At 45.0% G+C, this 284,684-nt stretch overlaps 8 protein-coding genes, 1 long non-coding RNA gene, 1 other non-coding gene and 2 pseudogenes across 23 annotated transcripts; 9 read left to right on the top strand and 3 right to left on the bottom strand.

Annotated features, from left to right (window-relative positions):
• The first annotated feature begins 33,850 nt into the window (after positions 1-33,850).
• On the top strand, positions 33,851-33,957 carry LOC116761439. Its single transcript, XR_004352006.1, has one exon. It is a non-coding gene; the product is annotated as a U6 spliceosomal RNA (small nuclear RNA).
• Positions 33,958-34,569: 612 nt separating this feature from the next.
• Positions 34,570-41,220, top strand: LOC116760705 (tubulin alpha-1C chain-like). The gene is made up of 4 exons (XM_032646000.1): positions 34,570-34,726; positions 37,545-37,767; positions 37,910-38,058; positions 40,128-41,220. Exons 1-4 carry the CDS (start codon positions 34,724-34,726, stop codon positions 41,100-41,102), a joined length of 1,350 nt encoding a protein of 449 aa, XP_032501891.1. The 5' UTR covers positions 34,570-34,723; the 3' UTR covers positions 41,103-41,220.
• A 15,900-nt stretch (positions 41,221-57,120) lies between these two features.
• Positions 57,121-60,688, top strand: PRPH (peripherin). Of its 2 annotated transcripts, none has more exons than XM_032645695.1 (9): positions 57,121-57,710; positions 58,084-58,144; positions 58,312-58,407; positions 58,779-58,946; positions 59,048-59,173; positions 59,264-59,484; positions 59,590-59,639; positions 59,888-59,967; positions 60,225-60,681. In XM_032645695.1, exons 1-9 carry the CDS (start codon positions 57,169-57,171, stop codon positions 60,288-60,290), a joined length of 1,410 nt encoding a protein of 469 aa, XP_032501586.1. In that variant the 5' UTR covers positions 57,121-57,168; the 3' UTR covers positions 60,291-60,681. The 2 variants fall into 2 exon arrangements, with proteins under 2 accessions (XP_032501586.1, XP_032501585.1); XM_032645694.1 differs by having other exon boundaries at positions 57,128-57,710; positions 60,222-60,688.
• A 4,262-nt stretch (positions 60,689-64,950) lies between these two features.
• LOC116760372 lies at positions 64,951-90,017 on the top strand. Its single transcript, XR_004351722.1, has 4 exons — positions 64,951-65,076; positions 81,783-81,790; positions 85,315-85,320; positions 90,008-90,017. It is a non-coding gene; the product is annotated as an uncharacterized LOC116760372 (long non-coding RNA).
• On the top strand, positions 67,776-74,600 carry TROAP (trophinin associated protein). 5 transcript variants are annotated; one of them, XM_032645175.1, is made up of 15 exons: positions 67,776-67,922; positions 68,200-68,354; positions 68,461-68,647; positions 69,180-69,337; positions 69,427-69,564; positions 69,756-69,838; positions 70,487-70,539; positions 71,027-71,148; positions 72,098-72,214; positions 72,298-72,381; positions 72,482-72,541; positions 72,806-72,940; positions 73,096-73,720; positions 73,990-74,183; positions 74,432-74,600. In XM_032645175.1, exons 2-15 carry the CDS (start codon positions 68,211-68,213, stop codon positions 74,477-74,479), a joined length of 2,148 nt encoding a protein of 715 aa, XP_032501066.1. In that variant the 5' UTR covers positions 67,776-67,922; positions 68,200-68,210; the 3' UTR covers positions 74,480-74,600. The 5 variants fall into 5 exon arrangements, 2 of the variants coding, with proteins under 2 accessions (XP_032501066.1, XP_032501065.1); XM_032645174.1 differs by having other exon boundaries at positions 67,776-67,953; XR_004351719.1 differs by lacking the exons at positions 72,298-72,381; positions 72,482-72,541; positions 72,806-72,940; ... (1 more) ...; positions 73,990-74,183; positions 74,432-74,600 and having other exon boundaries at positions 67,776-67,953; positions 69,180-69,239; positions 72,098-72,109.
• Positions 75,903-78,662, bottom strand: C1QL4 (complement C1q like 4). Its single transcript, XM_032645177.1, has 2 exons — positions 78,126-78,662; positions 75,903-76,082 (listed from the first exon to the last, which is right to left on the bottom strand). The coding sequence occupies exons 1-2, from the start codon at positions 78,660-78,662 to the stop codon at positions 75,903-75,905; spliced, it is 717 nt and encodes a 238-aa protein (XP_032501068.1).
• Positions 90,018-90,647: 630 nt separating the features above from the next.
• DNAJC22 (DnaJ heat shock protein family (Hsp40) member C22) lies at positions 90,648-93,525 on the top strand. Its single transcript, XM_032645178.1, is given in 5 exon segments — positions 90,648-91,084; positions 91,086-91,407; positions 91,409-91,531; positions 93,081-93,141; positions 93,144-93,525. Coding segments are annotated over 5 exon segments (1,017 nt in total). The 5' UTR covers positions 90,648-90,683; the 3' UTR covers positions 93,254-93,525.
• Positions 93,526-106,113: 12,588 nt separating this feature from the next.
• Positions 106,114-242,954, top strand: SPATS2 (spermatogenesis associated serine rich 2). The gene is given in 15 exon segments (XM_032645176.1): positions 106,114-106,433; positions 167,249-167,519; positions 201,151-201,230; positions 204,835-204,943; positions 206,072-206,121; positions 217,843-218,104; positions 219,322-219,501; positions 221,954-222,089; positions 231,141-231,199; positions 236,008-236,117; positions 238,844-238,946; positions 240,132-240,346; positions 241,533-241,649; positions 241,652-241,723; positions 241,725-242,954. Coding segments are annotated over 14 exon segments (1,626 nt in total). The 5' UTR covers positions 106,114-106,433; positions 167,249-167,494; the 3' UTR covers positions 241,833-242,954.
• LOC116760370 lies at positions 124,314-127,044 on the top strand (annotated as a pseudogene).
• On the bottom strand, positions 128,080-143,489 carry LOC116761181 (annotated as a pseudogene).
• An 8,755-nt stretch (positions 242,955-251,709) lies between the features above and the next one.
• On the top strand, positions 251,710-270,485 carry KCNH3 (potassium voltage-gated channel subfamily H member 3). The gene is made up of 16 exons (XM_032645902.1): positions 251,710-251,840; positions 252,553-252,861; positions 253,305-253,538; positions 253,988-254,122; positions 254,990-255,123; positions 255,568-255,811; positions 256,188-256,345; positions 256,428-256,635; positions 260,450-260,731; positions 261,032-261,231; positions 261,721-261,970; positions 266,941-267,158; positions 267,865-268,196; positions 268,589-268,695; positions 269,331-269,407; positions 269,500-270,485. The coding sequence occupies exons 3-16, from the start codon at positions 253,409-253,411 to the stop codon at positions 270,094-270,096; spliced, it is 3,072 nt and encodes a 1,023-aa protein (XP_032501793.1). The 5' UTR covers positions 251,710-251,840; positions 252,553-252,861; positions 253,305-253,408; the 3' UTR covers positions 270,097-270,485.
• On the bottom strand, positions 270,480-280,522 carry MCRS1 (microspherule protein 1). Of its 9 annotated transcripts, none has more exons than XM_032645906.1 (16): positions 280,332-280,521; positions 279,911-280,109; positions 279,139-279,258; positions 278,493-278,631; positions 277,989-278,127; positions 277,218-277,376; positions 276,958-277,067; positions 275,916-276,024; positions 275,503-275,641; positions 272,563-272,638; positions 272,200-272,228; positions 271,989-272,081; positions 271,704-271,786; positions 271,421-271,508; positions 271,046-271,173; positions 270,480-270,924 (listed from the first exon to the last, which is right to left on the bottom strand). In XM_032645906.1, exons 3-16 carry the CDS (start codon positions 279,146-279,148, stop codon positions 270,838-270,840), a joined length of 1,389 nt encoding a protein of 462 aa, XP_032501797.1. In that variant the 5' UTR covers positions 279,149-279,258; positions 279,911-280,109; positions 280,332-280,521; the 3' UTR covers positions 270,480-270,837. The 9 variants fall into 9 exon arrangements, with proteins under 9 accessions (XP_032501797.1, XP_032501795.1, XP_032501801.1 ...); XM_032645904.1 differs by having other exon boundaries at positions 280,425-280,521; XM_032645910.1 differs by having other exon boundaries at positions 278,818-279,258; positions 280,425-280,517.
• Between the last annotated feature and the right edge of the window lie 4,162 nt (positions 280,523-284,684).

Genomic DNA, 284,684 nt, shown 5'->3' with positions numbered 1-284,684 from the left:
GAGAGAGAGAGAAGAATCCCTCTTCCAGTAACTGAAGACAGTCCTGAGATTTACTATGATTAGAAAGGCTTAGAGCACGTGGCTCACCTAAACCAGTGAGGCCACAGGAAATGGAACAATAACTGGCTGATTTAGGCCTGTGTCTTGTCCTCCACCCTGGGGCAAGGTGTTGGGGGAAGCTGCATCCAGATCACAAAGACCAAGAGCAGAGAATTCACAGAGAAAATCAGGCATGTTGCCAGAAGAACAGGAAGGGACACTGGTGACAAAAACAATGTCCACTTCCATTCAGGAGTAGAGTGAGGGTATCATATAAGAAACCATATCAAAAAAAAAAAAAAAAAAAGAAACCATATCACACATCTATAAAAATGCAGTTAACGAAGAGAGGAAGTGAAGTTTTGTTCAATATATCTTTTTTTTTTAGGCATATATAGTCCATGTACTGTACTAGGTACTGATGCTATAAATATGTTAAAAAAAGTTCAGCCATGGCCTTCAGGAAATTTACACTCTAATGAGGAAACAGACATATAAACAGATCTAATAGGCTGAGTGTCAGGAGAGATGGGGGTGCCGCAGAAGCCCAGACAAGGTCACCCACAGTCCAGCCTGAGAACACAGGAAAGGCTTCCTGGAACAGATGACACCTGAGCGGAATCTTGCCGTATGACATGAAGAAAGGTAGGAAGAGACTTCAAGGTAAAGAGAACTTCATGAAATGGTTGGAGGGGAATTATAAATAGTTCAGTATCCAAAAACTAACATCTGTTGAATGCTACTATATGCTAGACTCTACTATATGCCCTTTTCCTATAATATTGATGTTTCATATAATTAATATGTTCAGAGAAGAGTGAATACCTGGCATCCTGGAAGGAAGGTTCATGAAAAGGAAAACAAAATAAAACAAAACATAACAAAAACAAACAAATAAACCCAGAAAGCTCAGGCTGATAAAAGCAGGTTGGAATCAGATTATGGAAGGGCTTTCAATATCTACATTATACCTAACTCAGTAGATATTAGGAGCTAATGAAAGTTTTAGGGCAAGGGTTTGACATGATCAAGGCTGTACTTTATAAATATTTTCCAGATTTGATACCTGCAAGATGGGAGAGAATGGAGAAAATTGTATTTGGAAGACTATTGAAGAGGTTGCTAAAATATTCCAGCCAGAGGACAAGAGTCCCTTTCTACCCTCCTGACTCTCAGACACTGCTGACCTTCTTGTAACCTCTCTCCACAATGCCCTCTGGAATCTTTGCTTCATTAGATCAACCTTATATTCTTAATCTCTACAGAGTATACCCTTCTCCTCCTTGCCCTAACTGAAACTTTTTTTTTTCTCTCAGGAATTCACTTCTACTGAGCCCCCTTGAGCAGAGGTAATTGATCATCCCATTGGACCAGAGCTTGCCCATTTGCAAACCATTTCTAGCCACCTCGCTCCTCCTGTGAGGACCATCCAGCCCTCCCTCATTTTCCAGGCTTCACTTACTCTCCCGCCTTACGTTATACTCTACTGAAAGTTCTTTGGCAATTGTCATTTAGATGCTAAATCCAATGGGTTTCATATTTTAACTTGGGGTATTTGATTCTACTGACTATTGTTTCTTGACAGATTCTCTAGAAATTATTTTTTCCTGTTTCTCCTCATACCCGACTGGCCATTCTTCTTAATCTCTTTTGCAAGTTCTTCCTATCCCCACTTCTTAAATTTTATTTATTTATTTATGGCTGTGTTGGGTCTTCATTTCTGTGCGAGGGCTTTCTCTAGTTATGGCAAGTGGGGACCACTCTTCATCGTGGTGCGCAGGCCTCTCACTATCGCGGCCTCTCTTGTTGCGGAGCACAGGATCCAGACGTGCAGGTTCAGTAATTGTGGCTCACGGGCCTAGTTGCTCCATGGCATGTGGGATCTTCCCAGACCAGGGCTCGAACCCGTGTCCCCTGCATTGGCAGGCAGATTATCAACCACTGCACCACCAGGGAAGCCCCCTCTATCCCCACTTCTTAAGTGTAAGTGTTCCTTGGGCTTCTTCCTCAGCCATCTTCCCTTCTCACCTGCCATGCTCCTCTAACGGTTTGAATCTCCACCCAAGTGTTGGTGAGCTGACAGCTCACAAATCCACACCACCAGCCCCAGGCTCTCTCCTGAGCTTTAAAAATTTACGTGTCCAACTGCCTACTAAGCAGCACTAAGTCAATGTTTCACTGAAAGTCCAATTCCACATGCCTGAAAGAGTAAACTCTTTCCCATCTCCCCGGGCACCCAAGCAAAACCTAGAAGTCACTTCAACTCTTCAATTTCACTAATCACTTATAATCAGTCACTGAGTATTGTTAATTCTGCCTTTTTACTGTCTCTCATAGCTCTCTTCTCTCCGTTTTCAGTATAACTTCTTATTTATTTGTTTATTGGCTGCATCAGGGCTTAGTTGCGGCACGCGGGATCTTCGTTAAGGCATGCGGGTTCTTCATTGTGGCATACGGGCCTCACTCTAGTTGCAGCACACGGGCTTCTCTAGTTGAGGCGTGCAAGCTCAGCAGTTGTGTTCCGCGGGCATAGTTGCCCCACCTGCATGTGGGATCTTAGTTCCCTGAACAGGGATTGAACCCAAGTCCCCTGCATTGGAAGGAGGATTCTTTACCACTGGACCACCAGGAAGTCCCCGTTTTCAGTATAACTTCTTTAATTTAGGATCTCATTATCCTTTGCCTAAAATGTTAGCTTTTTATTTTGAAGATTTGCAAATATACATAGAGTATAACAAACTCCTACATATCCATCATCTGGATTGAATAACTATTAACTTTTTGCCATAGCTACCTCATCTATTATTTCTACAATGTTTTAGAGCAAATCCAGACATCATGACAACTCACCCATAAACGCTTCAGTATGCTGTTTTATTATGTTACCACAGTAGCATTTTCACACCTAACAATATTAGCAAGAATGCCTTAATATTATCTAATACTCTGTTTTTCTTCCAAATTTTCTCTTTACAGCTGGCCTGTTTGAATCAGGATCCAAACAAGGTCCACACATTTCATGTAGTTGAATCCTCTTGGAAAGTAAAACCGTTCCCTCTCTTTGATCCTTCCCATTGAAATTTTAAAAATTTAATTAATTTTTTGGCCACACTGTGCAGCTTGCAGGATCTTAGTTCCTCGACCAGGGATAGAACCCAGACCCCCTGTAGTGGAAGTGCAGTCTTAACCACTGGACCACCAGGGAATTCCTCCACTGACTTTTTGAAGAGACTGAGTCAGCTGTCTTGTCTCACCTAAATTTTTGTATTGTCTACTTGTCTACTTGCCTTCTTGCTTCTTCCTACCTCTTCCCCATTCTATCTTCTACACTGCCATTGGAGCCATCTTTCAAAAATGCAGTTTGGATCACGTTACTTCCCTGCTTGAAACTCTTCAAAGGTTCCCATGAGCTGCCACAATAAAATCTAAACTTCTTCCTTTGTCATATAATGTTTCACATCATACTAACTTTCCAATTTAGTATGATGCTTCCTCATACGATGCAGACCAAAATTTTCTTTTTTTTTCCCCCCAAACGCCAGGCTCACTCTCTGTCTGAATGCCGTGTACTTGCCTCACTTCCACCTGGAAAATAACCTTCATTTCCCAAAGCTCAGCTCAAGTATCACCTCCTCTATGACATTTTCCTGATTCCTTAAATCCCAACCCAGGCGAATTGACCATCTCCTCCTTCCATCCTAGTCCCCACAGTGCTCTATTGCACATAAGTGTTTACACTGCTGGTTCCTTCTGAGGCTCCTTGATGCTGGGTCCTACTCATTGCAACAGTCTTATCAGCTCTCAGGGGCTTAGCAAAAAATGGGCTTTTATTAAGTGCTTGTGAGTAAGTGAATGAATGACAAATGAATGGGTTTACATTCCAACCTGGGAAACACTAGATTTGTTCAAAGAAGAAATTCCTAACAGTCTCTACTGCTCACAGCTCTTGAGGCTGTGCGTGCACAGCCAGGCTTAAGTCAAAGACAAGCCCACTAGGGCCCCAGACCTTCAGCCTGTTGAATTTCATCCTGTGTCCCTACGAGAGGCACGTGGCATTGGGTGACTCAGGTTCTATTACAAGACCATTGGATTCTTAGTAAAGGGAAACATTTCTGAAAACATAGTCCTTGGGTGAGGGGAATTCCTTCCTTGGAGAAAGAAAGTTGCTTTCCTGGCCAATAAGGCTTATTATCAAGCATAGGATAAACTAGGAAAAGGCACGTTAGTGACAAAGCTGATTAGCAAGCTGTTGCTCAGCATTGTGTGTTTAAAGTCTATGAACTAATTTCATAACACTGCATGTCACTTCCTTCTTTTGGCTTGTGTTTTTCAGTCTTCCAAACAAAGATACTGGACTAGGTGATCTCTAAGATCTTTTCCAGCTCTATAATTTTATAATCTAATTCTTACATAATACCAGTATAACATGTTTTTGATATGATAAAGGTTCAAGAATTATTGATGGAATTTCACAGACATGGAAACTGAGGACAGCGGGGCGAGGGATCTGCTTCAGAAATGTGCAGGCAGTGCCAGGGCCTGAATCCTTCCTGAGCTCTGTTTTATGAAGCAATCGATATTTCCTGCTCCTGGGTGGAACTGCAGTATCTTTTCCTTTAGAAAAGGTGATCTGTTTTTCCCCCCAGGCCTGCAGAAAAAAAAAAAAAAAGGTCAGAATATTACTATGAAAAATTTTACCATACGCTTATTCCACTCCCACAGCCTACTAGGGTTTGAATCTCACGGTATTGAAAGTAAGAAAAGTCAGTGGTGCTGAGACTGCCAGGGGTTAAGAAGGAGGCTGGAGGAGACGGGGAACAGATTTGAGCTGCTGGGGATACCTTTCTGTGTTTGTGGACTAGGATGGGGGATGGGGAACTAATTCCAAGGGCATAAAGACAAGGTCAGCCTCATCTCTTCTCTCAGTTCTTGGCAAGGGCCCGTCTAGCTAGAAAGAGCAATCTGTCAGGTCTAATTAGCATAGAAGAAAGTGAACAATGGGCCCCCAGCTCTAAAATGACAGCCCAGTTTAATGGTGTGGAGGAGCCTGGGACGGATGTGTGCTTTGTGTTCTTGGAATTGGTTCCTTTAAATGAATCCTTTCTGAACTCAAACTGCAAAACAACTTAAACTGGATTCTTATTTAGTTGACCAGAAATCTTCAGGTCCCTGCACCTTTTAACACAGGTACATCCAGCAAAAGCAGATGAGAACCCAGCTCTGTTTCAAAGGTGAGGCTGTAATTGGAAATAGTTACGTCATGCAGTGTGGACATGGTGCTGTGTGTAGGCAACTGATATATTTTTTTAATTTGTTCATATTTCTCTTTTGTGTTTAATTATATTGGTGATAGTATTTCTCTTATTATTTTTGCAACCCTTTTTATGGTAAGGTTTATAATTAGATTCTCAAATTTCAGAACAGCCTGAAATTTTAGTAGGACCACAAATAAACACATTTTAAGGTGCAAAAGTATTTAATGCATTTTTGGCTTATACTTTAAATGGCCCCTCTGATTTGTATATTTTAGTTCTTGCATCAAAAGTAGGTTTTACAAGAAAAGAGTATATTTTATAAATAGAATCAAATAGATATATTCCTTAAAATAAATACATGAATACAGGTTATTCAAGCCTAAAAACTATGCATGTGCAAAATCTAAAGCTTCAAATAATGGAGGCCCATCTTATCAGCAAATATTGTACTGAAGACTAATGGCTTGTTAATTTAACTCTGCCTCATTGTGGGACATTCAGACATCTTAAAAGTGTGTAAATAAATAATTCTCTGAAGTGGAGGAGAGAGAATGGGAAGAGAGGAAACATAAACACAATTTATAAGTCCCAGTCTGCATGATTTTGCTGTTCTCTCCTGAGTATTATTTCGTTTAATGCTCAAAGCACCCTCTGAAGTATGTAACTATTATCTTGATAGTTAAGGAACCCTTAGAGATTAGCCCAAGGTTACAGAGAAATGCAGAGTCATGCCCTGAACCCAGGTTATCTGGCTCGAAGCCTAATGTACTTCACAGCTCTGTATTTCTGGTAGTCAGACATTACATGTTAAAAATCGTCCAATTGATAATAATAATGCCAACATGAAGACTCTCTTCTAATCTATCGGTCTCTTATGGACATGAATGTGGCAGTGGATTTTAGTCTGTGTATTTGTACCACTTGTTTTACTGCATATTGCTAACCTTTTATGTTCTAACACCATCACTTGTTTCTTTCCTGTCCTTTTTTTTTTTTTCTTACATACACGTTATTTGAATAAATTATCTCGTAGAAAGATAAAGTCTGCCAATGCTATGTACCTCACCCCGGACCCAATCCTCTCCCCAGAGAAATCGGTTATCAATTTGGGGTGTAACCAACTGTTTATATGTGTGTTTGCATAGATGTGTGTGTTTGTATTATACTGTTTTGTATCTTTCCAAAACATAAATGGTACCATTGTTGTACTTTTTACTCTGCAACTTGCTTTTCTTTCTTTCTTTTTTTAACTTACTATGCCTTGTGGAGATCTTTTCACGGCAGTACCTTGAAATCTAATTCATTCTTTTTAATTGTTACATCACTTAGCCTTCCATGCACTCTCACTTTTACTGTTTCCTCTCTACGTTGCCTCTGCTTTTGCTTTTTTTTGTGTGGTACATGGGCCTCTCGCTGTTGTGGCCTCTCCCGTTGCGGAGCACAGGCTCCGGACGCGCAGGCCCAGCAGCCATGGCTCACGGGCCCAGCCGCTCCGCGGCACGCGGGATCCTCCCGGACCAGGGCACGAACCCGCGTCCCCTGCATCAGCAGGCGGACTCCCAACCACTGCGCCACCAGGGAAGCCCGCCTCTGCTTTTGAAATGGCTTAGTGGCATGGCAAGTCAACATTTAATCATATTTGTATGTAGAGACAAGCATAAGCTTTATGACTCACTGGAGTGTTAATAAGTAAGAAAGGAAGGAAACATAGGAAGTGCGTACCAACACTGAGCTAAGAGGCCTAGGGTAGGCACAGTGTTAGAAGATTTGTTGCCTCTCAGCTTCTGAATTTTAGCATTTACTTTTTTTAAAGACCCACCCATTCTCCAGAAATCTATTCCTTATATATAAGAGATAACAGTAACATACTTGACAGCATACTGTGAGGATTAAATGAGATAACATAGAGGAAAGAACATCAAAACCATGCAAACTGAAATGTGTATGTTATGAACTGTGTTTTCTTACCATCTTCCCTCTTTCCCTCCCACTTCACAACATTATGTTGTGAGGCGATCCCTCAAAGAAGGGCAGTTAGTAAATGGAACTATGAATGTCATTATTAGATATTCTGGAGCAGGGATGTACCTAAAAGCATGCACCTTGGAGACTGATCTCTGGATTCAAGTCCTGATGTGGTTATTTATTAGTTGTGTGACTTGGGTAATATCTTGTCATATGTAAAATAAGAGTAGTAATCATAGTAAACTTAGCCTGTGAGATTGTGGTGAGGTCTAAATGAGATAATGTGTATAAAGTATACAGTTTCTGGCATACAGGGAAGTCAGCTGCTGTCATCATTATCAGAGAAGTTGCAATATCCCCACTTCCATTTTCTGTCTACAGAGTATCACTATCCATTTTCTTCAGATGTGACAACAAAGACAGGCCTGATCTCAAGATTAAAGCACAGCCATTGTTCCTTTTATATATATATATATATATATATATATATATATATATATTTTTTTTTTTTTTTTTTTTTTAAGCAAGTATTCCCTGAGCACCTACTGCATGTCTAATACCCTGCTGGGTATGGTGTGAAGCATAAGGGAAGTACAAGACAGGGCTCTTGCCCTCAAAGTTCTTGTTAGTTATTAAACCGAAGTACCTTAATGTATGAGGTTAACACTGGAAAGAACTTTGAACCTGTCAGATAAAAGGCATTCTGTAATATGCTCTCTGGGTAACAGATAATAACATAAACACAGGGTAGTATTATGACTATACACGCCCAGTGCTATTTTGTCAAAATTTTCTGTTAATGACAAAGGTATATATAACCTTTAACACCTGCTTATTTGTTTCTTGTCTAGCCTCAGAATCATTTTAGAAGCTTACCTGTAGGACGTGAGCCATCAGATCATACACTTATGCTGGGTGGTTTCCTGGCTGGGGGTTGCTCTCACTTCCTCTTGAAAGTGCTGGAAAGAATGAGGTCCCCAGGAGCTGGTAGAGAAGAGCTGCTCTCCACAGGGCCCAAGGCTTGGCTGAGTACAAATGTGCAGATGTTGTGTTACTCTGGACAACATAGCTGATATTAAGTGGGCAGATAAAATCCCCAAAGAGTCAGAATTGTCTTAAAGAGCCTGAGGATGCCACTTGAAGGACTGAAGGGACTTTATTTTGGGGGGTGAATTCCCAGGAAATGAACCTATAGTATTTCCAAAATGTCAGCCTAGTCTTTAGCCCAGTAAGCTTTCTCTGACCAACAGAGCCCATTTTCTGTTGTGTGTGCAAACCCATTCCAGCCAGCCCAAATTGAAATTCCAACTGGATATAAAAGGTCACCCCAGCTGTCAAGCACAGAAGCCACGTGTGGCTTTTGGTTTAAGAATCAGTCCGGGGAGCAGATGCTCTGAGTGCTTGGGGAGCGGCAGGCCTATTCCTGACACAAGAACACATACCCTTTGTCTTGATTCCACACGTAAGTCAGGGATAGAAATTTTGAATGTGTTTACCTTTAAAGGAACTAGAGTAAATCATTCTTATGAGGAAAAAATCACTTGTAGTGTAAAAAAGTGTGGTTTCTCAGAGAGCCATTTTACTGCCGAAGGGATTTCTTAGCAGACAAAAGAGTATGCTCATTAAATCATATACCTCTGCGAGGAAGAGATTCTTAAGAGTAAAGGTGCAGGACATCTATTATTAGGTTAAGAAGGATTCAAAACACTGTCTCTACCACCCCTTTCTGAAGGTGATCTTTTTATTTTTATTTGATAAAGAGAGGCACCTTTCTGAAATTTTTGCCTAGAAACCCAGAATAAAACTTACAGCATGTTAGAATTCTAAAAACAGTTTGTGCATTTCACAGTCAGAGTTCAGGGCTCCAAAATATGCTGTCCACATCTTTATTGGGAATTAACTTCTTTCGCCCTCCTCTGAGAGATGTAAGCAGCTGTTGTATTAGACTTGAGAGCGAGCCCATTTTCCAAGGAAGAACAAAGAGAAAGCGGGCACCCCTCCCCCTCGGAAAAGCCACTTTGCTTTGTCTGAGCCGACTCCCTCTGAGCACTGCAGCAGGGGAGGTTCAGAGCTGCGTCCCTGCCGATTAGTTTAATAACACTTGGTTCAGCAGTCCTGGGGATGTGGGGAGATGAGTGCTTGCCTGCACAGCATTAATGTTATCAGCTGCCCTGTTCATGTGTCCTCTCCCGGGAGGACACTTTTATAACACAGTAACACTTAGGGAGACGTTCCCCTCCTTTACTTCTGTTTCTCTGCAGATAAACAAATGTCAGGTATGTCTTGGATCCTGTCCCTAACTCAGTCAAGTTACTATGTATCCATTACTCTTTGTCCTCCAAACACTGAGCTCTCAGTGTTCATCTGATTGGGTCCAGATTGTGAAGGCTAGAGTAGTCGTGAACAGGACTTGGGGGCCCAACTTTCCTTCTCCAGGACCCTCAAGAAGCTTCTCTTCCAGTTGGGTTCCTAATTTCTGGTGCTGCTGCTCAAAAGAGATGGCATGCTTTGAACTAGAGCCTATAATTAATGCCTACAGCTATGCCTTGATGGGAGACTGGAATTTTCATGTCAGAGAACAGGGACCTGATAAACAGCATGACTAGTCCAAATGAAACGGTCCACCCTTGGGCCTTCACTACCTTACAAGAAGAAAAATGGAAATGTACAATTCTTCTGCTTAAGGCACTGAATCTCTGCAAGTGGAAGGAACAAGAAGGTTATTAGCGCATCATTCTGGGGAACGTGAAGGACAGGGCTCTGTAGGAGAAAGCATCAGCTTAATGAAGGGCAACATAAAGCTCTACACCGCATAAAAAGGGGGAAGCTGCGCTTTGGCATCATCTTGCAGGTTTCAGTTCCCAGCAATCACGCTGGCTCAAGAGCAGAAGCACAACCGTCATCTTCTTTCTGTGGGATTCAGCCATAGGTGGAGAAACGTGGTACCACAATTCTCTCCCAGTGGATGATGATGACGTTTTCTAGGCAGATGATTGCGGAGGCTCCTGTCAAATGAGTGAAGAGAAAAAGGAAGTGGAGAGAGGAGGAGGGACTCTAGAAATGGAACTGCAACAACCCTGGAATAAAAATGAGGGGCCATAATAAATGATAAGCACAATCACCTTGAAATTCAACCCTCTGCCCTTTTTTTCCCAACTTGCTTCTGATAACCTCTTTTACTATTTTGTAAATAACTTAAAGCAGGATGGGAAAAATGAAAGAGAGCCCCTATCAGGTTCTATTTTTCACTCTCCTTTATGATTGCTTTAAATAACAATTATACCATAAAAATCAAATCCACCCTTTTTAGCTTTAGGAAGGTATTAACAACAGCTAAGCCCTTTGAAACACTGTATCCCCAAACCACGACGGGCCTCTAAGGTGTCTCTTCTCGACAGAAAGACTACTCTGGTTGTGCCCATTACATTCAGTTTTGTTGGGTAAAGGGCATAACGTGCAGCATCTTGAGTGCAAACGTGTTTGAAATGTCTGTCGGGACCAAGTGTCGGGGCAGCCATGCCGCAGCCTCCGACGAGATCCGCGCTTTCTCCCTTTTGACCAGCAGGCGGCGCTGTTTTCCGGGCGCCCAAGGCCGCCGCCCCGCCCGCCTCTAAGGTCACTTCCGCTGCGGCCCCGCGAGGCTGTGCCCTGCCACGCCTTGCTGGTCTTTTTCGAGCCAGTCTTTCTTCACCCAGCGCTGCCTACTGATGTTTGTGAACCACTGTGCTCTTGTGACAGTTTATGCTACTTGAAAACTTGCTTCTTGAGTCCTTTGAGACAGTGGAAATTCTTTAAAAAAACATGTATTTGGGATTGCGTAATCACTGATTTTTTTTTTGAACGTCTCAAATACATTTCAACTTGGCTAAGTAAAAAGAGCTTCTGACCTGACAAAGAAAGCAATATATGTTGGAAATTGGAGTGGTTAAAAAAACAAATTCCCCTTCCTGTTTATTCCAGACTCTTCTGCAGGTTTAGAGACAGGGTCGCGAAAATTCAGCTGCGGCGCCATCTGCTGGAAGCGCCGCGACGCTGCAAGACCGTGCCGGGGAGGGAGAAAACGGGTTGCCCGTGAAGGTGTGGCCTTTTGCCCAGGAAAGCCTCTGCCACCAAGGTAGCATTTACATGCAGTCCCCTTATCTAAAAAGAGACTAAAATGACCCTACAAGAAAATGGCCTCGGTTTTGAGGAGCCTTCCGGCCTAAATGAACTGACATATGTTATATGGGTGTTCTCAGGAAAACCTGGGGCTTTAGGAGAAGAGGAGGCTTAACTCATTTCATTACTCCCGCACGATTCTCAGGTGCAAAGCTGAAAACTAAAACTGTTTTCCACCAGTGCACACAGAGAAGTATCAGGCATAGAAGTCACAATGTATTTGTTCTCTTGAATGGAACCGATTTTGCTGAATGGAAGGAAATTTAAAAGCTGAAGAGGGTGACAGAAATAAAATTAATCTGGGAGTGGGGAGGTGTTAAAATGTGGCCTTGGCCGTGGTTTGATATAAGGTCACTAAACCCTGCTACCATTTTCCAGACTCTTAAGTCAGTTCTGATTTACTTGATGATTTTTCTGTTTAGGAGGCTTCAGGCTCTTTCCACACAAGGGTCTAAACCCGTTTGCAAACACATTTATATTCATACTTCAAAACAAATCTCAATTCACCATTGCTGGAAACTTTGTTAAAGGCCATAATTAGAAAACTCATGGGGAACTGGAAGAAAGCAAGCTTTAGAGCAGAATTACAGTTGGCCCACCCATCTGGAAAAATATGATATCATGATAGGAAACATTTGTAATGGAAAAATGTTATCAAACTGACCCTCCAGAGCTTGATAATAACATTCTAACAAAAATGAGTTTTTGTTTTCTGGGACGAGCTTATAATGGTTTTCCTGAAAAAGATGAAGTAGCTTTACCAACAATACAACCTTTTGGAACCTAACTGGTTATGTAGTTCTTCGGGTCCAATGTCATGTGACTTCCATATACAGTCAGTGTTTTATAAAGACATCCTTTGGTGCTTCGATAACTAAGCCCTCATGGATGAGACCTACCTGATTCTGCTGCCACAGTGAATACTTTTATAGAGAAAATGTTAACCCTCCATATGGACGCTTGAAGAAAATAAACTAGGAAAACAGGATGAGAAATAAGAATCCATTGTGATGATGCATGGATGGACTGTATCAGAGAACTAGAAGATTGAGTATATTTTCTATTTTGAATGAGCAAAGAGTTATTGGGTACCAAATTGTTACCAGTAGAGAAAATATTTTTTAATTTATTTATTTTTGGCTGCATTGGGTCTTCGTTGCTGCACAGGCTTTCTCTTCGTTGCGGTGTGTGGGCTTCTCATTGCAGTGGCTTCTTTCGTTGCAGAGCACAGGCTCTAGGCGTGCAGGCTTCAGTAGTTGTGACACACAGGCTCAGTAGTTGTGGCATGCAGGCACAGTAGTTGTGGTGCATGGGCTTAGTTGTTCCGCGGCATGTGGGATCTTCCCAGACCAGGGATGGAACCCTGCGTTGGCAGGCAGATTCTTAACCACTGCGCCACCAGGGTAGCCCAAGTAGAGGAAATATTTGATGGCTGATGCCACATCTATCATACCTCTCTTCTACCAATGTGTTTGTGAGGAGTGTCTTTCATAGAAATAAATAGCTTGATAACAAATCAGCAGTGTGAGTGGTGGCATGCAGTGGAATTGAGCATCCCTTGGTGAAGGTATTTTCAGGGTCTCTGGTTTAGGACAGTGCAGGAGGGGATCAGAGGTGGAGCAGTGAGAGCCAGATAACTTACGCCCTCGTGATCTCTTCAAAATTCAGAAACTGAAATTTTCTATGGTTCTTATTGTTTCATTAGCTTATTTGTTTAGAGGGTGCCTGCACCCTCAGAACAGAGCCCCATGTACAAACTTCCTGTGACTTTCTTCACAGATGTCTCAAGAGTATTCACTGAGCACTATTTCTGGTGAACCCAATATAAAAAGTCTACACATTCCCCCAGCAATTGAGCTTGGGGTTCAAATATTTTGTGTTTGGCAAAACGCAAGGGAAATTTTTTCTAGAGATGACCTCTCCCTTGACTTTCAGCCTGTTCTAAATTGGGCTTTAGAGAGAAATGTGACCATTCTTTCAAAAACATGAAACAGATTGAACTTGGTAGAAGTTTCTATCTGGACCCTAGAATTAGGTAAGTATGTCTCTCATGGTCAAAATCCTGACTTCACAGAGGACTCACCTTAACAATGTCAATTCAACTCACTTTTGTTCTCTCAGCACCAGTCAGTCGTCTTCTCCTCACTCCCTGCAAAATGTCAAGCTAACTCTTGCTCCTCAGTGGGTCTTGGCTTTCTGGACACTTCCTCCAAGACTTCCTTGACCTTTCCAGGTGAAGGGAGGGTGTCTCTGCTGAGTTCCCAACACGTTGTGGTTCCCCATCATAGCTCTGTCATACCATATTCCATTACTTATCTGTCTCCCATACTAGACTCTTAAATCCTGTGAAGACATGCTAAGGCTATTATTATGTTCATTTAGCATCCTCAGTGCCTAATTAGTGCTTCAGTCCAAGCAGATATCAAGTTTTCAACATACAGAGATGGGAAGAAAGGGTGTTTCTGATGGAGGAACTGACATGAGCACACACACAGGTATAGACTTGGAAGAATGCCCAGGAGCATGTGTATGGTTTGGCTGAAGCCTGAAAGGGACTGACAGGAGATAAGATGGGAAAGAGTCTGGGGCGGTTATGAATATTGTGAATGTTAGTTTAAGGCCGTGGTCATCAGAAGTTGAAATAGTTGCAAATGGTGACATTTTTGGTGTATTGTATATCGGATGAGTACTTTGCATACATTTTCATTAACAAGGCGGAGGCACAGATCTAGCCCATTTCACTTAAGGAAAATATCACTGAATTGGCAAAACTGGTGTACATGGTCAAACTGGGCAGGTAAATAGAATTATTTTCTATCAGAAAAAGGTTAGCTCCATTTTTAAATTAAAAACACCATATAACGGGACTTCCCTGGTGGTCCAGTGGTTAAGAATCCGCCTACCAATGCAGGGGACATGGGTTCAGTCCCTGGTTGGGGAACTAAGATCCCACATGCCGCAGGGCAACTAAGCCTGCAAGCCATAACTACTGAGCCCGTGTGCTACAACTACTGAGGCTGCATGCTCTAGAGCCCGAGCGCCACAACTAGAGACAAGCCTGTGCGCTGCAACAAAAGATTCCGCATGCCTCAACGAAGAACCCACGTGCCACAGCTAAGACCCGACACAGCCAAATAAATAAATAAATATTTTAAAAATTAAAAAAAAAAAAAGAACCCAGTGTATTACTTCAAGGTCTTCCACCACCTCACTTGTGACTTCTAATTCTAAGATAGTCACTGTGCAAGGCACAGAGGCTTGCCAGGAATTTGTTCAGGGGATGAAGAAGCTGCTGCTCTGTCAGTGTTTCTTACTTGGCTCTCAAGAGATTCTCCCTCAGGCATAATGCATTCTCAAATCATTCCTTGCTTTGGGGACAAAACACAGTTCAGGATGGCTGAGGAGTTTCTGTTGTGAAGGGTCAGAGCAATTGGAAAGAGGAGGCTGGAAAAGAGAAATCAGCTCAAAGTCAGCCATTTCTTGGCAGATCACTTTCAGGAAAGGAAACATTTGGTACTTCAGAATCTGGAAGTTAAACCTCTTAATACTATCTATGCTATGTACCCTTAAGTTACCTAGATCCCAGTTTGAAGACTGTGGTTTTAGAAAACCTGGATCTTGGACTTCCCTGGTGGCGCAGTGGTTAAGAATCTGCCTGCCAATACAGGAGACACAGGTTCGATTCCTGGTGTGGGAAGATCCCACATGCCACGGAGCAACTAAGCCCGTGTGTCACAACTACTGAGCCCACACTCCAGAGCCCGCGCGCCACAACTACTGAAGCCCACGCTCTCTAGGGCCCATGTACCACAACTACTGAGCTCGCATGCTGCAACTACTGAAGCCCACGTGCCTAGAGCCTATGCTCCGCAGCAAGAGAAGCCACCGCAATGAGAAGCCAGCGCACCGCAACGAAGAGTAGCCCCCGCTCGCTGTAACGAGAAAGCCTGCGTGCAGCAATGAAGACCCGACGAAGCCAAAAAAAAACAAAACAAAACTGAAACCTGCATTTTATCCTACAGAACAGTGGTCTCCAGAGTGGAATATACACGAGGTACAGAAAGGAAATATTACAAATTCTGTTTATACTTTTTACATGTCATCCTCTTAAACTTTCTATGTTGGTAGATGTTTACAATTTATGTAAAATGAGCATAATTGTTGACTGCAGGTGAGAGCAAGGAATAGTGCCAGGCATCAGGGAAGATACAAAGAGGTATTCCCTGCCTTCAGAGAGCTGGCAGCCTAGCTGACACATGAAAAAGCAAGTAACAATAGTGAACGCTTGGCTAACTAAAGGGAGGATAAAAGGGAACAAATTTAAAAGAATGTGGAAAGAGCAATTGTTTTTTATTCTGTTTTTAAACATGCATTTCCTGCAGAAAGAGCTGAATTTTCAGTAAGGCCCTAAAATGGTGATAGTCTTGCCACACTATTTTCATTTCAAATTCCAAGCATTCTATTTGGTCATGTTTCTTTTTCTCCATCTTTAACCACCAAATTGATGTTTTATTTCTGAGTCAGGGGACCATGCCTTTCAGTTCTTAGAAGAAGAAATATCTAAAAATGTGAGATTAAAAAGGATTTCTCCATAGTCCCGGTCTTTCAGAAGATATCAACATAATGGTTAAAATGTCCAGGGAAAAAGGAAGTTAGGGGAGTAATTTCAGTAGCTTCCCTATTTTTAGAAATTCTGCCATGATCAAAATTTCCCAGGGAGAGGGATTTTTAAGTTCCCAAAGGACATCATAAGGCATAATGATACATTATAGCTGTGTATAGTAGATCCACTCTCAAAGGAGTTTCATGATCTTATCCTTGCATTCCCACCATTTATGTCTCTATTGAGTGTAAGGGTGATAAAAGAGGTCAAGAGGCATCCCAGACTCAGTCTGAACAGAAGCTCAGGCCTCCTGACAAAAACTGTGTTGGAAAAGAACCCTGAGGTGTCCATCCAGGTGCTTACTCAGACCCCACCCTCCTCACAATAACTCCATAGGCATTGTTTTAGCCATTTAACAGAATAAAAGAAAAGGAAAAAAAAAAAAAAAGACTTGGAGAAGATAAGTATACCCGCAGAATACACAATTGCTAAGTGGCAGAGCTGGAATTCAACCAATGTCTGCTTTATTCAAAGCCTGTTTTACTTCCTGGGAGGCAACTGATAATTTTTGATGGGACAGTCTCAAAAATGTGGTAGAGGTAGAAGACAGATAACACAGGGTTTAGTCACTTATTATTCATCAAATATTTATTGACGAGGGTGGGACTTCCAGGTGTGGCAGAGTGAAGAGGTGGGCAAATCAACTCCCCCCCCAAAAGCAACTTACAAACCTGGAAAAAATTGGTGAGAACCACCATTTTAGCACCTTGAAAATCGACCAAAGGCATAGAATAATCTGAAAAGTGTTTGTGCTTGAACAACTGCTGAAATTCAGTAATAACAGTGGGACTCTGTGGCATCCTTGCTTGAGGATGCTTCCATTTTCCAACCCTCTCCCCAGCCCGGTCAGCATGGAGATTTTGCCAGGATGGGGGGATGCTGTGAGGACTGGCACAGTCAAAGAGGACTCACTTGAATTGGAGCAGGAGAGGGCCAATGGTACTACCAACCTGAGGTTGCAGTTGTGGCTGGGGGAAGAGTATTCCTGGCTGAGGTTGTATACATTTGCAGCTGAGAAGAGAGGATCTAAGTCAGCCACATACTCCTGTCTGACTTTGAGGATTTGAGCATGGAGGAGCTGTGAAAGGGCCCAATGAAAAGTAAAAGTAAAAGCCCAAGTAGAATTGAAAACAGCCTGAACTTTAAATTTGTTCCCCTGCCCACACACCCATTACTAGAGGACAGAAGCCAGTTTCTGTCCCAACACTGGCTAACCTTTAGGCTACTTAGACGCAGGAGTGACCCCTAGGAAGCCAGACTTAAAAATAAAAACAAGAAAAAATCAACTGAGCAGAGATATCGACAGCCACACCCTTCAGAGGAGACAGATTTCATAGATTTAACCAAGGCATGTTACTAAACACACAAACACAAAAGACAGCCTTAAGGGAGAACTCAGAATCCAGAGTTGCTACAATATAGTATTTAAAAATCTAGCTTTCAAACAAAATATGCAAAGAGATAGGAAAGTATGACTCATTCTGAGGGAAAGAAAAAATCAATAGACTCTGTCTCCGAGAAGTTGGATTTATCAGGCGAAGACATCAAAGCAGTTATTATAAATATGTTCAAAGAACTAAAAGAAATCAATGTTTAAAGGATCAAAAGAAATTAGGGCAATAATATATCAACAAATAAAGATGCTCAATAAGGAAACACATAACTTAAAATTTTTAAAATGTAATTTCTAGAGGTGGAAATAAGCAATACTTGAAACAAAAAATTCACTAGAGGGGCTGAAAGGAAGATTCAAGTTAGCAGAGAAAAAGAATCAGTGAACTTGAACCAAAAAGATCAACCGAAATTATCTACTGAAGAATAGAAAGAATGAAAATGGAAGAAAAGTGAAGAGCGCCTCAGAGACTTGTGGGACAACAGACCAACATATGTGTAATGGGAGAGGGAAGAAGAGGTCAGAAAAAAAAAATAATGTCTGAAAACTTCACAAATTTGATTAGAAACATTAATCTACACATCCAAGTAGCTCAACCAACCCAACTAGGATAACTACAAAGAGATCCACACCCAAGCACAGCATACAAATTGTTAAAAACCAACAATGGAAAGAAAATCTTTAAAGCATCAAAAGAAAACCACCATGATGGGACTTCCCTTGTGGCACAGTGGTTAAGAATCTGCCTGCCAATGCAGGGGACACAGGTTTGATCCCTGGTCCGGGAAGATCCCACATGCCGCAGAGCAACTAAGCCCGTGCACCTCAACTACTGAGCCTGCGCTCTAGAGCCTGTGCTCTAGAGCCTGCGATCCGCAACTACTGAAGCCCATGCACCTAGAGCCCGTGTTCCGCACCAAGAGAAGCCTCTGCAATGAGAAGCCCACGCAGCGCAATGAAGACCCGATGCAGCCAAAAATAAATAAATAAATACATTTTAAAAAGAGCTTAAAAAAACCTCTATATTGATGGGCTATAACATGTACGTGTGAGATATAATAACGCTTAATGTATTATTATGTAATACAGATATAACTATATGATAAATAATATTAAGTGTTAATACATGGATATATTTGAGATATATATTATAGCACAAAGGAGGGTCTGGGATAGAGTTATATTGGAGCAAAGTTTCTATATTTTACTGAAATTAAGTTAGTATTAATCTGCAATAGATAGTAGTGAATTAAGATGTATATTATCCCTATAGTATCCATTAAGAAAATAATTTTGAAATATATGGTAGGGACTTCCCTGGTGGCGCAGTGGTTAAGAATCTGCCTGCCAGTGCAGGGGACATGAGTTCGAGCCTTGGTCCAGGAAGATCCCAACATGCCACGGAGCAACTAAGCCCGTGTGCCACAACTACTGAGCCTGCACTCTGGAGCCTGCAAGCCACAACTACTGAGCCCACGAGCCACAACTACTGAAGCCTGCGCGCCTAGGGCCTGTGCTCCACAATAGAGTAGCTCCTGCTCGCCGCAACTAGAGAAAAGCCCACAAGCAGCAACGAAGACCCAATGCAGTCAAAAATAAAATAAAATAAAATAAAATAGTTGGCTTAAAAATAAAATACCAATATTTGGAAATAAAAAGGAGACATCAATGTTTACCCTACAAGAATTAAAATATTGGGACTTCCTGGTGGTCCAGTGGTTAAGAATCTGCCTGCCAATGCAGGGGACATGGGTTTGATTCCTGGTCCAGGAAGATCCCACACGCCGCGGAGCAACTAAGCCTGCGCACCGCAACTACTACTGAGCCTCCACGCCACAACTAGAGATAAGCCCTCGCACTGCGTTGAAGATCCCGCATACAGCAACTAAAACCCGATGCAGCCAAATAAATTTAAAAATTTTAAAAAGAGTCTAGGAGGGACTTCGCTGGTGGTGCAGCAGTTAAGATTCCATGCTTCCACTGCAAGGGGCACAGGTTCGATCCTTGGTCAGGGAACTAAAATTCCACATGCCACGTGGTGCAGCCAAAATAATAATAATAAAAATAAATTGTTATAAGAGTTTAGGAGACCAAGGAGGAAACAACAATGGCAACTGAGAAAGAGCAGCCAGGAGGAAAACCAGAAGGGTCCCGGAAACCTAGTGAAGAAAGTGCTAAGTGAAGTGTTTCACAGTGTCAAATGATGTTGATAGATTAAATAAAATGAGAACTGGGAGTGACCATTGGATTTGGTAATGTGGACGTCATGGGTGACCTTTGGAGAAGTGGTGAGGGTTAAAGTCTGATTCCAGCGGGTTCAAAGAGTAGGAGGAGGAAACTGGAGGTATTGGTGGTAGATAATTCTTTGCTATAAAGGTGAGGAGAGAAATGGGATAGTAGCCACAGGCAGAAGTGAAATCAAGAGAGGTTGTTTTGGAGATGGAAGAGCATATCTTAATGCTAAAAGTAAACGTAGAATAAAGGGGGGAAATTGATGCAGGAGACAGAAAAGAGAATCACTAGAGTAATATCCTCGAGTAGGCAAAAGTGGATGGGATATAATATACAAGTGGAAAGGTTGGCCTTGAATAAGGGCATGGGCAGTTTATTGTCAATAGCTAGAAGACAGGCAGAAGTGCATGGGGACAGTCACAAATAGGTAGAATGTTAAGAAAAATCACCCCAAATTTGGAAATAGGTTAACAGGATTACTGGGTATCTTTTTAGTGAAGAGCTGTGCTCCATCCAGCAGGCCCTCTGGGGATTATCTCATTTTCTAAGGGCCACTACCTTTGCTTGACTTTCTACTTATTATTGATTAGGATATTTAACAATTCTGTTTCTTTTCTTTAATAAACTTATTTATTTATTTAATTTTGTTTGCGTTGAGTCTTTGTTGCTGCACATGGGCTTTCTCTAGTTGCGGCGAGCGGGGGTTACTGTTTGTTGCGGTGCGCGGGCTTCACATCGCGGTGGCTTCTCTTGTTGCAGAGCACGGGCTCTAGGTATGCGGGCTGCAGCAGCTGCAGCGCACAGGTTCAGTAGTTGTGGCACACGGGCTTAGCTGCTCCGCGGCACGTGGGATCTTTCTGGACCAGAGCTCGAAGCTGTGTCCCCTGCACTGGCAGGCAGATTGTTAACCACTGAGGCACCAGGGAAGCCCGATTTTAACTTTTTGAAAATTATATTCTAACAAGGAAGGCACAGTACTAGTTGGAGCTGTGGACAGTCTCTTCTGATTGCTTCTATTTTCTCAGTGAATAAAGATGCAAAGTTATGAACTGAGTGAGAATGGAGGAAATTTGGAGGGTTTGAGGGTCCTGAAGAAGATATAAAAAAATTTTAGGAGAGTAGGAAAGTGAAGAGATTAAGGGAAATATAGTATTACTGCTGAGCAATGGAAGCCCCACTGGAGGTTAGTGGTCATGAATTTTAAGTGGATCTGTAAGCATGCCACAGCCATGCCTGCTGGCATGGGGTAGGTAGGGTTAGATTTAATCAGGTTTGAAGTTTTGCTAAGTGAGCACAACAAGGAAAATGGAACTAGGGAGTTGCAGGTGTAAGAAAAAGTGTAATTATAGCGATGGACTATGGAAGGAGAGATGTGAGGACATAAGGGGGTAAAGGACAGTAAAAAGGTGGTAGGATCAATGGCTTGTCAGTCTTATTAAGCAGAAGGGTTGTTGGATTGCTTTTCTCTTACTGGAAAGGTGGAGGTGGTGGTTGGATAGTGGGATGCTTAAAACTGAAAACTTGAAGTGATGGGGTCAGTGTGGTGGGGATACTTATTAGAGCTAAGAAGTAAATGGGAGTATGAAAAGAAAAGCCATAAGTGTGAATAAAAGGGGAGAGATACAGGATAGTAACTCAGGCAGGAAATGACACTATGGTGGTTTAGTAGTAATTTGTGTAGACAAAGAGAATTAAGGGTCAAGCAAAGGGGTTAATTAATAAAGCAAGTTTTCAGAGGCTGTGAGCAGGAATAAAAACTAGGGCACAAGTGGATGCGATTAGTATTAATAAAATTGGAGGGGACCCTAATGAGATAAGAGGGAGGATAATATCAGGTACAAGAAAGAAAAACATTTTGTGGAGGATAGGATGAAAGCTATTGGAGCTCAGGTTAAATCCTTTAATCCTGTCACTAAATTAGGAATCTAGGTTATCTGCTAGGAGTGAACAGGTAAATGTAGATTAGGAGCTTGAAGGATAGAGAAGCAATTGAGCATTTCATTTCTTGGGAAATGAGTAAAAGAGATGGATGAAAGAGTCATACAGTAGTGTGGGGTGAAGAAAATTATGAGAAGTTCAAGTCTTTGAGGAAGGTGATAGATTAGTTTAACTTCCTGTGTCTCTCCGTAAAAGTGGAAAACACAATGAGCTACTTATGTGGGTTAATTAATATAATTTACACAGGTTACATGTTTGTCATGTTTGTCGTGATAAGCATCACAACGGGTACTTTAAATCCTTCTTGAGCTCCAGATCCAGATCCCCTTACTTACTAGACCTACTTGTGTGTTCTGGTGGTGTCCAAAACTCTCTACTGGAAGACCAAACACAATCTCACTTCAGCTTCACATCAAAAAATAAATAAATAAACAGAAGTAACCCCCGCCCTCACCTCCTCTGGTATTTCCTATCATGATTACCAGCCCAGGCTCCAGAGGTAGAAAATTCAGTCTTTTCATGTCCCTCACTCTCCAATCCAATTAGACACCAATTTCTACAGATTTCTACATTGTAAACACCTCTCAAATCTTGACCCTCCTATTAGGATTGCTCACAGACTGTTGTGAAATAAAATTCATATTTTATGACAAGACAAGAAAAATTTAAACAAAAAAGTTCTTCCCTGCCCTTGGCCTCCCCTCTCCCCACTGTGCATTGTGTATCTGCATCATGTGTTGACTAAACCTCCCCCATCAGGCAGGAATACCTGCTCAGCCATAGCGAGAAACATTCTCCTAGCATCAGCAAGACCACTCCATAAAAGATAACATTCCTGGGCTTCCCTGGTGGCGCAGTGGTTGAGAGTCCGCCTGCCGATGCAGGGGACACGGGTTCGTGCCCCGGTCCGGGAAGATCCCACATGCCGCGGAGCGGCTGGGCCCGTGAGCCATGGCCGCTGAGCCTGCGCGTCCGGAGACTGTGCTCCGCGGCGGGAGAGGCCACAGCGGTGAGAGGCCCGCGTACCGCAAAAAAAATAAATAAATAAAAAATAACATTCCTTCTTGATCTTGCAAGGGGTCACATGACCCACCACAATGACACCTAGATATAGATTATGTAAACTGTCAATAATACTTCATTTGATGCATAGCCCTCTGTCTCAAAAAACTTATATAACTGTGCCTTGACTTCTAATGGGCAGAACAGTTCTCAGAGCTTTCTGAGATGCTCTTCCTGGGTTATAATCCTCAGATTTGGCTTGAATAAAATTTTCCATTTCTTTCTTAGATCAACTGATTAATTTTTCGTCGACATTGTCCAAAATCTTAGGAGGTTTACATATTCCAAATTGGGGCATAAGGGAGTGAGGCAGATTGGTTGTGTTCTAATTCCAGGCATAGTGGGAACTAGCTCTCCCAGGTCAAATTCTCACTCACTCTTGGATCGCTAGGCTCTAATGGGCTTATAGTCTCCAGTTCCAGGTCAAATTCTCACTCACTCTTGGATCGCTAAGCTCTAATGGGCTTATAGTCTCCAGTTCCAGGTCAAACTCTCACTCACTCTTGGATCGCTAGGCTCTAATGGGCTTATAGTCTCCAGTTCCAATTTGCACAGGAGCACAATCTGTGGTATCATATCAATACTTGGGGCCTTGTCTTAAAATGCATCTTTAGCCTAGACTTCTTTCCTCAAGATGATTTCATTTTGGGTCTCAGTGTCCTTTTCTGCCACTGGGTTATTGTCAAGCACTCCTAGCTCTACCCAGACTGGATTCCCTCATGTAGACATTTGAGGATCTGGGTTGGAAGTTCTGGTCCCTTCCCACCCTAGGATCCTTATGCCTATTGGTTCATTTCCTACTTCACTTCTCCACTTGGATGCCTAATGGGCATCTCATCCTTAACATGTCCAGAGCAAACCCTGACGGCCCTGCTCCTTACAACCCTTAAACCTGCTCCTTCCAAAGCTTTCCTCATCTTAGTATCAACTCCATTTTTCCAGTTGTTCAGGCCCAAACCCTTGGAGTCATTCTTTTGTTTTTTAATAAATTTATTTATTTATTTATTTTTGGCTGTGTTGGGTCTTCGTTGCTGCACGGGGGCTTTCTCTAGTGGCGGCGAGCCGGGACTACTCTTCTGTGGTGGCTTCTCTTTGTTGCGGAGCACAGGTTCTAGGCGTGCAGCTTCAGTTGTGGCACTCAGTAGCTGTGGCTCACGGGCTCTAGAGCGCAGGCTCAGTAGTTGTGGCTCACGGGCTTAGTTGCTCCGCGGCATGTGGGATCTTTCTGGACCAGGGCTCGAACCCGTGTCCCTGCATTGGCAGTCGGATTCTTAACCACTGCGCCACCAGGGAAGTCCCCCCTTGGAGTCATTCTTGATTGGTCTTTTTCTCACTACCCAAATCCAATCCATCAAAAACTCCTATCCAGAATCTGGCCACTTCTCATCATCTCCTCTGTAACTACCCTGGGTTCCTGCTCAGATTATTACAGTAGCTGCTTAACTGGCCGCTTGCTTCCATTCTTACCTCCCTACAGTCTATTCTAAGCATAGAGGCCAGAGTGACTCTGTTAAAACAAAAGTCTAATTTTTGTCATGACTTTACTCCAATGACTTCCAATCTCATTCTGAGAAAAAGCCAAATTCCTTATGGTGGCCTCTAAGGACCTACGCAGTCCGGACCCCACTCTCTCTAACCTTGTCTTCTACTGCTTTTTCCCTCACTCACACTCTCCAGCCATTCCCTCTGCCTGGAATGCTCTTCCCCCAGACACTCACATGGCTCAGCTCTTCCTTCAGATCAGAGATGCCTTCTTTGCCCCATTAGGTAAAACAGCACTCATTACTCTCCAGCTTTCTCAGTCGGTTTTATTTTTCTTCCTACATCGTTTCTCTTCCCCAAATGCAGTATGAACTCCTCGAGAAGCTTTGTCTTGTCCTTAGTTCCTTGTACAGTGCCCAGTACACACTAAGGGCCAGATAAATATTTGTTGAATAAAACAAAGAATAATGTAATTTTGCATTTCTAGACAATCTTAACGTTTTCAGGGCACTATATGAAGTAACTAAATTGTATAAGGAAGCTTAGAAGCTATATTTTATTTTACAAATGATGAAACTAAAATCCACTCAGTCAGTTGTGCTAGAACTAGAATCCAGATCTCACAAATCCCAATCTAAGGATCTACTTCCGAGGCTGTTTTAAAGCAGGTATTATCCTGCAGATGGGGAAACTCCGATGCAATACAGCTGGAAACCTTGCCAAAGCTCATGTTATCTACTCACACTAGAAACCAGAATTCCCAGTTCCTAGTAGTTATAAAGGCTCTGAGAGTTTACATTCTTGTCACTGAGGAGTTAATAAAGTCATTACTTCAATATTTTGTTATCCTAATCTTTGCTTCCCCTACCCACAAGTGTCTTTTCCTTTGTGTTTTATTCCATCCTTGTCTCTAGAGATCAGAATGATTATGCTTGCTAAGTAAGTAACCACTACTTTTTTTTTTTTTTTTTTTTTGCGGTACACGGGCCTGTCACTGTTGTGGACTCTCCCGCTGTGGAGCACAGGCTCCGGACGCGCAGGCCCAGCGGCCATGGCCCACGGGCCTAGCCGCTCCGCGGCACGTGGGATCCTCCCGGACCGGGGCACGAACCCATGTCCTCTGCATCGGCAGGCAGACTCTCAACCACTGCGCCACCAGGGAAGCCCCCCACTACTTTTTCTGATATCCGGACTTTGTCTTCTTCAGCTTCCATAACAACGTGCTTGGGGTTAGGCTGTGTCTCCATTCAGGCTGCTATAACAAAATCCCATAAACAGAGTGGCTTATTAACAACAGAAATTTATTTCTCACAGTTCTGGAGGCTGGAAATCCAAGTTCAGGGTGCCAGCATGGTCAAATTCCAGCGAGGACCTTCTTCCGGGTTGCAGACTGCCATTTTATTGTTATATCCTCAAATGGCAAGAGAGCTCTCTGGGGTCCCTTTTATAAGGGCACTAATTCCATTTATGAGAGCTCCACCTCATGACCAAGTTACTCCTCCAAAGCCCCACTTCCAAATACAATCACAGTGAAGTTTATGATTTCAACTTATGAATTTGGGAGGATACATTCAGTCCATTGCAGGCTCCCTGGGCCCTGACCAGAGGCCATGAAACCCCTCAATTCAATCAAGCAAACCTGCATCAAGGAAACAGGTTTCATAACTTGTTAGGTGACCTACATTCCAGGGTTTTTTTTCCTCTTTGAAACAACTTTGTTTTACTATCAGTCATTTCAGGCACAATAAAGGAGAAGAGCAGCCTGAATGTAAAATTTGTTTCTTTGTTTTGAAGACAAAGAATTCCCTCCTTGGGCTTCCCTGGTGGCGCAGTGGTTGAGAGTCCACCTGCCGATGCAGGGGTTCGTGCCCCGGTCCGGGAAAATCCCACATGCTGCGGAGCGGCTGGGCCTGTGAGCCATGGCCGCTGAGCCTGAGCGTCTGGCGCGCGTGCTCCGCAATGGGAGAGGCCACAACAGTGAGAGGCCCGCGTACTGAAAAAAAAAAAAAAGAATTCCCTCCTTCTCCTTTTCTTTTTCCCACAGTATGTGAACCTGGCTCTTTCCCTTGGGTTCAGTACAAATAAATGGAGCTGCTGAGGGAACAGTGTAAGCAAGTTGATTTTTGTAGTTACAGGCTGATCCACATAACCCGTTTACAAGGTCAGTAGGGACCACAGCTTACCAAAACAAAGAAGTATGTAATTTTAAATGAGGAACTCCTGATCGATCAGAAGAAAGCAAAGACCTTCCAGGGTTTCTAAATGGTTTATATTGCTGACTATATTGTGAACAAAATATGCTGGAGAGTAAGGAAAAAAGAATACAGACTAGAGGATCAAAATATTAAAGTGCTACAAAAATAGAGTTCTATGAGTACAGCCCGTGTCTCTTAGAGCTCTGTGCCAGCCTCTTTCCTTCACTGTGTCTTATAACTGAATGTGATCATTACAGGTTTGAATGATTTGGGGAAATAAACATGTAATTAAAGTTGTAGACATAAAAGTGGTTTCATATTAATGTTTTTGGAGAGAAGACAGTGGTTAAGAAATGGGAGCCTTAAATCCAGACTCCTGAGGAAAGGGGTGAGGATCCCAGAGAGGAAGGCTGGACTACAGGCAGCATGGGCTGGCATGTGCCTTTAGATAAGTTACTTAACCCCACGAACCTCAATTTCCTCTTCTGTAAAATGGAGGTAACAGTAGTTTCTACCTCATAGAGTTATTGTGGAGAGTAAACAAGTGAAAGCATGTAAACTCTTCTGTCTGGGGGTGAAATCCCAGAGTGATGACACTGGTACTAGAGGTGGAGATGCTGGGGTGGAAGGGTGGGTAGTAAAGGAGTTGGGGGCTTTTATAATCCAAGAAATAAAAGGACTGGAAAAGAAGGCATTGATTGGGAGTGGAGGGGCTAGGAGGTAACCCTTTCATAGCCCTGAAAGCCTGAACTGGGAGGAGAAGCCAAGCTGGGCTTTTGGGCTTTGGTTGGCTGTGAGGAGAGGATTGATCCAGAAGCCAGGGAATGAATCAAGCTCTGAGATTAAAAAAAAAAAAAGTCCTTTTTATGCCAGAACTAAAGAACTAAGAGAAATGTCCTGACTTAGATCAGTGTGGAAGTAGGGGCAATGGTAAATGTTTAACAACCAGCTGAGAGTGGAGGTGAGAGCCTAATGTGTACTATTCACCAATTTCCATGGTGGAAATACATCCATCATTGTTGATTTCAAGCTACCAATGTGATATCCAGCTGGCTCACAAAATTCCTAAAAATCTAACAGTTGGCTCTAGCAGGCTCTAACACGCCAATGAGTAGGAGGACTAGAACAAAAGAATCATAAAGTGTTCAGATTAGGGAGCAGCCCACTGACTTGTAGCGGGAGAAACAGACAGACACTGGAAAAGACCAAATGCTTTCAGCCAAATTAAACTAACTTCCTGAGTAATACGAGACTGTTTTCATCTCTAAATTTCCTAACTGTGTATAATTTATGCAGTGATATTCCCTCGTATTGAGGTACTATTGGACTAATTAGGTAGGAAAAAACAAATACTTAGTGTACTTGAAAATGGCTAGCTCTGTGTCCTGGGAGGAGGGGGAGGGGCAGTTAAAGACGTACCAGGAAAAGTGAAATGGGAAAGATTATCCTGAGATTCACAGTCTCTAAGTAAACCCCCCACCATCTCAGCTGCTGGCAAGAAGTTATAGTCACAGGGAAAGATGACTCTCAGGCCCTTCCACTTTGGGCTGCCTGGGTGCTTTTTAGGTACATGAATAAATAAAAGTATTAAATAAGCTATAAATAGAAAAGATTTCCGGACTCCAGGATATGGTCTACTTACTGGAATAATAATGTAGATGATTGAGGAATGTGAGTAGCTCTTTTTAATTTTCTGCAAGAGTATTTTACCTGTCTATCCTAAAGGGATAGGGGAGGAGAATCAAGGGAATGGTTATTAATTACAGGAGAGATTAGAAAGAGCTTAGGGTAAGAAGGATTGGCTGTAGAATATAAAGAGGGAATACAGGGGAAACACAACCTACTCAGTTGCTTCATTTGGTCACTGTGAGGAAACGATCCCCAAATATTGTATTTTTAGGGACTATAAGGCAGATGAGAACAAACCAAGTGATATCTCAGTGGAAAAAAGATGTGAAATTTCAGAGATGAAAGCCAGTCCTCGCTGGTAATCTCCTAGAATGGAGCTCACATTTCACCTAAAGAGTCTTGATGGAAGAGAAGGCCAAAATACTGCTCCAGTCATGGGGGAGGAGAACTTCGAAAGAGTGTGTAAGCAAGTTATAAAGGTTGCAAATATTTGCAGAAAAAGAGCAATAAATGAAAGTTAAATGATCTAAGGATTTTTCCCATAAGAGAAAATAACATATTACCTAGAAGATAATGTCCTGCTCTTCCGTATTTACAAGACGAAGAAGAAGAAGAGGAAGAGGAAGAAGAAGAAGAAGAAGAAGAAGAAGCAGAAGAAGAAGAAGAAGAAAACTGCTTCAAAATATACACGTTTTTAAATGCTTGTCATAAAGAAGGTGGCTGACTCTAACTGCAATAAGGAGTCCTAGCTGCCCTTTGGCGGTCTTGAAAGTAGGACAAATTCCCTTTTTTCTTGTCATGTTAGCCCGCCTTAAGAAAAATTCAACAAGTGGCTTTTCTAGGACATCCTTTAAAGAGGCAACTGCCATTGTAGGCGTTTGTTCTGGGTTCCACCTCTTGTGGTTCAAGGTAAATTATTTCAAGTCTCAGGACCTTATTTCCCACAGTTCCAAATAAATACACTTGTTAAAAACTTATTTTTGAAAACTCTTTCAAGGCACTATTGGAATAGAAAATATTTTGTTCTAAATTGCTATATGAGCACAAAATATCCCCATGCCATTATTATTTGTAACGTGTAATTTGTAACTGGACCAAGATAAATTCTTCAGTATTACTGGAATCCTAGCATAGCAATCAGGAGTTAGACTGAAAAAAACCTAAGGTTTGGTTATATCTGAATTCTTTTCTCTTTACTAATGTTGTGGACATCCTATATGCAGTGATTTAAAGCCCAAGCTCTGCGTGCCTAGAGCCCGTGCTCCGCAACAAGAGAAGCCAACGCAATGAGAAGCCCACACACCGCAACGAAGAGTAGCCCCCGCTCGCCACACCTGGAGAAAGCACGCACGCAGCAAGGAAGACCCAACGCAGCCAAAAATAAATAAATAAAATAAATAAATAAATTTTAAAGTCCAAGCTCCCCTGGGCCAGAGTAGATATGCAACACTTCTTTCCCTAAAGCATTGTAAGACTCCAACAAAAGCCCCATGTATAAGTATGTATCTAATGTACTGGTAATTCTTAGAAGACCCGGACTGAATGAAGCATGTTTTTGACTTTGCTCATTTTTGCACAGCTCACATGTACAGCAGAAGTCTCAAGTCACAGTATTACAGAATATTAGGGCTGGAAGAGGCCTTAGAGATGACCCTGTCCATTCCCCTCATATTGCACACACAAAGCCTGGGGTCCAAGGAGGAGAAATGCCTGTCCAAAGTTATATTGCCAAAAATCGCAGAGCACTGGCTCTGTTAATAACTCAACATGTTTGTGGTGAATTCTGAAAACTGTCAACTAGAAAGTAAGCCTCTCCTCACTTAGTAATTTTTAGACCCATAAAGACCTGTTTACGTAGAGGTTAAATTTTTAACTGTCCACCCAGGAAAAAGATTCCCCACCCCCCCCAAAAAAAAAACCTAGCAGGGGGAAGAAAACTTAAATATGGATCCCAATGTTTAAAATGATTTTTAAATTAATTAATTAACTTATTTATGGCTGCGTTGGGTCTTCGTTGCTGTACGTGGGCTTCTCATTGCGGTGGCTTCTCTTGTTGCAGAGCACAGGCTCTGTGTGCGTGGGCTTCAGTAGTTGTGGCACAAGGGCTCAGTAGTTGTGGCTGGCGGGCTCTAGAGTGCAGGCTCAGTAGTTGTGGCGCATGGGCTTGGTTGCTCCGTGGCATGTGGGATCTTCCCGGACCAGGGCTCGAACCCGTGTCCTCTGCATTGGCGGGCGGATTCTTAACCACTGCACCACCAGGGAAGTCCTTAAAATGATTTTAAAATGCAAGAGGATGAATCTTCATCTCTAATTTTGTCTACCACCACCACCTTAGTACCACGTAGTCCTTTACTATGTGTATGTATTCCGTACTATGTATCTCATTTAGCCCTCACAACAGTGTATCCACCTATGAATTATATATTATCCCCATTTTATAAGGGAGGAGATTTAGAGACATTAAGAAATTTGCTCAAGGACCCACAGCTAGAAAACAAAACCAAAAAAAGCCAGAATCCAAACTGAAGTAATCAGGACTGCAAAGCCCTTAAACATAGTGTGTTTCCTCAGGGGCAATTTGCTTGAATATGAGGAGGTAGGGAGTTAGAGGAAGAAAAATAAAGGTACTTCGTTAATGAGTCATATGAAAACAGAATCTAAAAGTAAAATGCCGGGCTTCCCTGGTGGCACAGTGGTTGAGAGTCCGCCTGCCGATGCAGGCGACGCGGGTTCATGCCCCGGTCTGGGAAGATCCCACATGCCGCGGAGTGGCTGGGCCCGTGAGCCATGGCCGCTGAGCCTGCGCGTCCGGAGCCTGTGCTCCGCAACGGGAGAGGCCACAACAGTGAGAGGCCCGCATACCGCAAAAAATAAATAACTAAATAATAAATAAATAAATAAAATAAAATGCCTATTATTTGAAAATTACCACACTGAACTATTCCCATCCAGGTTACTAGTGACTTCTTTTTCTTTTTTTTTTCACACACACACTGTATTTTATTTTCACAAGAGATAAACTGACACCAAGCATTGTAAATGGATGACCACAACAAAAGCAACAATGATGGCAATTACCAAACACGAAACACACTCATACTATGTCATAATATTGATATTCAGTCCAGTAATCCTCCACTGTAACAGCTCCTTTACTTTGCAGTGAAAATTGATTTGTGTATTTTTGCCTCTGAGTCCTTGGGGGATTTTTTTTTCAAACAGAAGGTCACAAAAATTATAATCATCATCATCAGTTCACTCAATCCCATGTAATTAATTTTTTTTTCAATTTAGCACTTTTATGAATTCATCAGTTTTCCATTAGAGTTCTGAAAATGCTTATTCATTCAGTTCAGCAGTATAGTCAGTTTCCAGAAGCCTGTACTTGTCAGAGTCTTTTCTATGAATTCCTTGAAGATGAAACCCTTTTATAGGAACATTTTTGCAAAAGCATCAGAGTACACCCAGAACTGTCTGTAAATTACTAGTGACTTCTATGTGGCTAAATCCAGTGGTCATTTTTGAGTTCTCTTGCTTGGCCTATTGGTAGCATATGACACTGCTGATCACTCCTTGCTTGCTTTCCAGTACCTCACACTCTCAGGTTTCCTCCTAACTCATTGGCTGTTCCTTCTCAGTGTCCTTCATGGTGTCTGCTTCCTCTCCCAGAACTCAATCCTTGGTCCTCTTCTCTCCTATTTCTATAGTCATTCCCTTAGTGATCTCACCCCATGTCATAACTTTAGGATGGAACTTAGAAGTATATCTCTACCCAGATCTCTCTCCCTTCAGATCCAGACTTTCATATCTAGCTATGTCCTGGGCGTCTCCACCTCTACGTGGACATCAACATCTGGACTTAACATGACCAAAGACAAACCACTCATGTCATCCCTCTCCAAGCCTACCCCATTCCCAACATTTTGCATCTGTTGATGGCAAAACCATCTTACTCAACCAGGCTAAAATCCTGGAGTAATCCTTGGCTTCTCTTTCCCTCACATGTGAGCCTTCAGGAAATCTTTCTGGCCCTATCTTCAGAATGTAGCCAACTCTAACGACTCTTCACCACTTCTTCTTGCTACCACTCCGGTCTGAGTCTCCATCATCTCTCAGAAGGACTACTGCAGTGAGTTATCATCCTGCTTCTACCTGTGCCCTCCTATAATCTATTCTCAACACAACACCAGAGGGATATTAAAAAAAAAAAAAGGTAGTCAGGTCATGTCCCTACAATGTTTTGAACCCTACATAGGCTCCCCGTGTCAGGGTTAAAACCACAGGACTTTGTAGTGGTTTACATGAAGCTACAAGATCTGGCTCCCATTGCCTCTCCAACCCTCATCTCCTACTATTCATCTCTTCCAGCCAAGCTGGCATCCCTGCTCTTCCTTCCAGGAACACTCTTGCCTGGGGGGCCTTTGGTGCAGCTGCTCCATGTTCTGGGACCACTCTTCTCCCAGGTAGCTATTTTGGCTAGCCCCTCAGGACCTTCAAGTCTTTGTTCAAATCCCACTTATCATTAAGGCTAACCTTGACCATCTTGTTTACATTGCAACCTCCTCCCACATTCTCCCTTCCCAACACTCTCATTCCACTTTACTTTGTGCTGTTTTTCTATAGCACTCGTCACCTTCTAACAAATTATATAGTTTACTTATTATGTTAATTGTTTATCTTTCTTCCCTATCCTCCTCTAGAACATTCACTCCATGAGGCAGAGATCTGTCAGTTTTGTTCACAAACTTTTTTCCAAGCACCTAGAAACTGTGCTAAATATATATTTGTGGAATGAATTAAAAAGTTGGAAAGCACTAATTAGACTAAAATATCTAGCAACAGACTAAGATGCTAGTTATTCCAGATTTCAGAATATCCTGCCACACAATAGGTGCTCAATGAGCATTTGATGAATGAACTATGTACTGTAATTTGAAAAGGAATCTCTGCACATATTTCCACAGCCTCTATTTTGTGTGGATGAGTTGGAGTGTATCTTGACTTCCGCCTATTCAGTATCCAAAACCTATTTTGCCTTTTTCTTCTTCAGGAAAAAACCCTGTAACATATTCTACTATTCAGTCACTTTTGTTATCTTCCTCTCTTTTCTTTCTTTCTTTTTAATTGAAGTATAGTTGATTTACAATGTTGTGTTTCAGGTGTACAGCAAAGTGATTCAGTTATACATACATATACATCTAATTTTTTTTTTTCAGATTCTTTTCCCTTACCAGGGAATTCCCTCCAACAGTCTGTAAACGCCCTTGCCTGGAAGCAATTGGGTAGGTCTGGTCTTTCGAGCACCAGCCATCTGTTGTTGCTTAGCCCTTGCAATAAATCTACCTGTGCTCCAAACTCCCATGTTCTAGTTTGTTTGGCCTCAGTGTGCCTGGGACACAGGAACTTGGGTTCCATAACAAGAGTGGTATATTTAGGATGAGGTAGTACAAGGTAGTGAGGGCCCAAGGGCAGCCCCACCACTCCAGCTGTGTGATCTTCAACTAGTTTAATTCCTCTAAGCCCTAGTTTCCTCATCTGTAAAATGGGGATAACTCACAGGGTTTGTCCAATGGATGAAATGTGATTAATATAGTCTGAAAAACAAACAACTCTGAATAGTACGCAATCGAAGAATAAAGGCTAATATTATAATGAACTGAAAAACAAAACAACAACAACAAACCTGCCTTTGCACCAAGTGGAAGGAGGTTGCTGTTAGGAACCACAAGATTCATTTAAAAGAAGGTAGGTAAATAAATAAATAAATAAATGGATGAATAAATAAATAAATAAAAAGGTAGGAAAATGAATAAAGAAAAGCAACAAAAAAAGGTGAGAAGTGCTCGCTTCGGCAGCTCATATACTAAAATTAGAACGATACAGAGAAGATTAGCGTGGCCCCTGCGCAAGGATGACACGCAAATTCGTGAAGCATTCCATATTTTTATAACAAGAAAAATTTTTTTAAAAATGGTGAGAAAAAGGGCTTCGGGCCGGTTCACGGTAATTAGGACCTGGAATGGGGAGCCAGCCCTTCTCTCTTGGAAGTCCCTCAGCTGCGAGGGGAGCGGGCGCCGGAGCTCCGCATAGGCCGGGCCCGCTGGGGAGCTGTTTTGCCGGGCCGCCCCTCCAGGGTCCGGTGTCTGGGGCCCCGGGGGCGGAGCAGGGGGCTTAGCAGGCAGCGGGAGGAGCCACGCTCCTGGGGCTCCCGCCGGGGCTCCCTTTAACTCGGTGCCTTTTTCGCTTAGGCGTTGCCCCCTGACGCCTCCCGCACCCACTGAGGACTGTGCAGACGCTTCGCCTCCCTTCTCCTTCCAGTCACCGTGTCCACCCTCCTTCCCACCCCACCGGCCCGTTCTCCGGCCCCAGGATGCCACCTCCCCTTCCGGGTTCTTCTGGCTTGTTCCGTAGAGTTCGTTTCGAACTTTTGAACCCACCAATCAGCGCCACGCGCCCCTCCTCTCTCCGCGGGCAGGGTAAAATTGGGCATCCGGCCGGGGACCTTGGGCTCGGAGGCGGGGCCGCGGAGGCCGGGGCGAGTCCGGTGCCCGCCCTTCCGACACGTGGCCAGGATCCTGGTATATAGGATCCGTCGGGGCCGCCTTCCCTCTCACTACTTCTCCCCCGGACTCCTTGGTAGTCTGTCAGTGGGAGAGCTTCGTGGACGTCCCCTCGCCTCCTCCAGCCCCGCAGAACCCTACAAGTCTCAGTCATGGTGAGTGGGGTCCCCGGGTGGTGGCGCTGGGGGGAGAGTGCGGAGTCCGAAGGGACGTCGGGACCCCAGTCCACGTGGGGCCACGTTCCGGACGCCTCCAGGCAAACTGGCTTCTGGTGGCCTTGCGGAAAGCCGAGTTCACCCGGGAGACCCCTCTACCGGCTCGAAGGTGTGGCCTGGGCACTGCCCTCGGTGGAAGTGGAAAGCCCATTTATTTGATCCTAGATAGAGGGCACCCATCCCCCCCAGGGCCCGCTACCGCCCCAGGAAGGCCAGGGAGCCTTCACACTGGCTCCCAATGACTTATGAAACCTGAAAATCCCTCCCATTTCCCCCAATGATCTCACTTTCCCACTGCAGCATCTCGTGTGCTGGAGCATCTCGTGTGCTCCCGCATGGTAGGCGTTGCCTTTCCAGCGCCCTATGACTCGCTGCTGAGTCATCTGTGGCCAGACTCTGGCGAGAGCTTTCAATTGCACCATCCTCACCTGTTGTCGGGCTCTGGGGAGTGCTTCCGTTCGCACCCATCCTCACCTGTGGCCGGGCCGGGGTGGGGTGCGGTGGGGGGAGCGCTTCCGTTCGCACCAATCCACCTGGAGGGATGTAGGCAGGCTCCTCCTTTGAAGGGAATTACTGTCACGTTGTTTAATCCTGCATTTCTCGTGTTAATTTAGTGGGGTGTTTATAGCTGAAGCTTTCTACTTACAGGTTTAAAAAAAAACAAGTCCATAAAGAGAGATTTTCTTATAAAGTCACAGAGTAAACTAGTACTGACAAAGTATTCTCAGTTTTAAAGAAACTTCAAATTACACACAACTTGAGTATTTTCTATATAGCTTCCAAACAAGTATCTGAAACAAGTATCTGAGGAAATATCTGTTGGAAGTCTACCTAAAGTAGGCCGTATGTATCAGATGTTTCAAAATAATATCTTTTTAAAAAGCAATGCAGTGAATAAATAGTTACCTCTTTAGGGACTACCACAGTTATCAAACGTATGTATGACTGTAACAACTTGCTTGAGTGCTTTTTACCAGGCAAGACCAAAAAGATAGTGGTAAAAACCTGTTTCAGAAAGCAGTGGGGTAAAACAACTATACCCCAATGAAAAAGAAGAAGAAAAAAAAAAAAGAACGTAAGAAGTGGGACTGTTTAAAGGGCAGGAGAGCAGCAGTAGCAGCAGACCTATTCAGGCATACACTGGTTAGATTAATAGTTTTTTTGTTTTTTCGTTTTTAAACAAGGGTCAGGGGCTGCTTATCCAGTAAAGGCTAGACTAAATGATTCCATTGTCTCACTTCATCTCCCGAGTGGCCAGGGGAGAGTGGAGGGCAAGCAGTGGCCACAGTCTAAACCATACCGTTGCACAATGAAAGAAACTCAGAAGGCTTCATTCAGTAGAAGTGTTTCATTAGAATGACAGGATCATCTCAGATACTTTATCTCCCTGGGGCCTGGGGCTGTCACGGACAGATCTCTGGTTCTCTCCTTTCTAGGGCTGTGGAGTGTCCAAAGTCCAGTTAAAGGTAAACATGATGCAGTTTTAAATAGTCATGGGTTCATTAGAACAAACAACTCCCCTTTCTCCCACGGCCCTAGAGCTGGGCAAGTAGAGGCAGGTAACAGTGAACTTGCTGAGGAGGTCAGCAGACCATGATTGTTTTATGGGGAGTGTAGGTGAGAAGGAGGGGACCATAAATCAAAGGTTGTGAGTGACTGGGGGTTTTATGTTGGGTTATGAAGCTAGGCCCTTTGAGATCTTAGGTGGTGTTGAATTTTCTTTAACTAGATTCCTATTAGCAGTTTTTAAAAACTTGAAACCCTCTTATTTGGAGAGAATGTAATGGGAGATATTTGGTATTGATATGTGAAAGACCTCTGTCTCCAAAACCGCTAATCTGATTTATGATGGAAATACAATAAAAATCCTTTTTTTGTTTTTTCTCTTAAGTCTGTGGGTGTAGATTCTGTGTTCACTGCCTTATTTTACTAAGCAGAAATGAGTTTGGTAACATCCTAACATCGTTACAGTTGTGAAATTATAAGACTTTTCCCCCACGTTGCCAGAGATATATATACATTCTACTAGAAGACAGCTAATTTCTTAAACTATTAATAAAGTCTTGGTGACACTTCTAGCTTTTATTACCATGTGTCTCCGTCCCCCTCCCACCTTCCCCACCACTCTCCCCTCAAGATGCATTGATAGTGAAGGAAAATGTTTTTCCTTAAGATTAAGTTCTTCCACAGGGTTAAAAGGCTGCCTCTGACCACAGTTTTTAAAATACAGGTAACTGCTGCTTATCTGGTGTTTTCTCCATGAGTCATATGGCTGTAGTTTGCTGGTTTAAGCTGGTTTTAAAGGGAGAGGCGGAAGCTCTTCTCTTTAAAGAATAGGATTAAAGAGGGACCAGAATGAGCTCTAGTTACACAGTCATACAGAGAATGAATCAGCTGGAAGGAGGAATTTTGCATGCCTTTAAGGAATCAGAAGGCATATTTCCCAGGAGTTGGGGAAAATCTATTGCTAGAGCAGCTTGTATCATTCTGAAGGTAGAAACCTGACCTTGAACATCTAATGTGGCTACAAAGCGAAGGTCTGGTCTTTGGTCTTGCCTAGTAGTTCATTAACATATCTGTGGCTTTCCAAAGCATTTTCTCTGAGTTAGGCTGTTGCTTGTGAAATAGTCCCTGGGCAGGAGTGGCCTCCAGAAAGGTGCTGATCTCTTCTGAAGGTTAATAGTCATTTACAGTGAATCATTCCTAAATGTCCCATCTGATGTGTCATGTTCTGACATTTCCTTTCTTCCTCTCACAGCGTGAGTGCATCTCCATCCACGTTGGCCAGGCTGGTGTCCAGATCGGCAATGCCTGTTGGGAGCTCTACTGCCTGGAACACGGCATCCAGCCTGATGGCCAGATGCCAAGTGACAAGACTATTGGGGGAGGAGATGACTCCTTCAGCACCTTCTTCAGTGAGACAGGCGCTGGCAAACATGTGCCCAGGGCAGTGTTTGTAGACCTGGAACCCACGGTCATTGGTGAGTTGACCTCAGTAACCCCAATGAGATCCCGGGGGTCCGGAACAGGAGGTGTATCCTGGGGGCTCCATTGATGCCCTGGGGTCAAGCAGACTTGTGCAGGTTGTTAGTGATGGGTGGCTGCTTCATTTTCCTTTTCCAGATGAAGTTCGCACTGGCACCTACCGCCAGCTCTTCCACCCTGAGCAGCTCATCACAGGCAAGGAAGATGCTGCCAATAACTATGCCCGAGGTCACTACACCATTGGCAAGGAGGTCATTGACCTAGTCTTGGACCGAGTTCGGAAACTGGTAAACACAGTACTTTATTTAAAGTGGATGAGAGTTTTCTCTTACAGTTTTGAGAGACCAAACTGCAAGAATCACTCTTTGCACACTAAAATGAACTTTATACTGCCCACTAAATAACTGGACTTCTAAACCAGGGGGTCCTGAGCTACGGGACAACTATGTGGGGTGGGGATAGTGTTCTTTTGCCTCTTTCTGTGTCTTACAAGGCAGATTTGGGCAATTGCTCATTCAGTGAGGGCAGTTTACCTGAAGTCAAGGTGAGTACCAGGACACCTTAACCGTGTTACTGACATTTAAGACCATTAAATATCCTTGTTCATATTAATCAGGCAGCTTCCCAGCTTCAGGCCGAGACATCCCTTTTTAGGTCATCCTAGTCACAGTGAATAGGTGGCTGGCTGACGTGTAACTAGTTGATCAAATTCATAAAAATTGGACTGCTGACATGTTATTACAGAAAGTTCATAGCAAAAGAAGCCAGTGTAACACTGACTAGAAATAGCTGACACTGGGAAATTCCATCAACACTGAAAGTGGAGTCAATGGAGCTCCCTTGTTACAGAAGCAAGTATAAGTCATTGGAACTTTGAAAGTATTAAGATATAATCACAAAAAAGCAGTACCCTCGTTTTTCTACTAGAGCTCAGGGCAGTGTGGACTGGCCCTGTGGCAGAAAAATCTAAGGCAACTATTCACATCGGTAAAGTTGCTAAGTGTTCTGTTCGCATCATTTTAATTAAGAGTCTGGCAATCAGATGACTCTGCTCCTTAGGCATGTGGGCAGCTTGTAAGTAATTAAAAATCAAGAATGAAGGCCTGGGTGGAATAGCTTGTTGGGAAAGTCACATTATGCTAAGCCCAGCAACAAATGGTCTGTTTTGAAAAGAATGGCCTTACATCATTCATGGCTTCATACTTTTTCAGATGTTTATCATCGTCTTCCCAGCAGAACTGGGCTAATGGTTCCTATGTTTGCAAATCAAGCTTCAGCTACAAGTACTGACTTGGAAATCAGGACCTGCCTTTAGGGACAGGTAAACCTAGTAAAAGCCATTGAGGGTTCTGGAGTGAAGTTCATTAACTACCAAAACAATTGCATTTGTCCTTGGTGTTATTACTGTGTCCACATGAGGCTTAATGGGTGAAATTGGTAGACTAGGGCCTGCCCTGGCATTGATCTCATTCAGAGTATGGACCCACAGGAGAAGTGAACTAGGGGCTCAGTAGAGAATGTCCACAAATCTCTGGGCACCTTGAGAAGTGAAGACTGTCAACAGAGTACTTTGTTTGAAATGACAAAATCATCCTTTCATACAATAGAATAGCTCAGTTAAGTGGCGGAAAGCCCCAGTGACACAGGGACATGGAATTGTGACAGTAAATCACCTTTCCCAGAATGAATAGACTTTCTGATAACAAGTGCTTGCTGTGCTGAGCACTGTTCCGGATACTCATTTAATTCTCGACAACCTGAAGTAGGTTACTATTCTCCTCATTTAATAAACGAGAAAACTGAGATTAAGAAATGAATTTGGTCAAAGTCACACGGCAAGGAACGGGTAGAGCCAGATCCAGACCCGGCCTTACTCCAGTACCAGGGCATTGGATCTTGGCTATTCTGTTGTGTTCCAGCTCAGAAAGCAGCTGCCGAAATCTGTAAGACGTCCATTGTACGGGGCTGGTGGTCCCAGGCCTGCTGTTGGTAGCTCTCCAACTGATAAGAGGTTGCCTTTGTTCTGCAGTCACAGCAAGGGCACCAGAGGTTGCCCTCCCAGTCACCAAAACTTGAGCCCTGCATCCATTCCAGACCTCATGATTCCTCTGCCTGCAGAAGTGAAAACAGTTCATTTAAAATAGCCTTTTAACAGATCCCCTCCCTCCAGCTCCCAAGAGTTGATTGTGAAAAGTTTCTCTGAATCACTTAGCACTTAGAAGCTCTTTAGGACTGCTTTCTTAGCAGATATTGTTCAGAGGATTTTTTTAAAGATCTCAGTCAATGTGATTATGGAATTCAAAGAAGTCATTGCACCTTTCACCAAGGCTAAAATTAAAACTCCTTTCTTTCTTAGGCTGACCAGTGCACAGGCCTTCAGGGCTTCTTGGTTTTCCGCAGCTTTGGTGGGGGAACTGGTTCTGGGTTCACCTCCCTGCTGATGGAACGTCTCTCTGTCGATTATGGCAAGAAGTCCAAGCTGGAGTTCTCCGTTTACCCCGCCCCTCAGGTTTCCACAGCTGTAGTTGAGCCCTACAACTCCATCCTCACCACCCACACCACCCTGGAGCACTCTGATTGTGCCTTCATGGTAGACAACGAGGCCATCTATGACATCTGTCGTAGAAACCTCGACATTGAGCGCCCATCATACACAAATCTTAACCGCCTTATGAGCCAGATTGTGTCCTCCATCACCGCTTCCCTGCGATTTGATGGAGCCCTGAATGTTGATCTGACAGAATTCCAGACCAACCTGGTGCCCTATCCCCGCATCCACTTCCCTCTGGCCACGTATGCCCCCGTCATCTCTGCTGAGAAAGCCTACCATGAACAGCTTACTGTAGCAGAGATCACCAATTCTTGCTTTGAGCCAGCCAACCAGATGGTGAAATGCGACCCTCGCCATGGTAAATACATGGCTTGCTGCCTGTTGTACCGTGGCGATGTGGTTCCCAAAGATGTCAATGCTGCCATTGCCACCATCAAGACCAAGCGCAGCATCCAGTTTGTGGACTGGTGCCCCACTGGCTTCAAGGTTGGCATTAATTACCAGCCTCCCACTGTGGTACCTGGTGGAGACCTGGCCAAAGTACAGCGAGCTGTGTGCATGCTGAGCAACACCACAGCCATCGCTGAGGCCTGGGCTCGCCTGGACCACAAGTTTGACCTGATGTATGCCAAGCGTGCCTTTGTTCACTGGTACGTGGGTGAGGGCATGGAGGAAGGAGAGTTTTCTGAGGCCCGTGAGGACATGGCTGCCCTTGAGAAGGATTATGAGGAGGTTGGAGCTGATAGTGTTGAGGGAGAAGAGGAGGATGAAGAATATTAACCTGTCTGCTGCAATTTTACACTCTTGTCTTGGGACTGTCTCATTTCTGTGTTCTGTGGAGCTGCCCGTTATGGCCCTATCTTGTCAATAAAAGTGATATTTCTGTTTTCAGTGTCAAGCTGTATCATAGTAAATATTTGCTCTGCTTATTCAAGGCCCATGTGGGATGGAGGAGGCTGGCGGTTTCCGTCTTATCATTTGCTCAGTGTTTCAAGTGGCTTCTGTGTACTTGTGCCAAGGGGTTTGTCTATTTCACTTAGACCTGAATTGATGACTGGTTATAAAATCATTCTGTGAGGCAACGGGCTCACATTGGGCCAGTGTTTTTCAAACTTCAATGTGGATGTGAACCTCCTGCAGATCTGAATCTGTAGGTCTGAGGTGAAGCTTCAGATACTGCCTTTTTTCTGGTTTTTTTTTTTTAAAGCTCCCAGGTGTTCTTGGTCAGCTGAGACCATATGTGGAGTATCAAGGGGGTAGGTAACATAGCTAATAAATGGTGGAGCCCAAATTCAAGTCACCAGCCAGGCTGCCAGAACTATTGCCGTCATTATTCATAAAATATTGGAGTCATATGGGAAGGGCTTGGAATTGTGCTGATTTATCCCATACTTAGCCAAAACCTACAATGGCAGATAAGATTGTGCTTTAAGAAGTTACTGCTTGGGGACTTGCCTGGTGGTCCAGTGGCTAAGACTCTGTGCTCCCAACGCAGGGGGCATGGGTTCGATCCCTGGTCAGGGAACTAGATCCCACATGCCACAACTACGAATTCGAATACCACAATTTAAGATCCCAAGTGCTGCAATGAAGACCTGGCACAGCTAAATAAATAAGTAGAAGTTACTGCTTGGAGAAAGTGGAGCAGGCCGAGACACAAAATCACAATAGTCTCAGGTTGTTGTGGTGTTGGTCCTTGTCCCAGTGTGTGTCATTGGAAATATTTGAAGTAGGGGAATAATAAGGAAAACTGAAGGAATGTGTGTGTAAGGAAGGTTGGAGAGGAGAGCTCCCTAATTCGGACCCTCTTCTGAGAACCTGTTGGAAGCAGTGTGGTTCTTGAGCAGGGGTAGGGGGCAACTATGAGAAGATGAGGGTGGGGGAAGAATGCACATGAAAGTGTGGGTGGCTGGAGAGCTTGGTGACGTGCTCAGGGACTGGTGGTGTGGCCTGAAAGGTTGAACCAAGCAATGAAAAATGACAAGGATGATCAGAGGGCCAGGTCATGCCAAAGGGAGGAGCCAGCTTTGGTGCTCGGGTGCTGGCCTGAGAGGGGAGGCCAAACAAGTGGCAGGAGCTGGGGGTGGGTGCAGATCCGTTCACCTGAGCTTATTCCAATGGTGCCCTGTTACCATCTTTGTTTTCCTCCTTGTGTTTTCACCCCTTACCCATTGCTCACCTCTGTACCCTTAGTCTTTAAGGAGAGCATTTTATTTTTTTTAATATTTATTTATTTATTCGGTTGCACTAGGTCTTAGTTGGGGCAGGTGGGCTCCTTAGCTGTGGCATGCGAACTCTTAGTTGCGGCATGCATGTGGGATCTAGTTCCCTGACCAGGGGTCAAATCCAGGCCCCCCTGCATTGGGAGCACGGGGTCCTATCCACTGTGCCAAGGAGAGCATTTTAAAAATAAACATTCTGGGGCTTCCCTGGTGGCACAGTGGTTAAGAATCCGCCTGCCAATGGAGGGGACACGGGTTCGATCCCTGGTCCGGAAAGATCCCACATGCTGTGGAGCAACTAAGCCCGTGCGCCACAACACTGGGCCTGCGCTCTAGAGCCCACGCTCCGCAACAAGAGAAGCCACTGGAATGAGAAACCCACGCACCGCAATGAAGAGTAGCCCCCGCTCTCCACAACTAGGGAAAGCCTGCACACAGCAACGAAGACCCAACGCAGCCAAAAATAAACAAATAAATAAATAAAATGCACATTCTGGGAATTCCCTGGCAGTCCGGTGGTTAGGACTTGGCGCTTTCACTGCCAAGGGCCAGGGTTCAATCCCTGGTTGGGGAACAAAGATCCAGCAAGACATGCAGCACACCAAAAAAAAAAAAAAAAAAAAAATTTCTGTCTTGGAGCATAGCACAGCTTCCAGCCTGCGCTGTTTCAGCTTTGTGCTTGTAAGGGTCTTGCAGCATTCATCATGAGAGCAACGGTGGCCTTATGCCCCGCAGGGCGAGGCCCAGCCCAGCCCCATCCTTGAGTACAGAGTCAGCTATTGCTACTCAAAATGATGGGCCACATTCCTTCTACAGCCTGAGCATGGGAGTTCTGGGGTGAAAATGAACCTTGGAGTGGCTGGTCACCCCAGCTGTACTCAGAGACCTTCCCAACCCGGGGTATCTGCTGATTGCCACAGTGCGAGCTCTGGAGGGAAGAGGACATTCGGGTGTGAGAAGGAACAGATAAGTCATCCAGCTTCAGCTGGGCATGATACCCCACAATACCTGAAAGGTCTGTCCTCTGAGCCCGCATGTAGCAAGCTGGGTGCCCCGAAATGGGATTCAGGCCTCGCCAATTATCATCCCTCAGCCTTCAGAACAGGCTGGTGGAAACTAAAGAGCCTGAAGCCCCTGGGCCAGTCACCCGTGGCCAGTAGCGAGCCCCTCCAATGACCTCTGTAAGCCTTACAGGTGAATTCTCTTCTGCCAGGATGTGAAAAGGGTTGGAAGCCTTTAAGCAGCCTCTACGGTGTGGGGGGGAAAGAAGGTGAAAGAAGAGTTTAGCTGAGAAAAGGTATTCCGGTAGAACAGAGCCTGGAGAATTGAAAGAGCAAAGGGCCAGAGGTTGAGGAGGGATCTGTCCTTGCAGTGAGGATTTCTCTCCCTCCTGTGCTGGCAGAGAGAGTGAATAGAAGTTAGCCTGCAGCAAGAACAAACATACCCCAAGGTCTAGGTCACTGCTTTGTGGATGACAATCATCTGATCTGCCCTTGAGCACAAATGGAAAGTCTGGGCTCAGAGCTGCAGCCATTGCTGAGGCCACTGAGGCTTGATGGGGATAAATGGAGAAAGCCTAAGAGGGTGCAGCTCCAAGACTGGCCAGGGCCCCAGATTCTGGCTGTGCAGCTTATACGCTGCCCTCACCTGACGTGATCCGTGGAGCAATCTGCTTCCACCCCACGGAGGCTGCCCACCCTGGGAGAGGCCAGTGGGCAGCCCAGCAGAGCTGAGGTTCAAGTTGGGGTGAGGAGGAGAGAATGGCTGCGAGGACCAGTGTGCTGGCTTGTCTACCTGTCATCCCAGGTGTTGGGGAGGCAGCCGGCAGGTGTCTCTGCTCCCGCGGGAATCTGTCAAACAGCCCGCTATCAGGCCAGAGGTGGCCAGGTGGGGTAGAGCTTAGAGAGAGCCTGTCTTCAGGCCTCTAACTTCTGGAAGGTGTGTGGCAGCCCTGCCTGGGGTTGTGGGAGGGAGGGGAGGAGGCTCGGTCAGGGTGGCAGGAAGACCCTTTCACGTCTTGGGTGTTTCATGATCTTCACAGCACCTGTGAGGTGAGGTCATCACGCCCCTCTCCACAGCTGAGGAAATCAAACCTTGGAGCGATTAAGCATCTAGCTTAAAGCTACAGAGCGAGTGGCCGAACTGAAATCTGAGCCCAGAGCTCTGACTCCAAAGCAGCACTCCACTCTGCTGGGCAGCCTCCGAGCTCCCCAAGGGGAAGCCGTCACCGTGCCCGGCAGCCTTTCCAGTTCTCAGGGAGAAGGGACACGGAGGCCAGCCTTTGGGTGGAGCTCTAGGTGGAGCCACCGTTGGAGAAAGGAGATCTCGTTCTGCTATTGTCAGATCGCCTCCCAGGAGCCCCATTCCTGGGACCAGGCGGCAGCACACTGATCCAGGGGCAAAGTCAGCTGGTCGCCACTGTCCAGGCGGCAGCTTCCTAGTGAGGGGGCCTTCATTTCAGGCCTCCTTCTGATCTCAGGGAATCAATTCTCAGATCGTAGAGATACGGAGTCTCTCCTTGGTGGGTAGCTGCTACCACCTGGCTGGACTCGTGCAGACAGGACAGCTCTCACCTGGAGCGTTGCTCCCCTAAGCGCTGGGGCCAGGATGGTCAGCTTCTGTCCACCAAGGCCACAAGGTGAAGCTGGCAGAGATGACCCAGGCAGATGGCTCCTGCAGCCCACTGCCATGGCCCATCATTTTGAGTAGCAATAGTCACAGGACAGCAGAAGGTGAAGGGAAAATACACCCAGTGTGTTAGGATGGGGAAGGTTCCCATCTTCAGCCCCGTGAAGAAAGAAAGTCCCCTTTGCTGACATCTTATTAGCCTGTCACTGCCCCATTCATTGCAAGAGACTGGTGTCTCTGAGTTTGTCAGCCCTGATCAGGTTCTGGAAAAACTGTTCTTTCCTCCTCTGAGGGTCCCTCTGATTCTGCAGCAGGAGAAAACTATTCAGGAGCAGAGTCTTACAGAACTAGAGACATGTCTTCTTTAGTCATAACACAGGAAATGCTTTTGAACACTGGTCTCCCCGCCAGAAGACTTCTTTTTCTCTCTCTTATAAAAAAGAGAACAGAATATAAAGCATTCCTAATTACATGAGAATTTTGTCTACATTCACAAATTAGTTTAATTCATTGGGGAGGTGGGTATAAGTACAATCTCATTGCTGTCACACTTCATCCCCTTCCCCCGCTCCACTCTGTTCTTATTAAATATTTCATTTCGCTCACTGGAGATGTCTAGCCCAACAGTAAACTAATACTGAAGTGTCTTTGACAAAGGTAATCATGGCCAATTATACCATTATAACAGTTATTGCAGTTTTTAAGTTTAATTCATTCATTATTTTTGAAGAACCTGTTTGGTGCAAGTCACTGTGCTGGGTTCAATAGGGAATATATTTAGCTTTTTTGTCCCCATCAGTTTTTAGAGACAGATCGCATAGGCACAGTCCTAATTCAAGGCAGTATATGCCACATGTCAGAAGAGGTGGGCAACCGTGGCAGCCACTATCGCATATCTACCCCCAAAGCCATTCCCGGCTGGTGGTTTTGTTTGCCAACACACCCTCTGGGCCTCTCCACCACCAGGGCAAATCTTAGTCTAAGCTCATCAAGGTAATTCCAGTTCTCTTGCCTGGGACTGGTTAAGGAAGCAGCAGGTGATGCAATTATGCAAATGAGAGGGGAGGTAAAGTCTTCTGGATGGGGGTTGATGGGAAGATATTCTTGGAAGAATTTCCTTGCTCTTAAAAAGGAACACAGCGGGGCTTCCCTGATGGCACAGTGGTTAAGAATCCACCTGCCGGGCTTCCCTGGTGGCGCAGTAGTTGAGAGACCGCCTGCCGATGCAGGGGACACGGGTTCGTGCCCCGGTCTGGGAAGATCCCACATGCCGCGGAGCGGCTAGGCCCGTGAGCCATGGCCGCTGAGCCTGCGAGTCCGGAGCCCGTGCTCCGCAACGGGAGAGACCGCAACAGTGAGAGGCCCGCGTACCGCAAAAAAAAAAAAAAAAAAAAAAAAAAAAGAATCCACCTGCCAATGTAGGGGTCACTGGTTAGAGCCCTGGTCCGGGAAGATGCCACATGCCGCAGAGCAACTGAGCTTGTGTGCCACAACTACTGAGCCTGAGCTCTAGAGCCCATGAGCCACAACTACTGAGTCCACGTGCCACAACTACTGAAGCCCGTGTGCCTAGAGCCCGTGCTCCGATACAAGAGAAGCCACCGCAATGAGAAGCCCGCGCACCGCAATGAAGAGTAGCCCGGGCTCGGGGCAGCTAGAGAAAGCCCGCGTGCAGCAGTGAGGACCCAACGCAGCCAAAAATAAATAGATAAATTTATTTATTTAAAACAAAAGGAACACAGGGGGCACTTCCCTGGTAGTCCAGTGGGTAAGACTTCTCGCTCCCAATGCAGGGGGCCTGGCTTTGATCCCTGGTCAGGGAACTAGATCCTGCATGCATGCCGCAACTAAAAGATCCCGTGTGCAGCAACTAAGACCAAGTGCAGCCTAAATAAATACATAAATAAATATTTTAGAATTAAAAAAAATAATAAAATAGCCTGCTTATATTAAAAAAAAAAAAGGAACACAGGGAAAGGATTTTCTCTTTTGAACCTTTGACATTATTTTGTGAGCACATAATACTTGAAGTTGCCACAATTATCTTGTGACCACAACTGCACAGATATGACGACAAAAGCTAACATTCCCAGCCTAACAGAACAGAAAGATACAAAGAACCTGGGTCCTGGATAGGATGTTGAGCCCCTCAATAACTAGTCCTGAAACTTCTCTCCCTCTGGATTTTTCATTATGTGCGATTATAATCCTTTTATTGTTGGGTCATTTTGAGTTGGGTCTTCTATTGCTTCCTGCCAAAAGTATTCTAACTAATATAAAAGCCTCATGTGATAGTTCATAGAAGAGTTTAGTGAAATAGTAATAAAGATATTAAGACCCTTTTAAAATTGTATAATCCCCTTTCCAGTGCAGACACTGGCCTGGGAGAGTAAAGATTCCATGCCTCCCTTCCTTTCTTTGGTTTTTGACCTTCCTCTGCCTGCAGTGCCTGGTCAACCAAACTGATCTGCTGCTTCCTTTCAGTCTTTCCAGGAGCCTTGGATGGACTTAAGCCACAGATTAAAAGCACCCAGAAGACATCTGCAGGCCTGAAAAACTTCTTCCCTTTGACATGCAACGGTGAATGGAGCCATAGCCTGATCTGTGGATCAGAAGATATAGATACCTTCTGATACAGAAGACCAAGGAGGCCCACTCTGGAAGAACCAGCTCCTCCTAGGAAGCCCAGCCAGAAGGAGCTCAACCCCAGGGCAGTCCCAAATCTTGCAGAGCCTAAGGAGCTTTGAGCTGCCCTTGTAGACAAGGGGGTGGTACTGGGGGACTCTTGGGACAGGAACCAGGCCAGGTTCTGGGGGCTCCAGGGTCTGAGCAGGGGTCATTTGACCAGTTATTCTCTTGTGTGGGGGGCCCTTGGATCCTTGAGAGGAAAAAGCCTGAGAGGCTTTTTCTCCTTCTCTGGCCCATTTAGTTTCTTTTACTCTCCCCCACTGCTCCCCTCTCTCCCCACCCTCAACTTCTCCCTCCACTTCCATTTCTCCCTTCCCTCTCTCACTCATCTCCTCCTTCCCCATCCTCATTTCCTCCATCACCTCCTTTCCCTCTGGCCAGGTGCCAGCACAACAGTGTGTGGCGGAGAGAATTCACCTGGAGAGTGAGACAACGTCTAACAGATGGCTGACAATTGGCCCTCAATGGCTGTGAGATCCAGCAGGCTCGCTCTGAAAGCTCAGGCCCAGCCAGACCCAGCTGTCAGATGAGTACCTGTGCGACCTGCAGGCAGAGGGCAGACAGGGCGGTTTGTAGGGCATCAGACGCTTTGAACTTGTCCGTTCAGCTGCCACCTGGCCTCTCCCTGCAGGAGGTGGGGGGAACGTAGATGGCAGAGCGTTACGACTGCAAAAAGGAGTCTCCTGGTGGCTGGCCTGAGGGGCAGGAGCCCCGTCCTGTCTCATCTCAGGCACAAGCATGCGCTCGAGAAATTCGTATCAGGCGCAGTCTCTTATAAGAGACCTGCAGAACCAAGTGGAGACCAGGATGAGACGCCCGGGTTCTGTTCCAAGAAGCGGTGTGACTAACGCTTCTCCTTCTCTGTCACGCTGACCCAGTAGCCAGAACCACTGCCTTGCACCATAACGATATCTAGGACAGTGGAACTAATCCACTAGAAGGAAGGTTGTGGACGTTATGACACTTCACCCCTGAGTGCTCCTGCAGGCACCTCCTAAGAACAAGAATCTTCTCTCATACAACCATATTCCCGTCTTCACACCTGAGAGCGGTCATAATCATTCCATAGCATATCAGACACAGATCTCTCCAGGAGCCTTTTTCTTCTTCAAATCTAGGATCCAAGTTAAGTTGGAACATTGAATTTAGATGTTATATCTCTTAGTCTCTTGTCTAGAACAATCTCCCACTGTAGTGGGTTGAATGGAGGCCCCCCCACCCCCGCCACCAAAAGATATGTCCATATCCCAGAACCAGTGAATATAACCTTATTTGGAAAAAGGGTCTTTGCAAGATGTAGTTAAGGACCTTGAGATCGTCCTGGGTTACCTGGGTCCCCAAATCCAGTGACAAGTGTCTTTATAGAAAGGAAAGAGAAGACATAGACACAGAAGAGGAGAAGGCCATGTGAAGGCAGAGACAGAGATTAGAACAATACAGCTGCAGCCAAGGATCTCTGGGAGCCACCAGAAGCTGGAAGAGGCAAGGAAGGATTCTCCCCTAGAGGCTTTGGGAATATGCCTTACCAATATCTGGATTTTGGACTTCCAGTCTGCAGAACTGTGAAAGAATAAATTTCTGTTGTTTTAAGCCACCACATTTGTGGTAATTTCTTATGACATCCCTAGAAAACTAATACACTCACTTTTTTAAAAAATGGCTTTGACTTCTTAGAGCCTAGGAATCATCTGACAGAATGTCCCAAATCTGAAATTGTCTTCACATTGACCTTTTAAAGTCATAAACCTGATCAAGTCATTCCTCTGCTTAAAACCCTCCAGTGGGGGCTTCCTTAGTGGCACAGTGGTTAAGAATCCGCCTGCCAATGCAGGGGACACAGGTTCAAGCCCCGGTCCGGGAAGATCCCACATGCCGCAGAGCAACCAAGCCCATGCGCCACAACTACTGAGCCTGCGCTCTAGAGCCCGTGAGCCACAACTACTGAGGCCTGCATGCCTACAGCCCGTGCTCTGCAACAAGAGAAGCCACCGCAATGAGAAGCCTGTGCATTGCAACGAACAGTAGTCCCCACTCACCGCAACTAGAGAAAGTCCATGCACAGAAATGAACTCAACACAGCCAAAAATAAATAAAATAAATTTATTAAAAATAAATAAAAATAAAACCCTTCAGTGGCTTTTCATTGCATTTATAATCAGCTATAGGGACTTCCTTGGTGGTCCATGCTCCCAGTGCAGGGGGTCTGGGTTCGATCCCTGGTCGGGCAACTAGATCCTGCACGCGTGCCGCAACTAAGAGTCCACATGCCACAACGAAGATCCCGACTACCACTGCTAAGACCCAGTACAGCCTAGACAAATAAATAAATAAATAAATATTAAAAATAAAGAAATAAATTTATTTTAAAAATAAATTAAAAAAATAAGCTATAAACCCTTTCCTCTGATTTAGAAAGCCTGTGGTCTGACTCCTCCCCACTCCTCTCATGTCACCTTCCCTTCTCTCCTCCCACCCATCTCACTCCAGCCTCACCTTTCTACAGTCCCGCAAACATGCCAAGCTCATCCCAGACTTATCCCTGCCCAGGTGACAACCAAATACAATTCTTTATCTTTGAGTGCTGGATCAGGGGGAAACAGCTATGAAGGACATTATTGGGATCATTGTAGGGGTAGGGAAAATGAATATAAACTATATATTAGATAATACTGTTGTATCAATGTTAAGTTTCTTGGGGGGTTAATAGTACTGTGGTTGTATAGGAAAATGTCCTTATTCTTGGGAGATGCATGCTGAAGTACTTAGGGGTGAGACATAATGTCTGGAAATTACTTTCAAAGGAACTGTGGCAAAATATTAACAACTGGTAATTATTATACCCTGGGAAAAGATATATCGGTGTTGATAGCAATATTCTCTTTTTTTTTAAGTAAATTTATTTATTATTTATTTTTGGCTGCGTTGGGTCTTCGTTGCTGTGCGCGGGCTTTCTCTAGTTGCGACGAGCGGCGGCCCCTCTTCGTTGCGGTGCGTGGGCTTCTCATTGCAGTGGCTTCTCTTGTTGTGGAGCACGGGCTGTAGGCGCACCGGTTTCAGTAGTTGCGTCACTGAGGCTCAGGAGTTGTGGCACATGGGCTTAGTTGTTCCGTGGCATGTGGGATCTTCCCAGACCAGGGCTCGAACCCGTGTCCCTTACATTGGCAGGCGGATTCTTAGCCACTGTGCCACCAGGGAAGTCCCAATATTCTCTTGACTTTTCTCTGGGTTTGAAAATCAAAATAAAATGGCAGGGGGGAGGGGGAAATGGACAATTTAAAGAAAAAATCTTAATCCAGGTATGCTCGGATTTTTTTTTAAGTTTTTTTTGATGTGGACCATTTTTAAAGACTTTATTGAATTTGTTACAATATTGCTTCTGTTTTATGTTTTGGTTTTTTGGCAGCGAGACATGTGGGATCTTAGCTCCCCGACCAGGGATCAAACGAGTACCCCCCCGCATCAGAAGGCAAGGTCTTAACCACCGCCAGGGAAGTCCCTGCTCAAATTTTCATGTGCATTAAAAATCACCTAGGAAGTTTGTTAAAATGCAGAATTCTAGGGATTCAGAAGATCTAGGTGGAGCACTGAAATCTGCTTTTTAATGGGCCCCCAGGTGATTCTGAGTCAGGTCTCTAGGCCACACCATGAGGAGGAAGGTTCACTTAGCATCCCGTGGCCATAAGCTGCTCTCCTGCTCTCCAGTTGACCGGTAGCTGGTTGGAAGGGTCAGGCAGGCAGATGGATGGAGATGCAATTTTACAGTGAGAGCAGGACAAGAGATTGTGGACAGAGTAGAGGATAAGGGGGGAGTTGAGGACAGACTTTGCCTCCTTCCCTGGCTTTGGGCTTCTGGGGGTGCAGAGGAGGTTCCTAGAGCCCAGGGGAAGAATGAGATCAGGGCCCAGAGGTCCTAATACCAGTGCTGCTATTCTATTTTACACACTCTTGGATAATTCTCCTCTTTATTTAATTAATTTATTTATTTTAAAGAATAGGGAAGTGCTTCTTTTTTTAAAACTATTTATTTATTTGGCTGTGTCAGGTCTTCGTTCCAGCATCCAGGATCTTTAGTTGTAGCATGCGGACTCTTAGTTGCGGCATGCGGGATCTATTTCCCTGACCAGGGGTCGAACCTGGGCCCCCTGCATCAGGAGCGTGGAGTCTTAACCACTGGACCACCAGGGAAGTCCCCTCATCTTTAAAAAGGAGGTCATAATAAATAGTTTTGGAGCATTCCCCCAAGTTCCAATGTTCCTGAGCCTTGAGTGTTAAAACTCAATAAACGTGGATGGACTCCGACAGCAGACATGTCATTCTAGCATCTGGCCAGAAGGTGGCAGCAACACACCTCTCTATTTTCCTGACTCGACAACCACGGGAAAAATTTTTTTCAGGTGCCTCTGGGTTCCCTTCAGTTTAACCAACAGCTGTTTGACTTAGGTCCTGTGCTAGACACCACATACACAAAAGTGAATAAGATCTGATGGCTGCCCTCAAATATCATATTGTCAGGGAGCAGGAGAGTCAGACATATAAACAGATTACTAGCTTACTAGCTGTGTGACGTTGGGCAAGTTGCCTAACCTCTCCGTGCCTCAGTTTCTCCAACTGTAAAATGGGAATAGTAGTAGTACCTATGTCATAGGGTTATTGTGAGGATTAAAAATGATAACACGTGTAAAATGCTTAGCATACCCAGGGTGCTCCCTAACAGGGAGGAGTGGAGCCCCCAAATGGAGATAATGGGGAAAGGATTCCACGCCGGTGGAGCCAGTCTGTCAATAGGGACCCTGCAACCAGACCAGCCTGGGAGAGCCCACCTCGAATGGAGCTGGACTCCTTCTGGCTGGGGCTCATCTGGGCTCCTGCAGGCCCAGAACACAAAACACCAGCAAGCCCTGACCAACCAGGACGTGTCTTCCTGCAGAGGAAGCCATAATTTGCTCACTGTGCAACCTCAGACAGGCAACTTTGTCCCTCTGAGCCTCAGTTCCTACCCAAGTGATGGGAAAGGGGATCACAGGACCTGAGGGACGGTGCCAAGTTCCACATCTGAGACACTGTGGAGAGTTAGCTGTAAAGTCAGCCAGTTCAGGGGCAGCAGGGACCTGGAGCTAGGGATGCAAAGAGGAACCAACAGGAAGGCAAAGAGATCTTGGGGAGGACATTGGAATTTCCCCAGGATGTAGAGTGGAGGTTGAGCCAATCCTAGACCTCAAGGGGCAGGGAGATGCCAGCTAACCCTTAGGTACAAGTAATTAGGGTTATGTCATTGATTCTGTGTGTCTGTTTCCTCTCTGTCACATGGGAGGGGAAGAAGGCAATCAACAGTGTTGAGCACCTACTGTGAGCCTCACAACATGCTAATCGCTTTATGCATAATACCTCATTTAGATCTCATGACACCTCTGGAAGGAAGGTACCATCATTCCTATTTTACAGATGAAGAAACTGAAGCTCAGAGAGGATATGTAACTTGCCCAGGGTCACACAGCTCGTAAGTGCCCAGTCTGATGGCCTGATCTCTTCTCCCATGACCTTTCCCAGCATTCCACCTTAGCCGCTCACTCCTTAGAAACACCCTGGGAATCTTTTTTTTTTTTTAATTTATTATTTTTGGCTGTGTTGGATTTTCTTTGCTGCGCGTGGGCTTTCTCTAGTGGCGGCGAGCGGGGGCTCCTCTTCGTTGCCGTGCTCAGGCTTCTCATTTCGGTGGCTTCTCTTGTTGCGGAGCACGGGTTCTAGAGCGCAGGCTCAGTAGTTGTGGAGCACGGGCTTAGTTGCTCCACGGCATGTGGGACCTTCCTGGACCAGGGCTCGAACCCGCGTCCCCTGCATTGGCAGGCGGATTCTTAACCACTGCGCCACCAGGGAAGCCCCACCCTGGGAATCTTATCCATAAATACCCCAGCTCCAATCACGAATTCATGCACCCTGCTCTCCGAAAACAACTTCCTACCCTCTCAGTGCCTCTTTCAGTTCCTTGTACTGTGACTGGTCTTTGGCCTTGCCTGGAAGTCCAGCTATGGACCTCTTTACTCTCCCAATACCCCACCCTCTCTTGTCTACACACCCCTCCTCATCCAGCTTTGAGTCCATGGCCTGTCATTTAGCAGCTCTCTTGCCAGTAACCTAAACTTCATTGCTTACCTGCCTTGCAAACCTCTGGATACAATGGTTATTTCTCTTTGAGCTTTCGCCAGGGCAGCCAAGGACAGCAGAAGGAGGAGGGGTAATAATAACACTGGCTAATACTTATATGGCGTGTGTTATGTGCCAAGCACTAAGTGCTTCACATACTGGAACTCAATTCCTCCTCCAGCACTATGGGCTAGGTACTATTATTATCATCCCCACTGATGGGCAAAGAAAATGGAGAGAATAGAGGTTAAATCACTCAACCAGACTCAAAGCATACAGCTAATTAAGTTGAGGAGCCATGATCAAACCCATGCAGTCTGTCCAGAGTCCGTGTTTTGATCAGTATACTATTTGCCCAGTGCACTGAGGCCACCCTTCCCTCCTTCCATCAGCCAGGAAGTACTGGGTTCCTGCCACCCCGGTCCAGCACTGCTCTTAGTGGGGACCATCCAAAGGAAGTCCAGATCCTTCTTCACTGTACTTGGGGGCTGACGATTTGTAATAGTAGTAATAGTAGTAGTAATAAATTAACAAGTTTTCAGCTTTTATTACGTGTGTCCTAAGTATTTTACATGTATTTATTTAACCCTCTCAACAACACTATGAGGTGGAAACTACAATTTTCCCCCTTTTGCTGGAGCCCATGAGAGGACATAGTAATGAGACTACATTTGTACAACAGAGTGTTGGAATCAGATGGGAAGCTTGGTAGCTGGATGCCAGAGCCCTGGCTCTTAACCGGGACCCTTCCCTACTTTTCTTCCGGCCACATGACCTCCCAGGCCCAGCTCTTTCTGAGGAGGGGGGAGGAGTCTTCTCTGCATTGCCAGCAGGCCTGGTTCCCAAACCCAGGCCAGACCCTGGCCTTACAACTCCCAGAGCCCTGCCGAGGTGGTCCTGGTTCCCTCTACTCTGAGGCTTCTGGGTGGTGAGCTGGGCGCTTAAGCAGGGGAGAGGATGGGAACCCCACTGGTAATTCCCCAGGGCCAGCCCTAGAGGCCTCTACTCTGAAAGGCCCAGGTCTGCCAGCAGTTCCCTGTAAAAATAAAGCCTGAGCTCATCCTCCCCAGGCCTCACCTGTCCCTTTGCGTGAAGTACCAGCTCAGACTCCCAGTTTGTACCCGGAGGACAGCAGGCAGGGCAGGGCAGGGCCTAGGCTGGAGTGGATGGGGCTTCAATGGCAGCTGGGGCTCAGAGCCCAGGGCTGCAGCAGAAAGCACTTAGCTTCCCCACTCCCCTCCTCACACCTATCAAGCCCCCTCCCCCTAACCCAGGCAGGACCCTACCCCTCCCCACTTCCAAGAGTTAGTGGCAACCCGCCCTGGTTTATCCATCCCACCCCTCTCTCCCATCCTCCCTCTTCCCATTCCCCTGGCAACCAAACCAGATTCATCAAGGAGAAGGACCTGGCAGCTGTTCAGGGAGAGACTAATAGCCCAGAAGGAAGGAGGGGCCTGGAGAGGAGAGGAAGGCAAAGGCGGTAGGGATGTGAGCCTGAGGGCGTTGGCCCATCTCAGAGGACACACAAAGGCGGGGAGGCTCCTCTGCCCTGCAGTGCTGAGGGGATGGCCAGCCAGGGAGCCGCCCTCCTCATCCCCTCAGCCAGAGGTGCAGCCCGGAGCCCCAGACCTGTTTCCCCAGACGCCCAGCTCTTGTCCTCAGGGCCAATCCTACGCGGACCTGTCCTTACCGGAGAGCCCCGGAGTCCCCAGCAGCAGCAGCCCCTTAGCTCCTGGCAAGCCCAACAGGCCTCAGCACCTCGACTCCTGCAGACCATCCAAGCTGCCTCTTTCCACTCCTGGGCAGCCTGTGCCTGCGTTCTGGAAGCCGTTTGACATGCAAAGGCCAGACATCAGCCTCCCTGCTAACTCTGGGGTGGGGGAGGGTAAGAAGGGCCCTGTGGTTGGGTGTGGCCAATGTGTGCGCTCACAGGTGCACGGTGCTATTACACATATGCGTCTGTGGCTCTGTGCTGGGCCTTTTTCTCCTCTTTCAGTCCCTGAGCCTATGGGGATGGGCACTTTCTCTTTCCCCTTCTCTTCCAATCCAGCCCTCCTCTCGCTGGGTACCTGCAGCTCCTCAGCACTGGAAACAGGTTCCTGCCAGTGTGTCCATCTCTCAGCCTTGGCAGCAGCTGCTACCCCTCAGCCCCCTCCCCTTCCTACTTCAGGAATCGCCCCCGGTTCCTGTAAGGCCCTGACTGAGCAGCAGTGGGTTGGGGGAAGGGAGTATCCAGTAAAGCCAGACAGCACACGCTAGCTCACCCAGTTCAGCCTCCGGCATGGCACAGAGCCTCCCAAGTGGGACCCAGAGCTGGGCCTAGTCACCCTGAGCCCCCTCTGATGCGCCCGCCTTGTTGGGGCCTGGGGTAGATTTGGGATCTGTGTCTTTAAGGCTGAGACATCAGCAGGCAACCTCCTGGCCAAGTGTCCAGGGGAGGGGGAGGGGAAGAAGCAAGTCCATTAGCAGCAGAGCTGGCGCCAGGCAGCAACCCTTCACAGAGCCCTGGGGATTTCAGGGAGAGCAGCCCTTCCTCACCCACCTCAGCTGCTTCTGCACTCCCGTCCCCCAGATCTCCCTGGGTGTGGTGACAGAGGGGGCAGCTGACAGCATTTGAAAGCAGAGCCTAGCCTTCAGGGGCCATGTGGAGGCACAGCCTCTGGGGCCTAAGCCAGGCCAATTCTCCCTGCACCTGGGCTGCGTCCTCCCTGCCCATGTACCAGAAGCCTGCCCTTTAACATACAGTCCACCTAGCCCCCAGTTTTTACCAGCTCTTTCAGGCAGGGACCCCAGTTCCAGTGAGGCCCTCCCACCCTAGGCTCCAGCTCCGGATATTTGCTCGAAGGCACTGACCCCCCCAACACCCGAAACCCCCTCCCGCCTCCCTGTGGCCTGTGGTAGCCATCCCTGTCTCCTTCCCCACCAGCAACTGGGGGAATCATGTAGGCAGGGCGCCGGCAACCAGGGAGGGAGGGTGCGGCGCTCCTGCAGCTCCGCAGGGGTGGGGCGTACCCCTCCCCACATAGCCCCACCGTCAGGCCAGTGGGAGGAGCAGCCCATGCCCCCCCTGAGCCCGCAGGGCTATAAAGCCGCCTCGCAGCGGTTTGCGGCTCCTTCCCAGCGCCCGGACAAGCTCTGTCAGCGGTGACTCCCCATCCTCGGCCGCCATGAGCCACCCGTCGGGCCTCCGGTCCGGCGTCAGTTCCACCTACTACCGCCGCACCTTCGGGCCACCGCCCTCGCTGTCCCCGGGGGCCCTCTCCTACTCCTCCAGCTCCCGCTTCTCGAGCAGCCGCCTGCTGGGCTCGGCGTCCCCCGGCTCCTCCGTGCGCCTAGGCAGCTTCCGCAGTCCCCGGGCGGCCGCGGGCGCCCTCCTGCGCCTGCCCTCGGAGCGCCTCGACTTCTCCATGGCTGAGGCCCTCAACCAGGAGTTTCTGGCCACGCGCAGCAACGAGAAGCAGGAGCTGCAGGAGCTCAACGACCGCTTCGCCAACTTTATCGAGAAGGTGCGCTTCCTGGAGCAGCAGAACGCGGCCTTGCGCGGGGAGCTGAGCCAGGCCCGGGGCCAGGAGCCGGCGCGCGCCGACCAGCTGTGCCAGCAGGAGCTGCGCGAGCTGCGGAGGGAGCTAGAGCTGCTGGGCCGCGAGCGAGACCGGGTGCAGGTGGAGCGCGACGGGCTGGCGGAGGACCTGGCGGCGCTCAAGCAGAGGTCAGGGGACAGGGCCGGGGCTGGGCGGCGGCCGTCGAGGCGGCCGTCAGAGGGAGTGGCCCGCCTTATCCACCTGGGCGTGTGCAGGCAGCATCCTCGCCGGCGGGCAACACCCCCAACCCCCGTCTACCACTTTGCTGAGTCTCTGCGGAGGGGAGGAAGGGGGGGTGACTATGTCTCCCCTGTGTATAAAGGGGCCACATCTCAGCTCCCAGCAGGTTAAAGGGAAATACGGGGCAAGTCCATCAGGCAGCCTGAAGGCCCCTCCTCAGAGTCCTGGGCAGTAGCAGCCTCTGACCCAGATCCTGGGGGTCGCGGTCTTACGGCTGGGCAGTGACCCCGGAGCTCAGCTTCTGCACACCCCTCCCACCAGGCTGGAGGAGGAGACTCGCAAGCGCGAGGATGCGGAGCACAGCCTCGTGCTTTTCCGTAAGGTGAGCTCGGTCTCCCCATTCCTACCCCCGGCCTGCGTATCCAGGGTGGCATCTGTGGGCAAAGGGAGGCGACCAGAAGCCTCCAGAGGCAGACAGGGAGGGCCAGGCTCTTCGTCAACCTAAGCAACCCCTCCCTGCTCTCGAACCCCTACTGCCACCCCGTGAAGGACGTGGACGACGCCACCCTGTCCCGCCTGGAGCTAGAGCGCAAGATTGAGTCTCTGATGGATGAGATTGAGTTCCTCAAGAAGCTGCACGAGGAGGTGGGTGGACCCGGGTGTCAGGAGGTTGGGGGTGGTCTCGTTGGAGCTGGAGTACAAGCTCTGGAAGAGACTGGCGAGTGGACCTGAGGAAGAGAAGTGAGATTCGTAGGGTAGACGCAGGCTCTCAACCCCCTCTACAGGTGGTTTGACTCACACCCCTGCGCCGCCTGGTGGCGAGCAGCGGAGCTGCACCCCCGTAACCTGGCCAGAGGCTTAGTACCGGCGTGGCGCGGGCCGTGCAGTACCAAGCGCGCCGCACTCCCTAGCGCCCCCTTCTGTTCATTCAAGTGTTTCTTCTCTTTTCTGTGCGCCAACCGCGCGGCCCGCGTGGAATCTGCGCGATGAACTCGGCCTCTCGCCCTGGGCGGCAGGAGCTGAGAGACCTGCAGATGAGCGTGGAGAGCCAGCAGGTGCAGCAGGTCGAGGTGGAGGCGACCGTGAAGCCCGAGCTGACGGCGGCGCTGAGGGACATCCGTGCCCAGTACGAGAGCATCGCAGCGAAGAACCTGCAGGAAGCAGAAGAGTGGTACAAGTCCAAGGTGCCAGGGCACGGGAGGGTTTGGGAGGACCTGGAAGCGTGGAGAGCTGGGGGGAGGGCGCATCTGGTCCACTCACGGCCGGGTTGCCCCCCTGGCCGCAGTACGCGGACCTGTCTGACGCCGCCAACCGGAACCACGAGGCCCTGCGCCAGGCCAAGCAGGAGATGAACGAGTCGCGACGCCAGATCCAGAGCCTGACGTGCGAGGTGGATGGGCTTCGCGGCACGGTGAGTACCAGGCTGCGCGCCCCCGCCCAGCGGGTGGAGGATGAAGGCTGCTCCCCCCATTGACGCCCCCAATTCACCCCCAACCCCCAGAACGAGGCGCTGCTCAGACAGCTGCGGGAACTGGAGGAGCAGTTTGCCCTGGAAGCCGGCGGGTACCAGGCGGGCACCGCACGGCTCGAGGAGGAGCTGCGGCAGCTAAAGGAGGAGATGGCGCGACACCTGCGAGAGTACCAGGAGCTCCTCAACGTCAAGATGGCCCTGGACATCGAGATCGCCACCTACCGGAAGCTACTTGAGGGCGAGGAGAGCCGGTGAGAGGCAGCGGGTCGGATAGGGTTTGGTCAGGGCTTGCGGGGGAGGAGTGGGGGGGAGGCCAGCGGCTCACAGGAGTAGCTGACCGAGTGCTTCGCCCCCAGGATCTCCGTGCCAGTCCATTCCTTTGCATCCTTAAGTATAAAGACGACTGGTGAGTCTTTCACGTCTGACTTCCAACTGTCTGTCCCCTTGTCCATTTCTGCCCTGACTGGACTCTTACTCTGGCTCTGCTCAGGGATTGGTTCTCTCCGTGAACTTCTGAGTCCTGGTCTACACTTGCCTTCGCTCCTCAGGCTCTGCCCCTCCCCGCCCCTCCCTCACCTCCCAGACGGTGTGAGGGCTTAAAACAAGAGAAATCCCAAGCCTCCTCCCTTCCACCTCTCACCTTGCTTTTTCCAGTGCCTGAGGTGGAGCCTCCCCAGGAGAGCCACAGCCGGAAGATGGTTCTGATCAAGACCATTGAGACCCGGGATGGGGAGGTAAGATGGGTCACTTGAGCGTAGGACCCCATCATTTCTCATAGTATTTCTGAGCCCCAGCCTGGCTGCAGGTAATCTTAGGGTGTTTGTGGGTTAGTGATTCTTGGGGTGGGAGTGAGACAGGGAGATGGAGGTGGATGGTCGGACTGGAGCCTCAACTGGTTATGCCAGGGAGGGGGGACACCGTGCCACAAAGGAGCTGGAAGGAGAGTGGTGCTGAATGGTTTGTGCACCTCACATGCCTCGGCCCCCAGCAGGTGGTGACAGAGTCTCACAAGGAGCAGCGCAGTGAGCTGGACAAGTCTTCTACTCACAGCTACTGAACTTGTTGGTCCAGAGCTCCCTGACCCTGCCCTAGACCTCTAAGCCCCAATCCTAACACGTTCCCGAATTAGTCTCCTCCCCCTCTGCATGTGTCCACCAGATGGCTCCGGTCACCCCTTCCCTGGCCGTTACCAAACCCTACCCAGCACCACAGCTGGGCCTCTCCATGCCCACAGAGACATGATCCATATGTTTCTCATTTCTTATCTTGGTAAGAGTCTATATGTTCCCCCATTTCTTGTCCTGGTAAGAATCTATATGTTCCCCCATTTCTTGTCCTGGTAAGAGGCCACCCATCCGGATGCGTCTACTCCTGCCACGACCCCAAGATTAGTGGGTGGGTCAGGGTCTGAGTTTCACTTTTAAATCAAATAAAACTGCTATCAAGGGAACCCTCTCCAGTGGTGATCATTTTGTAATGTATAAAAATATGGAATGACTATGTTATACACCTGAAACTAATATAATATTGTAAGTGAATTATACTTTGATTTTTAAAACATCATAAAATAGTAAATGGGGGCGGGGCAGGGGGACCCTCCCTAGTGCACTTGTGTCTGTGTCATGGGAGTGTCAATGCAAAGGAGGCTCAGCGGTATTTTCCCCCTGCCTCAGGTCAGTTCTCTTCTGACTCCCACTATCTCGGCATCTATGACTCCTGTCTACCCCTCTGGTTTTCCTCCTACCTCTCTGTCCATTCCTTCTCAACTTCTGTGCCCCATCTGCAGCCCCAGATGTCCGAAGCAGAGCCCCTTACCTCGCTTTCCACCTTCTGCAGTCACGTTCTTCCTTCTGGATTCCCCGCCCTAAGATGAAGGCACCACTAGGACTTCCGTGGCCCCAATTAGAACTCACCTCATCTTATACTCCTTTCTTTTCTTCACCTACCCCCAATTCTGTTAATTCTACTTTATAACACTTTCAAGGCTGTCTGGTTCTCCCCATCTCCACTGCTACCACCCTAGTCCAGGCCACCATCATCTCTTTTTTTAAAAAAAATTTTATTTATTTTTGGCTGCGTTGGGTCTTCGTTGTCGCGTGCAGGCTTTCTCTAGTTGCGGCGAGCGGGGGCTACTCTTCGTTGCGATGCACGGGCTTCTCATTGCGGTAGCTTCTCTTGTTGTGGCCCATGGGCTCAGTAGTTGTGGCTTGTGGGCTCTAGACTGCAGGCTCAGTAGTTGTGGTGCACAGGCTTAGTTGCTCCCCGGCATGTGGGATCTTCCCGGACCAGGGCTCGAACCCGTGTCCCCTGCATTGGCAGGTGGATTGTTAACCACTGCGCCACCAGGGAAGTCCCGCCACCGTCACCTCTTGCCTGGGTTACATTGTCTGCCTCAGTGGTCTTTTCCCCTGGCCTGGCCCTGCCACCCACCTAAACCTATTCATCACACTTAGCCAGCAGATCAAATTCTGCTGCCACCACCCCACCCCTTGCTTGAAAATGTCTATTTCCATGCTGTCCTCCAACTCCATTCCATCCTACCCTTGCCTTGAAGTCAAAATTTACTTCTGAATTTAGAATGATCTTTTTCACTCAATTATAGTGCTAGGTGCAGGGAGTAAGCCAGAGTCCCTGCTCTCAAGGAGCTCACAGTCTGGGTGGGGGACATAGATAAATAAGCATACAATTCCAACCTCGTGACGAGTGATGTGATTGGGATAAGGAGATGGTGTTGTGGGAACATGAAGAAGAACACCTAACCCAGCCTTAGGGTAGAGATGGCTTCCCAAAGGAGGCACCATCACAGTGAGCGCTGGAGAATGAACAGCAGTTATTCAGGTGAAGCAGGGAGAGGAAGAGGACTTTCTAGGTAGATACATCAGCCAGAAGACAAGAGGGAGCATGTCTGGAAAGTGAAAGTAGTTCTATGTTGCTGGAATGAAGGCTAGAAAGGAAGGAATTGCATTGAGGTTGGAAAGATGCAGTGAGGGCCAGGTCACCGAGGGCCTTATATGACATATGAAGGCAGTTAGAATTTATTCTAAGGAAAAGGGAAAGAAAAGGGTTTAATGGGTGAAGTATTCAGATTTGTATCTTAGAAAGGTCACTCTGGCTGTGGTGTTCAGACACAGTTGGAAGGAGAAGGAGGACTAGTTCAGAGACTGTGCAGTGAAACATGCAAGAGATGGTGGTGGGCAAAGAAGTGGATGGATTTGAGAACTATTCGGGGGGTAGAATCTGCAGTTCCTAAGTGGGGATTGTCAGTGTGAGGGAAAGGGAAATAGCAAAGATTACCCAAGGTTTTGAGTTGAACACCCAGGCAGATGGTGGGACTTTTCACAGAAACAGGGAAGATTGGTATAGGGAGACAAGGGGGCCCAAGACGACAACATCAGTTTTAGACTTACTGAGTGTGAGATGCCATGGAACAGCCAAGGGGAAGGGCTGGCAGGCATTTGTGTCCACAGGTCTGGAGTTCAGGTGTGATGGAATATTTTGAGATGCTGAATCTATCAGGATGCTTTCTGCTACAAGTAACATACAACCTCATTTTTTTTTTTAAAAAGAAAGTAAACTACTTCATGAAACAAGGAGCCAGAGGTAGGTGGGCTCTGAAGTTGGTTGATTCAGCAACTCAATAATATCACCGACCCAGGCTCTGTCCATGGTTCTGTTCAGCCTTTCTCCTTGGAGGGAAGTTTCATCCTCGGGATGGTTCTCCTCATTGTCTGAAGGTGGGTGCCAGTAGCTACTGCGTGATGCTTCTGTCTTCATATTCAGTGGAAGAAAGAGAAACCCCTCCTCCCGAGGATGAGATATAAGTCCTTTCCTTCAGACCGTCTGGCAAGGATCATTGGTGTGTCCGCTCCTGGAGCAGTAACAGTCATCACTGACTTGGGCTAATTGTCTGGTATGGAATGGACATTGGGGATCAACCACAATGTCCATTGCAAATATTACTCAAGCTTCCCACCCTTTTCACCCTCCACCCCTTGCCTTCTCTCCTTTTCATTCAATAGCATTTCTTATCTCAGAGGAGAAATGTCACTGAAGAAAAGCAGACAAAAGCTGTGGAGTTTCAAATATTTAGATTTTCAAGTGAGCAAAATTTCCAGTTTGGAAACTTTCACATCAGAGTCTGTGGCCTGTGACTTGTACTGGATAGAAGGAAGAGTTTGAGCTGGGTTTCTCAGGTGTCCCACATGAGAAAAAAATGAAACCACTCAAGAACGGTGTATTAAGTGAGAAAAGAGAAGTGCCTTGGGGAGACTCGTAGAGGAGCAGAGGAGGTGAATCTTGAGAATTAACTGGCAGAGAGGTAGGAGGCCTCAGGAAGCCAGGGCAAGAGAGAGCTTTCCAGAGGGAGTGGCTAGCTGTGTCAGAGGATGGTGGGAACCCAGGTTAAGTAACGGGTGGGAAATGTGGGATTTATCAGCAAGGAAGATGTTAGACCTCAGTGAGGGCAGCTTCAGGGCAGGGTAGGGTCAGAGACAAACATGGTCAACTGAAGAGCGAATGAGAGATGGGGAAGTGGAGAGCAGACTACTCTCATGAGATGTTTGATTGTTAAAAGAAAAGAAAGAACCAGAGCAAGAAAGATCTGTGTTGGAGAAGTGAAATTTTGAAGAAAGGAGAGACTGCACCAATCGTTTTCAAGCTGCGGGTCATGAAACATTGTAATAAAAATTATTGGGTCAAGACAAACATTTTAAAATAAAAAGAATAGAAAACTCTAGGGTATGGTGAAACTGTCATTTTCAGTGTATGTATGTGTGTTCTGGGTTTTCATGTAAAATACATTTTTTTATCTTGGATTGCAGGGGGGAAAAGATTGAAAAAGACCAGACTTGAACGAGTTTAAGTGCTGGGGAGAATTGAAAGAATCAATTTGTCATGTGTGGATCCAGCCACCTATTGAAATTATACAACCTCAGACTTGGCTGTGATTGAAGAGTTTTAGGAAAACTCAAAATCCAATTCTAATAAAGCGATCTGATGTTAACCTCAAGAAGACAGGGCTGGGATTTGATTGTGATTAAGAAAGCCTATACTGTATTGACTTTATTGTATTCTGCTTGTTGGAAGAGGGGAAGTAGTTTTCATGTCATCTGTAAGAAGGTCACCTCAAAAGTGAGGACGTGACCACATTTACTTAGCAGTTCCTAGAGCGAACCAGTTGTGGTGGGTATCCTGGACCCCAGGGAGGTGCCCACTCTTGTAGTGGAATAATTCCTTAGGGGCCACCTGCCGTGCGTGGAAAAGGGGGTTCAGTTATCTGAGTTGCGAAGAAGAGAGACTAAATGAATATCTCAAGCAAACGGGAATTCATTGTGAAGTTACACGTAGAAATAAGGCGGACAAGAATTGCAGCTGCCTGGGGTGGAGTGGGAGTCATTTCACAGGAACCCAGAAACACCTGTGTGACACGGGCTCTGCAGCCCTGTCAGGCCTCACGGAGCATGACAGGTGACAGGAAGCCCCATCCACGGCAGGAGCACAAGGCTCCCTGACCGGTGCTCCTACTGCTTTGACTGCTCCTGTCACAATAAGCAAATGACCTCACCCTCTGCCCTGGCTCTTGCTGACTCACAGTTTCTTCTTACTCGTGGCTTCAATCGTCCTACGGTTTCCATGACCAGATAGCAATTGCGCAAGCCGAGAAGATGGTGGGTTTGTGCCCCCAAAGAACCATCTCACCCGAGTTAGAATTCAGGCTCCTTTTATACTAAAAGGGGAGGGAATAAAGTCAAATGCTTCCTGGTTCCCATCTGCCTCATGAGGGGATGTGTTCATTTCTTCCTCCCTGCAGTCATTCACAGGTGGACCTGGTCAAGATGTTTCCTGTGAGCTAAACAAAGGTATTTTAGCTTAATGCTCATTACCTGGGGAGCAGGGTTCCCAGAGATGCGCCATTATAATTTAAGCTTATAGGCAACATCCCTTTAGTGATTAACTTGTAACAGAATACAAAAGGTTCTTCCCTATTCCAGTTAGAGTGATGGAAGAAGGGGTCACAAGCTAAGGAATGCTGGCAGCCTCTCGGAGCTGAAAAAGGCAAGCAAACAGATTCTCCTCTGAAGCCTCAGAAGGAATGGAACCAGACCAAATTTTAGAATTCAGACCCCCAGACCTGTAAGAGAATAAATCTGTATTGTTTTAAGCCACTAAATTCATGGTGATTTGTTACAGCAGCAATAGGAAACAAATATACAACCCTACATATTTTATAAGCACACATGCATGGGTAAGAACTCATATCAATCACATTAGAGTGGTGTCTATGGGGGAGAGCAGACAGGGAGTAAAGGGGGATTGATAGAATAAAAGGAGAGGTGGCTTGCACCTCCCCATATTCGAGGTCCGGCAAAGACAAACAGAAGCAAGTCACTCTGACTGCTGTATAGAAAACAGGTTGGACGCTATGACAGGCATAGCAGATATTCTGAGCATTGGCTGTTTGAAAGACTTTTATGATATAAAATCAGTCTCCTTGTACCTCGATTCTGTGAAGGTGGTGCCCTGAGGAGCAGGCATAAATATTTTGTTCACCAAAAGGCATATCGCTCATGGTAAATCACTCAATTTCTCTTACAAATTCGATTAGTGTGACTCCAAGATCTACTCTGGGTAGCCTGACAAACTCAGGTTTCCAGGTTTGTGAACTTGGACCCACACTGCGCCAACTACCTTAAAATCACGTAAAGCCACTGTGCAGCCAACCTCCATCCTGGTGCCTCCCCATCCTTCAAACTTCAGCCTTATTCCTCCACGTATCCCAAATGTGTGATAAAGGGCCTTACACACAGTAGGTGCACAGTTTGTCAGTAGCCATCCCTGCTAATCTAGTAGTCAGGATCTAGCACATTCACAGTACCTGTTAGTGGAATGAGGGGACTGTCCCCTTCCTTCCAGTCAGACCATCTTTCTAGTTTTATTTCCTACTATCCTACGTTCCATCTATCCCTAAGGACTTACCCTCCTCTGAACACTCCAAGTTTCCTTGCCTTTGCAAGTGCTGTTCCAAGTGACTAGAAGAGCCTTCTCTCTTTTACAGGAAGTTCAAATATTACTTCTTTTTGGAGGTCTTCCCTATCTCTCCAGGTATTCATTTGATCAATTATTCATTCATCCATTGACTCATTCAACAAATAGTGAACACCCTTTACAGGCAGGCACAATGCAAGGCATTGAAAATATAATGTAAGCCCAAAATAAAAGGTCACCACCTTCATGGAGGTCTAGCAGGAGAGATCAGGCTTAATAAACACGATACATTAGGTTCACATTGGTGAATATACAATTACCAACTGAGATACATGCTCTGAGGAAACACTGTTCTTTGAGAGCACACAACTAAGGAAACTTTTTTAGATTAGGGTGGGTTGTGAGTGGAGGGGTCCAAGGAAGCCCTCTACAAGAAAGTAACAGCGAACATCCATTTGGAGGCATGAATAGGCAAAGTGGAAGGTATTGCAGACAGAGAGACTAGAAGGAACATGACAAATTTCAGGAATTGGAAATGGCAATGGAGTGGAAAAGCAGAGAACAAGGGGGAAAGTGGTACAAGATGGGGAGTATGAGTGGGGAGAGGTCAAGGCACAGTGGTAACATGACCAGATTTGCATTTTGGAAAGATTACTCTAGCTGCTATATGGTGTGGATTATTGTGGAGAGCAAGAGAGAATGGAGGGTGGGAGGCTTTTGCAATCCTCTAGGTGAGATTAGGGTGGAGATAATGAAGAGGAAGAAACTAAATGAAATCCAAAGGTATAATGAAAAGGTGTGAAGGAGAAATTGGAAGGGGAGGGCTTGTATAATAGGAAGCACGAGTCAGGGAGAGAATCTACGAGAGTCCTGTACGCTTGAAACCATCGCCCATTTCCCGTTAGAGGTTAACCCCTTCCATTCTAACCAGTGTTCTAGGTTCCCTCATTTTCACATCCCTGCCTGCCAACAGGCCACACCTCTCCCCAGTCCTCCAGGCCTGTTGTGTTGAGTTCCAATGACACTGCTTTGAGCCTTGTTTTCTTATCTGTGAAATGGAGACCACACCTCACCATTCGTAAAGGTGGAGTGAAAAAAATGATTGTTTCTTTTTATTTTTGTTATTGTTAGCCTCAGTTCAATTTTTTCCAGCCCTCTCCGCCCGTTTGGAGGCAGTTCCTCGGCCTCGGCACAACGTACAGACGTTTCCTACAATGTGTCTGGAGCGGAGTCCCCACAGCTCGACGCCGAACTCTGATCGGAGTCGGGTGAGTGGTTCGGGCCAGTCTCCTACACCGTCAGTTAGCCTCATTCAGGACACCAGCCCTTCCCACAATGCCGCGAGACTGCACCGTCCCGCACCAGTCCCGAGACCTCGCGAGAGTACCCAGCGTCCGTTGTCTCCCAGACTCCGAGCCCACGCCTTCGCCGGCCTCAGAAAGGTCTCCTCCTTCTTCTTCCACCCCGCGCTCCGCTCTCGGATTGGCTGGTTGAGTCGGGTCAGTTTTTTTCCTGGCCAGAAAGCGGCTCGACAACTAGTCCTTCTTTTGGCCTCGCCTCCGAAGCCTGCGGATTGGACAACTGAATCCTGTGACACGCGCCTCCGCAGGAGCGCAGACAAGCCAATCAGGAGCTTGGCGTATTTTACAAACTGGGGAAGTATCTGCAGCAGAAACCGAGAGAGTCCGGGGAAAAAGCGAAGAAAGTGAGGGCGACGCTGAGGGGTTCCGGGGGAGGTGCGGCACCGGGATCTTGGAGGGAATGAGGGCTGCGGGGGCTCGTAGGGAGGAGAAGCAGTTTGGGGTCCTGGGGCTAAAGAATAGGCTCAGAGGGTTAGGAGACACCCAGCAAAGAGGCCTTGCAGGCGCCGGGTCCTCTGGGCGCATGGATTTGGGTGGAGGTGGGAGTATCAGGGATGTCAGGACCGAAGCCCCGAGCTGGCTGACCTTTGATCCCTGATCCTGCCTTCTTCTCCGTCTCAGTTGTAGTCGTCATGACTACCCTCCAAGCCACGAAGGATCCTCTCCTCCGGGGTGTATCTCCTACCCCCAGCAAGATTCCCGTTCGCTCTCAGAGACGCCCGCCTCTCCCCACAGTCAAACCCAGCGCCCTGGACCAGGAGAACCAAGATCCAAGGGTAAGAGGGGCGTGGGGGGGGTGAAGACAGTGGCTACAAGGACGCAGCACACACCAGCAACGCACCCCAACGCTGAGCCCCAGCCTTTTGTTCTCCCTTCCCCCAGAGATTGGTGCAGAAGCTCAGTAGTCAGCGCCCCCTCGTTGACTCAGCAGGCCCCAGGCCGAAAGCCACACATCAAACAGAGCAATCGGAGAGACTGGTGGGGAGTACTCAGCTTCGGAACCCCTTGGAGGAGCTCAGGCCTAGCCCTGGGAGACAAAATGTGGGACCTAGGCCCCCTCCCCAGACAGGTACCTGTTGGAGGCTTGAAAACAGTTTCTTTGGCTGGGTAGGAGAATTGGTTGGTGGCGGTGGGGTTTGGGGGCTTTGCATTCCCTGGGTCTCCTGCTTACTATAATTCCTAGTCCCTGCTCCTAGAAAGCTCTTTGCTCTTAGAAGCCCTTTGCTTTCTTCAGCAAAGTGTCATCTCTTCTAAAGCCTTTTCCGCCTCTCCCAGTCACAATCAATTGCTCTGTGTTCGAATGCTTTGCTGTACTTCTTTTATAACATGTCCATACTTTGACTTGAGTCTGTTACCTCTCTATAGTTTGATGATAGCTTTCCTGAGTATGGGGGCTTTGTCTTATTTATCTCAGGGTGTCAGTGCCTAGAATAGTGTCTTACACAGAGCCAAGTCCTATGAATGTTTGGTGAGCTGAGTTCAGTTATATGAGTCTCTTCGGCTCACTCTTGCACCTCAAGGTGACTCTGCTAGGCTCCCTGACCCCTCAGCCTCCCCGCTTCCTGTTCCTTCTCACCTTTCCTTCTCCTCTTCCCTTGCAGAGGCTCCAGGGACCATAGAGTTTGTGGCTGACCCTGCAGCCCTGGCCACCATCCTGTCAGGTGAGGGGGTGAAGAGCTGTCGCCTGGGGCGCCAGCCCAGTCTGGCTCAGAGAGTACTGGTTCGAGGGAACCAGGGAGGCACCATCCGGAGGGGCCAGGTAATGAGCCAGGATAGGAGGAGATCAGGCTGGAGTAGGCTGAGGAGGGAATCCTGAGCTTGTACTGATAGCCTCTCTTGGGGTCCTAGGATGCCCGGGCCTCTGCATACTTGGCTCCCAGAACCCCCACCCACCGACTGGACCCTGCCAGGGCTTCCTGCTTCTCCAGGCTGGAGGGACCAGGACCTCGAGGCCGGACCTTGTGTCCCCAGAGGCTAGAGGCTCTGGTGAGTGCCCTTGAGGGGCTGATACTCAGTGCTTCTGGGAACTCCTTCCAAGGACAGAGCTGGGCCTTAGGAGGGAAGGTACCTCACGATGAGCCAGAGGGGTGGTATGGAGGCCAATGGGGTTGTTGGTGAAGCCTGAAGGTTTGAGGCCTACCTCTGACTCTGTTTTTTCTCTTGCTCCTATGGCTCAGATTCCACCTTCAGGACCTTCCTCTCACCCCTCCGCTCCTCCCGGTTTCCAGGAGCTAAGAAGAGAGACAGGTGGCAACAGCAAGTGAGGAGAGGGTCATCTGGAAAAGAATGATTCATTGTCTGATACAGGGGTCCCTCAGAGCTGGGGCCTTCCAGTAGCTTTAGGACTTCCCAGCAACCCAGGGCGGAAGGGGCAAATCTGTGAGTGCTCGGGGTGAGCCCTTGCAATAGGGGTCAGGCCTTCACAGCCAGGCCTCAATATGACATCAGTTTCATCAGGTTGTGGGACAAGAAGGGGACAGAACTGAGAGGTGCCATCTCTTTTGTTTAGTGGCCAGAGCATAGACCGTGGCAGTAAATGGGATTGGGGTTTGATTCCTGACTCTTAGTACTTATGATTTGTGCAAGCTTGCCTTACCCTCCGAGCTCCAGTTTCTTTTCTTTTTTTTTTTTTTTTTGGCTGTGCCACTGCGTGGATTGTGGGATCTTAGTTCCCCAACCAGGGATTGAACCCAGGCGCTTGGCAGTGAAAGCGCAGAGTCCTAACCACTGGACTGCCAGGGAATTCCCACTTCAGTTTCTTTAATCTGTCAAATGAGGATAATGTTTGTATTATCGCTTGAGGTTATCGTGAGAATTAAATGAGATGATGTTTGTAAAGCACTTAGCACAGGGCCCAGCTCGTACTTGGTACTCAGTGACTGCTAGCTGCTGTCCTTATCGCCATCAGGACTTCAGTGAGCCAAGCCTCAGGATTGCTTCTGGAGACCCTTGTCAAGCCTGGTGAGTGTGTCTGGCCATGGGGAGACAACAGGGGCAGGGGAGCTGCTTGTAGGGAGCAAAACAAGAGAAAGCTCAGCAGGCTGTGGCGGGAAGCCCAGATCAGAAGGAGACAGAGAAGACGAGATCTTCTTGATAGGCCAGAGGTTGGCCCAGTTGCACTTGTGTCGGAGGAGGTGGTCCCCGTTTCTACCCTCTCTCTGCCACTTCCTGTAGGGTTTACTTCCACTCACTGTTCTGTCCTCAGACCCTAAGAGCCATCACCACACCCCTAGCCCACTCGGGGTATTCAGATTAATGATTTACTACTGAAATAGTGCTGGCCTGCAAAGGGATGCTGGATGGGTCCCCACCCCTGATGGTGCAGTGGGGGCTGTCAAACTGGCATACCCTATTCGGAGGTTGCAACCTCCGACTAGGGTTGCAGGGCCCTGTGCCAGACTTTGATGTGTGTTCCAGACACTGCAGCAAATTTCCTGTCTCCTCCTAGCTTCCTCTCTCCCTGAAGGAGAATATGAAGTTGTCACTCACTCAGATGAAAGAGGAGGGGGCCCCCTCGGTCTGGCTCAGCGAGTACCATTAAAAGAAACCCGAGAGATAACACACACCAAGGTGAGCTGGGACCTTCCTCCTCTGTGCTGGGGGAAGGGCACAGAGGAGATGCATGGGGGGATTCCCCAGCAGCAGCGGCACTGAGGATTGTGGGTAGAGCCAGGCAGTCCCAGCCTGGATCTCAGTATGTTAACTTGGTCCTGGTTTGCCCTAGATGGACCCAAGGCCCTCTCCAGAGTGGTACTGGCCTCTGTTTACCAGGTGTCCGGGGCCTGCGAGTGAGAGGTCACAGTCTGGTATACATCTGTATCACCATCAGATCAGTGCTGAGAGTAAGATGGATCTGAGAGTTCATTCTTTCACTCCACAAGGGTTTATTGAACAGCTACTGTGTGCCAAGCAATGTTCTAGGTTCTGGATATACAGTAGGAAATAAGTTCACATTCTAGAAGGGGGAGACAAAAAATAAACACACGTGTAAAATATATAGTAGGTCAGATGGTGCTAAGTTATCTGTTTAAAAAAAGGAAAGTAAAGCACTGAAAGGGAAGGAGAAGTGGAAGGGGGTGATTGGTACTGTAGTTTCAGGTAGATCGGTCAGGGGAATCTCACTGAGGTGCGGCTAAGTGAAGAGCAGAAGGAGTTGAGGGAGTGAGCCATGTAGATAATCTGGGGGAAGAACGTTCCAGGCCACAAGAACTGCAGATGCAAAGATGGCATGTACCTGGTGTGTTTAAGGATCAGCAAAAAAGCGAGGCTGAAGCAGAGTAAGAAGGAAAGGAAGTGAGAGGTTAGAGCCATGACAGAATCAGGTTGGGTAAGGATTTATAAAACAGCGTAAGATCTTGACTATTACTTGGAATGAGTGCAAAGCCATGGGGAGGGGGGATGAACAAGGGAGGGACATGACTTGATTAGATCTCAAAAGAATCACACTGGCTGCTCAAGTGAGGACAAGAAAGAGCAATGCCAAGCGGGAGGGATCACTCTTCCACCTTGTTCTCCACAGGACGGCCGTGACTCCTGCCTGATGCCCTCCCCTGGCCAAGTGATACCACCTGCCATCACCCGGCCATCACCCTTTGGACGGGCTCAGCGTGTGCCTTCCCCTGGCCCCTCAGCTCCAGTTTGTATCCACAACTCCTGGGGGCTGGGATCACTGCGAGATCTCGGTTTTGTCCCTGCCCAACCACCCCCATCTCTCCCCAGACCTCATATTCAGTGTTGCGGCGTCTCGCCATCCGCCCCAAAACCCAGTTCACACCCCTTCCATCGGCCCCCAGAGCTCAGCAGGTGAGAGAGGGCAGGGGAGGTAGCTGGCTTAGGCCAGGGCTGGAGGAGGAAGGGGATGGATGGGTACAGGGAAAGACATGGCATCTCACTTCTGTCCCAGGCCCAGTGGTTGAGTGGCCTCTCCCCTCAGCCTTGCCCCGAAGAGCCTGCCCTGCCCTGGGTAAGTATCTGAAACCTTCCCGTGCTGAGATTCCTCGCTCTGTCCCGTTGGCCCGAGGCCCAGCAGTTTTGAAGCAAGTGGGCTCTCTGGAAAAGCTGCCTGACTCTCCAACTCCCCCTGCCTCTCTGCTGCCCCTCCTAATCCAAGTCTAGGGCTGCTCAGTTAAGGACCTGACCCCTTCCTCACTAGCTTGAAGACTCAAACTAGTCTTCTTCCTACTCCAGCCTGGCTTCCTCATGTGGCCCCTCTCCTCCCATGTGGCAGGAGCAGATTGCAGTCCGGTTATTTGACCAGGAGAGTGGTGTAAGGTTGCAGGAGGGTCCTGGGAAGCCACCCGTGTCAACTCCTTATGGACCCCACCCCAGTAGAACCTCCAACCTCCAGGAGCTGAAGCTGCAGGTGGGCTGGTGTGGGCAACAGCTTTGATGCCTGATGGGCAGTGACAGGGCTGGGAAAGCGAGAAACGGCGGGGGTGGGGGTGGGCATGGAAATAGGACAGTGTGGGTACAAGACTTGCACCCACTTCTTGACATCACACTCTGTCCCACCCACAGCGCATCAGTATCCTGCAACAGCTTTTGCGACAGGAGGTAGAGGGGCTGGCGGAGGGCAAGTGTGCCCCCCTTAATGGAGGCTCCTCTCTGGATATGGTTGAACTTCAACCCCTGCTGGCTGAGATTTCTAAAACTCTGAACGCCCCAGAGAATAAATCTGGGGCTTTTCATCTTCCTGGAATGTTACAGCACTCTGGGTTGCCCAAACCCTACCTTCCAGAGGGGTGTGGGGAACCAGAGCCCTGCCCTGGAGCAGAGCCCGAGGTAGCTCTGCCCTGCCCTCCAGCAGAACCAGGGCCCCCAGAGTCCTACCATAGGAGGGGGCCTGAGATATCAGAGCCCTCCACCCAGGAGGCATCAGAGCCCTGCCCTCTGGGAGAGCCTGGACCCCTTCAGGCCTGCCCCCAGGGGCAGACAGGACTCCCAGAGCCCTCCCCTAGGGTAGAGCCTGGGGTATCAGAGGCCTGCTCCCGGGAACCCAGAAGTCCAGAGTCCAGCCCATGGTCCTGCTGCAGTCAGTGGGCTCCAGCGACCACCAGCCTGACCTTCTCCTCCCAACGCCCACTTTGTGCCAGCCCCCCTATCCACTCACTCCAGTCTCTGAAGCCCCCAACAGGCCAGGCAGGTAAGGAGTTGGTTGGAAGGGGTTGTGAACAAAGGAGGTCCTCATCTCTCGCTGGGAGCAGGGCCTGCCCTGCACCAGGTGATCCTTTCTTTCCCCTACCTCCCTTGCCCCAGTCTGGCTTTCCCACAGGAAGAAGTGGGGGGCTGCACCTTCAGCCCTGTGCTCCTAATTGGCTTGGCCCTTGGTCGGGGAGTGGGAAAGGGCAGTATATGGTGGGAGTCTAGGACTCCAGAGTCTGCCCTGATCTCTCTGTGGCCTTTGGCCCTCAGGCCCCAGCAATCTGGCCCCTCGAACCCTGGCCCTGAGGCAGCGCCTCAAAGCATGTCTGACCGCCATCCACCGCTTCCACGAGGCCCAACTGGACGACGAGTGTGCCTTCTACACCAGCCGAGCCCCTCCCTCAGGCCTCACCCGGGTCTGCACCAACCCTGTGGCCACATTGCTCGAATGGCAGGATGCCCTGGTGAGCCTCCGGTCCACAGCTAGCTATGCCTGTGGGAAGTAGGAAGTAGGGCAGGGGGCCATCCTCGGCTCCTTTACAGAGGTCAGAGGGAAGAGCTGGTTACAGTTCAAGGACAGCTGGGCTGTGACGAGGTCAGGGGGAAGAGCTGGTTACAGTTCAAGGACAGCTGGGCTGTGACGAGGTCAGGGGGAAGAGCTGGTTACAGTTCAAGGACGGCTGGGCTGTGACGAGGTCTTCTCTCTCCCTAGTGTTTTATTCCAGTCGGTTCTGCTGCCCCACAGGACTCTCCGTCATGAGGCATACGCCTCCACCCACTCCTGTCCTGCCTTGCACCTTCCTTTTAACCCTTATTTATTTTCCACACCATGTACTGGGAGCTGACACCCTTTTGTCCTTCAATAAAGTTTCTAAAATGTCCAAATGTCTGTTTTCCTCCGGTCCTACTTAGGCCAGCTACTGCTGTTTCTCCTCAATTGTCCACATGGTGGCAGTGTCCTCCAGCTTAGAGGCCAGCCCTGGGTTCTCAGTCTTCCCCAGGCTCCCTCGCCCAGAAGCTGTCCAGGTCATCCCACTCCTGCACACCCCACCCTCCCAGCAAGCACTATGAGTGAGTGGTTTTTTTTTTGGCGGGGGGGCGCGAACGTGGGCCTTTGGGGAGCTGCTTTTCTCCTTGCTCCCTGAGATCTTGGCCGCTCCCAGGAGCCGTCAGCAACTCCTGCACCGCCTAGAGTTCCCTAGAACTCTCCCCCTGCATCAGCAGAAAGCAGAAGCACCAGACCCATACCTCTGCAATCCTCCCTTACTAGTGGCCCTCTGGTTGGCGTCTCCCTACAGTGTAAGGCCTCAAAGCTCTCCTGAAGCTGATACCCTGCCCCCTATCAGAGTAGAAACCCTGCGCTACTTCCCTCCTCGGCTTCCCCAGAGGCAGGCCTTGCCAGGAATAATGAAACCTTTGCCTCTGGCAGAGAGCGATAGGGTAGGGGTCCTTGAGAGGAGTGAGGAAAGGGTCAGCCACTTTCCCCCACTCTGTGCACCGAGTTAAGAGGCACACACATTCTCCCGCTTCACTTTATTGGAAGAGGCAACAGCAGCTGTAGCCCCAGGGCCTAACCCCCGATGGGGGTGAAATGGGGACTGCAGGATGAGTTTTAAATGCTAGGAAAGAATGTACTGGTTCCTCCAGTTCACAGGGAGGCTGCCAAGGCTAGAGCCTGAAGCCTGAAAATGGAGATGAGGGGAGGAGGGGATGGCAGAGAAGTTGTCATGACAGAGGACCAGCGCCTACCCGCCCTAATGTCTCCTCCCGCCTAGAAGGGCTCCTTCTGTTTCTGTTCTCTCCCTCCCCAAAAGCCAGGGCTTCCTTCTGTTTTCTGCTTTTCGTGCCTCTGTGCTGCAGTTAGTGAAACTGTCTCCTAGCTCCCGAGAGAAGAGAGGGCCACGACCTGCGCCCCCCTCCTGGCCCGGCTTTCACGGGCATGTGCGCGGATGCTGGTGGTCCCTTCCCAAGCCGCTCTGCTCCTCCGGCCGGTTTCCTCAGCTCCCCAGCCACTCAGTTATACCCCGGAGCACCAAGAGTCCGCCCATTAAAGGCCACCTCCGGGAGCGGGAGGGTCCGTCCCACCCCCAGTCTCTCAAAGGATGGGGTGGCGCCTTGGGTGGGGCAAGCTGAAGGTGGGTGAGGGGGGGAGCGGGGGGGGGGGGCGGGGGATGGGGCCCGACTCAGTCCGGGTAGATGATGAAGCCAGAGAAGGTGCTGTACTTGTTGGTGTTACCGCCGTGCACCTTCCCGCCGTCCAGCTTGATGAAGACTTCATCTCCCACATCCAGGTGCAGGATGACGCTGTTGCTGGCGTAGTCGTAGTTCTGGTCCGCGTCCTGAGCAATGGCGCTGGCCCGGACCTAGAGGGGGGACAGAACAACCCACTCACGCCCTGTGTGGAGCTGGGGTGATGAGGGGTCGGCCGAGGAGATGCAGCTGGGCCTGTGAAGGTGACGCGAGGGCAGCAGGCTGCAGGTTTTGGGAAGGACAAGGTGCTTCGCAGGCACTGCCATTCACTAGCTGCTGGGACTGGGGCAAGTTTCACGCTTTCTGTGGTCCTTAATTTGAGCTATAAGGTAGGAGGTAGTAATAGAACCTACCTCCTCAGGTTGTTAGGATCAAATGAGTTACTACGTGTGAAGTGTGTTACAAAACAGAGCTTTGCACAAAGAAAATGCTATATAGGTTTTGCTATTATTATTTAAAAAATAAAATTAGACTGTAGGATAATTTTTAAGACTCTGAACCCACTCGGACCTTCTAAACTTGTGCTCCCTTCCCCCAGAGATAGGGCACAGGTGTGTCTGTGCGTGTGTAAGCAAGGGTGCAGGCTGTGGGAAGATGCCATGATGTATCCTCACCCCTCCTCGATTGTCCCTCCTAGTGCCCGCGGGCGCCCCGACGTGGGGGTCGCCTTCCGCCCAAACAGGTAGTGCCTCTTCCCCTCTGGCCTCGCTGCTGTAGGTCGCCTCACCGACGCCTCAGCGTCGCAGCCAGCCCCCTCCCCAGCCCCCCTCTTCCTGTCCCAAGGGGGCTGGTTATTAACTGATTAATTATTCATCATTATTCTAATCACTATTTACCGTCCCCAAAGCCGCAGCGCCCGCACCGCGGAATACAGAGTGGGAGCCGCGCGGCCCCCGCCCCCTCGGGAAGCGACGCACTCTAGATACATACTCCCCCCCTCCGCCCCTCACAGACACGCCGCACAGACCACACACACCTACTCAGTGCCACAGGCAAGCAGCCACTGCTCTACTCTCACACCTTCGCACCCTGCACCCACAGACACACTCGAATCACGCACACACACGCTACAGTCTTACACACATACACTCTCACTCCCTTTCCCTGGGCTCCTGGGGCGGCCCTGCTTGGGGGAGACCTCAATGTAGTGCCTTCGGTTCTTGGAGCGGAAGGGTGCTGCAGCGGTAGCAAGACCTGGGGTTCGGACAGGTGGGATAAGCAGGCCTGATGCGCCGCGGTCAAATCACCCCATCGCGCACGGGGCATTCGGAGGTCACAGCTCAGCCCTAACCTTACACCCTGCGGCTTGCGTGGCCCAGGCACATTTCCCCAGCCCCACCCCTGTGGCCTCTGGCTCCCCTTAAGCGTGTCCTGGACCTTGAGCTGAGTCTTTGGGACTTTTCTTCCAAGCTAAGGCAGCAGTGACTCCGACTCTGACCACAGGAGCAGGGACCAGGCCAGGGTCCAAGGCTTCTGCTTTATCTGTTCTTGCCTCTTCCCTTCTCCCAAATTCGTTCCTGCAAGCCACCTGGCTGGCCCCAGTGCTGCCTCATTTTCCACCTCTGCCTATGGACTCAGTATTAGCTGAGGGTCAGGCCCACTCTAGAATTGACCTCAGGCCCTGGGACTAGTAATAGAGTTGCCTGGAAAATGAGACAGTGTTTTCTTTCTTTTTTTACCTTATCCTTGAAAATCCAAGCTTAATGACCCCCATATGGGAACAGATACCAACTGCCCATGGCGTGATACCCGGACTCCATTCTAAATCGAAGGAGCCAGACTCCGGTAACTCGCCCATCAAGTGGCTGGGTAACCCAAAGGCCAGGAGGGCTGCCCAAGACAGGTGAAAAGAGGCTAAGAGGCAGGGTGAGATACCAAAGAGGTTTGGTGTATAGTCGCCTATAGTTGGAGTGTGAGGCTCTGAGTTTTAATTCTGACACCATTCCTAATGCTCCATAAGACCCTAGGCAGGTCGTTTTCTTTCTCTGGCCCCCCAATTCCTTTTGGACTAAATGAAGCGATTTCTAAGTTCTTGGCAATGTGGCCTTCTTGGATTTAGTGACGGTGTTTGGGGAAGAGGTTCGGGTTGCGTAATGAATGCAGTGAGAATTAGAAAGCTACCCTGTCTGGGGCTGGGTGGGAGAGGGGCAGCTCACCTGTCCATTCTTCATCAAGTCCGCCCACATGCTGGTGCCGTCACCGCCGCGCATAAGCACATGGTAAGCGAAGAAGTAGACACCTGGCATGGGGCAGGTGAACTTGCCACTGGCTGCCTCGTAAGCGTTGCCCACGTTGGTCACCACGTCGTCGAAGCGCAGCACTTCGTAACCTTCGTGTGGCCGCCGCAGGCCAGCATAGAAGGCAATTCGAGGCACGTAGCCGGCAGGGGGCGCTACCCCGCCGGGGCCTGGGCCTGGAGGACCCGGGGGACCTGGCCTACCCGGCTCTCCTGGAGGTCCTCTGGGACCTGGTGGTCCCGGGGGCCCTCGCAGACCTGCCTTCCCGCGCCGGCCCACCTCTCCCTTGGCGCCCTGAGGGAAGGGGGGTACGGAGGCGGGCGCGCCGTCGGGTCCTGGGCCTCGCGGCCCGTGGGGGTCGCACACCATGCGGCAGCGACCCAGCATCTCGTAGTGCGCCGGCCCGCGGGAGCTGTGCACTAGCAGCGGAATGGCCACCAGCAGCAGCAGCACCATGGCCACCCCGACGGCCGCGCCCGCCACCCTCTTGCGGCGGCTCAGCCGCGACGCGGCCAGGGCCAGCAGATCCTCCTCACTCTTGGGTGCAATGGTGGCGGAGGCCCGAGGCTCTCCGCGAGCGCCAGAGGCGGTGACCGGGCTCGGGCCTGGGTCGGGATCCCCCCGACGGCTGCGCCCGGCCCCCCGCCCCTGTGGGCTCCCGCCTCAGTGGTGCCGTTCCCCAAACCTTCCGTCAAGGCGGAGGTCCCCCCGTTGGTTGGACCAGGGACAGCTCCCGACAGTTCAGAGTCCGTGGTCCTCTATTACCCTCTCGTTCAGTCTAACGTTCCCAGGCGCCTGAAATCGGTGGCTTCTCGGACGGCTGGTTTCTTACAGATCTAGGATGCCTGCCCTCCGGACAGCTGCTTTCTCGAGGATGGCGGCGCCTAGGTCCCCGGCTACCCAGACGGATAGCTCCCGGCCGGAGCTGGGACTACTCTCCGCGCTCTGGACGTCCGGGGCTCTGCGCTGCGGGTGGCGCCCACCGGACGCGACCTCCTCGCAGGTTTGCGCTCTGGCTCTTGGCGAGCCTTGACCCACCTTTCTACCCTAGCCGCGGCCCCAGCCCCTGCTGAAGCCCTGGCCCCGCGTCTCTCTCCAGCTAGCGCTCTCCCTCTCTGCGTCCCTAACCTTCCTCCCCTCCCTCCCGGAGCGGCAGTGCGGGTGGTGTGAGCCGCGACGCGGCGGGAGCCGCTCTAAGAGGCCGCGGCGGGGGGGGCGGGGGCGGAGCGACCCCTGGCGCCCAGAGAGGGAAGCGTGGAGGCGGGGCAGGCCACGGCCCCCACCCGCGTCCCCCCAGCCTCTCGGTTCCTGACCGGCTCTAAACCAATTCTGCAGGGATTCACTGCCCTCACCCTATCCTTACTTTCACCCTCTACCCTGAGTTTGGTATTCTCAGAGCCCGGAGGAGGCCAGAAACGGGGATGGGATAAAAAGCGGTGGAGATGCACACACACACAGAAGACAGACGTGGATTCCAGAGCTAAAAAGAGCCCTCCCCGGCTCCCCCCCTCAAAAAAAGAAAAAAGAAAAAAAGAAAAAAGCCCACGAGCAAACAACAAGGACTAGAAAAAAATAGAAATTCGCCACTCAGTGCCCGTGACCGAATAACATATGGTAAAGGGTTCAACGGGTACGGGTTGGCCTGAACTGGAAAAGGCAAATCTCCAGGCACCTCTACCCTCGACCCCCAGTGTTGGCGGAGGGGGCCGCAGAGCAATCGAGAGAGTGAGGGAACAGAGAGAGTGAGAAAACAGACCAGCCTGGGAAAGCGAGCAGGAAACCGACAGGAAAGCAGAGGAGCTACAGAGAAATCAAAGGGATGCAAAGCCAGATAGAGACGCAGAGACAGAGACAAAGCTTGAAAAAGAGACTAAATGACAGCCCCAGAGGGGGAGAAGGAGAGACAGAGACGGAGAGAGAGAGACAGGAGCCAAGACAGGTTGACAGATCGAGAGAGAAATGTAAATGGCGCGCTGCAGAGAGACACCCAGGTCCGTGTTCGGACTCCAATGTGACATATCAACTGTGGGGACGACGCGGAGGCGGGGCGCTTCTTGGAGCAGTGTGGTAGGCTCTGGGCCTGTGCATTGTGACAGTGTGCTGGCAAGTGTGGACGTGTCCATGGGACCCTGGCCTTGTGTGTTCCTGGGTGAGTGGGATTGTGGATCGTGGATTGCCTTTGTGTGTGTATGTGTGAGGGCTGTTTGAAGGGAGGTTTTATATTTGTCTTCCTCTTAGTCCCTAAATGTGGAACCCCATGAATGTCATCTTTCTTATCTCAGGACTGAAGAGTAGAGAGTTTACCGGGGAGAAAGAGTCAGAAGACAGCTCTTGCCCTGGCAGCCCAGCCCAGTCCCACCCCTGCCCTGGTCCCAGACCTTGTCCAGCCCCAGGATCTCTGCCCCTTCACCCTTCCACAAAGGGCTGTGGTTAGATGGAAACTCAGAGAAGTTGGACCCCACATAATAAATGTTTGGGGGAGGGATTTGAAATTTGAAATTGGTTATGCAAAGGAATATAACTAAAATGCAGTTTCAGTGCTAGGCACCCACCTGTGAGGGGTGGCTGTGTCTGTCATTCGGGTGACCAAGAGGAAACACAAGCTTTGATAGGTCCCTCTCTGTGAGGGGTCTGCATCCTTCCTCAGGGTCTCGCCCCTCTGGGAGAAATTTCTTGCTCACAGGGACTCCAGGGCCAGAGGCCTGGAGAAGAGGTTCCAGGACTGGCAAAAATGGGGTATTTGGAGGCCCTGGAGGTGGACAACTGCAAAGGATCTCTTAGAGACTAGAGTAAGCCAGTACTGTAATGTATAAGAGTACATTATGTAAAATGGAGAGCACAGGGCACATCAGGGCATAATTATTGGGTGGAAGATGATTTCCTCATCTCTTGTTTCCTGTACTCCTTCCTTGCCCCTCCCAGCCCATAACGGTGCAGGAAGAGGGAGGTTGCTGAGGACGGGCCTGTGTGAAGGGAGGCCCCTACATGCTTGAAAGGGTTGGGAGAGAAAGGATTGGCAGTCAGTGGGGGTGGGGCCTCCTCCAACCATAAATACAAATTTTATTCAAGGTCTTTGTTGCCATTTGTCTTCCTCGGGGGGCTGAGGGCCATGTCGGCCCGTGCATGTCTAATTCCGAATCTGCTCCCCTAGGCTGGATGATGGATGGATCAGAGAGGAGAGAGCAGGCCAGGGCTCACACTGACCTCACCACCCGATCCTCAAGCCTCATCGGCCCCAGGTCCTGCCACCCCTCTCCCTCCTCCTCCCCCCTCTCCTGCCACCCACTCACTAAAGGCCCTCTCTGCTCCCCACCCCTCTCTCCTACTAACCAAGGCCCTCTTTTTGAGCCCCTCACCTCAGCCCCTTTCAGGTCCTAGCCCTCTTCTCTCAGAGCTTCCCTTCTCCTCCCATCCCCAGCCCAGGCTGTGAGCTTCGGTGACCAGCAGGGCTGCAGGCGGCAGCGGGTGTGTATGGTGGGGGAAGCAGGCTTAGCTCACAGGGAGCTGAGGGGCCAGCTCCATGAATTTATTCATGTTCTGTTGCTCTTTCCCCACGCTCTGGAATGAAGCTGCCAGCTCACCAGGTCCTTACTGCTTCCTCTGCAGCTGTCAACGTTCGGCAGAGAAGGGACCTGGGTAGGGTCAAGGCCAGCTAGTGCTCCTGGGGCCAGAAGCCAAGTGTCTGGGCTCAAGAGGAAATACTGGGGCCCAGGCTGGGGTCTGGGACAATTTACCCAGAGCTCCTTGGGCAGCCAGACTGGGAGGCCCCAGGGAGGTGGTGTGGTTGGGAATGCGATGTAGGCCGAGACGTGTGCTGCAGGACATAGAATGGGCAGTGGAGGAGGGGAGAGGAGAGGAAGACTGAGTTCCCCAGGCTCCCCTATTTAAAAGCACAGCCCAGACTGAATCCTGCCTTACCCTCTGCCCTTGACTCTGCACTAACCCTGACCCTAATCCCAAAGTATACACTTGACTCCTCTCCAATCCTAAAATGAATCCTAACTCCATAACCTGACTCTAAATAGAACCCATTCTGACCTGTCCTGTCCTGGAACCTAGGGGTCTCCCAAGAATTTCCCCCAGGGCTTAGGGCCAGGTGTGTGTCAGAGTTCTGAGGACCAGACTTTAGATTAGCATGTGATTAGCATATGATTTGCATGTGATATGTGCCTTCTACTCTGAGGAAGTTTTCTTGTTAAAATTTTATGAAGTCTAGCGGAAAGGTCCTGGCTCCTTGAAGTTTTTCTCTTTTTGTTCCTTCTCCCACAGTCCTTATCACTGACCCAGACCCCTTCAAGGGAAGAAAGGGGGTGAGGAAATGAGCAGTAGGAAACTCATGGGAGGAAAGATCCTGGTAGAGTGATCTACCCCTGTCACTTGCAGTATAACCTCCACAAGCCTCAGTTTCCTCATCCATAAGAGCACAGGAACCAGCTGGCTGATGTTACATTAAGATCTAAGGAAATGCACTCCACCGCCCGCCACACCCCGCCCTCTCTCCTTCCTCACCCTTCAGGGCCGTCTATAGTGTGGTTCTTCTCCACTTCCCTCCACCTCACCCATACACACACTCTGGCTCTCAGCTCCTACATGTAAGATCACACAGAACTGGAAGCAACCTGGGTTGCCTGGTACCAGACCCCTGGTATGAAGAGAAGGGAAAAATGCCCACCTGAGAGGACAGGGAATAACATGGATAGGGAAATAACATTATCGAGTGCTTACAGCATTTTAGAGCTTTTACTTGAGAGTTACTGCATCCTCGATGCATCCCTGAGAGGATGTATTGTCTCCATTTTACAGATGAGGAAACTGAGGCCTGGAAATGAGAAATGCCTTGTCCTGTATCACCTTGTAAGTGGCAGCCCTAGAACTGGAGTTCCCATCTCCTGGCTTCCTTGTCACTGCCCTGGAGAAGAGAAATGACACCCAAGGCAGTGGAAGGGTGAGAGAAGCAGGACAGGAGTGGGGAGAGAGATTTGAATTTGTCTCAGTGGAGACCTATGTGTGTGAGGCCAACGGGGCAGGGCCTTGGCTCAGGGTGCCCCCCATCCCCCACCCCCAGCGCAGACACACAACAGGTGCTCGGCTGTTAGCTAAAGGATGTCGGCCGAAGTCAGCTGCGGAGAAGAGCTGTTCAGTCCGAAGAGGAGAGAAAAGGGAGGGAGAGGGAAACGAAGCGAACTGCAGAAAAATGTGCTCAAGAGGCCAAAGGCAGGAAAGCTGGCCAGAGTGCTGAGGACCGCTCTCCACTCACCACCGGTGGGAAAACAGTAGCGGCCCAAGAGCCTGCGCACACTTTGCGTAGAGGGTCGACAGGCCCCAGCGAGCGGCGAGACAGCAAGTATGACGCCAGGCCTAGGGCTTCTACTCATCCGCCGCACGGATCCCCTGGCACCGCAGCTCAGTGCAGCCTGAGGTTCTAAGGGCCGCCGCCAGAGCCCACGAGGCTGAGAACAGGTTCCTGGCTCCACAAGGAGGGGCTAGAGATTGTTTCCAAGGTATCTGTCAGGCCAGCCCTTGACCCCTGGCCAGGTGCGGCTCCCCGCCATAGCCTCTCTCTCCACCTCATTTTGCTCCCCTCTCCCCGCGCCGTCCACCAACTCCAGCCTGCAGTTAATGAAATGTGGCGAGCGGCCGTACAGACAGCTGTCAGACCCCTCATTTCTCCTCCGGGATATTGGATCCCGCCCTGAGAGACCGACAGGTGAGCAGAGGAGAGGTGATGCGGGGAACGGAGGGCTGGGCTCCGGCTGGTGGGAGCCCGGAGCGCAGGGGGCAGCGCCAAGCTGAAATCTTCGAAGGCTCTGCGAAACGAGGTCGGCCGTAGCATGCTTTCTGCCCGGGGCCCCTAGCTCTTTCCTTCTCTCCATCAAGCAGGAGACTTCACACACCCCACAGCCACGGCGCCCTGACCCCCGTCGACACGGGACTCCTGGTCCCGCACCCTAGAAGATCTGGCCCCCCTTGTGCGCTGCGCATAGCGTCTCTGAGCCGGCGGCCGCGGCCCGGTGCTTCCTCCCACCTCCTTCCATCTCTTCCTTCTTCCTCCCCCTCCTTCCCGAGCTTCCTCCCCGGCGGCCGCGGCCTTTATTAGGGATTCCGCGGCTGTCGGTCCCGCCATCCATCCTGTCCGCTGGCAATTAGGCGGCCAGACAAAGAGCAGCTTCGGATGGATGAGGGTCCCGGCGGATCGGAAATGTGAAGGGTCAGCGCTGCCGCCCGCGGCGCACCCCGCTCCCCCTCCGCATAATCACCGGCCGCCCGTCACTCAGCCGGCCTCCCGGGGAGCTCCGGGGCCCGGGCTGGGGGAGGGCAAGGGCGGGACTGCAGCCTAGGTGCCTAGGACATGGCGAAGGCGGACCTGCAACAGGGGCGCCTCCTGCTGGAGAATGGAGGACTGCGGGAGGTCGGAGGTACCTGGAGGAGAGAGAGGGCAGGACATGGCCCCCTCCCCAGATCCCTGAAGGCGGACTGTGTGACTGCTGCCTGGGGGCTTCCTGTACAGAAGCGGGGACTTCAGCTGCGGGAGAGAGGAAGATGGTGGCCAACGCGCCCCCTGCTGGGAGGCTGCGGGACGAAGCCCTAGGGCCTCGGGTCTGAAGAAGTGGAACCGAGCCCAGGACGAGCCCCCCTAGGGTCTGTAGCCTGGTGCGCCTCCTATTGGAATAAAATGATACTGCGCTTCTATACCCGGATCTCTTAAGTGAAATCCAACCCATGCACATCAAATCCAGAAAAGCTGCAAGGCTGGGCGAGTCCGAATGGAGCCAGAAGAAGTTCAAGGAGTCCGGTTTTTACTGCGGGTTCTTTGGCGCTAGCTCCCAGCTGACAAATCAACATCTCAATCTGACAATTATTAGTCGAGGTGGGGGGAGACGGGCTTTCGCTGCCTGGGCCGCTTAGTCCTCCCTGAGGGCGGCAGAGAGGTGGGCGGTGCTGGCAGTGATGAACGACTTGGGGGGGGGGCAGGGCCCCGAGCGCGCATTCATTACTCGACTGACAGGCGGGCGACGGGCCGGCTGGGCCGCGAGTGGACGTGCCGGTAAAGAGGCAGTGGCAGGAAGGAGAATAAGGGAGGCGTATAGCAGCCCCACTGCCCCGTCAGCTCCCGGTTCTTCACCTCGACCCTGGTACTTACTTGACTTCCTTAAGCTCAGCCTTTTACCTGTTGGAGCTGGCCACGGTTGAAGAATTTGCGGAGCGAGGACGGGGACCTAAGCCCTCTGCTTAGGTTAGGCGATTGAAGATCTAAGATGTCAAGACAGGGTGTAGACAGGCTTTAAGACTAGGCGCTTGTACCTGACCTAGGAGGAACCGTGCATAATTGCGCACGCAGAGGTGGTGTGTTGTGACAGGGATTGATGGGTGTGAGTCGCGTGTGGGGGTCAGTGATTGTGTGTGTCAGTGTTAGGGACGTGTCGACCTGATTTTGTCAGTGGAGGTGTGTGCTGCGTGTGTCTGAGGATGAGCTACCACCTCTCCCCGCGTGACTGGGCCCCCCCACACATTTGCTGTCAGCTCTCTGTCTCCTGTTCTGTAGGAAACAGTAATGTGCACGGTGACAGCTGAGGTGTGCTGCCGGCGGGGGGGGATAGATGTTAACTGTGAGGGTGCTGGTTTGGACAACTGCTCCCTTCCACCACCTCCACCCCAACATCATCCCTTTCCCAAGCTTCCTGAAAGTAGTGGATGGTTTTTTCCAAAGTCTGGAGACCCAGTTGCTAAGTCCCGGGGAAGGAAGTGGTTACCACCAGAGTTTTCTACAGTCCACATACATATACACAGTTGCCATCACATATACAGTCTCCAATATAAGATGTGAGCCACAACCCATCTGGCTTCCCCAGGCTGGTGGTGGACAGAGAGGAAGAGGTAGATCTCAGGACAGGAAAGGGCAGACCATTAGACCTCTCAAAGAGCCCATCTCTTTGGGGCCTGGGCTATTGCTTCTAGGACCCTTACCTTTTGGATTTCAGGTCCAGTTCCTAGTGGACACCTTGGGAGGATAATGCTAATTATATTCTAATTCCTTCCCCTAATAACTCTCTTTCTCCACCTGGCTTTGTCTCCACTCTCCTTCCCCACTCTCAAACACACCAAAGGGGGACCTTCCCAGTCCTGAATCTCCTGGGTCTATAGGGCAGGGAGTTGAGGTGATTCTGGGTCTCTGGTCCCCTGTTTTGTTCAGTGTGTCTTTGAGCCACCTTCCCTTTGCCTTGCTCTTCTTTAAACATAGGGTATCTCTTGGAGCCTCTATATCTTTGTCTCTGCACCCCTCCTTGTGTCTGTATGTCTCTACGTTTAGAAGTCTCTTCCAAATTTGTCTCCCTACTTTAGAGGTCTCTCTTTGTTCCTCTGGGGCTTCTCCCTCTGGGAATAACCCAGCACAACAGCGAGGCCCATGGGGATGGGGAAGGCCCCGTAGGGCTTCCTTCCTGCCCCCATCCAGAGGAGACTGCAACCTAAGGATGGCTAGGTAATGTCAGGGTCCGGCCACGGCCTGGGCCTGGTAGCTTCTCATTCAGGGCGCAGGCACCTGGTCGATGTCCTGCTATCCGCCCGCCCCCCCCCCCCACCACTCCCAAGCCACCCTCCTCCAAGCCTCCGCCCCCTCCACCCGCCTGGAAAAGGCAAATTTGACATTTTTAAATCCCGAGCCTTAGAGGGATCGATGCGGCCCGGGGGCCCCGCCCGGGGTCGATATTCCTGATTGGGAAGCGGCCGCTGAGCGGAGCCGGAGTATAAATCACCCGAACTGGGGGAGGGGGCGCGGGAGCCAATAGCTTCCCAGGCTTTCAGAGCTACGCGAGGTCCCGGCCCGGCCCAACCCCAGGGCAATGGAATGAGGAGACCGATAGACCTTAGAGACCGAGAGACAAGCCCGCCCTTGGGCTCCCCACTCCCCAGCGCAACTCTAACTCTGCGGGGCGGCTCTGGTCTCGCTTCAGCGGCCGCCACCCTCCGTTGCCCCTGGAGCCGCCGGGGAGGCCGGTGTCGGAGCCAGCCATGCGGCGGCTCCTCTCCGGCCGCTCCCGCGGGGCCTGGGCTTCAGCGGCGGCTGTCACGAAGCTGACAGGCCAGGCCGACCGGGAAGGGGAGGGTGGCGGGGGAGAGGTGGGGGGAAGGCTGGCGCGGATCTGGCTCACAGTGGGCGCGCAACAGATGTTTGCGGAATTGAGGGACAGCAAGGTGGCGTGGGCACCGAGCGGCGCAGAGCCGGGGCTGCAGGCGCGGGCGGGGCGGGGGGCGGCCCAGACCTGTCGGAGCTGAGAGTCTGGCCATCCAGCAGGGATGAGCAGGCACCCGAGGGCGCTCTGGGGAGGCCAAGCTGGATAGACCCCCTCTCCATGTGACCGGGGTAGCAGAGAACAAAAGAGAATGGGGTGAGAAGGCAAGTTCGGGCCCCACCTACAGCCGCCTCCGCCGCTCCTGCCCTCCAAGCCTCTCAGTTCTCTCTTGGGGAAACCGAGGCAGCCGAGGCTGAGAAGGGCCAGGAAGGTTAAAAGCGATGTCAGCGACGAGGCTGGGGCAGCAACCAGAATTCCCGCGTGGGTCTCTGGATTCACCTGCCCGCCCTGGGTCCGCCCTGGGTAAATACACCACCACGTCCCCACCGCAGCTCAGACCCTTCCTTCTCGCTTCAGCTTGTCAGATCCTTCGCCGGTTTATAGAACAACAATTTGGGGAAAACAATCCGGGCCGAGTGACGGCCCCGTAATTGTGACAAAGTGAGTGCGGGCGGCTGGAGAGAGCGCTAGGGCGGGAGCGCAGCGGGGCGAGGCGGAGGTAGGGGCGCTGCCAGCTCGCCCTGCCGCCCCCTCGTTCTCATTCCGGTCATCTCCCATCCCTCTCCTTGACTCTTCTCCAGTTCTTTTTCTCTCGGCTCCCCTCGCCTCCCTTCGCTTGTTCCTCCATCGCTCTTCCCTTTCCTCTCGGTAACGGCTTTTCTCCCGCCCCCGCCCCGCCGCAGCCCCTCCCCCGGTGCGCTTTTTCCTCCCTCACTTCTCCCTCTCTCCTCCGCCCTTCACTTGTTTCTCCATCCTCTCCTCGTGCTCAGTAGCCCTTGGGGCCCTGGCTCCCACCGCACAATCCGCTTCTCTCCCGCCCCGGTCCCGGCTTCCTGATGTCAAGCCCTGAGCCTCCTCCCCGGTCCTCACTTTCTGGGAGGCCAGTTCAGCCGGGCACACGAGGGTTCCTCCTGCCTCACAGCCAGAGGCGTGCGGCGGCCCGGGGGCCCAGGCGGCCTGCGTTTTCTCTCCCCCTCCCGCCGCTGCCTCTCCCACCCCTCTCCCCGCGCCCGGAGTCAGTTTGTTTGTCCAGCGGCGGCTGCCGACGCTGGAGCTATTTGCCGAGCTTAGCGCGCTGCTGCGCAGTGCCTGCCCAATTAAGTCTCATTCATTATTCAGCGCCCCCGTCCGCCCCCGCCCCCCAGCTGGCGGCTCCAGTGTCGCTTTGAGGCCCCTCCCAGCCCTGGCCCTTCAGTGAGCCCTAGGGGGCAACGTGGGGAGCCGCGTTCCCTCGCCGGGCGGGGATAAGGACTGAAGGGGCTGGGAACGTAGGAGGGGACAGAAGCATTCGGCCGACTGCGGGGAGGCGACATGGGTGAGGCCCACCGCAACCCCAAGTCAAAGCTGGGGGACCTTGGAGATCCACGCTTTTCCTTTACAGAGGAGGAAACAGGCCCAAAGAAGCGGCCAGACTTGACCGAGGTCACGTAGCAGGGTTGGAGCCCACGACATTAAAATGAAGGCATCTTGAATCCCAGTTCTATTCCAGCATCGAGGCGTGAGGACGCAGACTATTCTCCTCGCGGAGAGGCCCTCACCCCCATCCGTTTTTGCTCCTGGTTCTCCCTCTCGCCAAAGTTAGCCACATACAGCTGACTTGGGGTTCCTGGGGGAACGGGAGGCTCCTCAGGTCTCAGGCTCAGATCTAGACGTAGTGCCCCTGACTGGCAGGCCTGGAGGCGGGGCAGTGAGGCAAACTCAGGGGGAGACCCCCTCTCTGCAGCCTGTCCACTGGTGTGTCTGCCTTAGGGGAATTGGAAGTGGAGCCATCCAAGACAGCCTTGAACGGCATTGGAACAGGGAGAGAGGACTGAAGCCTGCGGTGAGGGAGGAGCCACCCTCCCATTTGCGAGGGTGGAAAGGGGAGATCAAGGGCTTGTGTTTTGCTTTTATATGGGACCGCCCTGGGCTGCTTTGCCCCGGCATCTGGACAAGGTGAGTCTGGGGACCCGCCCGGCACCTCCCGTCCGCGAGCGGCAGCGCCACCTGGCGGTCGTGGTGTCGCTGTGTAGGCGCTCTCGGCCTGGAGTGGGCCCTGCGCCAGTCGGGGTGAGCCTGGGAAGGCGGAATACGCCGGGAACACCTTAAACCGAGTTTACCCGAGCGGGCGGGCGAGAGGAGCCCCAGCCTGAAAGGTGATCCCTTAGGGGCCAGGGAGGGCCTTGGGGAGGGGCCTGGCCAGGACGGCCCGACTTCCGTGACACAGCAAACACAGAAAGACAAAGTCCATTTGGATGGAAGTGGGAGCGGAAAGAGAGGGGCCATTTTGACTCTGTGGTCAAAGGAGATGACTGATCTGATGGGGTCTGGGAGCCGAGGTGCCCAGGTACTGCTGCTCACTCTGGGACTAGCGGGTGCTGGCTGGTGGTCAGGAGGCCCGCTCTGTGGAGAGGGGAGAGACTAGCAGGGGCACTTTACGTCTGGTTTGATATCCTGGGGATTCATCGGGCCGCTGTGGAGAGACTTTACAAGTTTGCCCTGGAAGGAGGTGGTAGAATTGCGGGGTGCCAGGGTCTAGGTCAAAATGTAGTTTTTCAGAGCTGGAGGGAACTGAGGACTTCTTTCAAGGTTGACTTGTGGGATGATGTCGTGGTCTGGAGAGATGGGAGGCTGGAGAGGGGCTAAAATCTCCGCCAAGTGTCTGAGGGCAGCCACAGTCGGAGCTGGGGCCGGGTGGAGCGGGCTCTGTGGCAGGGGACTTTTAAAATGTGTAGGAACTTTCGGGGACATTGTATTCACTCCGATTCATTCCACCTCGCCCCCCGCAACCCGCTGACCAGGAGGTCAGTGGTCTGAGGGAAGGTCTGAAATTTAAGCTTCTGCTTTTTATTGTCCGTGTGCTGAGTTCTCAGTTACTCAACTGAAAGCATTTCAAACATTCTTCTCCCCTAAATTTGGAGTCACTGTGGCTGTAAAACACAGAGATGAGGTGCTAGACCTAAGGGTATGGGAGAACCACAATTTCAGGGAAACTCAGGAAGATCTGGACTTGACTAATATTGGAAGGAGAAATGGTTATTGTGTGGGGACCTGGATATAATCTTATGACTGCTTTTTTCCATGTCTTAGGGTCTAAGGATAACTCTGGACCCGTGACTGCCATGATTCTCACAGATGATCCCAGATTTTGGCATTCTGAGCAAAGGCAGGTGCCACTGGACTTGTTCTGAGACCCTTCTCCTAGAGGATGGCCACAGGGCTCCTGATGACCTATGCCCTCTGGGCTGTAGGGGGCCTTGCTGGGCTCCATCACCTGTACCTTGGGTGGGACAGCCACGCACAGCTCTGGATGCCCCTGGGGGGCGGTGGGGGGGGGGGAAGGGATGGCCTAGGCTGGCTCTGGGAATTCTGGAAGCTCCCGAGCTTTGTTGCTCCGGCCAACAGACCCCAGCGGCAGAGGCAGAGTTCAGGAGGGGGGACACACCCTTTGAGTCCCATTCACTTTGCTGCCCAGATGATAGTGGGCATTTATTTTGGCCTTGTGGCTCTCATTAGCCTCTCCTTCATGGGCAGCTTCTATATTGTGGGCCTCCCACTGGCAGTTGGCTTAGGGGTTTTGCTGATGGCTGCTGTTGGTAACCAGACCTCAGAACACTCTAGGAGCAGCGTTTCGTACTTCCTTTATTTTCTATGGCCACCTCATAGCCATCCTGCCCATCAGCTTGGCTTCTGGCATCACAGCCCAGAAGCATCGCCTCTACAAAGCTTCAGTTGGGTCAGAGATGCTCAGTGTGAGGCTCTACTGCCTGGGCTTGGCTTACCTTGCTTTCACATGCCCGCTAGCATACAGTGCCCTCTGCAACACGGCTGCCACCCTTAGCTATGTGGCAGAGACCCTTGGCTCCTTCTTCAGTTGGTTCAGCTTCTTCCCCCTCCGTGGGCACCTGATGGAGTCTGTCCTCCTTCTGCCTTAACTGGGTCTGGAAGCTGCTGGTGGGAGATCATGGCTTCAGCAGCGGCTACTTCCAAGAGTGGTAAAAGCTCTATGAGTTTGTTCACAGTTTTCAGGATTAGAAGTGTCAGTTGGCTTACCAGGTAAGTTTTCTTCCCTCTCATTCCTGTCTGGAATGGCTCCGGAAGTGAGGCTAAGTCTTTTTTGAAAATATAAATTTATTTATTTACTTTTGGCTGCCTTGGGTCTTCGTTGCTGTGTGCGGGCTTTCTTTAGTTGCGGCGAGCAGGGGCTACTCTTCGTTGCGGTGCGTGGGCTCCTCATTGCAGTGGCTTCTCTTGCTGCGGAGCATGGGCTCTAGGCTTGTAGGCTCAGTAGTTGTGGCGCCCGGGCTTAGTTGCTCCGCGGCATGTGGGATCTTCCCAGACCAGTGCTCGAACCCGTGTCCCCTGCATTGGCAGGCGGATTCTTAACCACTGTGCCACCAGGGAAGCCCTAGGCTAAGCCTTATTTTATTTTATTCATTTTGGGCTGTGTTGGGTCTTCGTTGCTGCATGCGGGCTCTCTCTAGTTGTGGTGAGCAGGGGCTACTCTTGTTGCAGAGCATGGGCTCTAAGCACGCCTGCTCCAGTAATTGCAGCTTGTGGGCTCTAGAGCACAGGCTCAGTAGTTGTGGCACATGGGCTCAGCCGCTCCATGGCATGTGGGATCTTCCCAGACCAGGGCTCGAACCCATGTCCCCTGCATTGGCAGGTGGATTCTTAACCACTGTGCCACCAGGGAAGTCCCTAGGCTAAGCCTTATTGGAGCAGGTACCCGTAATGTGGACGTACTGTTTTCATGTCTGCTGGGTCAGCCCCTGGAAGGGTGTCCTGGCTTCTTTGGGCTTCTGTGTGCAATAGGTGTAGGTTCAGAGGCTCTAACAGGGAGTGGGGAAAGATACATGTATATTATTTACTTTTTATTGAGGTATAACATATATAGAGTACGATAATTTTATATAGATACCTATGTAACCACCACTCCAATGAAGGTATGGAATATTTCTAGCACTAAGAAGGTTCGCTCATACCCCTTCCCAATCTATCCTCCTTTCCTGGGAAAAAACCTCTATTCTGACTTCTATTACCATAGATTAGTTTTGCCTATTCTTGGGCTTCATATAAATGGAATCACTCAGTGTGTACTCTTTTGTGTCTGAGTTCTTTCATTCAACATTATGTTTGTGAGATTTATTCATACTGTTGCATGGGATTATAAACTGTTTGTTTTCATTGTTGTATAGTATCCCATTGTATGAATATACCACAGTTTATCTATCCACTTTTGTCAGTGAACATTTGGGTGGTTTCCAGTTTGGAACTGTTCTGAATAAAGCTGTTATAAACATTCTTGTACATGTCTTTGGTGGACATATATGCTTATTTCTCTTGCAAGGAGGAGATCTTGTCAGGGATGCCAAGTTCCAGGTTGGAAATTGAGCATCTGTGATTAAAAGCGAATCCTGGTTCTTGCCATGAGATCCAGAGGTTGTCCATGTTTCAAAAGGCTGGAATTCTAATCTGAGGTTCTGTGCCTTTCCCACCAGCAAGTGGAAGCCAATTCCAGCCTGATTTAGGAAGGGAGCAAGGAGAGGCTCAGGAGCCCTGACAACTTATGAGGTTCTAATTTGTTAGCTTGTGTCTCCCTAAGGTTTTGGGTCTCTCAGAGGGGGCAACAAATGAAGAAATACATTGCAGATACCTGGAGCTCGTGGAGACCACAATTGGCACCAGGTGGAGGAAGCTCAGAGGCACTTTCTGGAGATCCAGGCTGTGTATGAAGTCCTGAGTCAGCCCAGGAAGCCAAGGGGATCCTGCAGGTGAGAAGAAACTTCCCTTTGAGGATGGACTCTTCCTGGCACAGCTGAGCAGCTTGTCCCAGCCCAGCTTTGCCCACATGAGGCATCCCAACAGTGTTTAAGAAGCTGTCACTTGCAGTGGAGATGAGAAAACCTTAAAGGGGTGAGAAAGCTTTTGTGGTAGAAGAATGTATTTATGTTTTGAATTTCTGAATTCTTGGCTATCGTATTCCTGATTATTTTTTCTTAAAATGAGATAATGCAATGAAAGACATATTATAAAACCAATAAAATATCTTTTAGAGTCTATACCACATTATTTCACCCCTGGAACATTGATGGATGATGGAGGAAGTTTACTTAACAATTTTTTTTTTAAATGTGCAAAGCACTGAGTTAGGTGATTGAAGAAAAATATAAGGGTTCTAATACTTCACAAGGTGTCCTGTGACAAGAGGGATTTGATCTATTCTGTGGGCTACCAAGGGGTAAGACTGGGGTTAAATTTCAAAATTTCAGAAAAATATTTAAATTCCATTTATAGGAGAACTTTCTAGGAGCTATACTTTTCCCAAGAAGGAACAAGCTGCTGGAGGGTAGGGGTAGGGTGTAATCCCCTATCACAGACTCTTCTGCTTGGTGTATTGTGGAAAGCCCTCAAACTTTACACAGGTGGTTAGACTGGCTGAATTGTCAGGTCTTCCTGAAACTTGGGATTTGATTCTGAGCTACACACCTTGCTCCCTCGTTGTTTACAGTCCATTGGGGGATAATAACACAGGTACACAGATATCAAAGTCTGCCCCATTCAGTGTTCTGAACTGTGTCCTAAGAGGTGTGAATAGAATGCATTAGAAAATTGCAGAAGGAACAGATGACACTTTTATGGGGACTCATGGGAAAATTCATGATTTTATATCTCATATGGCTTTATGCGGACTTTGGGGAAACTCTAGGGAACCAATAACTTGAGCATCTCAAAGGGGCCTTATTTAATTCCCAAGTGTGGAAGGAACAGCCCAGGATGCTTCAGTTTGCAGAGGAAGACTGGAGACCAGGAACGTGATGTTAAAATTATGTACACTTACTCCAGCTTTCTTGCTTTTCTTTATTTGTGTGTACAGCACTCAGTCCTTTTCTTTTTTCTGGTAGTTAACTCTGAGTGGTATATGTATTCTTTTTAAATTTTATTTTATTTGTTTATTTATTGGCTGCGTTGGGTCTTCGTTGCTGTGCGTGGGCTTTCTCTAGTTGTGGCAAGCGGGGGCTACTCTTCGTTGTGGTGTGCAGGCGTCTCATTGCGGTGGCTTCTCTTGTTCAGGAGCACGCACTCTAGGCGCGTGGGCTTCAGTAGTTGTGGCACGCGGCTCAGTAGTTGTGGCTCACAGGTTCTAGAGCGCAGGCTCAGTAGCTGTGGCGCACGGGCTTAGTTGCTCTGCGGCATGTGGGATCTTCCCAGACCAGGGCTCGAACCCGTGTCCCCTACCTTGGCAGGCGCCACCAGGGAAGCCCTGGCATATGTATTCTTAAAAAGTAAAATTATTTTGGATAGTTTTCCCTACTGATTAAAAAAAAAATGGTCAGATCAATTGAGAGGAATGAAATTTGTAGATGTGTTTTTCTGCATCCATATATAAAAAAAAAATTGCCAATGAATTTATATACCATGATTTTAAGACCAAATTAGGGACTTCCCTGGAGGTCCAGTGATTAGGACCCCGCACTCCCGATGCAGGGGGCCCTGGTTTGATCCCTGACCCGGGAGCTAGATCCTGCATGCCGCAATCCAGGTGCAGCCAAAAAAAAAAAATAACAAACCAAATTAACTTTCACACTTTTTTTTTTACTATTAATTTACTCAAATGTTTCATCATATCAAGTTATTTTTGGTTTTTTGTCAGTATTTTTAAATTGAAGTATAGTTAATTTACAATGTCACACCTTTTTAAAGTTGTCAGAAATTGATATACATTTCCTTTGAAGAACATAATTTGTCAAATTATCATGTGACATTTTCATAGGCTATTAATTACTAATTTATTGACATGTTATGTAGTACTACATCTGCAAAATGTAGATATATTAAAAACAGTCTATAAGGAAAAAGAAACAAAAGAGTGATTGAGGTTTTACTTGATTTGGAAAATTATTTTACTGTTCTCAGATTTTCTTACGAGTTTTTGTTATAAAAATATATTTTAATTTATTCAAACAGGAACTATTGATGAGCAGTTTCTATTTTTCCAACATGAGCAACGCTACAATAAATATCTTTAAATATGTGTATTGGTGCTTTTTGTTTTTCTAAGGCTAGATTCCAATAAGTGATAATGCAGGGTCAAACAGAATGTGTGCTTTAAATTTTGATTGATACTGTATCAGGTTACTTTTGGAAAAGACTGTAAACATCTACACTTCCACCAGCAGTACAAGTGGCCCGTTCTTTGTAACCGGTATGGACTGTTATCTTTCTTTTAATTTTTTGCCAACATGATGGGTGAGAAATAGTATCTGATGACTTCAGTTTGCCTTTCCCTGACTCCAAGTAAAGTTCAGCATCTTTTCAAATGTTTATTGGGCCATTGCATTTCCTCTTCAGTGAATTGCCTGATAATTTCATCTACCTTTTTTTTTTTTTTAAATTGTGTTCCTGTTTGTCTCTGTGAAATCTATTTTCTTGGTATCCTTGCTTGTTAGGAACCTTAGCCCTTCATCGTATGTGTTGGAGATATTTTCCCCCAGTGTATGGATGGTCTTTTGACTTTAAGCTTGGGTTTTAGAGTCAGGAGGATTAGGATTAGGATTTGAATCTGGTTCCATGATTTTTTAGCTCTGTGATCTTGGGTTTCTTTAGCCACTTAGAGCCTTAGTTTCCTCTAAAATTGAGATAATAGTACATACTTTTTTTAAAGAGTTGCTGTAATATAGAAGCTAGCACATGTAGAGTAAGCAAATATAACTAGTAGTTCGCTTTCAAACTCTTTTCAGCCTATGTAAGGAAATACATAGTGCTTGAGTGTCTAGTGAGTTACTGGTATAGAATGAAGGTTCTACCTGTAAGGATGAATTTTCCTAGAGTGTATTAGTGTATTTTGTATTAAAAAAAGTTCCTCTTGGCTTCCTGTAAATCTGTGTATGAATGCTTGCAAATAATAGTTAGAAAGAAATAAATAGGAATGATGGATTGTATTGTGATGGTAGGGTTACAAGTGTTCCCCTCCCCTTCTCTAGACTCTCTTGTTTTATAATTAAGAAAATTCCAGGACTTCCATGGTGGTCCAGTGGTTAAGACTCTGCGCTTCCACTGCAGGGGGCACGGTTCGATCCTGGTCGGGGAGCTAAGATCCCAAATGCCTCACGGTGCAGCAAAAAAAAAAAAGAAATTTCCAGTCTTTCTTAGCTGTTTATGGGGAACCAGGGAAGTGGTTTGGGTTTGGTCATTTTCAGACTATCATTTTAAAATGGGGCGGAGCTCCTCTGGGCCAGTGATTATAGCAGAAGGCCTCAGAATGCAACAACTCTGAGGGTAAGATGAATTTAATGGGAGGGAGATGGGGAACTGCTTGTAAGATGGCCCTTTTTACCTGCAGATTCTCCTTGCAGAATTCTTGTCATCCTTTGACAGATTCATTTCAATTAGGGAGGCTGTTCCCTGACATCTGGAGTCTCAGTCCTTCTATGCCGAAAAGCAGGGGTATTTATAGTTTATGAAACGCTGCAGCATAGGTCTGCTGCCCAACTCTTACCCCCATTGGTCACTTCAGTGTGGATTGGTATGAAGCTTTCCATAGGAGAGAGTTTGTGGGTGTGGGCTGGATTACTACGTAAGAAGTGAGAAAGAGGTTAAAGAATGTTTACCTCTTAGTAGGAAAGACTGATTAAACCATCTTTGGATTTCATCTTCCCTCTTGTCCTGGCCTGTGAGCAGGTACTGAAATTGAGTGCTTCCCAGGATTAGGCTACCTACCCACCCCCAGAGGACATCTAGATGTTCATGTATCTAATAGCCAGTGGTGTAGCCCAGCCATTTTTTGAAAACAAAGAAATGGCACAAATCATATGAATTTAGAACTTCTGGAAGGAAATTCTGCTTTGCTACCAGCCCTAGAATATTATAATCACTAAGACTTTTCTGGAAATGTGCTTCCTAAAGGACTTGACATAGTGAAAATCAGCTGAAAGCAGAAATTCACTATAATATAATTATTTTTAAAAAACCAACTAAGATATTAGCAAGTGAGAGGTCTTCCTTATTCTCTACCTGGGTTGATGTAATGAAATCCAGTGATGCTGTACTCTCCCACTCCCACGAATGAAAAGTGTATAGACCCTTTAAAGAGTTGGAAGGGAACTGAGAAGGCCTCTACCCCAAGTACCTCTCCGTAGCAGGATCTTGAGAATAGCCTGCCTCAGAGATGACCAATTCTGGCTTTTGATTTAATTGGAAATCCCCTACCTGTCCCACCTTTTGGACATCCTTAACTGTTGTTCTTTTATTAGACTGAAATTTGCTTCCCTGAAATTTCTTTCTAGATCTGCCATCTCTCTCACTCTCTCTCTCTCTCTCTCTCTCTTCTTCTTATTATTATTATTTTGTAATTTGGTAGAAAGAGGATGGGTGGAGAAGTGACAAGGGGGAAAGTTTTGCTTCTGCCTCTTGCGTGAACAGCCTGCTGACTTCGGATGAGCCACTATACCACTCTGGGCCTCAGTTTTTTCCTTGTAAGGTGAGGAAATTGGACTTAGGTGACCTTTAAGATTGCTTTCCACACTGGATTCTGGGTTTCTAACTGTTCGGCTGAAGCTTGTGAGAAGTGGTTTGGTTTTTCATCTCTCTGCCCTCTTGTGGACACCGTCTTGGGAAGAAAATAAAATATCTAATTGCTCAAAGAACAATATAATGGTCAACCCCCCCTATCAAATATTCACCTGTATCGAACTGTCAGTTTTCATTTATTCATGATGTCTTTTAGTCCTCACCCATAAATGTACATATCATATCAAGAATATAATTTTATAGTTTTTTCTCCTCCCTGAATCATAAGCATTTATATATATTACTAGGAAGACTTCATATATATATACATATATATATATTTTACTGAGATATAATTCACATAACATAAAATTTACCCTTTGAAAGTAAAAAGTTAAGTGGTTTTTAGTATATTCATGAGGTTGTACAACCATCAACCTTAACTGCAGAATATTTTTACCACCCCAAAAAGAAACTCCATACATAGGGGCAATCATTCTCCATTCTCTCCTTGCCCTCATCCCCTGGCAACTATGAATCTACTTTCTGTCTCTATAGATTTGTCTATTCTAGACATTTTATATAAATGGAATCATAAATGTCTCCTTTTCTGTCTGGCTTCTTTCACTTAGCATAATATTTTCAGGATTCATCCATGTTGTAGTATGCATTATTATTAAATATTTTTAATTTTTTTCAAATAACATAATTATACTGAAATGCTGTATAATATTACCTTCTTGGGAGACATTTAAGCTATATATACACACAAATATACACACACACACACACATATATATATTTGTTGTTATAAAGAATGCTGCATCGATATTTTCATGCTTCTAATTCATCTAGTCTCCTGAACTATTTCAGAATAAATTCCCATGCGTGGGATTACTGGGTCAAAGGGTATGAACATTTTTATGACTGTTGTCAATATTGCTCTTAAATTGTGGTGCCCAGAACTAAATGCAATTCTCAGATGTGTTCAGACAGAACAGGGTACTGTGGAGCTATTAAGTTCTCAAGGTCTGGACAATATATCATCCTTTAAATCAAGCAGTCTAAGAATTTCTTAGCTTGTTTTTTGAGGGGGTGGTTTGCTCATGGGGCTTATAGCCAACTAAGGCCCTTAGGTCTTTTCCTAGGCTCTGTGTCTTCAAGCTGCGTTTGCACCTACTCTAGGACCTAGGAGGCTTTTGAGGACTCCCTGGATGGAATTTCTTTCTTTCTTTCTTTGTTTTCTTTTTTCTTTAAGAGTGGGTGGTCCTAATAAGCTAGCAGGAGGTCTAGGTTTACTGCAGTCTTAGCTGAGAACTGCAGATGGCGCCTGAAGGCTGTCACAAGGGTAAAATGTATACACTTTTTTTTAGAATCTGGTAGTGGTACCTCCTTAGTCGGTTCATTACCAGAGTTCAGTCCCTTCCTTTTGTTGGGAAGGTGAGAGAAACTGTGAAGTTGTCTTTGGGTGTTATTCAGGTCAAACTCCAAATGAAGTATGTTTTCTGGATGTCATTTGATCTCGCCAGAAACTCTGGTGAAATCTCATGTTAGAGCTTTGCTTGAACACAAATTTCATGCCAGTTCACACCCTGAGAAGCTGCTTTTTTGGTTTCTCTTCATGTTCCTTGCCATCTTTTTCTCTTAGTCATTCCAAGGGATTGAAACTTGTTCAACTAACTGGTTTTGTTTGTTTGTTTTGCTAAGATGGGTTTTGAACAACAAACGCAGAATATTTACATAGGGTTCCAGCTAAATGCGGTTTCATTTCTTTCTCTTTTTGGCTGTGTCGTGTCTTAGGTGCAGCACGTGGGATCTTCGTTGCTGCGCACAGGCGTCTCTCTAGTTGTGGCACGCAGGCTCTAGAGCATACAGGCTTAGTTGCCCCACGGCGTGTGGGATCTTAGTTCCCAGACCAGGGATAGAATCTGCGTTCCCTGCATTGGTAGGCAGATTCTTAACCACTGGACCACCAGGGAGGTTCCCCCCCCCCCCCCCCCCCCCGCCTTTTTTTTTTTAATGACTTTAGTCAAGGTCAATTTTTTTTGGTTAATATTTATTTATTTTATTTATTTATTTTCCTTACTTTTTTGGCTGCATTGGGTCTTAGTTGCAGCACGTGGGATCTTTGTTGAGGCATGCAGGATTTTTTGTTGCGGCACGCGGTCTCTTCGTTGTGGTGCTCAGGCTTCCCTCTAGTTGTGTTGTGTGGGTTTTCTCTCTCTAGTTGTGGCACGCAGGCTTCAGGGCGCATGGGCTCTGTAGTTTGCGGCACGCAGGCTCTCTCGTTGAGGCACTAGAGCTTAGTTGCCCTGGGACATGTGCGATCTTATCTCCCTGACCAGTGATCGAACCCGCGTCCTCTGCACTGGAAGGTGGATTCTTTACCACTGGACCACCAGGGAAGTCCCGAGGTTTCATTTCAATAGTTTGTTGCTTTCTTCATTTTCCTTTTCCTTTTCTTCCCAATTCTCTTCTTTCTCTCCACCTCTCATCCATCTGCTTACTTGCAAACTATTATAACTTTCAGCAAGACCTTGGATTTTCTGGATTTAAACCTCAGTGATAAGTTTCAATAGAATAGAGAAGTGCCCTATGTGGGAAAGTTGGAAGGGAATGATTTTAACCCATTCTGGCCAGACCTTAGGTCCATTTCTGGGCTAAGAAGCGTTGTGGGGAACATTCTCTGCTGCGCAGTGACTAAATTAGCATGAGAGCCTGGCTTCCAAGCATCACTTAAAGGGGCATTTTCCTTACCATCAGGAGGTCAGGCACCTTTCAAATGATTTAGTATCAGGAAAGGAATGGGAAGGGTATAGAGGAAATATAGATGTCTTCTATTCATATATTTCCCAATCACAGATCTGAGGACCAGTGAGGCTCATGTTACTCCCCAACCTCTCCTTCCTACCCATAACCACCAGTTTGGACTTGGCTTCTGTTGCTACTTTCTCGTTTTCATTCCTGGGGTCCACAACAGAGAGTGTAAGTTTACTGCTTTTCTGTGTAATTTGGGTTGGAAAGCACTCGCTCATTTTATATTAAGTGACTGGGAACTCTGCCTCTTAGCAGGTGATTTTTCTTGTACATCCAAGAGACTGATCATTTCAGACCCATCTCCCTTCAAACTCTAATTCTTTTCCAGCAGTGTGTTTTTTGTTCTCATGTTTATGTCTTTGCTGCTGTCACTCTTCTTTTCTATAATCCTTTTTCCCCTCTGCTAATCCAAATCTTTACACTTCTTTTATGATCCAGCTTAAGGTTTATCCCTAAATGATGCCTTTGCTGATTAAGTCCATCTCCAGTAATCTTTCCTCCTTGAATTTCTTCTGCAGTCTTGTCCAGTTTGTACCATTCTATCAAGCGTTTTCTTACATGTTGCCATATAATCATTCTCTATCTGACATTTTTAAGTCTTGTCTCCTTGACTATACCAAAGGCCCTTGACAGCAGGACTGTCTTCTCTCAATGCAAATAACAGGACATTTACTAAGTATGGTAAATTGCTACTTAAGGGAGTCCAGGTTTTTTGAGCATGAGCCACCCGTTTCTTTGCTTGGCCTTGCAATAAACCTTTCCTCCAAAAACCAAACAAACAAAACCCCCTGCTATTTAACAATTTAGAGCCTCGGTTTCCTCATTTGTTAAATGAGGACAATGATGCTTGCATCACAGGGTTGTTGAGACATTCAAATGAGATGTGTTGAGGGCACTTTATAAACCATAAAACATTTTACAGAGGGTGGCATTATCACTTTAAAAAGTGGTGATAGACCGTGTAAGTGAAAGAGCATGCCGAAATTCCATGCATGAACTTTCAGTAAAGCAGTATTAGTTGTATATCTCACACATAGAAACAAATTCAATTTCACATTTTTAATGAACCTGCAAGGCACTTTCACTGAACTGAGTGTTTCAAATCTGAGTTTTGGTTCTGACATTGCCCCTAATTTCATGATTTAACAATTCAACCTTTGACAATTTAAGGCCTTTTGCAGCTCTAAACATCTGATGCACAACTGAATTTGGGTATGTTACCCATGTCTTTGAACCTCAGTTTTGTTATCTATAAAATGGGAAATTACAACCTAATCAAACCCCCCCCCTTTTTTTTCTTTTTTTTTTTTTTGCGGTACGCGGGCCTCTCACTGTTGTGGCCTCTCCCGCTGTGGAGCACAGGCTCTGGACGCACAGGCTCAGCGGCCATGGCTCACGGGCCCAGCCGCTCCGCGGCATGTGGGATCTTCCCAGACCAGGTCACGAATCTGTGTCCCCTGCATCGGCAGGTGGACTCTCAACCACTGCGCCACCAGGGAAGCCCCAGGGAAGCCCCATCAAATCCCTTTAATAGAACTTTATAGAGTGGCTGTTCAAAGAAACATTAATCCTGCACAAAAAGTTTCCTTGGGGGAAAGCTGCACACTATATACTACATTCCCTTCAATATTTTTAAAAATTAATTTAAAATTAATTAATTATTATTATTTTTTGCTGCGTTGGGTCTTCGTTGCTGCACGCGGGCTTTCTCTAGTTGCAGCGAGCAGGAGCTACTCTTTGTTGCGGTGTGTGGGCTTCTCATTGAGGTGGCTTCTCTTGTTGCAGAGCACGGGCCCTAGGCCCGCAGGCTTCAGTAGTTGCGGCACGTGGACTCGGTAGTTGTGACTCTGGGCTCTAGAGCGCAGGCTCAGTAGCTGTGGCGCACAGGCTTAGGTGCTCTGTGGCATGTGGGATCTTCCCGGACCAGGGATCGAACCTGTGTCCACTGAATTGGCAGGCGGATTCTTAACCACTGCGCCACCAGGGAAGTCCCTCCCTTCAATATTAACAGTGCACATTATCATGTTAAATGCTCTGGGAAGTAAACCAATTTATTTTTATTTTACCCAGTATTTCCCAAACTTACTTGGACCTGGAATAGTTTTTTCAGATAACATCTATTCAGCATCCCATGAAACTAAATTTCTAAGACACACAGTGTGAACTGCCAACATCAATATTCTTAGGTATCAGAGGTAGTCCAAGCAAAGGGAAAAGTACACCCTTATGAGATATTCTCTGCTGGTCTTCATGCTCGTTGTGGTTTGCAGCTTCACCTTTAGTCAACAGAGACTTTAACTTCAGCCTCTTTTTTTTCCCTAATAAAAACATGGAATCTGACAATCCATCACTTCAGATACAAAATATCAACTCAAAGAAAAACATGATAAAAGTTCTGATCTCAAGAATCTATTTGAAAATATTTTAAATTAGGTCGTGTTAATTTCTGCAGAATATATCTGCCAAGGTGAGGACTGTGTCATGACTTACCTTTAGTTCTAATTTTGCCTCAGTCATTAGGTAACCTGGGATAAATCAATGCCCTTAAGCCAAACTAAGACACATGGATGTTATTTCTAATAAGTCTTCTGTTGTAATCCATAGCAGTTACTATAATCATTTCAAAAATTTGGTTGTTAATTGTGATTTCTTCAAAGTAGGTCACAGTATTATATGTTGAATTTATTACAGCATTTCTTTTCCTCCGATATAATTTATAGGCAGCTTTAAAACAATTTTTTTTTTTTTTTTGCAGTACGCGGGCCTCTCACTGCCGCGGCCTCTCCCGTTGCGGAGCACAGGCTCCGGACGCGCAGGCCCAGCAGCCATGGCCCACGGACCCAGCCGCTCCACAGCATGCGGGATCCTCCCAGACCGGGGCACGAACCCGCGTCCCCTGCATCGGCAGGCGGACTCCCAACCACTGCACCACCAGGGAAGTCCCCAATTTGCCACTATTTTAAATGCTCACTTTGTTTTATTGTGAAGTATAGCATATAAAATGGAAAATGTGTATGTAGTATAAAGAATAATGATAAAAATAATCTTTATAGCTCAGGTCAAAAAGGCATTTTTTTTTTAAAAAGGCATTTTTGAAACATTTGCTCAATGTCCTTTTAGAGAGGTTGAGTGCTGCATGGAGAAAGGGCGAAGGTGGACCATGATTGCAGTACCCCTCTTGCAAATTCCATTCAACAAAACATATGTTCTGTGTGACCCACCCTTCTTGGAGGGCCACTATTTCTTGAGTAAAATCCTTGTGAAGAGTCTACCCTTACTGTCAGTCCAGGGACTTAGCAAACTGTTCCTCTCAACAACACTCAGAACTCTCTCTTTGAGGAGATATGATTCCATCTCATTCGATTTCCAGTGATGTTTTGACAGCCCTTATAGATCTGACCTAGGCATGTTCCTTTATCCACCTCCCTTCTCTCTGAGTGGCATATCCACATACAAAAATTCTCTCCCATTAGATCAGGGACTCTCTTAGGAAAGGCGTTATGTCTTTCCTAATAGACTGTAAGGTTTCCAAAAGTGGGGATTTAATTTTCCTCCCAAAGAAGAAACTATTGGCTTGGCAAGCAGCATCAGGCCCTCTAATGAAGGCGTTTCCCAAGTGACTTTTGGTAGGTGAAACCAGTTATGGAATAAGATCTTGGATCCTATTGGTTCAGCCCCCATTCTTTAGTATGAAGTTTTCTATTAACCAGGGTAATATTATCCCATTCCTACACTGTATGGGAAGGAAGGAGAATTGTGGAATAATTAGTCACTCATTCCTCTTTGTTCCTATACTACTTTGCACTTTTCTGTTTCAATAGTAAGCAACACATGGTGTAGTGCCCTAACTAGTTGGATGACCTAGTCTTCTGTTTCTTTAGATCTGTAAATGATATATGGTTGTATTAGGTTAGGCATTATTAACCAGGGGCCAGTGGGCTCCAGAGGATTTTTGACCCTTCCACTCCATGCGAGGTTAAAAACCAAAGGACCAGATGACTTCGTAGAGATGTACTAGTACTGCAACTCCAACAACAAACCTGTGGAAACCAAAACTACATTGTGACTGTGGTGTCTGTACACACTCATAAATACTCTCTGGCTTGTTGTTGGTGCCTGTCCAGAGCCCCTTATGCTTTGGCTTCAAAAGATAAGAACATGGGGACAGATTCTGATTAACCTTTTCACTGCTGATTGTCTAAATGCCCAGCCTCTAGCCACTCCCAACAGATCGCTGACCAGTTGGCAGTGGGGTGAGTGCTTCATACATGGAGGACACTGGCTGGAAAGGCGCGCAGATATTAGAGATGGTTCTGGCCCCGCCCGGGGTGCTTGGGAATCTAACCACGAAGACAGAAGAGTATTTAACAGAAAGATTCGGGCAATGTGACCACAGCCGCGTAGGGGGATGCAGACAACTTAGTATGCCAGAAAACCGACGCAGAAATGGACTTGAGCAGTGTGCCTGGCGGACTAGGCTGAGAACCCTCAAGTTACTCCCGAATTTATCTTGTGCCGGGCCTGGGAGGCGCATCCTCCCGCCACCACTCCGCATCTGCCTCTATGGATTCCCAGGAGGCTGAGCGGCCGCGAAGTCCGGACGTCCGGGCGTTTCCCGCAGCTGGTGGCTCTGAAATGGACTTTTGGAGTAAAACTTAGGTCGGGAAGGAGGCAAAGTGGAAAATTGGTGTTAAGTCGTCGGGGCGGAGTCGTGGTGCCGAAATGGACAGCAGCCTGGGAGACAGAATCCCGACCGGGACCTAGTGAGAAAAGCCCCTCAGCAAGGTTCCCCTTCAGGCGTCTGCCTTCGGCAACCTCCGGGAGAGTTTCGGCTCTTTCCGGCAGTTCCAGCTCGGGCCCTCCACTCCCAGCGCGCGCTGTCTCCCCACCCCACGCCGCCCAGCTCCTTCTGGGCACTGGCCATTCTGCACGCGGGCGCGAGCTCGTGTCCCACCCGTCCCCACTTCCATCTAGTTGGTTCCCGACCCACTCTTCTAACCCCTTCCCTTTGTCGTTCTTCCCAATCCCCGGCGACGCCTGCGCTCCCTGAACTCGGGTGCGCGATCTGGCGGGCGGTGCGAGGTGCAAGGGACCGGTCACGTTAGGAGCGGCAACCCGACAGACCGGAGGCGGCCTCCGGCCCCGCACCTCTCCGCGCGCAGATCCCTGCCTCGCGGGCCGCCTCGCGCCCAGGCCTCGCTCGCGCGCCCAGGCCTCGCTCGCGCGCCCGTTGGCTGCAATGGCCTCGAGCTCGGCGCGCCGGGGTCGCGCCGGCGCGAGCACGCGCCCTGTGCGCTGGCTGGTTGGCGCGCACGCGCCCGAGTGGGCTGCAGGGCGGGGCGAAGAGCTCGAGCTCCGGCGAGGTCGGTGTGGATCGGCTGGCCCTCCGGGCCTGAGCCGTGGCTGCGATTCCCAGCCCGCCGCCCGGCAGAGGAGGGAAGAGAGGAAAGGGGCGGTTGGGGCGGGGCGGCGTCCGGCTCCGGGAGAGCTGGGGGAGGAGCGCGGCGGCTACGGCGGCGGCTCTTGAAGAGGAGGAGGAGGCGGCGGGGGAGCTCCTTTCGTCTTCTCAGACCCGGGAGCGTCCCGGACGCAGAGCCGGAACTGGGGGACACGGCGACTGCGGGGGCCTGGGGTAGGTGAGGCTGAGGGTGTTGGGTGGAGGAGTTGGTGGGGGATGAAGCGGGGCACAGAGGTGCAGAGAGCGGGCTTGAGGGAAGGCACAGGGGGAGGGGGCAGTTGGTGGGGGTTGGGGTACCGAGAGGAGTGGGACGTGAACCCTTTGGAACCTGGAGTGCCCAGATGGTGAAAGGTTTCTGTGGTCAGTGTGGCGGGCCGAAGCACACGGGTCCGAGTTGGGGGGTTTCCGGAGGCATAGGCCAGGGAAACAATGGAGTGAGGGGGGACTCTGATGTGAGCGTGTGTGGGGTACTGGATTTTAAGAACCAACGAGAGATCGAAAGGGATGAAAGAATGGATCATTTGGCATGAGAAGTACAATGAACTGGGAATTCAACGGGGATGCGTAAGGTCATGTGCGTGGGTGTCCGACGTATTTAGGATTTGGGGGCAAAGTGGGATTTAAAAATAAGAGATAGGGGGGCATTCTTGGAATGGGGGAGCGGGAAACGGAACGGAAAATAAAGCAAAGTGGGGCAGAGACATAAAATATATGTGGTTTGGGCTTGAATTAAAGCAGAAGGATAAATCCAGTTAGAGAGTATAAGTTAGGTGGACTGGAGTGGCATTTTTCTCCTAATTCATCCAGGATGACTGGGTTCTTTTAGAAGGTGGATCTTTCTCTGGCATGTCCCTCTGCCAACGAGTACAAGCCGCTCTTTTAATAATTGGTTATCATTTATAGTTCATTTCATTGATAAAGCATGCTTGTAATATTTATTTTCCCTCTCTATGTAATTTACCTGCGGTTAATGAAGCAGGAGAGGACAGATCACTAAAAATAGGCATCTTGCTTTGAGTTTGGTCATTGATAATGCAGAGTTTAGGGTGTTTGGTCATTGATAATGCAGAGGTTAGAGTGTTTGGAGGAGAACCAAGAGTTTGTTTTCATTTAGACCAAAAGGTGATGAGCAGACTTGATAAAATCTAAGTTATCTGTACTTTGTTAGAATTACAGTTTCTCACTGAGAAATGAGCATGTACCATCTGCTACTGGTTTTATGCTTGTGGGGGAGAGTTTGGGTTCTGCCTCAAGAAATTCTTGATGCTGATTTCAAATTATCAGGCTGCCTTGTACCTTCCAGTTTGAATTAAGGTGATTTGAAAATATTGTGGGAAAGTATATTTGGGGTTATGATCTTTGCATTTCCTTGATACTTGGATTTCCAGACCAAATTTTGAATGGTACTAGGTACAAGATTGCTGATTTTGAAATTGTAGTTACCATTATGTGTTCATAAATAGTACACATTAAGCTTTTTATTTTGGGGAGCATTAACGTTTTGCTGACTCATCTAAGATTTCTGCGAAGTTTTCGGTTTACATTTCTCAGCTAGGTCTTGGATAGTGGCATTATACTATTTTATAAAAGTCCAAAAATAATGATCTAAATGTCACTTTTCTTCTATGTTATAAAAACTGAACAAAGCAAGAAGTGAGTGCAGTTTCCTCATTAGTGATAATGAGGCTCTTTATTGACCTCTTACGGTAGGCTAGGCAAGGTGCTAAGATTGTTTTGTGTGTATTATCTCATTTAATTTAATCCTCACTATCATTTCCTATTTTATAAATTAAGAGATTAAATAACTTACTAAGGTCACAAAACTAGTAGTAAATAAAGCTGAATTCAGACCCAGCTCTGTTTGATGCCTTCTTTAAATCTTTCCTGTTGTTCTGCCTGCTTTCTCCTCCTGATCTTGGTTGAAGTACAAGCAGCATGAATTGGTTGAAACCTGGGTTTGATACAGTGATTTAGGCAAAGATTGGGTTGATGGGCTGCATCTGTAGAGTTTATGGAAGGTTTATTGCCCCTGTGATTTAACAAACCTTTGGGGCCCCAGATAATAGGCAAAAACATCTTCTTGCTAAGGGTTTGTCCTGTGAGCACACTTAATTTTCTGTTCAGTCTGGTGTACTGCTGAAGTACTGTGCATACGTGGCACTCTTCCTTGTAGAAGTCAAGACAGCCAGTTGTGGAGCCAAAACCAATTAACTCAGGAAAACAGTCGAAAACTGCTGAGTGCTCAAGTGCCCTCCAAGCACCTGTTGAGTCCACAGTTGGTACTGGCATTATGTCTAAATATAGACGGGATCCTCTTAGAAACCAGGAGTAAAACAACTAGAACCGAGAGAAACAGCTGGGGCCTGAGGGAGGAGCCAGAGCTTAATGGCCACAGCATCAGCATAGCCTGTGGAGGCTGATCCAGGAGCAGCAAAAGCTACAGATACTAGTGAATTGCAGGAGGGGAGGGAATTTTGTTGTTGTTGAGCATTTAGGTATTCTAGAGACTGAACTCACTGTGTTTTATATATATTACTTTATTAGATCTTCAAACAATCCTTATAAGGTAGTTGTAAGCATTTTTCTCATATTTCAGATGAGGCTCAGAAAGGTTAAGTAACTTCATAATGGTGGTGAAAGAAGTTTGTATTTTTATTATTAATTATTGTATTGCTGCTTGCAGTTTCCATTGTAGAGCCACCATATTAAAACTGGGAACTTAAAGTCACTCTTTAGGATCCACTGTGCTTCTTTGATAGAAGTAAAACTGATTATTTCAGTCTTGCTGCTTACATTGGAGCCTGGAACGTAAAGCTTATATTTTTCTGATTTAATTGTTGGGAAGGGGAGCCCATTGATTATTTAGCAAACGACCTCCTACAGAATATAATTCACCTTCTAATATATCTTCTCATTCATATATACCAATATATGATATTGATATATATATCTGTAGCAACATGAAAATGGCATGTCCATCCCTCCTATTCTGAGGTCTTGACATTCAGGCAAGTCATCTAGGCTCTGGAGGATGACAGTGAAGCATGCTTGTTGCAGACTCTTACCACTTTTCTTGATATGTTTTTGCCACAAAGGTTTGACCATCATTCTTGCTTGGTTACTTAAAAAAAAAGTTGTGGTAAAATACACATAACATAAAATTTGCCATTTAAACCATTTTTTAAGTCTACACTTCAGTGGCATTAAGTACATTCATATTGCTGTGTAACCATCACCACCGTCCAACTCCAGAACATTTTTATATTCCCAAACTGAAACTGCTATTAAACAATAACTCCCCATTCCTCTTTTCCCCCAGCCCCTGGCAACCACTATTCCACTTTCCATCTCTAGGAATACTATTATTCTAGGCACCTTACATAAGTGGAATCGTATAGTATTTGTCCATTTGTCTCTGGCTTATTTCACTTAGCACAGTGTCTTCAAGGTTCATCAGTGTTTTAGCCTGTGTCAGAATTTCCTTCCTTTTTAGGACTGAGTAATATTCCATTGTAAGCATATACCACATTTTGTTTATCCATTCATCTGTAAATGGACACAGGTTGTTTCCACCTTTTGGCTATTGTGAATAATGCTGCTGTGAACATTGGTATATAAATATCTATTTGATATCTGTTCATATGGTAATCCTATGTTTAATTTTTTGTGGAAGTTTGGTGACTTTTTTTTTTTTTTTTTTTTTTTTTTTTGCGGTACGCGGGCCTCTCACTGCTGTGGCCTCTCCTGTTGCGGAGCACAGGCTCCGGACGCGCAGGCTCAGTGGCCATGGCTCACAGGTCCAGCCGCTCCACAGCATGTGGGATCTTCCCGGACCGGGGCACGAACCCGCGTCCCCTGCATCAGCAGGCGGACTCTCAACCACTGCGCCACCAGGGAAGCCCGTTTGGTGACTTTTAAACGGTGGTTGTAGTGTGTTCACCTGAAGGTAGTACTTGACCTTATGTTCGAGAGCTGCTGTTTCCTCTACTGACTTTCTACACAGTTTGCCGGACACTTGCACTGGAAATGATTCAAGAGGAAATGATTTATCCACTGTTCATGGCTCTCTCTTAGCTTCTGTCTAATTATATTTATGTGTCAAGACATCTGGCAAGCACATGAAAATACATTTCAACTTAGCAATAAAAGTACTTTTGAAAATCGTGTAGACGGTTCAGTTGATGAAGAAAGTGGGAGTTTCTGTTCTAAAGTATGAAATGTATCCAACGTGGAAGGAACCATTTGTTATATACAGATCTTTCCAGTCATACCTATAAATGTGGATGATCATTTTAAGAACGTTATTCGTATGTATATTTGAAAAATGTGTCAATAGTGTAGAGTATCTTCAGTTCACTTTGCTGCCTTTGATTGAAATTTAGGGTGCTTTTTTTCATTTTAAAATGTTTTACATGTATGAGCTGTTGGTTATTGCTTACCAACAGAAGGGATATATTGTTTATATCCCTTCTTTATTCATTGAAAAAAGTTTGAGTGCCTACTATATACTTTAAATATTTCAAGAAGGTAGCTGTAATACAGGAAGTACTGTTTGAGTCCATTTTTTTCTCCTTCCCTGTATATATCTGAAAGAGAGAGAGTTGTCACATAGTACCAGATATAATAGATTGAAATATCTGCAGGCTGACAGTGAACTGTCTCTTAGGATGGGCCTAACCTCCAATTTCATTTTTTCTAATTGTTGCAGGAGGTTAATTACACCTGCATCTTGCTCCTTGAGTTACTGGGTTACAAAGGGACTTCAGGCTCACATGCCATTTTCTGGGAGCCTCATAGGAGTCTTAGTGAGCTCACACTTACCTTGGAGGTGGTCTGTTGGTTCTGAAATATTTTTCCAGAAGATTTAAAGTTTATATACACTTTAGGTTGCTGATATTAAGGATTGGCCAGAAGCCAGCATTTACTCTCTATGTTCAAATCCACCATAGCGGCTGGTTGTGGTGGGTTCCTGAAATATACATCCATCTTCTACACAGATTCTGCAGCAGCAGCCCCAGACCCTTGAAGTATTCTGTAGGGTCTGAGAACATAACCATCAGCTTAAAGGCAGCTTCTGCAGTCATTGTCCTGTGACTAATTTGTGGTTAGGGTTACACAGGGATTCTTACTAGTTCAGACCTTAAATGACAACCTTGGATTGTTGGTAAGGATTTTTATATTACTTAATTAACAAGATGACATGATTACTAGTTGTGGAGTGTGTGTGTGTGTGTGTGTGTGTGTTTGTTCATTTTTAGAGTTGGCTAAAGGGTGTTGGGACTGAGAAGTAGGTTTGTGATGAGGCCATTATACGATTATAGACGGGTCATGTTAGCAAGTGAAGATATCTTTTGTACCTGAAGATGCTGCCAGTGATGTTACTTCCTGTTGATGTGTATAGAACTGCAAAGACCTGTTTGTAAAACCTACAGTCTTTCCTCTCTTGAGTACATGTGATCTGTCCAGTAGTAAATGGTCTGCTGCTGTTTGAAGGCTACCATCAGTAGTAGAGCAATACTTTTCTTTAAATTATCTACTTAGTCTCTGATTACAACATGTCAGTGTGGTCAGCCCACTGCTGGCTCTTCCTGGCTATCTTCTACTGTTACATTGATTCAGAATGTACGGTAGTGTGTGGTGGAAGTGACTCTTCTGCTCACTTTGGTTATCCTCTTATATCTTTATAGTAAATTGCCATCATAGCCTACCTTCGTATGGTGCACAAGTGCTCAGGACAAGGATCTCATCATTAGAAGTTCCCTCACATTTGATGAGAACAGTGAAACTCGTTTATAACCATGATGAATGACAGGAAATAAAGGTGTTGCAGGACCTGAATAGTAGGTGGCACAGAACCACCACAGACTAAGGCAGCCATTTAACTCAGATGCAAACTTGATGTTTTGTTACATCTTACTAGTCAGGACACACTAGGTTTCTTGAGATGGTTATCTAATTCCTTGTTAAGTTGACAGTACTTTAAACAAAGCTTAGTTGGGTAATCTTTTTCACCTCTGTCTCGATTCAAACGTTGTCTTTTATGGAGGTCTTTTTTTTTTTGGCTGTGCTGTGAGGCTTGCAGGCTCTTAGTTCCCCAATCAGGGATTGAACTCGGGCTCCAGCAGTGAAAGTGCTGAGTCCTAACCACTGGACCACCAGGGAATTCCCTGGAGGTCTTTTAAAAGTTATTTGAGGGCTTCCCTGGTGGCGCAGTGGTTAAGAATCCGCCTGCCAATGCAGGGGACACGGGTTCGAGCCCTGGTCTGGGAAGATCCCACATGCCGCGGAGCGGCTAGGTTCGTGAGCCATGGCCGCTGAGCCTGCGCGTCCGGAGCCTGTGCTGCGCAACGGGAGAGGCCACAACAGTGAGAGCCCCGCGTATCGCAAAAAAAAAAAAAAAAAAAGTGTTTTGTTTTTCTTGCTTAAACATGAGGTTGAGTGTGTTGTGTATGTTTATTGACTATATTTCTTTGTAAAATATCTTTTTATGTACTTTGCCCATTTTTAAATTGTCTTTTTTTGTTTGTTTTATAGAAGTTTTTTATAGTCTGGGTGTTAATCTTCTGTTAAATATGTTTTTTTCCCTTTAGGAAGGAAATTTTTCCATTTCTCATTTTTAAATTATAAGAGCAACATGCTTATTGTAAAACATGTTTAAGGTGAAAAGTGAAAGTCTCCTCACCCTCTCTTCAGTCTCATTCCCCATACATAACATAGTACTGTTCTTGCCCCACAGGCTAACAGTTTGGTAACTTTCCTTCCAGAACTTTTTCTGTATAGTTGCGGAAACATATATGTATGTGTTGTGTGTATGTGCAAGTGTGTATATATATATATATAAAAGCATACAGTTTTGATAAAAATCAGACCATAGAATATTAGTTCTTCAATTCTGCTTTTATCATAGATTTAACAAATCATAGAATCCTAATATGTTGTAAATGTATGTTTCAGTGTCTTTCTCTCACTAGATTATAAGCTCCTTTGTATAGAGACTATGATTCTTCCCCTGTTAAGGTATTCTTCTTCTATGTAAATGGCACCACCATCCAACCATTTGCTCATGCCAGAAACAGTTCATTTCTTTAACAAAGTATCAGTATTACTGAGTGCCTACTATTTTTCTGATCTGCAGGAGTGAACTAAGCATAAAAATCCTTGCCTGCGTGCAGTTATACTCTAGTAGGGGAAGGCAGATATTAAGCAAAGGAGTAAAATGTTTAGTATTTCAGTTGGTGATAACTGGTATTGAAAAGAAAAAACTCAAAACAAAAAACAGGAAAGGAGACAGAGACAATGTGTGAACACGTGACTGTGTGACTGTGTGTGTGAGAGAGAGAGCGAGCGAGAGCACAGGAAAGACAGAGACTGAAAGGCGGTAAGGGAAAGTCTTGTTGAGAAAATAATATTTGAGCAAAGACTTGAAAGTCATCTTTGTGCCTTCTCTTCCCCATACCTCGCATCAGATCCATCTCCAATTCTTGTTGATTTCATCTTCAAAATGTATCTCAAACCCACCATCAAGTAGGTGGATTGCTTTGGCAGTAGGAGTTTGTGAAAGTTTTCTTCCGTTTTAATACTCTCAGTGAGTAAGGAATCAAAGTGCTCAGCTGAGAGTGAGGGTGGGGAGGAGGTGATGGAGGTTTGGAGAGTGGAGAAGGTGTGAACTTGATCGGGAGAGTGTAAGAGTGGCTGCAGCAGGGAAATACTGTATGATTGCCAGGTGGCATTAAGGATCCCTCCAGGTTTGTGGACATGAATTTAAAGTGAGATTAGTCAACATGTTTTTTTCCCTCCAGCCACATTCAGCTGCAGGGGTGTATGTTTGGAGTGGATTTAACCAGAGAAAGGTTTTACTCAGATCGTAGAACAAAACATGAGAGGGTCACGGCAATGGAGAATATGTAAGAGAGTGATTGTGATAATACACTGTGGAATTTAAACCAGGTCAGGAGGGAAGGGAGGACGTGAAGTTGCCAAGAGATGGTGAAAAGTTGGTATAATCAGTTAATTGAATGTTGTGGTGGGGTCAAAAGATGTTGGAATCTGAGAGGGTGAGAGATGGAGCATGGTTATGGAGGCATCATTGTGGGCTGTGTAGGTGAAGGACAAGATCATTGGAAGCAAGGAATTCAAAGAAATGAGATAGGAATTCAAGGAGATGAGTGTTAGAAAGATTATCTATGTGAAATTGAAATCACTGAGAGTTAGGACAGGAACAGTGTTGTGGAGAGTCACAATGTAGGGTTTTCCAGAGAGAAAGAATCCGTAGGGGGACTTTCCTGGTGACGCAGTGGTTAAGAATCCACCTACCAGGACAAGAATAAAGACGCAGATGTAGAGAATGGACTTGAGGACACGGGGAGGGGGAAGGGATAGCTGGGACGAAGTGAGAGAGTGGCATGGACATATATACACTACTAAATGTAAAATAAATAGTTAGTGGGAAGCAGCTGCATAGCACAGGGAGATCAGCTCGGGGCTTTGTGACCACCTAGAAGGGTGGGATAGGGAGCGTGGGAGGGAGATGCAAGAGGGAGTGGATATATATATATGCATATAGCTGATTCACTTTGTTATACAGCAGAAACTAACACAACATTGTAAAGTAATTATACTCCAGTAATGATGTTAAAAAAAAAAAAACGAATCCGCCTGCCAATGCAGGGGACACAGGTTCGAACCCTGGTCCAGAAGATCCCACATGCCATGGGGCAGCTCAGCCCATGCGTGACAACTACTGAGCCTGTGCTCTAGAGCCCATGAGCCACAACTACTGAGCCTGTGTGCCACAACTACTGAATCCCGTGTGCCTAGAGACTGTGCTCTGCAACAAGAGAAGCCACCTCAATGAGAAGCCCCGTGCGCAGCAACGAAGACCTGACACAGCCAAAAATAAATAAATAAATTTATTTAAAAAAAAGAATCAAGAAGATACATCTGTATCTGTATCTATATCTATCTGGAGTAAGGTTTATTGTAAGAATTGGCTTATGCAATTATGGGAGCTGAGAACCTGGGGGCTGTAAGCTGGAGACCTAGCAAAGCCAGCAGTGTAAATTCCGGTCTGAGTCTGAAGGCCTGGGACCCAGGAACACTGATGGTTTAAGTCCAAGTCCAAAAGCGGAAGACCGATAGCTCAGCTCAAGCAGACAGAGAGAGAATGAGAATGAGAATGAATTCTCCCTTCCTCTGCCTTTTTCTTTTTATTTTATTTGGTACCTCAGTGGATTGGATGATCACCTGCTTTACTCAGTCTGCTGATTCAAATGTTAGTCTCATTTGAAAACACCCCCTCAGATATATCCGGATATGATGTTTAGCCAAATATCTGGGCACCCCGTGATCCAGTCAAGTTGACACATAAAATTAACCATCACAGTCTGGTAATGGGTAATAGAGTTTTCACATGATATTCAAAGTAGAGGTTTTTTAGGGAAGACAGAAGGAGACTAATTTGGACGCATCAGTGAGGAGCAAGGAGGGCACTCCCCACCCCCAGGTCCAGTGGTATGAGGGGTATGGGAAAAATAACTTTCACTACTTGAGGGCTGCAAGGGAAGTATGGCCTCAGAAGAGAACCAGGTTTCAATTAGGATAAGAAGTTGAAGGGTCCAGAGTAGAGGTTGGAAATGTTGGGCACAAGTGGAAGGGTTTCAAAATTTGGAGAGAGGCGTGTGACACAGGGGGACAGAGCAGGGAGTGTGTAGGACTAACTGTGTGGGGATTAGAACATGGGAGATGAGAGGTCTGGAAGTCTGGGGTTTGTTTTGATGGACAATATAAAGATAAAGAACATTAAAAGATTAGGCCTGGTAGATAGCAGGCAGATAGATACTGGAGGTGAGGGTGTGAGTGTTAGGAGGGAGGGAAGGGCAAGGAGTCCTGGATCCTGGTGAAGGGCGTTCTTTTAAATTTTTAATTAGTTTTTAAAATAAAAATTGTGTGTATTTAAGACGTACGACATGATATTTTGATATACACGGTATATCACAGCAAAGTGATTACTATAGTCAAGCTAATTAACATATTTTCTCACATAGCTAACATTTTTTTGTGTGACGGGAGTACCTGAAATCTACTCTCTTAACAAATGTCCAGTATCCAATACAGCATTACTAACTGTAATCACTATGCTGTACGTTAGATCTCTAGACTTATTCATCCTACATAATTACAGCTTTGTACCCTTTCACCATCTCCCCGTTTCCCCCACTCCCTGCCCCTCATAACCACCATTCTACTCTCTGCTTCTAAGTATTTGACTTTTTGAAAAGGATTCCAGATATAGTGAGATCCTGCAGTTTTTTTCTTTCTGTGTCTGGCTTATTTCACTTAGCATAATGTCCTCCAGGTTCATCCATGTTGTTGCAAATGGCGGGATCTCAGGAAGGTCATTTTTCTTCCAAGTACTTGGACCCTCTTAAATATCTCTCCATGGTGGGGAGGACTGTTTCACTGCAGGAGTAATGGGTACTCTTTTGATGAATGCTGTTGGCTCTCTCTTGATGACTGCATATTAATGGTTTTTGCTTTAAGTCTTATTGTCTAAAATTAATATTAATTAATGAATAATACTAATATTTCTTTTGATTACTATTTGTATAGCATATCTTTTAATTTTCCTTTAAATTTTCTACCTTTCTGGCTCACTTTGCTTTAAATGTATCTTGGTAATCTGTGAATAGTTGGGTTAAATCAGTGTGACAACATTGTAAATCAACTCTACTCCAATAAAAAATTTTAAAAAATCATACAATAAAAAAAATCAGTCTGATAGTCTGTCTTTTGATAAGTTTAGTCTTTTCATATTTAATGAGATTCCTGGTACTTTTAGACTTGTTTCTGCCATTTTAGTTTATACCTTATTTTTTTAAACCATGCTGCTTATTTGCTCTCATATATATATATATATATATTCTTTTTTTCTTTTACTGATTTTCAAGTTGAACATTTTATGTTTATGTATTTTTCTTTTTAGGAGTTAACCCTTACATTTTTAACACGCATACCTATTGAACTCTAAAATTAGTATCTCTGCCTTCCTGAACAATACAGGAACCTTAGAATGCTTTAAATCCCATTCCTTCTCTCCATTCCAGTCTTGTTTTTTTTAAAATATAAATTTATTTTATTTATTTTATTTTTGTCTGCATTGGGTCTTCGTTGCTGCAAGCGGGCTTTCTCTAGTTGCAGTGAGCAGGGGCTACACTTCGTTGCGGTGCGCGGGCTTCTCATTGTGGTGGCTTCTCTTGTTGCGGGGCACAGACTCTAGGCGCTTGGGCTTCAGTAGTTGTGGCATGCGGGCTCAGTAGTTGTGGCTCATGGGGGTCTAGAGCGAGGCTCAGTAGTTGTGGTGCACGGGCCTTGTTTATCCGCGGTATGTGGGCTCTTCCTGGACGAGGGCTCGAACCCGTGTCCCCTGCATTGGCAAGCGGATTCTTAACCACTGCACCACCAGGGAAGTCCTGGATCTTTACAACTTTTACTGATGTTATGTGTGTTGTACTATTTTATGGGTTTGTTTTTTAATGGATGAGGGGACTATTTTATTTATTTATTTTGAATTTTATTTTTTTATGCAGCAGGTTATTAGTTATCCATTTTTTTTTTTTTTTTTTTGCGGTACGCGGGCCTCTCACTGCTGTGGCCTCTCCCGTTGCGGAGCACAGGCTCCGGACGCGCAGGCTTAGCGGCCATGGCTCACGGGCCCAGCCGTTCCGTGGCATATGGGATCTTCCTGCACCGGGGCACGAACTCGTGTCCCCTGCATCGGCAGGTGGACTCTCAACCATTGCGCCACCAGGGAAGCCCAGTTATCCATTTTATACATATTAGTGTATACATGTCAATCCCAATCTCCCAATTCATCACACCACCACCACCCCCGCCACTTTCCCTATTTTATGTTTTAATTTGCATTCTCTCCATTGTTAGTAAGTTTGAGCATATTTTAATTTGTTTATTGTCATTTAATTTTTCTCTGTTGTAAATTATTTGTTCATTACTATGGCTTATTTTCCTATTGAGTTGTTTGTTTTTTTAAATACCTATTTATTTTACTTATTTATTTTGCTTACTTTTTGTCTGCATCAGGTCTTAGTTGTGGCACATGGGGTCTTCATTGAGGCATGCGGGTTCTTTCGTTACGGCGTGCTGTCTCTTCATTGCGGCGCTCGGGCTTCGATCTCTAGTTGCGGCATGTGGGTTTTCTCTCTCTAGTTGTGGTGCGAGGGCTCCAGGGCGCGTGGGCTCTGTAGTGGAGGCGCTCAATATCAGTAGTTGTGACGCACAGGCTTAGTTGCCCTGCAGCATGTGGGAGTTTAGTTCCCTGGCCAAGGATCGAACCCATGTCCCCTGCATTGGAAGGTGGATTCTTTACCACTAGACCACCAGGGAAGTCCCGGTTTTGTTTTAAATTGAGTTATAGGTATTAGTAATACATGTGGATACTAATCCTTTGTCAGTATGCATTGCAGTTATTCTCCTAATCTGTGGCTCTTCCTGCCTTGTTTTTTTTTAATAAAACAACTTCATTGAGGTGTAATTGACGTAGAATAAACTACATGTGTTTAAAGTGGACAGTTTGATAAGTTTTTTCATATACCTGTGAAACTGTCCATTACCCCCCAAAAGTTTCCTTGTTTCCTTTGTCATGCCCTTTCTCCTCTACTTCCTTCTCCCCTCCCCCAGGCAATCATTAATCTGCTTTCTGTCACTAGATTGGTTTGCATTTTCTGTTTTATATAAATGGAATCATACTGCATATACTAATTTTTTGTGTGTGGGGGTCTGGCTTCTTTCACTCAGCTTAATTATTTTGAGGTTAACCCATGTTTATGGATAGTGTGTACCTATTACAATTTTTTTTTATGCATTCAGTAACCAGCTGATGGACTTTGGATTGTTAGCAGTTTTTAACCACTACAAATAAAAACTGCTGGTGAACATTTGTGTGCATGTCTTTGTATGGACATTTATTTTCTCTTGGATAAATACCTAGGAGTAGAATGGCTGGGTCGAATAGTTTAACTCCTTTAATTTTTTAAGGAATTGTCAAAGTGCTTTCCAAAGTGGTTTTGTCATTTTTACACCCCATCAGTCTGTGAGAGTTCCAGTTGCTTCACATTTTTGCCAGTACTTGATGCGGTCAGTCTTTTTAATTTTTAAAAACTTTAGTCCTTCTAATAGTTGCATAGTGGTACCTGACTGTTTTAATATGCATTTCCCTAATGACTAAGGAAGCTGAACAGCTTTTCATGTGCATCTTTGGTGAAGTGTTTTAAAATCATAAACCCATTTTAAAAATTGAGTTGTTCATTTGCTAATTGTTGTTTTGAGAGTTCTTTATTCTGGATACAAGTCCTTCATTAGATTTGCAAACATTTTCTATCACTGTGCATTATCTTTTCTCATAACAATGTCTTTTCAAAGAACAAAAGTTTTGTGCTTTTGGTGTCATGTCTAAGAAATCTTTGTCCAACCCAAGGTTAAAGTTTTTCACTTCTAATTTCTTCTAGAAAACTTAATAGTTCTAGGTTTTACATTGACATCTGCAATCCATTTTGAATTAATTTTTTTATATAATACCAGACTATGGGTGAAAGTTCATTTTTTGCATATGGGTATCTAATTTTTCAGTACCGTTTGTTGGAAGACTGAATTGCCTTTTATCTTTGTCGAAAATCAATTGTCTGTATATGTGTGGGAATGTTTCTGGACCCTCTATTCTGTTCCACTGATCTTTGTGCAAGTACCACATGGTCTTTGATTACTATAACTTTATAATACATCTTGAAATCAGGTATTGTTCACCCTCCAACTTCTGTTTCAAAGTTGTTTTGGCCATTCTAGTACCTCTGCATATTCGTATGGATTTTAGAACTAGTTTGTCAGTTTCTACAAAAATGTCTGCTGGGATCTTGGTTGAAATTGCTTTAGCTCTATTAAATCAACTTGGAGAGAACTGACATTCTAACAGTATCAAGTCTTCCAGCCCAATAACAAATATATGTGTGTATATATATCCATTTATTTAGGTCTTTAATTTCTCTCCACAATGCTGTGTAGTTTTCACTGTACAGATCTTTCACATCTTTTGTCAGATTTATTCTTTTTTTTAATTGTTGAGTCTTTTAAAAAAATTTTTGTTGGAGTATAGTTGATTTACAGTGTTGTGTCAGGTGTACATCAAAGTGAATCAGTTATATATATATACATATATTCACTCTTTTTTAGATTCTTTCTCATATAGGTCATTGCAGAGGATTGAGTATAGCTCCCTGTGCTATAAATTAGGTCCTTATTAGTTATCTATTTTATATATAGTAGTGTGTATATGTGAATCCCCATCTCCCAATTTATCCTCCCCCCTTTCCCCCCAGGTAACCATAAGTTTTCTACATCTGTGACTCTATTTCTGTTTTGTAAATAAGTTCATTTGTACCATTTTTTTAGATTCTAAGTATAAGCGATATCTTATGATATTTGTCTTTGACTTACTTCACAATCTTTAGGTTCATCCATGTTGCTGCAAATGGCATTATTTCGTTCTTTTTTATGGCTGAGTAATATTCCACTGTATATATGTACCATATCTTCTTTTTTTTTTTTTTTTTTTTCATATCTTCTTTATCCACTCCTCTGTCGATGGACATGGTTGCTTCCATGTCTTGGCTATTGTTAAATAGTGCTGCAGTGACAGATTTATTCTTACGGGTATTTTTTTTTTTATACTATTTGTTTTGTTTCTTTGTTTTTTGGGGTTTTTTTATTTTTTGGCTGCACCATGAAACTTGTGGGATCTTAGTTCCCCAACCAGGGATCAAACCCAGGCCCACAGCAGTGAAAGCGTGGAGTCCTAACCACCGACCGCCAGGGAATTTCCTGTACTGTTGTGTTTTTAGTTTCAGTTTCTGATTGTTTATTCCTAGTTATAGAAATACAATTGATTTTTGTGTACTGATTTTGTATTCTGCAACCTTCCTAAATTCACTTAATCTAGTATAGCTTTTTTGTAGATTTCATCAGACTTTTTCATACAAATAATTATGTCATCTATGAGTAAAGACAGTTTTACTTATTTCTTTTCAGTCTGGATGCCTTTTAATTCTTTTTCTTGCCTGATTTTGTTGGTTGGAACCTCTAGTACAGTAGTAAAGAGAAGTAGTAAGAATAGATATCCTTGTCTTGTTCCTGATCTTAGGGGGAACCCTATCTTATTTTTAAACCTTCTTTTAAAATGTCTTTTTCAGGTTGTTATATTATTTCTTATTCTTGGGGTGCAGTCTGATGGCTGTATCAGCTGATTTCCCTGTGGGAGGTTTGTTTCTCTGTGTTTGTTTTTTCTTTTTTTTTTTTCTTTATAAACACTGAACTTCGGAATTCCCTGGTGATCCAGTGGTTGGGGCTCCATGCTTTCACTGCTGGGAGCCCAGGTTTGATCCCTGGTTGGGGAACTAGGATCCCACAGGCCACATGGAGCAGCCAAAAAACAAAAAAAACACAAAAAACAAAAAAACTGAACTTAAGTCCTGTGTGTCTCAGATTGTGGAATCATCTCTACTGTACAGTTTTTCATTTGCTCTGTTGTGGTCCTATTTCATTCTTTAGTTCTGAACCTTATTTATGATGAAGTGTCAGATTGAGGTCCTTGTACCATATGTGTAGTGTGAATTTAGACTTCACATCTGTGAATGATGCAGGCCTGGGATCCATTTTCTTCCAGGTAACCTTTTCCGTCTCTAGGCGCAGGTGCAGTGCTTGCTGTTCTCTCAGTGAGCTGAGTGTTTCTATTTCCTGTTTCATGGATGGAGTAGACCTTTATGTTTCTTGAATTTATAGCCAGTTCAACTTGTTGGCTTGGCACGGGGACTATGGCCTAGATCCCTTTGCAGTTCGTAGGCATTAAGGCATCTGTCTGGTTTAGATATTCCTGTGTATCATTTGGCTTCAGCTCTGGACTACTGTAATAGCCTTGTTTTTTTTGGCTGGGCCACACGACATGTGGAATCTTGTTCCCCAACCAGGGATCGAACCTGCGCCCCCTGCATTGGAAGCACAGTGTCTTAACCACTGGGCTGCCAGCGAAGTCCCCTGTAATAGCCTTTTAAATGGGCCCCCCAGATTCCACTCTTAGACGCCTAATATCCATTCCCAACACAGTGATCGTTTATTTGATTTAAATTTTAGTGCCTGTGTTGTCACCTTCCTTGGGCACCATTCCTACTCTCTGGTTACTCTGGCTTTTTATTTTCCCTAATGCCCTGGTCTCCCACTCATGTCAGGGCCTTGTACAAAGGCTGTTCCCTCTGCCTGGAATACTCTTCACCACCACAACTCTTTTCCTTGCCATTGCCTCTTCATCTTTGGTTCTTATCTCAGATATCACTCTTGATTTCAGAAGTCTTTCCTGACCCCTCAGATTGGTTCAGGTTTTCCTGTCCTTCTGTTTCTCATAGCTTTATTTATTTTTATTTATTTGTTGTTTTTTTTTTTTTTGGTACATGAGCCTCTCACTGTTGTGGCCTCTCCCGCCGTGGAGCACAGGCTCCGGACGCGCAGGCTCAGTGGCCATGGCTCACGGGCCCAGCCGCTCCACGGCATGTGGGATCTTCCCGGACCCGGGCACGAACCCGCGTCCCCTGCATCGGCAGGCGCACTCTCAACCACTGCGCCACCAGGGAAGCCCCATCATAGCTTTATTTTTTTTATTTATTTATTTTTTTTGCGGTTCACGGGCCTCTCACTGCTGTGGCCTCTCCCGTTGCGGAGCACAGGCTCCGGACGCGCAGGCTCAGCGGCCATGGCTCATGGGCCCAGCCGCTCCGCGGCATGTGGGATCCTCCCGGACCGGGGCACGAACCCGCGTCCCCTGCATCGGCAGGCGGACTCGCAACCACTGCGCCACCAGGGAAGCCCATAGCTTTATTTTAATGGCATTTATCACAGTTTCTCTCAGATATAAACTGTCTGAGGGTAAAGACTTTGTCTTGCTCATCACTGTATTTCCAGCACTGACAAGAGTGCTTATACAGGTAGATATACAAAAAAAATTGTTAAGTGGATGAATATATTCACTGAGTAATTTCCTCCATTAGACTGTAAGCTTCGAGAGGGTAGGACATTTTATTTTGTTCACTAGAGTATTTCTCAGTGCCTCCAGAACCTGGGATATTATAGGTGCTCAATAAACATTTGGTGACTGATGAATTGAATGAATGAGTGAGAAAAGTAGTTTTAAATAAGGATGGAGGCCAGAGTAAGGTCATTTAATAAAGAATTTTATTTGCAATGCTGAGAAGCTTAAATTTTAGACTCCTTGGGGAATTTTAAGCAGGAGAGTGACATGTGCAGGCTTACATTCAATCTAGAAGGATCCCTTCAGCAATTATGTGGAGGATAGTTGGAACGTTATAAAGCTATTGCTGTAATATAGGAAAGAGATCAAGCCTTGATATAAGGTAGTTGGAATAGAGAAGACAAATTCAAGGAAATTTAGAAATGCTGTATGTTAGATTAAGATAATGACTGGATTAAGGTAGGGGAAGAAGGGGAAGAATCTAGCATCACTTCCTGAGTTTCTTATTTGGGAGACCACCTAGAGTAGGCACTCTAAGAAGAAGGGCAGGTTTGCGAGTGAGTGAATTTAATTGAGACGTTAATTTTTTTTTAACATGGGAAATCTGGATAATTTTATTGATTTTTGGTAGATTTAGCCGGATTATGGATATTCTTTTTTTTCTCCCTCACACATACTTAATCCTTTATGTATAAATATACAAAACCTACCACCCCTTGTTTTTTAAGAAACTGATTTGAGTTAAGCAGTTCTTTTACTAGGGACATGTTCCATTTGAGTTTCCTGTGGGATATCCAGGTGGAGATGTACATAGGTAATATGGAGCTCAGTTGAGAAGATCTGTTTCTGTACTATTCCTTATAATTTCAGTTAAAACAACCTGATGGGCACCAACACCCATACATAGGCGCAAACTGGCGTGTCCTTGGGCTTAGAGAGCGGGACGTTTGGCTTGCGAGAGGGAACCTCTTAGTCGTGTACAGAGAAAGAACGATTTAAAAATGGGTGATGTTGAGAAGGGCAAGAAGATTTTTGTTCAGAAGTGTGCCCAGTGCCATACTGTGGAAAAGGGAGGCAAGCACAAGACTGGGCCAAATCTCCGTGGTCTGTTGGGGCGAAAGACAGGTCAGCCTGTCGGATTCTCTTACACTGATGCCAACAAGAACAAAGGCATCACCGGGGGAGAGAGGCGCTGATGGAGTGTTTGGAGAATCCCAAGAAGTACATCCCTGGAACAAAAATGATCTTCGCTGGCATTAAGAAGAAGGGAGAAAGGGCAGTCTTGATAGCTTATCTCAAAAAAGCTAATGCGTAATTGTTGGCCACTGCCTTATTTATTATGAAACAGATGTCTCATGACTTTTTATATGTACCATATTTAAATTGATCTCATACACTAGAATTTAGATCATGAATGGCTGATGTAATATTTTTGTCCTGATTTAAATAACATTGGCTTGTGGCTAAACGAATATGGTCAGCTTTTTGAATTTTGATAGTAATTGCGGTTCAACAAGTACTATCACTGCTTTCCCTTTCTAAAGAGATGATTAAACTTGAATAAGGAATGTTAAACTTTTCAGGGATATGGTGAAGCCTTCTCAAACCCTATAGGAGATTGGTTTTATATTTAGATTTCTATAACTGATTATATTAATATATTTAAATATTGAGAAGCTCCCTTCGCTGTCTCATAGAACAGCAAGAGTCACCTGTGTTTCAGGCTGTGTTCATTTGCCTGTTAAAGCAAGGGCTGAAGATACAATGACAATGTCCACTTTATCTTTTTGGTCTTAACTATGCCAATTTAATTAAAATTCTCTATCTAAAAAAAAAACAAAACCAAACCAACCTGATGATTTTTTTTTTTTTTTAATGGTGTTTTCTTTTTTTTTTTAAATTAATTCATTTATTTATTTATTTTTTTTGGCTGTGTAGGGTCTTCGTTTCTGTGCGAGGGCTTTCTCTAGTTGCGGCGAGCGGGGGCCACTCTTCATCGCCGTGCACGGGCCTCTCACTGTCGTGGCCTCTCTTGTTGCGGAGCACAGGCTCCAGACACACAGGCTCAGTAGTTGTGGCTCACGGGCCCAGTCGCTCTGTGGCATGTGGGATCTTCCCAGACCAGGGCTCGAACCCGTGTCCCCTGCATTGGCAGGCAGATTCTCAACCACTGCGCCACCAGGGAAGCCCCAACCTGATGATTTTGACTTTTTCTTTTTTTTTATAGCTTTTCGGTTTTTTTTTTGGCCGCAAGGCATGTGGGATCTTAGTTCCCTGACCAGGGATCAGGGATCAAACCCCTTGCAGTGGGGGCACAGAGTCCTAACCACTGGACTGCCAGGAAATTCCCTACTTTTTCTGTCTTAGGCAGTTTCAGCATGCTTTGTCTCCCATCTTTGCAAAGCTGTAGTAGATTTTTCTTCCCTTTGTTTCTGTCCTTCTTTTTTGGCCCTTTGCCAGGTAAACTTAGGGATTGCTGACTTCTGACTCCTGCATTTTTCCCATGTCCACATACATTTTCCTCTCTCCTCTCTTTTTCTCAAAGATCATTTAATTTTTTTCCTTTTAGGGTTCTTTTCTTTTTTTCTTTTAAATTTATTTATTTTTGGCTGCATTGGGTCTTTGTTGCTGTGTGCAGGCTTTCTCTAGTTGTGGTGAGCAGGGGCTACTCTTCGTTGTGGTGCGTGGGCTTCTCATTGCAGTGGCTTCTCTTGTGGCAGAGCACGGGCTCTAGGCGCACAGGCTTCAGTAGTTGTGGCACGTGGGCTCAGTAGTTGTGGCTTGCGGGCTCTAGAGCTCAGGCTCAGTAGTTGTGGTGCGGGCTTAGTTGCTCCGCGGCACGTGGCATCTTCCCGGACCAGGGCTCGAACCCTTGTTCCCTGCGTTGGCAGGCAGATTCTTAACCACTGCGCCCCCATGGAAGCCCTAGGGTTCATTTTTATCAAAGTTATATGTATACATAGTTTGTGGAATCGAATAGTTCTGTAAAGTTTGTTAAAAAATAAAATACCTTTTCCCCTTTATTTCCCTTCAGAGGCACTTTTAGAGCTTTTTTTAGTTAATACTTTTTGGTATTTATCTCCATTTCTCTAAATAATATGCTTATATTGCTATTTCGGTACCATCAGTTGTAAAATACACCATAATTTTATGTACTACTAAAAAAGAGAAGTAGGCCCAAGATGGGTAATCTGTAAGAGGCCCTGCTTAAAGCTGGGAAACTACATGAGAATGTAAATGAGAAGAAGCCCACCACACAGAAAGGGACAGCAAGGCAGCTCACATGTCTCAACCCTGGCGTTGTGTAGGAGGGGTAAAAACTTTCTTTGGAATTTGAACTGGTTTTCAGTTTGAATTCACACTACCTATGTTGTACCAAAAACTCAAGCAGAGATTTTTAATTAGAGATTGTTTGAGGTTGGTAGTGTCGTAGGCACTTAGAAGAAACAAATAACAGTTGTCATCAGTTGTGTCTGGATTTCAGAGATGTTAAGATATGAAGAAAAAAAAAAAAGGCATCTTAGAATCAGTGAAATATGGTTCCATGTGCCAGACACTGTTCTTTCTTTTTCTAGGAGTTTTGCTGTCCTGGAGAGCAGAGAAATGGATACATAGCTGGAGGGGAAACTGGAGTTAAGAGTTGTCTTTTTAAAATGGGAGCAATCATTATACACCTGAAACTAATATAATGTTATCTGTCAATTGTACCTCAATAAAAAACTAAAAATAAAATGGGAGAAGTAAGAATGTGTTAATACAATGCCAATAGAGATGATCCAGTAGAGAGGGAAACTGCTGATGCAGAGTGAGAATGAGGAATGACTGGGCAGTAGGGTTTGGGATCTGGTATCCAAGTGGAGGGAAGAAAAGGCAGATGGGAACCGGTGGTGGTAGTGGTGGAGATTACTTCCTGTTTCACTGAGAAAATGGAATGAAGGGCAGCAGCTGGGAGTGAAGATGGAGAGGTGCTGATGGCTTGAGGAGGAAGGAAATGACATGAAATGGACCTATGGGGGGTGTGGGAGAACGAATGGATAAGGCAAAAGTTGTAGGATTGTCATGCTGAGCTATGGGACCATTGAAAGTCAGCAATTGTGAATTTTAAGTGAGACTGTTTGGTATAGGTGTGTTTGTTTTCATCTTTTTCTTTTCAAAGCCATGTTTGGCTGCTTGTTGCAGGCGTAGCGTAGAGAGACAGTTGTATTTTTTACCATGTTATTAGGGAAAAATTTAAATATACAAAAGAAATAGAGCCCTCATGTACTCATCACACAGCTTCAACACATATTAAGTCATGGCCAATCTTTCTTGTTTTTATTTTTTAAAGTCTTTATTGAATTTGTTACAGTACTGCTTCGGTTTTTTTTTTATGTTTTAGTTTTTTAGCTGCGAGGTATGTGGGATCTTAGCTCCCCGACCAGAGATCGAACCCTCACCCCCTGCATTGGAAGGGGAAGTCTTAACCACAAGACCGCCAGGGAAGTCCCCCAATCTTGTTTTATCTGTTGTCTTACCCACTTCCATCCTTTCTTATTATTTTGAAGCAGTCCCAGACATCATATTTTATGCATAAATATTTCATATTGTATCTCTAAAAAATACGGACACCTGCAAAAAAAATACCATTACCACACCAAAAAAATTTATAATTCCTTAATATCAAATATCCTATCAGTTTTCAAATTTTCAATTGTCTCTCTCACTCTCTTTTGATTTTTTTAATTATTACTCAAAAAAGCTTCATTTTAAAAATTTAGTTTTCTGACTCTGTGTTTCTGCCTTTAACACTTTCAGAACGATTTTCTGCTCCTCAATAAGAAAAATAACGCTTGATCCTGCCATGGACACATTTAGTACACATGGAACCACACACAGTAGGCCCTGCTGACATGTTTTTTCATTTTAGACAACCTCATAAGAACTTTAGGTCTCACAGCACAAACTCCTAGAAGTCGGCCTGGGTATACGCCACATGTGGATTTTGGTGCTTTCCCAACCTTCTTGGTTTGAAGGTAAACAATTCTGTTTCCAGGGGTGTGGGGCAGCCTAGTTTTGTTAGAGGCTGTGTTGTAGGATAGTCTACAACGAACGGTATGTCAAATGCCGGACCACTCTGAATGCCTCTAGATACCGTCCCTGGAAGAGGAAAAAGAAAGCTATTGTGAGTTCAAAAGTCAGATATGACGTCACTTGTCTCTTGAATGTCCTAAAGGGTTTAGTTGTTTGACAGGGAATTATATTTAGCAAGGGTAGGTGTTTTGCCAGGCAAGTATGATAAAGTGTGGGAGGGTGCAAAAGTCTGAGATGCAGGAAAGGGAGTGATTGTAATGATGGACCTTGAGCTCTAAGCTAAGGTAGGAAATGACAGGAGAGGGGGTGGGATCAATTGCTTGTAAGTTCTGTTGAGGTCAAAGTGTTTTTGGAGTTGGGGTGCTAGAAGGAGCAGTCTGCAAAGATGGGAAGTGGTGATTGGAGAGCGGGATGCAGATGAAGTGGAGATCATGGAAGGACTGTAGTTATCATATTGACAAGTTCTAGGATATTGACTAAGGGAGTGAGTGGCTAAAGTAGGGTAGAGGACAAGATCATTGCATGTGCGGAGGTCAAGGAACTGAGAGGTCAGAGTATCACAAGAGTCATCTAGGTGAACATTTGAAATCACCGGGAATTATGACAGACCAGTGAGGTAGGAACCAAAAGCTTTGAGGCTTGAGAAGAAGTGACCCAGCTTATCCAGATAAGTGTAGCAGAGGGATGGGGAGGTGGAGTGGTCTGACAGGGGCTTTTTTTGGGAAGGAAGAAAGGGGAATAAATAACCTGGAAGCAGAAAGAAGGTACAAGGTGAGTACCTCCTTCTTCTACCCCCAGGCCCAGTAGTGTAACGGGTGTGGGAGAGAAAACAACCACAGACAGGACTGTAGAGAGAGCAGTGGCCTCAGCAGTTAGATTTCAATTAGAGCAAAGAGGTGAAGGGACCATTCAGACAAGAGGTTGAAGATATAGGGGGTTTTGCTGATGAGTTCCAGAGGATATGATGGAAGGATTTCAGGAATTGAGGGACGAGTGGGAGAGGGGGCTGGTTCATGCAAGATGATGTACTTAGCCATATGGGGATGAGAGTTGGAGGATTTGGAATGACTCCAGAGTCCTGGGATTCTTGTAGTGAGTGATATAAGTAGGGTTAGAGATCATAATGAGATTAGTCTTGATGTTTCAAGGCAAATTGTAGTATAAGGAGATGCAGGATAGAGATATGGGAAGAAGCTGCAGGGTAAAAGGGTTCCTTGACTACTGGTGCTGGTGTAGAGGCTGGAGGAATGCAGAGCTGGAGCTCTGTTACTTGCTTTCTACTCCTGGGGCCAAAGTGATCTGCAGTAAAAAGCTGTTAATCCATCTCTTCGAAAACTAGAATTCCCTGTTCTATTTCCTGTTGTTTACCTTCCCTGCTTCTATTTTCTCCCCTTTCTTACTGAAAAGTAGAATATTTGGATATTTTTAGTACCCTATTCTTAAATATCCTACATATCCTGGAAACTGGTAAATGACACTGTTACTAGCTTGCTGGGGAAATGACAGCACGATTACAGTAAGGAAGTGGGGAGGTGTAGCTTTAGAGTTGGAAAGGGAAGGGAGGGAAGAGGTTTCAGGCAGACTTAGCTTTCAATTCCTTCAATGGGGCCGAGGAAACAGAGGAGTTAGAAGAGGGAAAGAGTTTGACCTGTGTCCTGGGAGGGGAGAGGAAAGTACTGTTTGGAAGGAGAGAACAGATCCTGTCAGTACCCAAGGATCTGTGTCCTCACAGGTTCCTCAAAGAGCTGTTGCTGGATGAGAGACTCAACTATTGCTGGATTCACTCATTTCAGTGGATATTTCCTAGCATCTACTATGTGCCAGGCACTGAATTAGATGCTTGGGAGATCAAGTGGAACAAGTAGACAGGTTCCTCCTTACCTGGATTTACAGTCTAGCGGGAAAGACAGTTAAACAGAGATTACAGTTTAATGTGAAGGCTCTGATAGAAGTAGTGAGGGCTTTTTGGAAGCCTGTAGAAAAAGCACTGGATCAGTCTCGGGGGTAAGGAGGGGAAGAGTGCAGGTTCTTGAGTTAGTGACATCTGATCAGAGACCTGAAAGATGAGTGGGAATTAGCCAGGCAAAGAGAATAGGGAGGAAAGTTACATGTCCAGTTACATGTTTGCCTCTGCAACTCCCAAACCTTATCTTAGCCAGGGGAACAGGGCACAGAATAAGCTATTCTGATCACTGTCTTTATCCCCAATATTCCTGTACAACAGAGGTTGGCAAACTGCTGCTCATAGGCCTGGCCTGCTGCCTGTTTTTGAATGGTCAGCAAGCTAAGCATACATAGTTAGCAGCTCAAACTGTAAGCCAAGAATGGTGTCAAAATTCAAACCCAGATGTCTTAATCCCAAGTCTGTTTTCATTCCACTGATCACATTGTATTATAATTAGTTGTTTATGTTTTTATCTCTCAAGAAAAGACTTGAGCTTGAACAATGGCTTGCTTTTTCTTATATCTACCATCTCTAGCACAGGGCGAGTCCCAAGTAATGTTTATTAAATGACTTTCATGTGTATAATTTTATCTGCTCCCTAACAAATCCTGTGAGAATAACACATACATAAAATTTTCAAATAAATTATGTTTACTCTTTTAAATACCATTTCTTCCATTTTTATTAGCAATATTTAAAAAATGTCATTTAAAACATTAATAACATTAAATGTCACTAAAGATAATTAGAAGTATTTTGTGCTATAACAAACACTTTCAGGAATTGCTGACTTAATGACATATATGTACAGCTGTTTGTTCTTAGAGTAAATGTACGCGGCCTTCCATATCTGTGGGTTCTGCATGGATGGATTCAACCAACCGTAGGTTGAAAATATTAAAAAAAAAAAAATTCCAGAAAGTTCCCAAAAGCATAACTTGAATTTGCCACCGGCTGGCAACTGTTTACATAGCATTTACACTCTGTTTACAATTAATTTACATAGTATTTTCATTGTATTAGATATTAAAAATAATCTAGAGATGATTTAAAGTATCCAGGAGGATGTGCGTAGGTTATATGCAAATACTGTGATGATTTATATAAGGGACTTGAGTATCCGAGGATTTTGGTATCTGCAGGGGTCCTGGAACCAATCCCCTGAGTGGATACTGAGGGACGACTGTAATCTTGGAATGCTGGATATTTCTAGTTTTTGTCAGCATTTTATAATTTCTATGTATTCCTTTGTCAGCTGTCAGTTTTAGCTGCTGTCTTCCACCCCCTGGCACCACCATTTTAAGTTTGCTGCTTCTATCATTTATGAATTCAGAAACTAGACATCTAATCTTATTAAAACTGTGTATAAAGTAAGTAAATAGTCTTGGGGATAATACCTGTGAGTAAAGTGAAAACGAGGTTGCACTTTTAAAAAAAAATTATTTATTTGTTTGTTTATTTATTTATGGCTGCATTGGGTCCTTGTTGCTGCACTCAGGCTTTCACTAGTTGCGGCGAGCAGGGCTACTCTTTGTTGCGGTGCACGGGCTTCTCATTGCAGTGTCTTCTCTTGTTGCGGAGCGCGGGCTCTAGGCGCACAGGCTCAGTAGTTGTGGCTTGTGGGCTCTAGAGCGCAGGCTCAGTAGTTGTGGCTCACGGGCTTAGTTGCTCTGCAGCATGTGGGATCTTCCTGGACCAAGGACTGAACCTGTGTCCGCTGAATTGGTAGGCAGATTCTTAACCACTGCGCCACCAGGGAAGTCCACTGGTTTTATTCTTAAGGATTTTATAACCCAGTTGGAGAGATCAAACGTACTGGGAATAATCATAATGTAAAAGTATATTAACTCCAAATTTGTATATCTCATTGCTCACCTAACATCTCTATGTGGTGTCTGTTACGCATCTCGAACTTAATATGCTTCCCCCAAGATTTTTCCCACAGTCGTCCCCATAACAGGAAATAGAGACTCTCCTGGTTACTCGAGCCTTAAACCTAGTTGATGCTTTTCTGTCTGTAACATTTCACATCTAATCTAGTTTTACCTTTAGGATACATGATGAAGCTGATCACCGTTTCTACTGCTACTACCAAGATTCAAACTGCTGTTCCCTCTTTCCTGGATTATTGCATTAGCCTTCTGACTGATTTCTCTACTTCTGCCCTTATCTCTGTACAGTCTGTTCTCAGCAGACATCCAGAACAATCCCCTAAAAAGTAAGTCAAGTCGGGTTGTCACTCCTTTGCTCAAAGCCTTCCAGGGGCTTTCCATCTCAGAGTAAAAAACAAAGTTCGGACAGTGGCCTTAAAAGATTGTAAAGAACCTGGCCTCAGTTTACCTCTCTGGCCTAATTTCCTATGACTCTTTCCTCAGCTCACGTCCCTGTAGCCACAGTGACATCCTTGCTGTTTTTTTTAAGAAGCCAGGTTGTTTCTTCTTCAGAGCCTTTATACTTGCCATTACCTCTTCCTGAAATGCTTTTTCTATGGAGGTAGCATGGCTTTTCCTCTTTCTTTAGGTGTTGGGCTCAGATGTCATCTTATCAGTGAAGCCCTGAGTGTCCTTACCACCTTGATCCTGCTTTACTTTTCTCCATAGCACTTATTAGCATCTGACAGGCTGTGTGTGTGCAGGTGTATTTTAATTAATTAATTAAAAAATTTTAACTTAAAAAAATTTGTTTCACTGCTGTCTCCCCATAGGCATAGAACAAGGGCTGGCAAGCTAAAAATGGCCTGCTGCCTGTTTTTGTTAAGTAAAGTTTAATTAGAACATAGCCATGCACATTCATTATTGTATTGTCTGTGGCTGCTTTCACACTACAACAGTGGAGTTGAGTGTTGCGACAGAGACTGTAAGGCCTGTAAAGCCTAAGATATTTGCTGTCTGGCCCTTTACAGAAGAAGATTGCTGACCCCTGGGCTAGAACAGTGTCTGGTACCTAGTGGGTGATTGAATGGACATAATGTAAGTGCTCATTGTCAGGGTACAGACTGTACATTGCTACTGAGGCTATAGATTCATATTTCAAAAGTTGTTATTAGACTTTAATAATTGGGGAATATGTCCATCATAATAATTTGTTCTAGCTGAAGTCCTTGAATTTATTATGCTCATTACTACCTGATAGCAGAGATGTGCCGACTTTTTGAAGGCTACACCTAATTTGGAGTGATAGTGTTCCAAAGGCACAAGGTCCTTTATTTTTAAAGTTTTAATATTTTTTGCCACGCCACTTGGCTTGTGGGATCTTATTTCCTCGACCAGGGATTGGACCTGGGCCCTCAGCAGTGAAAGCTGGGAATCCTAACCACTGGACCTCCAGGGATTTCCCCAAGGTCCTCTTAAATGTAACCTTTTATAATAGTGCTACAGAAAGGACTCTAAATAATGAGTAGGTGGTAGTGTTGGTTGCATGCTGTGAAAAACATGAACTTAAATAAATGGATATAGCTCTCAGTCATTTTTGCTAAAGGATGGGCATATGGAATAGATAATAATAATAATATTTGACTTTGGAATACATTTTTGGATTGCAAATGGATTAACCTGATTATTCCAGGTACTTCTAATAGTGTTTTAAGTAGCATAATAAAATCAAACTGGAATAAAACCAATTCAGAAGAATCTGGAAAATTGTATTGCTTCTGGCATCCTGTCTTTGTCCAAATCTTATCTTTCTAAAAGCTGCATCCAGTAGATAAATAATATCAATCACACAAAGTACCTGTGTGGAGAAGATTTTAGAAGTGTTTTGTTTTAAAAGGCCTTTACTGGAACTGATCTCACTGTAGAGGAGGAGTCTTGAATCTCCTGCTTAGTGGACTATAATACTGTATGCTGAAAAAGCTAAGTTAAAAACGATGAAGAATTATAGAGTCAGGGCTGGAAGAACCTTTTTTTTGTTAAAAATGAAGAATTATAGGGTCAGGGCTGGAAGAACCTTTTTTAAAAATTATTTATTTATTTATTTGGCTGTGTCAGGTCTTAGTTGTGGCACGCGAGCTTCTCTCTAGTTGTGGCGCGTGGGCTCTAGAGCCCGCAGGCTCAGTAGTTGCAGCGCATGGCCTTGGTTTCCCTGCGGCATGTGGGATCCTAGTTCCCTGACCAGGGATCGAACCCGCGTCCCCTGCATTGGAAGGCGGATTCTTAACCACTGGACCACCAGGGAAGTCCTAGAGCTGGAAGAAACTTTGTCCAGTAAATATTTGAATGTGCCCTAGCCACTTTGTTAGACACAGATCCAGAGGTGAATAAGACAGTCACTGGCCTCATGAGACTTACTATCTAATCCTCATCCCCAGTCCGCACCTCACCTCATTTTATGTTGTGTGATGGGAACTAAAGCTTGAGAGATCCAGGACCTTGCCAAAGGTTATGTAGCTCATTACTGATAGAATGGAACTAGAATGCATATTTATTATATGGGGAATAAAAGCAAAATATTCATTTATGCAGAGTTTCGAGTGCTTACTAATGTGCTTATCCCTGTACTAGGTGCTGAGGGATCCAGTGGTAAATATAATGGCCCCATCTCTTTGATGTAGAGCTTAAAGGAAATTTTTTGGGGAAACCAGAATTTTTCCCATTATATTGCATTATACTGTTTACAGTCTTTTATCTCATGGAAAGGTTAGGGGCTCTCAAAAATTCATTCTTTAATGTGACTTAGTTGAATGAGTTCAGTGTTTTTCTGACACCTGAAGTCAGTTTTACTGAGGGACTTTTGAATGAGAAAGGAAGAATTAGGTAGTTGTGGACTCTCTGTGAAAGAATGACCTTTACTTATTCCGCAGTTTGTATAGAGCCTAAACTTCTGCCCTGTGAGCAAGAGAGAATCTTTCTTCTCCCTTTGTATTAGATGACTTTCTGCTATCAGGACCCAGAACCCAGACTGATATTTAAAATCAGCCATATTATGGGTTAAATAGACTTCTGCACACTGACCTTCTCTTTCCTTTTAGTTACCCGAACTTGGGTATATGTAATGTATATGCTAGCTATGTATATACTTGGGGGGTATATGTATTACTCAGTGTTCAAAGAATCGTATCTGAAGCAGAACATATATTTTATTCTTTAAAATTTCTTCTCAAAGTGATTATATTTGATTTTTTCTTCTCAGTGCTTGCTTGCTAAAAAAAAAAAAATCAAACCTGTGACAGTCTAGGAAAGAGTGAAAAAAGGTGAATTAAACTGCTGCTAAATAATTTAGGATGTTTTAGTTATTTGTTTTCATAGAGGATTAAGGCTTTTTTCCTTAAAATGTCTAGTTGGAAGTGTTTACACAATGGAGAAAGTGGTTACATTTTCAGAGTAAGTTATCTTGACCTCAGGCCTCTTTACTCTTCCTATTCCGGAGTCCCTTCTGCCATTCTGCGAGGTCCAGTTAGTTCTTGGCTCAGCTGTTTTAGTTTCACTACAGAAGTTGAGCTTAACCATGTTTACAATCTGTGAACGTCATATTCCATTGTTTCTTTTAAGAGCTAGAATGTTAAATTCCCTGCCAGTGATCTAAAACATATTGAATTGTATATCTTCAAATGCAAAAGATTTATTCTCTCTGAACTTAGATCATGGCATTTAGCAATGAAGAGACCTTAGAAATTGTGGTTATTATATATTAGTGACGATTATTCTAGTTCTGCTGCAGGTATAACCACTTTTTTTTTTTTTTTTTTTTATAACCACTTTTTAAAACACTACACATTAGTGTTATGTTGCAGAGGAGGTAGTATGACTACCAGTCTCAAATTACTTAATTATTAAAAAACATTTGTAAAATAAGTGAAATAATATGCTAGGAAGCAGCAAACCATTGTGTGTGTGTGTGTGTGTGTGTGTGTGTGTAAATGTAGGTGCTTTCAAGTAACGTGTAAAGTTAGACTGACATACAGTTTGAAACCTAATACTTGTCACATTGTAATTGTATACATTTAAATCAGCCATGAAAATATTTTTTACTGTGGTCAAATCAAATATTTCTACTGTGGGAAGAAGAAGGAGTTGGGGGCAGCATAAAGATGCTGTTTTATGTTATTTGGTTGGTAATATAGAAAGGCAGACTAAAGTTTCACCTCCTAACATTTCAGGCTAGGGTCTCCAGGCATGTTGTTGCAGTTATCTATTGCTAAGGAACAAAACCACTCCAAATTTGGCATAAAACGTATGGTTCTGGGTGTTGACTGGGCTCAGCGAAGTGATTCTTGCATGAGTCCTCTTATGTACTGGTAGTTAGATGGGCCTGGGGTTATTTCGGAGGCTTCCTACCAGACTCAGAAGCATGGCACTTGAGCAGGGAAGTCCAAATAGGTAGAAGCTGGAATAGTTGGGGATCCTTGATATCTCTCCCTATTTCTGTATAGTCTTTCCAACATAGGGGCTTCATGGTAGCCAGACTTCTTACCTGGAGGCTTAGGGCTCTAAAAGTACTTGTTCCGAGTAAGAGAGCCAGAAGGGAACTATATTGTCTTTTATGACCTAAATTCAGAATCAGTGTCAATTTCCACTGCATTTTATTCATTAGAAGCAAGTCACTGGGGCTTCCCTGGTGGCGCAGTGGTTGAGAATCCGCCTGCCAATGCAGGGGACACGGGTTTGATCCCTGGTCTGGGAAGATCCCACATGCCACCGAGCAACTAAGCCCATGCGCCACAACTACTGAGCCTGTGGTTTAGAGCCCGTGAGCCACAACTACTGAGCCCCCGCGCCGCAGCTACTGAAGCCCGCGCGCCACACGGCTACTGAAGGCGGTGCACCTAGAGCGCGTGCTCTGTAGTGAGAAGCCACTGCAATGAGAAGCCCGCGCACTTCAACGAAGAGTAGCCCCTGCTCGCTGCAACTAGAGAAAGCCCGCACGCAGCAGTGGAAGACCCAACACAACCAAAACTAAATAAATAAATTTATAAGAAAAAAAAAGAAAAAGAAGCAAGTCACTAAGGCCAATCCACATTCAAAGGGAAGGGAATTAGAGTCCACCTCTTGCTGGGAGGAGAGTCAAGAATATGCAGACTTATTTCAAAGCCACTTTAGTCTTCCCTCTGGCTACAAATTACGGTATTTATCTTCCTCCACATGCAAAACACAAGCACTCCTTCTCAAAGCCTCCAAAGTTTTATCTAGTACAGCATCAGGCTCAGGCTAGAGATCCAGGATCTTGTAATCTAAATCAGATCCAGGTGCAGATAAGGCTATTTGGATATATTAGTTCCTTGGGTATAGCTCCTTGAGTACCCTTGCCTTCACTTTGAAGACCTGTGGACTAAAGAATCACCTTATCTTTCTCCATACCCAGCCCACCCAATATGCAGTAATGGATGGGCCTAAGATAACAACTTTAGACACTCCTGTTCAAAAATAAAGAAAAAATGTAAGGAACACAGTAGTCACCGGTCCATACCAGTTCTGAAATCCAGCCAACATATTTGCTAGTTGTGTGATTAGGGTTCAGCCCCTACTGCCTAGGAACCATCCTCTACGGCTCTTGGTTTTGCCCTTTGAATTATCATTCCTTTCCCATAAAGTGTATTCTCTGTTTGCAGGTAAGTAATTTTCCCAGCCTGTTTCCTGCCCACAGAGCTTTGGGCAGGGTGGAGTGGGGGTCCCAAAAGCCTTTTTTCATTTTGTACTGTCTCTGTCCTTTTTAGTGCAAGATGACGATGTTTCTGCACGTAAAATTCTCTGTGACTCTTACTGAAGGGTTCACTCTATTAGACAAAAGCCACATTTACACATTGATATAACCCCTTCTCTCCCTTAGGCTTTGTAGAGGAGAAAAAAGTTTTCCTTGACCCTCTTAGGGTCCCTGGCTGGGTTTGAAAATTAAACTGGCAAAGACTGATTAAGAGGAGAAAAGTATACAAATTTATCTGATGTAAATTTTATGTGAAATGGGAGATGGAAATGAAGACTCAAAGAAATGTTTGAACCTGAGTATTTTTATGCCAGGTTTAATGAAGAGTGGACAGTGTGGAGAAATGATAGATCAAAGAGTATGAAGTAAGTGTAGTAAACTGGGGGAAATATAGCAAGGCCTGTTTGTTAGGACTCCTTTCCTTGTCCCTTTGTCTTTGGAGATACAGATGCTCCCTCCTTCCAGGTATAGGGAGGGTATCTCTTACATGAGGGTTTTATGACTTGTTTCAGGGGAGAAGGTGGGGGGAGACCCCCACAGAGTGACCTTCCTCTTTCTGATCTTTTCTCAAGATTCTTCAGCTTAAAATATTCAATATGCTATGGTGCCATATTTTGGGGTAGCATGTCTTGAACCCTGTCAGCTTCCTTTAAGCCTTTTGTGGGACAATACCTTTAATATTCTTAGAAGGCCTAATGTTTGAAAGCATCTGTGAGACTCCACCTTAAAACCTCTTTGGAGTCCTAACTAGGGGTAGGCAGACTATGGCCAGTGATCTAAGATTTGTTTTTACTTTTTTTTTTTTTGAGCCACGCCGCGCATCTCGCGGGATCTGATTCCCGGACCAGGGATTGAACCCATGCCCTCTGCAGTGGAAGTGCGGAGCCCTAACCACTGAACAACCAGAGAATTCTCTGTTTTTAAATTTTTATTTTTTTAAAATTTTATTTATTTATTTTTGGCTGCATTGGGTCTTCGCTGCTGTGCGCGGGCTTTCTCCAGTTGCGGCGAGCGGGGGACACTTTTCACTGCGGCGCACAGGCTTCTCCCTGCGGTGGCTTCTCTTGTAGCGGAGCACAGGCTCCAGGCTCAAGGGCTTCAGTAGTTGCAGCTCGTGGGCTCCAGAGCGCAGGCTCAGCAGTTGTGGCACACAGGCTTAGTTGCTCCGTGGCATGTGGGATCTTCCTGGACCAGGGCTTGAACCTGTGTCCCCTGCATTGGCAGGCAGATTCCCAATCACTGCGCCACCAGGGAAGCCCCTGTTTTTACATTTTTAAAGGACTGTTAAAAAATAAACGAAGAATGTTCAACAGAGACTGTGTATGGCCCTCAAAGCCTAAAATATTTATCTGGCCCTTTATGGGAAAAGTTTGCCAACCCTTGGCCTAAACAAAAATTTAATCTTTAGGCCATGTTTCCCTGACACTGCCTTGGATTTGACCTTTGCCCAGAGGGCATTTCTTAATTTGAGAAATGTTTGCTATATGGGGAACCTGGGAATAAGAAACATTTATTTTTGGACCTAGCAAGTCCTGACTCCTTTGTATGTCCTCTATATTCTGCTTGAAAATTATATAATTCCTTCTTTTCTTATCTCTCTCTACCTGTACTTTGTGGCACACAGCTTAAAAAAAAAAGCAGTTGATACTTTTGACATTCTGCCTGGAAATCTCTACCCAGATCCATCAGTTCATTAGTTATATTTTCTGTTTTTCACATTACTGCAGGTGACAGCTTAGCTAAACCTTCCACCATTATCTAATAAGATTCTCCTTTTCTATAGCTTCCAATAAGGCTTTCCTCACTTCCTTTTTTTAAAATGTTTTTTAAAATGATTATTAAATTTATTTATTTATTTATGTTTGGCTGCCTGGGGTCTTTGTTGCTGCGAGTGGGCTTTCTCTAGTTGCAGCGAGCATGGGCTATTCTTCGTTGCAGTGCGCGGGCTTATTGCAGTGGCTTCTGTTGTTGCAGAGCATGGGCTCTACGCGCGTGGGCTCAGTAGTTGTGGCTCGTGGGCTCTAGAGTGCAGGCTCAGTAGTTGTGGCGCACAGGCTTAGTTGCTCTGCGGCATATGGGATCTTCCTGGACCAGGGCTCGAACCCATGTCCCCTGCATTGGCAGGCGGATTTTTAACCACTGCGCCACCAGGGAAGTCCCTCCTCACTTTCTTTTAAGCTGAGGATTAGCAGCCTTTTTCTGTCAAGGGCCAGATCATAAATATTTTAGGCTTTTTGGACCTTATGATCTCTGGCACACCTACTCAACTCTGCTGTCATAGTGAGAAAGCAGCCATAGACGTAGACAGTATGTAAGCAAATGGGTGTTACTGTGTTCCAATAAAATTTTATTTACAAAAACAGGCAGCAGGTTGAATTTTGCCAGTAGATTGTAGTTTGGTGATCCCTGTTTTAAGTCTTTGTTGACAGCTTCCTACCAGTGTCCTTAAGACCCTTCAGGCTTTCACTAACACTTTCAAGGCCCTTCTTGCTTTCTCCTGCCATCCAGTCCCAAAGCTTAACATTTTAACTTTTTGTTATGGAAGTAACCTACTCCCTATACCAAAGTCTGTTTTGGTTATCTTTTGCTGTGTAACACACCATGCCAAAACTGAGTGATGTAAAACAACACTCCTTTTATCTTTCATGATTCTGATGTTTGGGCTCAGCTAGCAGTTCTTTCTCACGGTTTCTCATGAGGATGCAATCAGATGATAACTGGGGCTGGAATCATCTAAAAGGCTTCCTCACTGAAGTCTCTTACGCAGTTAGAGGCAGATGGTAGCTGAGCCTGGGGTCATCTCCAAGGATTCCTCATTCACAAGTCTGGTGGCAGAGCTCGGAAGACTGAAACAGCTGGCACCCCTCGGACGTCTCTAACCCTCTGAGGCCTTGTCCCATGGTTTCTCCAGAATCAGGGATCTAGGGTGGCTGGATATCTTATATGGTAATTCAGGACTGCAAACTTGCCTGAACTGGGAAGGCACCAGGCATAGTTTTTATCACTTTTTTTTTTTTTTTTTTTTTTTTTGCGATACGTGGGCCTCTCACTGTTGTGGCCTCTCCCGTTGTGGAGCACAAGCTCCAGACGCGCAGGCTCAGCGGCCATGGCTCACGGGCCCAGCCGCTCCGCGGCATGTGGGATCTTCCCGGACCGGGGCACGAACCCGCGTCCCATGCATCGGCAGGCGGACTCTCAACCACTGCGCCACCAGGGAAGCCCTTTTATCACCTTTTTTTTTTTTTTTTTTTTTTTTTTTTTTGCGGTATGCGGGCCTCTCACTGTTGCGGCCTCTCCCGCCGCGGAGCACAGGCTCCGGACGCGCAGGCCCAGCGGCCATGGCTCACGGGCCCAGCCGCTGCCGCGGCACGTGGGATCCTCCCGGACCGGGGCACGAACCCGTGTCCCCTGCATCGGCAGGCGGACTCTCAACCACTGCGCCACCAGGGAAGCCCCTTTTATCACCTTTTATGACCTAATTTCCGAGGTTGCTCAGTGTCACTTCTGCTTCATTCTCGTTGTGGGGAGGAGAATTGGACCCTACCTAATTTTTTTTTTTTTTTTTTTGGCTGCGCCATGTGGCTTGCGGGATCTTAGTTCCCCAACCAGGGATCAAAACCAGGCCCCCAGCAGTGGAAGTGTGGAGTCCTAACCACTGGACCGCCTGGGAATTCCCAGACTGTTTTTTTTGATGGGAGTAAAATCAAAGAATTTGCAAAGATGTTTTAAAACACAAAATGCCCCACACATACACCTATCAAAAAATTTTGGGGCTTCCCTGGTGGCGCGGTGGTTGAGAGTCCGCCTGCCGATGCAGGGGACATGGGTTCGTGCCCCGGTCCGGGAGGATCCCACATGCCGCGGCAGCGGCTGGGCCCGTGAGCCATGGCCGCTGAGCCTGCGCGTCCGGGGCCTGTGCTCCGCAGCGGGAGAGGCCACAGCAGTGAGAGGCCCGCGTATCGCAAAAAAAAAAAAAAATTTTGGAAGCTAGCATATAGTGGGTCACACTTTGTCAGGGCAGGCTTTCTCTTTTCTGTTCATGGGGGTGGTGGAAGTAGGAGATCACCTCCCATGATTTAATGTTGAAGAATGGATTTGTCAAGAGCTGTGGAAGGAGACTTCACAGTAACAAATACATCTTTTCTTCAGTAGAGATAGGACATGGGAACTTTGGACTTCGCATTTTTTTCTCTTTCTCTTCTTTCTTCTGTGTGAGAGTAGGTATAACAGTGCCTCCATCCCAAAAAGAGAAAACGAAAGGAACAAAGAAAGAAAGAAGAAAAACTCTCAAACTATTAAAAAGTCTGCCACAGAGATTTGTTTGAATCGATGAATAACATTTTTCCAAGGGTTAAAGAGTATGTGTACCTGTTTGTCATTTATACTTTCAGTTGAATTTAACTAGCTTTCTTTTTTTTTTTTTTTTTTTTTTTGGTGCTACGCGGGTCCCTCACGGCCGTGGCCTCTCCCGTTGCAGAGCACAGGCTCCGGACGCGCAGGCCCAGCCGCCCCGCGGCATGTGGGATCTTCCCGGAGCGGGGCACGAACCCGTGTCCCCTGCGTCGGCAGGCGGACTCTCAACCACTGCACCACCAGGGGAGCCCCCTAACTAGCTTTCTTAAGAGATACCTTTAAGGGAGATTTTGAAAAGGGGGTAGGTGATAGAAGTAATTTTAAATTTGGGGGCTCTAGAGCAGGTGGTAAAGCAGGTTATAAGAAACTTTGAATAGCATTAGGGAATGGTCTTTAGAAGCACTCTACTGCCTGAACCCATCTGAAGAGACTTTGCTCAGCTTAGCACAGTGATCTGGCTCCGGAGGTAAAATATTTGGAAAAGTTGGGGTATCTTATGATATATATTTGTAGAGGCTATTGTGTTATTTTTTCCTTTTCTCTCTAGATGAAAAGAAGGTGGCAGTGAATATATTTCGCTTTATTGTTTATGGTCAACCAGGCAATGTGAATACTGCATTTTTGTGTTCTTCCTACTTTGTTTTCTTTTTCTTCCGGTGTTTCTTTTTTTCCCTTGCTCTCTGGATTTGTACATCAAATTCTCTGACGATCTGAAAAAAGAAGATGGCTTAGTGAATAGGAAGTTGTTAAAGAAATACTGCCATATTGCTCTTCCTACTCTGGGAAGAAGAAATGCCTGTATTCAATCATCTACCTTTTTTTTCCCCTTGGTATCCAGATCTATACATTGTTGAATTGGGGGTAGAGAGAAAAGCCTATTAACTTTTATCTTAAACGATTCGGTTATTTTCTTTACTTGGTATTTGAACAATACTCTTACAAAGCTTTAATAGAATCCTACAACACATGCTCGAGGTTTAAGAGCCTCGAGAAGAGTCAGAAAAGTTTTGGAAAGAGTTACATTCCCAAGGAGGAGGACAATACGTACCTTATTTTGAATTACTGAAAATGGTGAAGACTTCCCACTATAGTTCTTTAACTTCAGTTGCAACTTGGAAGTGGTGACATCTCTTTTGGGGCCTGGCATTTTGTACCTTCACCAGTTGTTTTGTTTATCCGCATTTTCTTTACTTCTAATTGACACACATTACCATCTGAAATGTTCCTGTTGGTTTGGAGGGAGTAGAGATGGGGAGGGAGAAGGAAGAGTTAACTTTTCATGCGTTTTAATCGGCCAGTATTTACTTAACTAATTTCAACTGGATGAAAACTTGTCTTTTAGAATATTTAATGCATGATATGCTGCATGCATTATCCATTCATGTTAAGAATTATAGTAGGGCTTCCCCGGTGGTGCAGTGGTTGAGAGTCCGCCTGCCAAGGCAGGGGACGCGGGATCGTGCCCCGGTCCGGGAAGATCCCACATGCCGCGGAGTGGCTGGGCCCGTGAGCCATGGCTGCTGAGCCTGCACATCCGGAGCCTGTGCTCTGCAACGGGAGAGGCCACAACAGTGAGAGGCCCGCGTACTGGAAAAAAAAAAAATTATAGTAGCGTGGATTTATGAATGGCATGAGCAGCAAATTATTTCCAATTTAAATTGCTCTGTTCATTTTTGGACAAAATAATTACTTGCTAGAATAATATTTTTCTGGCATGTTACAAGCCATGAAAGTGGTTTGGAAGATCTGAATGAATGCTGAGTGTAAAGATTTTTGGTGCAACTTGATTTTGCTCTTTCTTACCTCAGAGTGTCTGGGGATTAGTTTGATCCTGAGTGAGGATAAAAGCTGCTTCCAAAGAGATTACTGGTTTCAGAGCTGTTTTAAATTTGGGACTTGGAAGCCAGAAGATCTGAGCATTGATATGCCTTTTCCCGCTGCATTAATGAATTTAAAATATGTTGTTGATTTAATGTTTGGTTTGTGTATTGATTTCTGGCTTTGGCTTCTTTAAGCTGTTTATGTATATTTGAATCAAGTTAGTTAAAAAATATTTAATTTTTCATGTGACATATACCAATAGAAGACAACCATTATTTTGAAAACAACAAATAAATGTATTTAATATTTTTACGATTGTACAGTTGTTGACTGGCAAAAAAATCTTTTGGATCAGAAAAAGCATTTGTCAAATATAGATTTTTAGCTTAATATGAAGATGTACCATTTTTTTTTAAATTGAATGTAAATTTTATTTATGTATTTATTTTTTTAATTAAATTTTTATTTTATATTAGAGTATAGTTGATTTACAATGTTGTGTTAGCTTCAGGTGTACAGCAGAGTGATTCAATTATACATATATCCATCATATTCTTTTCCCATATAGGTTATTACAGAATATTGAGTAACCATCTATTTTTTTAAGTGACTATAATTAACAAAAGTAGTTCAAACAAAAGATTCTAAGCATTTCTGAAATGATGAAACTCTGTTCTTGAGACAGTGCTTTGTTTACACTGTGCATTAGGGGAAAAAAGCAGCTGGAAATATAATTTTCAAAGAATTCTTTTGTGAATTATGGGCTCTTTCAAGAATGATCAACAATGACTGTGCTTTTTAGAGACTTAAATTTCAGAACTGGGAAGAGACAGGGCCTAAGTTTTGTCTGGCCTTCCTTAAATATGTGTATGAGTGGAAAAGGATGATTCCTTCCCTTGAGCTTTTGCATTAAAGTTTTCATCTTCCATGGTATATACTACATGTTGTATAAAATTCATTGTTAAAAAGTTAGAATACTGATTTTCATATAAATGTAAAATGAACACATGTAAAAGATGTTATTTAACTCATTAATTAATGGGAGAACCTGTAAGATGTTAAAAGTAGTTCAAAGGAGAATTCAAAGTACTGCACGTGTATAGGATCAGGTATGCTGAAATGAATTTACAAATCTATGCAAAACTGTCTTTTTCCATAGGGACGTGGGGAAAATCATTCCTCTCTCACTGGACAGAATTTGTTTGTAAGTGTATGGACAAGAATCCTTTGAATTGCTATCATTTAACTATAACTTACAATTATAAAACAGCTCAAATGTCATGAAGAATGCAGACCTTGTAGAATCAGGTAACTAGGGAAGGTGCACATTACACAGTGCCTAGTTTTCCATTGAAGATGCCAAGTGATCTTCTTGGTTCATTTCAAAGCCTCTCACAGTCTTTCATAAAAGAACAAAATAAATGGGTCTACATTCTGGTTTTTGACAACAAACCTATGTCTGTTAGTCTTAGGGACTTAACTCTCATTCCTTGTAAATAAAGTCAGTTTTCAAAATGAAAGAAAATTAAGTTATTCTTAGATGGATATTTTCTGGTATTTTGATCAACATTAGAACACTTACTCAGGTTAGTGTTGAATTTTGGACCATTGGCAGATACTTAAACTGTAGCTTCAAATGGTTAGGTAGCAAGTTCAATGAGACTACCAAGTGCATAATATTTTGTAGATACTCAGTTAGTAAAGAACAATAGTAATAATTTGAAGGAAAGTGGAAGTCTCCTGCCCCATTTTAATTCTTAAAAGTGTATATTATTACACCTTTAGCAACTTCCCAATGTTAAATACTTTTTACCTGGGCAGTTGAACCCAGGGGGAGAGGGCACAAAGTTGGCATTATCTACTCCAAATTCATACTGTCTGCTTCTAACTGGACCTTTGCTGCTTCATGACCTTTTTATTCCTCTCATATGTATTCTCTTGCACTTTCCTGATTTTGAAGCAGCAGTGTGGTATCGTAGAAAGAGACAGAATTTGTAGTCTTATAGACCTGGGTTTGAATCACCACCCTACCACTTACCAGCTGTTAGATCTTGGGGAATTCTCACAGTCTCAAGTTCTTCAATTAAATGAGTCATAAGTACTAAACAGGATTACATGAAATTTGTATATAAATGATGTAATAGCACATGGTAGGCAGTAAGTATTAGTTTTCTTATCTCTTCTTCTCAGGCCTTCAAGCTTCCCTGCTTTCTCTCCTCTTGTTTCTATTACTAAAATAATTGGAGTCATTTGGTATGACCTTCCTCATCTTCCCCTCTTCTGTCTCTATACAGAGATGTATATCTTTCTGTGTTTTTTGTTTCAGAAGTATGTTTCTTTTACCTCACAAGGTTTTTGTGAGGATTAAATAAGATAATGTGTATGAAATTTCTTAGTACATTTCCTAGCACATATTAGGCATCAAAGGAAGATTAATTGGATCTGAATGTAAGGTTAATTTTATCTTTGATATTACCTCTCCTTTAGGTTATTTTCTACTTCTGTAAGTATTACTCTTCTTTGTAGTATTTTTTATTTTTTAAAATTTTATTTATTTATTTAGACTGCGTTGGGTCTTTTTTGTTGCGCGTGGGCTTTCTCTATTTGCGGTGAGCGAGGGCTACTCTTCGTTGTGGTGCATCGGCTTCTCATTGCGGTGGCTTCTCTTGTTGTGGGGCACGGGCGCTAGGCATGTGGGCTTCAGTAGTTGTGGCACTTGGGCTCAGTAGTTGTGGCTCAAGGGCTCTAGAGCGCAGGCTCAGCAGTTGTGGCACATGAGCTTAGTTGCTCTGCGGCATGTGGGATCTTCCCGGACCAGGGCTCGAACCATTGTCCCCTGCATTGGCAGGCAGATTCTTAACCACTGAGCCACCAAGGAAACCCTTCTTTGTAGTATTAATATGTTTGATTTTTCCTTCTCCTCTTTTTTTTTTTTTTACATATACATACATCCACTCTTTTTAAAATTCTTTTCCCATAAAGGTCATTACAGAGTATTGAGAAGAGTTCCTTGTGCTATACAGTAGGTCCTTATTAGTTATCTGTATTATATATAGTAGTGGGTATATGTCAATCCCAATCTCCCCCCACTTCCCCCCTGGTAACCATAAGTTTGTTTTCTGCATCTGTGACTCTATTTCTGTTTTGTAAATAAGTTCATTTGTACCTTTTTTTTAGATTCCACATATAGGTATAAGTGATATCATATGATATTTGTTTTTCTCTGTCTGAGTTACTTCACTCAGTATGACAGTCTCTGGGTCCATCCATGTTGCTGCAAATGACATTATTTCATTCTTTTTTTATGGCTGAGTAATATTCTATTGTGTATATGTACCACATCTTCTTTATCCATTCCTCTGTCGATGGACATTTAGGTTGCTTCCACGTCCTGGCCACTGTAAATAGTGCTGCAGTGAACATTGGGGTGCATGTATGTTTTCGAGTTATGGTTGTCTCTGGGTATATGCCCAGGAGTGGGATTGCAGGATCATATGGTAGCTCAATTTTTAGTTTTTAAAGGAATCTCCATACTGTTCTCCATGATGGTTGTACCAATTTACATTCCCACCAACAGTGGAGGAGGGTTCCTTCCTTCTCCTCTTTGAAAAAGCATTCCTTTTTAAGGGGTAAACCCTTGAGGGGAAACCCCCTTTTGCTTGGCCTTGCTAGAACTCTGGCTAATACTCTGTTTCGTTCATTTCTTTATCGTTAGACTGCTCAGTTGAATAGGTAAGGGGTTTGGCTGCCACTTTTCCACCACCTGCTCTCATTAAACCCCTGCATTCTGATATACCATAATTTTCCCCTGAATCTGAAACAGCACCCTCCCAGTCAGACTCACACAAGGCTTAGAATGTAGTAGGCATTCAGTGAATATTAGTTGAATAATGAATGAAATGAGAAGCTTTAGAGTACTATCACTGAGGGCTCTCTAATGCTTTCGATCAATGCTTTTAAAGAATTCTGGTGAGAAACCATTATGCCGGAATTCAGTCTAACTGGATGCTAATGTATAACAAGAATTGTTTTTTTTCAGAAACCCATGGTTTGTATCAGATTCCAGGAAGAAATTTTACTTATTGTGTTTTAGAGAAAGTTTAACTCTCAAGGCAAATTTATTAGCAAAATATCTTTTCTGTTTTCTTCTATCAAGAGTGCTCAGACCATTGTTTTTCCAGTTCAGTGATACTCAGACCTTGGTCCTTGAGCCCCAGGTAGTCCTTTCAGCAACTGTCTTCTTCTAAGACCTTTATTGTATTAACCAGACTATGCTGAGATAGGGTAACTATGCTGCCATTTTGTTAACAATAATAGCTAATATAGCACCAGAGGCGTATTCTTTTATTTTATTTATTTAATTTATTTTTGGCTGTGTTGGGTCTTAGTTGTGGCATGAGGGATCTTTTGTTGCGGCGCGTGGGCTTCTCTCTAGTTGTGGCGTGTGGGTTTTCTCTCTCTAGTTGCGGTGCATGGACTCCAGAGCACGTGGGCTCTGTAGTTTGCGGCACATGGCATGTGGGACCTTAGTTCCTGGACCAGGGATTGAATCCCCGTCCCCTGCATTGGTAGGTGGATTCTTTACCACTGGACCACCAGGGAAGTCCTGACATATTCTTTTAAATATAGCATCTCAGCTTTGGTGAATTTGATTTCTCTTTTGCCGTTTTAATAAGTAGACTTGTTTACAGTTAATTTTTTTTTTTTTTGGCCACACATCTGGTGGCATCTTAGTTCCCCAACTAGGGATGGAACCCATACCCCCTGCAGTGAAAGTGCGGAGTCCTAACCACTGGACATCCAGGGAATTCCCTACAGTTAAAATTTTAGCTTTATCTATCTAGTAGATAGTATTAGTTTGCCAAAAGTAATTAGAGTAAGCTTTCTTGGATTATAGTAGAAGTCTTCTTATTCAGTACCATCCAATCTTACACAGTTTACTATTAACTGAAAAAATTGGTTAAAGCAAGATATCAAAATGATACATACATATCATAAGCATTTTATTTTTGCTTAAAACAAATAAATGTACATTTGTTCACCAACCTTTTTTTTTTTTTTTTTTTTTTTTTTTGGCGGTACGCGGGCCTCTCACCGCTGTGGCCTCTCCCGCTGCGGAGCAACAGGCTCCGGACGCGCAGGCTCAGCAGCCATGGCTCATGGGCCCAGCCGCTCCGCAGCATGTGGGATCTTCCCGGACCGGGGCACGAACCTGTGTCCCCTGCATCGGCAGGCGAACTCTCAACCACTGCGCCACCAGGGAAGCCCTTCACCAACCTTTTGATATATTATGTTATGAGTCTGCTGATGAGAGTTCTTCATCCATTTGGCATTAATTGCAGCCCATGATGCATTGCTTACAACTTCCAATTACAGTTTTTCTAAGTGGAGTGAGAACTCTTAAAGACTTGAAGCAATGAGTATAGACTCCTCCTAGATTTCTAATTTTTCCCCAAGGTTATTTATGTGTCTCACCCACACTTAAGTTGAGGATATTTTTTTTTTTTAATATTTGGTTGCACAGGGTCTTAGTTGCGGCACGTGGGCTCCTTAGTTGTGGCATGCGAACTCTTAAGTTGCAGCATGCATGTGGGATCTAGTTCCCTGACCAGGGATCGAACCGAGGCCCCCTGCATTGTGAGCGCGGAGTCTTATCCACTGTGCCACCAGGGAAGTCCCGAGGACGGTGTTTCAAATGATTTATATTCAGTCTTCCAGAGCCTTCAACTTAGTTCTCAAAGAAATAGCAACTTTTCTTACATTCGTAGTTCATTAATGTATTTAGTATTTCATTACAATCATGTAATTGTAATTATGGACACAACTGGAATTAAGTAGATTTGAGAACAAATACATCAGACTCAGTATAGTATAGGGGGAGCAGAATGCCCCAATGTCAGTGTTACCTGTTAGCTGCCAGTGTTCAGCCAGGGATATTGGTCAGTGCCTGGCAGAGGGAATGAAGAGTATCAGTTAAACTGTGCCGTTAAGAGGCAAAAGGATGTCTTTAGTTTATTTTCTTTTTTGTTAAAGTTTTATGTAATATATATAAAGTAAAATGCAAAATGCTTAAGGGTACAACTAGATGAATTTTTTCACAGTGAACAGACCTGTATAATAAATACTCAGATCATGATAATAGAATAGTACCAGGATCCTAGAAGCCTTCCTGTACCCTGACCCAGTTTCTTTCCCACTACTATTGTGACCTCTATCACTATCGATTAGTTTGGCTTATGTATGAACCTCATATAAATGGAATCATACAACATACACTCTTTTGCATCTGACATTTTTCTCTTAGCATTGGTGTTTTTTTTAACATTTTTATTGGAGTATAATTGCTTTACAATGGTGTGTTAGTTTCTGCTTTATAACAAAGTGAATCAGCTATACATATACATATATCCCCATATCTCCTCCCTCTTGCGTCTCCCTCCCACCCTCCCAATCCTACCCCTCTAGGTGGTCACAAAGCATGGAGCTGATCTCCCTATGCTATGCGGCTGCTTCCTACTAGCTATCCATTTTACATATGGTAGTGTATATATGTCTATTAGCATTGGTTTTGAAATTGATCCATTATGTCAGTAGCTCGTTCTTTTTCTGTATTGCGGTATATAGTATTCTGTTCTGTAAATATACCACAATTTATTTATCCATTCTGTCATTGATAGATGTCTACATTTGTTTCTAGTTTTGGACTCTTAAAAATAGTGCTGCTATAAACATTCTCGTACATGTCTCTGGTGCACATATACATGCATTTTGTTGAGCATATACTTAGTAGTAGGACATCTGGTTGTAGGATATGCTTATGTTCAGCCTTAGTAGATTTTACTAAATAGATTTTTACACTCCCACTAGCAGTGTGTGAGAATCAGTTATTCCACATCCCTCGATGGCCCTATAAAAAAAAACTTTACCATGTATTTTTATCATTTTGTTTATGTCGTGTATTTGGTTTTAAAAAATATCATATAGAATATTCATGAACCCACCATTTAACCTGAGAAGTTTAATATTGAATATTGACAGTCTTACATGTTCTCCTCTCGCCTTTCAAGGTAAATACTCTAATTTTTTTTTTTTTTACTCTTTCCATTGCCTTTTCAAAAAATAGTTTTATCAGGTGTATGTGTGTGTCTAAATAATATATTGTCTAGTGTTAGTTGTATTTAGTTTTTTTTTTTTTTTAAAGAATATGTGTATGCAATCTGGGAATTGATTTTCTTTTCTTTCTTTTTTAATGCTTTACATTATGTTGCTAAGATTTATCTATATTGTTGTGTACAGTTGTAATAGTTGACTCAGTTTTCTCTGCCATATAATACTTCATTTAGTGGATTCATCACAGTTTATTCATTTCCTGTTGATGACATTTGGGTTGTTTCCATTTCTTACTATTATGAATTCTACATGTTTTCTGGTGTGCCATGAGCAAGAATTTCTCTTGGTACTTAGGAATGTAATCTCTGGGTCATAGGATTGATAAATGTTCTAGTTTACAAAATAATGCCTATATTCCAAAGAAGTTATACCAATTTATACTCTATCATCAATAGATCAGAGATGAGAACCTTTTCATTATGAGAGAATTTAAAATTATAACCTCAGTTACTTTTAGAGATAGTTACTATTTACATTTTCTATTTTTTGCCTGTGTTTGGTAACGTGTTTTTTAAGAAATTTGTTACCTGCGTTTTCAAACGTATTGACATAAGGTTGTCTCTATTTTTGTCTTGTATTTAATGTCTGTAAGATCTATACTTTAAAAAAAAATTCCTGATATTGATAATATTGGTATTTGTGCTTTCGTGCTTTTTTTTCTTTTTCCCTTCTTCTTTTAGGAGTTTCTTGCTGGGTCAAGCAGTCAATTTTTTCTTTCATAATTTTTTTTCTTATTGCATTAAAATTTTTAAAAATCATGGTAAAATACACATAACATAAACTTGACCATTTAAACCATTTTAAAGTGTACAGTTCAGTGATGTTAAGTACATTCACATTGTTGTACAACTGTCACTACCGTTCATCTCCAGAACTTTTTCATCTCCCCAGATTGAAACTCTGTACCATTAAACAATAATTCCTCATTCTCCTACCCCACAGCACCTGGCAACTTTGTCTCTATGAATTTGACTACTCTAAGTACCTCATATAGGTAGAATCATACAGTATTTGTCTTTTTTGTGACGGGCTTATTTCACTAAGCATAATGTCCTCAAGGTTTATCCATATTTTAGTATGTGTCAAGTATTGGCACATAGTAATTTATCTTAAATACTTATTAATTGATCAGTTAATAATTTTTTCAAGTTAGAAGGTGTATTAGAAATCACTTTTTCTATTTGCGTGAAATTTCCCTTTATGGATTATAATCAGTGAATATAGCTCTTAATTGCCTTATTTTGTTTTTGCCTAATAGCTGCCTCCATTCCCTTGTGCTGTTTGTGCATCTGTGCTTTGGGGAGATGGGAGGAATGGAGTTTATATGTGTGTGGAGGGGGTGAGGATTAAATGATCAGTATTGTTTAAAACCATTATTGAAGAATTTATACAGCTGAGGATAATTTGGCTTGATTGGGCTTGGGTTACAGCCACCTGCATGAGGAGGAGGGTACAGACAACTCACCACACAGCTAGCAGTGAAATAGGAAAAGACAAACTTGTATGTATTCCTGCTCTGCTCCTTTTGAGCCCCCTCTACTCCCACACTTACAGCTGCCACTGATGACTAATGTTAAGCAATTTGGAGGGTCCTGTGCCTTTTAATAGTAGTAAGAGGAGTTGTGCTATCACATGGTTTCTGATTTTCCACTTAGAATGTATTTTAAATTTCCAGAAATTCTATTTTATTCCAATTTCCAATTCTGTGTTGTTCCAATTCAAGGTTTATATTTTAAAAAAGGAATTTAATGGTTTTTCTAAATGAAAATTCCATTTTCCAAATAAATTTGTGGTGATCAGACCTTATAATTATGGGAGTTTGGGGGTAGAATGACATATGGATTGAAAGTTAGTGCCAATGAATAAAAACTTTGTTGAGAAAACAGACTTATGGAAATGTCTCACATTCACCTTTTTGACCTAGGGAAATCATCTCCTTTGTTCCTAATTATTTTTTAGAATATATCATTGTATTACTTTGGGTCTCTCTCCTTTTTCTTTTTTTTCTTCTCCTTTTTCATATTCCTTTATAAAGTTAATGAGAATAACTATTGGCAAAAATGATATTGTGGAATAAGAACTCTTGGTTACTTTCTCATAACCCAAACCTTTAAAAGTCAGGAAAAATATTTTTATTTGGAACTCCCCATTTTCTTGTTTTTGGTTGTTGTTCTGCAGATCTAGAAGTTAGTGTTTGTAGGTTCTTACTGACACATTTCTTGAACCCGTTGATTGGATTTCTAAGTTGAAACAAATGTTATTTAGGTTAAACTGAGGGTTTTCAGCTTTGGTTTAATTTACTAGGAAGGGATCTTTTTTAAAAAAAGTATTACAGTTTTTTTGATTAGATAAGATGCTTGTATGGTTCCAATGGCAAAATAGAAAAAGGCCAATTGAAAAGTCTTTCTTACCTGAGTTTCCTATTTTTTCAGTTTCCATTCCTCAACGGATCATCACTGTTGCTAGTTTCTTGTTTATCCTTCCAGATATATAATATTTATGTATATATGATAGTATAAATATATTCTCCCCATCATATTCATTTAACAATATATCATATCAATACATAAAAGAACGTTCTCTTTCCTCAAAAACATTTGCATAGTATCTCATTGTATGAATAAACCATAATTCATTAAGCTAGTGTTCCATTGATGGACAATTAAGTTGTTTCCAATCTTTTGCTCTAATAAATGTTGTTTCATTTGATAACCTTGAACATTCCTTTCCACGTATTTGCAGATATGCTTGTAGGGTAAATTCCTAGAAATTCTTTTGCTGGGTCAAATAGTATATGTATTTTAAAATTTTTTTTGGTATAAATTTATTTATTTATTTATTTTTGGCTGTGTTGGGTCTTCGTTGCTATGCCCAGGCTTTCTCTAGTTGTGACGAGCGGGGTCAAGGCTTCGTTGTGGCACGTGGGCTTCTCATTGTGGTGGCTTCTCTTGTTGTGGAGCATGGGTTTCAGTAGTTGTGGCTTCTTGGGCTCAGTAGTTGTGGCTCGTGGGCTCTAGAGTGCAGGGTCAGCAGTTGTGGCGCATAGGCTTAGTTGTTCCATGGTATGTGGGATATTCCCGGACCAGGGATCAAACCCGTGTCCCCTGCATTGGCAGGCGGATTCTCAACCACTGTGCCACCAAGGAAGTGCCTGTATTTAAAATTTTGATAACTACTGTCTAGTTGTTTTTCATAGGTATTGTACAAATTTACATTCTCACTTAGATGTGAGGTAGCTTGTTTTCTCCATAGTCTTACTACCAGTGTGTGTAATCATTTTGGACATTTGTCAGGGTAAAAAACAGTGTTTTAGTAGTTTCAAAGTGCATAAAATAGGCTAAGTATTTTTTAATCTAAGTATAAACGTCTAGTCTTCCCTCAGTATCTGCTGAGGATTGGTTCCAAGACCCCCCACAGATACCAAAATCTGCAGATGCTCTAGTCCCTTTATATAAAATGGCATAGTATTTGCATATAACCTAAACATTTCCTCCTGTATATTTTAAATCATCTCTAGATTACTTATAATACCCAATACAATGTAAATGTTATATAAATAGTTGCTGGCTTGTGGCAAAATCAAATTTTTCTTTTTGGAACTTTTTGGATTTTTTTTCCCTTGAGTATTTTTGATTTCGGTTGGTTGAATCTGAGAATGCAGAAACTGCAGATATGGAGGACTGGACGGTACATGGTATAAGAAGTCAAATAGTGGGCTTCCCTCGTGGCGCAGTGGTTAAGAATCTGCCTGTCAATGCAGGGGACACGGGTTGGAGCCCTGGTCCGGGAAGATCCCACATGCCACGGAGCAACTAAGCCTGTGCGCCACAACTACTGAGCCTGCACTCTAGAGCTTCTGAGTCACAACTACTGAGCCCAAGTGCTGCAACTGCGGAAGCCCGCATGTCTAGAGCCCGTGCTCCACAGCAAGAGAAGCCACCGCAATGAGAAGCCCATGCACCACAACGAAGAGTAGCCCCCGCTCACTGCAACTAGAGAAAGCCTGCGCGCAGCAACGAAGACCGAACACAGCCAAAAAGAAAAATAAATAGAGGCTTCCCTGGTGGCGCAGTGGTTGAGAGTCCGCCTGCCGATGCAGGGGACATGGGTTTGTGCCCCGGTCTGGGAAGATCCCACATGCCGCGGAGCGGCTGGGCCCGTGAGCCATGGCCGCTGAGGCTGCGCGTCCAGAGCCTGTGTTCCACGACGGGAGAGGCCACAACAGTGAGAGGGCTGTGTACCACAAAAATAAATAAATAAATAAAATAAATAAATTTATTAAAAGAAAAAGAAGTCAAATAGTATCACAAAACTTATAATAATTTTTTTAAAAAAGTCTTGCTTTCTCTGCCCTCTCCCCCACGATTTCCTATTCTAGCTGTCCATGGGGTAATTACGACCCATTTATTCTGGTATTAAACTCCATATTCTTCATAGCATGGCTGTACTGACTTTTTAATTTTTTTAGGGGCAGTCCTATTATTGAAGATGAGCATTTAGTTTTCTTATGTTTCCTTCCTTCCTCATCTGTCCTTCCTTTTTTCCTGGTTCTATTCATAGGTACATTTTGTAACGATCTGTATTTTCAATTTAAAATAACTACAGGTACCTTTGTGTATAGCCCAATTTACCTTTATTTGCTAGTGTGTCAGGTCCTTATAATGCATGCCAGTGTGAAAAGTTATATACCCCAAGACTTGAAAATTATACCCGCTATATCTTTAGAGTACTTTGGATCATTCTGATTTCCTAATTATACATCATCTAAATTTGATGGAGTTGCCATTCTAAAGGTCTAACAATACCTGAAATTATGACCTACTGCTAGTAACCCGTAGTCTTGGTAAAGTTCCCATTAGTTTTTGTTAAGTAACTTGTATAATCTATGATTCTTAACACCTTTTAGTTTTAGGAGACACATCTTGCAGTTAATATCAGCCAGTGTTTATTGACTGGTTGTCAATAAGTGTCAGGCATTCTTTTAAGTGCTACATCTGTATGAACTCATTTAAACCATATAACAGTCCTGTGAGGAAGATGCTAGCATTATTTGCATCTTACAGATAAAGAAATGGAGACACAGAGAAGGTAAGTAGCTTGCTTGTAGTCATTTAGCTAGGAGACGGTAAAGCTGGAATGGGAACCCAGGCAGTCTGGCTTTTAAGCCCTCACTTATCCACTCACTATACTGCATCTATACTAAGGCTATATATTCAACCTCAGTGGAGCATGTGCTTTGGCTTGGATTTCCATGAGTAGTGATGGATTTATGCTAATCCATCCACATTTAACATTTTTCATCTCTTTTTCTTTTTTTTCCAAATCAGTATATTCCTGAAAATTAAGAAAAAAATTAAAATATGTAATATAAAATTTACCATCTTAGCCATTTTTAAATGTACAGGTCAGTAGTGTTAAGTATATTTACATAGTTGTTGAACAGATCTCTAGAAATTTTTTGTCTTGTAAAATGGAAAATTTCTGCAGGCATCTCTTCATTTTATTGCACTTTGCTTTATTGTACTTTGCAGATATTGCATTTTTTACAAATTGAAGCTTCGTGGCAACCCTGCATTAAGCAAATCTCTCAGTGCCATTTTTCCAGCAGCATTCCTCACTTTTGTTGTCTCTGTGTCACATTGTGAGAATTCTCCCAATATTTCAAACATTTTCATTTTTACTGTATTTGGGTTTTTTTGTCTCTCAAAATATTTATTTCAAGTAGAAACTGGGAAGACAACCAAATGTAAAATAGTTAAATAAAAAACCTTGACGAATACACTCATTTGGTCATCAAAATATAAAAAGCTGAAAATAATATTACATTAGGTACCTTGATTGAAAATAAGTAATAAGCCCAAAGCAGTCCCCAACTAAGAGTTAAAGCTTGTCTCTCTATTCATACACACAGCCCTTAGACAAGAATCATATATGTTTTTATCCAGAATGGTCCCTCCACCCAAATTCTTGTCTTTTTATTTTTGTTACTTTTATGGAAATTATTCAGTGTGTTTGTGTGTTTTTCATAAATAAATTTTTTTTTTCAGAATGCCACTAAGCCACCACATCAACCGTGGACAATATCTGAATCATTTTTACAAAAGTGGAAATAGCCAAATAAAGGGTCTCAGGTTAAGTGAGAGGCGTGGGTGAGTTATTAATCGATATGGACTAATCTGTCCTTTGATCAGCACAGTGACATTGCTGAACGTGCTTTGAAAGTTGGCCCCACCTGATAACACCCCATGTGGACACAAACCTCTTGGTCCTAGAATCCTTTCTCAAAGGTATAAATGAGGCACAAAGGTACAAGTGAGGCACAAAGTAGAAGGATGAGTAAAAGCTGAGTCTTTGCCAGAGTGGGGTGCTGGCCAGAGAAAGTCAAGTCCTTGTATACCCAGTTGAAAGGCAAAGTGTTCTCGCAAGGCTGTCCCCAAGGGCTGTCCCGCAGGGCACATGTGAGGTGGGTCTGGTGTAGGAGAGACAGACTTATTGGGATGAAGGGCACCCAGCATCCTCCGGAGAGTCAGGGTTGGGGAGCAGACCCTTACCACCAAGGCCACCACGGACTCCGGGTTGCCGTCCTGGGTTTGTCAGCCGGTCTCTGCCCTTTCCTCCTGGGCTGTCTTCCGCCTCCTGGCACTGAAGGTCAGAGGGCTGGGTTTTTCTTTCTGCTCCTTATCTGAATCTGACTCGTCACTATAGAGGTGAATGGTGGCTTGCACAGGGAAACTGGCCAGCACCTTCACCCCAGAACTCTGCAGGTACTCTTGATGCTTAGAAAGAGGTAAATAAAGTCTTACAGGTTGCTGAGACCCAAAGGCCCCCACTTCGATCCAAAGGTTTGTTGGTCCCCTCCAGGCTCGAGCTTAACAGTATTTGATAAGCTCCTCTTCCTCTTACTGTTGTCATGATGTCCCAAGCACTGTGAAGGAGCCCAAGATGGAAAGATGAGTCGGACACAGCCCCCCAGTCATGCATTTTAAATCTCGCTTCCAGTTCTGCTGGGCTTAGCATCCTGGGGGGTCAGGATCCAAGGTCTCCATGGTGTTTGGCTCTTGGCCCTTGAGGTGGCGGTGGTCCCTGGGGACCGTTCCCCGGGGCAGTGACAGACGCATCCCCGCGCCTCCCGGGCTCTGGCTGCCACCTCAGGTCTGATGGTGCCCTTCGAGCCCGCGCCCCTCCAGCAGCGCTCACTACCGGCCGCGCCTTTAACCAGTCTGGCGAGGGCGCTCACCCTACTGTATTTGTTATGGTGATCTGTGATCAGTGATTTTTGATGTTACGACTGTAATTGTTTTGGAGCGCCACAAACCATGCCCATATGGGAGGCAGATTTAATGGATAAATGTTGTGTGTGTTTTGACTGCTCCACCAACTGGCCATTCCCCTGTCTCTCTCCCTCTCCTCAGGCCACCCTATTCCCTGAGACACAACAGTACTGAAATTATAGGCATATTTTGTTTTATTGTGTTCTACTTTATTACACTTCGCAGATAATTGCATTTTTTTTTTTTTTACAAATTGAAGGTTTGTGGCAATCTTACATTATCAGATGATAGTTAACATTCTTTTAGCAATAAAGTATTTTTAAATTAAGGTATGTACATTTTTTTAGACATAATACTATTGCACACTTAATAGACTACAGTATAGTGTAAACATAACTTTTATATGCACTGGGAAACCAAAAAAATTTCTGTGACTTGCTTTATTGCGATGTTCACTTTACTGTGGTGGTCTGGAACTGAACCTGGAGTATCTCCAAGGTATGCCTGTACCTATGAAATCACAATATCCCATTTCCCTCTCCCTACAGCCCCTGGCATCCACCATTCTACTTTCTGTTTCTATGAATTTCACTACTTTAGATACCTCATGTAAGTGGAATCTTACAATATTTTTCTTTTTTATGACTGAAACTTCATTTAGCATAATGTCCTCAGCATTCATTTGCATCGTGACATGTATCAAGATTTCCTTTTTAAAGGCCTTTCCTTTTTTTTTTTTTTTTAAGGCCTTTCCTTTTTAAAGGCCAAATAATATTCCATTGTATGTATATGCCACATATTGTTTATCCAGTCATCCATCAATGGACATTTGGGTTGTTTCCACCTCTTGTCTATTACATTGATAAATAGTGCTACAGTGAACATGGACGTGCAAATATTTCTTCTACATCCTGCTTTCATTTCTTTTGGATATATACCCAGAGGTGGGATTGCTGCATCTTATGGTCGTTCTATTTTTAAATTTTGAGGAAGCTTCATATTATTTTCTGTAGTGGCTGCACCATTTTATATTCCCACCAATAGTGCACAAGAGTTCCAATTTCTCCACATCCTCAGCAACACTTATTTTCTGGGTTTTTTTTTTTTGTGTGTGTGTGTGTTACTGTGTTGTTGTTGGTTTTGGTAGCAGCCATCCTAATGGGTATGAGATGATATCTCATTGTGGTTTTGATTTGTGTTTCTCTAATGATGAGTGATGTTAAGCATCTTTTTTGGCCATTTGCATATCTCCTTTGGAGAATGTCTGTTCAAGTTCTTTGCCCATTTTTAAGTTGGTCATTTATTTTTCTGTTGTTAAGTTGTAGGGGTTCTTTATATCTACTGGATATTAACCTCTTATCAGTTAAATGATTTACAAATATTTTCTCCCATTCCATAGATTGCTTTTTCACTCTTGATTATTTCCGTTGATGTACAGAAGTTTTTAATTTTCACATGTTCCTGTTTGTCTATTTTTGCTTTTTTAACTGTGCTTTTGGTGTCATATTCAAGAAATCATTGCCAAATTCAATGTCATGAAGCTTTTCCTCTGTGTTTTCTTCTAGGAGTTTTAGATCTTATGTTTAGGTCTTTAATCCATTTTGAGTTGGCTTTTGTATATGGTGTAAGCGATGGGTCCAGCTTCATCCTTTTGCATGTAGATATCCAGTTTTCCAAGCATCATTTGTTGGAGAGACTATTCTTTCCCCATTGAGTGGTCTTGGTGCCTTTGTTAAAAATTATTTGACCATACATGTGACAGTTTATTTCTGGGCTCTGTATTCTATTCCATTCATCTAAATTCAGTCTTTATGCCAATACCATACTGTTTTGTTTTGTTTTTTGTTTTTGGCCGCGTTGGATCTTCATTTGCTGCATGTGGGCTTTCTCTAGTTGCGGCGAGTGGGGGCTACTCTTTGTTGCGGCGCCCAGGCTTCTCATTGTGGTGGCTTCTCTTGTTGTGGAACACGGGCTCTAGGCACGCAGGTTTCAATAGTTGTGGCCCGCAAGCTTAGTTGCTCTGAGGCATGTGGGATCTTCCCGGACCGGGGGTCGAATCCGTGTCCCCTGCATTGTCAGGCGGATTCTTAACCACTGTGCCACCAGGTTAAGTCCCCAAAGTCTACTTTAGATTAGTACTAGTTTAATTCTATAAGATAGCTTGTCTTTCCCCCTCCTTTGTGCAGTTATTGTCATATATATCGTTTATATTTGTTATAAACCCAACAGTACAGTGTTGTTATTACTGCTTTATACAATCTTGTCTTTTAAATAATTTAAGAGAATAATTTTTTTATTCTTTTTTTATTGGAGTGTAGTTGCTTTACAGTGTTGTGTTAGTTTATACTGTACAGCGAAGTGAATCAGCTATACGTGTGTGTATATATATATATATATATATATATATATATATATATATGCCCTCTCTTTTGGATTTCCTTCTCATTTAGGTCACTGCAGAGCATCGAGTAGAGTTCCCTGTGCTATACAGTACGTTCTCATTACTTATCTATTTCATACCTACTATCAATAGTCAGCCTCAATTTCCCAATTCATCCAACCCCCCGCCCCCACTTGCCCCTTGGTATCCATATGTTTGTTCTCTACGTCTGGGTCTCTATTTCTGCTTTGTAGTTAAGATCATCTATACCAGTTTTTTTCAGATTCCACATATATGTGTTAATATAAGATATTTGTTTTTCTCTTTCTGACTTCACTCTGTATGAGAGAATAAAATTTTTAAAACGCATTCTTTTATATTTACCCATATATTTACTTTTTCCAGTGCTCTTCATTTCTCTGTGTAGATTTAAGCTACCAGCTGGTGTCAGTGGATTCTCTGAGTTATTGGGGATGTCTTTATTTCACCTTCATTTCTGAAAGACAGTTTAGCTATCTGGATACAGAATTCTTGCTTGACAATATTTCCTTTCAGCATTTTGAATATGTCATCTCGCTGCCTTCTAGCCTCCCTTGTTTCTGATGAGAAGTTAGCCACTAGTTATATCTTTGCTTCCCTGTAAATGATGGGTTGTTTGTTTCTTACTACTCCCAAGATTTTCAGTTTGGGGCTTTGATCAGTTTTACTACATGTCTCGGTACGGACTTCTGTGTTTTTGTAGTTGTGGTTCATTGAGCTTCTTAATGTGTAGATTAATTTAAAAAATCAGTTTGTATTGTTTTTGGTCACTTTCTATCCTTTCTTTCCACTTCTGGAACTCCTAATTTGTGTATGTTGGTACACTTGTTCCACAGGTCTTTAAGGCTCTGTTTGTTTTTCTTTATTCTTTTCTCTCTCTTCAGATTAGATAATTTCTATTGCTCTTTCTTTAGGTTTATTTTTTATTCTGCTGTAGTATTCAACTCTAGAGTTCCATTTGGCCCTTTTTTATGATTTCTGTCTTTTTGTTGAGATTTTCTATCTGTTTAAGGCATTGTTCATATAATTTTCTTTAGTCTTTTAAAGCACTTTGATGTCTGTGTTTGCTAAGTCTGGCATTGAGCCTACACAGGGATGTTTGCAATCACATGGGGTCTTTTTTCCCTTCTCAGTTTGGGTCACACTTTCTTGCATCTTTACATCCCATAAATTTTTGTTGAAACTGTGGACATTTTACATAATATGTTGTAGCAATTTTGGATTCTGATTTTTTTTCCCTTTTGAGGGTTGTTGTTGCTGTTATTATTGTTGTTTTTTAAGTAACTTGCCTGGACTCAATCTGTAGAATCTTTCTCCTTGGTGTGTGACTGCTGATATCTGCTCAGTTTTGTTTCTGTTTTTTTAATTTCTGTTTTAATTTCTAAGTTTGGCTTCCTGGAGTGACACCTGTATCTACATTGCTTAGTGGTCAGTTAATGATCGGTCAAAGATTGTGCTAAACACCTTGAGCCAGTAAGGCTTCCTCTCTCTGCTGATCATTGTGTGTGTTGGGGAAACTCCTTCAAAGTTCAGACAGTTTAAAAGTCTGCCCTAACTTTTACTTTCTGCTGGGCCCTTTTGTGTCTTTTCTGCCTGTTTATGCAGGCTCCTGGTGGACCCTTTCCAATCTCTCCAGTGCAGATGTGTAGAGCATTTATCAAGGTCCCTTAAGTTTTGTTTCCAGATTTCCTTTTTTAATTTCTGTCTAGTCTGCTGGTCCATTGCTTGCACTATGACAGCAACCTCAGGCTCACTGAGCCCTTGGTCTTGCTTTTTCATTTGCCACCCAGAATGCACACTCTTACTGACAATGCGGATAGGCGTGGGGTTTTTCTGTGCTTTGCTTTAAATCAAGTCAGCTCTCTCTGTCAGTGAAGCTGCTGGTTTTCATGGCTTTCGCCACCTTGGTAGAACTACCTTTCCCACTGACCTCTGGGGATGGGAGTAGCTTTAGGCAATAATGCCACAGACTCTCTCTGTTCTTACCCCAAGTTCAGTAGTTTCTCATGAATAACCACAGAGAAGGTAACATTTGAGAAAAGACCTGAAGGAGGTGAGGAAGTATCCATGTAGACATCTAGGGGAAGAACATTCCTGGCAGAGGCAACACCTTAAGGGCCTTAAGGTGAGAACATATCTAAGTTATAAAAGGGACAGTAAGGAGGCCAGTGTGGCTGGTGTGGAGTACCTGAGAGGAAGAGTAGTAGGACGTGAGGTCAGAGAGATAAAGCGAGGATGGGGACAGGGTGTTAGAGCAGATAAGACCTTTTAGGCCACTCTAAGGGCTCTGGCTTTTACCTTGAATGAAATGGGGAGCTGTTGAAGGGCTTTGAACAGTGGAGCTGGGACATAATGTCTTATAATTTTAAAAGCAGCTATGTGAAATAGAAGCCAGAGAGTGGCAGAATAGAAGGCTCAGGATGCCAGTTAGGAGACTATTACAGTCTTGATCATGGCGATGCAGGTAAGAAATGATTGTGGCTTAGATAAGGGTGGTAACAAGTGGAGATGGTAAGAAGCGGTCCAGTTCTGGTGTATGCATAAGGTAGAACAGATAGGATTTCTTCTGATGGATTGGCAGTGGGGAGTGAATGATACTGGTCCCTTATTTTAAGGGAATTTTCCTGTATATTATCTGTGAATGTTTTTTCTGTTCCCTTTATTGAGCCCTATGTTTTTTGAGTTTACTATATTTATTCTAATTATCCTTAGATTGGATCATTTTTATGTTCTAATATTATCTTCTAATTGCTTTAATATCTGTTTGTTTGTGTTTTTTTTTAATTCTGAAAGCCTTTCTCCACTCTGTTCATTCTGTTTTCTCTGTATCTCTTCTGTTTCTGACATCTTATTGAACCTTTAATTGTGGTGTTTTGGTTTTCTTCAGCTTTGCAGACATCTTTCTTTTCATTCTATTTATTCTTTTTCGTTCTTTCATTTATTTCTTAGCTCTTATTGTATCTAAATTCTTTTTTTTAATTTGTTTTATTTATTTATTTATTTTGGCTGCGTTGGGTCTTCATTGCTGTGCATGGGCTTTCTCTAGTTGCGGTGAGTGGGGACTACTCTTCCTTGCGGTGTGAGGGCTTCTCATTGCGGTGGCTTCTCTTGTTGTGGAGCACAGGCTGTAGGCATGCGGGCTTCAGCAGCTGTGGCGTGAGGGCTCAGTAGTTGTGGCTCATGGGCTCTAGAGTGCAGGCTCAGTAGTTGTGACACATGAACTTAGTTGCTCCGTGGCATGTGGGATCTTCCCGGACCAGGGCTCAAACCCATGTCCCCAGCATTGCCAGGCAGATTCTTAACCACTGCACCACCAAGGAAGCCCTGTATCTAAATTCTTTTTTTTTTTTTTTTTTTGCTGTACACAGGCCTCTCACTGCTGTGGCCTCTCCCGTTGTGGAGCACAGGCTCAGTGGCCATGGCTCACGGGCCTAGCCGCTCCGCGGCATGTGGGGTCTTCCCGAACCGGGGCACAAACCCGCATCCCCTGCATTGGCAGGTGGACTCTCAACCACTGCACCACCAGGGAAGCCCAAAGCCCTCTACATTCTTATTTGAAGTATTCAAATAAGTATTCAAGGGAGAATCTGCTTTTGGTTTTGTGGGATTAGATTGTTTTCCAGGTTGGGTTCTTCATCTGCGTAGTAATTTTTTCTCTCTCATTGTCTTTCTCTTTTGTTATTGGAGATTTGATAGTTGCTGTGTCATTTTTATTGATCTTCTTTATATTTTATGTGGAACAGTTCCGTTTATACCTTTTATTTGAGAGAGATCGTTGAAATATCCTTGATATGTTTCCCACCTAATTTGAGACCTATCCCCACCCAATCTTGCTTATCAACTATGGTTAGTGGTTCATTGTTGCTTTCATCCTCTTTTCAAGCTAAGGGCATGAAGGTAGAGAAGAGCTTGCCATTGAAGAGTTTAATCATTTTTGGTGATTTGAATTCTGTTCTTTTTTCTAAAGTCTCATAAAATGTTTTCTATCAGGCCTACTTTATCCAGTGGTAAATTCCATGTATTAACATAAGCTTTGGCAGATTCTCCTCCCAATGTGGCTTAATGCCCTGGAAGATGGCAAGCCCCAGAGGTTCAGCCTCCTTTTCCTGAGGTCCCATAGTGGTTTATACAGTTTTGTTTTCTTTTTCCACACTTTGCAGCTTGTGGGATCTCAGTTCCCCAATCAATGATCGAACCCGGGCCCATGGCAGTGAAAGCGCGGAGTCCTAACCACTGGACCACCAGGGAATTCCCTAAGAGGCTCTTACTCCTGATGGATTTTTTTTTTTTTAAACTTACCCATGACTATCCCTTTCATTCTCCTCCTTCCACATTGGAAAGTATTTCATATAAGGTCACTCTCATTTCCTTCTTGGGTTGCATTTTTTAAAATGTTTATCCTGTCAGGTGTCCAGGTATAAGAGTTCTGTGATCCTCCTCATGCTTTCTTTACCCAGAAATCTTGGACATGTATTTTTATTTATTTATTTATTATTTGGCTGCGTTGGGTCTTCGTTGCTGCACACAGGCTTTCTCTAGTTGCAGCAAGCAGGGGCTACTCTTAGTTGTGGTGCGTGGGCTTCTCACTGTGGTGGCTTCTCTTGTTGTGGAGCATGGGCCCTAGGCACATGGGCTTCAGTAGTTGGGGCACACGGGCTCAGTAGTTGTGGTTCGTGGGCTCTAGAGCGCAGGCTCCGTAGTTGTGGCACGTGGACTTAGTTGCTCCGTGGCATGTGGGAGCTTCGCAGACCAGGGCTCAAACCCGTGTCCCCTTCATTGGCAGGCGGATTCTTAACCACTGCGCCACCAGGGAAGTCCCTGGACATGTATTTTTTAAATGTTCAGTAATATGGAAAAAAAAGCATTTGTATCTTTGCAACTTATAAAAGCTTTCTGTAGTATTGACTAATCCAAATTTTGATGTTTCAGTTTTTCTTATCAAATTAAATTCCCCTTATCCTCTCCCCTCCCCACTCACCCCCTCCCCACCCCAAGTGTCTTGCAACTATACGTGAGCTGGGAAACTTGAGGAGCGGTTAGATAAAGGAAATTCTAGAAGAAGAGAAAAGACCCTTGATTTGGACAGGAAGAGCAGGTGGTAAGAGAGATCTTAGGGAATGATAAGAAGTAATTACTTTAGTCTGTGAGGCAGAGATGGGGATAAGATTTTTTTAGTATCTTTATTGGAGTATAATTGCTTTACAATGTTGTGTTAGTTTCTGCTGTACAACGAAGTGAGTCAGCCATAAGTATACATATATCCCCATGTCCCCTCCCTCTTGCGTCTCCCTCCCACCCTCCCTGTCCCACCCCTCTAGGTGGTCACAGAGCATCGAGCTGATCTCCCTGTGCTATGCGGCTGCTTCCCACTAGCTATCTATTTTACATTTGGTAGTGTGTATATGTCAGTGCTACTCTCGCACTTTGTCCCAGCTTCCCCTTCCCCCCTCCACGTCCTCAAGTCCATTCTCTACATCTGCCTCTTTATTCCTGCCCTGCCACTAGGTTCATCAGTACCATTTTTTTAGACTCAAAATATGTGTATTAGCATACGGTATTTGTTTTCTCTTTCTGACTTACTTCACTCTGTATGACAGACTCTAGGTCCATCCACCTGTTACGTTCCTTTTTATGGACACTTAGGTTGGGGATAAGATTTTGAGTTAGATACAAGCTAAGAAGAATAAGAAAACATGCTTTCTGAACTAAGAAGTTGGTTTGATTCTAAGATTAATGTTTCTTTTTTTTTTTTTTTTTTTTTTTTTTGAGGTATGTGGGCCTCTCACTGTGTGGCCTCTCCCGTTGCGGAGCACAGGCTCCAGACGCACAGGCTCAGCGGCCACGGCTCACGGGCCCAGCCGCTCCGCGGCATGTGGGATCCTCCCAGACTGGGGCACGAACCCGTGTCCCCTGCATCGGCAGGCGGACTCTCAACCACTGTGCCACCAGGGAAGCCCAGATTAATGTTTCTTAAAGAGCAAAATATTGCTTTTTTTTAAAGGTTTACAGTGATTTCTTATTTTTTTTTAATTGAAGTATAGTTGATTTAAAATTTTGTGTTAATTAAAATATTGCTTTTTATAACTATATTCTTTCTAGAGTACTTTCTTTTAGTAACTAGTTTCATTTAGAAAAAGTATAAAATAAAGTCTGTGGATATCTCTTAGAAATTTTGTACAGCTGTTACTGTAATAATGAATATGTGTTTGTGTGTTTTCCCCCCAGAATCTCCCTGGAAAAAGAGACATGAATGTCTGCAATGATATTTCCTGACAAGAAGTTGATACGAGAGAAGAAAAGGAGATCGACAGCTAGTGAACAGAATTTTGAATAATCAGGATTTTTATATTTATCACCTCCAACTACAGCCTTCTGTTGCCTGTTTTTAAATCAGAGATCACTACAATCAGAACCAAGACAAGGCAAAAGGATACTTTTCTTCTGTATTTTTTGAGATTAAAAAAACCTGAAATGTCTAGGAAGCAAAACCAGAAGGGTAAGATTCCATGTGGGCATAAATTGTTAAAAGCATAGTTGTGGAGTAATGATCACCATTTCTATCTGTACATAGTTTTGAGTGATGTCATGCTTTTCCTCACCTGGTGCAACACTACTGATAGTTATAACTTATCTTTCTGTCATGACTGCACAATTAATTTTAGAAGAGTATGGAACATTCACAGCTTTATCTGTTGTGCCTTTAACTACCTAAGGATTTGTGGATATTAGATTATAGCTTTTTGTGTTACTAGTTTTGTGTTACTAGTTACTAGTTTGTGAAACTAGTCTAGTAACTAGTTTCTAGTTACTAGAATTAATTCATATAACAATTGCTTTTCTACTCTTATAAACTTATTAATATACTTTTAGGAAAGCCAAATGCATCTTGAAAGTGCACTTTTTGGAGAGTGAACATATGTTATAAGGGGTAGGAGATAACTTACTACAGGATATTCTATATCCTGTGAGTTGATGTTTCTTCGGAGGCAGGAAATGAAGCAAGAGTAAATGCTTCTAGTCATCGATTCCTTCTTTAGCTTTCCTTCTGGGATTATGACTCTAGCTTTTTGTATAAAGTAAAATATAAGTTGCAAAGAGTCAAGAAATATCAAGAGTACTTATTAAGGAGGAAGGGACAACAAAGACGATGAAGTCAATTTTTCAGCTTTCCAAGAATAGCTGCAAAAATGTAAAGGGACAAATAGCACTAGAACTGTCACACATAACTGGAATATGTTTGTTAAAAGAATGACCATAGCTATCCTGGATTTTTTTCCCCTCAATTTAATTTTCGATTTAAAGTTAATGTTCTTTAATTCAAAACAAAGCTGTAGACCCAGGTCTCACGTGTTAAATATGAAGGAAATGCTTAAAAAAATTTTTTTTTAATGGAGTATAGTTTATTTACAATGTTGTGTTAGTGTCAAGTGTACAGCAAAGTGATTCAGGTATATACAGACACACACATGCATACCTACTATTCTTTTCCATTAGGTCATTATAAGATATTGAGTATAGTTCCCTGTGCTATAATTAGGTCCTGTTGTTTACCTGTTTTATAGGTATAGTAGTGTGTATCTGTTAATCCCAAACTCCTAATTTATCTCTCCCCACCACTATCCCCTTTGGTAACCATAAGTTAGTTTTCTACGTATGGGAGTCTATTTCTGTTTTGTAAATAAGTTCATTGTATCAGTTTTTTAGATTCTACATATAAGTGATATCATACGCTATTTGTCTTTCTCTGACTTACTTCACTTAGTATGATAATCTCTAGGTCCATCCACGTTGCTGCAAATGACATTATTTCATTCTTATTTTTATGGCTGAGTAGTATTCCATTGTGTGTGTGTGTGTATCACATCTTTTTTATCCATTCATCTGTTGATGGACATTTAGGTTGAAGGAAATGCTTTTAAACTTAATTTTGACTGGCCAAATCAAAAATCTCATTATAAGAAAACAATATACCACAGCTGCTTGTGGTTTTGAAAGCTGTATTTTCATTGTATAGAAAACCTGTATAAGGAACATCTGAGATCTAAGGAATGGTTAGATTACTAAAGAAGCTGAATTCTTCTGTGGAGTGAGATTTATCAACTGAAAAGTTTTAAAAATTTAATCTAAAAAGTTTAACATTTAATTTTTCCTTAAAAAGTTGACTTCAGATTGCTTTGACCTTTTAAAAACTATAGAGTCTTTGTTTATTTCATGCCTGTGTTGTTCCAGAGCTATAAAAGAGTATCATTGCTTTCTATAACTGCTATCCAGTTGCTGTAAAATAAATATAAATTTTAGATCACATCATAGGCATTAAGTGCTAACAAATTTCGATTGAACGTAGCCTAGATTTACACTTAGTTGAAACGAAAGAAAGCTTATATGTTGTTAGGACTCTCTCTGAAACAAATATATACATATATATAACTGATATTTGAACCCCCCAAAATACAAAATACTTATAAAATTCTATCTCATTTAATTCGTTTATATATTTAAAATTTCATAGTTTTGGGCTTTATTAGCCCAAATAATTATACTCACTTTATCAACTTAGTTAAAATACATTAAAAAGATAGATACTATGGTAGTTTCTGTTCTCTAGTGACAACTCATTTACTAAGTGTCATTTTGTAATGAGTTATGTTTTTATTCCACAGTAGACCATGTTTCCATATTTTCCTATATCGGTAATACTGGTAAATTTCTTATTTAGTGAAACATTTAGTGGAGTTAAACTTGTATGGCTTAAATTAAGGTCAATTTCAGCTGCAGCCATTGATTGCTCCAAGCCTTTTAGCCAACACCTAGCAGAAGTCAGATCAGTGCTTCTCAAAGTATGATCTGTGAACTAGAGAAATATTTTTAAATGGAGACTGTTTAGAAACTTTTATTTTTTTGATGTTGACCATTTTTAAAGTCTTTATTGAATTTATTACAATATTGCTTCTGTTTTATGTTTTGCGTTTTGGCCGCGAGGCATGTGGGATCTTAGCTCCCCGACCAGGGATTGAACCAGCACCCCCTGTATTGGAAGGTGAAGTCCCAACCCCTGGATCCCTAGGGAAGTCCCTAGAAACTCATTTATAGTGATTTGACAGTGCTGTAACATCCAAACCCTTTCAAAACAGTTTTATTGAGGTATAATTTAAATACTATAAAATTCATCAATTATAAATGGACAATGTTATTATTTTTAGTAAAAAAAAAAATTTTTGGCCTTGCCCTGAGGCTTACAGGATCTTAGTTCCCCGACCAGGGATTGAACCTAAGCCCTCGGCAGTGAAAGCACTGAGTCCTAACCACTGGACTGCCAGGGAATATCCTGTTTTTAGTAAATTTATGCAGTTGTGCAACCATCACCACAATCCTATTTTAAAACACCTTCCTCACCCCCAAAAGTTTACTCTTACCTGTTCACAATCAATTCCTGCTTTCAACCCCAGGCAAACACTGATCTACTTTCTGTGTCTTTAGTTTTGCCTTTTCTAGAGATTTCATATAAACAGATTAATACAGTATGGTTTTGTGTCTGGTTTCTTTCACTTAGTGCAATGTTTTTGAGGTTCCTTAATGTTTTTTAATGTATCAGTAGCTTGCCCCTTTTTACTGCTGAGTAGCATTAAGGTATAAAAAGGAAAAACCTGTTTCTTTTTACACTCTGCTACTCATGATGTTTGTGTGACCAGGAGTGTGGATGTTCTTCCCACATTGACCAATTCTCTGATACCAGCTGGATGTCCCTACAATCCAATTCAATTCTGACACTGTCTACTTGGAGTTAGCGTTAGATCCCACAGGTTAAGGGCTCAGTCCCTCAAGACTGCTCCCACTTCAGACACCAATCTTGAGTAGTGGATTCCCAAGTTATCCACCCCTCTGTCCAACTTGGCTACAAACGGGTGGTTTCCACGACCCCCTTCTCAGGTTCAGTAATTTGCTATAATGCTCACAGAACTCGGGGAAACACTTACTACTTTTACTGGTTTATATACATAGAAGAGAATGTGATAAAGAATACAGATGAACAGCCAGATGAAGAGGTATATAGGATGAGGTCTGGAAGGGTGCCCAGTATAGGAGCTTCTGTCTCCATGAAGTTTAGGTGTACTACCCTCCTAGCACATGGATGGGTTCACTAACCTGGAAGCTCTCTGAACCCCATACTTCAGAGATTTTTTTCAAGGTTTTACCACATAAATGTGATTGAGTATTATTAACTCATCTCTAACTCCTCTCTTTTCTCTTACCCAACGGATGGGTGTGGGGCTGAAAGTTCCAAGCCTTAATTATGGCTTGATCTTTCTGGTGACCATGCCCCCATCCTGAAGCTGTCCAGGAACCCACCAAGTTGCTTCCTTAGAACTCCTATCACCCAGGAAATTTCAAGGCATTTGTGATCTCTTAGGAACTGGAGTCAAATACCAAATACTAGAACAAAACATGCTCCTAGCACCTTTACAGCTTAGGGAGTTACCAAGGTTTTAGGAGTACTTAGCCAGGAACTGGGGATGAAGACCAAAATATTTATTTCTTATTATACTACAATATCACAGGTTGTATCACATTTTGTTTATCCATTTACCAGTTGATTATTCATTTGGATTATTTCCAGTCTTGACTATTACGAATAATTATAAATTATGAACATTTGCTTACAAGTCTTTGTGTGGACATATGTTTTTGTTTCTCTTGGAGAAATACCTAGGAGCAGAACTGGCTAATTTTCAAAGAAATTGCCATGCCAGACTGTTTTCCAAAGTGGCTGACCATTTTATAATGCCACCAGCAATAAATGTTGGTTTTGGATGCTTCATATCCTTGCCAACACTTGGTATGGTGTCTTTTTTATTATAGCTCTTTTACTGGGTGTGTACTGATATTTCATTGTGGGTTTGATTTGTACTTCCTTAATGACTGATAATGTTGACTGTTTCTTCATGTGATTATTAGCCATTTGTATATCTTTTTGGGTGAAATGTCTATTTAAATTCTTTATTCATTTTTACAAATTGGGTTGTAGGTCTTCTTCCCCCCCCACAATTTTTTTTTAATTGAGGTATAGTTGATTTATAATATTATATAAATTTCAGGTGTACAACATAGTGATTCGCAATTTTTAAAGGTTATACTCCATTTATAGTTGTAAGAATTTTTTCTGAATACAAGTCCATTATCAGGTACATGATTTGCAAATATATTTATATATTTTCCCAGTCTGTGATTTGTTTTTTATTTTCTTAATGGTGTCTTCCCACCGCTCCCCCCGCCGCCATGTGGCATGTGGGATCTTAGTTCGCCGACGAGGGATTGAACCCGGTCCCTTGGCAGTGAAAGCGCAGCGTTCTAACTACTGGACCGCCAGGGAATTCCCCATGGTGTCTTTTTAAAAGTGAAAGTTTTTAATTTTGATAAAACCCAGTTTATCTTTTCTTAAAGTATAGTATAATAGGTAAGGTGTAGAGTAAATCCTCCAACCTTTTTTCCCCCAAAGCTTTATTGGCTATCCTGGTTTCTTTATGTTTCCTTAGAAATTTAGAATCAGCTTGTCAATTCATACAAAAATATCTGCTTGGAATCTGATAGAGGTTGCATTAATCAATAGATCAATTTGTGGAGAATTGCTATCTTAACAATAGTGAGTCTTTCAATTCATGAATGTAGCGTATCTCTACATTTATTTAGATCTTACTTTCTCTCCGTAATGTTTTATAGATTTAGGCGAACAGACCTTGCAGTTCCTTTGTTGAGTTTATTCCTAAGTAATTTAATCTCTTTTTTATTTTTTATTTTGGTTGCACCAGGTCTTAGTTGCAGCAGGTAGGCTCCTTAGTTGCAGCTCACTGGCTCCTTAGTTGTGGCACACGAACTCTTAGTTGAGGCATGCATATGGGATCTAGTTCCCTGACCAGGGCTTGAACCCGCGTCCCCTGAATTGGAAGTTGGATTCTTAAACACTGCGCCACCAGGGAAGTCCCAGTAATTTATTCTTTTTGATGCTGTTGTGAGTGAGACATTTGATTTTTGTTGTTGTTAAACTCACTTATTAGTTCAAGTAGTTTTTAGTTGATAACTTAGATTTTCAATATATAATACTGTGTCCTCTGTGAATAAAGTTCGTTTTCCTCCTCTCTTCCATTCTAGATGACTGTAATTTCTTTTTTCTTGCCTTTTGCATGGGCTTGAACTTCCAGTATATTGTTGCAAAGAAGTGTGAGGGCAGGCATCTTTGCCTTGTTCTCACTCTTGAGGAGAAGCATTTAGTCTTTTACCATTAAGTATGATGTTACCTGTAAGTTTTTCCTAGATGCCCTTTATCAGTTTGAAGAAGTTCCTCTCTCTTCTTATCTTGCACCTTGCTGAGTTTTTACATGAATGGGTATTGGGATTTTGTCAGATGTTTTTATGCATCTGTTTCAGTGGTTCTCAAACAGGGATGATTTTGCCACCTAGGGGATATTTGACAATGTCTGGAGACATTTTTAGTGGTCACAGCTTGGGGCTAGGGTTCTATTGGCATCTAGTGGATTTAGGTCCAGGATGCTGTAAACATTCTGCACTACACAGGACAGCTCCGCACAACAAAGATGTGCTTGGCTTTATTTAAAGTGTCAATACTGCTGAAGTTGAGAAACTCTGATCTATTGTTATGATCATGTGTTTTTGTCCTTTATTTATATAGAGCATTATATTAATTAATTTTCATATGTTAAACCAATTCTGCATTCCTGGTATGAATCCCACTTGGTCATAGTATGTATCTTTTTTTATGTTACTGGTTTCTGTTTGTCATAGATTTCTACACCTGTATTCATGAGAGATATCGGTCTGTAGTTTTCCATTCTTGTGATGTGTTTGTCTAGTATATGATTCGTTCTGGAGAATATGCCATGTGTGCTTTAAAAGAATGTGTATTGATTTGTTGTTGGGTGGAGTATTCTATCTATGTCAGTTAGGTTGGGTGATCCTGATGTTCAAATCATCTATATCCTTACTAATTTTCTGTTTACTTGTTCTGTCATTTACTAAGAGAAAAGTATAGAAATCTTCAGCTGTAATTGTTGAATTGTTCCTTTCTACTCTGTCAGTTTTTTTGTTTGTTTGTTTTTGTTTTTTGCAGTACGTGGGCCTCTCACTGTTGTGGCCTCTCCCGTTGCGGAGCACAGGCTCCTGACGCGCAGGCTCAGTGGCCATGGCTCACGGGCCTAGCCGCTCCGCGGCATGTGGGATCTTCCCAGACCGGGGCACGAACCCGTATCCCCTGCATCAGCAGGCAGACTCTCAACCACTGCGCCACCAGGGAAACCCTATTCTGTCAGTTTTTAATTCACATATTTTAGGACTCTGTTATTAAGTGTATATAGATTAATAATTGTTATATTCTGCTGATGTATTGATTTTCTTATCATTACAAAATGTTCTTTTTATCTCTAGTAATATATTTAGTTTTTCTGCTAGTAATATAGCCGTTCCAGCTCTCTTACAGTTACTGTTTGCAGGGAATATATTTTTCATCCTTTTACTTTCAATCTGTTTGTGTCTTGGAGTCTAAGGGGTGTCTCTTGTAGGCACCATATAGTTAGATCTTGCTTTTTATCTAGTCTAACAACTCTACCTTTTGATTATTTAGTCTTTCACATTGAAAGTATTTATCACTATGATTGGGTTTATGCCTGCCATCTGTTGTTTTCTATATGTCTCATTTTTATTCCTTTGTTACTTCTTTATTTCCTTCTTTTGTGTTAAACATATTTTTTAGTGGTTTTTTTGTTTGTTTGTTTGGCTGCGTTGGGTCTTCGTTGCTGCACGCGGGCTTTCTCTAGTTGCGGCAGGCAGGGGCTACTCTTCGTTGTGGTGCGCAGGCTTCTCATTGCAGAGGCTTCTCTTGTTGTGGAGCGTGGGCTGTAGCTGCGCGGGTTTCAGTAGTTGTGAACAGGCTCAGTAGCTGTGGCGCACGGGCTTAGTTGCTCTGCGGCGTGTGGGTTCTTCCCAGAGCAGGGATTGAACCCGTGTCCCTTGCATTGGCAGGCAGATTCTTAACCACTGTACCACCAGGGAAGTCCCTCCTCTGATTTTTTTAAAGCTATTTTAAAAATAGTTATTTTATTAGTGATTGCTCTAGGTTGCAATATGCACCTTTAACTTACCACAAGCTACTTCAAGCTAATACTGACTTAATTCTGGTAAAATACAGTAACTTTGTTCTAGTATAGCCTCATTGCCTCTCCTCCTGTTTTGTTTTGTTTTATTCTTCTTTTTACAGGGTAATTTTATTTTATTTTGTTTTAAATTTTTATTGGAGTATAGTTGATTTACAGTGTTAGTTTCAGGTATACAGCAAAGTGAATCAGTTATACATATGCACTCTTTTTTTTTTAAGAGATGTTACTCTTAATCTGAAAATAGTACTTCAAGACCAGTAAGAAGTACACGAATCATCTATTAAAAACATGGATAATATATTTTAAAAAGCAGTTCTCGGAAGATGAAAAGCAAATCATAAATAAACATATAACAAGCTAGTAGACCTCTTTTATACTCACAATAAGAAACTTCTTAGCCCATGGGCTTTGCAAATGTTAAATGATATAACCCAGAATTTGAGATGATGTGAAGAAACACACTGTCTTGTTTTTACTGGCTAGACTGTGAATTGGTTACATCAGAAGAGTAGAAGCTTTCCATGATCCTGAAAAGAGGCTTTTTAAAAAATTAATCCTTCCCTACCAGATGAGGTAGGGAATCCTTCCCTATTCTGCTGAATAATATATAAGCCCTAGTTTGTTGTCCAAACATTTGTTTGTTTCTTATTTTTTTTTAAATGCAGTAAAATAAATATGATAAACAAGCCTGGGGATCTGGCTTCAAAACACATGGAAAGCCGTGCAAGAATCACAGCAACATTTATAATCAGTTGTTGCAGACATTAAAACAAAAGCTGAGGCAAGACTCATTCTCAGAGGACTGGAACCCAAGCCAGGCTTGTCATTTGTGACTTCCACCTTGGCCTGAGTGAAGATATAGACACGTTGAGAATGAACAGAGTATTTTTAGTCAGAAAGACCTGAATTGGGGACCCATTTCCCTCTCAATGGGAAATAATAATAGTTTCCTTTTTTAAAATTAATTAATTAATTAATTTGGTTGCACCGGGTCTTAGTTGCGGCAGGCATGCTCCTTAGTTGTGGTTCCAGGGCTCCTTAGTTGCAGCTCGCTGGGTCCTTTAGTTGCGGCATGTGGGCTCCTTAGTTGTGGCACGTGTAATAGTTTCTATTTCATAGCAGTGTTTGAAGTTCAAGAGATGACGGTGTACAGAAATAAGATATGCATATGTCATTTGTTTAGATATCATCTCATGAATAATACTATTTAACACAAAATATTTGGAGACACAGTTCTAAGGGTTTATGTATATTACCTTGTTTAATTCCTCACAAAAATACCCTCTAACGTAGTTACTTTTCTTATCTCTGTTCTACAAATGAGGAAGCTGAGGCACAGGGATATTAAATTATTTCCCCAACGCCTCAGAGCTACTAAGGACCAAATCTGGAATTTGGTGCCAGACTGGGATTTGGTATCCTTAAACAGTCTGCTATATTGCTTCACTTGCCAGGCTTACAATAATAGCTTCATAAGCAGCTTAGCAAACTGCAGTTTCTCCTTCTGTTTTGTACTATTATTTTCACATATATCTATGTATGATATAACTATATATGATAATTATGACAATATCATGTTGTTTATTGTTTTAAACAATCTTATACCTTTGGGAGAAATTTGGAGAAGAAAAGAGAAAAAAATATATACATAGTCTCTTTTTTTTAATTAATTAATTTATTTATTTTTGCCTGTATTGGGTCTTCGTTGCAGCGTGCGGGCTTTCTCTAGTTGTGGCGAGTGGGGGCTACTCTTCGTTGCAGTGCACAGGCTTCTCATTGTGGTGGCTTCTCTTGTTGTGGAGCACGGGCTCTAAGTGCGGAGGCTTCAGTAGTTGAGGCACATGAGCTCAGTGGTTGTGGCTTGCGGGCTCTAGAGTGCAGGCTCAGTAGTTGCAGCGCACGGGCTTAGTTTCTCCGCGGCATGTGGAATCTTCCCGGACCAGGGCTCGGACCCATGTCCCCTGCATTGGCAGGCGGATTCTTGACCACTGTGCCACCAGGGAAGTCCCCATAGTCTCTTATATTTACCCAAATATTTACCATTTTGAGTACCCTTAATTCCTTCCTCTGGACTTGAGTTCCTGTCTGATTTTATTTCCTTTCAGCCCGAAGAATTTCCTTTAGTTTTTCTTGTAGGGCAGATCTGACAGGAATGGATTCTTTTAGCCTTTTTAAAAGTCTGGAATATTTGTATTTTAACCTTCATCTTTGAAGGATAGTTTTGCTGGATATAGACTTCTTCTTTGACGTTTTTTTTTCTTTTAGCACTTAGAATATGCCATTCCACTGAATATGTCATATTATTCTTTGTTTGTGATGAGTCATTTTTCTACTGTTGCTGTTAAGATTTTCTCCTTGTCTTTAACAGTTTGACTGTGATACAGCTTGGTGTGGCCCTTTTGGGAATTTCATCAAATGTTGGCCATAATTTCATCAAAAAAATTTTTTTTTCTGCTTCTTTCATTCTCTCCTCTCCTGCTAGGAATCCTGTTATATGTATAGTGGTAAGCTTGGTGTTATCCCACAGGTGATTGAGACTCTGTTCATTTCTCTTGTTTTTTTCCTACTTTTCAGATTGTTTAATTTCTGTTGATTTCTTTCTTTCTTTTTTTTTGGCGGTACGCGGGCCTCTCACTGTTGTGGCCTCTCCCGTTGCAGAGCACAGGCTCCGGATGCACAGGCCCAGGGGCCATGGCTCACGGGCCCAGCCGCTCCGCGGCATGTGGGATCCTCCCGGACCGTGGCATGAACCCGCGTCCCCTGCATCGGCAGGTGGACTCCCAACCACTGCACCACCAGGGAAGCCCATTTGTTGATTTCTTTTAAACTTCACTGATTCTTCTGCCATCTCAGATCTGCTATTAGGCCTATGTAGTAAGCTTTTCATTTGGGTATTGTATTTTCAGTTAGACTTTCTTTTTAGCTCCTTTTTGTACTGTTTCTCTCTTGAGATTCTCTATTTGCTGAGTTGGTATGACCATATTTTCCTTTAATTCTTTGAATATATTTATATTAACTGTTTTGAAGTCTTTGTTAAGTGCACCAACTGAACCCTCTCAGAATAAGTTTCTATTGACAGGTGTTTGGGTTTTTTCCTGTATATGAGTGAATCTTTCTTTTCTTAAAGCTTTTTTAAAAAGTGGATAGTTTAGATAATATATTGTGTTAACTCTGGATTGGTATTAATTTTCGGAGGGTATTTAAAGAATTAGTCTGGACTTAAAACTGAAGAATCTACCTCCTCCATGTGTACAGCCACTAATATATCTGCACATTTTTAAATTCTAATTTTTATTATTTATTTATTTATTTTTTGCGGTACGCGGGCCTCTCACGCTGCGGCCTCTCCCGTTGCGGAGCACAGGCTCCGGACGCGCAGGCCCAGCGGCCGTGGCTCACAGGCCTAGCCGCTCTGCGGCACGTGGGATCCTCCCGGACCGGGGCACGAACCTGCGTCCCCTGCATTGGCAGGCGGACCCTCAACCACTGTGCCACTAGGGAAGCCCCTGTAATTTTTATTTTTTAGCTTTGTTTTTTTATGGGTTGTCCCTGTGTCTGCAGTGTTCAGCCAATGATTTGGACCAAGGTTGTGTTCAAACATCTCAAACCTATAGACTCTTATCCTCTGCTGATTGATCTGTGTGGGTTGGGGAGCACATTCAAAATTCAGACAGTTCTCAATTTTGCTTTGACTTTTTACTTTCCACCGGTCTCCCCTGTACATGTACAGAGTTTCTCATTTAGTTAGGGATGTGTAGAAAGTTTATCTAGCTTTTCATTTTTCTGGTTTTTTTTGGCTGCACCATGTGGCTTGCAGGATATCAGGTCCCCAACCGGGGATGGAACCTGGGCCCTCTGCAGTGAAAGCATGGAGTCCTAACCACTGGACCGCCAGGGAATTCCCTATCTAGCTTTTCTATGGCTCTTTCATTTCCAGGATTTCCTTGTTACATTTCCTATTTGGGGCTTCCCTGGTGGCGCAGTGGTTGAGAGTCCGCCTGCCAATGCAGGGGGCACAGGTTTGTGCCCCGGTCCGGGAGGATCCCACATGCCGCGGAGCGGCTGGGCCCGTGAGCCATGGCCGCTGAACCTGCGCATCCAGAGCCTGTGCTCTGCAACGGGAGAGGCCACAACAGTGAGAGGCCTGCGTACCGCTAAAAAATAAATAAATAAATAAATAAATAATTTCCTATTTGTTTAGGAAATTGTTCCTATTTATTTACCACTCAGCCAACCAAGACTCCAGCTTCAGAGTAGCAAAGCAGCAAGTTTTTCTATTCATTTCCTACTGAGTTCTGCACTTGAGCTGATGGAGCTGTGAGGTTTTGCCCTCCTCTCCAGATCAAGGTAGCTTTCTTTGGCAGTAAAGCTGCTGATTTTCATGGTTTGCCCTGCCCTGATAAAGCTATTGTTCCCCAGGGAGCTGGAAATAGGAGAATGGGAGCAGTCCTAGGCAAGAAGGGTACAGACTCCACTGTTTTGACATAAGGCCCTGGCAGGTTCTTAGTAATTTGTTGTGTGCCTTTGGTTGATTTCCATAGCCCTGAAATGGTTGTTTTTGGCAGTTTTGTTCAGTTTAATACTTGGCGTTTTAAGGAGAGGACTTGCTGAACCCCTCATGCCATCCTAGCCCTTCAGCCCGGTTTTATTGTATTTTATAAAAGCATTGGTCCTCAAAGGATTAGAAATTAAAACAACAACTAGTTCTTTATCATAGATTGTTTGGCTAGCACTGAGTTAAATAGTGGCAACAGAGAGTGGATCTTCAGACCTTAAATGGTCTACTGGTTCATGTGGCTTACTAGTTAACTAGGTAAGAAATGTTTCTGCCAGAAACCTCCTGTGGGCCTTACCCTTGGTTTACGTATACTGTTTGTTGGACACCTAAATGCCGAAAATCACGAGATAAACAAAAGAACCTGTGAGTAGAACCTAAGGCAAATATTTGAGAACCTTTCAGGTTTATAATGTGAATTTATAGTGGAATAGATATACATAACTTTTTACATTTTTCTGACTGATCTCTGAATCCAGCACTGGATTATAGAAAACCAACTCTAGGGGTAACCCAAGGTTGGGAATATAGGCTTAGTTGTGATTCCCACAGGTTACTAGTGTATCTTATATTATTCCTAATTGGCCTTTAGAGACTAGAGAAGGGTGAGACCGAACATTGTAATTTTAAAAATATTTTAAGAGTACTGATTTTGTCAGATAATTTTGTCTCTCAAACTTAACCATGTATCAGAATCATCCTGGATATGGAAAAAGAAAATTCTGAATCACTACCTCTGGGGGTGGTATATTAGACTCTTTTTAACAGTCAGGTTTGCTAATATTGTTCTAGACGTAAAAACTGTTTGCCTATCAGTGTCTAACTATATCAAGTTACAACGATAAGAGCAAATTCATAAGTAGTTTTTTTGTCGACTTCATCTTGCATTTAAATTTGGTTCTCTCTCTTCCTCTTTTCTCCTTTGTAAAACTATTCAGCTATAAAATACCTCCACATTTGATATTTAAACCTCCGAAACACTAAAACAGCCTACTCAAATTTCGTAGTTGATCATGAATGACCATTTTTTTATCCTGTGGTACCATGCTATCACTTAATTCCTTTGGTACTTTTCATCTTATACAGAGCTACCTATATGTTTCTCTCTTCCCCTCCTCTCCTCAACTTTTTTTACCTTGTAAAACTGAAATTCTGTACCCACTGAACTGTAACTCCCTATTCTCCCTTCCCCCAGCCCCTGACAGCCACCATCCTACTTTCTGTCTCTGTGAATTTGACTGCTGTTGATAACTCATATAAGTGGCAGTCCTTTGGGTGAAGCAAAGAGAATAGAGCAGCTGAGAAGCTGAATGCTGACAAATCCTGGAGCCAGGTGGACTGCAGTTGATATAGAAGGCCTTCTGGGGTGTGAGGGGGCACTTGTGATCCCCTGTGCTCTGGGATAGGTTTGAGGTAATGTAGGTGCCTTGGTACAAGCAAAGAAATTCTCTCTGGAAGAAGGTAACCTCACAAATTACTTTTACCATAAATTTTAAAAATAGAGTGTTTAGTATACAATAAAACATAATTAGAAACATGAGGCAATGAAATAATAACAATATGGAACAAGAAACGATAGAAATAGAAATGCTACACAGGAGACCCAAATATTGGAATAATCCAAAACAGACTTAAAACAGCTATTCTTAAAAGGTTCAAGGAAATAAAGACAACTTGGAGAAATTCAGCAGAGAACTGGAAATCTTGAAAATCCAACAATCTTGCAAGGATCACATGAGCTAAGTTCTCAACAGAAACCACAGAAGCCAGAAGACAGTGGAATGATATCTTTAAGGGGCTGAGTAAAAATAGCTGCCAGTCTACAGTTCTATACACATCATCTACAGTAAAAATATCCTTCTGGAATAAAGAGCAAATAAGTGGTTTGAACAACAACAGAACACCGAAAATGAACCAAAATAGAAATCATCACTGTCAGACCCCATAGAAAAAAGTACTAAAGGTATTGAATACAGAAGAAAGACTACCCAGTTGGAAAGTTGGAGATGCAAGAAGGCACGAACAGCAATGAAAACCACAAATTTGTGGGCAAATCTAAATGAATATTGATTGTATAAAACAGTAAGAATGTTTTATTAGGATTTAAAAATATATAAAGAATAATACAAAATCGATGGCCCATAAGTTTGGAGGAACATAAGCTTTCTTGCTTTGTCAATGAAGAGGGTAAAGCTACCAACTAATATTAGAATTTTCAAGTCAATAATAGATGTTATAATCTCCAGGGAAACTACTAAATTGAAAGCATAGTTACTACATGCTACAACACAGATATACTTTGAAGATATTATGCTAAGTGAAATAAGCCCATCACAAAAATATAAATACTGTCTGATTCCACCTGTATGAGGTATCTAGATTAGTAAAATTCAGAAAAACAGAAAGAAGAATGATGGTTGCCAGGGGCTGGGGGATATGGGGTGTCGTTGAATAGATAACAGAGTTTTAACTTTGCAAGATGAAAAAATTCTGGAGATTGGTTGCACAACAATGTGAATGCACTTAACACTACTGAACCATACATTTAGAAATGGTTAAGATGGTAGATGGCTTTTTTTTTTTTTTAACCACAATAAGAAAAAAATAGTGACTAAGCAAAAGAAAACTCTTCTGGATATGGATGTATTAATATCAGCCAAAGTAGACTTTAAGGCAGAAAAGCATGATTAGGGACAAAGGAGGAGCAGTTCATAATGATAAAGGATTTAATTTAACAGAAAAATTAATTCTAATAACAGCTTTAAAACAAAAATTGACAGAATTTAAAGAACTACACAAATTCACAGTCATAGTACATTCTTTTTTAAAAAATATTTTTCCTCTGAATTTTGCAACTCTATCATAAAATGACTGTTCCTCATACTAGACAATTATAAGGATACATAAAATATTTTTTTAAGTAAAAAAATAAATTTTCAAAAATTTATTTTTTGGCTGCATTGGCTCTTTGTTGCTGAGCGTGGGCTTTTCTCTAGTTGTGGTGAGTGAGGGCTGCTCTTCGTTGTGGTGCGTGGGCTTCTCATTGTGGTGGCTTCTCTTGTGGAGCACGGGCTCTAGGTGCGCAGGCTTCAGTAGTTGCAGCACACGGGTTCGGTAGTTGTGGCTCGCGGGTTCTAGGGCCCGCGGGCTTCGGTAGTTGTGGTGCGTGGGCTCAGTAGTTCTGGTTCGCGGGCTCTAGAGCACAGACTCAGTAGTTGTGGTGCATGGGCTTATTTGTTGCGCGGCATGTGGGATCTTCCTGGACCAGGGATCGAACCCATGTCCCCTGTATTGGCAGGCAGATTCTTGACCGCTCTGCCACCAGGGGAGTTCCAGTCATAGTACATTCTTAACACAAATCCCTTAGTAACTGATAAAACAAGCAAATGAGGGATTAATAAGGATATAAAATATTTGAATCATATGATTAGCAAATGTAATTTACTAATATTTAATCGCCATATTTAGAACAGTACCTCCAACAACTGTTTGTTTATTACTTTCTTTTCCAGTGCATCTAGAACATTTTAAAACTTAACCATATACTGGGTCATAAAGCAAGCTGCCACAATTTTTAGATAGTTAAAATCATACAGGTTGTTATGCACACAGTACAGTTAAGCTAGTTATCCAAAAGATAATTAGAAAGTCTCCAAATGTTTGAGTATTAAGAAATATTTGTAAATAACAGTTGGATCAAAAAAAGAAATCAAAATAGAAATTAGTATTTTAAACAGAAAAATAACAGAAATTTATATATAAAAACTTGTAGGATACAGCTAAAACCATGCTTAGAGAGAATTTTTTTTTAGCTTTAAGTGTCCAGGCATATCTCGTTTTACTGTACTTTGCTTTATTGCATTTCACAGATACTACGTTTTTTATAAATTGAAGGTTTATGTCAACCCTGTATTGTCAGATGATGGTTAATAAAGTATTTCTTAAATTAAGGTATGTACATTGATTTTTTTAGACATAATTAGACATAAATGTGCATAGACTACTGCACACTTAACAGACTACAGCATAGTGTAAACATAACTTTTATATGCATTGAGAAACCAAAAAATTTGTGTGACTCACTTTATTGCAATGTTCACTTTATTGCAGTGATCTGGAACTGAGCCCGCAATATCTCTGAGGTATGCCTGAAAGTAGTCTGCAAATCAGTGAGCTAAGTGTCCATCTTAGGAAGTTAGGAAAAGAAAAACAAATCATCAAAAATGTAAATGAAAGGAAATAAGATGATCCATGAATAATAGAGTTCTAATATTTATGATAGTTCTTTTTCTTGCTTTATTGTAGTTGCTAGGACTGCCAGTTGACTAGGAGTAGTGAAGCAAGAAAGTTAACTATGTGAGAGGATGCATGTGTTAATTATCTTGATCTTGGTAATCATTCCACAGTGTATAAGCATATCAGGTCATCACACTGTACACTTTAAATATATACAGTTATATTTGTCAGTTATTCCTCAATAAAGTTGGGAAGAATAAAGAAGTAATGAAGCAAGCATCTTGTCTTGTTTTCTGGTCTCAAAGGAAAAGCTCCCTCAGCATTTCATCCTGTGTTGATGTTTGCTGTGGAATTTTTGTAGATGCCATACATGGAAAGTCCAAAAGAATCTAAACTACTAAAATTAGTGATTTTTAACAGTGTTGCTGAATATAAGATCATTTTACAAAAAGCAGTTACACCTATTTATATCAGCAATAAGTAGTTAGAAAATGAAATATAAAAATAGATGCCACTTACAACTGTACCAAAAGTATAAAATAGAAAGAAATTTAATTAAAAATGTGTAAGAACACTATCAGAAAATGATAAAGCATTATTGAAAGAAATGAAAGAACATTTAGATAGAAGGATATACCATATTCATGGATTGGAAGACTCAACATCTTGAAGAAAACAGTCCTCCAAAATGGATTTATAGATTTAATGCAATTCCCATTAAAAAAAAAAAAAACTTATTTCTTGGGGGCTTCCCTGGTGGCGCAGTGGTTGAGAGTCCGCCTGCCGATGCAGGGGACGCGGGTTCGTGCCCCGGTCTGGGAAGATCCCACATGCCGCGGAGCGGCTGGGCCCGTGAGCCATGGCCGCTGAGCCTGCGCGTCCGGAGCCTGTCCTCCGCAACGGGAGAGGCCACAACAGTGAGAGGCCCGCGTAACGCATAAAAAAAAAAAAAAAAAAAAAAAAAAAAACTTATTTCTCTGTAGCTTGACAAAGTGATTCTAAATGTATATAACAATGCAGAGTGCCAAGAATAGCCAAAGAATTCTTGATGGTCAGAGAATTTGCTGTGTCAGATGTTAAGACATCATAAAGCTACAGTAATTAGGACTATATGGGATAGGGACTTACCTGGTGGTCCAGTGGGTAAGACTCTGTGCTCCCAATGCAGGGGGCCCGGGTTTGGTCCCTGGTCGGGGAACTAGATCCCACATGCATGCCACAACTAAGAAGTCCACATGCTGAAACTAAAGATCCCACATGCCGCAACGAAGATCTGGCACAGCCCAGATAGATAGATAGATAGATAGATAGGTAGATAATTTTAAAAAGACCATGTGGGATAGCCTTAAAATAGAATCATAGACAAATGAAACACAGAGCCTAGAAACAGATCTATTCATATATGGAGTTTTGTTCATTTAAAAGGTAATACTGAAGAGCATTGAGGAAAGGATGGTCTTTTTTCTGTTAGTTCTGAGACGTTTAGAAATCCATGTGGAAAAAATATATAACTCTTGTTCCTTACTTTACTGCATACCTATAAATCAATTCCAAGGTTTAGGTTATAGACCCAAATGTGAATGGCAAGATAACAAAGCTCATAAATGATAATTTAGAAGAATATCTTCGGGCTTCCCTGGTGGTGCAGTGGTTAGGAATCCGCCTGCCAGTGCAGGGGACATGGGTTCGAGCCTTGGTCCGGGTGGATCCCACATGCCGTGGAACACCTAAGCCCGTGCACCACAACTACTGAGCCTGCGCTCTAGAGCCCGCGGGCCACAACTACTGAGCCCACGTGCGACAACTACTGAAGCCCGTGTGCCTAGAGCCCGTGCTCTGCCGCAAGAGAGGCCACTGCAATGAGAAGTCCATGCACTGCAATGAAGAGTAACCCCAACTTGCCACAACTGGAGAAACCCACGTGCGGCAACGAAGACCCAATGCAACAATAAATAAATAAGTAAATTTATTAAAAAGAATATCTTCAAGACCTAAGAATAAGAAAGACTTTTTTTGTTGTTACTTTTTTCCTTAATAGCATTTTAAAGTGTTTTAATAGACTAATTTTTAGAGCAGTTGTAGATTTACAGCAAAACTGAGCAGAAGGTAGAGATTTCTCATATGCCTCCTGCTCCTACACGTATATAGCCTCCCCCATTATCAACATCCTTCACCAGGGTAACACATTTGTTACAATTGATGAACCTATACCAACTCATCATTATCACCGAAATTCCATAGTTTACATTAGTATTCACTCTTGGTGTTGCACATTCTTTGGGTTTGGACAAATGTACAATCACATGTATCTACTATTATTGTATCATTCAGAGTAGTTTAACTGTCCTAAAAATCTTCTGTGTTCTGCTTATTCATCTTTCATTCCCCTCACCTCTGGCAACCACTTATCTTTTTACTGTCTCCATAGTTTTGCCTTATCCACAGTGTCATATAACTGGAATCATACAGTATGTAACCTTTTCAGATTGCCTTCTTTCACTTAGTAATATGTGTTTAAGATTCCTCTGTGTCTTTTCATGGCTCATTAGCTCATTCCTTTTTAGCATTGGCTAATATTCCATTGCCTGAATGTATCACAGTTTATCCATTTACCTACTGAAATACATCTTGGTTGCTTCCACGTGCAGGTTTTTCTGTGGGAATAAGTTTTCAGCTTCTTTGGGTAAATACTAAGGAGTGCAATTGTGGAATCATAGGGTGAGAGGATCCTTAGTTTTGTAACAAAGTGCCAAATTGTCTTCCAAAGGTGACTGTACCATTTTGCATTCCCACCAGTGATGAATGAGGGTTCCTGTTGCTCCACATCCTTGCCAGCTCTGGTGTTGTCAGTATTCTGGATTTTTGGCTAGTCTAAGAGGTGTGTAGTGGTTCTGATTTTAATTTGCATTTCCCTAATGACATGATGTGGCACATCTTTTCATATGCTGATTTGCCATCTATATATCTCCTTCGGTGAGGTGTTTATTAAGGTCATTGGCCCATTTTTTAATTGTGTTGTTTCTTATTGTTGAGTTTTAAGAGTTCTTTGTAATTTTGAGTCTTTTGCAAATATTTTCTCCCAGGCTGTGGCTTGTCTTTCATTCTCTTGACAGTGTCTTTTGCAGAGCAGTTTTTCATTTTAATGGAGTCCAGCTTATCAATTCTTCTTTCATGGATTGTACCTTTGGTGTTATATTTAAAAAGTCATTGCCAAACCCAAGGTCATCTAAATTTTCTCCTAAGTTATTGTCTAGAAGTTTTACAGTTTTGCATTGCAGTTGGGTCTGTGATCCATTCTAAGTTAAGTTTTGTGAAGGGTATAAGGTCTGTGTCTAGATTCATTTTTTGGCATGTGGATGTCTAGTGGTTCCAGCACCATTTGTTGAAAAGACTGTCTTTGGTCCATTGTATGCCTTTGTTCCTTTGTCAAAGATCAGTTGATTATAATTCATATATATGGGTGTATTTCTGGACTCTCTATTCTGTTCCATTGATCATTTTGTCTATTTTTTTCACCAGTACTACAGTCTTGATTGCTGTAACTTTATAGTGTGTCTTGGAGTTGTTTAGTATCAGTTTTTGAGCATTGTTCTCTTTCATATTATTGTGTTGGCTATTCTGTGTCTTTTGCTTCTCCACAGAAACTTTAGAATCAGTTTGTCGATATTCACAAGATAAATTACTGGGATTTTGATTGGGTTTGCATTTAATTTGTAGATCTAGACCAAATTGGGAAGAACTGAAATCTTGACAATATTGAATCTTCCTATCCATGAACGTAGAATATCTCTCCATTTATTTAGTTCTTTCATTTCTTTCCTCAGAGGTTTGTAGTGTGTAGTTTTCCTCGTATATATCTTACACATACTTTGTTAGATTTATACCTAAATCTTTTTTTGGTATGCTAATGTAAATGGTATTGTATTTTTAATTTCAAATTTCACTTGTTCATTGCAGTTATATATTAACCTTGTTTCCTGCGACCTTGCTATAATCACTTATTCCAGGAGTTTTTAATGACATTTTAAAATTTTTATTATAGAAATTAAAAATTTTTTGTATAAAAGGTAGAATAGTACAATGAACTCCCATAAACCCATAACTCAGGTCCGTAATTAACAACACGTGTCCACCCCCAGTGAATTATTTCCAAGCAAGTTTTTTTTTTTTTTTTTTTTGGCTGTGTTGGGTCTTCATTGCTGCATGCACACTTTCTCTAGTTGCGGTGAGTGGGGGCTACTCTTTGTTGTGGTGCGTGGGCTTCTCATTGCGGTGGCTTCTCTTGTTGCAGAGCACGGGCTCCAGGCGCGCGGGCTTCAGTAGTTACAGCACGCGAGCTCAGTAGTTGTGGCACACGGGCCCTAGAGTGCCGGCTCAGTAGCTGTGACACATGGGCTTAGTTGCTCTGAGGCATGTGGGATCTTCCCAGACCAGGGACTGAACCTGTGTCCCCTGCATTGGCAGGCGGATTCTTAACCACTGTGCCACCAGGGAAGTCCCTCAAAGCAAGTTTTTGACATCATCTCAGGGAAGGACTTTTTAAATAGATATAAAAATCACTAACCAAAAGAGAAAAGAATTAATGTCAATGTATTATTACATTAAAATTTAAAACTTCTGTTTATCAAAAGGCACAGTCAAGAGAGTAAAAAGGCAGGGCTTCCCTGGTGGCGCTGTGGTTGAGAGTCCGCCTGCCAATGCAGGGGATGCGGGTTCGTGCCCCGGTCCGGGAAGATCCCACACGCCGGCGGAGCGGCTGGGCCCGTGAGCCATGGCCGCTGAGCCTGCGTGTCCGGAGCCTGTGCTCCGAGAGGCCACAACAGTGAGAGGCCCGCGTACCGCAAAAAAAAAAAAAGTAAAAAGGCAAGTCACAGAGAAGAAATTTGCATCATGTTTAAATGATAGAAAACTACTACAGATCAATAAGAAAAAGACAATTCTCCCTCCAAAAACTGGGCAAAAGTAGGCATGTCAGGAAAGAGAGCATTAAAATGGCTAATAACATATATAAAGGCACCGAGTCTCTTTAGAAATGAATGAAATGCAAATTGAAACCAGTAGTAGTGAGATACTACTACTCTTGCACTAGTAAGGCTAAAATTAAAAAGAATAACAGTGCCAAGAGTGTGAGTATGTGGAGCAGTAGAAGTTTTTAAAAACTGCTAGTGGAAGATTAAATTTGTGCAGCTACTTTGAAAAACTTTTTGATATTATGTATTAAAACTGAAGATATGCATACCCTATGGCTTAACTTCTGTTCCTGGGTATACTCAAGAGAAATGCATTTCCAGGTGCACCAAGAGACTTGTACAAGAATATTCAAAACAGTGTTGATTGTATTGTCCCAAAACTGGAAGCGACCCACTTGTCCATCACTAGCAGGATAGATAAACAGACCATGGCATACTCATACAATGCAATACTTTTAACAAAGAAAATGAACAAACTACATTTACTTGGAAGAGCACGCATGATCTTACAGTGTTGAGCAAGACAAGTCATGCACCAAAAATAAAATATGTACGGAATTATTCCTTTTAAAAGTAAAACTATACCCTAATATTTAGTCAAATGTGCCTAGGGGGTGTCAACTATAAAGAAAAGAAGTTTGGAGCGTGGTTACCTTTGGCAGATGGGAGGAGATAATGATGAAGGGGGTCATAAGGAGGACATCTGGGGTACTAGCGTTTTATTTCTTAACTGAGGTAGTAGTATTTGGGTGTTTCTTTTGTGGTAACTGATCAAGCTGTAATACTTTTATGTGTGTATGCACTGTAAATGCACATACACATAAAGTATTCCATTCTATAATTGTAATTTCATATATAATAATTCCATATATTTCACAATAAAATTTTTTTAAAGACATTTCATTAAGGCAGAATGGGTTTAAACAAGTGTGCTATTTAGGTAGCATGTTTCTTACATTCACAAGTATAATGCTTAAAAGCTAGTGTCCACTCTGCGATAATTGTAACAACTATTTAGAAATAGAAATATTTATAATCAAAGTAGATTATTGATCCATATAAGTCAGTTTAAGAAAGAAATGCTGACAGATTTAATTCTTATTTGCATGAAGGTTAATGAATGAAGAGTGACAGATTTTGCGGTGCTGTGTATTATGAGAAAAGTCATTGTTTTGTTGGAGACAGAAGCATGCAATTAGGATTGCCTTGTTCATTTCTGTACTTTGAAGCAAGGGGGATGAGATGGGGTAGAGAGGGAAGACAGTCACTGATTTACAGTGCTAGAAGGAACATGCAAAGCAAAGTCTTTTATAATGACAAACAGAACATCTCTCAGATCTAAACTGAGAGATATTCTACCACATATGAAATGAAATGCAGTTAAAAAAAAAAATCGCTCCTCCTTACTCTCCTTCAGATTCTCAGGAATTCTCCCAGCTAGTGTGCACTGATTTAGTATTTGAAGGTTTGTTTTACTTTTAAATATCACAGTTCATAAGTGTTTTAATTTTTTTGACTTATGGAATTGAGTTTCCTTCCTGGATTAGCTGGCAGAATTCTTGAGAATCTGAAAGACCATGAGGAATAGGAAAGAATTTAAAAAGCAAAAATAAAAACCTATGCATTCAACTCACCCAGTGCACGAAATTAGCCCAGAACTATGGTATATATTGTAAGGACATCCAAGAGTAATGATCCCATAAAATAGAAGATCCATTAAACAGAGAAATATTAGTGAAACCTAAAAAGAGGGTTTGACTTGTAAGAGACTGCATATAGGCCCTTAGCAGTGGAAAGTATGTTTTTCTTCAGACTCAGCTCACACAGAGGCATATTAGAAGACTTGATTTATGCGCAGACTGACTTTCTGCTTTTTAGATTATCTAGTTTCCTTGATTCTCCCCCCCGCCACCCCCATTTTTACTGGCTGTTCATCTTTTAGCCACATCACAATTTATTTCTTCCTTTCACGAAAGGCTGGGAGAGATTAACAAGCAGAAAGGTAAAACTCAGCCAGTCCTTCTCACTGCTTGGAAATAAAGAAGGTCTTACCTAGATATTTTACTTTTTATTCTATTTTAGTGCCGCATTCCTTAAAAAAAGCCTTGAAAGTTGGCTGTAAACAGATATCAAAGTAATCATCCTGTGGCTTCATAACTTTCTAAGTAACTATTTGAATTCATGTCATCCCTGGAACTACATACGAAGTTTTGCATATAAAGCATTAACTCGGAGATAATCTAGAATCAGCAAATAACATGTACTGATCTTAGTAATTAAAGATTTGAGTTCTTTATTTTAAAAAAAAAAATCACAGTTTTTAAGGCTTTAAATTTTCTTGACTTGTGAAATTGAGTTTCTTTTTTGAAACAGCTGGCAGAATTCTGAGAATTTGAAGGACAGTATGGAGTAGGAAATAATTTTTTTAATTATGCATTTTATTTCACATGTGGGAGAACTAATTTCAGACTAATGAGAGATGGCATTGAGACAGAAGACGTTTGGCATTAAAATCAATATCATTGTCTCCTGGCTATTCTCTAGAATACGTTACTAAGAAAGTTTTGAAACGTGGCCTGAATTTCCTATCTACCATTCAACCAGCGAACCTTTTAAATAATGAGACACTCAGGAACTTTTGGAACTTAAAAAATAGAAGCTTATTCTGTTGCATCTGCGTGAAACCTGGGAAAATCTATTGGTGAGAGTAAAGTAGGATTTAATTGCTTGCATAATAAAACCCGTGACTTCCCATCAAGCTCTGCCTTGAAAACTCAGAACTTATTCTAGATGTTAGGAAGTTTCCCAGTGTAAGCGCTTTGTCTATAAAAAGAGGCACAACGTACTTCAGAATGTAGCTGAAGAAGCACTCAAAGGAGCAAAGTAAAGAAAAAATTTAATCAGCTCTTAAGACTAAATGGCAAGGGAATTCCCTGGTGGTCCAGTGGTTAGGACTCCACGCTTTCACTGTCGAGGGCACAGATTCAGTCCCTGGTTGGGGAACTAAGATCCCACAAGCTGCACAGTGCGGCCAGAAAAAGAAAAAACACTAGATGACAAGTGAAAGCAGAAGCAACAGGAAGATAAAAGGCTGCTTTCTTTCATTGAAGACCCACTTAGCAGATTGATTGGTAGTTGAAGTGTGGATTTTTCTGGACACTGAAGCCACATTAGTCATCCGAAATGGCTAGGAAGACCAATCGATGAGACTCCTTACAACCTACTAAGAGGATTGGCAACTAGGATGGAGCTTTCTTAAATAACTTTTTAACAACTAAACATATAAAAGTGCTAGCATTTCAGAAAGCTACAATAGTATACTATAGTAGAATTACTTAAGGCAAACTAGAAATCTTACAAAATGGCATTTTGACATAGCTGCCTTTCTAAATTTCTCATCTCTGATTTGCTTCCCTTTTAAGCCTGAATCCCCTTTATTTACACATATCCCCCCTTTTTAAATAAGTATCTTATTTCTTACCAAAACAGTCATAATTCTTCTAAGCTTAGAAGGTAAATTGACAGAAGAGAGAATTACCACCTAGGAAACTGAAGTTGGTGGCATCTTCAGTTTGAAGTTGTGAATACACTCTAGGCTTTAGCTAGTAGTGCCTGTGACAATAACTTTAACCCCTGTCCCTATGTTTGCCATTAGTGCCCATGAAGAAACTGAACTCCACTTGTAATTTTAAGGGTGATTTATATGTGGATTATTCTCAAAATTGGCGAATTTTTCAAAAAAAGCAATTGCAAGAGACTAGTTATCTTCTTTCAGGTGGTTGAGTACTGGCTGTGTTCAGTCTAAAGGAGAACTTCAGATTGTTTAATTGTTCATGAGATACCACTTCTGGCACTTAGCCTCTGCTTTTGAGTTTGCTTTTTAATTTTTAAAAGGAAGTTGATACAGTTTGGGAAAATATGACAAGTGATCATCACACTTGTTAGGTTATCTGTATGTCTAGGGTTCTTCATCTCTGGGCTTACCTGCACTTAATTGGCTCTTAACTGTATGGCCTGTCTTTGGCCATGGTGAAATGTGAATAATTTTGTAATCCAACTTGTTTCATGTATGTAGGAGGAACATCAGTGAGTAATAACAAAAATCTGAGATCCTTAGAAGAAAGGTGATATACCACCTTTTTGTTAAAATAATGGCAACTTGAGAACTAGTATATTTGTTGAGTTATGGCACTTTGTGTGTAGCATAAAACTTCGACTCTGTCCTTGATTCTGCAGTAGGTTTCTTACTGTATGAGTCTGGGTAAAGAATAGTAACATGACTGACTTTTCTCATCATTGTAAAGTGAAGAGAAGGTATTCTGGAAGGGATTATATTTCCACCTTTCTCCTCACTTGTCAGATTGGATAATATAATAATTTGCCATCATGTCAATGAAAAAAAATACATAAACAATCTAAAACCATGCGTTTTTAGTTGTTAAATTCAAAGACACAAATGCATTAGCCCCTGTAAGAATCCTTAGACTTACTCCATGTCTGGGTTGAGCCCCCTCTATGCTTCTCTTTACTGTAAGCAGCCTGGAATTTGGGGGAACAAACTTTTCCATGAAGGAAACAATCTTCTCATTGATAATCAGATTGAATTCACTTTAGTACTTTCAAAGAGCCTTACTGCGCCTTAATAATATTAGCTCTGCTAAATCTTTTTAGGTAGGACCCTAAATAGTAAAGCTTTCAACAGTCTCCCTGGGCTCCCTTGGGCTTCCCTGGTGGCTCAGTGGTTAAGAATCTGCCTGCCAATGCAGGAGACAGGGGTTGGAGCCCTGGTCTGGGAAGATCCCACATGCCGCGGAGCAACTAAGCCCGTGGGCCACAACGACTGAGCCTGCGCTCTAGAACCCGCAAGCCCAAACTACTGAGCCCACGTGCCACAACTCCTGAAGCCCGTTTGGCTAGAGCCTGTGCTCCGCAACAAGAGAAGCTACCGCAATGAGAAGCCCATGCAGCACAACAGAGTAGCCCCGCTCACCACAACTAGAGAAAGCCCACGTGCAGCAACGAAGACACAATGCAGCCGAAAAAAAAAATCTCTGCCTCAAAATGGTGTTATGGTGGCCGTCTAGTATATGTATTTAGTACTGTGAAATTTAATAAGCTGTGCATAGTTGCTGTCATTGTTAGATTATTTTTACTGGTCTCTTGCACTAGACTATAAAACTCAGCAGGAACCATAGACGTCTTGTTTGCCAGTGTATCCTCGATGCCTAGCTTGGCTCGTGGTAGGTGCTTACCAAGTATTTTTTGCAGAGATTAACTTGGAATCTCAGTAAGGGATCCTTACATTTAAAATTTTACATTAGAAAACAATGCTATTTTCTTTTCTTAACATTCTTTATAATTAGAACTTAAATTTTTAAAAATTGTGATAAAATTTACATGACATAAAATTTACTCTTTTAACCATGTTTAAGTGTGCAGTTCAGTGGCATATTTTCACACTGCCGTGCAACCATCACCACTGTCCATCGCCACACTTTTCCAACTTGCAAAACTGAAACTCTGTTATCTGTTCAACAAGATCTTGCTTTCCCCCTTCCTCCCCAGCTCATAGCAACCACCATTCTACTTTCCCTCCTTTTAATTGGACTCTCCAGTCACCTCATATGAGTGGAATCATACAGTATTTGTCCTTTTGTAACTGGCTTAATTCACTTAGCGTAGTATCTTCAAGCTTCATCCGTGTTGTAGCATGTGTCAGAATTTCGTTCCTTTTTAATGCTGAATAATATTCCATTGTGTATATATATATACACACCACATTTTCTTTTTTTTTTTGCAGTATGCGGGCCTCTCACTGTTGTGGCCTCTCCCGTTCCGGAGCACAGGCTCCGGACACACGGGCTCAGCGGCCATGGCTCACGGGCCCAGCCGCTCCACGGCATGTTGGATCTTCCCAGACCGGGGCACGAACCTGTGTCCCCTGCATCGGCAGGCGGACTCTCAACCACTGCGCCACCAGGGAAGCCCCACACCACATTTTCTTTATCCATTCATCTGATGATGGACATTTTGTTTCTTCTACCTTTTGGCTATTGTGAATAATGCTGGTATGAACATGGGTATACAATTATTGTGTTGGCCAAAAGGTTCGTTCGGTTTTAAGTAAAACTAAAAGACACATTTTTCATCTTCACCAAGAATTTTATTGAACAATGTATTCACTAGCCGAATGAACTTTTTGGCCAACCCAATATTTGTTCAAGTTGCTGCTTTCAGTTTTCTGTGTGTACACCCAGACGTGGAATTGCTGTATCATATGATAATTCTATCTTTAATTATGTATTTAAGGAGTCACCATATAGCTTTCCACAGCAGCTATACCATCTTACATTCCCACCAGCAAGGTATGACGGTTCCAGTTTCTCCACATCCTCACGAATACTGTTTTCTCTCTTCCTTTGTTCCTTTCCTCCCTCCTTCCCTTCCTTCCTGCCTGCCTGCCTGCCTTTCTTCCTTCCATCCTGAGAGTTGTGAATATAATCAGACATTTTAACCAAATTAATTATGAAACATTGAATACAATATGGTCTTCAGGTTAAATTATAAATTAAAAACAGAATTAGACTATGTTTCAAAGTTTGTTGAGATATGTGTTCAATTACAAAGAAGACATACAGATAGATGGCCAACAGGTACATGAAAAGGTGCTTAACATCACTAATCAGGAAAATGCAATCAGAACCATAATGTGATATCACCTCCCACCTGTTAGAATGGTTATTATCAAAAAGACAAGAAATAACAAGTGTTGGCCAGGATGTGGAGAAAAGGGAACTCTCTGCACTGTTGGTGGGAATGTAAATTGGTGCAGCCACTATGGAAAACAGTATGGAGGTTCCTCAAAATATTAAATATAGAACTACCATATGATCCAGCAATTCCACTTCTGGATATTTATCCAAAGAAAGCAAAAACATTAACTCGAAAAGACACATGTACCCCCATGTTCATTGTGGCATGATTTACAATAGTCGAGATATGGAAACAACCTAAGTGTCTATTGATGGATGAATGGATAAAGAAAATGTGGTGTATATATTACAGTGGAATATTATTCAGCCATAAAAAAGAAAATCTTGCCATTTGTGACAACATGGATGGACCTTGAGGACATTATGCTAAGTGAAATAAGTCAGTGAAAGACAAACCGTATGATCTCACATACATGTGGGATCTAAAATTTGAAAATAAAAGAGCTCATAGATACAGAGAACAGATTGGTGGTTACCAAAGGTGGGGGGTGGGGGGAGGACCAAATGGGTAAAGGGGGTCAAAAGGTACAAACTTCCAGTTACAAAATAAATAAGTCCTGGAACTGTAATGTACAGCATGGTGACTATAGTTAATAATACCGTATTGCTTGTTTGAAAGTTGCTGAGAGAGTGTATCTTAAAAGTTCCTACCATAAGAAAAAAATTCTAACTATGTATGGTGATGGATGTTAACTAGACTTATTGTGGTGATCATTTCACAATATATACAAATATCAAATCATTATGCTATATACCTGAAACTATTGAATATAAAGTTACATATATGTCAATTATACCTCAATTTTAAAAAAAACTTGCTCAAGTCTGGTTTGATATATGTGATAGTCAGATATTTCTATGTTATCCTCATTGACATAACTTTTGCCTGATTTTTGAAGCCAGTGAAAACAATAACAAAGCCTGCAATATTTACAAATATGTCAGTGATCCTATAAATAGCATACTTTTCCCAAAATGTTCCTAAATCTGTGCTATTTGAAATAATTCCAAGAAACCTGTGAGATGGTTCCTGATAGAATGAGATAAATGATAATAAGAAAGCTCAGTGTCAAGGGTTCCTCATATCCTTTATGAATCTTGCCAGAGTATAGTATTTAACTTCATTTTTTTTTTTTTTTTTTTTTTTTTTTTTGCTGTACGTGGGCCTCTCACTGCTGTGGCCTCTCCCGTGGCGGAGCACAGGCTCCAGACGCGCAGGCTCAGCAGCCATGGCTCACAGGCCCAGCCGCCCCGCGGCGTGTGGAATCTCCCCGGACCGGGGCACGAACCCGTGTCCCCCGCATCGGCAGGCGGACTCTCAACCACTGCGCCACCAGGGGAGCCCTAACTTCATTTTTTTTTTTCTTTAAAAATTTATTTCTGATAGAGTATACATGACCTTCTATCATAGAGTAGTTGTAAAATGATGAGACCCTGCCTTATTTCCTACCAATGGAATTAAGTAAATCTTAGGCTTTCTTTGTACGAAAAAATAAGAGAATTGTTAAATCACTAAATGTTGGTGGGAATTAAAAATGACTTTCCCTAAATGTTGAGAGGCACTTAAGCTCCAGTTCATTAAAGCAGGGTTTTGAATCTACTTGAGTTGTTGGTTTAAGTAAAAAGAGGCAATATTAGCTGGTGAATAGACAAGTTAAGATGTTAAATTATTGCTGCCCTTTTTGGCGAACTCATGATTTAGAATATAAATACAAAATGGGCATTTGTGCCCTGGGAGGCTGACTTGTACAGACTACAGGTCAGACTACAGGTTTCTTGCCCTTGGGCTTCTGGTTGAGTTTGGCTATTGGGCAGCATAGACAGGAGACCAGAGGCAAGGAGGAGAGTGAGGTAGGAGTATCTGTTCCCCCAATCTTTCCCTGAGGGGTCACTGTGGGCTTACTGTGTCCTTTCACTAAAGGACTATTATCCTATGGCTGTCTCCACACCAGACGAAACAAAGATGAAAGAGCCTGCTCTCTCTGGGTTCCAGTAATTGCTCCCTCCTTACCTTCTTTAAAACCTCCAGTAGCAATATACGTCGCTATTATTAGCCAAGGAGTACTGTGCTCTATCTTGTGGTTTCCCTACTCCCTACCAGCACCTTCGAAAATAGTCCCTTCATTAAACTGTCTTCAGATTTCCCAGTCTAAGTGTGCTGTTTGTTTCCTGCTGGGATCCTGACTGAAACAGCTGCTTTATGTATTTTTTTTAACATCTTTAATTGGAGTATAATTGCTTTACAATGGTGTGTTAGTTTCTGCTTTATAACAAAATGAATCAGCTATACATATATATATATATATATATATATATCCCCATATCTCCTCCCTCTTGCATCTCCCTCCCACCCTCCCTATCCTACCCCTCTAGGTGGTCACAAAGCACCGAGCTGATCTCCCTGTGCTATGCGGCTGCTTCCCACTAGCTATCTGTTTTACATTTGGTCGCGTATATATGTCCATGCCACTCTCACTTCGTCCCAGCTTACCCTTCCCCCTCCCCATGTCCTCAAGTCCATTCTCTACATCTGTGTCTTTATTCCTGTCCTGCCCCTAGGTTCTTATGCTTTATGTATTTTTAATCATTATCCTAACTGGTATGCCAAATAAACACTAATAATACTTATGCTAATTTGAGGGGGCAGTGACTGAAGGTGTTTGCAGAACTACTCTTTGTTTTCCTTGCACTTGGTTTCATCTAGCATGTTGTTAAAGGAAAAAAAAATAAAAAGTGTTAGATGATGTAGAAATTAGAAATACGAATAGTTCATTTAAATATAGATTCCAAAATGCTATTTTACCTTAAGTATCCCCTCTTTTCCCTAAAAGAGATTGGTGGTTTGATTCCTTAGTAAGATTACTGATGTCCTTTATATCATCTCAGTGCTCATTAATGTGTCTTTGGGAGAGAGTACAGTTGACCCTTGAACAACATGGGGGTTAAGGGTGCTGACCCACAAGTGCAGTGGAAAATCCTTACAACTGGGCCTCAGTGTCCACAGTTCTACATCTATGGATCCAACCAACCGCAGATTGTGTAGTACTGTAGTATTTACTGTTGAAAAAAATCTGCGTATAAGTAGCCCCAGGCGGTTCAAACCCATGTTGTTCAAGGGTCATCTGTACTTACAACTGTCAGGTTATATCATCTGGATAACCTAAAGCAATTCTGAGAAGGTTGCTGGGTAGTAGTGTTTTGGCTATATAAGATTTTTATCTGTACTGTGTCTCTTTTCAATTAATAAAGATAATTGGGAGTTAACCATATTATGTCGTCATCTGGAAAACTCAGGCTTTAAATACTGAGTTTGTGTAAATGTGACCTGATTTTTCATTCAGGGAACAATCATGATACTGCCAATATTACAGAGGTTAAATCTAACTTAATTCACAGTTCAATGGTAATTGGCAAACATAGTTTCTCTTTGAATGACATTGGCTCTATTCATATCCTCTTTTCCACTTTTAGTACCAAAATATTGTTATCATTCTAACTTATAATTATCAGTCTTCCACAGCAACTAGGACGTATTTTAAAACACAGGATAACAATTGAGCTGTAAAAGAGGCTTTAATTAACTGGGACAAAGTGAGAGAGTGGCATGTACCTATATACACTACCAAATGTAGAACCGACAGCTAGTGGGAAGCAGCCCCATAGCATAGGGAGATCAGCTCGGTGCTTTCTGAACACCTAGAGTGGTGGGATAGGGAGGGAGGGAGGGAGACACAAGAGGGAAGGGATATGGGGATATATGTATATGTATAGATGATTCACTTTGTTATAAAGCAGAAACTAACACACCATTGTAAAGCAATTATACTCCAATAAAGATGTTAAAAAAATTTTTTTAAATTCTGAAATAATAGTAAAAGAATTTGGAAAGCGCACTAGTATATTACTGTATTTTTTATACCCCCATCTTATTCCGTTCAGACTGCTGTAACAAAATACCACAGACTGGGTAGCTTATAAACAACAGAAATTTACTTCTCACAGTTCTAGAGGCTGGAAATCTGAGATTAGAGTGCCACCATGGTCTGGTGAGTGCCTTCTTCTGGGTTTCATACTTCTCATTGTGTCCTCACATGGTGGCAGGGGCTAGAGAACTCTGTAGAATCTTTTTTATAGGAGCACTTATCCTGGGACTTCCCTGGTAGTCCAGTGGTTAAGAATCCGCTTTCCAATGCAGGGGACACAGGTTCAAACCCTGGTCAGAGAAGTAAGATCCCACATGCCGTGGGGGCAGCTAAGCCCACGCGCCACAACTACTGAGCCCTCACACTCTGGAGCCTGCACTCTGCAAGGAAGAGCCCACCGCAGCCACATAAGTAAATAAAATTTAAAAAAAAAGAGCACTAATCCCATTCACGAGGACTCCACTCTCCAAAGGCCTCACCTACTAATACCATCACTGTAGGATTTCATATATAAATTTGGAGGGGAGAACACAAACATTCAGACCACAGCAACCCCTTTTCTCAAAATTTCCCCTTTTACTTGCTTTGTTGAAATTCTAACCCCCAAGCTACTCCCAAGTATGGTGCATGGATCTGCAGTGTTGATACCGCTTGGGAGGAAAAACCTCAGGCCACGTGCCAGACTCCTGAGTCAGAACCTGCATTTTAACTGGAGATTTCCCCAGATGTTAAGTATACACATCAGAATTTGAGAAGCACTCTAACCATGTCCTAGGATCGCATCTCATTAGATTAAAACAAAGTTGTCAGGTGTTAAAGCTGAGGTAATTTGTTGATCATATAGTCACGGGTAAAGAAACTGGTTAAATTCATAGGTAGCCTTTTCTTTAGAAGTGCAGGGAAGCCAAACTCTTTTCTGTAATTACTTACATTGAACTAAGTTTTCCCATTTGTGCTGGTAATGTAAACTCAGGTACATTGCTTTATCAAGTATTATATTGGGAACACAAACAAATGTGTTCATGGAGTTCATAGTCTAAGAACATGGTGTGTGTGTGTTGCAGTCTGGAAGATGGAAAGTACTTTTATGTGTTGTTATTAGTAATGCCACAGGAGCTCTCATTCTCACATTTTCATATTTGTTAGTATTAAACTTTACCTTGAGGAGCTATTTACTTTACTAGCTACTTTACTTTAGAGGGTCTTTTAAATTAACATAAGATAGTTAACAAAGATACCAAGGATTACTGGACAGTCTAATATAGGTGATGTACTTAGTGTTTTTCTCAAGCTGTGACAGTTTCTATTAAAATAAAATTAATTTTATAATTTTAATGCAAATGTAGTTATCAGTTATCTATATAATAGAATTTGCAAAATAACAACTAACTTCTTGTTAGCTGTTTATGGGAGAAAAGCAGCTAGTATTGGCCCTTCCATTTTACGGGATGGATTATATGTTAGCTTTGGACCATGTTGAATATATTTTTTCCTTCTCATTGTTTCAGATTCATCAGGATTCATTTTTGATTTGCAGTCCAATACTGTACTGGCCCAGGGAGGTGTTTTTGAGAACATGAAAGAGAAGGTATGACTAGTTACTGTGGATAAGAAACTTGAATGTTTTGTTAAAATTTAGGTACTAATAAAATCAATAGCTATACAAACTCATTAAGAAAGTGAAATTTTAAGAACAAAACTGTGTGAATGCCACTCTATATCAAAGAGTAACCACCATGAAGGTTTTGAGGAATCAGAGCCTATACGTGCAATTTGCTTTGCATGTATACATATACATATATTTATTCTAAATTCTCTTGAAGACATCTTAATTAATTAATTAATATTATAACAATATTTATATGGCTAAGTGTGTATCTCATTTAGCAACTTTTTTTTTTGTTGTGGTACGCGGGCCTCTCACTGTTGTGGCCTCTCCCGTTGCGGAGCACAGGCTCCGAACGCGCAGGCTCCGGACGTGCAGGCTCAGCGGCCGTGGCTCACGGGCCCAGCTGCTCCGCGGCATGTGGGATCTTTCCAGACAGGGGCACGAACCCGTGTCCCCTGCATCGGCAGGTGGACTCTCAACCACTGCGCTACCAGGGAAGCCCTAGCAACATTCTTTAAAGAACAATCTGAGTAGGATCTTGCCTTTTTTTTTTTTTTTAAGACAACCCAATTTTTATTTTTTGATTTTTATTTATATTTTTGGCCATGCCGCGTCTTAGTTGCAGTACATGGGATCTTTGTTGCGGCATGTGGGGTCTTTTAGTTGCCGCCTGCGGACTCTTAGTTGCGGCATGCAGACTCTTAGTTGCAGCATGCATGTGGGATCTAGTTCCTTGCCCAGGGATCGAACCTGGGCCCCCTGCATTGGGAGCGTGGTGTCTTAACCACTGGACCACCAGGGAAGTCCCAAGATCTACCCTTTCACTTGAAGAGGATTTTTAAGTCCAGGAGACTTTAGAGCAAGAAGAGAAATAAATTTTCTAAGTAATATACCTTTGGAAGAAAAGGTTGTTTTTAATAATATAACCCTTAATGAGCTATACTGAGAAAAACATTTTTAAAAAAGCTTTCTGTGTGTTCTCTGTCTTATTTAAAAAGTATATTGTTGATTATGGAGTCATAGATATATATTGGTTCAGTAATATAAACACTTTCACATTTTAAGTTATCAGAATTTTACCTTTATCATTGAATCTGTTGTTTTTGCCTGAAGCCCATTTTCTGGTGATCAGTGCTAAGTTTTTTGCTCATTTCAAAAATGTATATTACAAATTTGCCCTCTTTGTATTATAGATTATATACCTTCCCATTTGTGTGGTTTTAAACCTTATCGTTGTTCAATTAAGCCTGAAACAAAAAAAGTATAGAATGATATGAAAACAAGTGTACTAAGAAAGACTTAGGTTCTAATACAGATTCTGCTAATTACTTAAACAAGATACTTTACTTCTCTTCGTCTATAAAAGGACTTCCTTTTCAAGCAGTATGGCTGACTAGATACCCTGAAAACATTTCTAATATACAGTGCTTACAAATACAGAATGAAAAATAACATACATCATTTTAAATGCATAGATGGGGAATTCCCTGGTGGTCCAGTGGTTAGGACTCTGCGCTTTCATTGCAGAGGCCCTGGGTTTGATCCCTGGTCGGGGAACTAAGATCCTGCAAGCCACATGGCACGCAAAAAAAACAAAAAAACCCAAACCTTTTAATACTATATTTGAACTTTTATTATTATATATGAACTTACGTTGTAAGAAACAAAATTTCCTAGCTCTATCCACTGAAAGGACCTAGAAATAATGACCCCCTGGTAGCAATAAACACACCTAGCTCTTAGATCTTGGTTTCTAACTACCACTTTCTACCAAAAAGAATCAGGTCTTCTTGAAAAAATAACCAATTTCACATTGTGCAGTAAGACAAGAAATGAAAATTATAAGGATTAGAAAGGAAGAAAAAAAAACTGCCATTATTTACAGACAATACTGTTGTCTACATAGAAAAACCAAGAAAGCAACAAATTATTAGGAATAATGAAGTCATCAAAATAGCTGGATATAAAATCGATATACAAAAATGAAAACAGAATATGCAATTATTGTAAAGTATTTTTAATCTCAAAAGATATAAAATACCTTAAAATACCTTAGGAATAACTGACAAAATTGGAATTCCCTGTTTTAAAGGGAAATTTGGCATTTCTAATGAAATTGTAGATGCCCTACTGTTCAGGAATTCTACTAGTGGTTATATACAATAGAGGCATCCTCTCACTGTTCACAGAAGACCCTTTTGTTTTTTGTTTTTTTTAACAATTTGCTAAACATTGTCATGGGCACTGAGTATTCAGCGAGTAAGCATAAGCATAGGAATATTTATTATAACATTTTTCATAATAACCAAACACTGGAAAGAACGTAAATGTCCATCAACAGGAGAATGAATAAATTGGCTATATTCATACAATGGAAATGCTATGTAGCAGTTAAAATAAATGAATAAGATGCATTTATCAACATGGAAAATCTAAAAAAATTGTTACATGAAAAAGCAAATTGAATATAGACATGTACGATATGATAATATTTATGTAATGCAAAACAGTAATATGGATTACCTGTGGATACATACATACATCATAAAAGTACAAAAACGTATCAAATAACACCAAGTTCAAGGTAGAGATCTCTGTGGAGAGGAGGGAAATGGGGTTTAGGAGAGACTTCATGGGCACTTCAGTTGCCTATATTTTATTTTATTAAACTGGCTGTCATATAGTGAGTGTTCATTATGTTTTATATACCTGAAACAGTTTATAATAATTTAAATTATCTTTAAGCATTATTATACAATTAAATGATATGAAGTAAACGTTTTGAAAAATGCTATACAAAAATCTGTTATTGTTGGGCTTCCCTGGTGGCACAGTGGTTGAGAGTCCGCCTGTCTATGCAGGGGACACGGGTTCGTACCCCGGTCCGGGAGGATCCCACATGCCGCGGAGCAGCTAGGCCCGTGAGCCATGGCCGCTGAGCCTGCACGTCCGGAGCCTGTGCTCCGCAACGGGAGAGGCCACAACAGTGAGAGGCCCGCGTACCGCAAAAAAAAAAAAATCTGTTATTGTTGGTGGTTCATTAAACTTCCCACCTTTCTCTGTAGTTTGCTAAAAATGAGGAAATGTTGATGCTAAATTAATACCTGATACCTAAATTAAACCACCCTTTCTTGAAACAAAATCTGGCACAAATCTTTTTTAATTAATTAATTAGGTTGCACTGGGTCTTAGTTGCGGCATGCGGTCTCTTTAGTTGTGACATGCGAACTCTTAGTTGCAGCAAGCATGTGGGATCTAGTTCCCTGACCAGGGATCGAACCTGTGCCCCCTGCATTGGGAGCGTGGTGTCTTAACCACTGTGCCACCAGTGAAATCCCCTGGCACAAATCTGTTTCTAGAAATGTTCTGCTTTTCTAAGTTTTGAAATTAATTTTTATGTACTGTTATCACTCGTCTATTAATCATTCCCAGTGAGTTGGTTGTATGTACTCACACTGACACTAAAGAGTGATATATCTTGTTAAAAATGAAATGGTACCCTTTCTGTTATTCTCTGTATGAGATCTCATTTTCCAACTGACCTACTGATATTGGAATTAAATGAACTTGTCTTCTTTTCCAGATAAATGCAGTACGTGCAATAGTTCCCAATAAGAGTAACAATGAAATTATCCTGGTTTTGCAGCACTTTGATAATTGTGTGGACAAAACAGTACAAGCATTCATGGAAGGTAATCCTAGCTCAATATTTTTATAAGTTTGTATTTGTTCAAATAGAAGTTGCTTCAGCATTCTATAACATTCATTCGGCAATCTGGTGTTTCATAGATGGTATAGCAGACGCCATGATAACATAACATACCATTGCCATTTTTAAAGATATCTCTTAAAGCTCCCTATTTCAACCCTAGAAGTAATTCGTTCATAAGCTATATAATACCTGGAATAAGAGACAAGCTGAGAAGACTCCATCATTTTAGAAAGTTCTCTAATGGTAGTTAAGAAGAAATTAGGTGGCCAGTGGTATAAGGGACTTGATTGGAGTTGGGTGTAATAAGAATTTAAGAAACAATGACAAAGTAGTGGTCCAGTAGCTCAGCCACAGATGGCAGATTCAGGCACTCAACATTCTTTTTCAGGCTCCAGTACCATTTAGTCTGGCCCTGGCAAGTGATTCAAATATATGGGTTTGAGTATCCTTATCTACCATACAAAAAATGGTAGGCTTAGCCAAGCCTTCTGATTTATAGAGCTGAGGAGTGTTTTACAAACTTCTTTCCACATAACTTGTTTGGGGAAAACTGCCTAAAGCTATCGCATCATGGAACAGTGACAGCGACATCAGAATAGGTCTCCCTTTCCTATTTTTCTGAATTTACCAGTATAGAATAAACATGTCCAAATACTGTAAGGTTTTTCTTCGTCTTCATCTCTTTTCTTTATAATGTTAGTATTTGGGTCTAGGGTAGTATACAGTTCTCTCTGAAACAGTGTAGCTAAGGTGGCGTGTAATCTTCTGGAGGAGAGAGGATACCGTACTTGGGCTGAAACCAGTCATCTTTGTATTCGGTCAAAGATATATAAATAAAAGAATCTTTAAAATGGTCAGGCTGCATTAGTCTCTTCTTGGAAGAACTTACTGAGGAAATTGAATGGAGAAGGAGAATCTAAATGGGCAGGTATTCTAAAAGGTAAGCATGATATGATTATCTCATTACATTAGCTTAGAGACTTGAACCTTAACTTTTCCTATTGGGAACTTTGGAGGTTTTCCAGCAGTTACAAAATTCGGGGACACTAATTCCTGCTTGAGCATGCATGTGGTAGGAGAAAAAATATGTAATTGGTTTCTCTTACAGGTAGTGCCAGTGAAGTACTCAAAGAATGGACAGTAACAGGCAAGAAAAAGGTAAGAATGAATTAAATTTAGAAGTGTGATATCAATATTTGTATTATAAAAAAATTTAAGCTCTGCCAAAATATTTGGAAGATTTACATATGCATCTTCAGCTTACCTGGTTAAGAAAAGCTTTCTTCTATGACACTGAAACACAGCTATGTACATAGAATACCACACAATCTCCTCCACGTGATTTTGGGCAGGAAGCAGAATGACTCTGCCATGGTGCAATTGTGGAGGGTATTAATATTATTAATATTAGGCAGGGGTGAAACTAGAGAGCATGTCGAGGAAAGCAGAGGTCCTCTAGAGAAAGTGATCTAGTCCAGCGGTTTTCAACATAATTCATATCACAGGTCAGTTAAAATAGTTCAGATTCTTAGGTCAGACCACTTGTGTTGTGATCTCTGATACTAATGAGCTTTGGCTTAAAGCCTAAAGAGGGGCTTTGCAGCTATTAGCTATGCAGAGGGGTCTGATGGTCCAATTCAGAGAGGTAGAAGGCACTTGGGCCATGGAGTCAGTCGAAACTGGATTTATATCCTTTTTCACTACTTACTGGCTTTATTTCCTGGGAATATTGTTTAACCTTAGTGTGCCTTATTTTGCTTATCTCTAAAATAGGAAAATAATATGAACAAATGCAAGTACTTAATACAGTGTCTAACATATTAGTTCTTCTTATCCACTTGAAACCAAAGCGCCTTCCCCGAAGGATACTAGCTGGCCTCAGAATGCTTCCCATAGCTCTTTACTCTAAATCTGGTTCCTTTAGGAAGTGCTTGAAGTGTGAATTTCAATCAAGTATCTCTATGAAATCTCTTTAGGGTCTATATTAGGTTAGTGCTGGAGTACTGGAATACTTTCTTGATGACTCCACATCACTTCATTAGGAGTTCTGTTAAGTATTGATTAAACCAGGCTTGACCCCAATGACCCTTGAGAATTTTTTCTAAGAAGAACTTAATACTACTACAGATTCCCCTGAAGCTCTCCATACCCGTAGCTTTGAGTATTTGCTTAACTTCTTCCCATTGCTTTCACCTAGCGTGAGTGTGTGTTCTGGAGAACAGCAGCTTATTAATTTATTGGCCCAGGATAATAGGTTATTAGTGATGTGAGATATGCATGAAGCTGGAAAAGTATGTGTTGGAGACATAAATTTCTTAAAATTTGGAGAAAGAAAAATGGCTTCAGTTTGGCAGTCCCAAACGCCCAAATCTAGTTCAGTTAACTGCTGGGATTAGTTCAATAGGATGTGACCATGAACAGTTACTGGGACAGGTATTATATATATAGGACAGTGATATGAAAACTTAGCCAGTTCACATGGGAGAAAGTATTTAAGAGAAAGAGAGATGAGAGCTGTGGAGGGGAAAAAATTATATCTAGCGTTACATTAGTATTCCTGTTAGGGCCATGAAAGGGGTTTAGGGTAAAATTAATTCAGTCATGTCAGTCTAGCCTTAGAAATAGAATTAAATATTTCTAGTAGAGCTGTGGTTTGACAAAATAAAAGGTAAAGGATTTTTGTTTTCATTTTAGTATTTGCATAGGTAATATATTCATGTGGCTCAAAATTCAAAGCTATAAAAGTGAATATACTGGAACATCTTCATCCCTGGGGATAGTTCCCAGCCATTTGGTTCCACACACCAGAGGCAAACTGTATTATCAATTTCTTATGTATCTTATGGGATATTTTATACATATATATAAGCAAATATGAATATATATTCTCCTCTTTGCTTGCTCCTTTTTCATGTAATATATCTTGGAGCTTATTCCATGTCAATATATAAAGAGCTTTCGTGGTTTTTTTATGAGTGTATACTCATCCTACTGTTTAGATGTACCATAACTTACTGAACCATTCCTTTATTGATCAACATTCGGGTTGTTTGCAACCCTTTGCTATTATTAACAATACTTCAGTGAATAACCCTGTACATATATCATTTTGCATGTGTTAGTATCACCTAGGATAAACTCCTAGAAGTGGAATTGCTGGGTCAAAGTGTATATGTATTTGTAATTTAGATGAGTATTACCAGATTGCTATAGAGAGAGTACCACTTTGCACTCCCACAAGTGATATATGAAAATGCCTGTTTCTTTATACCCTCAACCCTACAGTGTTATGAAACATTTTGAACTTTGCTAATCCAGTAGCTGAAAAATGATATTATAGGGCAGTTTTTTTTCCAAATGTTTTTTTACTGTGGTAAAATACACATAAAATTTACCATCTTAACCATTCCAGATCTCTCTCTCCTTTTCTTTTTTGTTTTTGTTTTTGTTTTTGGCTTTTATTCTAAGTTAATATCTGGACTAATATGCCAACGAAGGGTTTATATTTTACTTCTTTTTTTAAAAAAAAAGTTGAGGTAACATACCGGATTGACATATCACACTTACTATATTAAAATAGATAACTATAAGAACCTACTGTATAGCACAGGGAACTCTACTCAGTACTTCTGTAATGACCTATATGGCAATAGAATCTAAAAAATGAGTGGATATATGTATATGTATAACTGATTAACTTTGCTGTACAGCGAAACGAACACACTTTGTAAATCAACTATAGCTCCAATAAAAATTCATTTAAGAAAAAATTGAGGGGGGGCTTCCCTGGTGGCGCAGGTGGGTTGAGAGTCTGCCTGCCGATGCAGGGGACCGGGTTCGTGCCCGGTCCGGGAAGACCCCACATGCCACGGAGAGGCTGGGCCCGTGAGCCATGGCTGCTGGAGCCTGCGCATACCGGAGCCTGTGCTCTGCAAACGGGCGAGGCCACAACAGTGAAAGCCCGCGTACCGGCAAAAAAAAAAAAAAAAAAAAAAAAAAAAGCGAGGTATAGATTGAGCACATAACATTATATTAGTTTGAGGTGTACAGTAGTAATGATTCACTATTTATATGTATCGTGAAATGATCACACAGTAAGTCTAGTTAACATTCAGCACCATAATGGTATCAAAAACATTTTTTTTTGTCATGATGAGAATTCTTAAGATCTACTCTTAGCATCTTTCAGATATTCATCTCCAGAACTCCTTTCATTTTATAAAACTGAAACTCTATACTTATTAAAAAGTAACTTTGCCCCTAGCAACCACCACCTCTACTTTCTGTCTCTATAATTTTGACTACTTTAGATAACTCATATAAGTGAAATCATACAGTAATTGTCTTTTTGTGACTAGCTTATTCGATTAGCATAATGTTCTCAAGTTTCATGCCGTGTTGTAGCATATTAGAGGAATTTCCTTCCTTTTAAAGGCTGAATAATATTCCGTTGTATGTATGTATCATATTTTGTTTATCCATTCAAACCAATCAATGGACAACTTGGGTTGCTTCCATGTTTTAGCTGTTGTGAATAAATGGATGTACAAATAGGTCTTCGAGACCCCTGTTTTCAGGGTCTTTTGGGTATATGGCCCAAAACAGAATTGTTGGATCATATGATAATTCTAATTTTTTGAGGGACCACAGCAGCTGTACCATTTTATATACCTGACCAGCAGCACACAAGACGTCCCAGTTTATCAACAGCCTAACACTTGTTTTCTGTTTTTTCTGATAATAGCCATTCTAATGAGTATGAGAAGATATTTCATTGTAGTTTTGATTTTCATTTCCCTTATGGTTAGTGACACTGGGCATTTTCATGAGTTTGACCATTTGTATATCTTCTTTGGAGAAATGTCTATTCAAGTCCTTTGCCTGTTTTTTAATCAGGTGGTTTTTGTTGTTGTGGTTGTTGAGTTTTAAGAGTTCTCTATATATTCTGGATATTAATCCCTTAGATATATGATTTGCAAATATTTTCTCACACTCTGTATGTTGCCTTTTTTCTCATGAAGTCCAATTTGTCTGTTTTTTTCTTTTGTTAACTGTGCCTTTGATGTCATATCCAAGAAATCATTGCCAAATCCAGTATTGTGAAGCTTTTGTCCTACATCATTTTCTTCTAACAGTTTTATTGTTTTAGGTCTTATATTTAAATGTTTGATCCATTTTGAGTTAATTTTTGTGTAATGTTTTAGGTAAAGGTCCAACTTTATTCTTTTACACGTGGACATTCCAGTTTTCCCAGCATTATTTGTTGAAAAGACTGTCATTTTCCCATTGAGTGGTTTTGGCACCCTTATCAAAAATCATTTAGGCATATATGTGAGAGTTTATTTCTGGGCTCTCTATTCTATTCCGTTGGTCTATATGTTTGTCTTTTTTTTTTCTTTTTTTAAGTTTTTTGGCCACGCTGTGCAGCATGTGGCATCTTAGTTCTCTGACCAGGGATCGAACTCGCTCCCCCTGCAGTGAAAGGGCAGAGTCTTAACCACTGGACCTCCAGGGAAGTCCCTATATGTCTGTCTTTATGCCAGTACTACACTGTTTTGATTATTGTAGCTTTGTAGTAAGTTTTGAAATCAAGTTGTGTAAGTCCTCCTGTTTTGTTCCTCTTTTTCTTTTCTTAAAAAATTTTTATTGAAATATAGTTGATTTACAGTTTTGTGTTAATTTCAGGCATATAGCAAAGTGATTCAGTTATACACACACACATATATACTTTTTAGATTCTTTTCAATTGTAGGTTATTACAAGATATTGAGTGTAGTTCCCTGTCCTTGTTGGTTATCTATTTTATATATAGTCGTGTATATATTTTAAGCCCAAACTTCTGATTTATCCCTCCCTGCTCCCCACACCTTTCCCCTTTGGTGACCATAAGTTTGTTTTCTATGTCTGTGAGTCTGTTTCTGTTTTGTAAATAAGTTCATTTGTATCATTATTTTAGATTCCACATATAAGAAATATCATATGATATTTGTCCTTATCTGTCTGACTTCACTTAGTATGATAATCTCTAGGTCCTCTTTTTCAAGATTGTTTTGGTCCCTTGAGATTCCATATGAATTTTAAGATGGGTTTTTCTATTTCTACAAAAAATATCATTGGGATTTTGATATGGATTGCACTGAATCTGTAGATCACTTTGGGTAGTATTGACATTTTAATATTAAGTCTTCCAGTTCATGAACATGTAATGTGTTTCCATTTATTTATGTCTTCTTTAATTTCTGTCCACAGTGTTTTATAGTTTTCATTGTACAAGTCTTTCACTTCCTTGGGTTAACTTAATTCCTAAGTATTTTATTCATTTTGATGCTATTGTAAATTGATTTATTTTGTAATTTACTTTTTAGATTGTTAGTTCATGTATCAAAGTACAACTGATTTTTTTTTGATTCTTTGGTCCCGCCCCCACTTCTTATTTTTATTTTTTTTATTTTTAAATATTTATTTATTCATTTATTTATTAGGCTGCATTGGGTCTTAGTTGTGGCATGCGGGATCTTCATTGCAGCACATGGGATCTTTCACCACAGAGCGCAGGCTCTTCATCGTGGTGTGCGGGCTTCTCTCTAGTTGTGGTGCGTGGGCTCCAGAGCGCGTGGGCTCAGTAGTTGCAGTGCGCAGGCTTAGTTGCCTCACGGCATGTAGGATCTTAGTTTCTTGACCAGGGGTTGAACCCACGTCCCCTGCATTGGAAGGCAGATTCTTAACCACTGGACCACGAGGGAAGTCCCCAGAAGTACAACTGATTTTTGTGTGTTGACTTTGTATCCTGCTGCTTTGCTGAATTTATCTATTTGTTCTAACTGTGTTGTGTGTGTGTGTAATCTTTAGCGTTTTCTGTGTATAGGATCATATCATCTGCAAACATATTTTACTTTTTCCTTTCCCTCTTAGATGTCTTTTATTTCTTTTTCTTTCCTAATTGCCCTGGCTATAACTTTCAGTACTGTGTGGAATAGAAGTGGCAAAAGTGGGCATTCTTACCTTGTTCCTGATCTTTGAGGAAAAGCTCTAGTCTTTGACCATTGTTCACTGTGGGTTTTCATATATGGCTTTTATTATGTTGAAGTAGTTTTCTTCTAATCCCCATTTTTTAGTGTTTTTATCATGAGAAGGTATTGAATTTTGTCACATTTTTTCTGTATCAATTAAGATGATCGTGTGGGTTTTTTTTCCCTTTATTCTGTTAATATGGTGTATTACATTGATCGATTTCCTTAAGTTGAACCATTCTTGTGTTCAAGGAGTAAATCCTACTTGGTCATGGTGTATAATCCTTTCAGTATGCTGCTGAATTTGGTTTGGTACTGTTTTGTTGAGAATTTTTGCATCAATGTTCATAAGGGATATTGCTTTTTTTTTTTTTCCCCCGGTACGTGGGCCTCTCACTGTTGTGGCTCTCCCGTTGCGGAGCACAGGCTCCAGACGTGCAGGCTCAGCGGCCATGGCTCACAGACCTAGCTGCTCTGCGGCATGTGGGATCTTCCCGGACCGGGGCACGAACCCACGTCCCCTACGTCGGCAGGCGGACTCTCAACCACCGCACCACCAGGGAAGCCCAGGCATATTGCTTTGTAGTGTCTTTGTCTGGCTAAGTCTCAGGGTAATGCTGGCATCATAGAAAGAGTTAGATAATGTTCCCTTCTCTTGGCCGTTTTTTGTTTTGTTTTGTTTTTGTTTTTTAAAGTTTGACAAGCCTAAGTGTTTGGTAGAATTCACTAGTGAAGCCATTGGGTCCAGCGCTTTTCTTTGTCAGGAAATTTTTGATTACTGATTCAATCTCCTTACTAGTTAGATTTTCTATTTCTTCATGATTTAGTATTGGTAGGTTTTGTGTTTCTAGGAATTTAAACATTTCATCTAGGTTACACAATTTGTTGGTGTACAATTGTTCATAGTATTTTCTTGTAATCCTTTTTATTTCTATAGAATTGGTAGTAATGTACTCACTTCCATTTCTTATTTTAATAATTTGAATCTTCCCTCTTTTTTTCTTAGTCCATCTAGCTAAATGTTTGTCAATTTTGTTGATCTTTTTGAAGACCAGCTTTTGCTTTTATTGATTTTCTCTACTTTTCTGTTCTCTATTTCATTTACCTCTGCTCTAATCTTTATTATTTTCTTCCTTCTGCTAGCTTTGGGTTTACTTTGTTCTTTTTATTTATTTTTTTACTTGTTCCTTAAGTTGTAAAGCTAGGTTGTTAATTTGAGATCTTAGTTTTTTTGTTGTTTATTTTTTATTTTATTATTATTATTTTTTTGAGATCTTAGTTTTTAATGTAAGCATTTGTAAATTTCTTCCTTAGCACCGCTTGTAAGTTTTGGTATATTGTATTTTCATTTTCACTTATCTCTAAGTATTTTCTAATTGCCCTTGTTATTTCTTCTTTGATCCAGTCATTGTTTTAAAATGTGTTGTTTAATTTTCACTATATCGTAGATTTTCAAGTTTTCCTTCTGTTATTGATTTCTAAATTTATCCCATTGTGGTCAGAGAAGACACTTTGTATGATACCTGTCTTTTAAAATCTGTTGAGACTTCATTTGTGCCCCAGCATATCATCTATCCTGGAAGATGTCACATGTGCACTTGCGAAGAATATGTGTTCTATTGTTGTTAGGTAGAGTGTTCTGTATATGTCTGTTAGATCTATTGGGTCTGTTGCATTCTTTAAATCCTTTATTTCTTTACTTATCTTCTGTCTGGTTATTCTGTCCATTACTGTGAGTAGGGTATTGAAGTCTCCAAGTATTATTGTAGAGCTGTCTATTTCTTCCTTCAATTCTGTCAGTTCTTGCTCCATATATATAATTTTTTTAAGATTTATTATTTATTTATTTGCTTACTTATTTTTGGCTGCATCAGGTCTCAGTTGCGGCACGTGGGATCTTTGTTGAGGCATGCAGGGTCTTTCATTATGGCGCGCAAGCTTCTCTCTAGTTGTGACGTGCGGGTTTTCTCTTCTCTAGTTGTGGCATGCAGGCTGCGTGGGTGGGCTCTGTAGTTGTGGCCTGCGGGTTCCAGAGCACATGGGTTCTGTAGTTTGCAGCACGCAGGCTCTCTAGTTGAGGCGCACAGGCTCAGTATTTGTGGCTTATGGGCTTAGTGGCCCCGCGGCATGTGGGATCTTAGTTCTCTGACCAGGGATTGAACCCGCGTCCCCTGCATTGCAAGGCAGATTCTTTACCACTGGACCACCAGGGAAGTCCCTGCTCCATATATTTTGATGGTCTGGGTCTGTCAGGTGCATAAATGTTTCTAATTATTAAATCATCTTTCTGTATTGAACTTTTTATTAATGTGTAATGTCCTTCTTTGTCTCTTGTAAGCTTTTTTTATTTAAAGTCTGTTTTTGTCTGATATTAGTCCAGCCATCCCTGCTCTCTTTTGGTTGCTATTTGCATGGAATATATTTTTCCATTCTTTCACTTTCAATCTATTTTTGATTTTGAATATAAAGTGAGTCTCTTGTAGACAGCCTATAGTTAGATAGTGTGTTTTTATCCATTCTGCCATTCTCAGTCTTTCAATTATAGAGTTTAATCCATTTGCATTTAAAGTAATGACTGATAAGGAGGGACTTCTTTCATTGTGCTATTTGTTTTCAATGATTTTAGATTTTTTGTCCCTCATTTTCTACATTACTGTATTTTTGTGTGTTTAATCAATTTTTTGTAGTGAAATGGTTAAATTCCTGTCTCGTTTCCTTTTGTGTATAAGCTGTAGCTATTTTCTTTATGGTTACCATGGGGACTCCATTTAACATCCTAAAGTTATAACACTCTAATTGAATTTATACCAACTTAACTTCAATAACATACAAAATTTTTGCTCCTTTACAGCTCCATCCCCACCCTTTTTGGTTGTTGATGTCACAAAATTACATCTTTATACATTGTGTGCCCAAAAATATAAACTAATAATTCTTTTAAATGCATTAGTCTCTTAAATTATGTAGAGAACAAGATCTGGAGTTACAAACCAAAGTTGCACTAATATTAGGTTTTAAACTGATAGTTGGTTGTGTTTTTTTTTAATGTATTAGTCTTTTAAATCATGTAGAAAACAAAAAGTACAGTTACAAAACATTGTTACAATAATACTAGCTTTTGTAATTGTTCATGTATTTTACCTTTATCAAGTTCTTTATTTCTCCATATGCCTTCAAATTACCATCTAGTGTTCTTTCATTTCATGTTACAGGACTCCCTTGAGCATTTCCAGCAGGGCAGGTCTGGTGGTTATGAACTCCCTCAGCTTTTGTTTATCTGGGAATGTCTTAATTTACCCCTCAGTTTTGAAAGGCAGTTTTGCCACATATAGGATTCTGGGTTGACAGGTGTTTTTTTTTTTTTTTAGCGCTTTGATTATATCTGCCTTCCTGCCGCCAAAGTTTCTGATGAGAAATTGCTCATAATCTCACTGATGATCTCTTGTGTGTGACAAGTAGCTTCTCTATTGCTTTCAAGATTCTCTATCTTTTTTTTTTTTTTTTTTTTTTTCGGTACGTGGGCCCCCCACCACTGCGGCCTTTCCCGTCGTGGAGCGCAGGCTCCGGACACGCAGGCCCAGCGGCCACGGTCCACGGGCCCAGCCGCTCCGCGGCATGCGGGATCCTCCCAGACCAGGGCACGAACCTGCGTCCCCTGCATCGGCAGGCGGACTCTCAACCACGGCGCCACCAGGGAAGCCCAAGATTCTCTATCTTTTGAAAGTTTGATTACAATGTGTCTCACTGTCTCTTGGAGTTCATTAAGCTTCTTGGATGTTTACAGTCATGTCTTTCACCAGATTTGGGAAGTTTTCAGCCATTATTTCTTCAAACATTCTTCCCTTTCCCTCCTCCCCTCCTCCAGTTTACACGATGCTATGTTGGTTTGCTTGATGGAGCCCCACAGGTCCCTTAGGCTTTGTTCACTTTTCTTCAGTCTTTTCTTTCTCATCCTCAGACTCAATAATTTCAATTGTGCTATCTTCAAATTCCCTGATTCTTTCTTCTGCCTTTGAATAATGCCTTTAGAGATTTCTTAAAAATTTAAGTTACCATACTCTTCAGCTCCAGAATTTCTCTTTTGATTTCTTTTTAGGTTTTCTAATATTTCCATTTTGTTCGTACTTTGTTTTCTTGACTTTTCCCACATCTTCCTTTATTTCTCTGAGCATCTTTAAGACTGTTGTTTTAAAGTCTTTAAATTAAAAACAAAAACAAAACAAAAAATGCACTAGGCATTTGAGGAAAAAAAAATTCTCATTACAGAAACTGCTAGCTTAGGAACATATTACGAATCCAAGTTTATATAATTAAAGTGAATCTTTGGATGAAAAAATAAATAAATTCTTTAATATATCTCCCAACAGGTCTTTTTTAGGGAAAGTTTCTGTTGATTTATTCATTTTTTTTTTTTTTTTTTTTTTTTTTTTTTTTGCGGTACAGGGGCCTCTCACTGTTGTGGCCTCTCCCGTTGCGGAGCACAGGCTCCAGACGCGCAGGCTCAGCGGCCATGGCTCACGGGCCCAGCCGCTCCGCGGCATGTGGGATCTTCCCAGACCGGGGCACGAACCCGTGTCCCCTGCATCGGCAGGTGGACTCTCAACCACTGCGCCACCAGGGAAGCCCTGTTGATTTATTTTTTTCCTTTGTATTGGCCACACTTGCTTGTTTCTTTGTGTGCCTTGTGATTTTTTGGTTGAAAACTAGACATTTGAATCTAATAATTTGATCACTCTGGAAATCAGATTCTCCCCTTCTCCAGATTTGCTGGGTTTTGTTGTTATTATATTTTTAAATTGTTGTAAGCTGTCTCTGAACCAAGGGTCAGCCTAAGGTGTAAACTTAAGGTCTTCTCAGGTCTTTTCTAAGCCTTTCCCTGGGCATGCATTGGTTACTTTGAAATTTTTTCTATATATGAAGTTGTTTTTGAACGTCCTAGTCTTTGATGTCTGGCTCCCAAAAGGGAATAAGGAAAAATGAAATGGGGAGGAAGGGGACCACCCCTTTAATTCCCCTGAAGGTCACTTCAGCCAGAGGGGGAGGGGCTTGCAACAGTGGGAGGAGGTACAACAACAGTGGTTGCCTACCTCTACCTTTGTCTCTACCTTTGTAATCAAAAGCAGCAGTCAGTGATCACAACACAGATCCCAGATATTTGAAGGACAGGTTCCTTTTTGACTACCCTCGCTTCAGCAAGCTACGTGCCAGCTGTTCCAAGAACAGGTGCACAGCTGCCTGTTCCCTAGCTGGGGGTTGGAGGGTGAGTATCTGCTGCTGAGCTCAGAACTGAAATTGCCTGAAATTAACCACAATTTACCATCCAAGTCTTCTCCTGGAAATTATAAGCCTTCAGTAGACTCCAGAGTTCCAAAATAGTTAGACAGATTCTGCCAGTGTAATTGTTGTCTAGGTGGGGAGACAGATTTCTGGTGCAGCAGCCTCTGCAGGGCAGATTTAATTTGTCTTTATTAGACTGAAGTTTCACTTCATTCCACATGTTTATATCCTACACCACTTTTTCTGTCGGGTTATTGTTTTGTTTGTTTTTTGTTAGAGCTCTCTCTTTATATTTAGCTCTTTGTATATATTACACATTTTTTCCCACATTTTAAAATTTATCTTTTGATCTTTCTTACGGTGGGTTTTGCCATGCTTTAATATTTTATTTTTATGTGTCTGAGTTTATCCAAAGTATCTTACATAGTTATGTTAGTCAGTACTTGAACATATACAAAAATGTGTTCAGTTTCTGGAAGAGCAAATGAGAAGTTGGTAACATTGGTTGCCTTTGGGTAGCTGGAGTTACCTCTCTGGATTGTGGGCGATGTTCTTTTTCTTTTCTTTTTTTCAAATCTTTAATAACTATTAGAACAAAAAGAAGAAAAGCAAACCAAAACCTGCAGCAGAACCAAGTAACAGTATCCCAGATTCCAATAAACTGGTTTCCATTCAAGAGGAACAGTCTGCGCCTTCCTCAGAGAAAGGTGGTATTAATGGTTACCATGTCAACGGTGCCATCAATGATACTGAATCTGTGGACTCACTCAGTGAAGGTATGGAGGCACTTTCAGTAGATGCCAGAGAATTGGAGGATCCTGAGTCTGCCACACAAGATATGCTGGATAGAACAGGTGAGTATATTAACAACAGGTCTTTGAAAAGTTCCATTCTATTGAAAAATACAGGGGCTTCCTGGTTGAGAAACCAATCAATAAATTAAATCTAGTTAGTCTTTTACTTTTTAGTTTTGTTACCTCTCATGTGAAAGAGTCACATTTTGTAATTATCAAAGGCCTAGAAAAATATAATTCTTGTTCCATTGTCTCATATTTTAATTTTAGTCTAAATCAGCCTTATGGAAATCTTCTAATTTAATAGTCCCGTAGTACTTAGAGATTACAGAACATGACCTTAAGATGTTCTTTTAATTTCACACTTATTAAGGAAAATGATGATGATGGGTTGATGTTGATATTATTATTCTAAAACCCAACGCAATGAGGAATATATAAGCATAACTGTAATCCCATGGCTTTCATTAGAAGTAGACTGTTGGTTTTTTTAGTCCCACATTTGTTTTTTAGTAAAGAATTAAGGTTAGTTTTATTTGTAAATTCAGGTATCTTGTACATTTTGTTTCATTAACCATTTTGATGAGTGCTGGGGAGGTATTGGGAATATATTTTTTAAGATAGGCTTTTTAATTACTTGTTTGTTAATCCAGTTCCCCTTGCTCTGTTGCTGCTGGCTTTATAAATGTAATGCCAATTTTAAAATTATGCTGTACTTTTCAGATGTTCTTTTATTGATTAGTTCACATGTACACACACACAAAGACTCAGAGATAAACATAGCACCTCAAACAAACCAAAGATAGTCAATGGCTTTCATTTTTTTCTGAACTAGCTTTCCTCTCATTTCCTAACGCTTTGCCCTTTCTATTCCCTAAAGCTTTTAAAACTCTTCTTTCCCTGGGACAGTGTAAAAATCTTTTCCTCGACATAACTTAACAGAAGCTTGTCAGAAGGTGGTGATATTGACTCTCTTCACTTCCTTGTGCCCAGAACTACAAGGAAGTTACCAAGGTACAGGGAATGAGCTAGCCTATCTGGAGATGCGTTAACAAAGCATCCTCCTCTTCAATTAGGATGCCTTTTAGGGCTAAGCCAGATAATACTCATAGCCTCACTGACTCTGCTCTTTGTTCTGTTTTGTCAGTTGATTCTGTTCACAACCTTTAAAGAGGCATCGTTTGGGCGCATTTTTACCTTTTTTCTTTGTGTATATTTAAGACTGCTTGATTGACCCCTAAATTGTGCTCTAATATACTGGCCGCTTCCTTTGACAGGATCCATGCTGGAGAATGGTGTCTCTGATTTTGAGTCCAGGTCTTTGACTGTGCACTCTGCTCAGAATTCTCAACAGAATAGAAATGCTGCCAAATCTCTCTCAAGACCTACCATAGGACCTCAGCTTTCAAATCTAGGAATGGAAGATGTTCCACTCTCTTCCACCAACAAAAAGCTAGGTAAATCAGAGGCCTTCCTTTGAGAGAAAACGATAAAATCTGTGTTTTTAGCTCAAGAGGGCAAATTACCTTTGTTCTCATAGGTAAGGTTTCAGAATGGGCAGCAGGTAATACTTTTTCTGTTTTCCAGGCAGTGTCTACCCACCCTTTCCCCGCTTTGTGTACACAGTTGGAGTCTGATGGTAGTTTAGATGCTGTACAGTCTTGCTACAATGATGGGGATCGTTTTTGTGAGCGAAAGTCAAGGATGCCAGAATGACTTTTCTGCTAACATTAACCTGTTCGTTTTATTTGCTTTACTGCAACATTTCTGTGCTATTTCCTTCACTTTTATCTCCTGGTTGACTCAACAGTAGAAAGCTCTGCCATCTCTGAAATGACACTTTGAAGAAATATTTTAATTTCTCTTCACAACTTCATGCTCTTACTGATACCTGTAAGACTATAGCTTTAAACAAGGTCATTTTCTCTTAAGCATTTACTTAGCATTGACTGATGGTAGCCATTTGCTTTTCTTTTAAACTATAATAGTTATTTAAATAATCAGCCAATAATTAAACAGATTGAGATAATAGCCCTTCTGCCATACATCTAAGCATGGCAGTCCACTCACCTGAACAAATGAAACAGAGAAATGTAAAAGACACTTGTAACCTGTAGCTCTTTATTGAATTATTTGTTCCACATGAGCCAAATTTAATTAGCGAGACTCTCCTTTTTCATCTTTCTAATATAGTCCTCAACTTGGTGCAGAAAGGCAAGTCGGAGACTATTTACACAAGCAAAACTAAAGGCACAGGGCTTGAAAGCTTTTAGGTAGATTTTAAAGAAATCAAGTTGAGATGAGGAAGGATTTAAGTAAAAAATTGAAAATCTGTATCTTGGCACATTATAAATTTGTTAGATCAGTTATTCCAGCTACCAGTTGTAATAATTTTGACATTGGTGAATATAAAAAGGTTAATAGAACTCTCAGAAACTGGTTAAAATGTGTTGGGTAGGTAAATGTATTTCATCTTTATCTACAGTGTTGGCTTACCCACATATAGTGCTTCAAACTGTACTACCGAGAAAGAACTTTATCAATTTTGTAATGTCTACATGGTGAATTGTATTCTACTAAATCCTGTTATTTAGAGAGTTTTGAAAATTTGATACCTACTGACATAGGTTTTCTTTTAGTTTTTTTCTCTCTGTGTTTCATTTCATTTTGGATAGTTTCTAAAATTGACGTCTTCAAATTTATTTATCTTTTTTTCTTTAATAGTTTTTAATCTGCTGTTAATCCAATCCAGTGTAGTTTTCATCTCAGACATTGTTTTGTTTTTTTTTTCATCTCTAGAGGTTCCGTTGGGGTCTTTTTAAATCTCTTCCGTGTCTCTCCTTGACGTGCTTATGCTTTTCCTCTACCTTCTTGAACATATGGTATCTGATTATATTAGCTCTTTTGATGTCCTTACCTACTTGATTCTACATCTGTGTCATTTCTGCACCTGTTTCTATTCATTGATTTTTCTCTTCATTATGGATCAGTCATATTTTTCTGCCTCGAGTAATTTTTTATTGGATGCCAGACATTGTGAATTTCTCTTTGTTGATTGCTAGATATTTTTGTATTTCTTTAAATACTCTTGTGATTTATTCTGGGACTGTTACTTGGAAACAATCTGAAGCTTGCTTTTTTAAGCTTTGTTAGATGGAAATAGAGCAACCTTTAGTCTAGAGCTAATTACTGAGGCAGTACCCTTCTAAGTACTCTACCTGGTACCCCGCTCTGGCTGGTATGAACATGAACTATTCCTGGTCTGGGTAAGCTCTGAGGATTATTCCCCCTGCTGCTTTCCAGTGGTTCTTTTACCCGAAACATCGGGTAGTTTCTGCACACCCATGCACTCAGAATCCTCTGTAGGTCTTTGTACAATTTCTTCATTTTTGTGTAGGTTTCTCCTCTCCAGTATTCTGCCCTGAGAATTCTAGCCACCTTGGCCTCACTGAATTCTCAACTCTGTCCCCTCAATTCAGGGAGACTTCCAGGCTCAGTTTCGGATTTCTCCTCCTTGCCTTGCAGCCTGGAAACTCTCTTATGGCAGTAAGTTGGGGCAGTCACAGTCCTCACTTTTTTGTGTCTGTTTTCTTCACAGGGGGGTGGGGGGTAGTGGGTGAGAAGTACTCTGCCTATTGTTCATTGTCTGAAAACCACTGTTTCATTTATTTTGTGTGTCTCTGAAGTTTTTTAAGACAGGAGGGTAAATCCAATTCCTATTACTCCATCTTGTCTACAATACTTATTTTAAAAAAAAAAAATCTATGAAAACATTAGTTTTTTGTTGAGGAGTGTGGCCATTTAGGAAGTATTCTTAGTCCATGTGACATTTGTTACGTTACATGCTTAGGTGTTCAGATCCAGCTTTCAAGTCACCTGTGCTCCTTTTTTTATTGGGGTTTTTTCAAGGTTCTAATATTGAAAAATCTGTGAAAGACCTCCAGCGCTGCACAGTGTCTCTTGCACGATATCGAGTTGTAGTTAAAGAAGAGATGGATGCTTCCATTAAGAAAATGAAACAAGCTTTTGCTGAATTGCAGAGCTGGTAAGTTAAGTTGCTTTTGATATCGGTAGCACAAAAATGATCGTTTAAAAAAGATGGTTAGTCATTCACCAAATTCTTTAATTCCAAACTCTTAACTACTCTACATAGTGGAGAAAGACTTAAAAATCCTATGCTATGTTTAGCTTTCTGCTTCATTCTACTTGTGGTCACAGTGTGGGAATGAGTGGTAGAGAGAACTCATAATGCTTTAGGAATGGGCCTAAATTAATATTAACATTGTTTGGAAAGGGACACATAATTAAAGAGTAGGTCATGCATCCTTACATTAGGGTCTGTCTTTTAGACGAGGAATCTGTAACCAATGACATGATGTTTTTGAACAAAGTTATAAAGTAGAAAAGATGTCTTTGTTTTCCTAATGCACCCCACCCTAATGGTCTCTTCTGTGCCCTATTATTAATCATTGATTTATTTTAATTTTGTGTTTTTTAAGCTTGTTTTTAAAAATTCTATCTTAAAATATATGTGTTCTGTAGGGGAAATAGGGTTTAGTAGTTAAAGAGGTTTGAAAATACTTAAATTTTTTTTTACTACTGGACTTCTTAATGCCTTTTCAGTGCTAATCTGCATTGTGAATTTACAAGAGGGAGCTATTTATCGAATATATTTGATTATAGATTAGAGAATCTTTGGGAGGAGAAATATATTCTAATTTTTTTCTAGAACACTGAAGCTGTTTTAACTATTAGATAGTAAAGTGGTAACTAATTCTTAAACCATAACTCCTTTCGGGGGGGTATTTGCATTTTATAAGGGACTTTTTTGAAAATGGAAAAGACCTAAGGACCAAATTAAGTAAAATGATAGGAAGACAAGCAGCTAGGTTGATATTTGGGGATTTAAGACTGTCCATTCTGCTTACTTGTAAAACTTGCGTGGATCTGAAATGTGAGAGGAAGTTTTCATGAATAGGGAGGACCTACACCACTCTTCCTCCCAACCATCCATCCGTTTTCTTGCCTGTCTATGGGCTGTTTCCTGAGGTCATATTCAGCCATGTCTCTGTTCACAAACTTAGTCTGGTCACTTCATGCCACCGCAGACAAAAGATAGAGGGAGTGTGGGTAGCCTCAGTCCTCCTGTTTTATGGAATTGAAGAAGGGAGTGAATTAACAAAGATGTAGAATAAAGCCTCCAAAAAGTTGCTGACCACTGCTTTTATCATTTGCAAAGTGTAGAGGGGTCCATGAACCAAAAAGTACTTTTAGGATAGATAATTCATCTGCTAGTCTACCCATGCTTTGTCCTGAATCCCAAGTTTCCCCTTTCAGGTTTTATAGCTAGAAATTCAATGTCATATCTTCAGTTTTTCTTCTATACATTTTTGCTCTAGCCAGATCACTCGTCTCAAAACTTAACGTACACATTTCCTTTTCCATATACTAGTTAAGGCCATTTTTCCAGCCTAATAATGCTCTCCTATATTTTCTGCTTATCTAAATCCAACCAGTTCTCCAAAATTCACCTTTAATAAACTCTAACTTCCCCTGGAAATTTTTCTAGGTAACTGATTTCTCCTCTTCCTGACCCTCTGGGAGAAAGCCCCATGCCCTTTGCTCTGGATTATTATCATATCAGATATTGTTGGCTCAAGAAAAGAATAAAGAGCTAAGAGTAGAGCATCACAACTTTGCCTTGACAAACCTCCGGTCTCCATGATTATTTAGTTTACTGATTACTTAGCCACAGGATCTGATTCCATTCAGAACCAGCCTGAACCAGGAAATACAGTTCCGGGAGAGAGATTTGTGAGTCCTTGTTGACTTGGAACCCAGTCAGGGGGAGCCTCCTTTGATAAATGACAAATGAAATGGTTTCCTGCCTAGAAACTGTGTATTTAGGATTGATTAGCAGGCGTAGAAACCAGGTCAATTTAACTTGAGGAAAGACATTACCTGCCCTTTCCTGCTGGTGTAAAGCCTTCTCTCTGGATGATTGGGTTTTTAAACTGGCTTATTTCAATGCCCCTGTAATTTCTACGTCAAGATATAATTGGCAGGTGAGCTAACTCCCTTTGGCACTGAACCAGAGCTTGGAGTTAATGTCACTTAGGAAGCCATTTTTTGTGTTGGTTACAGTATAAAAGAAAAGAAAAGCGTTCTAACAAATTTGCAACAGTAAGATTACATTACACCTGACGGGGCATTAGGGGAATTATGCCGATAACTGCTTTCACATCGAGGCCAAATGAAAGCTGACATTTACCTGTGGGAAGGTAAAAACAGAGGCGTCCCAGGATGTAAAACGTCAAATCTGTTCTTATTGGTGATCCAGTAATAATCATCTCTAGACCCAGGTTTACTTTTCTTGTTAATTAATAAAATTTGTCTGACACATTGTTGGAGCTCCTAGCTGACAAGTTTAAGGCTGTTAAGGAGTAGGGTATGAAGTAGAACATGAAGCTGGAGTGTGTAAACTACTTTGGACAGTTGTCATAATATGTGTCGGTGAAAAGTGCCAACAAAATACACACTCAGCCTGCCTTTTAAATAAAATTTCTGTTTTATTGAAAGTCAAAAGGTACTTACTAAAAGGAGAAAATGGGTAATAAATTTGGGATTCTACAGCACATAAAGTCAATGTACGCCTGTGCTTAAGACTGAAGTTTTTCCTGGCTGATTGATTCCTCATTCACCTTAGAAAAGTTATTTCCTTTTATTTGAGCTTCTCTTTTCTTCTTATAATAAACTTAACAAAGGCTTTTAGATCCTTAAATGTAAAGCCCATCTATAGAGATGGTGAAAATTTAGAAAATAATTTTATGAATGAAAGCACTTTCAAAAATGTCTAAAAACCATAGAAATAAAGGAATGGGCTACTGTTATAATGTGTTATCAGAAAGGTACCTAGCACTCTTTAGTTTTAAATTATTCTTCAGTTTTCGCATGTTTAGTACATTGATATCTTATTTCTACTAGTTCTTGCCTCCGTGGTTCTCAATATTCTTTGATTTAAAATTCTAACCCTTTAACCATCTGTGAAAATAACTAAGTAGCATACGAAGATTACTTTACAGTACCAAACATGTTCAATCATACTATCTGATTTATTCATCCAGATTTCTGTCCTGTGCAGAGGGAACTTTATATTTTACTTTACTATTAAAAGGAATTTGAGTCTTAGGTTAAGCTATTTGCCTAACATGACATCGTAAGTTGCAGACTCAGTATTTGAATCTGTGTGTTCTGACTCCCAGTAACCTATGCTCTTCATCCCACCCATCACTGATGGCTCACTTCCCCACTAAAGCTTGAGAAGAAGGCTAGAGACTCTTGATATCTCATACGTTATCTCCTCCTCAGCTTAAAGGCTGTGTAACAGAGAAACCCCACTGCAGGGAATTTAGGGACTAAGGAATTCAGTTGTTATAGAATAGGGTTAGAATGAAGAGGACCAGGATTTTGACTGAGCCTATGAACGTCTTTAAAGGATTTTTTTAGTTCAATAAAACAAAACTATAAGAAGGACCATTCCATCCAAAATATTTAATGTTCTTTTTATGTTGTAATTCGTAAGGGCCTAAATCACTCTTCTTAAGTCACAATTTGGAGTGACTTGCAATTCAGTTATTCTTCAGGTCAGATCTTAGTTGTGGGAAAGGCATGAAGATTTTAAGAGAAAGGTTACTGTGGAGGGGGTCAATTAGAAAAGATTTCTGGGAGGAAATGAATCATTATCAAGCCTTGAAAACGCATGGAATTTACACTGGCAGAAAGGGCGGGGATCCTTTAAGAGATATGATATAAGCAAAGGCATAGAAGGGACATGTAGGGACCTCACAGTGTAGCTAGAGCTAAGGGCCAATAGTTGAAAGTAGTGAGAGATAAGTCAGAGGCTAAAGTAGAAGGAGAGCGTTTGATGAAGGAATCTGAATTTTGTTTTTCTTTTTTTTAAAGTTTCCTTTATTCCCTCTTATTTTTACTATATTTCCCATAATTATAACAATTGTTTTTAAAAAAATAGAAGTCATATAACTCTACCACCTTAACACATAATTAATTTTTTATTTTTTGTGTTCCCTGTGTCCCTTATCTATAAGCATGCATAATCTTAATAGATATAATCATAGTGAGATTGTAATTTTGTAGTGTATTCTTTTCACTTAAATTATCTTTGATTCACCTCTTTATAACTGCCTGCACTGTGTTAGTATGTGTATGTGTTTATTTAAGACTTTCTAGGGACTTCCCCGGTGGTCCAGTGGTTAAGGCTTCACCGTCCAATGCAGGGGGTGCAGGTTCGATCCCTGGCAGGGAGCTAAGATCCCACATGCCTCACGGCCAAAACACCAAGACATAAAACAGAAGAACAAATTCAATAAAGACTTTAAAAATGGTCCACATCGGAAAAAAAAAAGAAGATAAAAAGGGACTTCGCTGGCGGTCCAGTAGTTAGGGCTCGGCGCTTCCACTGCAGGGGGCACAGGTTCAATCCCTGGTCCAAGAACTAGCATCCTGCATGCTGTGAGGCGTGGCAAAAAAAAAGAATTTCTAGACAGTGGATCTGGAACGTATAATGATTTACCAGGGTAATATGAGGGCATTTTACTAAACAGATATCCTGCTGAAACTGAGAAATCAACATGAGTACAGAAATTAGAATAATAATTAAGGAATAATTAAGGAATAAAGGATAATAATAATTAAGGAATAAAGAGGAACCGAGTTTTCATAAGGTTCAAATTTGATTTAATGAGCTGATTCTTTCCATTCATTTTACCCCAATTGTTCAGTTCAACATGATGACCTGGCTGCCTAACTGGTGTTTTTTGTTTCTATTTTGAGCCCAGATGTGTGTACCATACTCATAAAACCAGTGCCGGGAATACGGCATTTTATGAAACACTTGAAGCATCATTAATTCTCTGCTAACAAAAACTACTGAAAATTCTCTTTTCTGGTTGTTTTATCTGAGAAGGGAGAAGTGTCTTCAGAGAAATAAAGGTGTTTGCATTGGCTTTGCTTTGCTTGGATTTCTGCTTTAGTGGAATTAGAATAAACAGGTTTTAGGTTTTCAGCAAATAAAATCAAGTTCAAATGTTTTGTAAGAACATTATTGAGTGGTTTAGAGTATAAACGCTTGAAATAATTAGTTGGCTTAGGAATTGCCGGAGTCGTTTCTATTATAACATTGTTTTCTAATGCAACAACCATAAACAAATGACAGTTCACAGTTTTTTGGTACCAAGGAATTACTGAAGGCAATAGCTTTAATCAATAAGCTACATGTTAAATATATTAATTAAAGGGCTTGTTTCAAATGATGGATATATAATGTATCTTAGAGATATTAATGGTGATGCTACGGGAACAACTACTCTGACCAACTAAATTACGCAAAAGCTTTAGAGTAAGTTGAGGAAATGTGAAGATGGTAAAAAGTCTTGGTAAGGAGAAAAGGAAATAGAGAACATTCAGACATTTACCAGTCTTTTTCCTTAACAGCGACAAGACATCCAAAACCATCTTTCATGGTCAAAGAAAGGATATGGAAATTCTCTATGCTGTATGAGGCCCAGGCTTAATAAGACCTAGTGTCTTTCTAAACAGAGTCCCAGCAATATTTAGTGGATTTTCATTATCAGTTTCTGAGTCCAGTATTCTCAGATGCTCATCGTCATGTATTTCCATTCAGGAAAGCCTTGACGGAACAGTTGCAAGCTTAGTACCCTCAAGTACTGAGTAAGAAAGGTAACTGAAAGTCTGGCAGTCTGAATGAGCCTTTCATCACTCTCTGAGAGGACTCATTGCTTGTAGCTATGGCATCTGAAAACTATTACCTCAAACCACAGGTACTTTTGAATCTCTTGGCCACAGATCCATACTGGGACCGCCATACAGCTTAGAACAGGTGGAAGCTTCAGCTTAAGTTTCCTCATTGTCAGAAAGTTGTATTACAGTAAATTACTATTTTTAATTGTGAAAAATGCCTCTGCTATTTATCTTATGCTTAGCCTACTTTCCACCTTTGCACTCTTCTCACCTTCTCTGTTTATTTTGTAATGCGCATGTTTCCGCACTTAAACTTTCAATATACGGAAAAGTTGAAGGGATAGTACAGTGGTCGGTGTGTTTTGGTGGAACCATTTGGAAGTTGCAGACATAACATGGCCATCCCTAAATGCTTTAGCATTAATTACCTAAAATACAGTTATTCTTCTACACAACTGAAATACATTATGTGATGTACTTTTAAGAAAGTTCTTAATAGTCTTTTGTGTTGGTGTCAGCCTATCTTTAGTGACGCTCTCAGCTAGGAATGCCTGGGGGCACTCACCTGGGCCCCTATGAGCCAGTGTTGTGGCGGACTGACCCTTGTGGTTCTTACGATTGCCACATGCACCTCAGCAACAACTATCAGGGCATTTTGAAGAAAAAAACAAGGTTTATTACTGACAAGTCGTGGAGGCTACATGGCATGCCTGGAACCACACAGCAAAGTGTGCCTAAGGAGAGTACAGACCTGGGGTCATGCCCTTATTGGGGTTGAGGATGGGGTGCCTAGGGTTTTGCGGGTTCTTTATTAGTAAATTTAAAACATAAGAGCAAGAAAGCGTGGGAAGGAAAAGTAGGATCACTCCAGTGGGTCAGTTATCTAGGTCTCCCAGGGCCTTCTAAAAGGGGAACCTCAGAGGTGGGGTGGCCTGGCTCTTTATGAATGTCGGCAACCGAAAGCTTAATGTTGGGCACTTACATTATAACCAAAAAAGCTAATCGTCGGGCACTTACACTACATATGATTTAACATTTATTCATTTTTCCATTTTAAAAACTTGTAAAAAATTTAATGAAAAAAATGCCAAGATTCATCAGGCTTTTCTCTGAGAAAATATCCCAACAGTTAGCCAATAGATTCCTCTGTTTAATGCTTGGCTGACATCACAGGACCTTTCAGTAGGTGTTATCAATAGAAGGTAACATGACAAACAACAAACAAAAAGAAATAGAAGTGCTTACTACTTTTCAGTGTTTTTTTGGCATGAAAGGGTAAGCTTTTGTTTCATTTTTAATTGATGTGGTCATACGGTTGCTCACACACTGCCCTGTGAATTTCTTAAGAAATGAGTTATTCAAGAGACAAAGGTTATGTAAATGGATGCTAATCATTCTTGCAGGGGAAAAGAAGTACCATCGCGATGTAGTAGCTCATACTGACACAAAAAAGTCTTATTGTGACGGTGCAGAACTTTTTTCCCTGCTGAAAAAGTATCATGTGACATTCTACTTTTTCATAATAAAGGTTGTTAAGCTGCAAAAGTCCTACTTGTTTGCTGAGCTCTTTTAATAAACATTTTACAAGCTTTGTCAGAGACAAATTTGTCATCTGATGGACACAGTATCTGCATCTTAAGGTGATTCAGCTACAGAAGAGGTAATGATAAACTCGAAGCCTGGTAGCTCCTGTCTCAGATGTGCTTCTGTTTTGCCTTTTAGGTATTCCAAATGCTGCTAGAGTTCTTGGAGCAAAATATTTGCCAAGGTTTGGGGAATGCTTTCTTAGCAAAAGTATTGCTATCCTATCACAATAGTTGTATCTTCTCTCTAGTCTGGTGCTTTGGGATTAATAATGCCAACCAAATTTGTTTCTTTACAAGTCTGTGTATTAACATCATGCATAATGATTATCAAACCTGTGTTCTCCAGCACTTTACTGTAACAGATTTTGCTCCTTGAGGAAATGTCCCTGCCTTATACTTTTTTGTATATCTCACTATAGTCTCCATATTAACTACTTTGTGCCAGCATAACAACATATTGAGCTAAATTGAATTAGACTGTGTGTGTGTGTGTGTGTGTGTGTGTGTATATATATGCATATGTGTGTGATTAGTTTTACAACCAGAAACAAGAGGAGAACTTTTATTAACGCTGTAGTTACATTCCCACTCAAAAGGAGAAATTAGAATGAATTTCAAATATGAAGAGATTTGGAACATTTCCTGTGTGTGCAGGTATTAAAGTTTTAGTTTTGTGTTTTTGTTTTTGGAGTTTTGTTTGTTTGCCACTGCTAAGCAAAACTGATATGGTAAGGAAAATTAGTTTCATCCAGAGGTTTAATCCTAGGGCAGCCTATTATTTCTTTATATGTTCGCTGAAGGTGGTGGGCTCTTATCTAAGAACATAGAAAAGCTTTCCCATACAAACCATTTACATTTGCAGTGGAGAAAATTCTAATTGACCATTTAATGTTCTTTTTCTGTAAAAAGCCTTCCAAAAACCTTTGATTCCATCTTTTCTGGATTACTATTAAACGTTTACCTGAAACCAGCACAGTCTATGTATGTCTTTTAACTACTCTGCATTCTTAAGACTAAAGCACCAGTGGACTTGGTGCAACTGTGCTAAAATGTTGAAGATCTATAAATCCTAATCACGGGTAAATTTATCCTGCCCTAGCAGGAGTATTGCCTGGTAAAAATTCATTAGAAGCAAAGCTGTCCAATTTTATAGACCAAAATATAAAATAAAAAGTATGCATATGGGCTTCCCTGGTGGCGCAGTGATTGAGAGTCTGCCTGCTAATGCAGGGGACATGGGTTCGTGCCCCGGTCCAGGAAGATCCCACATGCCGCGGAGCGGCTGGGTCCGTGAGCCATGGCTGCTGAGCCTGTGCGTCTGGAGAGACCACAGCAGTAAGAGGCCCGCGTACCGCAAAAAAAAAAAAAAAAAAAAAAAAGTATGCATATATGTAGAAATATGTAATTTCCATGAGGGCTTCCGCTTTAGCACAACTTACCAAGAAATGTTTTGTAGCTTGCTACTGCCATCTACTGGTTCTCAACTCTTAGATGAGTAGTTACTGGTTTACTGTAATATAGAGAAATAAAAGGGAATTAGGTTTCTTTATTGGAATCTTTCAAACAGTCTTTGCTGAGGGTGAGATAGGATTTTCATGTGGTATATACAGTGTTTATTTTGTAGTATGCTTTTAGGGAACAAACTCATAAGTCTTTCTCCACTATTAACAATGTGCTGTGTTCCTGTTTGAGTTTCTGATCAAACCTTTTTTCCCTTTGTCATCCCTTCCTAGTTTAATGGATCGAGAAGTGGCATTGCTTGCTGAAATGGACAAAGTGAAAGCTGAAGCAAGTAAGACTGATCTTTATTAAAGCTATTACCTGCCTCTCAACCCCCATAACAAAAGCTCAATATAAATGCCACAATAAGAGTTTATATATTTGGTTAAACAGTCTTGAGCAGTTGTACTATGCTGGCATAGGAATCCTTTCAGGTGAAACAACTTTACAAGAGCCTGTTTTTCAATACTGTCAAATTTTAATATTTTGAATATAGACTTCAGAGACTACTTCATGGTATCTGCCACCACAGCACCAATTAAGGAAATTAAGGAAAATAAAGTATCTTGCAGGTGCCTGGGTTTTACTTTGTTTTTTCCTCCAGTGATTGAACAATTCCATTGGATTTTTTTCTACTTGGAAAAAAACCTTTGGCATAATCAGAGGAGACGTCACCAGGTTGCCTACAATTAGTGTATACATTCCTGTCATTACCTCTCTCAGAACTTCCTTTGTTTTCTCAGGTTGTAGAAACTTCACTCAGTGTCTGTTATCATTGGGTAGGGAAAAAGTCAATTAATTGAATTTGAAGGTTCAGGATACCCATGACGAGGGTTCTTTGAAAGCTTACTAAAATGGAGTCTGGAGGAATAGTCTAACTTGGATAATTTGTGGGGTTTTATACAGAAGAACGAGATATCTGTTTTCTGTCATTTCTGTTAAGGGTTAGGTTAAAGATACACAGCTATATGAGAAGAAAGGAATGCCAACTGCACCTTGTACAATGGCATTGATTTGGGACTTTTCAACAGTTTTTCCTTCGTGCATTGAATGCCAGATTTGTAATTAGGAAGGTTGTTTCTTTTAACCTACTCTCAAACTGGTGAGAATGGAAATAGGTTGAGATGATGACTCACAATTAAATCATTTGTGTCTGTGGTCATGGGCCAGAGGAGGCAGCTTTGAAGCACTGAGCTGAGTTCAGTTTTGATCCATTTTAATGAAATTTTAAGTATATAACAGAGATGCTATCCATTGTTTTTCAGAGGTGAGATTTCATTTAAATTGAATGGTATATCCTGAAATTTCCGGTGACGGTTTCAGTCCATTCTTGTACCTATGTGTTCTCTTTTTGAAATCGAAGTTTCAGAGAAAATAAAATTAGTAAGAAGACATAGCCCCTAAAAAAAAAAAAAAAAAAAAAATAGTCCTTACTGTTGAGAAGAAGGTGCTTTTTTTTTTTTTTTTTTGCTACATTGGGTCTTTGTTGCTGAGCGCAGGCTTTCTCTAGTTGTGGTGAGCAGGGGCTACTCTTCATTGCAGTGTGCGGGCTTCTCATTGCGGTGGTTTCTCTTGTTGCGGAGCACGGGCTCTAGGCGCGTGGGCTTCAGTAGTTGCAGCAGGTGGACCCTAGAGTGCGTGGGCTCATTAGTTGCGGCGCGTGGGCTCCAGGGCACGCGGGCTCAGTTGTGGCTCGCAGGCTCTAGAGGGCAGGCTCAGTAGTTGTGGCGCACGGGCTTAGTTGCTCTGCAGCATGTGGGATCTTCCCAGACCAGGGCTTGAACCCGTGCCCCCTGCACTGGCAGGTGGATTCTTAACCACTGCACCATCAGGGAGGTCCAAAGGTGCTTTTTAAAATACATCTTTTATAGAAAATTTTGAACATATTTCAAATAGAGAGGCTAATATAATTAACCCCCAGCACCCAGCCTCAACCAGTTATCAATTCATGGTCAATCAATTATCAAATACAGTCCACTCCTCTCATGCTAAAAATCCTAGTTCTCAATGACACTAATGTAATTACTCATTTACCAATAATACCAAAAAGGTGTTTCTTTTCTTTACACATTATAGTTTATTAATTATATGTTCATAGTACTTCACAGTTCAGAGTTTTTTCGCACTCATTCATATGTGATGTTAATATCAACCTTATGTGAGAGTTAGGTTTTGGGATTTTATTTTGTTTTATTTTTTTCATTTCATAAACGAAGAAACAAGTTCCTTGGAAAAATGTGAGTTGTCCAAGGTCATATAATTAGGCCCTCTGAGTTATATGATATGTGTAGAAATCTTTACTTGACACATCTTGAGATCTGTAATTTTATCTTAGAATCCTAGAATGCTGGAGCTGAGAGAAAGTGAATTTGATACAAATGGCAAATAGGTTTTATCTTGGGAGCCAGACCAACAGATCATTTGTATTTGTTGGGCCTTTGTATTGGGAAACTTTTGTATGCATGTTCGTAACTTACTGGGAAAGTGTGCCCTTATCGGTTAACCTGACATGGGTGGCATATATGTGGCAAATTGGACTAAGTAAACTTGCTAAACACATTCAGCTCTACACCTGATGTAGCTCTTTAAAAATTCTACTTTTTTCTCACGTAAATTTGGCTAGTTTCTCAGTAGGTTACAGGATTCTGTGTATAAGTTAGGAATTGAGTTTGACTGCATGCCACAGAATGGCCTAAAGAAATGTGAGCTTCTTTTTCTCTCATGAAATGAAAGGTCCAGAGGTAAGCAGTCCAGGGCTGTAGGGCATCTCCAAAATGATATGAGGGGGCTTCCCTGGTGGCACAGTGGTTGAGAGTCCGCCTGCCGATGCAGGGGACACGGGTTTGAGCCCTGGTCTGGGAAGATCCCACATGCCGCGGAGCAACTAAGCCCACGCGCCACAACTACTGAGCCTGTGGTCCAGAGCCCGCGAGCCACAACTCCTGAAGCCCGAGCACCTAGAGCCCGTGCTCTGCAACAAGAGAAGCTACCACAATGAGAAGCCCACGCACTGCAACGAAGAGTAGCTCCCGCTCACCGCAACTAGAGAAAGCCCGCACACAGCAACAAAGACCCAATGCAGCCCAAAAAATAAAATAAATAAATAAACAAATGAAAATTCCTCCTTCAAAAAAAAAAAAATGCTCTGGGTAACAAAGCAAAATTTAACCTTCCTTAGATTAAATATTAGCATTTATCCATCTCTGTTAGTGTAAACCTTTTAATGCTTTCAAAATATAAGAACTCAGGGAAAACTCTGAGTTTTCAGATGAAACACACAAATAAGGCCAATTATCAGTTAAGTCTACAAAACGAAAAATGGCATTTAAACGCACAGTGGTGTCTAGATATCCTTGATACTACTATTTAAATAAATAAGAACTAGGTTTCGTGCAATTACAGCTACTAAAGTTAAATCAGAATAAAAACCAAGTCCTGGGCTTCCCTGGTGGCTCAGTGGTTGAGAGTCCGCCTGCCGATGCAGGGGACACGGGTTTGTGCCCCAGTCCGGGAAGATCCCACGTGCCGCGGAGCAGCTGGGCCCGTGAGCCATGGCCGCTGAGCCTGCACGTCCGGAGCCTGTGCTCCGCAACAGGAGAGGCCGCAGCAGTGAGAGGCCCGCGTACCGCAAAAAAAAAAAAAAAAAAAAAAATGATATGAGGGACCCAGGCTTCTCTATCCTTCTCCCCAGCCATCCTTACATTGTGCTTATGGTCAAAATATACATCCTACGGCTCTAGTCAGGGAAGGGCAAAATGTTACATGCAGGCTAAGACTCCTTTAGAGAGCTTTCTAGTAAGCCTTGCCTCTGAATTCTGCTTAGATCTCAACGGCCAAGCTATACCACATGATACGGTTATGTGTAGCAAAGCCAGGAAATGTAGCTTTTTTTTACCTAAGCACATTGGTACCCAACAACATTAGACTTCTGATAGAGGAGAATGGATATTCAGTCACTAACAGTCTTTGCTACAGTCCACCCGTCAGCTACCCTGCAGTCCTCTTTTTTCCAAAATGAGAACACACTCACCTCCTTCTTGATGGTAACACCTCCACAGTCTCCTCTAGTTCACGTATTCAACTGAAAGTCCAGGACTTCTGGGTAGTTTCAGATCTTCCGACGGCTCTGGTTATGGTATATTGTGGTCTGGCATCACATAAACTGAAAGAAACGTTATTACATAGATAGGGAGAGAAGAGGGTAATTATAGTAAAAATTCCCACTTGGACATGCAACGATCAAAGCTTACTGGACAGGAATAGTAGAGTCCCTGCCCCAGTGGTAGAGAAAGTTCCTTGGTTCATTTGGCAGCCCCTAGATCTGCTTCCTGAGAGGATTTCTTTTGCCCTTTGTCCTCTGTAACCCCTGGCTTTCTACTCTGAGAGAATGTTTATTGTCTGTCATTCTTCATGGCCATACCTGAGTTACACATCTGGGAGCAAGCCAGAGAAGATGCTTCTTGAAAGGCTGTAAATACTCTAATGTCCATCATTAGGGAACTTGGTAAATAATTGTTGTATATCCACATAGTAGAATACTAGGTGGCTATTAAACAGAGTGAGGGGAATCCAATGTATAACTAAGGAATGAACTTCAAGACATAGTAAGTAAAAATAGCGAAGGTAAAGGAGGGACCATTGTGAGGGGAAAAAAGAGAGAGCGAGATTGTATATGCAGAGAGTATAATGGAAAGTATACATAAGAAATTGTTACCAGTGGTTTCCTCTGGAAGTCAGAACTAGGAGGGACAGTTTTATTTTTCATTTTATACCCATTTATTCTAGATGTATTCTTTACCTTGTGCATATTTTTGTTTTAATTTATATGCATCTTGATAAAATTTTTTTTAAGTGGGAAGAGGAGAAAGAGAAATGACAAGTGATGTATGAGTCTTTATGATTCATAAAAAGCATTTACCATGTAAACTGCCTTCAGAGTCCCTCAAGAAGGTGGAAACTGGACCTTTGGTATTTTCACTTTCTGGATGGGTGGGCAGCTAAGCCTTTGGCCGTCCAAGTACATACTGCAAGACCTGTACTTCTAGTTCTTCCTTGTCCTATTTAGCAGACCATAAGAGTCATACTCCCTTTCCTCTACAGTGGAAATTTTGCTCAGCCGTCAGAAGAAAGCCGAACTTCTAAAGAAGATGACTGACGTGGCTGTTCGGATGTCAGAGGAGCAGTTGGTTGAACTCAGAGCTGATATCAAGGTAGAACCTCCTTCTCCTTTCTGCCTTTCTTCTTACCCTCAGGGACTAAAGTAGCAAATCTCCATAATTCATGGCTGTAGCTAATACATTTAACTCATGATCTCCTCTTCCCAAACCTGGCCCTTTTCCTGGCCCTTTCCCTTTCTCTGTAAATGGTACTGTCATCTATCCAGTGTCCAAGCTGGAAACCTTAGGGAATTTCTCCTTTTCCCACAGTTCCGTCTATCAGCAGACCCTGTCCCTTTGACCTTCTGCGAAATCTCGGATCTGACCTTTTCCCTTTGTCTCCACCACCACCATCATGATCAAGCTACAGTGATCTCTTGCTTGGACTTTGTGGTAGCCTCCTAACTGATTCCACTCCTCCTCTTTGTCACTGCCCTGGCCTCCCCACCCTTTCATATCTGTCCCTCACATTACAGAACCTACTTCAAACTTCCCGTTGCTTTCAGGATAGGCTATAATCCTAAACGGCCTGCAGGGCTCTGTATGGTCTGGCCCTGCTGCCGTGCTTTGCACAGCATCCCCCTTGTCCCCTCTGCTCCAGCCATACTCGCTCTCCTTTCCACAGACATACCCTGTTCCCTCCTGTGAGGGCTGCTGCACATGCTTTTCCATCTGTCCAGAACATTCTTTTCCCTCCCCCGCCACTCCCAGCACGCACCTCACTCCTGACCTCATCCTTCCTGACTTTCCTGACGTGTCCCCCCTGTTTGTGCCTTCCTAGCACACTTATAATTGTATGTACATTTGATTAATCTGCCTTTCCCACTCGATAGTGAACTTTACAGTGACAGGAACTGCTGTGTCTCCAGTGCCCTGGCACAATGCCTTGGTGCATAGGAGGTGTTCAGTAGATAGTTAAATAGTTGGTTGGTCAATTCTGATTTTATAAGAGAAAAATGAGCAATTTGAGGTGTTGATTATATTGTAAACTGTTCATAAAGATTACTTGGATTCCACACTCAGATGTTTTAAATTCTTGCATAAAGAACAGTGTTTCTGAGACTAAGATGGGAACCTGAGAGAGGTTGGGTTATTCATGGGTAGTTGTGGACACTGACGTTCTATTTAATTGTTTCTAAACTGTGAACTGTATGGCCTTCTCTGCTCCTGTGCCCTAACTCTGCTCTTTCTGAACATGTGAGATTTATTGCCATATTTAAGAGGAATACATGCTGGGGAGGCTATATAACAGCCTTTGTAAAATAAAAGCATAGATGGAAGATCATCTGAGACCTTACAGGCATCCCTGTTACCATCCTGACCCAGTCTTTCACACAAACCTATGTCGCGTTATTATTCTCTCACTTCTTTCCCTTAGGCTATATTGGGGAGAAATAGTGAAACCAACAATGCAAGTTTTAAATTACCAGTTTCTGATTAACTAAGACTATATTGCTAAATTATATAGAAAGTCTTCCTCGCACTGATGCCAGTCAGTCTCATTCAACTATCTGGGAGAAGCCAGAAACCCCTTTGGAATTAGATAAGAATTCTGGCTCTCACAGGCGTCATCTGTTCCCCTTCCCACGTGGTTGAAGAGCTGCTAGAAATATTTCTGCAGGCTGACTAAGGATCTGTTTCTCTCCACGTTTTCAGTGTACTGAAGTGGGTGCTGTGCAACTTAAATGTCTTATTTCCAGATCATTTTATTTCCGTCATTCCTGTTATGTCTTTGGCTCAGGAAACCCTAGAATGTGTTTCAGAATTAATCTCAGACTGATATTACATGTCTGAAGCCTTTGTTACAGAGATTCTTGTGCTTTCCTAAGTCACAGTATACTCTGAAGCTTTAGGACTTCAAGTCCCAGAGGTAATTTTTATTTCTCCTCTCCCGTTTATGGCTTCTAGGTGCACCCCGAGGATTCTGATGCACTTGATTCTACCCCTTGAAAATCCAAAGTGGAATTAGGCCACCCCCAGTTAGAGGACCACGCTGAGTTCAGTTCTTCTGAATTATATCTAGGCCTTTAACTTTTCTTTCTTACTCTCTTGTACGTCTGAAAAAATGATTCCAGACTACCTTAGAAATTGTTTATTGAAATAGACCCCCAGAAGCACTTCATTCCTGACATGTTTCTAGCCCCACTATTTCTATAGTATAGTTAGTTTTTGACCCAAGGGGATGGTTACTTCTCAGCTCAGTCTGCTTAAAAGGATTAAATTACTTGCAGCACAAACTCTTCTCATTTGCAAAGCTGACTTTTCACATGAATGATTTTCCATCTCAAAAAATTGTTCCTATTACAAGGACTAAAAAAATCCTACTTTATAAAGCGGTGAAGTGGGTTTACTAAGGAAGTTTATATTAGAGAACACCGAATCATCTATTTAAATTAAGGAATCATTGTTGTAACTTATGAGCATTTCTGCTGCCTCTGCCTGTGTATAAAATGGAACAATGGGGAGAGTAGCTAACAGTGGAGAGAAAGGTGGTCCTCCATCATGAGTTCCTTCTTTCTCCAGAGTTTCTCTTGATTTACACCTAATGACCATTAGCATTTCATAAAGCTCCCAAATGGACTTATCTTTGGGCCCTTAAGGAAAATGACTGAATTTTGTCAATCACCCAGCATTGGTAATACGATGGCCATGTATGTAATGAACTTTGAAGCACAAAAAGAAAACAATTGAAAGTAATTGTTTCATCTGTTTATAGCAAGCTATAAATGCCACATATATTGTTTGTCTCACCTGGAGGCTTTTCTTTGTCTTTTCTCCAGCACTTTGTTAGTGAACGTAAATATGATGAGGATCTGGGACGAGTGGCCCGATTCACCTGTGATGTAGAGACCCTGAAGAAGAACATAGATTCATTTGGACAAGGTGAGGTGCTGAGAGATTCGGGGCGCCGGAGACGGTGATGAGAAGACCACCCTCTACTAACTAGAAACTGAAGTGCCGATTGGCTTCTCCCCTGATTCTTACTCAGTCCCTCTTGGGTTTTGGTTGGTTTGCTTGTTTTTATGAAAAGGAACTCTGAGATACTTAATAAGTCAGTGGGCACAGATGCTTTGAGCTCTGAGGATAGGCATTTTCCAGCTCCCTAAATTTGCGGTCATAGTTTTTCATCATGTCCTGCTGAGCTGAGAGGGGTTTGGTATATAGTATAAAGATCATGGGGCCCTGGAGTCAGATCAAGTTTGAATCCTTGCCTCTGCACTCTACATTGGGCCGCTCATTTTACTCCTCGGTGGAGATAACAATACCTGCTTGGCCTGGCGCATAATAGGTGTGTGTGGAGGCAGGGCACCGTGGTGCCTCTGTGTTGAGAGCCTGTAGCGACACATCGGTCAAACCCAGACCCCGAGCTTGGCTCCTACGTTCTTTCTGTCTCGGTGTGAAAGTGAAATAAATGTTGGACCTAGGGCAGTGATTGTGAGTTCAACATTAGCCCAGGCTTAAAGCCAAGGAAAAACATCTGTGGGGTACTTTTAGACCGTTGAATTCTGACAAAACTTGAATTGAAAATATTAGTATTTTTCAGCTAGATTGATATTTTGAATTTGGAGTTATTTTTGCAGAAAGAGCCTTGGGAAGATAGATATTTGTTGTAAAGACTAGTTCTGTTCATATGTAACTCATCTTGCCTCATTCAAATTTTTAAAAAAGAATTTGGCTTTTTATTTAACTTTTTCTTTCTTTTTGAAGTCTGTACTTTAGAATGTTCCTTGCATAGGAAAGCGAACATATGGCCCGTACTATTGTTCCTAGGCTTAGTCAGCCACTGGAGCCAAAGCCAGGAGTTTAGGTGGTAGGAAACGCCAAGAAGTCATTAGTTGGTGGGGGGATGGGCCACTTACAAAGCGGTGGGGATTTGGCAGGAGTGGAGGAAGAGGGCAGAAGGGAGATTTTCCTTCCCGTTACCTATTTATAAGCTTATCTTTACAAATACTCAGATAGACAGTCCTTTATCCTAAATGGCTCATTGTGAGATGGAGAAATAGGGAATACGTTACCCACCATGCTCTTCTATCGTCTGACCACATATCGCTCGCATTTCTGTCTCAGTGTCTCATCCAAAGAACAGCTATTCAACCAGATCTCGATGTAGCTCGGTGACGTCTGTGTCTTTGAGTAGCCCGTGTGATGCCTCTGCTGCTTCCTCTTCCACCTGTGCCTCTGCTCCCAGCCTTACAAGCGCTAACAAGAAAAACTCGGCACCGGGGGAGACTCCTGCAACCACAGCAAACTCCAGTGGCCGGCCCTACCAGCCCCATCGAGAGGTAACCTAGCTTCCACACTGAGCAACTTACGAAGAAATGCTGCCAGGCTGTCACAGCTTCAACACGGACAGCTCAGTACATTACCTTCCTCTCTTTATGCCCATTCCACACCTATTTTGAATCCCTCCAGCCTCAGTTATTTCCAGAGAAAGCATTTGGTATGTATGTTCCAAATCACCAGCCAGTTTAGATTTCCTGTCGCCAAGACTGCTGACTTTCTGATGTTGGCAGTGATCCTAGCTTTGTAGGTAGTAGTATATTGCTTGGTAATTGGTCACACTGGGAGTCATGTACCCATCTTGAAGTAGAAAAGCACCACTAGAAAGTTGAAGTATAATCCATAGTTTCTTTTCCTTGGGTTGTTGTTTTTGTTTTGTTTTGTTTTGTTTTTTTGCGGTACGCGAGCCTCTCACTGTTGTGGCCTCTCCCGTCGCGGAGCACAGGCTCCGGACGCGCAGGCTCAGCGGCCATGGCTCACGGGCCCAGCCATTCCGCGGCATGTAGGATCTTCCCGGACCGGGGCACGAACCCGCGTCCCCTGCATCGGCAGGCAGACTCTCAACCACTGCGCCACCAGGGAAGCCCCTTTTCCTTGGCTTGAAGGAGATACATAAGAGCAGTCCAAGGCAGTGCTGTCAGTAATTCTTCAGACTGGTATTACATTGGAATTGGAGGACAAAAATAAAATCGTATGCCATACGCTTTCTGGGTTGTAATGTGAAAGGTATGTTAAATATCACAGCAGCGTCATTTAATCTGTGGTTCACGATATACAGCAGAGTAGATCATATGATGTTTGTTTTATTATTCCAGATGTTCATTATCTTTACAAATGGCTTATGATCTACAGAATTCAGACGCGTGATAAGATACTTGCCCAACTGAGGGCTTGTAACAACCTCAGAGGATGCGCTTTCTTCCTTTTCTGCCCGGCTGAAGAAAAGCTCTTCAGTGGAGAAGAGCATAGGGGTGAAAGGCAGGGGGTGAATAGTGAATGATTTATTAATTCTGATTAGTGTCTAGATTGGATTGGCTGATCAAACTCTGTGGGTTTTAAGAGAGAACTGAGTCCCAAGCCTGGGATACCACTCTTAGGCTTTCAGAATACTCCTCAATAAACTGAACTGGAGCAAACGGGGTGCCCTGACGCCACAGTGCTCTGAACATTGTCTTCTTTTATCCTTAGGTATTGCCGGGGAACAGACGCGGAGGACAAGGCTACAGCCACAAGGCCCAAAGTCCAATGACCCCACGAACCAAGGCACGACAGTACAGTGGGGGTCGTTACAGAAACAGCTCGTGGGTATTCATCCTGGTTCCAGGTACCAGAGCGCTCCATCCCAGGCGCCAGGAAACACTAGTGAACGGGGCCAGACCTCACTCTGCAGGGACCAGTGGAATTGGAGCCAGCATGGAGCCCGCCCACCCAAGTCCTCATCTCAAAAAGGGGCTCCCCCAGCGCAAACCCAGGACCATCTCAGACTGAAGCCTGTGAACTCTTGAGGGAGATTCAGCAGTGGCCTGTCTCTTCTATCCCACACATTCACCTTGGTAACTGGCACTTTAGGAAGCTTGTAGTTAGGTTTAATGACAGAAGTTGTGCGCCTTCACTTTTGATGCATTCTAAATATTTTGTGTTCTTCTCTCACTCATTTCCGCTTTTACCATTTTTTTTGGAAGGGAAGCCTGTTTTTTTTTTTTTCCCTTGACCTTTCCCAGTGATATGATTGATTCTGACTGTTCATTTCCCCCAGGAATCACCGGCACCTGTTGCCAGGTTGCCCAAGGATACGCAGTGTTCTTCCCGGTACCGCAGGCCTTTCAGGGGCCTGAAGAGGCCTTCCTCAGCAACCCGTGCTGTCCAGGCTTTCAGGAGGAGGTGGGTCAGGCAGCTGGTCTTGCTGCCTTTCCAGTCTAAGCAGAAGCCACACTTGCCAGTCAGGTTCCCTGTAAACAACAACGTGACCAAGGGAGGCAGTGAGGGGGTTGTGTACTGGCCTGGATTAGCCAGAGAAGGGGAAACTGAATGGGTGAAAAGGAAAGAACACTAGGAAACATTTGAGAATCTGCCTGTGCTCCCAGAACGTGCCTGAGATTGACGCTCAGATCGGGGTTTCAGCCTCTTGCTTGGCACCGTAGCTTAGCCTGCAGTTTCTTCCAAATGCCCCAGCCTTGTTTCCTATTACCTTAGACTGCAAACCAGTCTAGGGAAGTCTATGGGAAAGTAGCATTTAATTAAAGGAAAAAAAAAGTCTTTCTTCGTTTCAGTGTTTGAAGATTTTTGTTGTTGTTCCTCCTCTTTTCCTGTTCCTATTCTGGAGCCTGAACCAAATTTATGCAATATAATTTTGTGTTAATCTAAGGTGTTTAACCATCAAAAATTGCCTCTGTCAATCTTTAGAGTTTGAATAAATAAAAACAACTGCATAACGCGTCCCACGTTGTTTCACAGCAAGGACGTGACTTCATTTCATTATCCTCTTTTTCTTTGGGCCCATGGGGTAGAAGTCACTCGAACGCTTTGTTCGGGGCTTAAATGAGGGTGTCCAATTCCTAAGTCATTTGTCCACTGCTTACCTTCAGAACCAAATTAAATGTAAAAGCCAGGATGAGCAGATGCAGCGGTTCCTCTTGGGAAAGGTCTGTAGGAGAGGAAATGGTGACTTTCCGAAGGAGAGCCTACCAGTTCAGAAAAACCCACAGCTGCCAACAGCTCACCCAGGCAACCGAAGGTTCTGTCCACACACCCTGTCTTCCAATGCCTGTCCCTTCACAGAGTAGTGGATATCACAATGTAACGGGGTTCCTGCATGTAGCAGGCGGTGCTGGTGCAGAGTGCCACACCCACCCCAGCCTCTATGATTTAATAACAGCAGAGCTTTTCTTCCCAGCAATTTGTTCTCCCAAGGCTGAAGCCCAGGCTGTAAGGTGGCAGTGGGTGCAGAACACTTAGCTGCCTCAGGGCTTCCCCTAGCTCTTTGGCTGAAGATGAGCTGCCAGGGTTCAGGTTGGCTGCACAGACTGAGAAAGAAAGAGAGAAAAAGAGTGTGTGTGTGTGTGTGTGTGTGTGTGTGTGTGTGTGTGTGTGTGTCTTTCAGTAAAGAAAACAATAGTCAAGGAGTACTAGGAAGCCATTTTCTAAGGGGCTGGCCACCTCATTTGGGGGAATTTATCCAACATCACCATCAGCCTGCGGTATCAGGAAAAAGCCCTGCTCTTCTGATTAATTGCTTACCTACACTGTATAGGAAATCCAGAGATTGAAGTGGCCTTGAAGGATTATGAGGTCTATGCCCGTATCCAGGCAAGACTGTATTTAACCACACTGAACAGATGGGAAGCCACATGTTTGTCAAAACTGCCTTGAAGCTGAAGTTAAAATCTCCTTATAGAAAAAATATTTGAAGACTTTTCTATGACCACAAAAAGTTTGAAAATTATGACTTTTTTTTTACACATTGTTTTAATTACAAAAGTAGCATTTAAAATATCAAATAATACAGAAATATAAAAGGAAAAAGTTAGTTTTCCACTTTTTCATTCTGTTTCTCAGGGTAATAACTGTTAATAATTTGGCATATATCCTTATAAAACCTTTTCAAAGCATATATGTGCTTATACACATAGATATGTAGGCTCTTTTAAAAATAAATTTATTTATTTTGGCTGTGTTTGGCTCTTCCTTGCGGTATGCAGGCTTCTCACTGCGGTGGCTTCTCTTTTTGTGGAGCACGGCCTCTAGGTGTGTGGGCTTCAGTAGTTGTGGCACATGGGCTCAGCAGTTGTGGCTCGCAGGCTGTAGAGCACAGGCTCAGTAGCTGTGGCGCACAGGGGCTTAGTTGCTCCGCGGCATGTGGCGTCCCAGACCAGGGCTCGGACCTGTGTCCCCTGCCTTGGCAGGCGGATTCCCAACCATTGCACCACCAGGGGAGCCTGATATATAGGCTTTTAATTTTTTGTTTTGTTTTTTACAAAAAAGGGAGCATACTATATGCATTCTACAATCCTTTTTTTAGATATGTCTAAACCATAATTCATTTAGGATCTCACGTTGTAGATATTCTCCTAAATTTGCCATTGACTTTCTTCAGTGAAGGAGAAGTGAGATTTACCTTAAGTTTGAACTGTGGCAGCTCATTCTTTGCTCCCCACAACAGCTCTTCCTTCCAAGAGGAGGGAGGCTCTGTACCCTGGGCAGTTCCCGCTGTGTGTTCAGAGAGAACCTTCCTAACCATCATTTCTCCTTCCCTTTCCATTTCCTCTTAGAGATCAATGTCCTGTCCTTTCCCAGCCTAAGAGATAAGATTGAAACTTCAGGTTTACCTTTGTCAGTTTATTATGTGCCACTTGAGAGAGAAAATTTAACTTAGCATGGCGTCATTATGAACATCAAATATTCGTAGGCCCCTTATTTGCGGCAGTTTTTTAAATTCACTTTTTAAAAAAGTAATACAGGCTAATTTTTTTTAAGGTACAAAAGGATACATGATGTGAAAGTGAAAAATACTTCCCTACCTTGTCCCACTCCCTAGAAGAAATCACTGATGAGTTTCTTGTTTATCTTTTCACAAATTTTCTAAATCCAAACATGCAAATATGTTTTTTCTTTCTTTTACATAAATGGAAATTATATTATGCATATTCCTAAGCAATTTGCTTTTTTTTTTAAACTCGTCCTCACTTTTTATAACTAGTTTTGTTTGGTTTGAAGAAAAATCAATATATGTAAATGGTTTTAAAAAAAAATAGTTCAAAAGGCTATATGATGAAAAGTAAGCCTCCATCCCACTCTGGACTATTTATTCCGTCCCCAGAGGCAACCACTGTTAAGTTTCTTCTTTATCCCTCCAGAGGTTTTTCTATATTTATATACATATATCAGAAGAATGTATGCTGCTTAGACCTCTTTCCATGTCAGTATACATAAATGTACCTTGTTCTTTCTATGGCTGCATAGTATCCCATTGTATAAATTTATCATAATTAGTTTTACCAGTCCCTCATGATGATTTTCAGTTTTTTGCTATTATATGTATTGATGAAATGAGCATATTTCATCAATATATTACATACATCACTCATTACATGTGAGAGTGTACCTTTAGGATCAATTCCTAGGAGTGGAATTGTTGGATCATACAGGTATTGATAAAGTACTCTTACAGGGTGCATGGATTCTCACCAACAGTGTTTGGGGAGTGCTTTGTACAGCTGCTGAGCTGGAAGCTAAGGAGAGATAAAGATAACTAAAACACAGCCCTCTGTGGGGCTGATAAACTAGTTTGGGGCAACTGGCACAGATAAAAGAGTACAAGGTAATAGTATTAGCATGAAAGAGCCTTACTGTCTTCTGTGAGTATAATGAGAAGCACTGCTCTCAGGGCCTGTGCTTGAACTTGAACCATACCAGCGGTGATCAGGCATTTGCTCAGTGGTTTATAGACAGGGTGACCTGGTATTTCAGAATCCCATACCAGGGTACAGTCTTGTGAGTAGGAATATATGTATGGGGAACAACAGGATAAACTACTTAGGTTGGGAGTGGCCTAGAAAAGCCAGGACACATGGTTAATCAATCTGTGAACCTCTGCTTTGGAGAAGGTCAGTAGAGTAATGGCTTGTTGCCCTTGGAAATCCTACCATTTGACCTAACAAAATGAGGGTTTTGTCTTGCCTGATCTACAGGATTCATCCCGCCTGGAGAGGATTATATGCATATGGAAGCATACTTAATGGAAGAAATGGGTATCCGAAGTGGCACGTTTGGAGGTCAGCAACTGATACAAGGAGCTGTTTGTCACTGTTTTAAACCAGTTCAGAGCACCAGACCATAATGCTGGTAGCAGAACATCATACCTTAAAGTCAGCCGAGCTGGACTTCTGGTGGCTTTAGCCACCTGCGTACATTCTTTGCTTCAAACACTGAGGCACCGTGCCTCAGTGAGTTCTGAGGCAAAGATAAATGGTTCCAGCTCTTTCCTCAACCCCTTTGCAGGTGAAGGAACTAGAGCTTTTAGAGCTCAGCAGTGGCTGGTGGCTGGGCAGTGTAGTAGTAGTAGAAAGACCCTGGACTTTTGAGACCAATACTTGGATTTTAATTCTGGCTTCACAACTTGGTAGCTATGTGACCAACTAACCTTGGGCAAATAACGTAACATCTTTGAACCTCTTCTTGAACTGGGAAGTGGAGACTGGTAACTACTTCATGGAGTGGTAAGGTAGGTATCAAGCAGGTGCTGAGAACAGTACCCTGGTGTCCAAGCTAACCTGTGATCTAGTTCAACGTTCACTCACCATAACTCCTTTACTTTCTGTCTCTCGTGCCCTGTTAAAAAGTGCATGAAAGACTTCCCTGATCTCCAGCCTTACAGACCTAATTAACCAAAAATAAAAATAAAAAATAACCCCAAAATAACCAAAAAAATAGAAAATAGAACCAGAAATTAACCAAAAATAAAAAAGTAATACTTCAGTCACCCTATCCCTGCTGCAGCTTTTCTCCTCTGAGTGCAAATCCCCCCAGCATGGTGAGCTCTGTGCCCTCGTGTCCTGACAACTGTCAGGAAGGCCCACCCCCACTCCCGTTTCTGAGCTCTCTGGGTGGCACAGGCCAGATGCTGACGGCACCAACATGGGCAAACAGGGAGCAAGGCTGTGGCAGAGTCCGAGGAGAGCCAGGGAACATCGTTTCCATACAGGTACTGAGGGAATTTTGTTACTAGTCTGTGACTCCCTACCAAGGGGAACCGCTATCTGAAGATTTTTCTGGGTGAGGAAACTCACCCACCATCACCACCACCAGCAAAAAACTGTTCTCCAGCCCCCCCGCCCCGCCCGCCCCTTCACAGCCGTCAAAACAGCAGGAACAAATACCACCCACTCTGATTCCCCAGGGAGAAGTCAGGTCTCCTTTTATGTGTCTCTTCAACTTAACCCAGTTAGGACTTTCTCTGTAACTAGATTTCAGACAAACCCGTTTTCTGGTGCTGCTAGAACACGCAGGTTGAGAGACTGAGAAGATTTCTCAGACTCCCTCCCTTGCTGACTGCAGGCAGGACTGGTAAACTGGCCTTCCGGCAGGCGGGGCCCACGGGTCGACTGCAGGGTATCCCCACGGCCTGAAGTCCTGTGGCTGTTCACAGTGGGCACTCATCAAATGACCATACCATCCCCTTTTAATAGGCTGTTTACCGAAGGATAGGACAAGGCACCCCAGCGTTGTGGCGCGGGTAGCAAACTGCTGTCAACCTAGTTAACTCCCGGTTCAGATCTCTTTCCCTCCACTTAACTAGCCATGCGATATACAATAGCTTATCCAGGATTCCCTTTTAGAAAGTTTACCTGTGGTTTCCTCACACTAGCTAGGATCCTCCACTAAAAGAAAAGGGATGGCCTAGAATGAGACAGCTGAGGGGCGGCCAAGTACTGGAAGCCCTCAGAGTATTCCAAAAGTTGTTGTTTGTTTTTGGTGGGAATGGGGAACCTTCAGCGAGACTTCATGCTGAGCTCATTTCTGGGGTCCCAGCACCCAGGGGCAGGACAAGTGCTCAGGGGGACTCTCAGTACAATCACAACCACTTACTAAGCTCATCTCACTCTCTCCACAATCCCCTGAGAAAGGATCATTTCACAAATGAAGGAACTAATGCTCTTCGAGATGAGCGCCCGTCCCCCATCCCTGCCCAGGGTCACACAGTGGCAGAGCTAGAATTGAAACCTAGACTAGTTTGACTTGAGAGCCTGAGATTCCCCACCACACCACACAGCCTGAGAAGGAGAGACAGACCTGGGGACCTCCAGGAATGAGGGTGGAGAGAGTAGGAAGAGGAGAGGAGACGGGAGGGGCCCTGGACTCTGTTCCTCGACAGCCACCTGTTCTCACCGGCTGCACACAGCAACTGACTCCGCCTGCACTTGGGAGGGGGGCTTTTTCCATCTTTTGTGTCTCGAGCGGTTGTTTCCTCGCTTTGCTCTTCCCTCCTCTCTCTCCTTGTTCCTTTTGTAGATAATACTCCCACAGGCCTCCCACGGCAGCTCCAAAATGCAGCCTCCTGAGTTTCTCCTTGTTGACAATGGCTCTGAGCTATCTCTGAACAGGGCTCCTTCTCAACCTTCCCTTCCCTGTGACTCCCCACTGTGGCCAGTGAGTCAAGAACTGGGGAAAGGGGAGAGGAAGAGGAGATTATAGTGGGGAGCCCAGTGGCCCCTAACCTCCCCACACACACCCTGCCGTGCCCTGTTGTCTTCACGCGCGTGTGTGTGTGTGCGCGCGTATGCGTGCGTGCATAGGGGGTGGGTGCAGGGGTTGTGGGGGTGGAAGGAGGAGGCAAGGAACTCACCATAAGCCAGGTCTGGCAGGAAGACCTGAGGAACTAGGTAAAGTGAAAGAGTGAAGTGGGTTGAGATCTAGACACTCATCTAGACGGAAAAGGCACCTTAAATCAGGCCAGGCCAAAGCAAAGGGTCAGTGGCTGCATCTCTACCCCATACACACTTTCACACAAATTCTTTGAAGGGCAATGGGGGAAGCGGTTTAAAGCCCAAAACATTGCTGTTTCATTCTGTGATAAGAAGAGTGATCGTAACATTCAATAAACGTTAGTATATTTTCTTCTCCCAGAAATGGGGACCAGAGCACCAAAACAGTGACACAGGCATTGTGCCTGGAGCTTCTGGAGGAGGCAGTGCATCTTAACCTCTCCGCCTCAATGTTTTCACCTGTAAATTGGCAATTATAACAGTGACTACCTCACAGAGTTATGATAAAGGTTAACCGGATAATCCAAGGAAAGCACTTAGCACAGTGCTTTGACACCAAGTCGATCTCAGCTATGGTAATTCTTTGGGGCACCCCACGTATTCTGTCTATCTCCTGCTCACCCTGACCCAAAGCATATGGTTTGGCTTGATGTTCAAAACCAGCACTGGCGGATGAGCTTGAAGACTGAAAGTCTGAACACTTGGGCTTCCACGGGAGGGTCATCTGGATCTGATGCACACGCCAGATGACCAGTCCTTGTGAGTGCCACACAGCGAGCCTGGGGTTGTTTCTGAGTCCTCACAGTGGGAGCCAGCTATGCCGGAGTGAGGCAGATTCTGGACCTGGGGTTGGGAGTGTGTCAGGGTTGGAACCTTAGCCATTTACCACCTTGGTTACCTTGAGCGAGTCTCTCCTCTATCTCTGCCTCTGTTTACTCATTTGTGAGATGGAGAGTAAGTAGCATCTACTCTGCATATTTCACAGGGCTCCCATAAGCTTCAAAATCAGATAATATTTACATGTTGCAAATGTCACATGCTGTTCTAGATCCTTTAATCCACCTAACAACCCTCTGAGGTAGTTATTGTTCCCGTTTCACAGAGGAGAAAATTGAGTCACGCAAGGAAAATCACAACAGCGAGTGGCAGAACTATATTCGAACCTGGGTAAGTAGCCTGGTTCTCAAGTTGGGTGCTTTCCCTCATAGCCTCATCCTTTCTCTCAAGGTGAGCCGATTCCTAAACTGCACCCGCTCCTCAGCAGTGCGCTTGAACGTCGCCCGGAGGGGCAAAGATGAGCCGTTGGGGGAGGGGTTACCGTGCAGCCCTGGACCCATGTGAGAGGGTGGGACGCTGGGGACTGGGGGAGGGGGACGCTTCCTCTTCTTCCTGCCCAAGCACCAGCTCATTTTAATACAGGTGCCTGGGGCTTTGGCCCTTGTCACAGATGAGGGGTGGGTGGAGCGGGGGACACTCCTTCCTTTCCGATGCTGCTGACTACGGTTGTGTCTCCTAGAGGGGTGGGGGCGCTGAGCCTTCCGCATCACTCGTTCGGGAACAAATTGCTGTTTTGGCCACGGCGGTTCCTCTGGGCGCGGGCGGTAGCCGCGCTCGCTGGCAAATCGTGGGAGGGAGGAGGAGCGGCGCTGGCAACGCGAGGCTGCTGGGACCGACGCAGCGCTGGAGACCAGTGAGAGACTGCCGCCCAGGGCCGGCTCCGCACCGCCCGCCGGCCCCTCCTCCCCACCCCCTCGCTGGAGGTGGGGGTCCCTGCAGCCCCCGCTCCCTCTTCAGCGCAGAGCCTAGTTCTCTAGGACTAAAGGCGCTAGGGGCAGCGGAGACTCGGTCCTCTCATTCCCCGCCCGCAAAGACCCACTAGCGCGCGGTTAGGAAGTCTCCCCCAGCGTCTGACATCTACTGTACCCTGTCTGTATTTGCAACCTGACCCTTCAGTGCAGCCTGGGAGCGGCAAAGGGGGACAGAGAGAAACACAGGGGCGGGACAGAGAGAAACACAGGGGCAAGACAAAGGATCTGGGGCGCCCCCATCCCCACACACCCCATTTCCACTCTCCACCCCTCCACCTCCCGGGCACACACGGAGAGCGTCGTCTAAACCCTATTTCCAGGACTACCCACCCTCCTATTTCCTGGCAGCTCCAGCCAGCCGCGGCGTCGCTTAGTGACGGATCGATCCATTCCCTGGAGGGTCAAGTTGAGGCTAAGAAAGGCTTGGATGCCTAAAAGCTGGGTTTAAACCCCCTCCCCCAAATCTCCTTTTAGACTTCCCCTGCCCCAACCTCCGCCAACCACCGGTCTTCACCACCTCCACCTGCTGGCCCAGCCCCCTTTCCCATTACATTTTTCTTAGGGGAAATCTTCTAAACCACGCACCCCCAGCTCATCCCCCGCCTGAGCTCTCCTCAGGTCCCTCCGGGGGAGGAGAGGCTGCCAGGCTCTCTGAGAACCCCCATGCTGCAGAGAAAGACGCCTCGCCCCTGCGGCTGAGTCTGCCCGAGCGGGACCAGGCGCTCGCCCGTCGTTCTCCGAGGGGCGGGCGGGGCGGCTCGGGGTGGCCCGGGCGGCCTGCGTGGCGCGGGGAGGGAGGGAGGGCGCCGCTTCCCCTGCCCCCACGAGGTCCCGAGGGGAGGGGGGAATCCCTCGGCGGGAGGCCTGTCCCTTTAAGGAGGCAGCCCTGCCTGGGTGTGCCCCGTCTCCATGGTTACCCCGGTGCTGGCTGCGGGCGCCGGAGGGAGGGAGGGAGGCTGCCGCTTCTCCCCGACAGAAGGAGGTAGCTGCGGGGATCTGGTACCCAGCGGAGCCCGAGCCGGAGCCGACCCGCAGCCGAAACGGGAGCCGCTGCGGCAGCCACCTCGAGCCGAAGGTGCCGAGAGCACAGAGGGCGCGGAGCCAGGAGACCGGGAATCGTGGGCGGCCGGGGCGCGAGGAGCCGCGCGCCATGCTCCGGGCCCCGACGGCGGGGACGCCCCCTTGCGCGCGGGCGGCTGGCGGGACCTGCGAGTCCGGGGTGGGCATTGCCCCCCGACGGCTGCGCTAGGGGGCGCGGGGCCCGGCGGGGGGCGGCCGAGTTGGGCGCCCTCCCCCGGCGCTGAGCCCCCTCGCCCCGGAGGGATGGGGCAGGCGGCCACAGCCGCCTAAGATGCCGGCCATGCGGGGACTCCTGGCGCCGCAGAACACCTTTCTGGACACCATCGCCACGCGCTTCGACGGCACGCGTGAGTCCCGACCCTCGCCCCACTGGCTCCCGGACCAGCTGTCCCTGGCCAGTGTTCCCGTCAGTCCTGCACCCAGACACCTCAGCCTGGAGCCCTCCTGCTCTCGCCCTCTCTTCCCCGAGCCCCACTTTTAGCTGGGACCACCGTCTCCTTCCAGACGCCGTTTCCGAAAAATTCAGAGTCAACACTGCCCCGGGCCAGGCAAAATGGCTAGAACTCTCTGGGTTTGGGGGCCGGTCATGTCGTCTGTTCCTGGGGTCGCGAACCCCGACCTAGTCAGTGTAACCTATCCCATCCCTGCGTCTGGCGCTATCCCACCGAGACTACCCTCGAACTGGCGGGTTGGGAAGAGAGGCAAGGAAGCGGTGCTCAAGGGACAGCCTAGAGGCTAAAAAAACAGGTTTAGAAAAGAGGTTTGCAAACCAAGATAGAGTAGGCGGGACTCAGGAGAGCACTGTTAGTCCAACCTTACCTCACCACCTAAACCCACCAGCCTAAACCCACTGAGCCCTCTAGCCCCAAAAGGATAGGTTTGGGGACTCCCACTAAGACTGGGGAAGTTTGGAGAAGGTGACCAGAGCTTCTGGATCCTGGCTTTCTGGGGCTCTGAGCACTGGGAAAGTCGTGAAAGCCCCCTCCCTTCTCCTCCTCCCTCAAACTCACCCCCAGTGGGGCTTCCCAGCTCTCTGCCTCTGTCTCTGGTTCCTGATAGGGGTGGAAGCCCATCTCTGAGACCATCCCCACCCCAGGCTTCTCCATCTGCTTTGCCTGCACTTGGCTCCCGCAGCCTGCTGATTCAGCGCCCCCCACTACCCAATACACTCCAATACAGCTCCAGGCTGCCAGAGCTCAGCTACCGTTCTTACACCCCCATTGTGGATCACATTCACTAATTCCTGAGCCAGGGGCTCAGGCAACTGGGGCTCAAACAGAGTACAGAATAGATGGTGGCTTGGATTGCCTCTCCGTCCAAGTGTGTCTCGGTGGGAGGAGCCAAATAGCCAACCCGAGTACCTGGCTGGTGAGTGAACCTGGCAGAAGCTGGCGGGGCGGGGGGAGGGGGGCTGAGGCTGGCCTAGAACTGGTCCTGCAGTCCTCCTTTGGATATCCCTAACCCCACCCCTTACCCCAAGCTGCTCAGGTCACACTCCAGAGGGCACAGTACCCACACGGGGCTGCATTCACCAACCTCAGGGCTCACACATGCCAATTCTTGAATGCACTTATACACACGATGCTAGGAGTGGGACCTTGCAGGGCACCGACACACAGGTGACACTGTAATTCCTGTTCATAAACAGCTCCTGTCCTAACCCTCCCCCAACCCCCCATCCCAAACACTCACACACAGGATTCCTGGGATTTGTAACACCTACCCTTTGATTGCAGGCAATTGGGAAAGGAGGGGTAGTAGACCCTGTGCCCCTTCACCCCACACCTCCTCTGAGGGGTGCTCTCTTGCAGATAGTAACTTCGTGCTGGGCAACGCCCAGGTGGCGGGGCTCTTCCCTGTGGTCTACTGCTCTGATGGCTTCTGTGACCTCACGGGCTTCTCCCGGGCTGAGGTCATGCAACGGGGCTGTGCCTGCTCCTTCCTCTATGGGCCAGACACCAGTGAGCTCGTCCGCCAGCAGATCCGCAAGGCCCTGGACGAGCACAAGGAGTTCAAGGCCGAGCTGATCCTGTACCGGAAGAGCGGTGAGGGGCCGCCTGGCCAGCCTGCCTTACTTTCGCGGTCTCACCCAGCCTGGTACCCACCCCGTCCACAGTCCCTCCTTTCCAATCCCATCTTCTCCGTCTCCCCATCTCATCCCACCTTCCCCTCTCCTCTTTCTCCACCCCTCCTCTTGTTCCTGGCCCCTCCTTTCTTCGGTCCTCACCCCAGTCTCAGCTGGTACTCATTTTCCCATCTTGGATTTTCCACCCCAGCAGAAAAATGTCCCCATCTTACTTAGCAGGACAGATCTATGAACACACATGTCTGACTGTCGTCTCTGCTCTCCCTTGCCTTCCCCCACCCTGTTGGACCGAGTCTAAGTGTCCTAAGTGGAGCTGGCATGTGCCTTGACCAGGGGTGTCAATGGCCCCTCTGTCACCTTGCCTCGGACGGAGAATGGGAGCTGGGCTGAGTCTGTCTTTGTGCCCAGGGCTCCCGTTCTGGTGTCTCCTGGATGTGATACCCATAAAGAATGAGAAAGGGGAGGTGGCCCTCTTCCTGGTCTCTCACAAGGACATCAGTGATACCAAGAACCGAGGGGACCCCGACAGCTGGAAGGAGACAGGTGGGTGCCTGTGGGGCTGCCGATTTGGCTGCTGCGGCTGGGGTGCTGGGTACCTCAAGCCTTGGCGGGGCTGTGGTGGGCCCCCCACCCCACCTGCACTCGCGGACCCCTGCTCTGCTGGCCGAGGAGCCTGTGCTGCTCTCATCTTCCCAGGCCCAGGTACGGAGAGCCTGTGGAGACAAAGTTGGACTTTTAAAGTCAACTTTACTAAGAAACTGAAAGAAACAAGTTCCACTAGTGCCCGTGAAGTACCATTTTCCCACCAATCAGTGAGGCTGAACACAGACCCACCTGGTTCCTTGTCTTCATGCAAACCTGTCTGGGGAGCCCTGGCCAAAGCCCTCTTTTAAGTCCTCATGGTCTTTCCCCTCTTGCATCCTCTACGGGCTGGGGGTGGCCTTTGGACAGCTCACAAAGCTGTCATCAGAAGCTGCTCCAAGGCCTCTTTGCCATTTGGGGGTGTTGGGGGTACTCTCTGTTCCCCATCCCCCGCCCCCAGCCCTGGGCGGCCTCGACTCTGCCCAATGGCCTCCTGCTAGCTCTGCACTCCCCCACCCTGGGAACTACCTCCCACTCCCCTCTCAGGCCTTTCCCTGTGGTGTTCTTCTCTTGCCTGGATCCAAACCTCCTTCTAGAAGCAGGCACTGGGGGGAGTGTCTGTAAGCACCCCCAGGACTGCCCATTGCTGGTGTTGGCAAGTGACTCCAGGAAGTGAGAAACGCTGGTGCCCCCAGCTCTAAATAGACTAACTAGGCGGTGAGCCAGACCAGTCCGTGGGCCAGCAACTGGTGTCCTACCCGCAAGCCCCCGGGCTGAGGCGTGTGAGTGCTTCGCCCATCATTCTCTCCCGCCCCTCTTCTTTTGCAGGTGGTGGCCGACGCCGATATGGCCGGGCAGGGTCCAAAGGCTTCAATGCCAACCGGCGACGGAGCCGGGCTGTGCTCTACCACCTGTCTGGGCACCTGCAGAAGCAGCCCAAGGGCAAGCACAAGCTCAATAAGGTGGATTGGCGCTAGGGTGTGTGTTTGGGGGGTGGGGCAGGGTAGGGGCCGGTTGAGGAGATGGAGAAGGGGAACCAAGCCCACCACAGAGAGAATGTCCAGGGGGCTACTCAGGCCCCACCAGCACTTTGGGGCTTGTGGTGAGAATGTCACATGCCTGATCTGTCGAAGGTATGGCGGAGAGTTTTGGCCCTGGAGTCAGATGGGCCCTGGCTCAATCTTGGCTCCTCCCCGAAGCAGCTGTGTGACCTCACCTAAGTCACTTGAGTTGACCGATCCTCAGTCTTCTGATCTATAACAAGGGGACTCTGATGCCTGTGTCAGAGGTGGTTCTGAGAATGCAGGGAGAGAAAGGAGGCAGATGCCTGTCCCAGACCCTATCCAAACTCAGTCTGTGCCAATTTCCTGTCCTCCCTGCCTGGACCTGCCCTGCCTCTCATTCAGGGGGTGTTTGGAGAGAAGCCAAATTTGCCCGAGTACAAAGTCGCTGCCATCCGGAAGTCACCCTTCATCCTGCTGCACTGTGGGGCACTGAGGGCCACTTGGGACGGCTTCATCCTGCTCGCCACCCTCTACGTGGCTGTCACCGTGCCCTACAGCGTGTGCGTGAGCACAGCCCGGGAGCCCAGTGCCGCCCGTGGCCCTCCCAGCGTCTGCGACCTGGCCGTGGAGGTCCTCTTCATTCTTGGTATGTGTGCTCTGTGCCTCCCACCCCTCCCTGGACCAGTGACCCCGCCGGGCTTTGATGGGGATAGTCTGCACGGCTTCCACTGCCCCCCAGTGTCCCCCTTGCCCTCCCCCGTTTATGACCCGTGGCCCTGGAAATCAGACCTAGGCTCCAAATATGTCTTCATCACTAATGGGTGACTTGGCCCTGAGCTAGTCGTAGCCTCTCCAAGCTGGTTTCTCCCTCCATCACATAGGCACACTATCCACCCTCTGGCTCACTGCGAAAACTAAGACAATGCAGGTAAAGGGCCCAGGACAGTGTTACACCCTGAGCAGGTGCCCAGGAAAATGTGGCTCCTCCCCACCGGTGCTGACCCCGCCCCAACTTCCCCCAGACATCGTGCTGAATTTCCGCACCACGTTCGTGTCCAAGTCGGGCCAGGTGGTGTTTGCCCCAAAGTCCATTTGCCTCCACTACGTTAGCACCTGGTTCCTGCTGGATGTCATTGCGGCGCTGCCCTTCGACCTGCTACACGCCTTCAAGGTCAACGTGGTCAGTGCGGCTGGGCTGGGTGGGCTTTGGGGCAGGACGGGGGGGCCGGCCCTGGGGTGACCTCCCCCTCCCCCCACCTCAGTACTTCGGGGCGCATCTGCTGAAGACGCTGCGCCTGCTGCGCCTGCTGCGCCTGCTCCCGCGGTTGGACCGCTACTCGCAGTACAGCGCCGTGGTGCTGACCCTGCTCATGGCCGTGTTCGCCCTGCTCGCCCACTGGGTGGCCTGCATCTGGTTCTACATCGGCCAGCGGGAAATCGAGAGCAGCGCCTCCGAGCTGCCTGAGATCGGTACTGGAGGCTGCCTCTGTGTGTGTGCGTGTGTGTGTGCGTCTGCCCAAGGAATCTGTTCGCTTGAGGGTCCGTGCGTCAGGGAAATGTGAGTCCAAGTGTGTGTCTATCAGGGGATGTCCGTGAGCTGATGTAAGGTATCAGAGAGATGTGTGCAAGTCTGCCTGTGTACATGCCCATAGGTGTGTATCAGGGGCATGTGTGCCAGTAGGTGTGTGTTTGTAAGGAGAATGAGGGGGCTGGCGCGTGTGTGTGCAGGTGGGAGCGTGACAGAGCCACCTCGAGGCAGGCCTGCTCTCCTGCAGGCCCACGTTGTGGAGGAAGCCTGGTGGGCTGCCTGGGGGAGTCTGTTCACCCATCATGGCCTCCTCGTGGTCAAGCTTGTGCCACATTCACATTCGCCCACTCCCTGCCCAGCTGGGTACCCCACCCCTCTCAGAAGACCTCTCCAGGGTTGCTCCGATGCCTGGCGCTTTCCGGCCACCCTCTCAAAAGCTCATCCCCCACCATCTTGGCCCCTAAGGCCCCTTGCCCACTCCTGTCACCTCCGGCAGCATGGTTCTCAGCTGCTTCAGCCCTTCCCCAGCCCGAAATGCAGCCTTTCTCTGCGTCCCACCAGCGTCTTCACTCTCATTTCACCTCCCCTCTCGCAGCTCCTCTCTCTGCTCACCTCCCACTCATGTCTTAACTCCTGCCAGGAGGGCTTCCACCTCCACCTCTCAATCCCAAATGTCACCCTGAAGGTCACAGTGACCTTCTGGGGCCAAACTCTTATCCCTTTGAAGTCCCTGTAGCACCTGACCCTGCCAGCCATCTCTCTGCCCTGTGAGGAGGCCTCCTCCTGCCCCGGCCCCCCGCCTTGCTCTCCCTGGGCGATTCCACTGGCACCACGGTGTGAACATCTCAACTTCCATCCTCTCTCTCTGTCTCCAGACCGTTCTGTTCCAACGACGTCTAACTCTCCACGCCCGCAGATCCAAAATTGGACACACCTTCTTCCTCCCATGCCCTCCAGCCCTCTGGCAACTTCCCCGTAACTGGCCTTTAGCCCCCGTTTCCAGTCAGTGGGCAAGAGCCCAGCTGCTCAGATGCCTCCCCCCACCATGACTGTCTTCTCTTGATGGAGTCGGTCACCAGGAGTCCAGGTTGGCCTTAGAAACATGCTCTGATCAGTTCCCAGGGACGAGGAGACTCCCGCTAATCCTCCCTCCCTCGCCAAGCCCACGGAGACTGGTGTGTAGCCCAGAGGCCCACTTGGATATTCCCCAAAGCTCTAGCTGCTGAGCACAGGAACCGACACGTTCCAGGCAGTATGTCAGCTCCTTGGCGCCCGCCCTTCCCAGAGGAAGGCTGTGGCGGAGGCGGCTCTGGGGTCAGACGTCCCCAACGAACATGCTCAGAGGACTGGGAGATGGGTAACAGTGATGTAGAGCCCCAACCCCTACGTGGGTGACACACCAAATCCCCAGGTCAGTCCCCTCCCCACACACAACCCAGACACCCCGTGTCTTGCGTCCATGGGGATCCTCCATTCTGACCACGTCACAGGGGCTGCTGAGCTGACATGAAGAACACCTTTGGCTCCCAGAAGGGCTCTGAGCCCCTCCACGGAGAGCATGGGGCTTGTAAGGGGCAGGCTGACTGTTGGGCAGATCGCACCCTTGAACCCTAAGTTCCAGAGGGGCTAGTTCACATTAGGGGAGTTCCCAAGTCCTTCACATCATCATCTGCCCCTTCTTTCTCCAGGGAAACTACCCCCCAGCTGGGTGGGAGCCACGCCCAGACCTCCCTAAGTCCACCTCGGGAGGGATGTCCATGGGTGAGGGTGGCGCCTCTTGTTGGCCCAGCTCTGTCTGGTGGGAGGTGCCTTCCCCTTGCCTCCTTGCCTTGGTTCTACTGCTCCACTGCCCTGGTGTGGACATAAAGTTCCAGCCCCAGAATCCCATTAGCCCAGTGGAGATGGGCTGGATTTTCAAAAGACTGTGCTAAACACTGAGGGAGGTGGCTCAGAGCATTTCTCAGTATGAAAGCCTCCAGAACGGCCTACGCAGAGGGACCATCCCGCCACCAGCTCCAGGGGCTGACAATGCCCCATGACCCAGACTGAGTAAGGAGGGACCCCTCTGCATCCTGCCCTCATCCTCCTGCTTCTCCACCCTCCAGCCCCCTCCTCACCCAGATACCGGCTTCACCTCAGAGGCCCAACTAAGTAAGGACTGAAGGGTTTTGTGTACTTCCTTGCGTTCTCACAGCACATCTCAAATAACAGGAGGGTGAGTCCTCACCTTGGCCCAGGACTTTACACATCCCCCCAACTCCTTAGCCTGGAGTTCGCTCCCTCAGTGCGGACCCCACATTCTAGCTAAGCCAAGCTACTCGCCTGTACTTGTCTCCAGCTCTAGGTTTAGCCCACACCTTTCCCTAGATCAGGAATGACCCCCTCTCAGTTTGTCTCAAAACTACCCATCCTCTGAGACAAACCACCAGTGTCCCCTTTTCCGGGAAGCCTTCTAGCTCTAGCCAATAGCGTGTGGGTTTGAGCCCCATCCCGGGACCCTCGGGTGCTGTGTACCTCTGAGACGTCGCTGCAGTAAGCTTCTGGGGGTCCCCCGGCTCCTGGCACACGTGTGTGAGATTGCTGAATGGATGGGTGTGTGGTGAGAGAAGAGGTGTGAGGGCCACAGAGAAGAGCAGCATGTGCGATGTTAGGGTGAGTGTGGAGTAGGGATCTGGGGACGGGCACGTGGAGAGGTGGGTCCCAGCGCAGCCTGTGGTCCTGAGCCCACCCTCTGGACCTCTATGCTAGATCTGCTCTCTCTCCCTTGCTCCCCATGGCCCCCAGCTCTGCCAGGACCCCTGGGACCTCTGTGGACCCTGGGAACCCCCATCTAACACCCTAGAATTCCCACAGCCCTCCAGCTGGGCTGAGTGACTCTGGGCGGCTGTGGGCTCCTGAGAGACCCCAGTACGCAGCCCCACCTCCTCCAAGGCCAGACCAGAGAATGGGGGGTTGAGGAGGAGACTGGGGCGATCTTTATTCTCCTCTCAGTGTCCCAGGCTGGCTTGTGTCTGCGTGTAGAGAGCTGTGTGCACGGCGGTGGCCTGCCTGTCTGTGGCCTCTGAGTGCACTCACCTGTGTGCTCATGTCCATGCAGGTGTGTCCCTCTCCTACCTGGGTGTCAGTGTGCAAGCGCCCGCGTACCCTTGTCTCTCCCAAGCGTGCACAGGCCGTGGCTGTGCTCCTGGGACTGTGCTCACACACGTGTGTCCTTGTCCTCTCGACTGCGTCTGTAGCCTTACTGGTGTGTGCACACATCCACGTCGGTGTGCCCGAGAACGCGTGCATGAGGTTGGGTGGTGTGTGTGGTGGTGGGGTGGGGGGGATGAGGCTGAATGGGGGGCGGCTTTCCGGAGCTCAGAGAAAAAGCAAGAGGAGTCTGGGAGGACAAGGCAGAGGAGGCGGCCCTGCGGATGAGGCTGTGGCTGGTGCAATGAACCCCCCAGTCCCTCTGCCCCCCTCCAGCTGGGCCCACCGCCCCGGGATTAGCGCCAGCACGGGGAGGAAGGTGCAGAGCTCCTCACTCCAGCCTCGGCACCCAGAGACACCGTCTGGGGAGATGAGTCTCAACCTCGTGTGCTTGTCTTGGGGAGGGGTGAGGGGGTGCACAGGGGCACGCAGGGCTGGCAGAGGAGGGACGGACATGGCAGGAAGCCGTGGGGGGTGGATTTGCAGCCATGTGTGTCCCCCCCCCGGGGGTACCAGCAGGCACCCCTGCGCCCGCAGTGCAGCAGTGCTGTCCTGCCCCCTCCGCAGGCTGGCTGCAGGAGCTGGCCCGCCGACTGGAGACCCCCTACTACCTGGTGGGCCAGAGCCCAGCTATAGGGAACAGCTCTGGCCAGAGTGACAACTGTAGCAGCAGCAGCAGCGAGGCCAACAGGACGGGGCCCGAGCTCCTGGGCGGCCCCTCACTGCGCAGTGCCTACATCACCTCCCTCTACTTCGCACTCAGCAGCCTCACCAGCGTGGGCTTCGGCAACGTGTCTGCCAACACGGACACGGAGAAGATCTTCTCCATCTGCACCATGCTCATCGGCGGTGAGGCCTGCCCCGTTCCCAGTCCAGGGCCCTCTCCCCGACTCATGCCCTGGGCCACCCCTCCCTCCCCACCTCCCACAGGGCCCCGAGGTCCTTCCCAGAGGTGCTTCCGCCTAGGGGCCCCAAGGAACCCGAGCCCAGGGCCAGGAGAGCCCACCTGGCCGCAGGACTCCACCCCACACAGCGGCCGGGGGCCTTGCCCAGCGCGGGGCTGCGGGTGGGGAGGACAGATGTGTCCCGCACGGTGTCCGGCCGGGCCAGGCTGGTCCTGGAGGTGACCCCTCTCGCCACCCTCCCCAGCCCTGATGCACGCGGTGGTGTTTGGGAACGTGACGGCCATCATCCAGCGCATGTACGCCCGCCGCTTTCTGTACCACAGCCGCACCCGCGACCTGCGCGACTACATCCGCATCCACCGCATCCCCAAGCCCCTCAAGCAGCGCATGCTCGAGTACTTCCAGGCGACCTGGGCGGTGAACAACGGTATCGACACCACCGAGGTGCGCAGGCCTCCAGGGCCGGCCCTTCCAGCCTTTGCTCCTTCAAGGAGTGTGCGCTCGGCCTAAGATTCCCAGGAGCAGCGGGCTGGAGGGCAAGAGATGCAGAATTCTGACCCTCCCTGCCTCCGCTCTGTCCTGGGCGGCCAGCGGCAAGGAGCAGAAGGCAGCCGGGCCGGCTCGGAGGCCCGCCTCCACGCTCGCTAGGTCTAGAGGCCCTGCTCACTGCCGGCCAGGTCTAAGGCCGGGTGGGGGAAAGCAGGGCTGCCCATGGGAGGCGGGGAGGATAAAGTGATTGAGAGGGAGGCAGAGGCGGCCCCCCTCACTGATTGGACCCTGTGTGGAGCTGGCTGCTGTGCGATTGGGGGGAGGGGGGAAATCAAGGCCCCTCCCACGCCTGCCCTTGCTCTGAGGCCCTCGGGGTGGAAAGGGCTGGCGGGAGGCTGCCTCCCACTCTCCACCCTAACCTTCGGCACCTGATCCCACCCACAGCTGTTGCAGAGCCTCCCGGACGAGCTCCGCGCAGACATTGCCATGCACCTTCACAAGGAGGTCCTGCAGCTGCCCCTGTTTGAGGCGGCGAGCCGCGGCTGCCTGCGGGCACTGTCCCTGGCCCTGCGGCCCGCCTTTTGCACGCCTGGCGAGTATCTCATCCACCAAGGCGACGCCCTCCAGGCCCTCTACTTCGTCTGCTCTGGCTCCATGGAGGTGCTCAAGGGCGGCACCGTGCTCGCCATCCTAGGTTTGTGAGGGTGGGACGGAGGACGCCAGGGCTTGCGGGGAGGCGGGTGGAACCAGGGCCCCATCTGCAGAAAACGCGGAGAGAAGACGCAGGCAAGGCCACCAGGGAGAAACAGCCAGGGTGGGGTCAGGGGTAGCCATGGAGCCCTGGGCAAAGCTCAGAGCGGACCCAGTGACCACAAGGCGGCAACACAAGGAGGTGAACTCAATCTCACGGGTGCTGTAGGCCAGACTGAGCGAAGGACCAGCCTTCGGTCTGTGAGGGGACGGAGGGGAGCACTTCCTGTCAAGGAGGAAAATCAAATGCTAAGGAGGAAAGTGCTGGAAAGTGTTCAGGCAGGAGAAAGGGAGGCATGGACGCCATTTTTTTTTTTTTTTGGTGGTACGCGGGCCTCTCACTGTTGTGGCCTCTCCTGTCGCGGAGCACAGGCTCCGGACGCGCAGGCTCAGCGGCCATGGCTCACGGGCCCAGCCGCTCCGCCGCATGTGGGATCCTCCTGCACCGGGGCACGAACCCGTGTCCCCCGCATCGGCAGGCGGACTCAACCACTGCGCCACCAGGGAAGCCCTTTTTTTTTTTTTTTTTAATTTATTGAAGTAGAGTCGATTTACAACGCTGTGTTAATTTCTGCTGTACGGCAAAGTGATTCAGTTATACATGTATATATATGTTCTTTTTTAATATTCTTTTCCATTCTGGTTTATCACAGAATATTGAATATAGTTCCCTTTGTTATACAGCAGGACTTGTTGTGTATCCATTCTATGTAGAATAGTTTGCATCTGCTAACCCCAAACTCGCAATCCAACCCTCCCCCACCCCCCTCCCCCTTGGCCACCACAAGTCTGTTCTCTATGCCTGTAAGTCTGTTTCTGGTTTGTAGGTATGTTCATGTGTGTCCTATTTTAGATTCCACATATAAGTGATAACACGTGGTATTTGTCTTTCTCTGTCTGACTGACTTCACTTAGTATGATAATCTCTAGTTCTACCCACGTTGCTGCAAATGGAATTATTTCTTTTTTATGGCCAAGTAGTATTCCATTATATATATATATATATATATATATATATATATATATATATATACCACATCTTCTTTATCCATTTGTCTGTCGATGAGCATTTAGGTTGTTTCCATGTCTTGGCTATTGTACATACTGCTGCTGTGAACATAGGGGTGCTTATATCTTTTTGAATTAGAGTTTTGTCTGGATATATGCCCAGGAGTGGGATTGCTGGATCATACGGCAACTCCCTTTTTAGTTTTTTGAGGAACCTCCATTCTGTTTTCCACAGTGGCTGCACCAACTTGCATTCCCACTGACAGTATAGGAGGGTTCCCTTTTCTCCACACCCTCTCCAGCATTTGTCATTTGTAGACTTTTTAGTGATGGCCATTCTGACCGGTGTGACATGGTACCTCATTGAAATTTTGGTTTGCATTTCTCTAATAATTAGCGATGTTGAGCATCTTTTCATGTGCCTCTTGGCCATCTGTATGTCTTCTTTGGAGAAATGTCTGTTTGGTTCTTTTTCGATTGGGTTGTTTGTTATTTTGTTGTTGAGTTGTATGAGCTGTTTGTATATTTTGGGAATTAAGCCCTTGGGAATTAAGCCCTTGGGAATTAAGCCCTTGGGAATTAAGCATCGTTTGCAAATATTTTCTCCCATTCCATAGGTTGTCTTTTCACTTTGTTTATGGTTTCCTTTGCTATGCAAAAGCTAGTATTTGATTAGGTCCATTCGTTTATTTTTGCTTTTATTTCTATTGCCTTCGGAGACTGATCTAAGAGAACATTGAAACGATTTATATCAGAGAATGTTTTGCTAATGTCCCCTTCTAGGGGTATTATGGTGTAATCTCTTATGTTTAAGTTTTTGAGCCATTTTGAGTTTATTTTTGTGTATGGTGAGAGGGTGTGTTCTAATCTACACGAGGCTGTCCAACTTTCCCAACATCCCTTGCTGAAAAGATTGTCTTTTTCCCATTGTAAATTCTTACCTCCTTTGTTGAAGATTAACTGACCGCAGGTCTGTGTGAACGCCATGCTTATTCACTGCAACCTCCCCCCGCCCACCCCGGCCAGGCCCAAGAGGGAAGATGCTACTTTCCTAGGGAAGGTCCTCGAACAAGCCCAGGGTTGCGATGGGTGACAGCAGAGCTCAGACTCTGAATACACTTCCCTTCTTGGCAAAAGAAAGAGGTGAAGATGAGGGATCAGTTCCCTAGACAAGGACGGGGAGATTGCAGTTTCAGAGCTGACATGATAATAATGCTGGCCCCAGGGGTCCCGCAGCGGGGTCAGCCCTGTGTCCCGGCCCTTACATGCTTCAACTCACACAAACCTCACAAAACCCAGTGCGGAGGAATGATCGCTATTCCATTTTGCGTAGAAGGGAACTGAGGCTCCAAGAGGTTAATGAACAGGCAGGCTAGGGCTAGAAGCTGTTCTGCTAACTCTAAACCTCAGGCTTCTGAACATTGTGTTCTTAGGCGCTCTGCTCTGGGGAGACTCATCCCGCAGAAAGGGCGCGATTTCAGGGTAGCGGGCAACACGGGGCTGCAGGCTTCGGGGCTGTGGGAGGCTTTCAGCAGGGACCCCAGAGGGTGGGGACGCTGTGATCTGCGTGGGTCACGGAGGGCCTCACACACTGATGGAAAGAGCCAGGACCACAGCCAAATCCTCAGGCAGCAGCACTTGCGGACTCCCTGTGGGGACAGCTGACGCCTGGAGGGGCTGAAGTTTGTCATTAACCTGGAGAACCAGCAAGACCACACGCCCAGCAGCGACTGTGTGTCCATCCTCTCTTCCTTGAGGAGGATGGTCTTCCAACAGGAAACAGAAGAAAGAAATACCATGTGAGCTGAGAGAGGTGTCGTTCATGAGTTTGACTTCTCGCCCTACGTGGAGTTAATGCCAGGACTCTGAACAAACGGAGTTATGGCCACTCACATATGGCTGGCAGTCCTTGAGAAATGATGGGGAACTAGAGAGATTCAGAAGGGCAAAAAGGCAGATTTTGACAGTGGCAGACTGGTCACTCCAAAGCAAGATTGTCTAGTGGATTATTAAGCAGATGGTTTTCAGCTGGGAGCTGAGGAAGCAGCGTGGCTGGGAGCTGGCATGGGTCCTGAAAGAATCTCTCTTCTCTGATGCCAGGCACCAGGTCTCAGAATATCCACGTTCAGTATTAAGACAGCTTCACGGGTGGCCACCGCCTATGCCGTGGCCTTTGCCTGCAGAATTCCCCAGCACTGGGACTTAAGCCACCTTTGATCCATCCTGTCCCTACCCACATGTTCCAGATGAACTGTTTCCTCTGTTGACGTGGCCCCTCTGGATGCCCTGGTGGATGCCTGGTTCCCCAGCCCTCATCATGGCCTGGTTTTCTGCTTTGCCTTCACCCCATCCCCCACCTGCCTCCTTAGTTGAACATCCAGGTGCTTCCTGCCTGCTCTTTGCAGCTAAGGCTCACGGCACATCTAGCAGTGTCAATTCTGGCCCTTACCTCTGTGTATGAACTAAGAGCTAAGTGTGCAAAGTTAGTTGGGGAGGAAAGAGGCAAGACGAAGAGAGGTGAGCTGGGCGACGGTGCAGGGAGGACCTTACAGGCCTTGATGAGCTGAGCTGGAGGCTGTGTCTGAGAGGCCAGCCTGGAGGGCAGTCTCTGGTCCCTGAGACCAGTGGTATGGAACTCCGTCCTCGGTCCTGTCCTATTTCTCGTTTTTATCTCCCCTCTTGGATGAAGACAAGAAATACATACTTATCCTATTTCCAGATGACACACGTGAGGACAGAGAGCTCATTGATCAGATGATCACACTGAGATCCAAACAGCTCTCCGAAGGAACCGGAAGGATGGCCTGAAACCAAGAAAATAAGATTTAACGACGATGCGTTCTGCACTTAAATTTGAGCAAAAGTCCATGAACATTTAGAGGAGGCCTTTAAGCTCAGTGAGTTCTGCTGGCAGCGTGAGGCAGCCCACAGCGGGGGTGGCAGCGAGCCATCGTTTTCCTTAAGGATAAGGAAACGCTGTCTAATCTCGTGAAATGTCTGGCCGTGGGTTGAGCTGCCTTGTGAGGGCCGTGAGTGCTCTGCCCAAGCCCTGGTGGCATGCCATACCTCTTGGGAATGATCGATAGGGGACACTTTTCAGGAGGGAAGGGAAGAAAGTGAACTTTGATTGGCCATCTATGCGTCAGGCACGTTATCTACACTAACTTATCACCGCGTCCCTGGTTGGAGACATCCTATTTCATCGATTCTAAGTCACACATTTTTTCCCCACAATTTAACATCTCTGAGATTAGGATGCGGACTCGAGTTGATGCCATTTTACAATCGCTGTCAGCCAGGTGGCAGTCTCAGCCGGGTGGTGGGAAAACCCTCCATTGACACCTTCTGGTAAGATCGCGAAAGCACCGCAGACTCAGTTCAACGCAGGATCTCTCATATAGATGAGGCACCAGGGCTCAGGGAGGTGAGATAACGCGGCCCCCTGCCTTTTTCACTGTGCCACACAGCACTAACTTGCTGGTTCCACATACCGGTTCCTGGACACGCTCTACCTGAGTCACCTGCAGGGCTTAACAACTGTGGGGTCTCCAGTAGATATTATGATTCTGTAGGTAGTGATGGGCCCCGGGGAGTCTGGTTGGTTTAACTTTTCCGGAGGATTCTGATCCACAGGCAACCTGGGAATCACTAGAACTGGTGTCTCAGATATGAAATTTGGGCTGTTTCAGCACAGTGCTTTGATCCCAAATGTGCTTGAGCACCGGGGTCACAGTGCTCTTCACCCCGAGCCTGTCTGAGGAGCCAGTGAGGCAGGCAGCAGGGGTCAGCCAGGGCCCGGGCCCTGCTGCTCCCCTCTTGTCCTGGCTGGAGAGGCCCCACTCAACCCCCATCTCGGCTCGGGTGGCTGAGGGGCAGGGCTTGCTGACCTCTGCTTCCTCTTCCCAGGGAAGGGCGATCTGATAGGCTGCGAGCTGCCCCGGCGTGAGCAGGTGGTCAAGGCCAACGCCGATGTGAAGGGGCTGACGTACTGCGTCCTGCAGTGTCTGCAGCTGGCTGGCCTGCACGAGAGCCTCGCGCTGTACCCCGAGTTCGCCCCCCGCTTCAGCAGGGGCCTCCGAGGGGAGCTCAGCTACAACCTGGGTGCTGGCGGAGGCCCCGCAGAGGTGAGGGTGCTGGGGGGCCTGGTGAGGCGGGCAGAGAAGGGCTTTGTGGGAGTGTCGTGTGAGCACCCCACACGTGGTGGTGGTGGGGCTCTACACCCTGCTGCCCCTTCACACTCTCACACTGTCCTTTAGAGCCCAGCCCAGCTCTGCTCAGCCGCCACTCCCAGCTCTCCCGGCCCATGAGACGGCCCGCGAGTCCAGCGGTACCAGACAAGGAGGCTGTGAGGTCACAGATGAGGGGTGGTGCCCATGGGTCGGGGCCAGGCAGGCCGCACGCTAGTCTCCAGGCCGCCTCTGCAGAGAGCCCTGCAGTGCCCCCTGCTTCTTCACAGTGACACAGGACTGCTCTGAAAGGCTTTTGAATTTTCCTGCCTTATCTTACTAATTCCAAACCGGTTTTTGGTACCAGGTCCTCCTGGATAGTTCAGTTAGCCTGAGGGACCAAGTAGAGGGACAGCGTGTCCACACTTGGCTAGCATTTTGAGGGACAGCAAACGCCTCCGGGGCTTGGTGGCTTTGTGGTGGCAGCAGAAAAGCACCCCGTTCCCTTGCCGAGTCTCTTCCTTGGGAGGTGGGAGACACTGGGCATCCTGTTTAACAAAAACAGCTCCTCCCGTCTAGGGTGATGAGACCAGGTCGGGGGGGGGGGTGAGTGGGACGTAGCGGGAGCTCCCCACGATGATTCCCTGTCCCCCACCATCCCCAGGTGGACACCAGCTCCCTGAGCGGCGACAACACCCTCATGTCCACACTGGAGGAGAAGGAGACAGACGGGGAGCAGGGCCCCGCAGCCTCGCCAGCCCCAGCTGATGAGCCCTCCAGCCCCCTGCTGTCCCCCAGCTGCACCTCATCCTCCTCAGCCGCCAAGCTGCTATCACCACGACGACCGGCATCCCGGCCCCTGCTGGGTGGCAGAGGGCGGCCTGGCAGGGCAGGAGCTTTGCAGGCTGAGGCCGGCCCCTCTGCTCACCCTCAGAGCTTAGAGGGGCTGCGGCTGCCCTCTGTGCCATGGAATGTACCCCCAGATCTGAGCCCCAGGTGAGCGAGCTCTGGGCCACTAAACTCTGGGCAGAGCTGCAGTGATAGGGCTGGGGCCCCGGCCAGGCACACCCCTGCCCTGGGTGCCCATCTGTTCCTCCAGCCTCCTCCAAGAAGCCTTCCTTGACTCCTCCTCCTCCCTGCTGCCCCCGGTCCACCATTCATGCCATGCACTGCTCAGAACTCTCTTGCTGTTTCACCTCATTCAAGTTTGAATCCCCAGTGAAACTGCGAGCTCCTAGAGGAAGGGACCACGTGTTACCCTTCGCTTGGGGCCCCAAGCCCCTGGCCCAGCTCCAAGCTTCTGCAGCCTCTGCGGACAATGGGGCATCTTGTCCCATGAAACACTGCAGTGGCTGTCTGTCAACTGATTTGTTGTCCTGTGTCCACAGGGTAGTAGATGGCATTGAGGACGGCTGTGGCTCTGACCAGCCCAAGTTCTCTTTCCGGGTGAGGAGGTCTGGCCCAGAATGTAGCAGCAGCCCCTCTCCCGGACCAGGTACTGGGGCCCGGGTCCGGGGGGAAGTTGGCAGGGCAGCCCCTTTGCCCTGGGAGCCTCTGAGAAAGTGGCAGGGCACAGACTTTGGGTGCCCTCTTGCCCTCACCCACCTGCATGGTTTGGGCAGGGCGGTGGGTAAGACCAGCACCTTGGTGTTGGAAGGTAGCTGGAATGGAGCTTGGTGAGATCTCTGCTGCCACATCTCTGTGTGACCTCAGTTCTCACCCCAGCTTCCCGTCTGTAAAAAGGTGGTTGTGCATGTTAAATGAGATAATGGTGCTGAAACCCTCAGCACCGTGTCTGGCCCACTGGGGGGGATACAGGACTGGGGAAGCAGAGTTGGAAGTGGCCCCTGGGCAGGCCAGGCGGCCCAGGTAGTGTCCCCTTGCCTGGAGGACAGAACAAGAGACAGGCACAAAGGCAGCTTCCTGAGAGAGAAGCACAAGCCAGTGTGCCCGAGGCCCCCTGGCGGTTTGCACAGAATTCAGCAACTCAGGTAAGGCTGTAAGTGGCTGTTCCTGGCGGCAGCAGGCCTGGCCAGGCCAGTGTGGTCTGCGCTAAGCGGGCGGAGGCCTGGACCCCACGCTGTCTTCATTCGCCAGCCCTGCCTGGTAACCCCACCCTACTGTCCACAGAGAACAGCCTGCTCACTGTCCCCCTTGGGCCCAGCGAGGTGAGGAACACAGACATGCTGGACAAGCTTCGGCAGGCGGTGGGTGAGGGGCAAGGGTGGGGGCGCCTGCCGTTGTAAGGTCCCCAGCCCACTGACCACGCCCTCCTCCCACCCTCCTCCCTTCCCTGCAGGTGATGGAGCTGTCTGAGCAGGTGCTGCAGATGCGGGAGGGGCTGCAGTCCCTTCGCCAGGCTGTGCAGCTCATCCTGGCACCCCATGGGGAGGGCCCATCCCCTCGGGCGTCAGGAGAGGGGCCCTGCCCGGCCAGCGCCTCTGGGCTCCTGCAGCCTCTGTGTGTGGACACTGGGACGTCCTCCTACTGCCTGCAGCCCCCAGTTGGCTCTGTCTTGAGTGGGACCCGGCCCCACCCTCGTCCAGGGCCCCCTCCCCTCGTGGCACCCTGGCCCTGGGGCCCCCCGGCGTCTCAGAGCTCCCCCTGGCCTCAAGCCACAGCTTTTTGGACCTCCACCTCTGACTCAGAGCCCCCAGGCTCAGGAGAACTCTGCCCCGAGCCCAGCACCCCAGGCCCACCGCCTCCTGAGGAAGGGGCTAGGACTGGGCCCCCGGAGCCCATGAACCAGGCCGAGGCTGCCAGTACCGGAGAGCCCCCGCCAGGGTCAGGGGGCCTGGCCTTGCCCTGGGAACCCCAAAGCCTGGAGATGGTGCTGATTGGCTGCCACGGCTCTGACACAGTCCAGTGGGCCCAGGAAGAAGGCACAGGGGTCTGACCGCCAGCCCCAAAGCTGCTGCCGGACATGCTGCCATCTGCCCAGCCTCAGGGGGGAGGAAGGGTGGCAGCCACGCCTGGGACTCCGTGCTGCCCGCTGGCTCAGGGCAGGGAGCTTGAGAGCAAACAAACAAGGGCCTGGCACCGGACTCTCACAGGGAGGGCTAGAACTTACTTCTTCAGCTGCAGGCCCCAGGCTAGGAATCTTTGGGCTCCTACTTCTGGGGCCCTTCCTCACCTCAGCCTGCTCCTCTGATGTCTCATCTCCCTCTGCAGGCTGGGGGACAGTGGCCTGAGGCCAAGGAGGGGGTTCTGCTATCCCCTGCATGTGCCCCTGCCTCACCTGTCCCCACATTTTTTATATTGAAAAAAGAATAATAAAAGAAACTACTTGGGAACTCAGTGCTTTGTATTTACAAAAGAAAAATAATAAAGGGAAAAGTCTGAAGCTAATCAGCTGGAGACACGGAGCAAAGGTGGGAGTCTGGGGGACAGGGTAGGGGCCTCTGCAGAGAGAGAAGGCGAGGGGCTCTGGCACTAAGGCAGCCTGAGGGTCCCAGCCTCTAGGGGCTTCCCCAGGGCCAGCCCCGCCCTCCCGCAGAGGCTCAGATCAAGGGGCCAGGAGATGAGTCTCCCGCAGCCCCCTCTGGTTTTTCCAGGAGCCTGAGTTGCCAGCTCCAGGGGTCTGGGAGGGCAGGGGAAACTGAGGCCAGAGAGAGCCCGTGGGTCCTGCCACCACTTCTCACTGTGGTGTGATCTTGGCAGCCTCGGCCCGAATAAGGGCAATGAGGTCCTGGTTGATGAGGAAGACGAATCGCAGGCTGGCGATCTGCGGGCGGGAGAGAAGGGTGGCTAAGGACGGAGGTGAGACTGGGGGCCGGGGCAGGCCCACACGCTGCCCCACCACACCATGGGGCTCACCCCGGCCTTTCCACCTCCCCCCAGCTCACCTCCACCACGGAGTTGTTGCTAAGGCGCCATTTGGAGCCACACAGCACAGGTCGTCCATCGATGTAGATGGGCCGCCGGCCCTCATTGGCAATGAAGAAATCACCGTTGTTCTTCAGCTTGATGACACCTATGGGAATAGAGAGGAACGGGGGTATGATGGGATGGGGAGAAGGCCAGAAGAGGGCCTGAAACCCCCATGTTCCCTCTGCTTCCTGGGGCCGCTAGAAGGCACCCAGGACTCCCAAGTTAGAGATCTTAAAATGCCAGCTCCTCAGCCCCACCCAGTCCCTGAGGTTCCCACGGAGACCAAGCCCCAGGGCTGGAGGGCAGTGAGAGGCTGGCAGCAACATCCTCACACTGCTTCCCGCTGGTACCTTGCTTCCGGGAGATCTTCCAGGCCGGACCCTCCAGAGACAGGTCCACATCAATCTGGTTATCCTTGGTTGCTCTGCCTAGGGTGATCTGGGGAAATGGGGCAGGTGAGGGCTGGAACCTGAGGAATGGGGAGGAGTCCACACAGGCCCAGGAAAGATGAGAAATCAGGGACCAGACATAGAAAGGGCAGTGAGGGGAAGATCGACGGAGAAGGGGAACCTAGGAAGGGGGAGGTAGGGGTGGGGATGGGGATGAGGACAGTGAGGGCTGGGCCGGCCTCACCTCTCTTGAGCGCATCAGGTACCGCACCATGCGGCCCCGCAACACTGCCAGGGTCTGGTTGTCAAAGTCCGGAGAGCTCATGCCTGGGGGAGAGCAGCTCATGTCAGAGAGGAGCCCACTCTTAAGAGCCACAGCATGGAAGGCAGGGAGCCAGGGCAAGATCCACTGAGGGAAAGGAGCTAGAGGTCTGCGAAACGAGGGTGAACCCAGCCAAGCAACCAAGGGGGCTCAGGGAGGGGCGAAGGGATTTGGAGCACGACCCTGCTGGTCCCCTGGCCTCCTCACCTGTGATGCTATCTACTAGCACCTGCCACTTATGCAGTTCCTGTTCCAGCTGCCGAATCTCTCGTTTCTGGCGCCGGTCAGCCACTGTCAGCTCTGGGGTGAGGTGGGGTGGTAATGAAGGACACTCTGAGGTCACCAGCACCTTGTACTGTTTCTCTCTGTTCCAGCAGGAGCTCCCACCCCCTCACTGTCCCCACCAGGGCACACTCACCATGTTCTAGGACTTCATCTCGCATTTCCCTGGGGGGCGAGAAGGGAAGGCTGAATCAGGCTCCAATTTGAGCTCACCTGCCATCACCATTAGGTGCTACTGGGCTCCGCGGGACCCCTCAGTCCCTCAGCCCAGTGGTCCCGTGGGCTGCTCCTCTGGCCTTAGCCTCGCTTCCCTCCCTGGGGTGGGGGGCTGGGGAGGGCGCTTAGCAGGGAGACTAACAGCTACAACTGGAGCTCCAGGCCGAGTCTGGGCTGGGCTCCGTTCCCTGCAGCAGGAGAGGCAGGGCCAGGCAGCACAGGGAGCTCTGTCCTGGGGAGACACTCAGCTCTCTGTGCCCTGCCTGTGGCCCCAGCCACTCACTTGAGCTTACTGTCATCAATCAAGTCCTCTGCGTCGGAGAAATTCAGCACTTGGTCCCCCTTGGGCAGCGGCTGCACTGAACGAAGGACAGAGGGAGGGTCAGCGCCAATGCTCCTACTCAACCACAAGCTGCTGAGCAGACAAATGAACTAAGAGGACAAACTGTAAAGACAGCCCATGGGGACGGTCTCGTGCTGAAATCAACAAAAGTCAACCTGATACAGGTAACAGCATGCATGCAGATCAGACTGCACGCTACTTTGGCACAAAGCATTCCTGGGGTTTGCTGGGGGGCAGAGGTGGTTCTAGAAAGGGAAGGGAATTAAAATTGACCTTTGGGGCTTCCCTGGTGGCGCAGTAGTTAAGAATCCGCCGGCCAACGCAGGGGACACGGGTTCGAATCCTGGTCCGGGAAGATCCCACATGCCGCGGAGCAACTAAGCCCGTGCGCCACAACTACTGAGCCTGCGCTCTACAGCCTGCGCTCCACAACTACTGAAGCCCGCACGCCTAGAGCCCATGTTCTGCAACAAGAGAAGCCACTGCAATGAGAAGCCCGTGCACTTCAATGAAGAGTAGCCCCCGCTTGCCGCAACTAGAGAAAGCCCGTGTGCAGCAACAAAGACCCAACGCAGCCAAAAATAAATAAAAATAAAATAATTAAAAAAAAAAAGTTGACCTTTGCACGCTCTTTTCAGTGTGCGAAGAGTTCTCACAAAGACTTGAACTACGTAGGGAAGGCATTACTATTAGCCGCACGTTACAGATGAGAAAACAGATACAGGAGGAAGGGTTAAGCTATGTGACTAGTTCAGGACACAGCCAGGAATCAAGGCCTGCTTTCCTGATTCCAAATCCAAACTGCCTCTTCTACCACATCACATGCTCCCAAACATTTTCTGCCACATTCGGCAAGGGGCTGAGAGGCACATGCCTGTCAAGTCTCACTCAGGATGTGTCAGAAGGGAGCCTTAAGCCAGTGTTTTCAAATTGTGGGTGATGACACGTTAACAGGTCATGAAATTCACTTTTTTCCAAAAAAAAAAAAGGAAAGAAATGGAATGCAATAATATCAGAATCCATCAGATGTATTCAGGATAAATACTGTTTTATGAAAGTTTTTCAGTTCTTTTCTGGTCAAAATGTAAAAGCGATTGGGGTCCCCAAATCTGAGAACTCCTGCCTTAGTGTCAGTTGTTCCCAGGGCTGCAGCGTCTGCTCAGCAGCAGCTCCGACTAGCTAGTGAGACTGCTGGTTGAGGAGTCTGACAACCCCTGAGGTATCATCGCTGCCAGGGAAGCGAGGGGGGCTGCACAGGAGCCACAAATGCTCCACCACCACCGCCCTCCACCTTAGTTCAGACTGTGGGGAGACGGGGTTGGGGCAGTCACCCTGCCAGAACTGCCTGAATCCTACCAACCTAATATTCAGCTGACTTGATAGGTAAGCAGTGTACACTCCCTGTTCCTAGGGACTCCAAACATGAAATAGCAAAGGAGAAATCAAATATCCACAAAAGACGACCCCTGAAGAGAAAAATTATACCTTTACGTTAACAAATATACACAATAGGGGCTTCCCTGGTGGCGCAGTGGTTAAGAACCCACCTGCCAATGCAGGGGACATGGGTTCGAGCCCTGGTCCAGGAAGATACCACATGCTGCGGAGCAATTAAGCCTGGGCGCCACAACTACTGAGCCTGCGTGCCACAACTACTGAAGCCTGCGTGCCTACAGCCCGTGCTCCGCAACAAGAGAAGCCACTGCAACAAGAAGCCCATGCACTGCAATGGAGAGTAGCCCCCGCTCGCCACAACTAGAGAAAGCCCGTGCGCAACAATGAAGACCCAATGCAGCCAAAAATAAAATAAACTTGTTAAAAACAAACAAAAAAACAAATATACACAAGGTAACTTTTAAAATAGTGACAAAGGAGCTAGCTACAGTAGCAAAAATAAACTTTATCCAGTGTCTGTTCTCTCTGCAGGAGGTCAGTCATAGCTGAGCCTGAGGAAGCAGCAGATATCTGGAATAAAGACGGCTGCCCACTGGGCACTAAATTCAGAGATCCTCAGGAAGGAAAGATGGGGCCTCCCCTGACAAGATTTTCTAAAATCCTCTGGTAGGAATCTTTTATTATCCAGAAGCTGCAGGGTCTAGCGAGTAAGGTGACAGGCAGAACTGCAGCTTCATTTTCAGAACAGTATGAACAACTACAAAGTAGCCAACGTGCAATAATCTTTAGGAAGTAAAGTGTGCTTGGACTGTGAAAGTCTGACCCTGAAACCCAAATCTAACTGAAGAGCTTCCTGCAGTTTAATCAGACTGCTTTCCTAGTATCTGTTTTTAGGAGAGTGAGAGTTTTGCTGGTGAGGGAAGAGAGGAAGCTTTCTGGCCCTTGGGAAAGGAGAAAGACAGGCGGCCTGGGTTAAAGTCCCTGCAGGGATTTGGGAATGGCCTGAAGACAGCCCCACAGCACAAATGCTTGGTGGAAGGAGAGGCAGTAAGGAGGAGTGTGGAGAGAGGGAAGGGGCAGAAAGCCTTAGAGAAAGTGGGTGGGAAAGGGGGACAGGTGAGCGGTGAAGGGACTTTCACATTTTACTCATGTTTGAATGTTACTTGTGAAGAATATACTATTATTTATGTAATGGTAAAACATGTCAAAAAACCCAAAGAAGTCAAGAAGTGGGAGACAACTCTGCCATTTAGTCTTTTTGTTCAGGATTCTAGGCAATTTTGGCTACCCTCACCATGATCCTAAGACCATTCCAGCCACTTTCCCTCCCTCTGGAAGGAAGTGGTTTTTGCTGCAAAGAGAGATGAACAAGACACTGGGGGCCACGGAGGGATTTGTTACAGGGCACCTGAGGGCAGCTGTGTCCAGCCCCCTTCACACTCACATACACGCACCCTCACTCTGCCAGCTCCTGGGCCCAGTTACCTGTCTGGTCCTCCAACAGGTAATACTGCTTCATGAGCTGCCAATGGGCCTGCAGAGCCTTGGCAGTACGGGCCAGGTAGAAGGCATCAGGGTGTCTGTGCAGCAGGTCCTGGAAGGTCTCCAAGGTGGGCTGGCTGGTCTGGAGGGCAAGAAGCACACTCTGGGCATCTGGGTTTCCTTGCTCCTGTCTCTGCTGTACCATCCGTGCCCCCTGCCCCAGTCCCCAGAAGGAGGTGGAAAATGTGATAGCTACTGCCGCCCAGGAAGCCAGGCTTGGCTCTCCCTGAGGACCCGGGGCACAAAGGCCCTGCAGGTGTACGTGCGTCTCCAAGCCGTGGAGCCTCCCCGCAGTCAGTTTTCCAGGTTAGCTGGCTCCTGCCCTGCCCCTCGGCATTACCAGCCCTCAGCCTTACCGATCCCACTTTGCTCAGCAGCTGCTCTTCAGCCTTGCTAAACAGGGCCTTGCTCTGGATGGCGGCAATGGCCTCTGGGTGCAGCTGTCTCATGGCCTGGCAGGCCAGCCTAGGCAGGAGGGAGATAGAGGGCAGGGCAGGGTTGAAGGAAGGGTGTCAAGCAATCTGGGGTTCCTACTTCTCCAAAGCCTGCAGGCCTCTGAGGTCCAGAACTCAAAGATCCAGGCGCTCAACAGGAAGAGCCCAAGGCTTTAGCACAGGACCTGTGACCTCGTGCGTCTGCCGAAAACATCAACAGGCAACTCAGAAAACTCAGCTTCCTGTGTTCAACCCCGTGAAGAGGCTCAAGGGCACAGCCGCCTACAGGCCAGTCCGGAGGGAGATCCTGAGACCAGCTGCTGCTCCTGTCCCAAGAACTTTCTCCTTACTTGGCCAAAGCTGCCACCGACTAGCCACCTCCTCTTTCCCAAGCTGTGCCCTGCCCACTTCCTGGTATATCAGGGCTGTGGCTATAGCTTAAGTGGTGACAGGGGCTGTGGAGTAGAGGATGGGTGTTAAGCACCTGACCAAATTCTGATGATGTCAAACGAAGTGACTGACAAGGAAGAGTGTGTGTTGTGCGTGTGCATAGGTGTATTTGGACTGTTGGAGCTGGAAGAGGCCCTGGTGCTCTTCTGTTCCAACTCCTTCTTCTGGAGGAAGAAACTGTGGGAGGTCAGTGTGGGAAGGCTGGGAGGTGACCGCCCCAAACCACAATGCACACGGTGGTAGAACAGGACTCCCGGCACTCATGTGGTATTTTCTCTCATGCTACTTCCTTGGCTTCCAGGTCCTTGCTCCTGACATCCAGCCTGGATTAGCAGGGTTGGTATCAGGAAGCAGCTTCCCCCTGAAGCCTGGCAGGTCTCCAGTATCATCTCAGAAGATACAAGGCCCCAAGGAGCCCTGCCTCCCAGGCCCCTCCCCTGTACAATTCTTTCTGTTCAGGAGCCAAATTCTGGTGTCCCCAGTACCGCGCCACTGCTGGGGCCAGCCCACTCACTTGGAGATGACAGGATCGTAGAGCAGGGCATACCAGCGCTCCTGGACTTCCCGCAGGGTGAAGCGGCAGCTGAACTTCACGCCCAGGTGGACAGATGTCAGGTCATTGGTCTGCAAGGCCCCAGAGTGGTTTGCTCCAGCCTCAGAGCTGGCAAGAACCCTCCCGTGCCACCTACAGGACACTGCCGGGCTAGATGGGGGGCTGGGAACTGGAGGCTGCGGGGAGAAGGCGAACACAACCCCTGTGGTGGGAAGCACTACCTGCAACACGGCATTGATGAGCAGGAGGTCGTCCGCAGGCTTCCAGCGGCCCAGATCCTTGGTCACCTGGAGTGGCTGTTTGCTCTTCTTCACACGTTTGGTGAGTCCAGGGGCTGGGGCTGGGCTGGGCGGCACAGGGGTGCTGGGGGCCTTGGACACCTGGGCAGAGGGCAGGAGCAGAGTGAGCTCATCAGGGCAGCTAGGGCTTCAGGCCTAGAGCTTCGCACACTGTGTGGCAGCTCCAGCCCCACCCAACAACAAGCCACAGGCAGGGGGCCTAGCTTTCCAGTGCCCATCCCTCCCCCTTCCCGCCCCCATCAAAGTACTTCTACACAGTCCTTGACCATATGGGGTCTTCTTTTTGCTGGTGGTGCCCCCCCAACCCCAGCATGGAGGGTGGGTGGGGAGGATACCAGGAAAACTCTTGCTGGTACAGTGTCTGGGGCCAGAGCAATGCCACCTGGGGGTTATTTTTACAGCCAGCAATGCTCGGAACAGGCTGTCTGCTCCCAGAATAGATGCATGCTCTATGCCTCCCACACAGAATGTGATACAGGATGCACTGACAGGGTGGTGATGGGTGCAGCAAGAAAAGCGGAGTAGCGAGAGATGGGCTCCCAGGAGGGAGGCATCTGAGGTAGGCCGGGGCAGCTTGATCCTCTCACAAGCCTCCTCTGCAGGGCTCTTGCCAGCTGGCAAAGGTTGTGGGGAAACACAAAATCTGGCACTGGCCCCCACCCCTCTCCATTCCCCACGTCTCCCAATCCTTACCTTCTTCTTCTCACTGGAGGAGGGTTCACTCCCCGAACAGCGCCCTGGTTCCACCCCACTGGCCCCCTTTGCCCGGGTAGAGGACTTAGCCAGGCTGCTCTCCACCAGCTCATCGTCAAACTTCTTTCTCTTGATGAACCTGAGAAGAGTCCTACCCAGTGAACGCTCTGTGCCCCATCCCCAGTACCCACTCACACACACCCAGCCCCCAAAGTAGAGCAGGTTCCCAGCAGGTAGGATGCTAACTGCTCTGGCTCAGTGGATGGGGCATGGAACTGCTATGCTCCACCCCTGAGATGACAGTGTACTGCACCACAAAGATTTCCTGTCCAAAACCTAAGATCTCCCTCCCTTGCTCTCAGTCTCATTGGGAGGGACTTAGTAGGGACAGGAAAAGCACAAGAGTCTGCCAACAGTTGGGCTCCAGAGGGGCTCAGGGAGCCATTCCCAACAGGGGTGAAGGCATGCAGCAGTCTCAGTCTCTGGCCCTTCAAACCCTAGTACCTGGAGGAGCTTCTCCGTTTAGGGATGGTGCCCAAAGCCTGTGAGGAGGCCCGCTTCTGCCCTGCCAGTGACTCCTCATCCTCTGAGCGGCTGGCAGTGCCTGATGCCATCAGGGATGAATCTAGCAGCCCCTGAGAATCTAGAAGAAGAGAAGTGGTGAATCCAGGCCTCCTAAATGCCTAGCAGAGCTCTGAGCCTCTGCACATGGGACCCCTCCTCAGCCCCCTTCCCCTACCAGCCCTCTTGGTCCCTCCCCTGCTTCCTTGACACTTGAAGTTTTAAGGTGGGAGTTCCTTGGCCATCCAGATCCCATCTGGGCCCAGACCTTCCACGCTGGGCAGTTCTCCCGGTGCCACGTGTCATGTCGTGCAGCACATGGTGCTCAGGTCAGACTGGTGATGCCGACACACCGGGCTCTGGGCATAACTGCTCCCTCTGCCATCAAAATGCAGCCATGCCAAAGAGCGTCAGCTCAACAGCAAGTCAGTCAACTGTGGCCTCTGCTGAGAGGTACGTGGGTGGTGCTGGCCCAGGGGGAGGTGGCAATGCCCAGCCAGGACCGAATGACACACATGCCAGGCACGGGGTGGAATCAGCAGATGCTTGGCGCCTGAGCATTTGGGGAGCTGGCCCGGCCTCATACTACCTTTGTCCATCCTCTCACAGTCCCAAAGCCACTGGTTCCAAACCACAGGGCTAGAAGGAAGGGTCCCACAGGTTCATCCAAGGATTCTGACCAGGTGAGCTTAGAGGCTGAGAAGAGATTCTGCAAAGGAGAAATGAGGCTCCCTGAGGCTCAGGTTTCGAACTGGCCAGCTTCACCTCCTTATACTGGAACAGGTCCCCAGGATCCCATAAGCTAGGGAAAACACCAGGAGAAGAGACACAATATATTCTGCCAATATGACCCTGATAAACCAGTAGCCTTTCTAAGGTCACCGACATCTCTGAGACAGTGATAAAAGCTATGGACCCTAGAAAAATGTACACATTAGAGTGGTTCACAAACCACTCTAATTATACTCATAGCCCCTAGGTTAAGGGCCTTGACTATAAACTAGCAAGAAACAAGGGATTCTTGGCTCACTTTTTGTCAGCTGCCCATTCAGCTCCCCTCCCAGCCCAAAGCAGGGAAAAGGAAACGGAGATTGAACTCCCACCAGTCCATCTCACTTTTTTTCATCTGAAGCTCTGGCTGAAGATTTAGTGGGTGGTACCTCGTGGAAGCTAAAAAACGCGGCTTGGGAACTGAGCAAATATCAACCACCCTGGGGGGGGGCCCTCGCCTAAGCCCGGAGAACTCAGGTAGTAGGGACTCTGCGGAGCGCGCCGCTTCGGAGAGTCCCGCCCCTTCTGACCAGGGCGTCTCTCCGCGCAGCGTTCTAGCTCTGCCCCCAGGTGCGCTCCTCGCGCCGTACCATTTGATACGGCTGGGAATCTTGCCACCTGGGGAGAGGGTGAAGGGCCCGATTCCGCGGGTAGACTGGGGCAGGGTCAGCGCCGCCTGCCTTCTCCGGCCCTCCACCCCTCGTTCTCCCCCCAGGGGCACACCCACAGTAGGGGATTAGTCCAGGTCTGTTTCACGGGCTCGGGATAGGAGTGGTGACGAAGTCAGCCCTGCAACGCAAAAGCAAAGCACCGAGTGAACCCCGATGCCCTCGCAGCCTTGGTTTAAGCCCCACGGGCCGGTGGCGGGGAAAGGCTGACTCCCAGACCTATTCTCACCCCACCTTCGGCATGCCACCTTTGCGCATGCGTAACTTCTAGGACCAGATTCTGGCCCGGTCCGGCCCACGCATGCGCAGATTATCGGGGCGCTCCCGGGGCGGGGCCCCAAACCTGGCGGGGTGTCGTCCCCAGCGGCACTCTGGAGAACTCCATTTCATCCTCAACTCTGCTCAGAACACTCAGAGGCGAACCGCGAGGTCTCACCATTCCTAGGCTGCCAGCTGCAACAATTTCTCCGCGGCGACGGCAGCAGCCGCAGGGCCAAAGCCGGCTTCCGTGAGGCCCGTCTACTTCCGGGTCTACGAACTAAGGGCTGCGCAACCCCTTCCGGTTCACCCCGGTAACTTGGGTAAGGGGGCGTGGCCGTGGCCGTGGTAGTGAAGGTCTGGCTGTTTTGTTAAGAGCCAGAATTAGCGGCTTTCTCAATTGGGACAACATATAGGGAGGCATCAGGGGTTATAGGTTCCAGGTTGGAGAAAGTGATTAAAGGGAAAGGCGAGACTTGGGGCAGGATAGCCTGAGTAGCGAGATGAGGCAACGCTGGAAGGGGCTGGCCCGAGGGTGGGGCCGGGCGGCCGACTAGATTTCGGCTTCCGAATCTTGCAGCCTCCTGAGACATCTAGGACTCTTTGATAGTTTCTCAGGACCAATTATGGATTGTTTGATTCCACCAAAGGTTTTAGAGAAACTACTCTGTGGCAGGCCCTGTGCTAGGCACAACACGGGGAGATGATGTTGAGCTCCCTCCAGCCGGAGAGATGTGACATATAGAAGGGGCAGGGAGGTTGATGTCTAAGGAACGGAGGGAGGGTTGTAGGCCGCGGTTCTAGAAGGTAGAGGCCCTGGGAGAAGGAGTGCCCTTCCCATCAGCCCGACCCCACCTGGATTCCTGGAGGCAGCTGTGGGCCCCGGGAGGTAAGACGACCCAAGGATGCACCTTCAGAGGAGAGTGCCCCGGAGATGGGAGGACAAAACTACAGGAAAAGTTGGGAGTTTGGGGGTGTGAGAGCTGTCTTGAGAAACCAGAAAGACTGTCCTCTAAAAGAGGGTTTCTATTTGTTTTATGCTTCCTTGGAGGGGCACAAAAGGGTAATAGCCTTAGAGAAACATACTGTGGCTCAGAATAAGAAAGATACAATTCCAAAGCTGCCCAGCAGATAGGGTGGTCCCCTCAGTGGAGGTGTCAAGCACACATCACCTGGACATTGCCAGGCGATTCAAGTGTCAGATGGGAGGCTAGCGCTTCTGGCCCTGACGGTGTATGATAGCCTTCTGCTTCAGGAGTCCCCTGTTCATTTGTGATCTTGCTTAATGAGTATTAACCTATTTTATTTCCCCTGAAAGATTGTGTTTTCTGATACAAGGTGTGATGGACTATACTAGATATAGCATAGTAGCTATACTAGGTGAGAGTTATCAGGGAGGTCTCTAAGGAGGTGACAATTGAATTGAGATTTGACAGCTGATAAGGGACCAGTTAGGCAAAGAGCTGGGCTAAGATGACCTAGTCAGAGGGGACAGCATAACTCCAAAGCAGAAAAGAGCCTGGTGAGTTTGAGGAGGAGGAAGGAGGAGGAAGGAGGAAGGCTGGAACAGGATGATCAAGAAAAAGAGGGAGGTAGATGAGAATAGAGAGGTCATCAGGGCAGAGCACATTAGGCCTTGTAGTTCATGGTATAGATTTTGATCTTTATTCTTTTTTTTTTTTTTTTGCGGTACGCGGGCCTCTCACTGTTGTGGCCTCTCCCGTTGTGTAGCACAGGCTCCAGACGCGCAGGCTCAGCGGCCATGGTTCACGGGCCTAGCCGCTCCGTGGCATGTGGGATCTTCCCGGACCGGGGCATGAACCCGTGTCCCCTGCATCGGCAGGCGGACTCTCAACCACTGAGCCACCAGGGAAGCCCCCGATCTTTATTCTTTTTTTAAACAATTTTATTTATTTATTTATTTATTGCCATGCCGCACAGCACGCAGGATCTTAGTTCCCCCACCAGGGATCGAACCCATGTCCCCTGCAGTGGAAGCACAGAGTCTCAACCACTGGACCCCTAGGGAAGTCCCCTTGGCCCTTATTCTTAACGCATTAGAAAGCCCTTAAAGTATGACAAGCAAAAGCATCCATCCTGTGATATGGTTTAAGTTTTTAAATGATCCCTTTGTCTACTTGTGGAGAATGGATTGTAGGGGGGCAAAAAAGGAAGGAAAGAGATCAGATGAAGAGGCTATTGTAGCAATCCAAGTGAGAGAGGTAAACTCAGGGGGTTTAGCTGGGTTGTGGGGGCAGTGAAGATGGGCAGAAATAGTGACTTTGATGTATATTTTGCAGGTAGAATCACAAGGACTTACTGATGGATTGAATATAGGATATAAGGGAAAAGGAAGAATCAAGGATAAGATCTAGATTTGGGGCCTGAGTACCTGGATGGATATGAGGCAACCCCCCCTCTTTAGAATATATCCAGAATCTGGTCATATCTCACCAGCTCCAACACTATTTCCTGATCTAAATACCCTGAATTCACCTTCTCTCACCTGGACTATTGCAAGAGCTCCCTAACTAGTCTCCCAGCTTTCATCTTTACCGCCTCTCCTCCAATTTCTTCACAGCAGCTAAAAGAAATGGAAATCCACTCATGTCAAGCCTCTGTTCAAAATCCTCCATCATCCTTGGAGTAAAAGCTCATGAGGTCATGACCTCATCTCCTGCTTCTCTCACTTGGTCTTTTAAAAGTTTCAGTCCCCACCCCCTGCATTCTGTATCCCTTCCCTGCTTTGTTTTTTCGTTAGCATTTATTTTCTCCTAATATGTGATGTAATTTACTTATTTTTTTCCTGTTTATTATATGTCCCCCAGCAGTAGAATATAAGGTCTATGAGGGCAGGGGGTTTTGCCTGTTTTGTTCACTGCTATAGTAGGTACTTAATAAATATTTGTTGAATAAGCATGTTAAATAAACCTAGGGGAAAGGGGAAGTCTGTGGGAGGAGGAGGTTTGTATAGGTGCAGAAATGAAGAGTTCTGTTTAGACATGTCAAGTATGAGATGCCTGGGAAGTATCCTGGTGGAGGTGTTGAGCAGAGAGGTGGGCACACCAGTCCAGTCACGGAGGAGGCCTGGGCTGGAGATATACATTAGGGAATCATTCTCATGAAGATAATGCCAATGCCTAGGGAGACAGTGTAGACAGAGGATAGGAAGGTCCAAGACCCATGGCTGGGGCACTCCAACATTTAAGTTAAGGTAGAGGAGGAGCCAGCAAAGGAACAAAAAGAAGAGTGTGGATAAAAAGAAAACTTAGCGATGGCACCAGTCATCTAACCTCCAGTTAACTGTCCCTGGCTCCATGGTAATCTTTCACAGTGCAGCACTATCCCTGGGATAGACGTGGCTTACCGTGGAGGCCACGATCATCATGGTTTCTCCTGGATCTTTAGTCAGGGCCCCAGGCTCCTTCATCTGGGGGATTAGGACATGGTGGTTAAGAATACAGGCTCTGCCTGACTTTAAACCTTAGCTCTATCACCTACCATCTTGTGACCTTGAGAAGTTAATATATTTCTTTGCCTCAGTTTGCCATCATCTGCGGGGAAATAATAGTACCCACTTTGTAGGATGGTTCTGAGGAGTAAATCACTCATTGTTTAAACAAGTACGTTGTATATAGCAAGTGCTTAAAAAATGTTAGCTGTTGGTACTGTTCTTAGGGCTTGGGTCTTGGTGTCTCCTGCCAGGTGGTCAGTCTAGGACCCAGACTTTGATAGCACAGCCCTTCCCGGCTCCCGTCCACTAGAGCAGGACCAGTTTTTCTTTCACTTAAGGCTGTTACCTTCTGGGCACTTGGTCAGAGGACACAGGATCTCTCTGCTGTTGGCTCAAATATACCTTCTTAGGAAGGCAAGTTTAATAAAGCTGTTGACCAGTACAAAGTTGCCTTTGGATTCACAATGCATTTTAAGTCAACATGAACTCTACTTGATATCTGTACACCTTTTTTTTTTTCTCTAAGGGAGAAGAAACCATTTGCAAAGGATGAGTCTCATACACAGACTGAATCTCTCTGAAATATCAATCCCCAAGGTGGAGAATCACAAACTTTATGAAACATCCGAATTATTTAACATGACAAAATGTATATATCTCAGTCCGAAAGCCAGAATCACACTTAATGAGGAAACCTAAATTATTCCCATTGAAGTTAGGTATTCCACAAGGATGGCCCCTGTGACTATTTTTATTTAACACTGCTTTGGAAGTACTAGCCTACTTAATTACAGAAGAGAGAGGAATGAGATAAAAAAACTAGAGAAGAAGAGGTGAAATTACCATTATTTATTTATGATGTAATAGCCTAACTGGAAAATCCAAGGATATCAACTGAAAAACTAATACAAATAAGACATTTTAGCAAAGTGGGTACAAATTAATATATAAAAAATCAATGAACAACAGCCAATTAGAAAGTAT

This window comes from Phocoena sinus, chromosome 10 (assembly GCF_008692025.1).
Source record: "Phocoena sinus isolate mPhoSin1 chromosome 10, mPhoSin1.pri, whole genome shotgun sequence".
NCBI lineage: Eukaryota > Metazoa > Chordata > Mammalia > Artiodactyla > Phocoenidae > Phocoena > Phocoena sinus.
Note: the sequence above shows the minus strand (reverse complement) of the source record. Positions and strands in the feature narration are given on the sequence as shown.

What these genes read in the sequence shown, in the direction of transcription:
- C1QL4 (XM_032645177.1), bottom strand. Translation starts at nt 78,662, where the DNA reads ATGGTGCTGCTGCTGCTGGTGGCCATTCCGCTGCTAGTGCACAGCTCC. An exon ending in ACTTGATGAAGAATGGACAG is followed by an intron (nt 76,083 to 78,125) that starts GTGAGCTGCCCC and finishes TCCCCCCTCTAG; the next exon opens with GTCCGGGCCAGCGCCATTGC.
- MCRS1 (XM_032645905.1), bottom strand. An exon ending in TCATCAATGCCGTGTTGCAG is followed by an intron (nt 277,068 to 277,217) that starts GTAGTGCTTCCC and finishes GGGGCCTTGCAG; the next exon opens with ACCAATGACCTGACATCTGT. An exon ending in GAAGATCTCCCGGAAGCAAG is followed by an intron (nt 271,174 to 271,420) that starts GTACCAGCGGGA and finishes CTATTCCCATAG; the next exon opens with GTGTCATCAAGCTGAAGAAC.
- KCNH3 (XM_032645902.1), top strand. Translation starts at nt 253,409, where the DNA reads ATGCAACGGGGCTGTGCCTGCTCCTTCCTCTATGGGCCAGACACCAGT. An exon ending in GGAGGTCCTCTTCATTCTTG is followed by an intron (nt 255,812 to 256,187) that starts GTATGTGTGCTC and finishes AACTTCCCCCAG; the next exon opens with ACATCGTGCTGAATTTCCGC. An exon ending in CAGCCCCTCTCCCGGACCAG is followed by an intron (nt 268,696 to 269,330) that starts GTACTGGGGCCC and finishes TACTGTCCACAG; the next exon opens with AGAACAGCCTGCTCACTGTC.
- LOC116760705 (XM_032646000.1), top strand. An exon ending in CCTGGAACCCACGGTCATTG is followed by an intron (nt 37,768 to 37,909) that starts GTGAGTTGACCT and finishes TTCCTTTTCCAG; the next exon opens with ATGAAGTTCGCACTGGCACC. An exon ending in TGGACCGAGTTCGGAAACTG is followed by an intron (nt 38,059 to 40,127) that starts GTAAACACAGTA and finishes TTTCTTTCTTAG; the next exon opens with GCTGACCAGTGCACAGGCCT.
- PRPH (XM_032645694.1), top strand. Translation starts at nt 57,169, where the DNA reads ATGAGCCACCCGTCGGGCCTCCGGTCCGGCGTCAGTTCCACCTACTAC. An exon ending in TGGATGGGCTTCGCGGCACG is followed by an intron (nt 59,174 to 59,263) that starts GTGAGTACCAGG and finishes CCCAACCCCCAG; the next exon opens with AACGAGGCGCTGCTCAGACA. An exon ending in TTGAGACCCGGGATGGGGAG is followed by an intron (nt 59,968 to 60,221) that starts GTAAGATGGGTC and finishes CTCGGCCCCCAG; the next exon opens with CAGGTGGTGACAGAGTCTCA.
- TROAP (XM_032645175.1), top strand. Translation starts at nt 68,211, where the DNA reads ATGACTACCCTCCAAGCCACGAAGGATCCTCTCCTCCGGGGTGTATCT. An exon ending in TAGGCCCCCTCCCCAGACAG is followed by an intron (nt 68,648 to 69,179) that starts GTACCTGTTGGA and finishes CTTCCCTTGCAG; the next exon opens with AGGCTCCAGGGACCATAGAG. An exon ending in CGGCCCCCAGAGCTCAGCAG is followed by an intron (nt 72,382 to 72,481) that starts GTGAGAGAGGGC and finishes CTTCTGTCCCAG; the next exon opens with GCCCAGTGGTTGAGTGGCCT.